The sequence below is a fragment of the Trachemys scripta genome, chromosome 7 (genome assembly GCF_013100865.1).
Source record: "Trachemys scripta elegans isolate TJP31775 chromosome 7, CAS_Tse_1.0, whole genome shotgun sequence".
Classification (NCBI taxonomy): domain Eukaryota; kingdom Metazoa; phylum Chordata; order Testudines; family Emydidae; genus Trachemys; species Trachemys scripta.
The window spans coordinates 112,954,664-113,240,739 of NC_048304.1; the positions used below are offsets into that span (position 1 = coordinate 112,954,664).

Consider the following 286,076-nt stretch of genomic DNA (forward strand, 5'->3'; position numbering starts at 1 on the left):
TTCCGTGTCACATATTAGAAGAGCTGCTCTTTGTGGCGGGGCTCCAGAGTCTCAAATTATGGGAAAGGAATTGTTCTTCATAAGAGAGGAAGCCAGAATCCAACTATAGTGCATTTCTCAATGTCCCAGAATGCCCAGTAAGCCCTTTTACAGTTCTGTTAAAGAAGTCTTGAAATTCAGGATGGGGGAAGTGAAATAGTCTTTAGAGTTCAGCTTGGTAGCTGTGACTTGGACCTCAGTTTTGCAAAGACGCACATGCTTAACTACACATAGTAGTTTTATTGAGTTCAGTGGGACTACTCGTGTGCAAAGTTAAACATCTATGTAAATGTTTGCAGGGTCAAAACTAATTGTTATGGAATAAAAGTAAAATGCATTCCTGTTTAACTAGAGCAATGCAAAGAATAAGACCTTTTGGCTTTTCCCAAAGGTGGTTTTAATTTTATTTTGTAGGTCATATCAGTGCATCCTAATCTTAATCTGTATCTGTATCTTAATCATCATGCCCTAATCAGGTCATGTCTTTTTAATGTACTTCAGAATTAGTAATTGCCTTTTGTAATCAAGGTGCTGTGAAAGCAATAAAGTTTCCTCTACAAACTCTAATTTGTGTAGGAAGGGGGCGGGGGGAGATTTTGTTACTAAGTGGAGCTATGCTTAAAAACACTTGTCAATTTAAATGCATGTATTTTTAAATGTATAGTGTCAGATTTTTTCAAAAACAATATAATTTTGATAGCCTGAAATGTAAATTCGAAACCCCAACCCCCCCAACCCTCTAAATATTTAGAAATATTTATAAATTAAAAAAAATGGAACCTTCAGGATGTACATGAACTCTGAGTAGCTACATGCTCTTATTCTCTTCTCCCTTGTTTATTGCTCTTATTCGCCATAGCATGTCTAAAATTAGGTACTGATCTTGTGTATATTTAAGCATGTGCATAACTTTAAAAAAGGGGGGGAGGATGGGTTGGGATTTTTGTTTTTCTCAATCTTCCACGCTGTGTACACCCTCTTTTTCTTTGTAACAGAAGTCTCAAACACAGCCACACAGAGATGCCATAGTCTTTGGCCTTTAAAAATATTCTCTATCCTACCAAATGTCACATGAGAAATGCCTTGCCTTTCATGCTAAGATGCTGTGGGACACAGAATGTGGGTCATTCTCCCTGTCTTGATTGTTTTATGACAGTCTGATTGGACAGAGTTCACCTCTGGGAAGAAGTTGGCCGTAGGCAGCTATGAAATGTCTAAGGCACCAATCCTGTATTTGCACACAGTAGCATGGACTTTCATCTATGAGAGGAGTTCCACTGAAGGCAATGGGATACCTCCTGGGCACAGGAAGATTGGGACAAAAAAAAAAAAACCACTACACAGTCACTAACAAGAGGAAGACTCCCTCTCAGAATCAGGAGCAATGTCTGTAGCTGCATAACCCAGACCACAGAGGTACTATTGGTTAAAAGTCAACAGTCAGCTGAATGGCTGGATACAACTCATACAGTCATCAGATCCTTTTGTGTTGAGATTTATGTAGACATTTACTCATTAAACAGTCATTTAAACCAAAATGGCTTCTCCTGAGCTATTAATCTGGTTTAGTGGGTAAATGCAGACACTTCATATGCACAGTAGTATAGTAGAATAGTGTGCTACATATTTTGGTATAGGAAAAAGCTACAAGAAGGTGCACATTGGTAACCTTGTGATGCCTCTAGTGCCTTGTGAGGCATGAACTGTTGTTAAGAGTCATTTTAAGAGAAATAACCTCTGTAGAAAACTATTTTTGGTGGGAGTAAAAGGAAAATAAGGCTGTAGTAGAACTAGGTTAGGGAATATGGCCTTCTTCTAAAAATAACAGTAGAAAGATAGAAAATACAGAAGCAGGAAATAGTTTATAATACATTTCTTCTCCTATTTTGAATACATTTAATGTTTGTTTTTTCCTAGCCATTTTTCTCTTGTTTACCTATAGCATGTGGACTGCCTGTCCCTCTACTTGATTACCCATTAAGTCCAGCTGTCTGTTCAGCGATATCAAAGGCACAACTAATGCTCTTAAAACACTTTTGAAAGAAACAGAATACTGAATAATTTCAATATGAAACCAAAGTGCATTAAAGTGGCTGGAGGTCAACAAAGTGCTGCTGAAATAAGTACTTGGCATTGTGGGGCAGAGGACAGTTTTTATTCCAGCGCTTCTCTCCCCCTAAACTGCCTCTCTTCAATCCCATGCTGACTACTTCTTTGTGTCTACCTCCACCTTCACTCTTCCCCTCCCATTTAACAGAATAGGTCAAATTCTTCTTTTGTGGTAATTCCACTTACTTTATTTTGTGTTTGTTTTCAGTGATGAAGTCCCAGCTGTACACTGCTAGGAGTTGGTGCTCAAGTGTGACATTATAAAAAACGTGGTTTTGAACAAGGAGGGCCTGATTCTGATCTCACTTAACTAAATTTTAACCTGGCATAACTAACTCCATTTAGTTATGTAATCATTTCTGATCTGCACCAATTTCTGTAATCTGTAATCTGATCTGCACCAATGTGAGATCAAACTCAGTGTTTTGGCATAAATGAAATGAAAATTTAAAAACAAAAACAAAAATTCAAATGAATTTTACACTGAGCCATTCTAAACAGGAACATCAACTAAGTTACACTTATGACTGCATTGTTACAACACAACAAGTATCAGATAGTAAAACAGATCTCTCATCAATGGTGATGGCCTATAAAAGGATGATTGACTAAAATAGATATATCACAGGGTTTCCAGCCCCAGCAAATGACATAGGTCCAGTTTCCCTGAGCCAGAACCAGTGTTCCCACTTTGGGCAATTAAGAGAGCAGGGCACCACTTGGGGCTATGAAGGATCAGTGAGTCAGAGAGAGAGAGAGAGAGAGAGAGACCTGATGAAGCAGAACTACCTGTGTGAGAATCAGGTGGGAGCTGCTGGAGACCAGGGGACTGGAGGACCTGGCATAGAGTTACTGGGGAGTTGGAGCAAACTGAGGCAGGTGCACTTGTTGTGCTGCAGCCCGCTGAAAGCGGGTGCTGTAGGGAAGTGGTTCTCAAACGTATTTGATTGCGCCACCCTTCTTTGTGTCTAGTAGTTTACGCATCCCCTTCCCCCAGGCACCTGGCCAGCAGCCACCGCTCAGTTCGCAAGGCAGAGCAGAAAGCAGCAGCTGCTGGCTGGGCACCCAGCTCTGAAGGCAGCGCCGCCACCAGCAGCAGCGCAGATGAGAACCACAACCTGCATTGGCTCCCTGATTTTCTGCTGCAGCACAGGTTAAAGCATGGTCTAATCATATACCCCTCTTCATCCCCTATACTACGGGCTGCAAGGTGGGATGCGTAGGAGTCAGTGCTCCAGCTTTAAACCCATTGGAGGTTCCCTTTCTCTTGGATGATCCCCAGCAGGGACCTTGCGAGTAGGTTCTGCTTTCTTTGTGTTGTCTGAGCAGGGAAAAGGACTAGAACATGGCAGACAATCTGTCCCAAGGTTTTAACTGTTGCCCAGGGACCTATTTTAATATTATGTTTGGACTGCAGGGTGAAAAGCTTAGGCACAACTTGTATGCAGCATATCCTACATCTGCAGAAATACCTTACAAACATGAAATACTGGTGTTCTTCATTTAGCTTTGTCTTAGAAAAGTTAGAAGTACAATTTTAAAATCATTTTCTTCCAAACAAATCCATTGATTGAGCAGCTAGTTCAGTACCACTGTCAAATACAAATACAGGACTGATTCTGCTTGCATTCACGTCAATTATTTCCCCAACTCCCCTCACCCCCATTTTCTTGAATAGAAGCAGGATTGGGCCCATGGTAAATTCTGTGGAAATAAGTACAGTCATATCAGACTCCATCTTGTGGCTGTGAATGGTAATTTCAGGATGCTCTTTATGCCCAACACCCACATGTTTGTTTTTAATGTTTAAATTAGTGCTGCCAAATCAGCAAAATAATGTTTTGTCCAAATGATTGGTTAATTCAACTATTGCTACTGCGGTTGTTAAGAGTGAAAAATATTTATACTTCCCGTAACATTTTGTGATTTTACTTTGAAGTAATTGGACCAGATTATTGTGCAGATTTATATCCTGTGTAATCTCAGTGATTTATGTAAGTGTCAGTGAAGAACTTGGCTCATTGTTTTTCCAGACTGAAAGTGTTCAGTATTTCAAAACTGAAGTAAATAAAATGACATCACTACCTAATAAATTGTTAGTTATTGCAGACAAACAAATCTACAGTAGATCTCTGAATTTAAGCAAGCAGATTAATATTAAATAATAGCACTAGGAAATGACTTTCTTACCCCCAGACAATGTTAGCTTCACTGGAGGATTAGTTATAGCCTTTTGCATTTTGTTAGGAATGTAAACAACTTTTCAACAGATGTCCCTTATAAAGGAAGCCAGCTATTAGCATTGTGATATCTGTTTGAGTCTCACATCCAAGATTTTGTGTAATTCCATCTGGAAAGTCTTCATTGGATCCCATCCCTAGGGATTATAAAGTGAAGATTTAAAAAAAAAAATCTAAGCCTTCTATTGTCTTTTAGTCATAATCATACAGCACCTGCTTTATTTGCTGATTGGTAATTGTGCTGTGTAAAAGGTCTTTACACTGTATATCTGCAATGCTTTTGTAATTTAAAAGGTAGCTCGCCTTTCTTCTTTGCTAGACTTTTCCCTTAAAACTTTTTAAATCTAACCTTCCTAATAATTTGGATATTTGACAACTGAGGCCTTCCTTTTGAAACATTTATCAGAGATCTAAAATTTTTTGGCATGACTATAGTAACATATTGTAATGAAGGAAAAATATGACTAATCTGTCATGTAGTAAAAAACTAGCAAAACAAAAACCACTTTGCTGCAACACTAAACTAGACTTGATTAGTTGTTAGTCTGGAAGACTACAGTTTGGTTTTAGTACAAAGCAGATAGGACTCAGTTGTTTGAGGAAGCTATCAGCTATCCATTTTCACAATGGAGAGAGGTAAACAGTGGGGTCCCATCCCCTAAGGAGCTGCACTGGGAGCTGTGCTGTTCAACATATTTATTAATGCTCTGGAAAAGAGAGTGAACAGTGAAGTGGATGATACAAAGTTATTTAAGGTAGTTAAATCCAGAACTGACTGCAAAGAGTTAGAGGGGGCTCTCCCAAAACTGGGTGGAAGGACAACAAAATGGCAGATGAAATTCAACCCTCCCCCCCCAAACCCTCCTATAATGATGGGTTCTAAATTAGCTGTTACTGCTTAAGAAAGAGCTCTTGGAGTCGTCATGGTTAGTTCTCTGAAAACTTCAACTCAATGCACACAGCAGCGGTCAAAAAGGCTAAAGAATGTTAGGAACTATTAAGAAAAGGCCAGAAAATATAATGCCACTATATAAATCCATTGTGCGCCCAGATCTTGAATATTGTGTCCAGTTCGGGTTGCTCTACCTCAAAAAAATATAGTGGAACTGGAAAAAGTTCATAGAAGGGCAACAAAGATGAGCAAGGGTATGGAACAATTACCATACAAAGACAGACTAAAAAGATGAGGACAATTCATCTTAGAAAAGACTCAGTTAAGGAAGATATGATACAGTTCTATATACAATCATTAATGTTATGGACAAAGTGAATGGAGAAGTGGTGTTTACCCTTTCCCACAATTCAAAAACCAGGGGTCACCCAGTGAAATTTATAGTCAGCAGGTTTAATTCAAACAAGAGGAAGTATTTCTTGCACACAACACAATATTTAACATGTGATACACACAGCCATGGGATGTTGTGAAGGCCAAAGTTATAACTGGTTTTGAAAAAGAACTAGATTAGATTCATGGAGGATAAGTCTATCAAGGGCTGTTAGCCAAGATGGTCAGGGATGTAATCTCATACTCGGAGCAGCGTAAACTGCTGACTGCCAGTAGCCAGGACAGGAAGACGGGGTGGATCTCTAAAGAATTGCCCTGTTTTGTACACTCCCCCTTAAGTTCTGGTACTATCTGCTGTCAGAGATAGGATACGGAGCTGGATGGACCATTGGTGAGACCCTGTATGGCTGTTCTTATCCTCAGGGCTAGAGAAGAAGGCACCCAGAAAGCTGAAGTGTACCATTTTGAAACTTAAGTTCTTTGTAGTTTATGGTAGTCATAAAGAGGTGGGTACACCACTTGTTTTGTGGTTTGTTTTTTATTAGCATAGATACTATTATTGTGGGGTCTGCCCCTGTAAGATATTGAGAGCTCTTAAATCCCATTTAGATCAATGGGAGTTAAGGATACTCGGCACTTTACAGGATTGGGCCCTTTGTTATGAGGTGTAATCTTGCATTAAAATAGACCTAAGGAAAATATTCATTTTGTTTAATGACTCAAATTGAGCAACTTCAAATATTTTACCATATCCTTTATAACCCCATTCCATTTCTTTGATCCCTCTTTACCTGTCTGTTGCATGTTACTCTGTTTTTATCCCCAGAAGCCTACCTCCTTTTTCAGCACCTATTGGTTATATAAACCTGCCTTACTTTATATAAAATATAAATCCTGGTGGGTCTCAAAATATGTATTTAAAGTTAATTCATCAAGATAAAAATCATTTTATGCTTTCAGTATTTAAATTGACAGTAGCTTTTATAGAATATTACTAGATCAGTATCTGTCATTGTCTTCTCTAAGGCAGTGGGTCTTAAACTTGTTTGTTCGTGGACCAATTGAAAATTGCTGAGGATCTTGGCGGACCACTTAATGATCTTTCCAAATGTTGTTTGTACCATTAGCTAACTATTGTAAAGCGCTTTGGATAAAAGCACTATATAAAAAAACCTTAATAATAATTAATGTTTTTTGTTCTACAAATAAAAGCACACAACTCATATTTTAATATCAGTAATCTTACTTGCTAATGCGATGGATGTGCCCTCTCTCTCCCGCTGCGACAACCCCCGAGCTGGGGCTGGGAAGGAAGAGGTCTCTTCCCCCACCACAGCAGCCACAGAGCTGGGGCTGGGAAGGAGGGGGGTCTCTCCCCGGCAGCCGCAGCCCTGGAGCTGGGGAAAGTCGCCTCTTTCTCTAGCTGCCACAGCTCTACACATCCCAAATTCTCCCCACTCCCTCTTCTCACCCCACTGCCCCCTCCCACCTACTCCCTATTCCCCCCAAGGCCACCACCTCACCTTACATGTGCGTCTTCTACAGGGTCCAGGCACCTAATTAGTGGAGCCATGCCTGCGTGGCTCCACTAATTAGGTGGGTGGCCCTTCATTCTCTCATGTGTGGCCACCTGAATGGAGCTTGTGGACCACAGGTGGTTCACAGACCACAGTTTGAGAACCTCTGCTCTAAGGTATTTCAGAAGATTTTCAAATGTTTTATCATAGTTCATAAAGCCCAACTTCTTTCTAATACTGCAAATGAACGAACAATATGATACATATTAGATGGTTAAAGAAAATAAATAAAACAACTTAATTTTCACAGTCATAACAGAAGTGGTATTCAGAACTAATTTAGTTATTTTTTAAACCCTTCCCATAATTTCCATTCAAGCGAAAGGAGTTATTTGGCATGATGAAAACAACTTGAATGCAAAAACCAAGAGTTTCCTATTTTTTTTTTTATAATAATATTTGTGTCAGTACTGAAGGCTTTCATCAAATTAATCTCATATCCTAGTATGCCATATTCCCCGGTAAAAACTTGCCAATTGATTTATAACTTCTTAAGTAACAAATTTTACTTCAATATTTACAGCATTCAATATATTTCTTTCTATAAGTGTAGAAAAGCACAAATACTGTAGAACTAAGATAATGTTTAATGGTCAACTAAAATAAAACAAGCACGTTTTTTAATGGCAATGGATGAGTCAACCTCTGAATTTAGTAATATGTCTTTCCTCTATGGAAGACCTAGTAGCTTAATACAAAGGATCTGAGTTATTTGTCTAGGAGCTGTTCTTTCCCCCCAGCTCCCTTAAAAAGAATCTGAATAGCTCTTAGAAAACTTATCTAGCCTTCCTGAGGAAGATGGTTAAGGCCTTAACCAATCTGTTAATTGCAAAAGCTAATTCGGGAAACAACAGGAGAATCCTGAAGTCTACATAAACAGTGCCCTTTCCCTTTTGATATGGCTCCTTTTCGGGTGCAGGAGACCTTACTCAGAGTAGATTTGAGAGTGGTCACTCATGCTATCAAAATCTCCCTGTCTATTGATGGAGATACTGTTTCTGTGATTCCATCTGTTTAAAAAAAGTGATTGCAATTAAAAGAGAGCCTGCAAGCTGTACCCAAACATATATCCCACCTATGCTTCTAAGGGATTACTCCTTTTTTTATGATGCAATTTTCAAAGGCTTGCATGGGCACAAATAACTTTTTGCATGCTCCATCTGGGGCTCAATGCGAAGGCAAAGCAATAAAAAAAATTCATTTTGAGCAAAATATCACAGCGAGAATAAACTGGAATTATAAAATGTTCTGGATACATAAACAATTACTTACTTTGTGTCCCAACTGCTGCTTTTCAGAAGCATCAGCATGTCCACTCTCTGTTTGTGTGAAGTGTGTGTAAATAATTTTTCTGGTTTATCTTTTTAAAGATTATTGAAAGAAAGTAACAGAAAGTGAGTTTTAATGAATAGCGAAGCAAATATATTGCTTTCTTGTGAAATCATTACACCTCTCTCTATCTGAAAGTTAAATCACACAGTTTCATATTCTTTGTCTGTTTTTTTTATACCTCAACTTTATTATCTCTGTATTATAAAGTAGGTATACACATTATTTTCATAGAAGTTTTATGTCAATGATTTTTTAATCAGATCATCTAAATTATTTTATTTTAGTCAGTCACGTTTCAGTGATAACTGTTTTTGCAACTAGTTGATGAAATGATTAATAAGACTGCACTTTAAATTTAAAGACAACTGTTGTGTTTTAAATGCCATTGGGTTTCCCAGAACTGTACAAATAAAAAACAAACAAAAAAACTCTGTCTCTTTTTAGAGAGACATCAGAACGAAAGGGCAAATCCTACAAACGTGCACATGATTAACTTTACCAATGTGAGTAGTCTAATTAAAGACATGGCTTGATTATGCTGATTGTGCCAGGTTACGAAGAGTTTGGGTGGGACAATCTGTGCAGAATTATATCATTGCTCTTCAAGGTAATTCCAGCCTCAGTGCACAAGAAGCTTCCCCTTCCCCAGTAACTGACCGGAATGTTATATATTCTTCTCGGTATTTGTGCCTGTGATCAAATGCAATGTCTGGACTGTCCGTACTCCCCTGGATGAGAGTGTTTATGGCATTTCAGCACTTTTTGGGTAGGGAGGTTAATAAAGTGCATAACCTCCCCAGCTTCACTGTTGTCAATTCGCTGTAGAATTTATATTCTGGCAAAATCATTAGTTAGCAGTTTGACAGGTCCAATAGGAGTTACTTCTATATCTGAACTCGCACTGTCATGTGTTCTTTACTTAGTTTGAGATGGATGTAGGCATTGCCCAGAGATTCCCTGCTTATTTGTTGGCAGACCTAAAGTTTCAAAAGTACCTTCCAGGATATATTCACCAATGTTTTGATTTAAGTAAAATTTGAGACAGTAAAGAATATTATATGGGAAGCCTTAACAGCCTTCTATAATCATGCCACCGTGCGGTGCGGCTGCCAGACATGCTGCTCTGAGCGGCATGGTAAGGGGGCGGGAAGCAGGGGGTTGGATAAGGGGCAGGGGGTCCTGGGAGGGGGCGGTCAGGGGACAAGGAGCAGGGGGGTTGGATGTGTGGAGGGTTCTGAGGGGGGCAGTCAGGGGGCGGGAAGTGGGAGGGGGCTGGGGCCAGGCTGTTTGGGGAGGCACAGCCTTCCCTACCCAGCCCTCCATACAGTTTCGCAACACCAATGTGGCCCTCGGGCCAAAAAGTTTGCCCACCCTTGGACTAGATGGAAAACATAGATTAATGGGAATGTACTTATTACCTCCAATTCCCCTGCATTTTGGACAATGTCGCCCTCATTTCTTAATCCAGAAAACATAGAAAGTTCTAACTGTTTGAACTTCATTCCATTTAGTAAAACTTCCCGACAAAACCTATGTTAAAATGGAGTTAAGGTTGAGAGTATATATAAAACCAATGAATTTACCTGGAAATTCTCAAAGATTATTCAGTATAACATATACTCTATTTTCCTTCAAAATTACAGCACTTTAAGTCCTGATTAAATTTTCTGAGCACCTCTGCTTTAAGTGCAAAACCTTTACAATGGCATCTTCCAACTGACCCATCATCACAATCTAAATTAGGTGATTCTCAAAGCCCATGACTGTTCCAGGTAGCATGACGATTTCTTCCCACAAAGCTCAAGTCTGTCGGCATCCATTTAGTCAAACAATGTCCATTTTGACTGCTCACTTACAGCATTTTGAAAACATCCTGGAAAATTCAAACACAGAAGCAGCCAGGGCCTATTATGCTGCCCGATATTGTCTCATTGTTTTCCTGTACTCCCCATCAGTCTGTATCCATCTGTTGTCACCCCTTGTCTTGTACTTAGATTGTGTTTGTGCCAAGGATTGTTCTGTTTTGTTTTGTTTTGTTTGTACAGTGCCTAGCACAATTGGATCTTGATCCATGGCTGGGGCTCCTAGGTGATACAATAATATAAATAAAAAAGCAGCACCAGAATCTGTAGGTCAAAACTTTAACCACTGAAATCTGATATTTGGTGCTTGGAGTCATATCTCAGTCTTTAATCAATTAAACATCATCAGTCTTTCAGAGCATCTAAGCTAATGGTTTATAATTTAGAACTGATGGTAGAAAGTTTTGAAACATTGTCACCTATCAAGTAGCTCATCAAGCAAGAGCAGAACAGTAAAAACTCAAAAAACTTTAATTGATGGTTAAATACTTCAGCAGTAGATTGAGGGAGAGAAAGAAGGAAACCAGAGAGAAAAATCAAGAATAATGCTAAGTTGCTCAGAATGACATTTTCTAAGTCTACCAGTATTTTACTAACTGAAAAAAAAGTAATGTTCAGGTGGATTTGCTCAGCAGAAGGACAATTCATTCAGACAAAATGCAGCACAAGAGAGCTGCAACTGCTGAGGAATTCCAGTAACACATTTAATGATACCTGATCTTATTACCAAGTGACTCAGATTCTTCAGCTTTTATAAAATCCATTTTACAGCAGTTAAAAACAGATTGGGATTTGCCCAGCTCTTGGTTTTTTGACTCCTACCCAAAAAGAAAAGTGTAGAAAGTGATTCTAATTTACCTCAACTTAGCTAAGGAAGTTGTGATTCTCTCTGGTGACATATGTGGGTTAACGTGCTCTCTTGTAACAGAAAAATCTGCTGTGACATGGTCTAATTCTGTGCCTAGCACAGTGACACTCAGACCTCAATGGTTCAGGAGCCAAATTAGCGACCAACATTACCCAGAAGAGCCACAGTACTGTGAATTCAGTGTTTCATTTTCTATTTTTATATATATATGAATTATTCTCACAGCAAAATGACTGACCAGGTATTATTATTGTATCAACTACAATTGGTTAATAACATAGTAAACACATTCTGATTGGTTAATAATTAAATCACAGTGATTTAGTGTCATGTGCTGCAAAGAGTCGCAGGAGACACATTAAAGAGCCACATTTGCAAGCCTCAAGGCTTGTCTATACTTACGGCTAAATCGGCACTGCTGAGATAGATGCAGTGGTATCGATTTAGCGGGTCTGGTGAAAACAAGCTAAGTCAATGGCAGAGCGCTGTCCCGCCAACTTCTGTACTCCACCTCCCCGAGAAGCGTAAGGTAAGTCGGCAGGAGAGCATCTCCCATCGACAGTGTGGTGTAGATACCGCTGTAAGTCAACCTAAGTTACGTTAACTTCACCTACGTAACTTACGTAAGTGAGGTAGCGTAACTTAGGTCGACTTACTCAGACTGAGGGCTGATTTACATTAAAGCTGTATTACTGGCCTAGCACATGATGACTATATGGACAACCAGCAGCTAATACTTTGTCACTGGCAGGTGTTAATTGTAGCAGTCTGTACTGTAGCAGTACCAGCAAAGAAGAAGAGTGTTTGTGTATGGCGGGGGAGTGTACTCTACTCCAAATAGATAACACAAACTCCTAAAATCGCAGAAGAGGACCAATACTTCTGTTAGTCTCAAAGGTGCCACAGGACCCTCTGTTGCTTTCTACAGATTCAGACTAACACGGCTACCCCTCTGATAGCTGATAGTTTCTAGTCTGTGATTTAAAGATTACTTTGTGGTGCTCCCCAAATTTGTGAGGCACTTCATCACTACCTGCCCTTAGCCTGAAGAAGCCTTTTCTGTGTTTGCTGTGGGTCAGCTCCCTGAAATCAACAGCTTCTGGTAGCACAAGTACTAGCTGCCAGGCCTCTGCAGGTCTCAATCTCTCTGTGTAGGTGGTGCTAGGCACACACCAATCCTCAAGTCCTTGGAGTATTATTTGTAGTATCTTTCCCCTTATCCCGTGGGTCCCAAAGGAAAGTACAGATCAGCATGTAAGTTTCAGCTCAGGATCAGCACTTTGCTTAACATCATAGTATGTAAATATCTTAATAATAAACCTATGCTTGTTTTCACTATAAAAGAGTTAAGATTCAAGAAATAGTGAGTAAGAATATTGGAAACAAATGGTTACATATAAACATATAAAACAAAATCAAAACACACTTTCTGGAGACTAACCTTAACTATCAGGTTAACCTCCTGCTGAAAGAAGTTTATCTCACCCAAAGTTCTCTGCAGAATTTTCAACCAAGGCTGGCTGAGACCCCACTTTCATGAATGCAAACATGCTGTCCTTTATTTTGTAGGTACAGGATAACAGGGTGTCTTCTTTGCCTTCTAGAAATACCTCCAAAGTTCATTATCTTTATTCATGGACAGGATAACCCCCGTGGCTTGTTTTTTCCTGTGTGCTCTTCCTGTTGACTTCATATCTCTTCAACTTTTACTTCATATGTAAATGGACATGAATTGTGTTAGCTTACAATGCTTAATTTACATCTCAATAGAGAGATACATGTTTCTTAACTCCTGTCTGGAGGAACCAGTCTGAGACATGTCACCTTTTGGTGACCTGTTTTCACTTTACATGCTTAAGAACATATTTTTTTTAGTATAGATACATGACTCCTTACATAGTATCTGTATATTTCACAATGATATTGATGATGAGTGTGACAGCAGCTTTCATTTGAGACCTCAGATGACATTCTTTGGTGAACCAGAATCAGGAAATTCCTGTAACCCCACCACACTCTGTTGTCAATTGGCAATAAGAAGCTCTTGGGTCACGTATATAAAAATATTATTTCTGATCCTAGGGCTCAAAACAAAAGTCTTTCTTTTTTATTTTTGGATGACTCACTGGGTAACTGAATATTGGCCATCTACTCTCCTCTTGTAGCTGTCACCCTGGCCATTAATGAAATCAAGATACACAGTCTCAACTTATTTCTATATTGCTTCTTCAATTCTCCAGCAGGTGGTCTTAGAAATGGGGCAGCTTATTTCCTCCCAGGCTAGATAGCAGTACCAAGCATGTCAGTTTGAGGGCATGCCTTTTCTTACACAATTTGGGAAGATGGAGTTCTAAGGTCATTCCTGAAGCATGCGTTACTTCATGATAATATATTACTGTTCAGCCTGTTTTCTCCTAAAATGTCTTGTCAGAGAAATTAAATACCAGATTAATAAATCAGGTCAGATCTACTCTGTATATGTTTCCTCCAGTCCTGTCTTGCCACATTCAGATCACTGGTTTTGCAGTGAAAAAATGCCCTAAATTATACATAGAAAATGAGAGATTCTCCAAACCTGCAAGTCCTCAATAAATCCTCAGGTCATATTTGTATTGGGCTAACTAATCAGCTACTGATACTAACAGTAATAGTGCTCTGTCAATATTTCTTTTTTCTTCATGATGTTGCCTCCACATAGTCCAACATGCCTAGACATGGAAACTTTTAAAGCAATAATTGTCAATTATGTGGTGTACGTAACTTCCTAGAGCCCCACGTCCCATAGATGGATGTTGTGAAACCCCCGTCCTATGCAACTACTGAATTCCTTTGTTTGTCACCTGGAGTAGTAATGGAACAAACCTATCTCTTTCCTCCCATCATATTAGATTCACAAGTCTCACTGTAAGTTGCTTTTTAAAAGTTTCATTAAGTTTAGGCTGAAAAGTTTCTGATTTATTATTTTACTTTAATGATTTTTTAAAATACGTTTGGGGAATTTAGAAGTTGACTCTCTTTCCCCATGATGTTCTTCAGTTCATATAGGCATGAAAAATACCCTTTGTGCTTGGGAGGGAGGGAACTCAGCTTTATTATTTATTATGAACAATTATATTTCTGTAGTGCCAAGTTGGGGCACCATTGTGCTAAGCGCTATACAGGCATAGAAAATGACAGTCCCTCCTCCCAAAGAGTAAAAAGACAGTATACAGTAGGTCAATAAAACAAACGAGTTTAGGGTGGGTAAGAGTGACAAAAATAGAGGGTAGGCAATTCATAGCCAGTAAAAAGCAGTAATTACAGCTTGCCACCTCCCTACCTGTTATCAAGTTGTAGTATACTATATGCATTATAGAAGAGATCAGTTTTGCAAAGGGACTTGAAGGAGGATAAGGTGGTAGCCTTAGGGATTTTGACTAGGAGGTTTTCATGTGCATGGAATGGCAGCATGGGGGACAGTGCAGAGAAGTGGCCAAGTGGGCAATCAGGGCTGACATCGTTGGCAAAGTGAAGGCCATCTGATGGCTCAGAAAGCTGGTGACGCTAAATGGTAAGGCTTCAAAGGCAAAAGCAAGAAATTTGTGTTTGGTGCAGTGGTGGATACAGCCCGTGGAGGGATACAAAGAGGAATGTGACGTTGTCAGAGTGACAAGTCAGGAAGATGATCCTGACAGGAGGATTTAAGGGGGTAGAGATGAGGTTGCAATGTGTTTGGCATCAAGGCAGAGAGGAAGAGTAAAAAAATGTTAGGTAAGTGATTCAGAAGCTGAAGTCCCGTTGAAAGTAAGTGGGCTTCGGGTCCTAAGGCACTTGAGTACTTTTGAAAAAATTTTCCACAGAGATTATTCTAGTTAAGGTATAAGATGATGAGGGTCTGAAAAAGAGCTTTGGTTGTCTGGACAGACCGAAAAGGCTGAATTTTTGAAATATGGGGGTAGACATGGCCTAAGTGTATACTTCTAGAAAGGGCTGAGTTGATGATTATACCCAGATTATGGGCCTGTGTGATTGGGAGGATGATGGTGGTTGAGAAATTGAGAAGAGGGGAAGGCACAGCGGGGGAGATTAAAAGTTCAGTTCTGGATGTATTGAGCTTAAGTTGTCAGCTGGGCATTCAGAAAGAGAGGTCCAAAAGATAGGCTAAGATGTGGAAATGGATGGAGGAAGGCAGGTCTTCACTAGAGAGAGATTTTCAAAATTGTCAGTACAAAAATGACATTTGAAGTCTTTGATAAGAGGACTTAGCGATACAGTGTAGAGAAAGAAGAGCAGAGGGCCAAAGACTGAACCTTTGGGGACATTCTCTGAAAGAGAGAGAGGAAGAGGAGGACCCACCAAATGAAGGCAGTCATGTCTGCAAGGCCTTCTCACCAAGAGCCCCAAAGGCTCCAGAAGACTGTTTTATAATCACCTCCTGCAAAATGCTAGTGTAGCTCAAGAGTCTGGGAGATCTCCTAAAAAGGGTAACTTCAGGCATATGTAGTATGGCTGCCAAGACTCTTGGTTACAAAGTATGATGCGAAATCCCAGGATGAAGGGGGTTCATCCTCTTGTAAAGAATCCCTATAAAGAGCTGTCAAAGTGGATTCCACTTTGGAATATATTGTCTCCACAGTATCACAATGACCCTCCCTTCCTCTTCTCTACTTCTGATCCCAGCTGTAAGTAGATTTGGGAGGCAGGGAGGGGTAGGATATTTATGCCATTTGTTTGTGGACCACAAGGCTTGAGGGGATTTTATATGTACTGTAACTGCCAACTACTGCTTAAGAAGGTTCCAATGCTAATTATACAGCGGACCTTTGTTGAGACAGAACATGAGTTACTGTTGGTAAGTAATCCCTTTTTATACAAGTTAAGGAGTTGTTTTGTTTGAATCATATTTTTACATTTCCTTCCTTCTGAGGTATCATTGATGATCTGTGCTACTCAGAGCACTTAAAATCACAATTTTTTAAAAAAACATGTCTATTGTGACAAAGTTCCTCCTCTATCTTGGTGGGTCCTGTGCTTATTGGCGGATTTTCTTGTCTCAGAGATTCACCATGTGGGTTGGGGAACAGCCTAGAGACCTTCCCCTCTGGAAGAACCCACAGTCCAGGTCAGTTAGGAGGTTTGGGGGGAACCCAGGCCCGTCCTCTACTCTAGGTTCCAGCCCAGGGCCCTGTGGACTGCAGCTGTCTATAGTGCCTCCTGTAACAGTTGCATGACAGCTACAACTCCCTGGGCTACTTCCCCATGGCCTTCTCCAAACACCTTCCTTATGGTGTCTGATAACACTTGTGCTCCTCAATCCTCCAACAGCACATCCACTCAACTCCTTGCACCTTTTGCTCCTAGCTCCTCACACTCACACCACAAACTGAAGTGAGCTCCTTTTAAAACCCAGGTGCCCTGATTAGCCTGCCTTAATTGATTCTAGCAGCTTCTTCTTAATTGGCTCCAGGTGTTCTAATTAGCCTGCCTGCCTTAACTGGTTCTAGCAGGTTCCTGATTACTCTAGTGCAGCCCCTGCTCTGGTCATTCAGGGAACAGAAAACTACTCATCCAGTGACCAGTATAGTTGCTCTCTACCAGACTCCTGTACCCTACTGGTCTGGGTCTGTCATACTATGTACTGGTAAATGTGAAGAACATATATTTAGTTTGGTTTTGTGAGCTCTAATAAAACTTGAATTTCTTGCTAGTGTTACAAAAGATTCCTTTTCTGTGTAACCAACCAGTTTACAGAATGCAAGATGATCTGTGGGCACAGATACAACAATGTTCCACTTATGTTTTTACTCAGATGTCCAACACGTATAGTGCTTCAGACTTTCCTTCCATTATGTAGGAAATATGAATGATAGATATGTATGCACATCTGCAAGAGAACAAGTTCTTGTACATGCCACTCAGCAGTTGATTTTACATTTGTATTTCACTTTTGTATCTGAACTATGCTGAACTTTACTAACTATAAGCGAGATTCATTCTTGGTGTAACTCCAAAGACTGAAGTAACACTGGGGTGAGTTTTTGCCCTGTAGATAAAGATATATAATAGTTTTTTAAGCGATGAACTATAAAAAATGAGGCACAGAGTGCCAGTTTAGTGTTCAGGAGACTGATTTGTCTTTCAGAGTTTTGGCATGTTTTTCCGTTTCACATTAATGTGCTTATTAGTTCTTTGCAGGAAATCAATTCAGTACCAAAAGCTCATTAGTCTGAATATACATTTCTTAATTAACGTGTGGTTAGTTCTCGAAACTCTAGTGAAACTTTTCAAACTTTGAATGTGTCTGGGCAGTAGGATAATATTTTTTTTTTTTATTTGAAAACATAAGGTGAAAAGTTAACACTTCCTCTGTCTCTTTCCTTAGGTGGCTCCGCTACCTAACTGCAGGCTTGTTTGCCATCAACTGGCCCCACAGAGCAATGCAATCAGCAACAGTTGCAGGGAATCTGCTGCCAGATGCCCCCTCGTACAGAAATGGGATCAAGACTCTGGTATGACTGGTGGGCTACTGCAAGGAGGGTGATTGTTGAGAATGGTTTAGGTCAGGTAGTTCCTGGCAGAGCACCCCTACAGTAGAACATCAGAGTTAGGTTGTTCGTCATAATTGTGAAATGTATGTAACGCTGAACAAAATGTCATGGTTGTTCTTTCAAAAGTTTACAACTGAACATTGACTTAATACAGCTTTGAAACTTTACTATGCAGAAGAAAAATACTGTCTTTTAACCATCTTAATTTAAATGAAACAAGCACAGAAACAGTTTCCTTACCTTGTCAAATCTTTTTTTAAAATTTTCCTTCATTTTTAGTAGTTTACGTTTAACACCATACAGTGCAATATTTGCTTTTTTTGGTCTCTGTTGCTGCCTGATGGCGTGTTTGCGGTTCCAAATGATATCTGTGATTGACCAGTCAGTTTGTAACTCTGGTGTTCGCAACTTTGAGGTTCTACTCTATTTGTATGGTGGAGGTGGAGAGGAGAAAGGATTGGAGGGAAGGCTCCTAAAAAGCATTCTGATTAGGAGGGAAAGTTGTTGAGCAGAGAAGTTTCTGAGTGGGGAGCAGAAGCTCAACAGGATGTGGGTAGGGAAATAAAACAGCAGGGCTGGAATTACACCAGGCAGCCCATGAGGCAGTTGTTAGAAGGCTGGGAAGGAAAGGAACAGAACTAGTGTTTTTCCAGTAAATTGTTTCTAGCTCGGCTCCCTCCTTCCCCTTCCTTCTGCCCCTTTGGATACATGGAACCTCCCAGTTGATTAGTTTCCCTTCACTAGTCTCACTGAGCTCCTGCTCCACTGCTCTTTGGTCCCTGGCCTTGCCAAAATCTGGATCCTCTTTCTGAAAGAGAAGGTGCGAGGCAGCAAATCCCCTCCATCTGCTGCTTATCACCTTACTCAGAACTGCCAGATCCCACTTCCTATCACACAGTACGAGTTCCTTGGGTGTCATAGCTTTGCAGCCAAGAAGTGGAGCCACCTAAGGGAGAGAGAAAAGGTAAAAATAAAATACTTTGCCTTTTTTTTTTTTTTAAACTTTCAGGAATTAACTAAAATACCTACAATGATTGTTCTACTGTCCAGGAAACTCCCCTGAGTTTGAAGAATTTCATTAGGAAATAAAGCCACACTTGACGATAGTACCTTACTTAAGAGCACTATAAAGAGAATTTTCATGTTTCTCTTGACCAATATGCAGTTCTGCTCTACTCCACTATACATCTATATTAAATTGCTATTTTTCTGATTCATGATCAGGGTGTATAGCTCAAATAAAGCATGAAAAAAAACAATTTTTTCTATTGACTAATAATACTTATATAGGTATTATAGATGTGCAATATTATGATTAATACAGCTCAGCCTAATTTTGTAGCCATTCCACACACAACTCCTATTGATATCTGTGGGTTTTGCCCGCATATAACCATTTGCAATAAGGAGCCCACTTATTTCTATATTTTGTTTCCTCTCTTTCATGTTCTCTAGTCCTTAGATTTAAAATTGCTTTTCTTTGAGGTTGTATTTGTTTAAATTTCAATTAAGCTACAGAGTGTCGTATTTTAGAAGAAGTAACTAGAAACCATTTATATTAGATGTGAACCTGTCATCTGACTTTCCTTTTTTCAAACTTTGTGGAATTCAGTGCTCTTGAAAGTTGCTGTGCTGAGACTCCTCTGTCCACAGAATAGGTACAAGACAGACAATGTTCACACAAGTTTCTACATACTGCTCCACAAATGTGCCACAACCTTCATTTAGCAGCACCAACTATGAGAGGGTTGTAGCAAGTCTCTGTGAGAAACCTATTCTGGGCCTCTGTGCTAAAACCACCAAGATTGTCAGTTGATGCCAGTGATGTTTTGCAGTGGGTACTACACTGAGATTACCAACACTTATATATGACATAAACAAACAGCCATCAAATGGAAAACCTTTTGGCTACCAAAAGCCTGAGCTAGATTCAGACTTGCAGCCTAGAGGTGAATGTCTGATTTTCTATTATTGACCTCTTTTGACATTCCATTGCCCTCTGCTCTAGGATTTACGTCTGACAGACACAAATTAAAATGGTTAGTTAGGACTAATTCCAAAGAAGTAGAAGATACTTGAGGGAGCCTTTTATCTGCCTGTGATTTGTTCAGATTTTGTTAGTAAACATTCGTCATCTGTGACATTCACATAACAGGTACATCCCAGGTGGAAGTTCCTTGTTCTGTCTAAAAGGCAGAGACTCTTCCTCTGTAGAAGAGTTATAACCCCTGCCCCCTACAGAGTATAAGGATTGAATAGTTAGTTTTATTTTGATTTTTAAAAAACCCTCTCAATAATTTAAAATGACCGTTAACCTTTCAAACAGTCACAGTTTCAACTTTTCACTAGTATAATCATGTCTGTATTGTAATGGGCTATTATAGCTGTCTGAAAAAGTATTGTTTGATGTCTGTAAGCACAGTCAGTAATCAATAGCTTGAAATTTGTGCCATTTAAATCCTTTACGATTTGGCACATCATTTTTTATTTCATTCAATCTGCTTACTGTAGAATAAAAAGAGTTTTGAACCATTGCCACAAAGCACATTTATGTGTGAAACAATGTTCATTTATATAGTGGCAAGTATATCATGTTGACATTTATTTTCAATATTAATTGTACTTATTGATTGTTTTGTACAAATTGTAAATTTATTCAAAATATCAGTCGATGACAATATTTTGATAGTGATGCGCAACTATAGAAAATTATCACAGTTGCACAAAAAGCATGGTCCTGTTAAATATTTTAAGAGAAATTATAAAATCTATAATTAATAAACTAAAATACCCTTTGCAGATGTTTTGACAAGGATAAATGGAATGGTAAATCATTGTAGCATTGCTGTCAGTGTCACTGTTGTTGAGGTTGAGAAGGGTATCGCACATAAATTCCTATCTTGTGGAACTATTGACTAGAAAGAAATAGGATGCTGCATTCTGGGTGATATATGCCCCCATAGGAAAAGTCTTTTGCATTGGAACCTTGCTTGCAGATCATATTCCACATGCACCTACACATTAAAGACAAAGTTTAGTCAACTTTCTTATGTCTGTGCACAGCTTCACTAGAATGTTGATGTTGTCTGTTGAAAATTCCACTCAACTTAATATATATAGTGCTAACGGAACGTTGGGAGAGCTTTAGTTTATCAACAGAAACTGTGCATGCACAAAATACTGATTTTTTTAAATCCCTTTTCACTCTCTGAACTTGAAAATGGCTGAACCATTTTTGGTCACACTTTTTAAAAAATGTCTTCAGACCGAGCACAAATATGACAAATTTCAGCCCCAAAAGTAAAAGTTTGAAAAAGTTTAAGCATCTGGAAATGGAAAAAAATTGAATTAATATAGAAATCTAATAGAATTAGAATGAAAATACTTGGGGAATCTTGAGCTTATAGGCTTAACATTATAGGCTTAGTTACACATTCCACCAAAAAATTACGGTATATGTGTTCACTTTCAGATATGGCTGTGATAGTGTACTCTAATAGACACATTTTCCACACTTTTCTTTCTTTTTTCCCCCTGCATCCCAGGTCTTCAAACACATTCCCACCACAATGGAACATTTTCCTCAATAGTGTCTTATCTCCTACTGAATCCTTCCTTTCAGTTAATAGCAACCAAAAGATGCTGGAACCTGCATCCTATTGGCATTTCAGAGAGCCTTGTATGTCATTTCATAGGATACCTAAGATGAAGAATAAGTCTATCAGTGTTTCTTCCTTATAAACCATTTATTATTGTTTTATTTTAATATTAAAGTAACACCTACAAGCTCCAACCAAGATCATGGCCTTCCTATGTTAGGCACTGTGCATGCACATAGTAAGAGAAATTAACTGCCTCAAAGGGCTTACAATTGAAATGAGCAAGACAGACAAATAATAGGAGAAAGAAAGCAGTAATATCTCCGATTTACAAAGGAGCAACCTAATCCATGGAGATTTAAATACAAGGAGTCCAGTAGAATAAAAGCAAACTCCTCCAATACTGTATTTTGAAAAGCTCCTTTTGGACAAGAGAAGCTAAGACAGAGTTTTGTATAAGCCACTTTGGTTGTCTGTTTGGAGGCTCAAGCCTGACTGTTCCTGTCTGTTTTTTCTGTTTCTTAGACACTTTTTGAGGAAGAAAAAAACTACTTAAATGTGGTGTTTTGATACTTGATAATACCCCTTACTTTGCTTCAGTCAGTCTGACCAATCTTGCCCAAGATTACACAGATTACAAAATAACCATGTTCAGAAAGAGATATTGTTCAAATTGCTTTATATGTTAGCAGCTTTGTGGGCTCTCCTGCTTGCATTCCCTGCTAGACATCTATCAGGAGTTGACTTTTTTTTTTTTTTTTAAGGTTTGCTCCAACTTGCTAAGAATGGTGACCAATCAGATAGTTAGCCAAGTCAAACTTGGAAAGGCCTGTACTTCAGAGTGGTGAGTACTTTGCTGCAGCTTTAAATTTAATATGAAAATCTATATTTTATCTTGATATTTGTTTTTCCTTTTGTCTCATCAGCCATAGTTTCTTGTGCTTTCTTCATGATCGCAGTTATTGTCTGAAATTCAGGAATGTTACAGCTTACTAGAGACCAGGGCTGGCTGCAGGCACCAGCATTCCAAGCAGGTGCTTGGGGCAGCAATCTGCAAGGGGTGGCAGTCCGTGTGTTTTTGCTGCCCCAAGCAGCGCGCCGAATTGCCGCCGTGGATGGCGGGGGCAGTCCGCGTGCCGTTAGGGCGGCACGCACATTTCGGCGGCGGCGGCAATTCGGCGGCAGCTTCTGTGTTCAGCTGCCCGTAGCGGCAATTCGGCGCGCTGCTGAGGGTGGCAAAAACAGTAGAGCCGGCCCTGCTAGAGACTTCCAGTTCTTTCTCACTTGGAGCTAGTAGATTGCTAACCTTTTAGTTTATGCAACTATAAACAATGCAGCCCAATTGGCCCTGTCTACACTACAGAACTTGCTGTGTTCTGAAACATGATCTTTAAAAAAATACATGTGGGGTTCCAGTTTGGAAGAGTCAGAAAATTAATTTTCAAGGCTTGGTAATGTGTTTGTGAACCTTGATTATTATTATTCTTTAACATTCATATTATAGTAGTGCCCAGAGGCCCCAGTCAGGATCAGGGCCCTGTTGTGTTAGGTGCTCTACAAACACCAAAAAATACACAGTCCCTACTCTGAAGAGCTTGTAGTCTGTTAGTAGAAGTATGTTAGCTGTATATTAAACAATTGTTCAGAATCAGAGGTGATGGGTCATGTGGTATAAATGTAGACTCAGACTCCCTTATTAGACTAGATTTAAAGCCATTACCCATGTGTAAAGAAATCTCAGTTGGTATAACTTACACAAACAGGAGTCAAAAGAAGGTGTAAATTTTAATAAAAGAGTGTGCCTATTTTACTTTATGCTTTCTTAAATGCTCCAATCAGTTGCTTCTTTCTGTGCTCCTTTATTTTGACTACTGGGTGTGTAAATTACAAACTCTCTTACATTCAGTTAGATTCACTGGACGAAGTTCAGAGATTATATGCATGGGGATGTGTGGGTGTATATTGCATGGTGGTAATTTGGTATAAAACTATCTAAAGAAAAGAGGGAGTCTCAGGCTTGATCTACACTTAAAAGTTACACCACTACAGCTGTGGTGGTTAGACATGCAATTTGATTTTTTTTTTAAACCAAGTTAGTTATTCTAGCATAAGCCCTAATGTGGATGCAGTTATTTTTATATGGTTATTTCTATGCATCCACACTAGGAGAGTTTTGCTGGTTTAACTATACTGATATGGCTAAACCAGAAAAAGCTTTGTAATGTAGAGAAGGCCTTAGCTGTGTACATATTGGTGGGGAGGATGGAAAATGTAACGTACATCAATTTTGACTCATTCTAGACTTACACTCACCTCTAAATTTGGTCCACCATGTTTAAAATCCATTTCTGTAGTGTAGAAAGATGCCAGTCAGATCTTGTGTCGTCAGAAGGAATGCAAGTCTTCCATAAGTAATGGCAGAGAAAACAAATTATTATATTAATGGCCAATAATTTAGGGTAGAAAACAGGGGGCTGTTTTTCAGAGATGTTCCGAATGATTTAAGTTGGTGTACTGAAAATCAGACCCTGGTTCTCTCATTTCCATTGGTAACTAACTAAATCTAAAATGATTAATCAGAAATAGGGTGCAGAAATGTGATCTTGTTTGTATATGAGAAGGCTCTTTCTGCAGTATAAAATTAAGAAATAGAAACAAAATGTACATATTTTAATTAAAGGGTCACTGTCACATAATTTGGGCCCAGCGTTTAGGCTTTGTAAGATGAAAGTCTTTAAGAAAGCCTAATACTGCCATAAATATTTTCATGACTTTAAAAAAAAATTCAGTGAAAACTGTTTTTTGTTGAGTTTCTTTTCCCGGAAGTGATTCCAGAGTTACCCAGGAAGCTGTACAAATTGATATTCTTCATGGGAATGAATTAACCATCCTGAAGCAAAGGCAGAAATGGTGTAAATTGGCAAAGCTCCATTGATTCCAAAACAGTAAAGCTGCTGAGTCAAAGACCATACAACATAAGAACGGCCAGACTGGCTCAGACCAAAGGTCCATCTAGTCCAGTCTCCTGTCTGCCGACAGTGGCCAATGCCAAGTGCTTCAGAGGGAATGAACAGAACAGATAATCCTCAAGTGAGCCACGCTGATTTGCACCAGCTGAGGACCTTGTCCATTATTGTTAGATAATCATTTCCATTTTAGCTCTTAACCTATTTTAACATTGTACCTTCTTAAAATGTACAAAAAAGTCGTTTTCATCCTTGCTAGCTTTGATATCCCATATTTGCTTTACGAATAACCCTTTATTCCTAACAGTAAAGTAGGCAGATTTTCATTTGTTTGCATCATGATAATTTTAAAATAGCTGGGTAGTCAGTAGGTACTTCAAGAGATTAAACTATCTGTGCACATTAGGAATAAAGTCTCAAATTTGCAGTTTAGGAGATACCCAACTATAACTGCTCAAATGTTCTCTGTATCTGAGATAAATATGTTGATTCCCTTGCCTGTAAGTTTCATTTATATATGAGTCAGTATTTAACATGTCATCATCTATATTGTTCCTCTTGTATGTTTAATTGCTTTACAGCAAGTTTTTGTTTGCTTACTATCACTGTTTGCATTATTCATTTTCATGTATTGTTTTATTGTAGGAGCATGAATTACTTCCAGTAGCCGCTAGGGGGCTCTATCAGTCCACCTTTTGACATAATAAACAATAGTATGGTAGGGGTAGACTCAGTCTGTCTAAAACATACTTTTTAGCCTATATATTAATGTACTGTATATACTAGCTAAAAATAGTGCAGCTAAAACAGTATGTTTTTAAGATACATGCCTTTATAAATGGCTAGGATTTTTTCACATTTTTTAATTTCTCCGTCAAAGTAAATGCCAGTAGTTGTATATTTTCTTCTGGTTTTTACTACTCCATATTTCTGAATTCTGTTTCAGTATATTTATCCCATATCCTGTTGAAATTTAAAACCAGCTAATGCATACTAATGGGGTCTGTTCTGTCATGTATAAGATCACTGAAGAACACAGCAACTTTTGTAGTTAATTGGATAGATAATATTTAAAGCACAGCATTTCTGATTATTGTAGCTGGCAACTGAGAGCTTGGAAAAACTATTGGGTGAACAAGCTCACTTAAAAGAATAATTCTGTGAATTAATAAACAGTGCAGGCTCGATTAAAGCCTATGGAGGAAAAAAGCACTGAAATGGAGAATCCAGAAGCTTAATCTTCCCTTCTCTTACACTCTGAAGGTTTGAGGAGTATGGGGGGAAGGGTATGGCACTTAATGGTAATACTTTGAATCAGTCTTCCTATCTTTGTGCTCCTTTTGTTCTCTGACACTTGTTGAAAGCACTAAACCCACTTAAATGACAGGTTCAGTAAAACTCCATCTTGTTTCCAGGCCACAAAAGCCCTTTCAAGGCTCCATAAACGCCTCGAAATTGATTTTTGGGGGGATTGTGCAGGTTTTTGTTGTTTGAAGGATGGACAGCATTGTTACTTAATCTGGACTTACAAAGGCTAAATGCCTTGGGCCAAATCTTTATGACTTATTCAAGCAACTACTTGTATTGACTTCATGGAATGAGGGTAAATTCAGGACAAGTAAAGCAAACTAAACTCCCTCCCCTTAATGATTTCTGCATCTTCTCTCTTCTTCTCTTTCATACTTTTGGAAGAAAAGAGCCCTTAAAAGTACTGTTTTCTGGATCCTTTCCCACTAGTCTCTTGTTCTCTCACACTCTGTGTCACTCATTAGTTCAGCCTCAGATTCACTCCACCTGTTCTTTCCCAAAAGAATTACATTTAGAAGTTCATGGCATTGTTCTTTTTCCCAACATACTTCCGCTCAGCAGCTCCAGCAGATCCACACTTAATAAAATTTATATTTCTCATGGCTCAATGGCTTTGACTTCAGGATTTTCATTCAAGTTCACTCCGTGAAATGAGTCTATGGCAGGGATGACAAACATATGGCCTGCAGGCTGGATGCAGCCCAGTCAATGTATTAATTCAGCCCTCATGTCAATTTACCATTCCATTGTCATCGTGGACCGCTGCCAGCAATAGCAATTGACACAGTGCTCCAGCACTATAGCTTTTGCACATGGAATCTGGCTGTAAAAGCAAAACTGACTAGTATTTTAGTCAGTTTAATTTTGCAGATGACCCCTTTTTACGTGTTTGGTGTAGAGTGACCATTCACTTACATACGGATAGGTATGCAGAAGGAAAGCCATTAGGATTCCGCATGGAACAAGTACAGAACATGCCGTTATGTTTGTAACACTGGCCCGTGGATTCCATTTGAAAATGTCATTTGGCCCTCAGCACAAAATGAGTTTGATACCTCTCGCTTACTGAGTGCATCCAGTTTCATGCAATAAGGTGAGTCTAACCTGAAAACTAGAAAGCTAGTAAATTTTGAAGGGTCTCTTTGCCTAGACTCACTTTGAAAGAAAGTTTTCTGAAGCTTCCCTTTTACAGTTGGTTTAGTATGTCAAATAGTCCCCTTATCATCACTACGTTTTATCTTAGTGATAGTTATTGTTGTTTCTTTATAGAAAAAGAAAAGAAAACTATCCTTTTGATGAAAATAGAAAATGTCTATGAAATATAGGTGCTTGGCTAAATTTTTTTTAAATTGACATAGATTTGAAAGTTAGCAAACTGAATGAAAAGCTTCACTTTGTTAAAATGATATCAGCCATTACAGACATAGCTTTAAAAGAAACCCTTAATAAGTGAAGTACCAACAGCAATGCCAACCATCAGGGCTGCAATCAGGGTGGAGCGAGTGGGGCAGCTGCCCAGGGCACAAAGCTGTGGGGGTGGGAAAATGGGGCGGAAACAGAGGCGACACCCCCTGACTCACCTCAGCGGGGCACCCAGTCTGTTTGAGTTATGGGGGGCAGCCAAAAAATCTGGGGGGGGGGATGTGACCTTGCACCATCCACCGCTCCCCCCTCCCACACATGTCGCCTCTGGGTGAAAAAATGACTAAAAACCCCCCACAAATATGCTTGCTCACCCCAGGCACTAAAATGCCTAGTTACAGCTCTGGAAACAATCGACCATCCTTGAGGACCGAGAGGCAGTGGGGCCATCATCATGGAGGCTGAAGTCCACAGTGAGCTTGGTGTCTGCCTTGTTTCTAAGGGGACACCTATTCACATCTTAAAAACCAGCATTATAATTGGCAGTGTTTTAGTCTCCGCAGAGACAGAATAAATGTGGAGTCTGGCTAATTACTGAATTGACATATTGGACTGGATTCTGGTACACCAGTGTAAATTGGGAGTAAGCCTACTAAAGTCACCAGTATAACTGGGAGCAGAATGTAACCAGAGGATTGAATTTCCCCCTCATTTCTAGAGACAGTCTCTCCAGAGCAATATTTCAGGCATGTTAGGAGAGCCTTGTGCTTTGACTGCCCATGCTATTCCTGTTCTGTAGATAATGGGACATCAGTTTCTAGTGTTTTCATTCTGGTACCTAAGCACTGGGGGGGAATAAGGTGACTTGAAAACATGATTTGTGGCAGCATATATTTAAACAATACTAATAAGACACGACAGACACTTCATTTCAGTAGGGCTGCATACCGTGAGTGCCTTCTGAGGCATAAGTCCAATGTGCAAGTGACTTTAGGTATCCAAGAAATACAGTACTCTCCTACAAAGGTTCTATAATACCTGCACTGCCTGATAGCTAATAAGAAATGAAAATTAGTTTAAAACTAAGGGGGGGGGGAAGTGATACCCAGAGATTTACTAAGGACAAAATTAAATCAACAATGGTAAATGAGAACTCTAGGTGTAGCAAGAATTCAAAAAAGATTTAATCCTTTCTGTTACAGTGCAGAAATCCTTGTAATTTGCAACTAATTTTCTCATATCCACTGTCGTATCAAAGAGTCCAGGTGAAGGGGAGTTAGATATTCAGAAAAAAATTATTTAGCACTGTGGCTTCTGGCTTGGCTTTGTTTTCAAAACATAATGTTGGGCTGTTAAATCTGTTTGAAGTAATGGAATTTTAATCTTTTTCACCTTTCATGGGATGCTAGTTTTTCAGTGTTCACCAAAAAGATGTGAAAGAAAAGAACAGTACTTACAGAATATCTATAAAACTTTGAATGAACAAATTTCTAACTGGCTTTGGGGGGTTTCATAACCATGTCAATGACATCCTATATCTGACTTCTAACATTATTGTCAAATATAAATTCAATTTCAGCAAGACCCTCTAGAAAAGTATTCCCCGGAGGATCATTGCTCCTCTTATGTGGTTAAGTTACTCAGACCCATATCCACAAAGGCATTTAGGCACTTAACTAACATTGAAATCAATGGGAATTAGGTGTCTAAAGACCTTTGAAGATCTGGGCCTCAGCCTGTAGCTTCATGGTTTAGAACACCATCCAAGGTAAGCGGTCATTAGCTCAGAAGAGCCCTGTTACGTTATTTCTTATATATACACCATGTAATACTGTTACTATATTACTATTATGTAGTATATTTATCAAGTTATTACATTTTTGTGGTGGTTTTGCAAATAGTGAGCCTGATTTTCTTCTCACCTGCACTTATTTTACTCTGGTGTAAAATCTCTTTATTGAAGTTATTCTTGATTTATGCCAACATAAGTGATAGGTGAATCATGGCCACTATGTCGTAAGATATTTATACATATTATGTCATGTGATGATGTCAAATTTGGAAATGAAAAGAATAAACCTCATCATCCAGTCCAATTTGTACTGAAACATTTGCAAGGCCAACTTGCTCCACTGTTTTAATTATCAACTGTTTCAATTATCAACTGTTTCAAAAGCTAGAAACAATCATTTGCTGAATATGATACTGTAAATGTCATTGCTAAGTTAGTGCATTTTAAATATTTTAAGGACTCTGAGATTTAGTGATAAATTAAAATACGAAGGGCTGAGATTTAAAAAAATCATATGTTATGACCATTTGTTCAGTATCATATTATTAATATACCTTTGTAAATTATGCAGAAGTTCATAGATTTTTCCCCTCACCTTGGAATAATATACATTTCTCACCTCTGAAATGTTAATCCTTTGTGACATAACAATTATTTGCATTGTGACATCACAAAGATTATGAATTCATCTATGGAATAAGCAGCAGGGATGGAAGAGATTCTAGGGAATCAAGATTCCCTTTTCATGCAGATTTGCCTGTTTAAAAAAGAGCGATGGAAGAAAAAAATGGTAAAATTTCCTATTTAAAAATAATTTCTGCCTCTGTTATATTTTCTGTATTTCCCAACATATGCCAGTGATTCTGAGCTTAATGTCAAAAAGTATCCTACAAAATTGTTATAAAATGGTCAGCTTGACTCACTTTCTTATAAAAAGAATCAACAAAATTCACCGTAAAGAAAAGAATATTCTTTAGCCACATGGGAAACAAAGCTTGTTGTCAAAAATACGTAGAGAAGTATACTTGTTGTTGGTAGTGGTGTTTTTAATCTCAATTCCAAACAGTGTATAAAAGTGGAGAAATATAAACACTTGAATCAGGTTTTGCTCTATATAAAAACTTGAGAAAATCTGGAAGCTAGCGGTATTTTAGCTTAATTACATTTTTGTTGGGTTTCTGGGGAACTCCATGTAGTAGCAACTGTGGGGAAACCACTAAATAGCTCTCTGTTTGAACCATCTGTCATGAATATGTGACATATGTTTGCTTTGTTTATTCAGGAGCCAAGTGTAAATTGATACACTGAACTAGAATTCTGCTCAAATGGTGGTATATGTGGACCCATCTAATAAACCTGTGTACACACACATATCTGTAGATCTATGAAGTTTGCTAGTAATTTGCAGTTCTTTGAAAGTGCTGCTGATTGTTTACATACTGTGCTATAACCAAACTAAGCACATTATATACAAGGGGAAGGTGGTGGGTGCAGGGGCGGCTCTATGTATTTTGCCGCCCCAAGCAGGGCAGTCAGGAAGCCTTCGGCGGCATTCCTGCGGGAGGTCCGCCAGTCCCGCGCCTTCAGCGTACCCACCGCCAAATTGCCACTTCCCGCGGCTTGCCGCCCCAGGCACGCGCTTGATGGCGCTGGTGCCTGGAGCCGCGCCTGGGTGGTGACTTTCCATTCTGTAAGTATCTGAGTTGTATCTGAATGTAGGAGGACCCCAATATAAAAGGGAACTAAGCACTCTGCTCCTCTAAGTAGCCTTTGTACTATAAAGAAGAAAAGTGCATTTTGATCACTTGATGATTGCCTGTTCTGTTCATTCCCTCCAAAACACCTGGCATCAGCCACTGTATAAAGATAGGATACTCGGGTAGATGGATCTTTGGTCTGAGCCAGCAGGGCCGTTCTTGTGTTACGTTTTTGTATGTTGTAATGAAATATTTAGTAGAGGGCCTTCTGGGCGTCGCTCTGGTTTAAAGCCCTATGCTTTAATCCCTTCATTTGCAGGTGGAGACTGCAAAAATAAGCCTGGGCTATATAAACAATCATGGCTTTCATATGGGAAGGTATGAGGTACCTACTCAAGCACGTCTTGCTTTCCTTTGGCAACCTATTTCTCATTCCCCTAGAGCCCAGGGCCCCCGAGGCTGACTGCAGGGGGGAGTTTTCCTCCTGAACAGTGGTGTGGAAAATAAGTTGCACGTTTTAACTTTTGAAGTGGCCAGGGTGGGAGCATGTATTTGAGATCGCAGCAGATGCTTGTTTAAGTTGGTCTCCTTGCTGCATGAGTCCTTGTTGTTTGCTTCTTTCCGCAGCCCGTGGAAGGGAAGAGGGTGTGCGCCGCACTTGAAGGCGCTAACCCAAGTCCGGACTCCAAGCTGGAGTCACGTCCAAAAGTTTCTTTTTCAGACAGCGGGGGGCTGATTCGTGTGTGTGCAGAAGGAGGAGGCACCTTTCCGCAACCACCCCTCCCCCCCTTTGTGGGGGTGAGGGAGTAGGAGGAAGAGGCAGCTTGGGGGTGGGGGAGGAGGTTTCTTCTCATCAAAGCGCAGTTAGGGTTCACCGAGGAACTCCCACCTTGCTGTCAGTAATTCATTACAAGTCAGGCGGAGGGGATCCGGAGCGGAAATTGTCCCGGCGGCTCCTTGTTCCGAACTCCTCCGGATTTACCCTTCTCTCGGGCAATACAAAACCAACCCCTGGGGCACAGCGCCTGGCTGGCACCTTTCCGTGTGTCTCGGGAGGCGAGGAGCGCTGGTAGTGACAGACTTGCTGAGGTCAGGGCCGGAGCAGCTGTCCCCGCGGGTGCTTTGATCCTCGGGGGGGCAACAACCCCCCCACCCAGCCAAACTTTCTGCAGAGTCCCCTCCTGGCCAGGCACGGGTTTGCCTAACGCCTCTGATGGAGCCGCCTGGCAGCTGCACCTGCCCGGATATTATGACACCCAGCGCCGTGTGAGTGATCAATAACTCCGTCTGCTGCCTGCGTCGCCTGATTCAATAGAGGGGCCCGTTGTGAGCGCATCCCAAAGCCCAGATAACCAGCGCGTCAGCTCTGAAGGCTCCCCAGCCGGGTCCCCTCACACCGCTCCCTCCGCTGTTGTGTATTAAACTGCTCCGCGCAGGACTGTGCTACCTGTATCCGTTACCGATATGTAATGGATTGTAAGAAACTGCTATTGTAGTAAACTGTTACCTGATGTAGCAAATGCCTACAGGTAGCAGTTTCTTGCACTATAATGTATGTGAAATTGCTACATGTAGAAATGTGCTATCTGTAGCAGTTATTTATAGGTATAGATTGTAAGAAACAGCTTTTGTAAAAAGATGCTACTTCCCTCATAGGTCATGTTTTCTAGACCTTATTTTTTTCCCTCTCTTCTCTGGACTCTCTCCAATTTGCCCACATCTTTCCTGAAATGACAAACACACACAGCTTGCGGATTTGGGGGTTGGAGGTATATTCCGCGGAGAGAGACTCCCACTCAGGGTAGCCAGGAGCTGTGTAGACACCATGACTTGGAGGTGGCTGAGGCTCTCTGTGTAAGTGGAAAATCACTTATTTTGTGTTCAGTCCGGAGCTATCTTTAATGGAAGCCAGGCTGCGGGATGGGGATGGGGGGGGAAATCGCCTGGATTTTTTTTCTCCCCTCCCTGTTTCCGCGTCCCTCCCTGGGAAAAAAAGTGCTGCCCACCCAAGGAGGCAACCGAATCTCCTACTCTGCCTCTGTCTGTCTCACACGCACCGCGCGAGTGTCTCGCTCTCTCCTTGAAGTGACTGCTTGTGTTTCCAGGTTGCTCGGACCTGAAATCTAAGCGAATAATCTCAGCGTTCGCCCAGCTGCTGCAGCTGGTGATGTTATTGGTGAAGAGGAGGAGAGGGGGGGTTTCTTTCAATTCAATGGATCTGAAATCAGAGTCTCTGGACCGCCGTTGTTTGGGAATATCTACATGCTGAGCCTCTTTGGGGTGGCGCATCAGCTCATCTGGGTGACCCATCTGAAGAGAACAAGATGTTTCTTGCTACCTTATACTTCGTTTTACCCTTAATGGGTAAGTTGCCGGCGTTTACATTGGCTCTCTTTACAGGGTTTCGTAAAGCAAAACGTTGCGTTTATGGGATCCGATGTCTGGTTTAAGGTGAACGGGGAAGTTGCCAGTAGTTTTGACGGATTTGAATGAGCACAGACCACATTTAAAGCTCTGTGAGATTTAGCTACTGCCTGGATAGCCCGTTGTTAAATTGGGCTCTAGTGAGTTAGAGGAAAACTTTTCAATAGTCGCTTTTCATCTTAATAACACTGTGGGTCGGGGTAGGGAGGGGGGTGTCATCCTGAGAAGAATGATTGATTGCATCGTTTACCTGAACGTGCCTTCCTGCTTGGTGGCGAATATTGTAACAATACATGGTGTGTGTGTAGTGAGGAAGGGAAGGATTTTATTGGCGTTGGGGAGTGGAGAAGGGTGGCTCATATCGTTCGCTGTTTCCTTCTCCAAAAAAGCATCCTACGTGTCGAGAAATATGGGAACAAGGGGGAAAACATAACAAACAGCCTTTAAAAAATGACTTCAGTAAAAAGAGCTAGTATCAGTCGGCGAGGAGACCTCTCCGCTCTCGGGTTACGCATGAATGTAATTGAAATCACAGCAAAACCCTTATGGGAAGCCAGGGCGGATATTTAACCCCTCAGTGGAACATGGGAAGGGTTATTAATTAAAGGAAGGCTGATGTGAGGAACAGTGACTATTTTACCATGCACATTAACCCTCTGTCCTTTCTGTGGACTTCCCGTAAAGACATTTGAAGGCGAGCCTTCCCCTTGAAACCTCATTTATCTTCCCAAACATTCAGAACAAGCTCCTGGCTTTGCCACGGGCTGAGCCAGCTGGCGAGCGGCTGCCTTTGGAAAGGGGTCGTGCGTTCCTTTTGTAAGGAGGTGGGTTCCTCTCCCCAGGTTGGGCTGGCTCGGAGCCCAGTGTCTCAAAGAGAGTTTTTTTGTTGGTTTGTTTCTCTCTAGATGTACTTTTGTCCGCAGAAGTGAGCGGGCTGCCTGGCGGGGACCGTCTGGACTGCGTGCGAGCCAGCGATCAGTGTCTCAAGGAGCAGAGCTGTAGTACTAAATACAGGACACTGAGGCAGTGTGTAGCCGGCAAAGAGAGCAACTTCAGCCGGGCGACAGGCCTGGAGGCGAAAGACGAGTGCAAAAGCGCCATGGAGGCGCTCAAGCAGAAATCTCTTTACAACTGCCGCTGCAAGAGGGGCATGAAGAAGGAGAAAAACTGCCTGCGCATTTACTGGAGCATGTACCAAAGCTTACAGGGTACGTTGCGAAACCCAGAAACAGTCCACTCCCCAAACGCAGGGTGGTTTCCCAGTCCCTCTCAGCCGCAGTTAGCCACCACCGCGCAGACTAAACGGAGGGGCTGACCTCATAATTCACATTGTGCTCTTCAGCTGCAAACTGAGGATCTTTCATCCGACTCAGGAACAGCTGCTGCTGCAGTCTCCCGTTGTTGGGCAATCCACAATAAGGGTTTCCGCCAAGGACCCATGTTGACCTTTCTAAACCAAAGTCAAAAGATTAGGGCATTAGCAAGTGCCAAAGCTCAGGAACAATCAATTTGTGACCCTAACTGAGGAGTTTAAACACTTGTTAACTAGATCTCACTTCACAGGGACACGGTGGGGAACTAATTAATTAGCTCCTGGGTGTAAGATAAAAGTAGTGTTTATTTTTAAAAAGACCCGTTCTATTTACCAACAGGATACAGCTATGTGAAAGAGGATTTGGTACTTTCATAGCATGCAGAGGAGAGAGTTGCAAATGGCATGCCAGTGTTAAATGATAAGGTTGACTTTATACCCATTAAAGTCCTTGTCCCATTGAGTCTAAGAATCAGGTCCTTAGGTAATATTGCTATGTATCACCGGCCCGGATTTTGCATTGCTGAAGAACCCCAAATGCCTGCTGAATTCAGTGGAAGTTTAGGCCCACAAAAAATACAGGATGAGGCCCTAGTTTGTCTCAAACATCCATTCTGAAGGGGCTTCCAGCATTCTATTGCTCCCTGGAAGCCATACAGTATGTATGCATTAGCCAATGAAAATGTCAGTTGGAATATTTTAATGGATTAATATGTTTCTTTGCTCCAACTTTCATAATAAAGTACAGTTGCTACATTATAAATCAGTTTCCTTCCCAACTGTTTTTTATTAAAAACACTTCTGCTCTTTCTCTTCCAATAATGAGTTGATGTGAGTAAGAAACTTCCTTTTCCCCTCCCCCCATCTCTTTTCCCTCTGGCACCTAAAGATAGGCAGTACTTGTGATGTCACAGACTGCCTCTTCTGATTTGTGACTTCATTCCATGCTGGAGGAGGGGAGGGAGTTAATGGCAAGAAATACTTCTTTCTTTCAAGTGTTTTCATCCTCTCCCTTGGGGAGAGAAATTCCCATGAACAATAAATGGGAAGCACCTTGTAATATTAGAGTCGTTTTCTTTTTAACCCAATCTAATTATTTTTAGAATAAAAATAATACCATCATGTGAAGTAACAAAATCTTACCCCAAAATAATGTGTAAAAGAAACCCAAATCTTTTGTTGTCTTTAGGAAATGACTTGCTTGAAGATTCCCCCTATGAACCAGTTAACAGCAGATTATCAGACATATTTAGGCTAGCACCAATCGTATCAGGTAAGCAGATTTAAAATTCTTTAACTGAAACGTGACTACAAGCTACTTCTGTCAAGTTTGGTCTACGTGAGTTTTTTTAGTTTATGGAGTAATCCTCTTCTGTAACTACAGAGCAATGTGATTGCTTTCTGGATCTGGGCAAGTCAAGATATGGTTACGGTTCCAAAGTATTTGGAAAAATACTAAAATTGAAGAGGGTAATTCCCCGCACCCCCTTTGTTTTAGCTCTTGTTTTCAGAAATTGACTAATTTACCTGTAGGTGGCAATCTGATTCCCTGTGTTTGTAATTTACAATACAATGCCTTGTTGGAAATGTGGCTATGTAAGTTACCTCCCATTCACATTAAGGGAGATGATGAGAGTGTCTTATTATTTTATACCTTTGTGTTTAAAGAAGATGTTTTAGGATTAAGAATGGTCTCTTTTGGTTGAATTAACTTAGTTTTTAAAGAGCCTTTCATAGTAGTTTTGCTTTGGAAAAAATCTGCTGTGTAGTTACCTCGAGCATTTTCTTGTACCATTCAGACTATATTGTTTGTGTTTTCAGACTTAAAATATTTTTGGTCCCAAACTAATATAATTTATTGGAACAGTGGATTTTAGACAGTGAGATGTGTTACAGAAAGAAGTCATTTTACTTGTTTCTAGTTTCCAAAATGTCCTGTCAGGATGTGGTCTGTATAAAATACCTCCAATTATGTAGCTTATTGAATGTAGTACAGTATCACATATAATTTATATACAGTATAAACAGTTAATCTTGCAGTTAACTGCATTGTTAAGGAAAACAGCTTTGTTAATCACACTTTGAAAGAGAAAAGGTCTAAGGAACCAGAGCAACAAGAAACTTGGGGTGATATTTTGAAAGACCCTAAGTCCCATTTTCAAAGGTGACTTGGGAAGAATAAAATTTTCAGCAGTGTTTAAGTAAGTTAGGAGCCCAAGTCTCAATGAAAGTGAGTGGATTTTAGGTTCTTAAGTGTCTAAGGGCCAGAATTTTAAAGATATTTAGGTGCCTTAAGATGCAGATACGTACCTACACACTTTTGAAAATCCCACTAGGTATCCAAATTCAGATTTAGGTACCTAAATATATTTAAAAGTCTAGTCCTGAGTTACTTTTGAAAATATGATTAGGTGTCTAAATCACTTAGATGCTTTTGAAAAAAATTGCTCTTGGTCTAGAAAGCTAATAGTAGGAGAGACAGTAGGGACAGGAGACAACAGATGCAAAGCCATTTCATTTTGGCATTCTGGCTGCAAGCCACCTAAACTCTGCTCTTAAAATTTATGGTTGATCTACTTAAGACCAAATTTTGATCTACCTTGAAATTCTTCTGATCTGAACGGAAATGTCTTTTGTTACAATTTTTCTTTTTTCGATACACCGTTTCTTTGCCAAGGTAGTTTTTAAAAATGTGTTAGATTCCTCAGCTGCTCTGCAACAACAAATTATATGCACTGTCCCAACAGCTGTAATGATTCCTACAGCCATCATGTATGATCGTGGTGCATAGGCTGAGTCTGAATCCTTGTGTACTTAAAATTCCCATTATCTCCAGTGGGAGTTTTTGGGTGTGTAAGGATTGCAAAATTAGATCCAGAGAAGTAAACAAAATTTGAGTTGCATTGTCTTCTATTTCATTACATATAGAGGAAAAATGCCAATATTTAGTAAATGTTTAAGGAAAAATTAGTAGGAAATATTTGTGTTGTTAAGATTATGATTTCTATTGTATATTATACCTTTTTGAAGTCTTATATAACTTTTTTCATATGTCTGCATTTAACCAGGGTAATAGAATTTATACAGGATTCTCAGATCTTGATTGTTTTCTTTTTTTTTCTGATTTGTATTAGCAGAGTTGCCTGTAAGCAAGGTTTTCATATCTCGTCTTCTGCCAAACCTGGTCAGTTTTTATGTGAAATATAATTAGGTTCATATTCACCTTCATCAGGTTTATGTGGCTATCAATTGAAGGCAGAAAAGTTTGGCCCTGTAGCTTTTATAACTTATTTTTGTGTGTTTCTACATGTGCTTGTTACTTAGTGTACAGTCCAGAACAAGCTTTTTAGTCACTTATCAGAAAAAAATTATTATGACTTTATACATTATTTCTATTTTACAAGACATGGACAATAAACAAAAGTTTGGTTGAAAATGAATGGTCAATACACTTTATCCAGCGTGTGCATGCCTAAGAAATGGAAGTGAGGGTTTTTTTTTTTTTTTTTTAAGCACTTAACCTAATTGTCAGTATTAGTCTCATATTACATAACCCAGGAATGATTTTAATTTGTCCATTCTGTATTTTGTTTTCGGTAGGCAATTTCCATAGTGTTGTGTTCTCTAAACCACATGGTGTTGTCAAACATTAAAATATTAAAGTAAAATGAAGAACTTCTTTTAGTAGGGTCTGTTACACTTGGTTTAGTTACTGTATGAATAATATTCAATCTGAAAAATGTCACCAATGTAAAAAACTAAAAAATCCCAATTATTTTTAGTAATCCATTTGTTTATGGACCCAAAGGGTCTCTCATTGAGATGAAATCCACAACAACTAAATTTTGCATTTGTACCTCTAATAAACCTGCAAAGAAGGCCTGCATTCTTCAAAAATAAAAAGGGTAAAGTGGAGAAGTGTGCTCAGTGTTAGTTGCAGTTGAATTAAATTAACTTTTTTTCCCCACAAGTCCCTTCCTTAAAAGGGAGCCTATGACACACCATCTTCCTAACTCCAGGCCTGTGACTCTCCTCGCAATTTAAGGCCAGTACCATCTGACCTTTATAGAGCCAGACCTCAGATTTGTCAGCCATTGTTGTCACAATGTGAGCATGCAGCAGAACCTGAGCCTTGGTGTTGGGATCATGTAGGTTTGTTTTAGTAATCGTATCCAGTTCTGCAGCTTCTCTATTTCAGTTGTGAAATGCATGCTAAGATTAGGGTGACCACCTGTCCCTAATTGGATGGGACAGTCCTGAAATGTACATTTCTAGTCCCAGTCATGGGTTGAATGATGCCGGGACAGCATTTGTCCTGGATTCCCTGCGTGCCTGCATGAGGCTCAGGGGCAGTGCCACCCTCTTCCTGGTGTGTGTGTTTTGGGGGGTAGGCACTCAGGTGGGCCTGGGCCCCCTGGCCATGAGGCCTCCACGCTAGGCCAGAAGCCTGGCAGTAGTAAGAGCCACCAAGAGAGTCCGGGCCGCTGCGGGGAGCCCTGGACTCTTCACCTGCCCTGGGCACTGCTCCCCGGGGAATGGGGACATGGGTCGCGGCTGCTCTTGGGCATCCCAGCCTGCTGCCCAGGGCAGATGAAGGGTCCAGGGCTCTCTGCACAGTGGCCCGAGCCTGGGTGGCTCTGGCTTCCAGGGGATGGGGCTATTGCGTGTGTCTCGGTTTTGCATTTTGAAAAGGTGGTCACCCTAGCTAAGACACAACTCTGTAAATTATCCTAAGACCTGGGTGCCTTTTTCAGATAATAGCATGTAGTTAATTTAAGGGTTTCATTAAAATCCGTGGTTTTTGGCAAAACCATAACTGCTTTTGAGAGACAACACCTTTTGGGACATTTATCTCTATTACAACTATAGTGAATATACAAATCAATTGATTAGGTTTTTGGAGATTAGCTTTAAATCCATTAACCTCCATGCTTCGAGTGTGATCTTTCATTAGTATCTCAAATGTTTAACTTATTTAAAATTCAGCGATTTCATCATCAACACAGAACAATTTGGCCTTCAACATGTGATGAAGAGTAACCCACCCCTTAAAATGGCATTTGACATTGTTCCTTACAACTGGAAATGTAAACTCAAAAGTAAATATTATAATTTTTGTATTAATAAAAGCATAACTACGTATAGTTGAATAAATATTTACAAAAGAGATGATTTCTGAAATGCATCATTCACTTCAGCACAAAATAGAGCGCCATTGAAGCAGAACAAAACACCTAGGGCCATTTCTGTGAAGTGGTGTAAACAGAATACATAATGGCAAATAGAAGAATATTTAATTCTACTCCTTCAGATGACCTAATGTTATACACACAATATTAAACTCGACTCGTGAGTTGAATGGTTAATCACAAACTCATTACTTTGTTAATATTTGTATATTCTTTCTCATTTATCCATTACTTTTGGAAACATATACTGATTTGCTGCATGAGGCACATGGTTCTTAAACCATTCATGGTCCAGGGAGAATTTGCTGGTGGCTTGTGGAGAATTGGTTGGTCACATTCTTCTGGCTCCTTATTGTTTCCATTTGTTAAATCACATTCAAAGACCCCCTAAAAATAAATAAATACTTTCCTAATGTTGCTTTTTCATATAACTGATTGCTGTAGTTGCAACATGGATGTTACAGAAGTTACAACATACATTAGAGCAGTGGTTCTCAAACTTCATTGCACCCGCGACCCCCTTCTGACAACAAAAATTACTACATGACCCCTGGAGGAGGCACTGAAGCCTGAGCCCACCCAAGTAGGGGGGCCAAAGCCCGAGCTCCACTGCCCTGGGTGGGCGAGCCGGTTAAAGTTGAAGCCCCAGAGCTTCACCTCTGGGTGGGGGGCCTGTAACCTGAGTCCAGCCATCCAGGACTGAAAATCTTGGGCTTCAGTTTTGGCCAAGGGACCCCAGCAAGTCTAACGCCATCCCTGGTGACCCCATTGAAATGGGGTTGCGACTCACTTTGGGTCCCAACCCACAGTTTGAGAACTGATTCATAGACACCTTCCCTCTAATGCAGTGATCTTTTATAAGACATGGGACCCATTGTGTAAAGGTTTGAGAACTTTCTGTTGTAAAAGATGTCTAGAAGTCTGTACTTTGACAAACATGGTGTTTTTTATAATTTATTATAGTATTTTTTACATAAACTTATAGATTTATAAAAGTGGAATTTAGGAGACAGCATATTATGCTCCAATAAGAATCCTTAAATTCTATATCATCAACATAACATGTAAAGTTTACATGTTTGATTTGCATAGTGAATAAGCTGTAAGTACAAATAAAGCAAATTATTTTCAGTAAGAGATGGTCATCTAATGTATTAAGAAGCATAGGGTTATAAAAATGGGAAGTACTGGAGTTATCGCATTAATTTATGCACATCAGTGAGATAGTTTAATAATCATCTCATGTACACTTGTAACTTGAGAATGTTTAAGTATTTTATAGTGGTAGGTTAGACTCTGGCTCTCCTTCCCCCTGATGGTAGCATAGGGAATCAAACACAGGAGGGACTGGGGTTTGAGAAGAGAGAGTGGGTTGGGGGGCATTCTCCCTCCAATCCCATGAGCTTCAGAAGCCCCTTTCAAGATATCGTGTGTGGCTGGGATTCCCAGGTGAGTATGTCAGTGATGAGAGAGGAGAAAATACACTGCAATACACTTCCCTCCGGACCTGGTGGAATTCCATCAGGAAATCCACACACGAGTTAATGCTGCTATGAGCATTAACAGCAATAAAGAGACAAGGTGGGTGATGTAGTAAGAGACTTTCTCTGTTGGATCATATAAACTGGAACCATAAACTCCCTGAACATTAAATCTCACCAAATGAGGGTTAATCCATCCTCATCATCATATCCACTCATTATACTCCACACCCGAACATAGCCACTTTATGAACTTCATACCCTCATATCTCATGTCTGTACTTTGACCCATCAACCTTTTACCCCCAATCGGGGATAGTGCAGATTATGTATTCCTCATGCCACCCAATCTTAAACCAAATTTTGCACCCTCGATAATCTGTACATTATTCCCTGATAACCAGAAACTTCTTTGCTTAAACTCTGTACCGTTCACTTTTTTTTTGACATCATCTTAATAAAATTTCTTATTGAACCAACTTCCGATGGTGAGAGACACAAGCCTTCCAGCTACGCAGAGCTCTTCTTCCTGTCTCAGAAAAGTACTACAGCGGTGTTAACAGGCCACTTCCCCTTGAATGGTCCCTTAGAATTTGTGCTAACTGCTGTTTAGCTGTGACACCTTTAGTGCCTTTCCCTGACCTGAAGATGTCTCTCTCACCAACAGAAGTTGGTCCAGTAAAACATATTACTCATCCACCTTGTCTCTTTAATATCCTGGGACCAACATGGCTACACACTGCATACATTAACAGCAATAACAGACAGACCCATACTCTTCTCCCCATATATTTTTACCCTTCTCAGAGGTGCAGTAGAACACGTGGTTGAAAAGGGTCTGAAGCTATGTGGCTTCCTTAGAAGACCTGCTTCCATCAAAGGAAGAGCAGAGTGGATCTTCATATGAATTTTCTGGTGCATTAAACACAAAAGGAAACAAGTTTAAAGCTTCATAGGGTTTCTATATCTCACCCTTTCTCCCTCTGTAAGATCAGGATTCCCAGCCTACAGATGGGAGAATTGAGAGGAAGTGCCATCAGGTGAACTCCATAGAAAGTCCAGCATTGCTTTTCCCAATTTTCAAAATCATGACTGATTTCTTCCTTCCCTCCCACCAACATTTTAATATGTTTGAGTCCATTCTCCCTGACCCCACATTTCATGGTAATTCTTGTAACAATGTAAGTTAAGTGTATCCATTGAAGAAAGAAAATGCATCTTACTTGTAATCATTATTGTTTTACACTCTTTCTCTACTAGGCAATCTTTTTTCCTTTTATATAAGCCCCACATTGCATCTTTCTTTTTTTTTTGTCAGAAAAGATGAGTTAGTTTCTGTACCCTAGCCAATGTGACGCTTTCTCCTTTTGGGTTGTGGTGTATGAATTAACGGCTTTTCCTAGTGACTTAATATTGTATGACATACCCAAATCCTACAGCCTAGGGCCTTTAATCCTGGGTCCATTTCTAAATGTGTATGTATGTGTACACACATCAAATATTATATACTTTCTCTTATTTAACATTACCTGGTCTTTTTGAGAAATCTCTATAAGAATATTTGAGATTCATTGTATTTTAAAAATAAGTATGTTTATGGTAAATTTTTATATGTTGGTATGGTAAATATTAATAATTAAGTTTATTGATTTCTCTTGACAGCTTAAAGTACACCTGTTGTCTTTTATACTGTTGCTTTTTTTAATTTTAAAAGATGAGACATTTCATATTAGTTACTTTCACCCAGTTTCAGATACAGTGGATCAGATCTTATTAGGTTAATAGGAGTCTTGCAATTTATTTCTCAGGGAACAGGCATAGTACATCATCATTTTTTAATTGATTATGTTTCCTACTGTAATTTTTTTGGCCTGACTCCTTTTTTGATGTGCATAGAGGTCTTTTGGGTTTTGAGCACCATAAAAATAAGAATGCATTATTAATTATGATTGTACTTGTATGATCACAATACATAATTGTATTTTTATGTGTGAGATGATTTTTGTATTAATCAGAGTAATAGTCCCTGAGCCAGTGTGATGTTGGTTACACTGGTATAAATCTGAACTAACTCTTTTGTCTCCAGTGAAGTTTTGTGGCTGTTTTCCCTGTCCAAGAAAAAAGCAGGAATCTATTTTAGTGGCATTTAACACAGGAAAAATAGGTTTTTTTTAAAAAAAAGCTAATATGAAAATATACAATGTCATTTCTGTCTGCACATTTGCTTTGCAGAGACAAGGTTTGATTCCATTGAGATTGCAAGGTATCGAGGGTGCATAAATACTAGTTGCTGAATCTTTCTTCTCCTTTCTGTAATCAGATTGGACCATATATAAAAGAAAATCATGTTGGTGATTGTTGACACTCTGAAGCTCTTTGAGTTTCCTATTTTGTGTTTTCCCCATAGGATGAATCTGACTCTGACATGGGAATTAAGTACTCTTCTGAAGTGGCAGGCTGGCCAATATAGGGTCTACTCTTATTCCCATTGATCTCCGTAGAAGCAGAAGGGGCTGTCTTTCCCAGTTATTACTCATCCAGTGCTTATGGGGCAGGTAGATTCTTCTCCCTACCAAGAGTCCAGCCTAATGGTGGTGTATTCATGAACCTAATACACCACAGGAGGTAACACAAAGTCCATTAATAATGAGAGGGACCCTCTGGCAACATAGCAGAGAGTCTGTGCAGGTAGACGCAGCATCTTTATGTATGCTGAGGAGGAATGTTTTTTAGGGACTGTTTTTATGGGGCCTCTTAGGAGAACATTTTGGGAGAGCCAGTTGAGAGACAAACATAGCCAGAGGTTCAGCGTACAAGGTGGAAATCCTTGCAAAGTGCCACATCCTCTCTTTTCCATACCCAGGTATAGTAGCTGTTTGCTGGCTTCATAGAAGCAATGGGCCTTACAAAACTTCTTCAGTCCCCTTAATGCTTCACATAAATCTTCCAAGAAAAGCTTGTTTACTCAGCCTTTGTATAGTGGACAAGGCATCACTCTAACATGTTAGTCTATTCTCTTTTGCCCAAAAGATTATCAAATAGTTTCTAAATTGAAATGTCTATTTTATAATCATAAAGTGTCTCTTACTGGTATGTTTTAAATTATATTCGAAAATTCGTACTCTAAATTATTCTTGTCAGCCCAATTCCAACTGAGAATTCTTCATACACTTTTTACACCCTTTTTTTGGTTAAGGGCTGGATTGTCTGGTTTTGCTGAAAGAATGACAGGAGATATTAGATATGGGTTTAATCAGGCTGCAACTTTATTATTAGATGTCTGGGACTAACCCAGCAGATAAAATGTGTAGTGCAGGTGAAACCCCCACAATTAACCGGGGTGTGTGTGTGAGTGCTTTTACTAGTTCTCCTCCTCCCCACCCCCCCACCTTTCCGTTCATGTCCCTTCAGCAGATTGACTGCCGGGAAACTCCAATTCTAGCCAATGCTAGAATGCAATTTTGGGAGGCTTCCACCAGCTCCCCCTTCTCTTCATTGATGTGGGGGAGGGATAGCTCAGTGGTTTGTGCATTGCCTGCTATACCCAGGGTTGTGAGTACAATCCTTGAGGGGGCTATTTAGGGATCTGGGGCAAAAATCTATCTAGGGATTGGTCCTGCTGTGAGCAGGGGTTTAGACTAGATGACCTCCTGAGGTCCTTTCCAACCCTAATATTCTATGTCCTCCAACAATTGCCTTGCTGGGACCTTACCAACCATCCCCCCTCATTGGGGTTAAGGTGGATTATAATGACGGGGGGTTGGCTCAAGCACCACTCCTTAATTCCTTTTCCAAGCCATTAATCCGTTCTTTTGTGCCTTAATTTATGGAGTACCTGCACTGAACATTCGCTATACACTTAAATAAAGAGTTGCGACATATGGCCTACCGCCCATTATGCTATGGATAAACAGAGCCCACCTGAACCTGCTGCGAGGAAGGTGGAAAAAAAACCCCAACTGCACCTGGCCAATATGGTGGTAAGCACAGGTGCCAACTTTCCTTGACGCCCGTGGGTGCTCGCGCTCCCCCGCCTCTGCCCTGACTCCGCCTCCTCCCTGCCCCTATTGGACCACTCCCCAAATCCCCGCCCCAACCCTGCCTCTTCCCTGAGCCCCTGCCACATTCCTCCTCCTCCCCTTCCCTCCCAGCACTTGCTGCGCGAAACAGTTGTTTCATGGCGCAAGTGCTGGGCGGGGGAGGAAGCAAGACGCGGCGGTGCGCTCGGGGAGGATGCGGAGGCAGAGCAGAGGCAGAGGTGATCTGGGGCAGGGGGATGGGTCGGGGAGCTGCCAGTGGATGCAGAGCACCCACCAATTTTTCCCCGTGGGTGCTCCAGCCCCGGAGCACCCATGGAGTTGGCACCTATGGTGGTAAGGAAAAAATTCCTTCCCAGCCCCCGTTAATGGGGTGGCTAGCGTAATGCCCACAGCAGATATAGCTAAACACCCGGCATATTTCTGACCTAAATAGGGAGGGAGAGTGGGTGTTGCCCAACCTGTTCCAAGTGATGAGAGGAGGGGCCAGGCCCAGGCTGACCTTTTTAATCCCTTCATTCCTAGGTGGTGAGTCATCCACCATGCTGACTGCTTTTCCAGCAGTTTTATGTCTCATCTCCTGCCCCGAAGCCAGAAAGCATTGCCCTCTTCTCCTAGCTGGCCAGCCAGATGACCCTCCGCCCCCCAAAGACCTTGCTTAAAGTGCACGGCGGTGATTCTCTCACTTTTATTCATGTTGAATAGTACCTTCTTCCACAAGTAGTCCCACTGATTTCAGTGGTATTATTTGGAGAGTGAGACAGAGGAAGGGACTAGAGGAGTGAGTGAGACAGTCATCCCAAGGTCTCTGCTCACAGAAGCAATTTTAGATTGGCACAGGGCTTCTAGCAGCAAAGACCTCAGCAAGAAGGATGGTGTGGCACAGGGTGTCTGCAGGCTGTGCTCTGTTGTGGGGACAGGCAAGCAGCCACTGAAGCCCCAAAAGCAGGCAATGCTGGTGGTTGTGGACAGGACATGGCAAGTATGGCAAGGTCAGGAAGGGGAGAGGAGGAATGAGAGAATAAACCACATCTGACAGATTTTAGTCACAATGCTTAATTGACAACTGTAAAGCACTCAGATAATAAGGCGTGAGGGTGGTATAAAAATGAGGGTGCACTGATTAGGTGTATTCTTGTGGCAGCCTCCACCACAGGGCTACTGTGGTGCCCTGGCAGACTTTAAGCTTCGTCCCTTGATGGAACCACAAAGAGGGAATGGGCAATAGGAGCAGCACCTGCAATGCTGTCGCTCTGAGTGGCACAGTGCGGTGCAATTTACAGCAGGTGTTTCTAGTTCTGTCTTTAATGTTAAAATCATTATAAAATTCATTTTAGAGCACTGTTTTTAAATGTGACTCTTAGGAATTATTTTGAAAGTACTAGCATTATCTGTCAGCTGTTGACAGGAAGTTAAAAATTCTGATGGTAAAGTGCTCGTGGTTTAATGAAGACAAATAAGAATTTTTATATTGTAAGATGGAACTTATTTGTCATAGGATAAGATAATGTATGTTGGGGATTCATCTCAGTTAAGTTTCAGGAAAGAATGTGGTTATAGTATTTCCTTTTAAAATTATGTTTTTGTTGATAAAATAAAGACATTTGACAGTGTAAACTTGGTAATATATTTTTACATTAGTATGTTGCTAACTTTAAAAAACACTTATTTTGGCATATTCTATCATTTTCTGTGGATGAAACTCATGCAATAACTTAAATCATTGCCGCTGACATAGCTCATTAACAAATTTTGTTGTATTTTCTCAATAATTCTCTAGTTATGACATGTAGTACATAAAGCAATTTTTACACCTTTCAAGCTATTGTCCTGTACAATGTGTAGTCGAACTACAAATGTAACGAGAGATACATCACACAGTTTAATGGAACAGAGATAGCTCATCCTATATAGAAATTTGAAGAAATGATGGGTTGTAAAGAGAGGTGCAGATATCAAACAATTTGAATAGAGCCCATAAATAAAGATGAATTTCCACATTCACTAGCTATATGATTTTATCACTGTCTGGTGTCCGTAAAGTACATTTTTCCATTAAAGTCTTGTCATGCAGCTGATGAGGTTCAAAAGTATTCATGCTTCCACTCTCTTCTTTTTAAATTCTATATCATAGGGCCCAGTACTAAAACTCAGGATGGCAAAAACAGAACTTCTCATTTCTCCTCCCCTCTTCCATCCCAATAGATAATTCCATGATTTTTGCCTTTTCGCCAGGTTCAGAACTTTCACGTCTTTGTTGATGCCTCTTTCTCCCTTATTCCTCTCATTCAGGCTACTGCTAAATTTTGTAATACTATCCCTTCTTTTACAAAATATCCAAAACCTATTCCTTCCTTTCCATCCCTGGTCCAGATCTCATGTCCATGTATTGGTAAACTCCTTTGACTTCATTAATATCCTTCTCTCAGGTCTTCCTGATGCTCATCTTGCTCCCCTTTGATATATCCAAAATGCCTCTGCCATAATTTTCTTTCTTGTGTATGACTCTGAACCGAGGCGATGCATGGAGGAGCACGTGCCCCCCAGATATTTTTGGTTGCACTGCCCCCAACCCAGACAGGCTGGGTGACCTGCGGGGCTGGTGTTGCCGCTTACCCCACTGAATGTTCCTCCATGCCCCTTTGGGTTGCGCTCCACAATTTGAAAACCTCTCTGTGGTGGTCACGTGCCCCCTCCCCTAAACCTTTAAATTGTGCTTCCTCCTTGCTATCAACGAGGTGTCGTCTCCAAACATCCCACCTCTATTTTCTGTGACCCTATGCTGGTTCCATGTTCACTCTCTATCCCTTTTTGTTTGTTTCTTTTCCCTTTCAAAGCTCTGCACAGCTCTGCCCTTTCTTTCTTATTACTGGTCCCACACAACTCTCCTGTTTGACTCTTTCCCTTCTTATATGCTGCCCCTGCACCTGGCATATCCTTTCTTGTCCAATACACTGTGCCAGCCAACCCTTCCTTTCTTTCTTCATAGCTTTCCTCAACTCTACTGTTTTCAGAACCTTCAAGTGATTCTCTGAGAAGTTTCAACTGCAATTAAAAAACAAAGCAAATGTGATGTGTACAGTTCTACCCAAGCAATCCCATAACTCATTCCTTCCTTCATCGCTATCTCTCTTGTACCTGTTGTATGCGTTTTTTTCCCATTTTTTGTATGTTGTTACTATTCTTGTTTTTTTTTAAATCAAACACAAAAATATGCTAGAGATCTCAAAAAACAAGTGAGGACTCAGTAAAGTGAGACAAGTGAGGACACAGAGATCTTTCATCAACTTGGACATGAAAGTTGTCCCTTGATCAGTCAATATCTCCTTGGGTAGACCAACCCAGGCAAAGATCTGTACTAACTCCTTAGCTATTGTCTTGGAAGCTGTGTTACATAGGGGGACAGCTTCCGGGTATCGGGTTGCATAGTCTAGTACAACAAGCACATGTTGGTGGCCCCTCGCTGTCTTCTCTAGGGGCCCAACCAGATCCATGGCTATGCATTCAAATGGTACCTCTATTATTGGAAGAGGTATCAAAGGGGACTGCAAGTGTGAGCGAGGGCTATGTAGCTGACACTCTGGACAAGAGGTGCAGTATCGCCAGACATCTTCGTGTACTCCTGGCCAAAAAAACCTCCGCAGGATCCATGCCTGGGTTTTCTCTACATCTAGGTGTCCTCCAAATAGGTGACTGTGGGCGAGGCTCAATAGGGCTTTTTGATGTTTCCATGGCACCAGAAGTTGATGTATCTCTTGCTCCTGCGCATTTGCATTACGCGGTACAGGAGATCTTTTTTGACTATAAAGTAAGGTCCTGGACCCCGGACCTCCCCATTCATGGGTATCCCATTTATCTCGGCCACCTCTTTCCTGATGTTATTCTATCTAGGGTCCTCCCTGCTTCTCAAGCCCTGCGGCAGCTCCCTGCCCTGAGGCGCCCGCCCCCCACGGCAGCTCCCCACCTCCACCCTGAGGCGCCCCCCCGCAGCAGCTCTCCCCCCCCCCCCCCGGCCCAGGGAGCCGTGCGGCAGCTCCCCACCCCAGCTCACCTCTGCTCTGCCCCCTCCCCGAGCACGCCGTCGCTACTCCACTTCTCCTGCCTCCCAGGCTTGCGGCGCCAATCAGCTGTTTGGCGCCGCAAGCCTCGGAGGGAGAGAAGCAGAGCGGGGCGGCGTGCTCAGGGGAGGAGGTGGAGCAGAGGTGAGCTGGGGCGGGGAGATCCCCTGCGTGCTGCCCCCCCCTTACTTGCTGCAGGCGGCCCTCTCCGCGCCCCCCTGCCCCAGCTCCCTCTGTCGAAATGCCGACAACGACTGGGGCGGTCGAAGATCTGGCTGCCGTGGTCGCCGCCAAAGAAAATGCTGCCCCCCAAATTCTAGTGCCCTAGGCGACCGCCTAGGTCGCCTAATGAGTTGCACTGGCCCTGGTCCCCACTCCCCACATGTATAACATCTATAATTGTTTCTAATCATTCCCCTATCACGGAGGTTAGGGGCTTTAGTCCCAGGGTTCCCCCCACTCAGGCCAATCCCTTCCTTCTGGGGTCCTCGCTGGTTTTCAGCCCTCCCCCCCGCCCTTCCACCCAGGACTCCCCAGGGGTTTGGTTGCCCAACCTTCCAGGGTTGGGGTCGGGTGCTTGCTTCAAAAGGGGAATTGACCCGACTCGGCCATCGGGTCAATTCCCTGGCTGTCATGCGTCTTTCTACCAGCGTGATCATCTCATCATAGGTGGATGGATCATTCTGGCCTACCCATTTGTGGAGATGTGGTGGCAGTCCTCGTATGTAATGGTCCATGACCAGGGTCTCCAATATCTCCTCCGGGCTGTAACCACTTCCATGCGAAGTGTACGAGGTCGAATAGCTGGGACCTCGGCAGTTTGTTCTCCTGGTACTTCACTCATTGAACCTCTGGGCCCATACCGCTGCTGTCACCCCTGATTGTGCTAGGATCTCTGCCTTCAGCTGGGTATAGTCAGTGGCGTCCGTGGCAGGCAAGTCAAAGTATGCCTTCTGGGCCTCTCCTCACAAAAATGGGGCGAGAATGCTGGCCCACTGCTCCTGGGGCCATGTCTCATGCGGAGCACTCCTTTCGAATGAGAGGAGATATGCCTCTATGTCATCTTCTGACATAATCTTTGACAGACAACCAGTGGCCCTCAAGGTTCGCCTCCCATCAGACCCTCAGGCCTGGGTGGTGAGGATCTTCAGCTGGTCCACTACCTCTCACAAGAGGGCATGATCTTGGGTCGTCTGGTCCATTAATAATTGATTGGTTTCTTGCTGTAGCCGCATAGATTCCTGTTGTGCCATTGCCTGAACCCAGATGGCCTCCTGCTGGGCTGCAGTGGCTTGTACCAGAGCTCTTACCACCTCCTCTATTGTGGTACAAAGCAAGCAAACAAACAAAACAAAACAACAAAATCCAAAACCCCAGTGCATTTTTTAACCTCTTCCTTCCACTACGCTGTGAATGATAATCCCACTACTAACACCAGTTGTGACAAAGTTCTGTCCTTGTCTCCGTGCATCCCGTGTTTCCTGAAGGATTTTGCTAGCCTCAGAGGCTCACTGTGACCCTCCACGTAGCCCTTCTTTCTCTAGAGACAAGGGTCACAGTTTACTGCGTCTTTTTCATCATAAGCCAGCAATGGAGGTGAGGAGAAGCAACCCTCCCTTGCACAGTCTTTGTTGTCTCACAGTCTCAGTGATTAATCAGAGAGGGGAGGGGGGAGTCCAGGCCCACCCTCTACTCCGGACTCCAACCCAGGAACCCTAATAGTAGCAGCTATTGTAGCTGACTTTTTTTCAAAATAGGACACATACAATTCCCTGGGCCACTTACCCACAGCAGCCCCCACTCAATATCTCCACCATTACCTCAGGGCCTCCTTCCTTGCGCCTGATATGGATTTGTACTGCTTAGTTCCTCCAACAGCGCAGCTTCCTCCTATAGCTTCTGACCTGCATGCCTCACTGACTAACTGGAAGGCTTTTAACTAGTTCCAGCCAGCCCTTGATTGGCTTCAGGTGTCCCAATCAACCTAGCTATGTCCACTGCTTTCTAGAAGGATCTTAATTGGCCCCAGGGTGTCTTGATTAACCTAGAGCAACTGCCATTTGGTTACCATGGTACCAGGGCTTTGTTTAGCCTGGGGCTAACATACCTGTTTCTCACTACTTTACTATAGCCATCTGGCCTTGCCCCGTCACAGAGCATAAACTTTAAACTCAATATGACACCACAACAGAGAGTCATAAACAGACACATGGAGACAAGGGGGAAGAGGACAGAAAATGAGAAGGTACAAATAATCAAGCCATGTGGTTACTCAGGCCTATGGCCATCCTGACAGCTATTTATTTTTGGTGTTGTTGGACTTCCTCCATCATTCCTTATACACAAAATAAAGAAGTGAATTTTTGGGACAGATGACAATGTTGCGTGGAAGGCAGCTACGTGAATGGATTTTGGGAGTGTGTTTGGTGTTCATATAGGCCTTGATTCTGCAAAGACTTATGCACCTGCTTGACTTTGTACACGTGAATACTCCCATTTGAAGAATTAAACATGTACCTTGGTATTTGCAGGATTGGGGCATTATAATCTGCCTTCTTTGGTGCATGGCCTGTCTTATTCTGTGTCTGTAAACCACCTAGCCCTTTTGGGTTTAAAATGATTTAAAATGTATAGATAACAAAGTACAATTTATAGTTAAGTGTTATGCTAGGGACTTGAGTGTCACAGGATTCCAATATATTTTAATGGATTACAGAGAGGGGGAAACAATTTAGTTATTTAGATTAGTGAGCATAAAGATTATGCATTTGGATTTAGAAAATAAAAAAAAAATCTAGAAGATGTAAAATTATTTATAAAACATAAATATTATAAGTAGCAAACTAGTATTTGCTAACCCCGTTTCATCTAGTAGGGGGATCTTCTTTTCTAGATACATTGTTTTGGAAGAATATTTTTAGGAGAGAAGGATAACTTTGAGATTTTTACAATTTTTGATATTAAAGAAATTTTGAAAGCAATGTTATGAAAGATTTTACTTGCTGTTTTACTAGTAATCCCAATGTATTGTTTAAATATATAGGTTTCAGAGTAGCAGCCGTGTTAGTCTGTATCCGCAAAAAGAACAGGAGTACTTGTGGCACCTTAGAGACTAACAAATTTATTAGAGCATAAGCTTTCGTGGACTACAGCCCACTTCTTCAGATGCATTTATGCTCTAATAAATTTGTTAGTCTCTAAGGTGCCACAAGTACTCCTGTTCTTTTTTTAAATATATAGAGATCACCAGTTAGACCATGCAAATAGATTAGGAATCTATTCTGCAAAGGAATAGCTTGCATTATCGTTTAAAAAGCAGATTAAAATGTCTGTTAATATTGTTTAATGCAGTATAAGAACACAAGTTTTGGTTGTTAATAACAATGGAGATTACTTTATTGAGCAAATTAAAAGCAATTAAATCTTAACCACAAAAGCTTTTGTAGAATAAATACCTGATCAGAAATCCAATCCTGTGGGCCTTATTCACATTCCTATTGCGGGACTACTCACAGGCCTAAGTGCTGCAGGATCTGATCCTGACTACAACATCAAATTGTCATTATTATCGATGATCATTTATATGTACATTGGGATCCAAACAGACAAGTTCTTTCCCCCAAAAGGCTTATTATTTGCCCACACTAGCGAAAATAAGACATGACAGAAGAGTGCAAAGTGTCCCTATTATAAAAAATTCTATTATAAATTGATAAATCTACCTGTCAAATTCTTTAAAGGTCTGCATAGGTAAGGGCTGCATGTATTATTCCCTTATGAAAATTATGGGGGTTTATACATAAATTCATATAGATGTAAAAAATGTGTCACTTCTTTCACTCACAGTCACTTCACTTAATTTTAGTTTTCTAAAGAGTGAAATGGAGACTGGAAAACTTGCAGTGTTCTGATGATGCTTAAGACCTGATGAAGTAAACTACTTCGATATTTTGAGAGGTCAAATTGTGTGTGTTTCTAAGCAAGCATTCCCCAAAGCTGATAATGAATGAGATGTCTCTTCCTGGTTTCCAAATTTCCCACCTTCACAGCAGAAAATTAAAGGGGACACTGCAAAGAAGCCCAGCATGTTAAAATGTACTTAATCGTCTCTATAATTTGATGTTAAAATTGTTGGAGGCTTGGGTCTTTTGTGCAATTTTAAAAAGCAGTCTAGTTTGACAGCATTGCAGTGCAATTAGTAGGTGAAGATCTATACACAATTATGCCTAGGCAGAAGGAAAAACAATGTTTTCAAAATGTTGGAAATGTGGACTGATTGCAGTTCTGATTTGGGGAGTCATTTAGCTTTTGTTCCTGTTTTTTAGTCCCTTTCGACTATAAACAAAATATAACTTTATTTCCAATCCACCATGACCGTAAGTCTTGGAACACTACAAGAACAATGGCTGTGAGCAGAAGCATAAATGGGAGGAAATGCCTTCTCTTCAGTTTTCTTAACTTATCCTTCTAGAATTAATGTTATCGTTTATTTAATTTGTTTTTTTTGCATTTTTAAGGAAAAATGTGGTCAAGAAAAGTCTCTTGCCAACCCTGGAAACACTATTAAGCTATTTCTTTATAGAACAGGTATGGCAGAAACAGCTGAGTAAAACTACAGCATTGCCCTGCCATCATGTCTCACTACAAACCTCAAAGCACAACCCTTAGGAATGGAAGGGTAGTTCAGTCTCCATGTCTATATGGTCCTTGGCTGCTTTGTTGGGACTGACAACATGGGTACTAGTCATAATAGTGATTTCTGAAGCATGGACACCCACCCTCTAAGGCAGGGGTCGGCAACCTTTCAGAAGTGGTGTGCCGAGTCTTCATTTATTCACTCTAATTTAAGGTTTTGCGTGCCAGTAATACATTTTAACATTTTTAGAAGGCCTCCTTCTATAAGTCCATAATATATAACTAAACTATAGTTGTATGTAAAGTAAATAAGTTTTTTAAAATGTTTAAGAAGCTTCATTTAAAATTAAATTAAAATGCAGAGTCCCCCGGACTGGTGATCAGGACCCGGGCCGTGTGAGTGCCACTGAAAATCAGCTCGCATGCCGCCTTTGGCACACATGCCATAGGTTGCCTACCCCTGCTCTAAGCAATGATAACCACCGACTGATTCCATGTAGATTACTACACTTCTATATGATGATTATTTTTGGTTACTGCCTACTTTGACTCTATTTGAACCAGTGACTTAGAGGTGAAAGGCTTCATATCTTTCATGATTCATTGTTCATTCTTTGAGCAATCCAGTGCCATGAACAATGCATAATTCTGATACATCTTTTTCATTTATTTACAAAATGTGTGTTATGTGGTCATTTATGTTACAGTGGTAACTGTTAGGGTGTGTGGGGGCGAAGCTGCATGTCACTAATTATGTTCCTCTATAACAAACCAGGAGATGTTTACAATTGTGAAATTGTCAATTTTTGGGTTTCTTTCCATTGTGCTGTGGCAGATTTATAGTATGTAGGTAACTTTCATTAATGATGATTGGGATTAAGCTTGTAAATTTCCTATGCTATCAACAGGAGAGTATTCCTTTTTCTTTTGTTTTAGATCTTAAACTTGATAGATTATGGTAATACTTCAAAGGAAAATGTCAGTATAAAAATCTTGTAAAAATCAATATGTGTCCAAAACCAACAGAACAAAAATTACTCCACTTTTCCTTGTTTCAGAATTAAATTTGTAGTGTTGCAGCTGTAAGTAGTTACAAGTCAGTTTTTTAAAATGAATTTGGGAGATTTAAGCACGTGTATTTAAGCACCTGGACAGAACAAAACAAAAGCCACATCTAAAAGGTAATCAATAAGTGACTATATCTAGGACAGTGACTTGAGGCAAAAGAAATTGATATGGTAAATGGCAATCTTTTCTCCAAAGCTGTACTCACTGGGATCTTCAGAAAACAATCGCACCTTCCTGTAATGCAAGCAGTATGGGGTGAAAACATTATCTGGCCTTTGTATAGTAAACTGAAGTGAATTAAAATGCTGAATTAAAACTGTTATTTACAAGATACAGAAATATTTTATTCCACAAATGTATAAAACAGGACAAACAGCATTGTCCCCGTTAACAGCTATTTGTGCTAATTGAAGGGCTCAGGATTGCTTTTTAAGAATCCGTACTGAAGCATGTAGACTGCTTTAAGTGACTAGTTTCAGTCTGTAACCAGAATAAGAAATATCTATAATGGGCTTAAAGTTCACCAAAAAGAGCTACTTTAAACATTTCCTATTCTGATAGCTGCCATGGGAAGAACTCTTTGTAAGGGATAGCTACAGTCTCTGCATAATGGGTTACACTTCTTTTGTGGCAAAGGGTGTCACTGATAGATGAAGGCGACAATTCATAATGTTCCTCAGAGTACATGCTGCATGTTGAGCAAGATCAGAGACTCACAGAGCATGTCTTACAGAAAGAAGGGTTGTTACTTATCCTTCGTGGTGACTTTCTACATTTTTAAAGGATTTTTCATATTTAAAATATGTTTTAACTCAGAAATTTTTGGTATTTGAAATTTATTTTACAAATCATCCGTTCCCTAAATCTTCGCTAATTGCAATGGTCTAATTTTTCATTACAGCTTTGTTGTGTGAGATGCTATTAAAAATAGATAATTTCCATGTTTTAGTTCTAAAAATTACTATTTATATTAGGCCTTGGCTACACTTACCAGCTAGTTCGACGGCTGGAAATCGAAGTTCTGGGTTCGACTTATCGCGTCTAGTCTGGACGCGATAAGTCGAACCCGGAAGTGCTTGCCGTCGACTGCGGTACTCCAGCTCGGCGAGAGGAGTACCGCGGAGTCGACGGGGGAGCCTGCCTGCCGCGTGTGGACCAAGGTAAGTTCGAACTAAGGTACTTCGACTTCAGCTACGTTATTCACGTAGCTGAAGTTGCGTACCTTAGTTCGAATTGGGGGGGGTAGTGTAGACCAAGCCTTAGGAATCCTTCATCACAAAATGTGAAAAGAAACTCAGTTGTGTGTGGGTTTTTTTGTGTGTGTTTAAATGTGGTGACTTCTTAAATGTCTCTTACTAGTGTACAGTAAACGCATGTATTTAAACTGTTTGTTTTTAGAGAAGCAAAAGTATTTAAAATACACATCTCTCTGAATCTTCCTGCAGCTACTAAAACAAGGGTCTTGGCCAGCTGCCAAATAAGACCATGTAGTATATATTTAACTAGAGGAGGCAAGCTCTCTTAGGATTTTTTTACCACTGTGGGACTCCTGCTGTTCACATTACTTCTGAGTAGTTTGGAATATGTTTAATTTGTTTGTTTTAACTATTTGAGTTCCAATTGTCATTAAGGGCTCAATGTGTGCTGGCATTGGATGCAGGTGCAGCCAGCTTCCTTGCATTGGGGGATGCACAGCATTTTTATTTGACAGGAGAAGTACAGTACTTTTCCATTTCACATTTTTTATGCAGAAATTAGTATTGTTAGTATTTCTTCAAGGCAGTTTTTCTGTGCTTCTAAAATTAGCACAAAAAGTTGTACTGGTTTGTATAAATTATGACTTGAGGTCATTCTTTTGACAGCTTTGCCCTTAATTGTTTGAAGGTTTCAGTAAGAGATTGGCAGGGCTCTAACTTCCTTTCTTCCTAAGTAGTTCTGTGTTCTGCTCCAGTCAAGCAGATATGGTTACCTTCTGACACCTGTGCACACCAGGCCTGACTATATTCACGATTGGTTATCCTGGTGAGGGCTGTACTGCTGTGGCTAACAAAGGCTTTTGAATCCTTTATAGCTTCATAAACAGGGTCATGAATTTGGCCCATAATGTTTTCAGGAATGACTATGTAGACAAGTTACATGGGTGCATATGCAACTAGAACAACAGATATTCTTTTCGTAGCTAGCTTGGTCGTATTTATATTTCAAAGTAGTTTTTTTAATAGTAAAGAGCCAAGTCATCCAATATATAATATAGTGCAGTAGCTGTAGTTTATACTGTATTATTTTTGGTCAACACATTTTTATGAAGACATTTGTACCCCTGTAAGGACAAATGTTCTCAAAACAATGTACTGTAACTGGTCCACAAACAAAATCACGTTCTGCTTCATGACATTGATTCTGCTGATTTTCCCATCAAGTCACAGTGGAACCAGTTTCAAAGGTTAGTTGTTGCAGAGTTTAGAACTAGTTCTCTCTTCCTTCAGTTCCATCATTTCCACAAACACATAGTGGATGTGGAACCCAATCTGCTTCCTGTGTTGAGCTTTGTGTTAAGATATTTAGGGTTATGTTTTAGCTTAAAGTATTTCTCTAATAGGAAGCTTGTAGTTAGCTTTTTCTATTTTTTGTTAGGACTTTGTCTATTTGGATTGGTCAGGATATAGCCCTTTTTATTCCAGGGCCTTTCTGAGGCTCCTGTGAAATCTGCAGTACTGGCTTTGAGAGACTCCCCCTCTCATGCATTTTACAGGGGAAGATCGCTCTGCAAAGTCAGAGAGGGTTTGGGTGTTTTTTGTTTAGAGGCAGAAACTCCCACCCTGAAGCTGTCTATACGTATGGCTGTGTGGAGAGTACATACACTGCGTGCCTCCCTAGCTGGGGTATAAACAGAATTGTAGACAGGGAGGCACTGCTTAGGTGAGCACAGTAAAGACACAGCAGTATGTACCTTACATCGCTCCCTACATGCCCAAGCCATGGTGGCAAGGATGGTGTTCTGTAGGAGGCTGTTAACTTAAAACCGCCTTCATCAAACAAGGACGCTCCACCAGAGAAGTAGATCTTATCATGGAACAAGCTACCCAAAGACCTCAAGAGAATCTGCTTCAGTACGGGGGGTGAGAGTGGGGGGGGGAACCACCTCTGACTTCGTCACCTAACACCTCACACTAGAATCCATATGGAGTATTATTAAACAATTACAAATCATACTCAATGGGACTACATCCTGAAAGAAATCTTTCCTAAGCCCCTTCTGGCCTTCAAACACCCCACACCCAACCTAACTTTGTTAAGGTCATCATCAAAAGCAAGCTCCCCATTGACTAGAAATACCAACTCAAAGCAGCTCCAGACCTTGCCATAATAACAGATGCAAAACCTGTAGACATATCTCCACTGCTACAATGATCAATACCCCCTGCACCACACCTTTCAATATCCATGGGTCCTACATATGCCTATCACAACATGCGGTATGCCTCATCCAGTGCACTAAATGCCCCAATAATAACTCTGTGAGTGGAAACCAGGCAATCACTATGCTCTCAAATGAACTCTCAGAAAAGTAAGACAAAAACACCTTATCACCTGCGGTTGAACACTTCTCACAAAATGATCACTCCATAACTTCCTTGTCCTCAAAGGAAACCTGCACAACACCTTCAAAAGATGAGCCTGGGAGCTTAAATTTATAACGTTATTAAGACCATGCTTTTTAATGTCTAGCAAAGATACTTGATTTATGGCTTATTACAGCAATTTGTAACCTACTAGCCCCCGTTTTTTTGTTCTGACTGAAGAGGTGTTAAAGGGCCACTTTACCATGAATAGTTTCTTTAGCTGTGACACTGAGGGCAAGTCTACGCTACAAAATTAAGTCTACTTAAGTTATGTTGACGTACCGCCACTGTAGTAATTAAATCAATTTTTCATGTCCACACTACCCTCCTTTTCTCAAAAGTGTGCGTCCTCACCAGGAGCAGTCTACTGATTGAGCTGACAGCTCCAGGCTGACAGCACCCCACAATGCCCCACACTGTCAGCTGCCATGGTCTGACAGCTGGAATAGTCAATGCAGTGTCTGCACTGACACTGCCTTGACCTAACTACATTGACCGAAGCGCTACGCCTATCACAGCGGTGGAGTTATTACATTTGGCGGGAACAACATTGTAGTGTAGATGCTTTCAGAGTTATGTTGATGTAACTCTGTAATGTAGACCAGGCCTGAGTAAGTTTCTCAGACCTGAAGAAAAGCTCTGTGTAGCTCACAAGCTTGTCTCTTTCACCAACAGAAGTTTGTCCAACAAACGATATTACCTCACCCACCTTTTGTCTCTAATATCCTGGGACTGACACAGCTACAAGAGCACTGCAGAAAAGAAGGGAAGGCTCTTAGCTATCCTAAAACTCAGGGAACTGAATTAATATCTGGCCAAAGAAAAGTTCTTAATGGTCACCTTGGGAGTTGTTCTATTTTTCTTAGTGGATAATGACTAGGTACATGTTGTGGACCTTGCAGTTCCTGGGATACTTTCCAAACACTGGATGTATCTTTGATTTATCATCATGTACGTCCAGTTTTGTGTTTTTGTTTCTTGGAGTTACGTCAGTTTGGCCACCAAACTGAAAAATCCATTATTTGCCCAGACTATGCTTTATTCTAAACTGCCCATCAATGGAAAAATTACATATACCCTTGTCCCAAATGGTTACATAGCTAACCTCAGTGTAATTGCAATAACCATTTTTCTAAGGAAAATATTAGTTCTTAAGGACACCTGAAACAGAGGAAAACAAATGATGACTTGCAAGTTTAAATCTGTAGCTTTGCCAAGCAGCCAGAAATAGTTGTGGGGGAGGAGAGGTGTGGGTTCAAGTATTTGTATTCATGTATCAAGTCTTGTTTTTAAAGTGTGTATATGTTTACAAGGCTTTTTTTTAAATGCTTGAGTGAAGTCCAGAAAATCTTTTGTGAGATCTGGTCTTTAACTGTATTTCAGTTCTTGGATGGTGGAAACACTGCAAGAAAATCAAATGTGGTGCCACTCTGGCCTTATAAATTGCTCCTGGAAACAACAACAATCCTTTTATCTAGGGAATTGGAATTTACAGCACTACATCATGACAAAATCTTTGTTATGGACTAAAATGACATAGATCTGAGTTTGTGTTTTATACTTAGCTACAGAAAAGAATGTATAGAACTTATCTCCCATCCTTAAAGAGGGTCTCTTATGTGCTCTGTAGGCATTCAACTCCCATTAAGTGAATGGAAAGACTCCAATTTACTTCCATAAGGGTTGTCAGGTCACACATGCATATATAATTCCTGTTAATTTCACTGGACCGGATTTTGTAGTCCTTATTCAGGCAATACTACTTGGATCAGAATTGAGCTTTGCCTGAGTAAGGAGTGCAAAAAATATAGTCCATTGGCAGTAGAGTGTGTGTGTATGTATGGGTAAACAAATATAACCCTTAACTAAATAACTATCACTAATGTACAACTCATTACATTACCCCAAACTGTGCATAAAGATTCAAATTACATGTTTAAAATATTTTTTCTTTGATACTTCTCATTTTTATCATTGTAAAACTTGTTTTTCATCACTTTTTTTTTAAATAATTGCTATAAAGCTTTGATAACTTTGAAGTATCTTTCAATAAGCTTTCTGGACCCTGCTTACGTCTAGAACATGCATGCTTTATAAATACCCAATCCACCAATATTTAAATGGCCATGTGTTATCTGGGAAAACTCATGCAGAGAATCAGCAGCTCTAACCATAGGAATCAATCAGAATAGTACTGCAAACGAGGGACCTCTTGTACCTCTACAAGAGCAGAACAGCATGAATTTTAATAACTGCTGAGTGTACTTCTAAGTTAATTACCATTTAGAGTCTAAATAAAATAATTCTCCAGAAAAAAATGGGGATGAAAGAAATTTTAGTGGCATATAAACATATAACTGGAATTATGATCAGCAGTTATATTTGAGTCGTAAGTTGGGGGAAAGTGTATCTAAGTGATATGACAGAGTAATAAATGTTTACATGACTATGGCACTGTATAGACATTAAGCAAAAAGACATTTTTTCTCTAAGTGAAGTGATGGAAGCATCATTGCTTGAGAAATTTTAAAACTATGCTGGAAAACTTATCAAAAAGTATATTGCAGGAGCAATATTACACTGATGAATAACTGCACTGATTTGATCCCCATTCTGAGTCCAAGTTGATTCATTGGGGAACCAAAGAATACCTCAGAGCATGGGTTCAAGTCCTTTTCTGAATGAAGCTTTGAACTAAGGTGGAGTAATTCTCCTTATGAAGCAGAAAGGAAGATATCCAGAGTACTTTACACAGTATCCAGTGAATCATTTTTTCCCACTGATTGTTATTTTTGAAATCTTCAATCCCTCTAGTGACTCTAGTTGCATTTGGGTGAGTATCAATTGTCCAAATTTTCCAAGCACAAGTGGACCTTTTGTGGGAAAACTGGAACGTGCTTTAGTTTCCTTCATTGATTTTTTTTTAAACTTTTTTTCCACGTTAATTGTGCCAATCAGTTGAGGTTTCTTATGCTATCTCCATGTGAGTCCAGATTAAATTTTGAAACCTGAATAAAGCAGCACAATGCCAATTGTATTTTAATCAATAAGCCCATACACAACTCTTTCATAGGGCCTATGTAATCGTTGCTATAGAGTTGCACCAGCTTTGTAATACTCTCATGTATTTCAGTCTTCTCTTTAAGTACCAAAACATTCTTAAGCAATAAACATTGACTCGGTCTCATTGTGTTTAAAAACACAATCCTTCAAAAGTATCTTTTGTTGCTTTTTGGTTTCTTTTAGCCCTACTTTGAGAAAAAATTAACTTTTCCAAGACAGTTGACTTGATTGTTGTGTTGAGTACATTATATTCCATCTTGCCAAATAGTCATGAAATGTGACTGCTGTGGACAAATCAATTATATTCAGAAGCATAACGTGTAAGAAGGTGACGTGGAAAATATATTGCTTTCAACAATAAAGAATGCCCTTAAAGATTTATAAAATGGCAGTGTTTAATTATTTACTTCCAACTGACTTTTGACAAAAATGTCCATCTCTTTAAATTAGTGAGGCAGGAGTTTGCAATGTATTGTGTGATGCAACTTACCCCTAAAAAGGTCATGTTTTGACACGGGAAAAAGAAAGGGCAAAGCAAGGGTACACAATTCAGTTGTGTTCCCCTTACTATCCCTCTCTTCTTATTTCCGATGTCAGAACCTCTCAATTTTTCTTTCTGTCTGAAATTTTATGATGGTGGTATTTATTATTATAATGTACAAGAGCCTCTCTGAAAGAGAATCATATATGTGTAGGACTGGAAGGGAGCTCAAGGTCTTTCAGTTCAGACCCCTGCTTTCAAGGCAGGACTAAGTATTATCTCTAGACAACCCCAACAGGCTTTTGTCTAACTTGCTCTTAAAAATCTCCAGTGATGGAGATTCTACACACTCCTTAGGCAGTTTATTCCAGTGTTTAATTACCCTGACGGTTAGGAAGTTTTTTCTAATGTCCAATCTAAACCACCCTTGCTGCAGTTCAAGCCCATTGCTTCTTGTCCTATCTTCAGAGGTTAAAGAGAACAATTTCCTCTCTCTCCGTGTAACAGTTTTTAAGTACATAAAGGTAACGCCTTTCCTCAGTCTTCTCTTCTTCAGACTAACAAGCCCAGTTTTTTCAGTCTTCCCTCATAGGTTATGTTTTCTATATCTTTAAACATTTTTTGTTTCTCTTCTCTGGACTTTGTCCAATTGGTCCACATCTGAAATATGGCACCCAGAACTGGACACAATACTTCAGTTGAGGCCTAATCAGCGTGGAGTAGAGCGGAAGAATTACTTCTCGTGTCTTGCTTACAACACTCCCACTAATACATCCAGAATGGTGTGTGGGTTTTTGTTTGGTTTGTTTGTTTGTTTTTTGTAACAGTGTTATACTGTTGACTCATATTTAGCTTGTGATCCACTATAACCCCCAGATCCCATTTCTGCAGTACTCCTTCCTAAGCAGTCATTTTGTATGTGTGCAACTGATTGTTCCCTCCTAAGTAGAGGACTTTGCATTCATCCTTATTGAATTTCATCCTATTTACTTCAGACCATTTCTTCAAATGTCCAGATCATTTTGAATTTTAATCCTATCCCCCAAACTCCCATCTTGGTATCATCCACAATCTTTATAAGTGTACTCTTTATGCCATTATCTAAATCAGCAATGGAGATCTTGAACAGAACCGGACCCAGAACTGATCCCTGCCGGAAGGGTTTTTTATAAATGTATTGTCATTAGATATTCTAGTTTCTAGGGTTTCAGAAGCATAATGTGCTTTAGAATATAAATACTAGGAAAGCAAGGAATAGAATATAAATCCACAATGGTAAGACCCCAGTGGAGGGGGAAGGTTTTTAATCTTTCTGCCTACCTGCTGTCATCAGAGGACGTGAATTGAGCCACCCGATACCTCTTTCTCTAAAGAAGAGCTGTGAAAAAGAAGGGAAGCAAGCTCTACAACTCCCATCAAAAGACACTGTTTGGAGACAACCACCTTCTTAGTACCAATAGCAAAAAAACTTCTGAGATCTGTGAGGCGGTCACCTCCTTGTCCCAGAAGAAATCCTGCTGCAGCAATGATAGACCTTCAAGGGTAGGGAGGGTGTAATGCACCTGTGTGGGCAGGTAGCGTTACAAGGGGAAGGAAAAATATGGGACCTGATTTAAGAAGTGGAGATACAAACTGTTTGGACAAGACTTGGATCCAAAACTGTACAGTTTGAGGGTTTGTTTTATCTCTAAAATATTATCTGTAGTATTCTCTGTCCCCTTCTTAATTCACATTTTATTTGCTATTTTGACATCTGTTGCATATTAAGCAGACATCTTCAAAGAGCCATCCACGGTGATGGCTAGATCTTTCCCCCAAGGGTTTAAAACTAATTCATATTCCATCAAAGTGTTACAAGTATTTTAAACTGTTCCTTCCAGTGTGCATGGTATTTGTCTACATGAATATTATTATTATTTGTACTACGATAGTGCCTAGAGGCACCAATCATGTTTGGCATCCAGTTGTGCTAGATGATGTACAGACATATAGTAACACATGGTCACTGCCCTGGAGGCACTGAATTTCATTGAACCTTGTGATGCTCAGTTATTTAGCTTGTTTAGGAATTTTAGAAGTTCCTCATTGTCTGCCCTTGTATTGACTAATGTCAAGTTTGTCTCCTCATCAGATTTAACTCGTGTATCTCCAAATTGGAATCCATAATTATTATGGTGAGATTTTATGAGTACTGTGTGACTTTCTTGGGGTGCTTATCTAGGTGTAATTTCCCTAACACCTCCAGCCTGAGCTACCCCAAACGTTCTCCTCTCGGCAATGCTAGCCTCAGTTTGCTGCGAAGATTAAAAATAGGTGTTCCCTAGTTCCCCAACCCCTTTCGAGCATTCCCCTGTGATATCCAGCCCATCACTGGCTCCTCACAGAAATACCAGGTTTGCTATATACTAGCTTGCTTGATTCAAGTGAGGATCCGCTATATAACATCGCAGCACTGAGAAGTATTTATTGTGAAAACAATCATAACCTTTGATAATAAACTTAAGATTTAAGAGACACTGAGCAAAGATAATAATGGAATCAGAAAGGTAACATATAAAACAAACTCATAAGTTTAATGTCTAGAAAGCATCATAACTTGGGCTAACTGTCTAAAGCAGTCTGTTCTCACCAAAGCCTTCTCTAGCTAGAAGCGCTGTAGGGCAGGTTGGGAACCCATTTTCATGAATGTAATCACTGTCCATTACTTCCTCAGGTTCAGGATAAAGAGGTGTCCTTTTGTCTTCCCTTATCCTCAAAACTCATGGTTGGGCCCTCGAGTTAGGATGACTCCTCTATGGTTTATTCCTTTGTGTGCTGTCTGCATGTTGACTTGGTATGCAGATAGAGCTTCCATTGTGTCGGCTTACAATGCTTAATTTACATGTGGACTGGGCCAGACAGGTATCCTTTGTCCAGCAGAAACCTATTTGTCAACCCTATCTTGATTCAGACTTTAGGAACATATTTTAATTATACATATATAACTTTTTACATAATATCTGTATATACCTTTCACAACAATATTAATAATCAGCATGATTCTGTCTTTCATTTAAGATCTTACATGATATCATTTATGGATAAATATCATGAAAGTAGGACACTAGGTGTAGTGAGTTTGTCCGGCCTGTTAGGAGTCGCTGTCACAGAACAGTGAACCACTTGCCATTGAGGGGATCTTAGGGTCATGTGCCATGGAGGAGCCCATGGGAGTGTAATGCTTAATTGGCCTTGCCTCGTGACTGCTGTGTATTCACATTTAATAATAACTTTTGAGGAACATTACAAATACTCCTAACACAATCAAATGTGACATGTATACAAATTAAAGCATATTGGTATATTTGGTATGTATATTTGGTACCCAATTCTCTTCACTTGATCACTTCAGTGACAAATGAAGTGATTGCCATATATCGTTTGTAAATCTGTGGTAAAACGCTTTGGGATCATTCTGGATGAAATGTGCAATATAAAGGTAAGATCATTATCAGTAAAATGATCAATTTTATTGATAAAGCTACTTTTTGGAGGCTATTTAGGGCTCGTACATGTCAAAAGGAATTTGCTGCAGAATCAATCCAGTCAGTACTGCAGGATCCTAGGAACTGTGTCTCGGTATTTAAACTTTAATTGCCTTTGACCCCCAGAGACTCTGACTAGACAGTACTTTTGTGCCAAGCCATCATTAATGGTGCTCATTGACATTCTTTTATATTTTTAAAATTGCACATTAAAATAAAAAACTAACCAGGAGCAAGATACTCTGTGCAGTGAGTATCAGTAGACATACGATTTGAATTCAGGCTTACTAGCTGTAAACATTAACTAGCATCTTTGATATACCTCATGGGCTTTCCATAGGAAATATATAGATGTGATTTAAATTAACCAGTTGACTCATAAATACAACTGATAGAGCATTTCTCTTGAAGTTTGAAAAACAAAAAAAGAATTCGCAAAGTAGGCAGTTTCACCCTAGAGGTGATTTGAGACATAGCCGCTATACTGGGAAAATACTTCCCTACAGACAATAGATTTTGAACATACTTTGGAATGTCCATTTCTTATTGTGTGTAGGGATAGGAGTGGGGGGGGGGGGTAAGGAGGAGGCTGCATATTGTGAAGATAAATGTTTTTATTAAATGCATTTTGTTGAGGGCTGTCACACTCCTGGATGTATGATCTAATGAAATGCTCAATGTAGTTTGTTACTCAATAAAATAAACTTAGTATAGTAGTGTGTTTGCTGGGAGATAGCTTAGTCACCAGACTTTCCTGTTGTTTGGACCACTGGTAGTCTGCAGAAGACTCCCAGGTAGTCTGTGGCACTGCATCAATCTGTTACACTAGTATAACACCTGTCAGACTTCAAGCAATGACCGACCACCCTTTCTGCTGGTTGGTGTCCTTAGAGCTTGTTTCAGAACTAAACTAAAAAAAAGCACCGTATGCCTGTTTCTTTGATGTAATTTCAACAATTAAATTTGTGGGTGACACAAAAATGCATGGGCAGAGAGTGGTCTGGTAGCCAGGCCAAGCTTCAGTGACTTCAAGAGATTAGAATAGTGAAGCTGCAAGAAACAAAAGGAGATTAGATTCTAGTAAATGTAAAATTGTACATATCCAGGGCAAAGAAATAAACAGCACAGATATTAAAATGGGAGGACCTGACCAAAGAGACTGTCATCTTAATTCTATCCCAATATATCTTTTTGTGTAAGCAAACAATTCAAACTATTGCAACTATAATCGGGATTGTGATGTTGGAAGGGAAAGCTGAGTAATGTGGACCAATTCTCTCATGGGCACAATATGAAAAAAGTGTGTAAACCGGTGCAATAATATAGTTAGGTAGTTTACAATTCAACTTTCAATATGACCTTAGAAGGGACTTCAGAGAAAGTAATCGACGTTGCTTTGCTAAACTAAGATAAGTCATCAATGGTTGTTAAGAAGGAGTGAATTTAATATATTTTTATATTCTGGAGCTTTTAATAATACAGCCTAAAGTATTTGTACTTGAATTTGTTATGCTCGAATTAAACTTATAATTGCTTTAAAAGCAATTCAATTTAAAAAGTTTTAAATGGATATAAAATGTAGCGTTAACATAGTACTTCAAATTCCAAATTGAGGTTTCATGTTCTACAGGGTATGAACAAAAAAAAGCACTATATCTAAATATATGTATTTTTAAAACATTTTAGTGGTTAATTGATTGTCTGTAAAGTTTCATCTGAACTATACCAATGAAACAATCATGCCTTTTTAAAAACTTACTGCTTAGAGCTGTATCATTTGTTTTATTTATGTCTATAATCTATTGACAATCAAAGATTTGAAACACATAAAATTTAAAATGTGATTCGCATGTGTCTTGTTAGTTGGACTTTTTTCTGTTCTTTGTGATGTATTTTGTCAACATTCCTTTGAAGCGCAGAGAGGCTAGCATTTGCAGGCCTTCCGAAGGGCTGTATTTTAAAGATTTGAAAGAGGAAAGCATAGAGTCCTGGCAGACTGGCTCTGCATTTTTGTACTGTAATGAAAACAAGAAATGATTGGGAGTTGATGTTCAGAAAAACACAAATTGGGAGTGATGCTAACAAAATGTCTAGAAAATGATTCATGACAATATCAGATTGAGATGGTGAAAAAAATCTTCAATTGTACATACTACTAGGAGGCAGAATAAGTACAGAAGTAAAGAAAATGGCAAGTAGAGGCTTGTTCCTAATCATAAAAAGTGAAGGGAGACCAAAAGTAGAAGAAATGGCAAAGCTTTACACAGCATGTATCAAAAACAAGAGAATTCAGTGAAGCGAAAGTAGAAGAATACTGTCATAATTGGTTTCCATAAGACAGAAAAGAAAAAAAAGGAGACTTGAAGACCTAGGGAAGTTGCACTTTTCTGCCCAGAATTTTTAACATTACCAAGAAGAACAGGCCTCTTAGAAAAAAAACTACTTTCGAAAACATGGAAAGTCACAAATACTGGGATTGTAACCAAGCAACCCAGTAAGCAGAAAGCTGTCTGGTTTTATTTCGTTTAAAAAAAAAAAAATCAATCCTGGGTTCTGTCTTGTTTAATGTCATGCCTGGGGTTATGGTTTGCACTTCAATAGCACCTTTTATCTTAAATACTTTCATATTCTATGAGTATTAATTAAGCCTTACCCAGATGTAGTAGGGAAGTAACTGACTTTGCCACTCACTTATTATATACACATGAAGAGGTCATACAGCCTCGTTGCCTCAGTTTCCCAAACGGTATCATGTGGATATAAGGGTTAACCCTTTGTAAAAGCTCTTTGAGATCCCCAGATGAAAAGCAAAGCCCACATGCTCAGGGTTTAGCTGATTGCCATATTTGGGGTCGGGAAGGAATTTTCCTCCAGGGCAGATTGGCAGAGGCCCTGGGGGTTTTTCGCCTTCCTCTGCAGCGTGGGGCACAGGTCACTTGCTGGAAGATTCTCTGCACCTTGAAGTCTTTAAACCATGATTTGAGGACAGTGGCTCAGACATAGGTTTGATACAGGAGTGGGTGGGTGAGATTCTGTGGCCTGCGTTGTGCAGGAGGTCAGACTAGATGATCATAATGGTCCCTTCTGACCTTAGTCTATGATTCTCTTTTTCAGCAATGATGGTGCTGCGGGGGGGGAGATTGAGCATGATGAATTTGTTTTTAAAAATGAAATAATCCCCTCCAATCCTACAGTCAAATATTCCAGTTCATATCTTGTTTAAACATGTATTTTATTTCCTCTCCCCCCCCCATAACAGGGAGGGCAAAGACCAACAAAAAAGCAAAGGAATGGAAAGGGAGGTGTAAAAAATAAAATGGAGGAAGAGGGGCTGGGAGGGAAAAGGAGAGTGCTCTCTGTTTCCTTCCACTAGGAATTAAAGTCAGATCTTTTCAGATTTGTCTGAGGTTCCTCTTCTCCAAAATGTTACCTGCTGTTTAGCTGCCAGGTCAGTCAAGTTGCTGTGTCATGCTTCTGTCCCTGGAGGCAATCTGCTCTTCTCTCTAAGCAATATGAGTTGTTTGGCCACAAGCACGGCTGGAGAGAGAACCAAGCTTTTCAAGCTTTCTGGGAAGTAACTTTAAAGGAGGTAGCCTTAAAATTGTACTGCCTACTTCTACTTCCCAAAATATGTGAGCCAGTGTGGCTCCAGGAGAGCCACCCACATATTTAGTAGCAGTTTGTTTTTAAGGCTTGTGCACTGTAACCTATATGGGGACCAGTATGACCAAACTGTAATTTTCTGCTGAATCAAGCTGAATTGTAGATAAATAGTAGTTTTTAATGCTTTGAAAGACACTTTCTCATTGGCTAGGGTTCAAGGATACACAGAAATCTTTATTCCTAGTCAGGCACAGGCAATCTAAATTGGGGGGGGGGGGGGGGCTTTGGGCCAGGAAGTTGTTAATTGTTCACCCATTCTTAGTTTAAAAGATTTTTTACTTTCCTCTAGATACCTCAGTGCTAAAAGAACAATAGACACTTAAAATTTCTTTCCATAAAGGCAGATCCACAGTGGGGTTGAAGAATTTTGAAGCTTGATTTCTAAAAAAATTTTCAAATCCTAAAATGTATTGGCCTCTCGGTGGAAACCTTCTGTGAGAAAGCAGTGTCTTTGTGTTGGGGTTCTCTGCAAAGATTGGGATGGGTGGACAGAATTCTCTTTCCAGGTTGCAAGTACTGATTGAACTGCCTGTGAAGCAGGTGTTAGAGCACCTCCGTTGGGGGGCGTGGGGTGTGTGTGTGTGTGTGGTGTGTGTGTGTGGGGGGAGTTGGGTTACACTTGCACTTAATTTGCAGGTCATCTGCCCCTGCTTTGCTGACAAACCTTCTCCGGGCTTCTGCAGATGCACTGCAAGGCACAGCCAATGGTGTACAGGGGTACAGACTCTGCCTCTCTCATGACTTGTGTGTGAATATTGCCTTAGTTTTGCAGAGCAGCTACTTGTTCTGCTGCCTTTCAGACTATAGGGGGAAGTGAGGGCATCACAGAGTGGATTTGAGACTCTGGATCATAACCTCAAACTGCCAGTTCCTTTTCTTCTGTAATTGTGAGGTGAGGTTCAACAGCACTGCACCCTGGATGCTACATGTGTGAAATTATTCTTTCCTTTCTTTCCTTCATAGCCCTTTTTTCTCTTCTTTAAATTAGGTAACTTTCAATGACTCCCTTTTAATGGGACTAGCTTGTTGTAGGAAGCACAGAAATGAGTTTCTTTGTGCAATGGGACTGCAGCTGCAGATGACCTTTTTTCTAGGTTATAGTCTATTGTATTTCAACAACTTTCCATTTAATTTGTCTTAGGTGTGTGCTGATAAAATTAACAGTACAGTATCTGTCTCTTTGGGATCAAGTATTTTTTTTTAAACAGAAATTGGAAACGAGCTTCTTTGAGAGGATTAGTGTGAAAATGGTTGAACTTTCAAATGAAAAAAACATTATCAATTGCATGAATTTTTCAGAGTATGTAGATTCTGTGTGCCTCCCTGTAAACAAGTTTTATAGACTACACTAATTTTCTCACTAAGATTCCCAGATACTGCAAAATATTCCAATGTATGATATGCATTAGGCTTGGGCTCATATACTATTATTTTGGAATTCCCTTTTTGCTAATAAAGCCAGACACCAAAAGAGGTGTCTTTATTTATTTATTCTTACCTTGACTTGTAGCTTTAATATTCTAGCAATGCATGATATGACTAAACCCCGTGTTAAGTGGGCTATTTGAACGAACATCTTAAGGAACACAGTTTATTTTTTATAAAAAGCAACAAAGAGTCCTGTGGCACCTTATAGACTAACAGACATATTGGAACATAAGCTTTCGTGGGTGAATACCCACTTCATCAGATGAATGTAGTGGAAATTTCACTCTGGAAATTTCCTACCTGCCTCTGGAAATTTCTACTACATTCGTCTGACGAAGTGGGTATTCACCCACGAAAGCTTATGCTCCAATAGGTCTGTTAGTCTATAAGGTGCCACAGGACTCTTTGTTGCTTTTTACAGATCCAGATTAACACGGCTACCCCTCTGATACTTTATTTTTTATGATATGTTCATAGAGTTATTTTGTTCCCTTAATGATTTCTCTAATCAAAGCAATCATTTTTTAGCATTCTCCCCCCACCCCCACCCGTCTTTTTAAAAGTGAATTTACTTGTGGCATGGTGCTTAATTTACTGAATTTGAGAATGTGTTTCTATCCATCCACAGATCAGTAGAAACATCCTCCCTGATCAAGACATAGCCTGTAAGAATGAGAAGGGGCTGCAGTTTCCATACTAATTCAGTCTTTGGCCTTTCTACTGGGACTATAAATAGGGTGGCAGGATTCTTCTGTGAGGAAGGGTTAGAATAACACACAGATGTAACAAATAATGGTAACTCACTAGGCAGGTGTGATGCAGTAGACTCCACTGGGAATAAAAGTGGGAATAGACCTATGGCAGAGAAAGCTAGGGGTTTGTCTACACCAGGGGTCGGCAACGTTCGGCACGCGGCTCGCCAGGGTAAGCACCCTAGCGTGCCGGGCCACTTTATTTACCTGCTGATGCAGCAGGTTTGGCTGATCGCGGCCCCCCACTCGCCGCGGTTCGCCGTCCCGGGCCAATGGGGGCGGCGGGAAGCCGCGGCCAGCACATCCCTCGGCCCGTGCCGCTTCCCACCGCCCCCATTGGCCCAGGACGGCGAACCGCAGCAAGTGGGGGCCGCGATCGGCTGAACCTGCCGCGTCAGCAGGTAAATAAACTGGCCCGGCCTGCTAGGATGCTTACCCTGGTGAGCTGCGTGCCGAACGTTGCCGACCCCTGGTCTACACTTATCTGCGCTGCTGTAGCACTTCCATGTAGACACTACCTATGCCAAAAGGAGGGGTTCTCCTGTTGGTGTAGGTAATCTACCTCCCCAAGAGGCAGTAGTCCAACCATGCACCAGACCCAATTAAATTTCTAGTATGTGAGATAGGTGGGCATATACTGTCCCTACCCAGTATTACTTTAACACTTAAAATCCATTCCAGGCCTTGACTACACAGTGCATTAGTCTGCACCAGAGAGGTGTAAATTCTAGTGCGCACTAGTTTGTTGCGCATTAACTGGACCAGGTGGACCTTACTGGCCACACTAAAAGTTTCCTAGTGCATGTTTATGTAGTCCCGTTTCAAACAGTACAATGTTAATATGCACTAGGGAACTTTTAGTGCATGCCAGCAAGGTCCAATCAGGCCAGTTACTGTGGGACACACAATTGTACACTTGAGTTTACACCCCTCTGGTGTATGTAGACAAGCCCCCAGTGTCTCGTACAACTCCATGTCCTGAGAAATAAAGCCAGACCCTAGAAGAGGGGATATATTTTCACTTTGTGAGTGTAACATGTTTGAAGCCGGGTGAAAGCTCTGCCGGGGGCCAACTAGTGGGTTGTGAAGGGAAGTGAGTATTTGCCCAGTAGGAACTGGAGTAAGAAGTGTGTTCACATAAACCATTAATATATAAAACCTCATAATCATAACTTTCAGTCATTACTCACCTGACCTACACTTTAGCTGGTGATCTAGGGTGAAATCCTTACCCTGTTCAAGTCAATGGGAGTTTTGCCATTAACTTCAATGGGATCAGAATTTCACCCCTAGAAATCAACAGTTCTGCATCTCAGAAAAGCGTGAGGGTATCCCTAGAGCAGCCAATGGTCTGTGGAAATTTTGGCATTTGCAAAAGACAGAAGTTTGTTAGGTGGCTTTGTCAACAAGTGAGAACTTGTCTAAGGAAAAGTCAAATGTTTGCTTTAATGGGACTTGCTTGAACCCCATTAATAAGACAGTTTTATTCCTCTTGGGTTCACTGTTCACTGAGTTCTTTGAAGCCATATTATTCATTGTAGTAAACACTACATCAAACAGTAAATATTTGCAGGAAAGGCTTCTTGTTATATTAAAGGAGCTAGAATGGGAGGAAAAATGTGACTACATTGCTTATAAACTAGTAGCTGCATCCTTGGAGGGTATGTCTTCACTACCTCCCAGATTGGCGGGTAGCAATCGATCCCCGAACGCGCTCCCTGTCGACTCCGGAACTCCACCAAAGCGAGCGGCGGTAGTGGAGTCGACGGGGGAGCCGCAGCCGTCAATCCTGCACCATGAGGACCCAAGGTAATTGATCTAAGATACTTCAACTTCAGCTACGCTATTCACATAGCTGAAGTTGCGTATCTTAGATCGATCCCCCCCCCCAGTGTAGACCAGTCCTTAGAGTTGACTAGTGCCACGTGCTGATTTACTGACATCTTTAGTACTGTACTATATAGCTATATTATTATCCAGAAACTCAAGTACTATAACAATACTGTGTAGACTAATACAATGTGGTTATGGACTGAGATAGTAAACTATTACACATGGATTTCAAATGCAGTCTGATTGAGTAGTCCGTATCTTTTCACCGTTATTTAATGAAACAAAGCAGTAGACAAATGAAGAGGAGCAGACACATTTAACCTATGTGGCTTGTACAGTATGCTAATTATTAATTTAAACACAGGACAGGGGTTGATGGCTGTGCAGAACAGATTAAATCATATTGGCATAGGAGTCTAATTCTACTTAGAGATATGCAGATGGGACACCTAGTGGAGTGCATCTCTCTGTGGGCAGATTTTACCCATTATTGTTTTGATGAACATCACATTTGTTGATATTTTTATACATAACTAGCAAAATACTTAGTTCACTTATTGGGATAAGTATTAAAAGGGGGAACTTTGAAAATGATATAGAAGACTGGAAATTTATCTGAAGTTTACCTGAACATTTTTGGCAAGAAAATAGGAATAGGGATAGAGCAGGGGTAGGCAACCTATGGCACGCATGCCGAAGGTGGCACGCAAGCTGATTTTCAGTGGCACTCACACTGCCCAGGTCCTAGCCACCGGTCCGGGGGGCTCTGCATTTTAATTTAATTTTAAATGAAGCTTCTTAAACATTTTAAAAACCTTATTTACTTTACATACAACAATAGTTTAGTTATATATTATAGACTTCGAGAAAGAGACCTTCTAAAAATGTTAAAATGTATTACTGGCACACGAAACCTTAAATTAGAGTGAATAAATGAAGACTCGGCACACCACTTCTGAAAGATTGCCGACCTCTGGGGTAGAGTAAACTTGTCCTCCTGCCTCAAATCCCTGTTTCTAGAGTGAGAGAGTATGTTTTAATACTTCCTTGAAATATATCTATTGTATTTGACCTCACAAAAAGGCCAAGACGCATTATGGCTTCTAGTCTGAGATAGCCCAGTTTTCCCTACATAATTAGAGCTTTCCATTGTGGATCACTGGTTGTTCAATAAAATATAAAAACTCACTAGAACAGCCTTTCTTGAGAGATTGCCAATTTGTCTTGATTTTTATCTGTGCAAAAGCTTCTGATATTTCTCATATTTCCAGTCCTTGCCCCAGACAAACTGAGAAAGTACAAGGGCATGCAATTTTTTTTTAATATTCTACAGTTGGCTTCATCGATGTATATTACACATACATTACAACCACCCACTGACATACCAGAAATGTACATACATAGTTCTTAAACATCATGTCCACATTTGGTACTAAATTCTACCTTGTTTGGCAACCTCAAAAGAGTCTCTAAGGATTGACATGCTTCTTGGCAACATCTGCAGAGAGACCATGTCTCTACAGGTCTAGGTTTCCTCTCATTGATACAACAGTATGTGGAAAGCTTGCAATGCCACTAATACTTTCAAATTCATCATTCATTTTAAGGGATTGTAAACGCAAAGCCTTGACTAATATTCCAAAACCTGATCTTTGCACTGAGTTACTCTTTTTTTTTTTTTTTTTAATTGGACCAGTTTTATTGTTAATGACCATTCTTTGGACAACATAATCCTAAATGATTTGCTTGATTGAGATTGATATAGCACTTTATATAAGAACAAAGTGAAGCATATGGACTGGAGTTTATAAAGTGCCTACTTATAGTAGAGTACAAAGAAGACACTATTTTTAGTTTGTTCTTATGCAAGTTCCTCCTCTTTTTTGGCCTTAGTGGACAGCTCTTGTAGCAAACTTAAACTATATGGTATTTCTGCAGTGTGAGTGGTGACTGTGCTCAAAACCTCAAGTTTTGTGAAATAAATGGTTGATTTTATATATTTGTAGGAGATTATAATCAATGACAACATTTGGTATACACCTTGCTGGTGTGAAAGGGGAGGAAAAAACAAAAGGACCCTCTTCCACTTCTGCACTCGTGAATTTAGTCGGGTAGAATTCCCCTATTGCACAGAACAGTCCGCTGGTGGATATGTCTGGCTAAAAGGAAGGAAACCTACCTTGTTGAAATAGAGTTATGTTCAGCCCCCTGAATGTGTTTTATAGTGTATCTCCAGACTTACTTTTTGGAATCCTGCTCTACTCTGGCAGAATTCCTGTTACACTGAATGAACTGGTCAGTGGCACTGCTTACCTTCATACTAGTGTTCTACCAAATACAGGTGTAGCACAGAACAAACAATAGTATTTCAGAATACATTTATATTGGATCATTCTGTAACCTGTAAAAAGAAACAAACCAAAATGGAGTTTTGCCTGAATAAACACTGCTGGATTTGATGCATAGCTCTCATAATGCTATAATGATGATACTGCTGTATATTCAAACAATAAATTACATTAAAGGCTCAATTCTTCTCAGATTGAAGTCAATGGGAATTTTTCTATATACATCAATCGGAGAAGAATTGAGTCTTTGATTAAAAACAAATGGGCCGTATTCTCTGCTGTCTTACACTTTATGTAGTCATTACACCTTTTTAAAGTGAGTATAAAACACTATCAAATCTGAACAGAATACACAAGTTGCAAGGCCATGGAGAATCAAGCCCAAATGTGTTAAATTCTGATTGCCAAGGGCATTATGGAAAAAGGGTACAGGAGAAATCTACACTCTCTGTAGTATTGACTTGAAGTAGAGGCATTCATGTTTCTCTTCCTATTGTTTTGTAAGCCTTTCTATGGAAAGAGAGATGCCAGGGCATGAAGAACTGGTTGGCCATACTACTGACCTGGATTTCACTGTCTCATCCTGATCCTATAGAGCCATGATATCCATTTCTGACATTCTCATGAGATTATTCCATAGTGTTACCTAAGTTTGAGTCATGCAGGTGGTGTCACAAAGATCCGGGAAGCTTCTGCGTTAATTACACAAATCAGACAATGAATACATTTTTAATTAAAATATCCATCAATAATAACGCATTTTAAAATTGTTCATTCACTTGAAAACTTGTGCATCTTTCTTTTGAACAGAAGGAAATTTCAATGATTTTGTTGGCATATAGTAGAGAAAGGAGATATTTATTGTCAGCTACCTATTAATTTTTCTGTTAGCACCCGTAATGCCATTGTTTCCTCCACAGACTTGCTTTGTAAGGCATACATTCCAACGTGCTATAAGTTACATTTAGCTGAAGTCAAACAAATGAGCAAAAGAGAAAAGTTGCTGAGATTGTTCCTTTAATGAAAGAGCTTTTGTGGTGATGTATTTCTTTAGGGAACCTTTCTAGTTGATATAAGGCATCTAGATGGCTTTAGGTGTAATATATTCTATAAATCAGCAGTAACTACTACCAAGAATATAGATTATATTTTTATGTTAACGTGGTATAAATTCGTATTGTGAAACATTCTTTGTGTGCAAATCACATGACAGATTTATCATTTGAGATGATAAAGCACTTAAATTTTATCTGATATTTGCCAGCACTATCTGAGTACAAAGAATAGATTTAGGTTTATTACAGCTATTACTAATAGCTTGCCACACTTTGTGAGATTTGCTGTAGTATTGATAGGATTTGCCAGTTAGTAACAATGATATGCTGAATAAGTGTAATCATCTTAAAATCCCTGGCTATCAGAAACTTAATAATATATTTTAAAGACTGAATCAGCAAGCAGTCAATTGTCACACATTATTATATGATGACAGTTTTCTTATTGGGAGGCATCAGGATTATGAACTCTAAAGAAAGTTAAAATATGTTTATAAATTATTTACTCTGCTGTTATGTAACATGATGTTTACACAGACAGATACTGTGTAATAATGCCTGAAACTGTCTGGTCACAGTCTCACTCTTCTGCTTCTGGGTATAAGGTAAAATTACTGGGCTAGGTCCACAGCTGATATCAATTCGTGTAGCTTAACTGAATTAATTGTATAGATTCAGTCTTTGCTTGCAATAGTAAAAATCAAACAAAGAATATCTGTATTTAGCACATATGGTATCAAGGCTACCATAACCAGTAGCTCCTGGTGGAATGCCAGCATATTGTAAAATGAAAATATTTGCAATATTTTATATTAATTCTCACCTAAAATCCAATCAGTTTAATGAATAAGGGCTTAATTCAGAATTTTTCTTAAAGAAGACAAAGGGAAAAAAGTAGAAATGTGTTTTACCTCTGTGTGCCATATGGGCCACCCAAATTCCACCACTTCAAATACTGCTATTTGTATGTGCAGATAAGAGTCAGAGATGATTATCTTGGAACTCCTACTCCTTCTCTTGAAGTATCACTCTAATATACAGTTAGAATTTCAGTTTGCGTACTATTCCATTATTTCAAGTTGTATAGCATATACTGTTATGCTGCATAAATTGTACATGGCATTGTTTAGTTGCTATACCACTTTAAGCTATGATTTTAACATCTGAAGTAAATCAACCAATTGTCAAACAGTTGGTTGCAATTAGTTTGCATACTTCATTCTCATAAGTTAAAATGTTCTAATATTGTCTTTTCTGATACTTTAGGAAAGTCATAATGTATTTCACAGTTATGACCTCCTAGCTATAAAACATATCCCTCTGATGTCATCATAGATGTGAAATGTGACTTATTTGCTAGCTAGAGTGTGGTTTTTGTTTTTTTATTTGTTTGTTTTTTTGTATAGCCAATAAATATTGTTTTAGTTTTCTGGTAAAAAGCCTGAATGTTCATGTTTCTGTAAAACTGGCAAAAATTGAGTGAAAAAGAACCTGTGTGTGTGTGTGTGTGTGTGTGTGTGTGTGTGTGTGTGTGTGTGTGTATATATATATAGATAGATAGATATAATTTGTGTGTATAAGTTGTTATAGTCATATTTATTCATATGTACTGTGCAATTCTCCAGAGATATTCCTATCTCAATAAATTCCTCAAACTTGAATGCTCAGGGACTTCCATAGTTTCAAAGTTTGAACCTTAGGATGCTCATAGGAGCATCTTGTGTACTCTTGACTTGGTGACATGAGATGGCCTTCTGCAGTTCAAGGTCAGTGCCTTTCCAACATGTACAGAGGAGGACTTCCTGGGGACCATCAGTGTTTCGCAAATTGTCTGTGCCTATCAGCATCTACCTAATCTATGTATTTATGTGCCCTCCCCCCATCACCATAGTATCTGAGTATCTGTTCTAGTTTGTAGCAGAGTTCTTTGTCATCCAGCACCTCTTTCCATGGTATTTTTTTCTTTTACTGTCTTGATGAGTTTCTTGAAGAAATTTATTTGTGGTCAAAGCCCCACCATCACTAATGAAGTAGTAAAGTCCATCTAAAGGTTATGAAATAATGGTGTAGGGACTGAAGTCTCCCAGAGCACAGGGAGCTTGTGCAGCATCAATGCTGAAATGGAGCTGATATACCAACCCAAGCTCACAGTATGTGTGAACTTTACGGTGTAGTGATGGATCTTTATATTAAGTATTAGAATTATGTGGTGCTGTGAAAAGCACCCTAAATTCCCTTCAACAGTGGTGATCAGATTCGACCTCAATGAGCCAAGCTGTGCCACTGATGCCAACCTGTGCAAGTGGAGTGTGAAAAAGTCCACCAAAATACAACTGGAGACTGTAGAAAGTTGACCATCATTTTGTGGTGTTTGCAATGCAGTAGGTTCTGCTGTTACAGACAGATAGACGTGGTAGGTTTTTTGTTATTTTTGTATGATTGCATCTCTCACTGATACAGTCTAAAATCTTTCATTGATCAGCCTAGCAGAGCTGCAGTTTGAAGGTCATCTGAAAACTCTCTTTGGGGGCTGAGATTTTTCGGTTCATTGGCTGCATCAAAGAATTGGGAAATAAAATAGTTTGGGATGACCCAAAACAAAATTAAAATTTTTTTTTATACAACCAAAAAGTTGAAAATACTTGTTTGTAGTTAACTAAAAATTTCATTTGAGTTGAAATGAAACATTTCATTTTTATTTTCAACCTATTTCAACAACAGTGTAACAATGTTGCAAAAAAAAGTGAACATCATTCTGGGATGTATTAGCAGGAGTGTTGTAAGCAAGACACGAGGAGTAATACTTCCACTCTACTCTGTGCTGATTAGGCCTCAGCTTGAGTATTGTGTCCAGTTCTGGGTGCCATATTTCAGGAAAGATGTGGACAAATTGGAGAAAGTCCAGAGAAGAGCAACAAAAATTATTTAAGGTCTAGAAAACATGACCTATGAGGGATGATTGGAAAAAAATGGGTTTGTTTAGTCTGGAAAAGAGAAGAATGAGAGGAAATATGATAAGTTTTCAAATACACAAAAGGTTACAAGGAAGAGGGAGAAAAATTGTTGTTATTAACGTCTGATTATAGGACAAGAAGCAATGGGCTTAAATTGCAGCAAGGTTTAGGTTGGACATTAGGAAAAACTTCCTAACTGTCAGGGTGGTTAAGCGCTGGAATAAATTGCCCAGGGAAGTTGTGGAGCAGGTTAGACAGACACCTGTCAGGAATGGGCTAGATAATACTTAGTCCTGCCATGAGTGCAGGGGACTGGACTAGATCAGTGGTTCTCAAAGTCAGTCCGCTGCTTGTTCGGGGATTGCCCCTGGTGGGCCCTGCCGGTTTGTTTACCTGCCACATCCGCAGGTTCAGCCGATTGCGGCTCCCACTGGCCGCGGTTCGCTGCTCCAGGCCAATGGGGGTTGCGGGAAGTGGCGCGAGCCGAGGGATGTGCTGGCTGCCCTTCCCCCAGCCCCCATTGGCCTGGAGCGGCGAACCGCGGCCAGTGGGAGCCACAATTGGCCAATCCTGCAGATGTGGCAGGTAAACAAACCGGCCCGGCCCACCAGGGGCTTTCCTGAACATGCGGCGGACTGGCTTTGAGAACTACTGGGCTAGATGACCTCTCGAGGTCCCTTCCAGTCCTATGATTAACCTTTTATAAAATGGAAGTACATTTCAAAATGAAAAGCCATTTGGTTGTTTTGGAAATTCAGGTGGGTGTTTTGTGTGTGTGTGTGTGTGTATGTTTTAAACAGCAGAACAGTTTGGTAAATTTGACATGAATTTGCAAACTGTTTTGTTTGACTGGAAGAAAAGTTCATCCAGCTCTACTGGACAGTGATAAAAATAACAGGTCTGAGCCCCACAACTTCAGCTACAAAATCTACAAAACCACTTTTTTTTTTTTTTTTTTAAGGGACAAGGCATCCACTGACCTTTTTAGCCACTGAGTCTGTTCTGGTGAGAGCTCTGTGTCTGTAGAGATCTGGTGACTAGATTTGTCCTTTAAAATGAATCGGAGAAGGGAATCAATTATAGAGGTAAGCTCTCAGTGCAACTAAAAAACCTTCAATTAGACAGTAGTGTCAAAAAGTTATGTGAAGGCCAGATAAACATACTATGATGTGCAAACTCATTTTTTTCATTAGTGACCTTTTCTACAGTAGCTCTCAAGCTGAAGGTAAATTGAAGATGGCATTGTGCTCTCCCTGACTCAGAGCACTGTATGGAGTTCTCTTATCACTGAGAGAGACACTGTAGTAGCGGGACATGTCACTGTAATCACCTTCCTCTTCCTTTTCCCCAGCTCTGTAAAGAAGCACTTAGAAAGAACTGGCCCACATGATTGCCTAAAGCTATCTTATCCTGCCCAGCTTCAAATCTTAAGGGGCCACCATTTTCTTACATTATTGCCAGAAGAATAACTTTCTGAAAGTTGTACTCCCAAGCATTCTGCTGGTATCAGTATGAACAGAAAACATTAATCTCAGTGGTTCCCATTTACTGTTTCAGTGGACGGGCATGTATTCCAAATTACACACAGCGTCACAAAAACCCCATTTGGCATTAACTGGAAACTTTGTTGGCAGTCTCTGCAGAGAAGCCAAAGACTGAATGGCCATAGAGAATGATCTATCCACTTGCCACCTGAGATTGTCCTTTCAGGAAAGACTGATGATGTCTTAATTCATAGTGGAATGGTGGACCGGAGATATTATTTTTTCTGAAGTGTATATGGAAGAAAAGAGAAGAGTTCTTAGTGATTCTTACTATCAACACATGGGAAGCTGAGGTCGAGGAATGTTTGTTTGGGTTGGTTTCCCACATACAATGAGTGAGAGGCAGTTTGCAGATAGTGTGGATGGTGAAGATGGTCTTTGAAACAGGGTCAGAATTTTGGTGGAAATTTACCTGTGAATGTTATAACTTTTTAGTTTATCTTTAAACTTTATTCTTAGAATTTTTGTGTCAAGTTGTGTTTTAATAACTACATAATTTTAACAAGTTTTCTTTGAGTAACTGATACATATTTAATGCCTTAATTTTGTCATAAGTTTTTATTTTGGACTTCTCTAAAAGTGCAAAACCTCTCCTTTTTATTTTTCCCCAATGTCTGTCAGATTTATATTAGACTCCATGGGGGGCGGGGGGAATCCTGAAGCAAGATGCCACCTATGAGAAATTTAAGACAAAGGATTTCTTTTAGTAATTTAGAAGGCCAAATTTATGACATGCAGTATGTCCCAGCACAGAAGAGTATGAGGACGTAAGCAGACTACTTGCATTACAGGTCACAGTGTAGGTGGGAAGAATAGCCATAGCAACTTCAGGGCTACTACTTCCCCTTTCACACCGGGCCAGGAGTGGGCAAGCAAGGATGGAGCAGGGGCTGGAATCTTACTTCCACCCTCCTCCCAACATAGCAATGTTGCAACGTGACTGAAATTGAGCTCCTGTTGTGGGGAAAATAAATTGTGCTGGCCAGGTAAAGGCTGATGCAGTCGCCTCCTCCACTGGAGGAAGAGGAAACCAGAGACTAAATTGTGCCTTTCTGAGTCTGCTGTGTAGTCGCACTGCCTTTTTTACTTTAAAGTTCAGGCTAGCTCCACAATCTAGCCCTTAATGGTTAGGTGGAAGTGCTTGTGCACACTGATCATGTAATGATCCAACATTTCCATAGTACTTTTGTAAAACATGAAGGTGCAGATTCAGTGTTAATTTAAAAAATGATAGAAATTGGGCCCTCTATATTAAGGGTTTATGATCCAACATGTCCTGGTTAGTCCAGGTGGTCTTCTCATTCAAAACTCAGTGGAAACATATTCATGGGTCTTTTGTTAGTCTTTAAGTATGTGCTCTGTAGTTCTCTCCCATTAAATATTGCAGCTTTAAAAAAAAAGATGAAATTAAACTTTTCATGAGATATTATTACTGGTTGTTAGGTTCTAGATGACAGAATCATCTAGAAATCCGTTTGTGCTATTTATGACAAATTATGAAGCCGCATTGATTGCTATTGGTGTGTGTGGGTTTATCACTTTTGGCTAGGGATAATCCTTCCATGTTTCCACAGTTTTATTTCCCTGACACATACACCCCTTCCCAGCTGCCATCGCCAGCTCAGTAATCACCCTCTAGCCAGTTTGTGGAATATGCTGTTTCTGCGGCTGCTGGTAATGCCTCTCAATCAGCCAACAGACAGGACACACGCAGAGATGTTTGGCGTCCACGTCCCAACTCTCTAGCTAGCAAGCTTGTACCACCTGGTACCCACTGACCCAGAGTTCCCTGCTCGTTCTGGAGCCCAGTGATCCAACAAAGACGCTCTCTGTGGGCCAGATTCATTGCTGATGTAACTCCACTGAAGTCAGTAGAGCTACAAAAAGAGAGAATTTGGCTCTGTGTTTTATGCTTCATACTGCTAGCAAAGCAAAACACCGAGTAATATTTGGTATTGCTTTATTGAGATTTTAGTCACAGCTGTAGGCAGAGTTCTCAGCTTGCATGGAAATCTGAGATTTCATGGATTTTTTTGCTTTCAATCTGGCAGCTCCCAGATTACATGGATTTCTCTGCTCTGCCTCTTACTCTTCTCATTGCAGAGGAATCTAGTTTGGAGTGCATAAAAGCTCTGATTACACAGGGACTGCAAGATCTGGCTGGTAGAAGAAGGCGGTTTCTGTTCTCACAGGAGCTCCTCACCCCTCATGATGATTTTTTTTTTTATTGAAAGTTTGGTATTAGTTTACTTAGAAAATGTACATGTGAATTCCCCTTTTCATGATGCCAAAGCATCTGTTTTGACCATGCCAGAGATGTTTCTCCATTATTCCATTAAGTAGTAGGCAATCAGTGTGGCTTTCATATTTAACTGTGTTTATGTAAATACCCCCAGCGGCTTCTGTGATGCATGAATATAAACAATAATAATCTAGAGGTTCTGCAATTTAACATTCTTCCATCAGCTTTCCCTCTCAAAATCACCAGTGATATTTCTCAAATGTTTCATTCTGTGGACTACTGGCAGTCCATGGATCATAATTAGAAACTGATATACTCAGTACATGTGCCATTTTATGCTTATTTAGCAAGTGGTATCACATGTTGAACACTTTTACCCACTGTCCCATATTCTCTATTTAGGACCTTGAGAAATACATGACTGTATGACCATTTTGGGGCAATTTCCTATATTACAGAAAGGTGGTTGTAATAAATACCCTAAATTGCCAGTATGGTTGACTTGGGTGCATATATCATGACCAAAGTCTGTGTTCATCCAAAACTGTATTTGCATTAAGATAACCTAGCAATCAGCATATAATCAAAAAAGGACCAGATAAGCACCTAATATGCAGTAATCAGTGGGTACTGAATTCATATTTCCAAGTAGATATGTATGTAAGTATCTTTCTCTGTCAGGTTTCAGAGTAGCCTCTCAGAGTTGGTAAGACAACTCCCACCTGTTTATGCTCTCTGTATGTGTGTATATATATCTCCTCAATATATGTTCCATTCTATATGCATCCGAAGAAGTGGGCTGTAGTCCACGAAAGCTTATGCTCTAATAAATTTGTTAGTCTCTAAGGTGCCACAAGTACTCCTGTTCTTCTTTTTTCTCTGTCAGGTTTATAATACAGGTCAAAGTAAAACAGATAATGATGATTGCAAGACTTTTGCAGTACTTACAGATGTAACATTCTCTTTGAGGCAAATCCAGTTCTTCCTTCCCCTCGTGTGGAGGCACTGAAAGCCTGTAACACAACCTAACTGACATGGTTCTGTTGAAAAGGAAGGGGGAGGAGGGGCGGGTGCAGAATCCATTCCAGGGGAGTTGTCCAAAATACAACCCCGTGGCAAAGCCCATACCTATGTGGTCAATGGGAAGTGATGATGATGTCTTCATACAGTGGCGAACGACAGACTAGAATGATAGAAACAATTATTTCAAGGTCTCAAGAGAATGATTTTAGTTATGTTTGTGTCATACTTGATTTGGGAGGAGGATTTCTCAATTTTTCTAAAAATGTACAATTTTGTCTGGAATGTTGTAGCTACATGTCACTTGCTATGGATGGATTTGTCTGATTTCATGTCAAATCAGTGCTTATCCACAGAAATCTAATTTTGTTGGGGTTTTTTACACAGAAGGCTATATGCTGGTGAGTGTCAGCTGGCATCTCTGCCTCCACATCTGTATCTATTTCAGTCCTCTCAGAGGACAAGGACATAAATTTGATGTTTGTTTTTTCTTTTTTCTTTTCTTTTCTGGATCTAGATGATGGTCATAGTGACTGGCTAGCTGACAGGATATGAGAGGTCAGATTTAGGGCCAAAATTAGTTCTTTTATAGATGAGTCAAACTTCATTGAATATATAGCTGTACAGGAAAGGGCTGAATTTGGGCCTTGGAAGTCTGGATGGATGACTTCTGAGTAGAGATGAAGGAAATTGGTTTGACTGAAAAAAGAACTGACTTGCAAAAAATATTAATGTGGGTTCAGTTCAAGTGCAAAAAAGTTGAAATAGCTTTTTGTCAGATTACTAATACAACAAAAAGTCTCTTCTTGTCATAAACCTGGCCCAACTAGAAGTAGAATGTTCCAGAAATCTCAGAAGACAGTTCTTTATGAAAAACTTCATACACCCAAAAGTGGAGTATCCTTGAATGACAGCCATCAGCTCTGTTCCGTACATTTGATATAGAAATAGACTTCATGTTCATCTCTAAAAGCATAGACCTTTATCAGTAGTGTTAAAGGAGAATCTTTCACTGTCAGTTATAGATATGCTTATAGTTTCTAATAAAACAGCCACTACACTCAAGAAAACCTCTAATTCTACTCTAGCAGGTCTGACTCTGATTCAGTATCAGGCAGTGTCTTTTTGCCTTTCTCTGATTTGTCTCTTCCCTCTCCATGGAACATGGATGTGAGAGATTGGGAGCTGTAATTTGTTTTAACTTTACGGACCAATACAAATCCCATTTAAATTACTAGGATTCCTGCCATTTATTTTAATCTGAATTGGATTGGGCCTTTATCAGTAGTGACTAGGAATAATCAAACTAATGTAAATTAATCCTGTACTGAAACCAAAGAACAGCTTTTACTGGCTCATGTACTGAAATCTCAGCACTGTTTATCCTTTGAATCCTTAAAGAAGAGACCCACATGATGGGAGAGTCTGTAGACTTAGGAAAACAGCACAGCAGTGGTTTACACTTGGTTCTCTTTGGAAGAGAATATTTGCCGGAATAAGGGTTAGAATCTCTGGTGGTTGTTTTTTTTTTTTTAATGAAGCTTTAATTCCATAATAACTGATGGTATTTGCCTTGGAAGGCTTCCTACACATGCTTAAGAAGCAGGTAAATGGATTTTGAATCCCTGCAAAACATATGCCAAAACAAAAGCAGGGTATTCCTTAAAGGAGAAATGTAGCCGCACGATGCACCATATTGAAAAATGTATGTATAAACTCAACCATCTCTGACCTCCAGGTGGAATCCCTTCAAACTAGTTTCACTTGGAGATCTAGAAGTTCTAAACCTAATTCTTAAATACAAAAGCAAAACATTTAGGCATTTTTTCCCAACCACCAATGATGTCAAAATGTAGTAATTTATTAGCTTTCATGAAAATGAGGGCTACTTATCTAATTCATAAATCATAATAGTTCTCTGGTGCAGTAGCAAAAACAAAATGACTTTAATGTAAATGAAATCATTACACAAACCAAAGTAATTGCAGAATATGTAGCAATTAATTTATTTATTAACCATATTTTTTTTTAAATCAATGAACTGCTGGACATTTACTCCTCAATTCTTGAAACAGTTCTCAGAAGTAGCTAAATGACTGCCATTATCTTGAATGGGAGCCACATGGCTAAAATCTATAGGGAGTGCTTTGAAAATTTGAGGGTTAGTCCTTTCTTCTGCTTGTTTCCTTCCAATTACTTTAAAATGTTTTCATGTATTTGGAGGACTTCAGAAGACAGACATTGTGTAGTTAAAACACTACAATTTAGCACTTGTATAAGTTACCATTTCCCACAGAGAAAAAGGTTATAGTTAAAAATGCATTGTTTATTTGATGTTGCAAGATTTAAGACTTCTGCTTGTTCACAGTGTAACCATTGAAAACTTTATTGCGTGTTGTCAAAAAGTCATTTTAATTTAATTTTTGAAACTTGAATCTAAATGTGAGAGTATGCTTCCTTTATCATTATACATACTTATTTGAACAGCATATGGTGAAAATATATAAGGCTTTCCAATGCAAAAGAATAGAACAGGAACACTAGGCTTTTATGGTGATTGCACCTATATGGGGGCTTTATAAGCTTACAATTTGAATCATTTATAGATGCACACTCAACACAGTTCTAACGTAACTAGCACTGTGTGGGTTTTTTGCTGACTAAATGATAGGCAAAGCAATTTTCAACAAATGTCTCCCAGTAGGCTGTCATCATAGAAGCCTTGTAATATTGCTTTTCAACCTTAGTACTGGCAGCTATCCAGAAATTATTACATTTATACCAAACTGCTTTGCACCAGGCACTTGCCCTTTTACTGACTGTATGGGAACAGAATGAACTTTTAAGGTTTACCTTTCTTCCCTCCAATTGTTTTTGTTGCAAGATTTTTTTTTAATCTGTTTTTGCTCCATGCTTGCTGGAACATAAAAATCGGTCAAACACTAACCAGATGCCTTTCTTGTAACTTTTGGGATTATTTTAATTTGATTGTGTAGGGAGAAATTTTGAAAGGAACAAATGGGAGTTAGATGCCTGCTTCCATTTGTTCCTTTGAAAATCTCCACTAGTTACAGTTAGTTTCAGAGTTTGAGTATTACACAAATAAACTGTACTTTGTAATATTTAAATTGTATGTTTAATTTAAATATGTTTGATTTAAAAGCCATGTTTAAACTGTATTGGGTGGATTTCAAGTGATTGTGTGGTGACTGCTATAAAAACTCTTTTATGTTTGTTACTTAATAAATGCATTCAGTTAACATCTGTTACTATATCACTGAAGGGTATGAAGCTTTTAAAAAGTTAAGTAGAAATGACTCAAGGATGTAGGGTTTGGAGCCGTATTACATTTAAGCTATATTTTGGGGTTAGGGCCAACTCAGAAATAAATTTGGGTTCAGACTTGCTGTCACTAAAATATCACAAGCTTTTAGGGTCTCATTTAGAGCACATTTAAAAGGGAAATGGAAAACCAGTTCATTACAAATTTAGATCCAACTTGGAACCCAAACCCCAAGAAATCAAAAGAATTTTGGAATTGAGGATCCCATTTTAGCCAATTTCTAAGTACAATTGTACTTTTTCTTTTTTTACTAAGTAGAAAAGCTTTTTTAAATCATATAATGAGACTATTTGACTAGATTCTGTAACCTTCCTTTTTTCATCATTATACATTGTGCTCAGTATTTTGAAGATTGGGTTTATATATGTAGTGTGTAGTAACGGACATATTTAGAAATACATAGTACTTGATGTTCATTTTCTGTTCTCACGTAATGAAAGTGAAATTGTAAATTCTTTTGAAAACTTGCAGGAGTCAAAAATCTAAGCACTGTTCACAAATATCCACAAATTCTGCCCTATGCAAGGTATTTGAAGACAAGTAATGCTAGATATATCTTTTTTTACAGAAAGCCAGCTGCCTGGTCAGTGCCCCAGTGAATTAATTTTCTTTGTTTGTGCAAGTCTTCTCTGAAATTAACAGTAAATGGAAGAATTTGCCTTTCCAGGGATTTTGAAGCTTTATTTATGTTGTGGTTTAAGTGGTAGTCCTCAGACATGAAAATAATGTTTTAGCTTAAGAATTCGTTTTTTCAAACTATTGCCATGTTGCTTCACCTACTCTCAGGCAGCCTGATTTCAAGCCTTCCCTTCTACCATCAATGAGTTTTGGGAGGCAATGTTGTCCAGTGGATAGGACACTGGACTGGGAATCAAGAAACCTGGATTGTGTTCCAAGCACTGCCACTAACCTGGTATGTGATTTAAATTACCTAGATTAAAAGTGCTACATATGAGCTGCTATTATTTTTAAAGAGCTATTGGAGCAGGAGAACTGGACCTTGGGTCCCCCACCTCCCAGGTGAGTGCCTTAAGCACCAAGCTATAGAATTATTCTCACTTTCTCACTCAGTCACCCACTCGCATGCATACGTTCTCTCTCTCTCACACCCCACTGACCCTTTCAGCTTTTATCTGAAGTGGAACAGCTTCAGCAGGGAGATTAAGGGAGCCCCACACCACAGTATCCCATATCTCAGTGCTTAGACACTCTGCTGAGAAGTGGGAGACCCCCTATTCAAATCCTTTCCCCTCCCCCTCAGATAGAGGGGGGGAAATTGAACCTCGGTTTCCCACATCACAGATGTGTGAGCTACTCACTGGGCTAAAAGTTATAAGGTGGGCACCACCTTCTCCTCAACTGTTTTGTTTTGAATAAAGCAGGTGGCAAGCAAAAGCTTGGGAACCTAACCTGTCTGACTCCAGGAGAGAGGTTCCTGGTTGTGGATCACAAGCAGAGCTAGGCGTCTCCTTACAGCCTGGAGTTAGGTGCCAAATTTTGTGAGAGGGATGGGGCTTAGGACACACTGCTGTCATTGGCATCTCTCATTGGCTAACTTAGGTGGGTTCCCACCTAGTATGCTGACTTTTGGGGCTCACATTCTTAGGTACCTGTCTCTTCCCATTTATGGTATAGGGAACCTAGGCACCCAACTCAAGCTTTGTGGATCCCAGTGTTGTTCCTGTGGGTTTTTTGGGCATCTAAAAGTTAGTCACCATGACACTGAGCATTGCAATGCCAAAGTCCCTTTGTGGATCGAGGCCTAAGAGATTTTATGGGCAGCCAAACTCTTCAAAGGTAACCTTATAACAGAGATTTATGACACAAAAGAAGGGAAGTATTTCTTAATGTAAATAAGAGAAAATTACGTTTCTAGAGTTAGACTTTTTGGCTCCTATATATAACAAAATAGTAGTGTTGTTTGAAGAGTTTCACTAATTTCCCCCCTTTATATGAAACAGGCTAATTTTCATGTTCAGTTCCTATGCATTATTTCTATCCTCTGTAGGACATAGTTAGCCAAGTATGGCTGGGAAACAAGGCAAAGTTACAACAATAAGAGTTTCACATAGACTATTAACTTAAAACTTCCAAGAGGCTTTATTAGTTGCAGGGAGAAGGGTCAGGTCTCTTTGTGGATATATCTCATGCTGGCTTTTAGCCTAACAGCTTTAAGGGACATTAGCTTGGAACTGAGCAATATAAGCAGAAACACGTCTGTTGCTGCTGCTTGGTGGGAGCTCACAGGTGCTTGTAATAAATTGGTTATAAATCGTTTCATTAGTTTGCAAAAAGCAGATTTCTTAGAATACTGTACCTTCATTTGCCAGAAATACTTACTTTGTTTTAAACTTTATATATGAGTGAAAATGCTAATAGAAGTTTGCTTACAATTAATTAAGATAAGGATATATGGCACTTACAATGAATATTTTTCCATTTGCATGCTGAATACAAAAGATAATTGGAGAGGAAACAATATGGCATTCAATGCATCTATTTTTTTTTTTAAAAAGTGGCACATTTCCCCAAAAAATAGATATCAGCCTTCTAGAATTATATAATATCATAGACTCATGAGTAAAACTAATCAGATATGCCACATGCCCTCATTTTGTAAGTGCAATAGCTCATTTGGCTGTTAGCAAAGCCTTGCTTACTGATGCATCAATAACTAGAAACTGTCACTGTCTATATATGAAATAACACTTTTTTCTCTCTTGCTATTTTGTTCCTTGGGGAAAAAAATCACATATCACATTTCATCTGTAGTGGAGTACAAACATATTTGGACACATCAAGATGGCTATAGACAATTTTTTAAACATCAGAAAGTAACTCTAGAAATGTTAAGGTTGTAATTATGAAAATGTCTTTTTACACAGTAGGCAAATATCAGGGGTGGTTCACCCTAAGGTAACTTTTTGCATTGCACAGAGTACTTTATACTGTGTAATCTGAAATGAATATACGTACGGTTACTACACAATTGAGAATATACATTTTAGAAGCACGAGAAAGGAATTATTTCATTCTAAACAATATATTTATGCATATTACCCTGTTAGAAGAGCCTCAGCAAGCTGTTCACCAGTGAATTTAGCAAACAAGTCTTTCCAAGCTCATAGCTTTCACCCATTAGTCTGGCAACGAGGAACAAGTTGCAGTTGTGCCAGTGAATGGCTAAGCCTCCAGAAAGCACCAAACCACTCCCAGCACAGAAACAAACAGAGCAGAAAATGTTGTTATATCTTCCTATTTTAATATCCTTTTCTTGGCAGATCATCATAGCACAACTGAAAGACTACCTTGTTACAAATAACCTTTTATGGGAAGTTTCAGATAAGAATGAGGCAGCAAGTCATGGAGCTCAGCTGCTGGATTGTGTCCCTAGCCGCAAATGAAGTAACTAGGATAAGTTAATTGTTATCAGCATCCACCTTCACAACAGAACCATATTACACATCATTCATCAAGATGGTTTAATTATTAGAGATCAAGCTGACATAGAGCGTGGCTGGCTTGTGCATCTTTCTACTCAAACCCCAATTAATACATTCATTTTTTGTGGGTCATTGGAAGGAATAACTTAATGCGATGAAGATTAATTTAACATATTATTTACTTTAACAAAAATAAGGGGCAAATAAATTCAGTGATCATAATAAAAGGCACTAGAGAGAGAGCCTCTGCTAGAAACTGAAGTTATCCACAGATGAGAGAGAGTATGGACATTGGCAATATAAGCCTCCCTCCCAGTGTCCTGTTTATGTGTCACCTCTGTGACACAGAGGCCTACTGGTGCCAGCTGGCAAAGGGTTCGCTGTTCTGACAGCAGCTCATAACAGGCCTGACAATCTCACTAGCACCCTGCTTTCATGGTATTTAGCCATAAATGTTATCATGTAAGTTCTTAAAAGCCAGGATCACAGTGACTGTTAATATTGTTGTGAAATATATCTACCTATATATCTAAAAAATCATATTTGTGTGATGAAAATATGTTCCTAAAGTCTGAATCAATCCAGGGTCGACAAACATGTTTCTGCCAAAGGATGTATATTTACCTGTCTGTCTCAGATCAAAAGTAAATAAAGCATTGTAAGCCAACACAATGGGAAGCCGCATTTACATATGAAGTCAACAGGGAGAGAAGACACCAGAGGTTCAATCACACAGGATTGTCCTGTCTCTGGGGGAAAACAATCAACTTTGTGTAAACTATAAGGAGAGTGCAAAAACACACTGCTTCATCCTGCCCCTGAGACAGTAAATGGACAGTGCATTTACATTCATGTTGGGGAAGAGTCAACATGGTTTTTGTGAAGGGAAATCATGCCTCACCGATCTACTAGAAATCTTTGAAGGGATCAACAAGCATGTGGGCAAGGGTGATCCAGTGGAAATAGTGTACTTAGATGTTCAGAAAGTCTTTGACAACATCCCTCACCAAAGGCTCTTAAGCAAAGTAAGCTGTCATGGGATAAGAGGGAAGGTCCTCTCATGGATTGGTAACTGGTTAAAAGATAAGAAACAAAGGGTAGGAATAAATGATCAGTCTTCAGAATGCAGAGAGGTAAATAATGGTGTCCCCTAGTGGTCTGTACTGGGCCTAGTCCTATTCAACGTATTCATAAATGATCCGGAAAAAGGGGTAAACAATGAGGTGGCAAAATTTTCAAATGATACAAAACTACTCAAGATAGTTAAGTCCCAGGCAGACTGCAAAGAGCTACAAAAAGATCTCTCAGAACTGGGTGACTGGGCAACAAAATGGCAGATGAAATTCAATGTTGATAACTGCAAATTAATGCACATTGGAAAACATAACCCCAGCTATACGTATAAAATGATGGGGTCTAAATTAGCTGTTACCACTCAAGAAAGAGATCCTGAAGTCATTGTGGATAGTTCTCTGAAAACATCCACTCAGTGTGCAGCAGCAGTCAAAAAAGCTAACAATGTCGGGAATCATTAAGAAAGGGATAGATAATAAGGCAGAAAATGTCATATTGCCTCTCTATAAATCCACGGTACACCCACATCTTGAATATTGCGTGATGATCTGGTCACCCCATCTCAAAAAAGATATATTGGAATCGGAAAAAATACAGAAATGGATAACAAAAATGATTAGGGGCATAGATCAGCTTCCATATGAGGTTAGGTTAATAAGACTGGGACTTCTCAGCTTGGAAAAGAGGTGAATAAAGGGCTATATTATAGAGGTCTATAAAAACTTAATTGGTGTGGAGAAAGTGAATAAGGAAGTGCCATTTACTCTTTCTCATAACACAAGAATTAGGGATCACCCAATGAAATTAACAGACTGCAGGTTTAAAACAAACAAAAGGAAGTATTTCTTCATGCAACACACAGTCAACCTGTGAAACTCTTTGCCAGAGGATGTTGTGAAGGCCAAGACTATAACAGGGTTCAAAAAAGAACTAGATAAGTTCATGGATGATAGGTCCATCTATGGCTATTAGCCAGGATGCGCAGGGATGCAAAACCGTGCTCTGAAGTGTCCTTAGCCTCTGTTTTCCAGAAGCTGGGAATGGGTGACACAGGATGGGTCACTTGATGATTACTTGTTCTGTTCATCCCCTCTGAAGCCCCTGGCATTGGCTACTGTTGAAGACAGGATACTAGCCTAGATGGATGACCATTGGTCTGACCCAGTATGACCATTCTTATGTAAAACAGAGGATCTCAACCAGTCTTGGTTGAAATGCTGCAAAACAAGTCTTCCTCTCGCTGGAGGCAGGGGAATAATAAGGTAACCTACAGTCCTGGGAACCCTGAAAACCGTTACAACCATTTGTACAACTGAAATGGTAGCTCATTTTCCTTGAATTTTCTGTGTAGACTGCCAACAGAGGTGCCATCTTATTATTATTTGTTTTAATAATTTTGTGTATTATGACTGCATCTAGAGGCCCCAGGATTCCAGGCACTTTACAAAACACAGACTGTACCTTCTCCCAAGATTTTACAGTTGAAAAAGACAAGTCAGCCCAAGAGAGGAGTACTATCTGAATTTCACAGGTGAAGAACTGAAAGGTTAAGCAATTTGCCCAAGGTCACACATGGAATCCATGGCAGAGCTACGGTTTGAACTTGGGCCTCCTGAGTACTGGTGTTGTGCATTAACCATTAGACATAAGGCTTTTTAATTGTTCTGAGGCTGGAATTCCCAAGTAGATTCTTGCAGTTGCAATGCTTTTGTCTGTCACTTATGTCTTATGGGATGATTCTGTGGACAACTAGTACTGGGTAATATGTTCGCCCTTTCTGATGACATAAATGGCTGCAAAGTGAGACCTAAGATACTGTTATACTCTAGGTTAGGATTTTTAGATGGAGCTCATAGGTCCAAACACAATGGCATTTTCTTCTAAATTCACCATCTCATGCAGAGGCTAGTGAGTATGCAGTTTTCTAAAATTGGTGTAATTCAAAGGGGGATTTTAGTCCGTCAGTACACACTATGAACTATGTATTTTTGGAGCCATGAAATGATGTGAAGAATCTTATAAATCAGAGGCAAAAAGCTCTTCAAGAAGAGTTGAATCTGTAGAACTGAAGATAGGAGTGCAAGTCTAAAACTACAAATGTTAATACCTGTTGTTTTTGCAGTATTTTCAGAAAGTATAGGACCATTGTGAAAAGAAGTTCTAACAACACTGATGGTTCTTAGACTGGGCCTTAGTGCTATTGTTTGCAGACTTTTTCCCAGGGATCTCTAGTTCTACAGCTCCCACTATGTATGAGCAAGAGTGAGTGGAAGTTCTGATTAAAGCGATGCTATCAACTTAAAAACCACACTTCTCTCTGAAAATGTGTTACTATTGTTACAAGTAACACCCGAGATAACTATAATTGAAAGAGATTAGAGGAAAAACAATTTCTCTTGGTTTTTCCGTTTGTTGACAGCATTTTTACATAGTGTTTTTCACTGTTTCCCCTATCGTCAGTTTCTCCTTTTGTTGTGTGGGTCTTTCACACAGCAGTGGGGAGAAGAACAGTCCATAAAAATATTGGCATATGATTGTAAAATCACTGGCAGGGTGATTCAGGGCCAAGTGTAGCACCTGAATCTACTTTTCACTTATTTTGAAGTTGTCTCTGCCACTTAAGTACCATTATATATGTAAAAGGCTCTTAACCAAAGTTCTGACAAAATGGAGAGATTTAATCCAACATTAATCCAACATCCAAAGCAGTGGACATATTGTTCCTTGACTTTAGCAAAGCTTTTGATACAGTCTCCCACAGTATTCTTGCCGGCAAGTTAAAGAAGTATGGGGTGGATGAATGGACTATAAGGTGGATAGAAAGCTGGCTAGATCATCAGGTTCAACGGGTAGTGATCAATGGATCCATGTCTAGTTGGCAGTCGGTAACAAGCGGAGAGCCCCAAGGGTCGGTCCTGGGGCCAGTTTTGTTCAATATCTTCATTAATGATCTGGAGGATGGCGTGGACTGCACCCTCAGCAAGTTTGCAGATGACACTAAACTGGGAGGAGCGGTAGATATGCTGGGTAGGGATAGGATACAGAGGGATTTAGACAAATTAGAGGATTGGGCCAAAAGAAACCTGATGAGGTTCAACAAGGACAAGTGCAGAGTCCGGCACTTAGGACAGAAGAATCCCATGAACTGCTACAGACTAGGGACCGAGTGGCTAGGCAGCAGTTCTGCAGAAAAGGACCTATGGGTTACAGTGCACGAGAAGCTGGATATGAGTCAACAGTGTGCCCTTGTTGCCAAGAAGGCTAACGGCATTTTGGGCTGTATAAGTAGGAGCATTGCCAGGAGATCGAGAGACGTGCCTTTCTATTCGGCATTGGTGAGGCCTCATCTGGAGTACTGTGTCCAGTTTTGGGCCCCACGCTACAAGAAGGATGTGGAAAAATTGGAAAGAGTCCAGCAGAAGGCAACAAAAATGATTAGGAGGCTGGAGCACATGACTTATGAGGAGAGGCTGAGGGAAGTGGGATTGGTTAGTCTGCAGAAGAGAAGAATGAGGGGGGATTTGATAGCTGCTTTCAACTACCTGAAAGGGGGTTCCAAAGAGGATGGATCTAGACTGTTCTCAGTGGCACTGGATGACAGAACAAGGAGTAACGGTCTCAAGTTGCAGTGGGGGAGGTTTAGGTTGGAGATTAGGAAAAACTTTTTCACGAGGAGGGTGGTGAAGCTCTAGAATCAGTTCCCTAGGGAGGTGGTGGAATCTCCTTCCTTAGAGGTTTTTAAGGTCAGGCTTGACAAAGCACTGGCTGGGATGATTTAGTTGGGGATTAGTCCCGCTTTGAGCAGGGGGTTGGACTAGATGACCTCCTGAGGTCCTTTCCAACCCTGAGATTCTATGATTCTTTTAAACCTCTCAGCATCCTTCAGACCTTTATCAATGATCTGCCCATGGGCTGTGGTTGAAGTAGACAGGATGGTGCCTGAGTGTTTCCATTCTTTTCTCCAAGAGAGATCCAGGAGGATGATCCTGGCTAATTGCTCATTAATTCTCTCCCTGTCTCACTTTCACAGTGTTCCTCAAGGATATATTCAGTCAGTCTATTCAACGTGGACACAAAGCTGCTGGTGAGACAGTGAGACTTAGACTGTCTCATCATTATGCAGATGACATAAAGCTCTACTCTTGAATCAAAAACAGATGGTGCAGTGTCTTTGCTTTCCTAGTGTCTAGCCAAGATCAGAACTAGAATGACAATTAGATGATTGAGGTTGATAGAGATGATGCAGGTTGTCTGGGGGAATGGCATAGTGTCCTTCCCATTGGCGGAGGACAAGAGGACAATTTAGGAATGCTTTTCAATACAAGAATGTATTCAGATTGTTAAGGATTGTTAAGTGACATCAGTTGCCAGAAGCACCTTTTTCATCTGTCTGATTACGTGATTATGATCATTTCTCTCTGATATGGATTATTTATGCCTCTGATTTTATCATTGCAATGTAGTGTACATGGGGCTACTCTTAAAGGCTATTTAGAAACTACAGCTAGTATAGAATGTGACTGTTCACATTCCTTGGTGGTATTAGCTTCAGGGAGTATATTACACCAATTCTTCAAAGAGTGCACTGGCTCCCTATTCGCTCATGTGCCATTCAAGCTGCTGATACTGATTTATAAAGCCCTGCTTGGGAGACAACATGTCTCGTCGTATACTGCTATGGAAGTTTAGTTACCTGGGGCCCTTTTTGCTGACAGTCCCTAGATTCGAATATCTTGGGACTGAAAAAAATGCAGCTAGCTACAAACTACCATTGAAAGATTTGGTTTTAATATATAAAGTACCTGCTATCACTGGAAAGAGGATGGTTCTTCTACATGAAGTGCTGGAGTGAAACAGTAGTTCAAAGCAGAGATCGAAAAATCTTCCCTCACTTCTATGCTCCCCAGCCCCATTCAACCCCTTCACCTGCTCCAAATTCCTACTTGCCCCAGGCAAGCAGGCATGTGGGATTTTGAAACCCCAATTCAGAGAGCAGCTGTTTCTGATGTTAGGGGGGGGAGGGCACTTGGGTGGATTCCGGCCTCGGGGGGTCATCCGGTTATCTCTAGTCTGCGCATTCTTCGGCCAATCGAGACTGAAGTTGTAATCCTTAGGCTGGTACTTCTCTGACCATTCATTCTTTATTTAAATTAATTTATCCTTTATCTAAATCAAGCATCCATTCACATACATCCTCTGTTTTAACATCCATTTATCACTTATTACTTTACTATTTCTTAACTTCCAGTAACTCTCAGGATGTTGCAAATCTACTTAAACTTTAACATACATAGCAAACAGGTTAAAAGCTGTGTTCTGTTTGGAAGAACAATTACAGTTGTTTTTGAGAAGAGACTTTTGGTCTCAAGAGGTGTTAACACAATTAGTGGTTTGGCCTTGCATGTTTCTTACAGAGCGGGAAAGCCACAGAAACAGAAAAACAAGAGGCCTAAACTGTGGGGAGTTCAATTGAATTCAATCTTATTCCTCGTCTCTCTTGGCCTCAGACTGGTTATACACATACACTTTATGGTTCTAATACAAAAATTCCCTGGTATGGTCCAACACTGTTGATTGGAAAGGAACTGATATGAATGATGCCATGGACTCTTTTATATAACCTAATTCAGAATGTTTGGATGCATGAAAGGGTGTGGACATAAACGGCTTTGGACCCATCTTCCTGGATGGTTCCAAGACTTGCACTCCCACACATGGGGATCTTCATGGGCGATTTTTCTTCTCCTCCAGCTGGAGGCATAAATATGAGAGTGGGAGTAAAGAAGAGCTGCATCGGGGTTCTGTTGTTCACAGTCAGTAAACATTTCTGAGCAGTAAGAAAATACATCTTCTGCTATTTGCTATTCAACATGAAATGAAAATACCTCCGACACACAGGCAAGAAGATATTATTACAACAATGGTAATGTTGAAACAAATTTTATGAATTATTGATATATATTAGAACTTGACAAAGCTTTCCACTGATAGGGTTAAAAACAGAAATCCGTGTAGCTATACCAGTCTATGCCACGTGAGGATCTGGCCCAGAGGGCTTCTCCCAGTGAAACCCATAAAGGCTGGCTAGAGCATCCAGAACTGGATGGCCATTCAGGGCAATGGACAGGTTGAGCACTGTGGTTGGATAGCTTTGCAGAGACAGTAGCTTACGTGGGCATTCATGATAGATAAACCTGTCTGACGACCCCATTGTATTACAGGGTAAAGGGGGTTAATGACTGGGCTCACCTGAACTAGTCCACGTTCACTATTGAGAATAATTAGTATTGTGTGATTCTAATCCTTTGTGTCCCTATACTCTCAGCACAGTCATGCTGACAGGAGGATGGAGAAAAAAAATCAAGGTGCAAGAGTGCCTACAGACTCCATGCTGTAGCTGCTACTAAAGGGTTAATGGGGAACCACACTGCCTTCTCAGCTGGAGGCTGATTGGTAGTACTGCAATAGCAGGGAAGATAAAAAGGGTGCAGGGCGGAAGAAAGAGGTGGCTGCCAGAGAGGCTCAGAAACCACTGAGCACGGGAGCCTTCATCAGTGGATGTGCAGGAAGCCACCCAGGAAGGTAGACCTCCGGAAGAAGAAGATCACAAAAGTAAGTCTGGGAAACAACCTACAGGAGAGTCAAGATAGGAAGAAGTAAGGGATTAGGAAAAACCAGTTCCAACTACTTCCCACAGGGTTCCTTGGACTGGAACCCACAGGAGTGGGTGGACTTGGGTTCCCCTACCAGCCCCGGAAGTTGGGTTAATAAAGCCTGAAGAACAAAGGACCCTGAACCCCAAGATGCTGGAGACTGTCGACCCTTTATTAAAGTTACCTGCCTCCTGACCTAACAGTCTCTCGCCTCTCGAGAGAGGGAAGAGACTGTTAACGATCCAGCCGGAGGGCTGGAGTCACAGGAACAAACTACCAGACATAGCATTGAACAGCCATTGGCTAAACAAAGAGGAAATTGAGGCAGATTTGCCCTAACACCCAAGTCAATCACATGGGGGTGTCAGCAGCTGAAAGCAGCCCTGGCACAAGGCCATATTGACACCAGGAAAAATACATTTTTTATGATGATAGCTATCTCATGTGAGCTGTTGTAAATCCCTGATATAGATAAGGGATTGGGGGGAGGGATAGCTCAGTGGTTTGAACATTGGCCTGCTAAACCCAGGGTTGTGAGTTCAATCCTTGAGGGGGGCCATTTAGAGAACTGGGGTAAAAATCTGTGGGGATTGGTCCTGCTTTGAGCAGGGGGTTGGACTAGATGATCTCCTGAGGTCCCTTCTAACCCTTAGATTCTGTGATAAGGGAATTGGTAGTGAGGTAAAATTACCTCTTGCCTTGTCTACACTCAGATTCTGCTATGAGATGGCTTTTTTCAGTATTAAAAACTCTTTTCATGGATCAGAGAGGGAGTTGTTTTGCCTATAGGGCTGAACACAGTAGTGCCTTAGCTGGGATTATTGAAAGTGGAGTTTCAGATGTGTAGTTTTGCTGTTGTTGCCATTGCATATTTGGATATTTGTTGTTGCTATTGTAGATTTGTATATTTTGTGACTAAAATAGGAAAAAAATACTGAGTCCGTGTGACCAAATTTTCTTCCAGCAGGAACATGACCCACTGTCATGCCCCCAATGTCTAGTACTGTTTAGCAAAGGGGCAACAATATAATACTATAATCATTTTTCTCTGCTGTGAACCCTACAGAAACCAGTCTGAAACCTTGTTGAATTTGTCCCTTTATATTTCTTTGTTTCTAATGTTGACTGATGCAGTCTAATAACCTTATACTAGTGCATTATAATTCAACCCACAGAAGTTCATAAGAATCTATCACATGCTGTTAAAGTGGCTGAATAATGAAGGGTTGATGTTTAATAGTCATAATCACTTCATTGTGCTTTTCTTTTCATTCTATTTGTCTACTTGCATTAGTGTTTGACTGAGCATTGATAAGGATGCAGATGTTTGGGTTATAATATTTGTAATGTCACAAGTTTTGAGGGATATATCTATGGAACTGTGGAATAACAAAATAAGAACATCTGTTTAAAGGGCAATATACATTACTAGTTTTTATTTATTTCCTTGGCTTTGTTGTACAAATAAGTTTTTTGTTTTGTTTTGTTTTTGTGTCCAGTGTACCAGAATGTATTTGGAAATGTCTTATTACAATATAGCAAATTGAGTGGTGTGAGTTTTCTTTTGGAAGTGCCATTGCTTTTCCTGAACGTTCACCTCCGCCCACTGCTTTAAAAGCTTTGGGCTAAGACATTATTGCCTGAACCGATCAGATGTTTGAGCTAAAAGAACTACTGAATACCTACAGTGGGTTACGATAATCAATATGCATTCCTTCCTGTTCAACGAAAGGAATGCACTGAATACAGTGTTATAGCAACTAATGGTTCATGTGAGAGACAGATATTATACAGTATTAAAGTTTCATGTCATGGGCCTAATCGTGCAGTCCACATATATGTTTCATGTGTCTTCATTTCTTTGGAAATGGCACCTACTCTGTAGCATCCTCCAGATGTGCCAGGTACAAGAGACAATCCTCAGATTGGATGCATACATAGCCAAGAGCCTGTGTTGTTCAGACAGGCAGACTCATCTGATGGTTAGATCATGGGATTATGCATCAGAAAACTTGGATTCAGGTTCTGGTTGTACCACTGACTTTTTTTTTTTTTTTTTTTAATTACCTCTTTGTCTCAATTTCCCATCTGGACAATGAGGATAGTATTACTTGCGCATCTAACTGACTCACAGGGGTACTGCAAGTAGGGTGACCAGACAGCAAATGTGAAAAATCGGGATGGGGATAGGGGGTAATAGGAGCCTATATAAGAAAAAGACTCAAAAATCGGGACTGTGCCTATAAAATCGGGACATCTGGTCACCCTAACTGCAAGAATTAATGTTTATAAAGTGCGTGGAATATATACATCACTATATAAATGTTTATTATTATTTTATTGTGTATTATATTGTGCATGGGGCTAAGATAGATTGATTGAAATCAGTTATTTAAATCACAAATTTTAATAATGTAAATCCACAAGCAGGAAACTTTGATTTAAATAATAGATTTTAATCTTGGTTTGCATTTGTACTTTTTAGTTATTTTCCTAAAGAAAGGTTGATTCTCGTAGATTGGTAACCATTAAAACATGTTGACTTGCAACTAAATATAGCCTGTACATGAAATTTGGTACTTCTTTTTGCTAACCAGGATGCAATATATCTATACAAATTTATGTAAACAATTATATAGCTTAACATACACGTTCATATTTTTAATTTTCACATTTTTTAAAGTTAGAAAATGGTGAATGATGCATTTCATAACTACTAGATGATTAATTTTTTATTTGGATTTGTGTTAATCTCCATTCAATTAAATTAACAAAATTCAATTAAATATTCAATTAAAATAAACAAAAATAGCTTTTTGAAATTGTTTTTATTAGTTAAATAAAATTATCTTAAATGTGCAGGATATCGAAGAAATAAAAAGTAAGTTTTTTAAAACATGTTTTGCATTTAAAACTAACTGCTTTAACAAAGGTGGTAGTATCTGTACTTAGTGAGTTGAACTGATAGTTTCGGCCATCATATCCTTCAAGATTTTAGAACTAGTAGATTTCATCCTGTCACACTTCATTTTGATTAATAGATTGCAAGAGGAAAACATAGCCTGCTTTTTTCAACTCCCAATTTGCTTCTCAACTTTGATTGAACTAGTTATTGAACTGAACTAATTAAATAAACTGAAAGGAATAAAATATTTTTCCTGCACCCGCAGAAGAGACTATTGCTGTCAAAAGTTGATTTAGCACTTCTTCACTTCCACCACTTCAGTGGTTTCATTTAAAAAAAAAAACTTTGGCTGAAAACATGCACAGCCTGAATATAGATCTTTATTTTATTTAAGTGATTTTAATAGATTATAGTAAGTTTAGACCTTAACATACTTTGTGATAATTTCAAGTTTAATTTTAAATGTTCTAATCTTATTTTAAATTAAATAAAAGAAAATTATATTTAATTTAAAATAAGATCAGATTTAAATTATGAAATGTTTTTAAATCATTGATTTTTATCCACCCTGTATGGAACTGTACATGTGACTAGTTCTGGTAGACTCTCTACTTAATGTACTTTGCAATTTACACATGCTATCACAGTGACGGATGTGTAGTAATGTTGCTTATTGAACTACTGGAAGGTGGCTCAGATACGTTGGTGATGAGTGAGGCATGAGAAGCTATATAGACTAGATTAGAATCTCTTGTAAATATGCTGGTCTTTACATTATAAGCAAAGAAAAGTTATATTGAGGTGTGTTATCTAAGGATTGATCTGAATCAGATCTGCCTATGAATCCCCAGGCCATTAGCACAGGAATATCTCGTCAATACAAATACAAAATAGCAGAAAGAAAAATCTCAAACACCTTCATGCAATCTACCCAGTATAGAAGACACTTAATTCTGATACAGCTTCCTAGAAAAAGGCAGTAAGGAACAGAAAATCAAACAGTCTCTGTCTAGCTCTTTAGTGTAATATGACATTCTAACATTTCTTTTCTCATAAAGCTCTCTCTGGAGGATGGGAGCATGCTTGGGGTTTTCTTTGCCATTCTTCCTGATCTATATTGAAGAACAATTTGGGAAGCTGACATGTAGTTTGTTTTTTTGTTAATAGGTCATTTGAAGTCTAAGGATAGTGTTTTATATTAAAGGTTGAAGAATGCAGCTGCTGATTTAATGGATGCTTCTTGGTAAAATTGGTATTGTACCTGTTTCGGCAGAGTCCCACATTTTACTTCTGGTATCCTAATCATACATTTTATTAAAGCAAATATCACAATGGGGAGAAGCAGATTGTCAGAATAATTATTTGCCGTTAAAATTGAGAGTTTCTAGATTATATTAGTGCTAAAATTTTCTGCATATTGAATTTCATTTGGCATTTGGGTCACCAGCATGAGGTATCAGGCAGGCAGAGATGTGCGATTGCATGGGGAGAAGGTCGAGGGTTCAGATCTGGTTGAGACTTGTCATCAGCATAGAAGTGGTGTTGGATGACGTGAGAGCAAGTGAACTCACAGAGAGTGGAACTGGGGAGAAGAAGCTGGTGAAATTATGCACCAACGGAGTGATGGAGATCAAGAAGAGAACAATGACCTAGTTGAATCCTAGGAAGGACAGCAGTGCCAGGAAGAATGAGTCATCACCTGTTGCAGATGCAGCAGAGTGATTAAATGGGATGAGTACAGAGAATTAGATGTTATATTTTTCCAGGAAAAGAGCAATGCCGATTTTACGAAGAATATTGTCAATTGAATGTAAGGATCAAAACCTTGATTGAAACTGATTTCAGGAGAGAGCTGGAGTTGAGGTAGTAGGAATAGCATGCTGAAGGAGTTTGGAGAAAAAAAGTGTGCTATAACTGAAAAGACAAGTTAGGACAAAGGAGTATTTTTTTTTAAGGTAGCAGACCTTACTCCTGATGCATTCAATTCCAATACCAGTTTCAGATTTGAGGAGAAGGTCCTTTAATTATTAGTGGAGCCAAACTGGAACACAGAACCATATCTGTTGTTGCAGTTCTCAGCTTCTTAGACATTGTCTCAGTTCCCGTTACAGATTTAGTAGTTTTGATCCTATGTCTAGAATCCTTCTTCAGCTTCAAACTATGTATACTTTATTGTCTTCAGATGAATAAAAAAGGGATATCAGCTGATGCTATCAACAAACAGATAAATAACATTTTAGATTAGCATATCAACACTCAGACATTACATAACAAATATAACTGTCATCCAATGTTGCAGTTTAAATAAAACAAACTCAAACTGTTCTATAATGCCATTTAGTGACATAGAGGGGGCATGATTTTCAAACGTGACTAGGGACTTTAGGACTAAATTTCTAGGTGCCCAACTGGAAACACCCTAAATGGGTCTGATTTTTAGAAGGCAGGTGTTCAGCACTTTCTGAAAATCAGCCTCCTTTAGAGTGTGTCAAATGGAAAACCCTTTAAAATTGAAGCACATAAAATGAATAGTTGTTTTTGAAAACCTTGGTCAAGCTTCCAAAGTCATAAATGTAACTATTACAGCATTTCTCCATGATAAGTTGTTTGTGTATATGTTTGCTTGTGCTCAGAGTTATCCTGTTCATATACTATTTGCTCATATTGCTTCCCTCTGAATCATAGTGTTTTTCTAATACATCATGAACTGTCACCTATTCTTTGCAGGAATTACTTGATTAGAGTCCTTAGAGAGAAATATGCACATGTCACTTTAAATTGATTAGAGGAGGACATATCTAGAGTGAGCATTTAAATGTTCAGGTTTCTCTTATATCATAAAATACCCTGGAGGACTTTTGAACGTGTAAGATAAATCCATAATTCTCTCAAAGACATTAAATATTATTTTTAGCTTTAAACATTGGGAGAGAAATCATTTTAAAAGCTTATTAAAATGTTATATGAATATATTTTAAAATATAATTTATATGATCACTGAGGCATAACCTTTAAAAGGAATAATTCACAGCCGTGACTAGTCACTTTTGATAATCTATAGTGCTATGCAGTGTTGGTGTTCTACTGAGAGATTAACACTTCTGGCCCAAGGAATAAAACTGAAAAATCTAATTCATTTGTTTGCCTATTCACAGTGACAGATATTTTCTTAAATTAAAACCTATTAGTCTGAGTTCAGAATCTTAAAATGTAATTGGTTCTAGCTCATTTTAGTCTTATAAAACATTATGATATATAATGTATTGCAGCCTCAAAAGCAGACTATTGATTTTCAGCAACAGTTTTGCTATCACAGACAGAGAAGAATGTTTCTAACAAATATTAAGGAGAAGAATGGTTCGAAAAGGCTGTTTGGAAGATACAGGAAATTAACTAGCTTTTGCCTGTTAGTAATTGGATATTATATTTTTTCTTGAGAGTATATGACGTTTAAGAGGTCCTTGGTTGCAAATTAAGGTTACACAGTTAAAATAAAACTAAGTAACAAATGTTAATGCTGCTTCAACAATACTAATTCAGACTTTTGCACATACTATCTCTTTTATGGTACATTTAACTACAAATGATAACGTGTTAAGATGTAACGTTTACCAGAAAAAGTAGGAATATGTCTGGAATATATGAAGTACAACATAATTAATCCTGCTGGAAGTTTAACTTTTGCATTTTCTCTCCATTTTCTGTTAAGTGCCCAACCCTAAAACTCTATTAATGTTTGTTATTGTTGTTTTGCATTTAGTTGCTATGTTGAGGGTGGTGGGTAATGTACTGAGTGTAGAAATATCTGAGTTACTTGTGCAGTATTTACGAGAAATACATAGGTGTCTCCATCCATACAGTTGGCAAGGGAGGCAACTAGAGAACCAGTTCCCATCAGGACACTGGAGGAAAGGATAGCTTTGGGAACTGCAGCAATAGGGAGAAGGCTCAAGGCATGCCAGAGAGAAAAGGAGTGGTCGGGGACCCATTTCTATATCATCTAGTTACAAATCTCTTGGACTGCGGAGGCTTCTGCCTAGGAAAAAAGCTGAACTGAAGAGAAGCTAGGTCTTCACGGTGGTGTGACGGGGGAGGGGGAGGATAGGGAGTGTGTTTTTACAGTGAGATAAAACATGCCAGTTTGTATCTCAGTGTAAAATCCAGTGGAGAGGAGTGTCTGTAGTTTTTACTGTGATGTAGTTAGGCAAGGTTAAATCCATTTGAGGGGATATTGTGTTGGCCTCATCTAGGTACATCACATTAAAAACTGCCTGAGGTTTGTCTCTGCTAGGGATTTAACAGCAGAGTAGCTAACGTGTTAATTATCCTATTGTAACACACACACACACAGACACCCCAGATGCACACTGCTTTTTGTCAAGGAAGACATAGGCCGAATGTGTGAAAGAATGATCTCATATTTAAAAAGACATGGCTGGTGGGAGAAAGTAAGGGGCCCAGAAGGCACGGCTAGTGGATGAGAGGCTCAAGGTAATTAAAACAGTTGTCAGGCTGCTTCTTGTCTTGTCTTTAGAAAGTGTGCATCTCCCCACATTGCACATGCATGCACAGTGAGTCTCTCTGGACATATGTGCCGACTTCCCCTCTTTCACATGGACACTTGACCCCCAGCCTCCTCTCCACTCCTTCCATGAGGCCCCACCCCTGTCCTGCCTCTTCCCACCCCTTCCCCGCCCCCATTCCAACTCCTTCCCCAAATCCCTGCCCCAGCCCCACCGCTTCCCTGCCTCCTCCCCTGAGCACACCACGTTTCTGCTCCTCCCCCTTTCCTTCCCAGAGCGTGCTAATGGTGCCAAACAGCTATTTGGTGGTGGCCAGGTGGGAAATGCTGGGAGCTAGGCAGAGGAGAAGGGATGCGGCGCGCTCAGGAGGGGAGGAGCAGGGGGGCTAAAGGGGGAGGGGAGCTTGGCTGCCAGTAGATGCAGGGCACTCACTGATTTTTCCCCGTGGGTGCTCCAGCTCTGGACCACCCACGAAGTCGGCGCCTATGTCTCTGGACAGTAATTTTAGATATTTCAAATGGGACATAGGACATAGGAATTCCCATTCCAGATGAGGGATCTGGGATCAGACCTATGGTCTAGTCCAATATCCTCTCTCTGACAATGTCCATTTCCTGAATAGGACCTATAATATTTAGTATGTTCATTTATGGTCTAAAGAAAAAAGTACAAAAATGATATTAATCAAGTTTTCCATTAACACCAAAATCAGAATGACAACTAATATAAAGGCTAAATGACTTGGAGAAATAAAAACAGGAGGTAACTTACAAAAGGTTAGGATTCAATTCTAATAATTGTAAAAAGAGGCAGTAAACCACATAGATATACACTGGAAGGCAGTTTTATAGGAAGCAACAAGTCAGAGATAGCGAGAGATCAGGGATCAATAGTAAAGATGAGTTTGCAGTGCAATACTGTTGCTTTGAAAAAAACAGGCAGTACTCTTCTGGGAATTACATTCAGAAATATATCATGTAAAAACCAACAGTTCCAATCTCCCCTATGTGGAATTTCAACTTGCAGAATTTCCTTAGTTTTTATATGGTGGAGTACCCTTGTGTTTTGCCACCCTAAAGGTGAATTCTGAGACATGTAGGAGGTGAGGTGCATCCACGCTGATACTGCATCCATGCTGATACTGCTGGCCTCCCCTCTGCCAAGCGGCCCCACCAGCTCTTGGACAAGCCATTCTTCTAGAGGCTCCCCTTAGAGCTGCCCTTTCACGGCACAATGGGGGAAGCAGTGCCCCTTCCAAATGCTTGTTGGAAGAATTTCAGTGGGGCTGAGGAAAAGGGGAACATTCCACAAAGATGTAACTCCCCTTCCAGAGGTACAGACCCACCCTCATGCACACACTTTTGGAGGAAAGGATGGGCCCCTTAAATCCTAGTTTCAGAGTAGCAGCCGTGTTAGTCTGTATCCGCAAAAAGAACAGGAGTACTTGTGGCACCTTAGAGACTAACAAATTTATTAGAGCATTTCTTGGGCTACTGCTTGGGCTACTTCTTTGGATGCATATAGAGTGGAACATATATTGAGGAGATATATATACACACATACAGAGAGCATGAACAGGTGGGAGTTGTCTTACCAATTCTGAGAGGCCAATTAAGTAAGAGAAAAAAAATTTTTGAAGTGATAATCAAGCTAGCCCAGTACAGACAGTTTGATAAGAAGTGGAGATAGATTCAATGTTTGTAATGGCTCAGCCATTCCCAGTCCTTATTCAATCCTGAGTTGATTGTATCTAGTTTGCATATCAATTCCAGCTCAGCAGTCTCTCGTTGGAGTCTGGTTTTGAAGTTTTTCTGTTGTAAGATAGCCACCCGCAGGTCTGTCATTGAATGGCCAGACAGGTTAAAGTGGGCCTGGTGGCTGAACTTTGTGACTTTGTCCTCACCCACAACTATTTCACATTTGGGGACAATATATACCTTCAAGTCAGCGGCACTGCTATGCCACAAGTACTCCTGTTCTTAAATCCTAGTCTGCTGTAAACGGCCCTCTAAAAACCATCGTGTATCTGGAATATTTTTGAACAACTGTAATCCCAGCACTTAAAACATTAAATAACTAGAGAAAATAAGAGATGATACAAGAATTGGACAATAAAACAAAAAAATCTGTTTGTCAAATTTATCATTGGGATAAATGAATTGCAACTCGTTTCCGTCAGTGGAGCTGTACCTGTTTATGTCAGATGTGAATTTGGCCCTAAATGAGCCTGGTTAGGCAGCTCAGGAAAATACAAAATGTGGTGCATGATCACAACATATAAATGACTTCAAACATATAATGTGAATAATCCCATTTCCTTATTGACAGTGATTTGCCATTAAAAAGACAGTATATGCCAATAGTAGAACAGTTTGGTATCTGGTATACAACCATTCCTTCCTATTTTTGTATGAAGAAATGTCTTATCTGACATACATCTGAGAGGTAACTTTTAGCAGATGTTGACCCTTTTTATGGGGACCTCTATACACAAAAAGTAGTGGCCTAAAAGTGAAGTTTGAAAAAGTTGAGGCTGTGGGTCACTATACATTCCCTAACAGAGAAACTGAGTATCAGAATAATTTTGACTAAGGGAGGTGGTTAAGTCCTCGAAGAGCAAGATTGGCTAAGATATTACTGGGACTGATGAACAGAGTAGTCCTGCAAAAGATGTTTCCAGTCTTTTAATCCTTCCTTTGTCAGATACTCGGAAACACTTCATATTAGAGTAGGCTCCCTGGATCATGCTGAACAGCAAGAAATCTATAAAAGTAGGTTTCCATAGTACACACTGCAAATAACAATGCATGACATTGGGTAAAATGCCAAGGGTGTACTTAAGGACTGGATTCTGCGAATATTAATAAATCATTCAAAATGTGGGGTTTTCTTGTCCTTTTTCATGTCCACTAAAACCTTTTGATTTAATTATAGCAAAGTATTTAGTAAGGGAACAAGTTTGTCTATACATAATTACTCTAGTAAGTAACAAAAAGGAAACCAAATATTTTAATCTGTTTTCTGAATCTGACATGGCATCCAAAGTCATTTTGAAATCAAGCAGCAAAGGAGACAAAAACAGATGTTATATATTTTGTGTTAAGAACAAAAGCCAAAACTTTTAAACTGGACCATAACGGTAATTAAAAATGCTATTGGATCTTATCATTATTCTGCCTTTCTTTTCCTCACTCCCCACCTCTCATAGATGTTATTTCTGAGTGAAGTCTCTGATCAAATGCTTTACGTGGAATCCTCTTCCTTTTATTTAAAAAAAAAAAAAAAAAAACTATATTATTTGTGAGTCTGGTCTAATGTGCTTACATCAGAAATAAATGTATAATTAACCCATTTTCATGATAAATTACCATTAATTTTTTAGGATTAGTGGAAAGTAGCATAACACAGGGCAGATTTAGCTATCACGGTAACCATCACATGGGACCTTTAACACTCTTACAGGATTAGTGCAGGCAGTGATTCATCCTGTTACCATGCACACACAAATAGCATATAGCATCGGACCATCAAAGAGGCTTTCCTAATGATCAGCTTTTACAAGTGAGCATGGAAAGATTAGAATATAAATATTAGTAAGATGGCTTTAGGGTTCTTGAGGGAACAAGATAAAATGCACTCTTCCCTCCAGCGAATAGTTGGATTTGAATGAAATTTTGCATATTGTTTGAGATACCATATTTAGGAAGATAATTAATTAAAAGACCTGGTGTCTGAGAAAGTGGGGTAGGGTCTGTTTTCCTCCCCCACCCCACCCCGCCCTTTTGTGAAGACATTACATGTATTGCTCTAAAATCTTGATTTTCTTTCTAAACTGGGCATTCTTCCTTTATGTAAGAAAATGCCTGGGGCTCTATTATGGGTTTTAAAAGAAATAGCCATTTGAGGGTGAGGAAAAGGAGTCAAACTTGAGAGGCAGTGGCTGACAGCCACTGTGCCTCTATGGTACTGGCAATTAGGTCACATTTAGTTGGGTATTTTAAATGTAGATTTGGTCCCTACATTTAGACACTCGGGAACAAGGAAGAAGAATTCTTTTGGTTAAAGACTTCTGAATTAAAACTGAAAATAATAATACTTTTTTAAGATTATTTTAATAATCCTATTAACAATGGTAATTTCCCTCCTGGACTTTCTTTTGTGTTTCTGTAATTATTACCTGGCTTTTAAGTTATGATGAGAAAAGTCTTAATTTCTAATAAGAAATGAATTTATCACATTAATCTGTGTTTTGAGTTCGGGCTTTTTTGTTTTTGTTGTTTTTCATACCAGAACATGATTTCACGAGACCAAAATACACGAGAGAAGAGTCCAGAAAAATTAGATTAATAGAAATTAAAAGGTAGAGATGGAATGAACCTTTTAGAGACACTGTGCTTTCTCCATCCCTTTCTAAGTACAGGATATAAATATTAGATGAATAAGTATTAGAAAGCAAGATTTTTCAATCAGTTCATCCCACTAACACTTACTGTAGCATTGGTAGTATAATCCATAACCTGTAACACTGTATTTCAACTCTGCTGTATTCAGTTAGGGCTGTTAGGTCCTGACCCATGTTGGGGGCAGCATAGAGCTGCATTTCCTGAGTATTAGTCCAATGAGGCATCACGCAAGGGGGGAAGTGTACCCACTGCTACACCCATTAAAATGCTGAATGTTCTTTTTTCCACAGCTGGTCAGTTCTGCTGGTTACTTCAGAGATTGTTTGAGTCAGGGGCATGGCTCTTCTCTGACTGAAAATCAGTATTGTCTGGAATATCAATGTATGTGTGTGTCTATGTGGGTTGTGCCATCTGTCTCCCCCCACATACTTTTTTCTTTCTATAAAGCCCAGTCTATGCACGGTATATACAGTGTAGTATTCAAGTGTACTCAAAAATGCATATGTATGTGGGTTTGACCCATTCACGTGGTTAACCATGTACTTGAACACATCAATTGTGGTATTGTAACAAATCCTGAGTAAGAGGCTGCATGTAATTGCACTTCCCCAAGAGCAGACCAATGACAAGATTCTGACTCTGAGTCATTATCTGGTCTCTGGTATCCCCATGCTCCAAGAGAAGAGTGATCTCAGCCCTATACCTGGCCCAGTTTACTTCCCCGCTCCATGTTGTTCTGCTGTACTGTCTGCCATATTATGGGGGCAGAGCCAAGGTTCTACCCACTTCTGTCCCCTAGCCTCTGTACCCCTACACAAAAACCTGCTGATTGTACATTCTCTGCTGTTGGTGGCACTTGACAATCTGTGAGCAATGGGTCAAAGACCACAATCTTGATCTTCACATGCCAGGATGAAGAACATCAATCTTAATGACACACACGGTTAATAAACATACTGCTATAGAAAGTAATTAAACAGTTCCAGTTGCTCAATAGCTCTTAAAATCCTGCTAAAATATATGAATAAGCAATGTGACTCTGTACTTAAGTAAAAAGAAAATCAGCAACTTTAAAATTCAGTAAAAGAAACTTATAGGAAATGAGACATACAGGACTAGATCCTGATCTTAAAGTATCCAGAGTAACTTCGCTGATGTCAATGGAATCATTCTAGACTTCCTTCTTTGTGATGGAGATTAGAATGTGACCCACAGAGTTAGAATTTTTTGTTTTGTTTTGCATTATCCAGAATAAGTGTGTTTACTCAGGGCGGGGGGCGGGGGAGAGAGTCTGTAATGTATGCTGGATGTGAAAACTAGCCTGTTTCTGCATAATATATCAGAGAAATTGTTCAAGAATAATGTATCCATAGATAGTTTGCCATTATAATGTTTTCAAGGTCAGTTTCATCTTGCGTTCTCAGCTGTATAAGTGCCAATTGCACCAGGGCATCTTTAACTTGTGCACTCAGTTTGGTTTATTTTCAATTTTTGAATTCATAAACAGATAAAATTTGCCAATTTGGAACAGATCCATCCCATTTTGCATATTACCCTTCTTCTTTTGGACTTCTACACTTCTATTATATTTCAAACAAGTATCTGATCATGGGGCAATAAGTCTGAATGGGAAATATGAATTGACTGCAAATTGGGACAAGCGGAGTTCCACTAAATGGAAACTAAATTATTCAGTGTCTGTGCTCCCTTTCAGTAAAACCATAGTACTATGACTCCTTAAATACAAACTCTCCAAATCCTGCATGTGGTAAAATCTAAAAGTATATAAATGTGAGTCCAGTATATTTTAAGCTATTCATTCAAGAGAATGCTAATGCTTTTTCTTCTATCAGATTACAAATTTTAGCACCAATTCTGCAAACCTTTCTTCACATACAGAACACGTGCATAAAGTTTAACACATGCATATGGTTTTGTAGGATCAAGGCCCTTGTTTTCACCCCTATTAGCGTTGGTGAGATGCCGGACGTATAATGTTGCCAAAGCTGTTCAGTGTCACGGGGCCATTGGTGTGCTCCCCTATGAAAATGCATTGTACTGCTAAATGCTTCTCTTTGAGTAGAAATTGTTCATCATTAATAATCTGTTTAATGGATTATTAGTGCCAGAGTAGACTGGCATCTGCACTTTGGACATGATGTACCTGATTGTGCTAGCAAACTATAACAACACGTGTCAACTACTGTAATTATCATATTGTCACTGTTTTCTACAGATGTAAAGATATATAATTCAAGCTGACAAGCCCAAAGATTTTATTGGAATGACCTATGATACACTAACATCTCATTAATATACAGCCAAATGCACAATATCAATTAACTATAAGATATAACCTCAGGGCTTCTTACCATTAGTAGCAGTTAAAAATTAATAATGCAAGAGAAGTTTTTATTATTTGATTTTCCCACAGTGTGAAAACTAAAAACTTCAAATTATGAAACCTTTTTTGTAAAAGTGTGTGTTTTAAAAATAATTCGTTCCTTTTGTGTTTTTGATTTTACATTATTGTAGAGAGTATGAGTGAATAGCATTTAAAATGAAGCCATTGTTTATTCACAAATCAAATAAGCTACCGACAGCTGCCCTAGTGGCTTCCTCATTCAGTTAAATTAATGCCTAGGCCTTGGGGGGAACAGTCTTCTGGGGAGAATGTGGGCATTTATTTTCGATTTCCATTCAATGTTGGGTCTTTTAATGTCAAATCCTATTTAATCTGCTCATGTTTTGTTGAACTGTGTGCAAATTTATTCTATGGACAGAATTCATACTATCAAAGTAACATACTTGAAAAATGAAGTCTTTGCATCTCTGTGGAGCTAGCAGAGCACAATTCTGTCTTTATTTTAATTTAAGATCTACATAACACAGAGAATAACTTCTGTTACATAATACTGTGTAATTTTTAACCAAGCCTGAATCTTTTGACCTTTGGACTCAGTCCAAGGCCCATCTATTTAATCAGGATTTTCCTGAGTCCTAAAAGTGCTCCAACAGAACAGTGTTAGATGCAGCACAAGATTCTAAAGGGATGGTGTCAATAGGGTTCATTTTTTTCCTTTTTGGGGTGCTAGGAAATGTTCAAATATCTTTTTTGATGCTGTTATATTTGTTATTATTTGAAAAAATAACTAGAAGCCTACTCGCATGTGGCAGAACATGTAAAATTGAAGATAGGGAGAAGAACACTACTATTGAAATCCATCTAGGAAGAAGCCCAGTCCACCTTTAGCTGCTGGTGCTGTCCCTTGCTCATCTTGGGTCACTGTCTTTTGTAATAGCCTAGTAAATGATAACTTTGAAGCTCCATCCCTTCTCTCTCTAGCTGCTAGAAGGGAGAAGGATATTTTTCTCTTTTCTCCAAAGTATCTTATGAGCTTCAAGGGGAAGTGTCTCTGCTAACATTAATTCTACCATTCCTCCTAGAACTTTCTGGCTGCAATGAGGGGTTAAAGTCTCCTCTGCTACCTAGCATTAGCCTCCACTTTACCTCCTGACCGTTGCAAGGAGAGAGAGCACAGATCTTTGCTATTCTACTTCTCCCCTAACTCCATGTTCTGGTGAATCCCCACTGAATAACCCAGTCTTTGCCTGTGCTTGCTGCTAATAGTGTTCAAAAATAGCAGCCGCATGATTGACATGATTTTTTAGAAGTATGACTGCTGCCCCACTTGGTTCTCTATAGCAGCGATGAAAGGGACTGAAACATTGACAGTTTTATTGTTTTGCAAAACTATGAGCAGCAGATGAGGTACTGAAGTGTTTCTCTACAGACTCAGCAAGGCAATAAATATTCCATTGGTTTACTTTCAGCTCACATTTGAAAGGATAGCTTTGCAAACATAAGAGTTAGAAACCATGTCCACATTCTTTTCAATCCTGAATGCCTAAAGTTAGGCTTCTAAATTAATATGTAGGCACCTAAATCAAAGTGGCATGGTTTTTCAGAGCACTCACTGCTACTGTTGACTTCAGGAGGAGGTAGGATTGCTGAACATTTCCGAAAATTATACCACGTCTATTTAGGAGACTAACCTTAAACAGCCAAGTTTAAAATTTTACCCTTTATATATAATACGTGTGTGTGTGTTTGTGTGTGTGTTTCCCAATAAAAGCTTAAACTCTGTAGAAATCAAGGGCTCCCTGTCACCTTTACACTCATCGAGAAAGCAGTCAGCATCCCAGAATGGATTTGTTGGAGTGCTTATTAGTCTTGTTTGTTTTTTAAATATTGTAAATGTGCCCTTATAATTGGTGACAGGTGCACCATGTAAGTAATAAATAAATATTGGCAATAAGAAAAGGCAGAGTTAATATTTTAAGATTTTTGTTCATATAAATTGCTAAATTTGAGCATTTTATGAATCATATAGCACAGTTCTGATATTCTGCACGTGAACTCAGCATTTTGAATTTTTTTTAAGATTCTGCTTTGACTTTTAGGTTCTTATTTGCCCACATTGTATAAAGACTTTTTTTTTTTACTAAATAATTAGAGTGAATTTCTATCCCTAATGAAGTCAATGGGAGTTTTGCCATTCTGACTTCAATGGAGCCAGAAATTCACCCTTGTAGGGTATATTTTAGAAAAATGTTATTCTTTGTCTTTCAACACAGATGTTTGAATCTGCAAATCAATGACTGTAGTAAGGGTGACACAGTAACTTTTGTACCAGTTTCTGAGCTTATTCTGATCCTCATATGCTGCACACTGATGTAAATTAGGAATAACACCATTCAAGTCTTTAGAGTGATAGCAGTGGAAATCAAGTATAAGTAAACTCAGAATCAAGCCTTCTCTCTTTATCTGAGTTATTTACAATAAATCAAGCTTTTTTTTTTTTAGATTAAAATGAACATTTTCTCTTCTAAATGTTTTTCCATGTTTCTGTTCATTTACTTTGAATTAACTATATATATCTACAAATAATTATTTCATTTCTATTCTCTGTTACACAAAATACACATTGAAATCCCTGGAATTGCATTTAAGTGATATTATCCCAATATTATCCCAATTAATTGTGCATTATCTTCTACTTATTAATACTGCATACTTTTACACACACCGTTCACTGTCTCCCATAGCTCTTCTCTGCACCTTATTTCAAGGGACATTACTCTTTTAGTCACAAAGTTACATATATGCTACATAAATTTGGTGTTGCTCTCTTCTGACTGTTGAAAATTATTACATCAAAATATAGAATCATGGAGCACAGATTGTAGAAAGAGTTAATTACACCAAAGGAACAAATCCCACTTCATCTTAAGTTTCCTGCATGTATAATTATTTTGTGCCCTCCCCCCCCCGGGGAGGGGGCTCTTTATTACACATGGTGCCCCACATTTGGGCCTGGGCAGGCTGAGACATACGCTGCACTCCTTTGCCCACATTCTGGCCCTTTGGTCATACTTGCTCTGAAGGAGACCACAATCTTCTATGGCTTTAGATGTTGATCCTTGAGATCTGTTTCCTTCAACAGTGCCAGCCAGTAATATTTACCATCTTACATTAAACAATAGTAGACTTTTTTGATTTTATTTTTTTTACAGAGCAGAGAGACAATAAAAAAACACAAGCTGATTACACTTCAGGGTCTTGCTGCATTTCCCATTAAAGTCAGTGGGAGTCTTTCCATTGACTTTAATGAAAGTTGGATCAGTCCCGAAATACATAAGAATGGACGTTGCAACAAGTTCTCTCAAATCATCCTTGACTTTCATTACATAGGAATGAAGTAGAATGGTCTGACATCATGGTAAATGCAAATGACTGAGTCTGCCTTAACGTGTCACAAGTGCAGTATCTCTGGGTATGACATTTATCCAAAGAGAACATGTAATGGGCCCCTTTCCCAGTTTGGACTGGATTGTGACAGTTGTATTGCAGTCCCGTATATGGATGATAAAAAACACCTTATCTCAGAGGAGCATTGGAGAGCACCTTTGCTGCTGCTGTGTGCACACAGGAGGCGTGTGGTCTGCTCTGTGGGCCAGTGAGTGAGAGCACATAGGTCCACCCTCCCTTTCGCACTTTTGACGTTCTGCTTCCTAGTAGGAATGAGCAGTCCCCATGCCCTCTAGAATGTAGGAAGTGTCTCCGTGAGAGGTCCCTACACCACCATGTAAGGAATGGAGGAGGCAAGAGGCTTCTTGCATAGCCTCTGTGCCCGTGCAGGGGCGCCTCACAATCTGGCCTTTTATCAACTTGCTGTAGGATAACTGATATTTAAACCCCGAAAGGAAAGTTAATTACAAAAGAAGTCAACATTTACATTAGCTCTTGTTCCAAACACTCTTCTTCCAAACACACACACGTATAATTTCATGTTGCCTAATGTATTGATTTCCTTTAAAAAAATATCTCTTTGGTATCCATCTTCCCACTCATTATCCCTCTTATCCACCTGTTTAAACACAGTACCAGGGTCCTTAAGCTTGATGCGTAGAAAACAAATCCTTTGAACATTTTTTAATTAACCCCCTCAAAATAGACTGAACGGAATAAGCAAAATTTCTTGCATACGTTTCCATTAACTGCTATTTTGTATCCCCAAAGATCTAAGCAATGCTTGTCTAGGAGCAGACTCAATTAGCATTTTAATCTGTGTTTCACTCAGATAGTTTGGCCATCTATTTAAGAGCATAGTCTTTTGTCCTCAGATGAATAGAGAATTAAAAATCCAATATAATAATGCCAAGTAAAATTTAAATTGGACAGGTTAGGTAATGTGTGATAAGTATGGCTATCCTGTAACTCTGCTCTTGATTGGATGAAAACTCAGACTCAAAGATGGCCACCCAGCTTTGCACAGCAATAAGTGGAAGTGCATTCTCTGCCTCAAAGGCTGGAGACAACGCGGTAATAGATGTATTGTGTGGCCTCAGAGGCAAAGGTGGAAGTTCAGAGTGCGATACCACACCTGAGGAAGATGGTAATGATTGTCTGTGTTCACTGAAGTAGTAGTTAAGGATGAAGGTAGGATTCCTGAATAGTGAGTTCCTATTTGGATCTCCTGTCTGAGGAATACAGAGTGAGAGAAGGACAAACCTTTAAATGGGCAGAATAGAAACACACAGGCTGTCTCCTTGGGGAAACAAGATTAGATTCAGTGTTGCTAATACAGCTTCATGTAGAAATAGATGAAGATAAGGAAAGTATTTTTTTATTTAGTTGTGTTTGTATATCTTCTTAAGAACATGCTGGATCAGACCGAAGGTCCACCTAGCCCAGTATCCTGTCTTCCAACAGTATCCAGTGCCAGGTGTCCCAGAGGAAATGAACAGAAAGGGGTAATCATCAAGTGAACCATTCCTTGTTGGCCATTCCCAGCTTCTGGCAAACGGCGGCTAGGGACACCATCCCTGGCCATCCTGGATAAAAGCCGTTGATGGACCTATCCTCCATGAATTTATCTAGTTCTTTTTTGAACCCTGTGATAGTCTTGGTCTTCACAACATCCTCTGGCAAGGAGTTCCACAGGTTGACTGTGACTTGTGTGAAAAAATATTTCCTGTATGTGGTGTGGCTCTGGCTATTAGCCACAATTAACAAAGGTCCATTATTATTTTTCTACAATTTCTCACGTCTTGTTCACAACTCAGCTGCAATTATTTGACAATCATCCCATGAGTCAAGTGGGGCCTTATTTATAACTGTACTCTCTCTGTCATTATCCAAATCATTTATGAAGATATTTAATAGAACTGGATGCAGGACAGATCCCTGCAAGATCCCATCACTATGTGCATCCAGCTTTACTGTGAACCACGGATAACTACTCTCTGAGTATGGTTTTCCAAGCAGTTGTGCACCTACCCTATGGTAGGTTAATCTAAGCTATATTTCCCTAGTTTGCTTATGAGAAGGTCATGTGAGACAGTATCAAAAGCCTTATTTGTGTCGAGATATATCACATCTGCTTCCCCTCTATCCACAAGACTTGTTACCTTGTCAAAGAAGGATATTAGGTTGGTTTGACATGATTTGTTCTTGATAAATCCATGTTGACTGTTCATATCACCTTATTATCTTCGAGGTGCTTACAAATTGATTCTTTGATTATTTACTCCATTATCTTCCTGGGTACAGAAGTTAAGTTGATGGGTCTATAATTCCCTGGGTTGTCCTTATTCCCCTTTTTATAGATAGGTACTATATTTTCCCTTTTCCAGTCCTCTGGGATCTCTTCCATCCTTCATGAGTTCTCAGAGATAATCACTGTATGTGTATACAAAGTATTTATCTAGTTTTATTATGTATCTACAGTAGACATAATTTTCAACGTTCATCTGAGACACCACAGATTTTTTTCCTATGTCCAGTAAGGGGAAATAACTATCATTCCTAGAAAATCATTGTGCAGTATCTGTTGATTAATTTTTCTTTTTTTTAAAAGTGATCTGTATATTTCACCGCTGTGTTCTATATACAATTATTAATCTGATCCTTTTTTGCTTCAATCTGTTAATCTTTGGTCTCCCATTTTGTAATTTTAAAGAACAGTAATTAAGTAAAGATGAAAGAAGTATACTATATAATTCTACAGGTTAAAGGAAATAACCTAAATTCCCGAGTTTCATATTCAGACAAAATGACTTGTATAGTTGTAGTGGAATACCATTTTAACTATCCCTCTAAAAAGTGAATCCACTACCATTCTTTTATTGCAGTCAGCTGTTGAGTTGGCAAGTAAAATATGATAATACCTGCTGCTGCTTTAGGTATTGGCAAAATTCATTCAATTAATTGTACATGCAGTTTTAAAAAAACTGATTACAATATGTTTTGATAGGTGTGTCCTATTAAATCTTAAAATGAATAAAAATGTATAGTACACAATGTGACCTAACATAGCCCAAAGCAGTACAGCACATGCAGTATGCATGCAGTTATGCAGGTTGATGTCTATATTTGTTTGTACATTGTCTGCAGTTCTTTTTCATCTCTACTGTAATACTCATGTTTATAACAGTGATGATCCAAAATGCTTTACTAACACTGTTATAAACTGTAGTGATTTGGTCCAATCTAAGAGGCAGCTAAGTTTTGGGTGGGGTGTTTTGTGTGTGTGTGTGTGTTTTAAGGTAACAGATTTCAGTGCGTATGAGCACACATGAACAGAAAAGGCCCAGTCTTGAGCGCTTCACTGAGTCAAAAGCAACAGAGAGTTCTGTGGCACCTTTAAGACTAACAGATGTATTGGTATTCACCCACGAAAGCTTAGGCTCCAATACATCTGTTAGTCTTAAAGGTGCCACAGGACTCTCTGTTGCTTTTTACAGATCCAGACTAACACGGCTACCCCTCTGATACTTGTCACTGAGGGTAGGTCTACACTACCCGGTAGTTCGGCGGCAAGCAAATCGAACTTCTGGGTTCAACTTATCGCGTCTTGTCTGGACGAGATAAGTCGAACCCGGAAGTGCTCGCCGTCGACTGCGGTACTCCAGCTCGGCGAGAGGAGTACCGCGAAGTCAATGGGGTAGCCTGCCTGCTGCGTCTGGACTGAGGTAGTTCGAACTAAGGTACTTCGAACTTCAGCTACGTGAATAACGTAGCTGAAGTTGCATACCTTAGTTTGAATTGGGGAGTTAGTGTAGACCTGCCCTGAGTCAAAACTCCCATTGACTTTGAATGACTCCATTGGAACTTGTCTCTGAATAAAGACCAGAGGATTGGGCACTGCATATTTTGCAAGACATTTGAAAGCAAAGGCTGTCTTTTATTGGTGAAGTACTTTTCACTCATCATATAATTTCAACCCCTGTCTTCTCCCATTGCTGCTGTTTTCCAGGAGCATGATCAACCATCAACAACTACAATGGGGCATGATTAGCAATATAAGAAGCCTGTAAAAGAAATACTTTTAAGTGTTTTGAGTGACTCTTTGGCTGACTATAGGCAATTGTACTAACAGTTCTAGAACTGATACTGATTCTTTGTGTTTTGGCTGATGTTCGCTTTGGTTTTGTTCTTGTGACCATCTCCTCTGTCTGAGGCAACTGATTCTTGAGGCCATATATTCTGGATTTTCTTTCCAAGATAAAATCCACAGCCACTATGTAAACAATTTTACATTGTGATTTCAGAGCACTTCAGTTTATTTCCTTTTTTTTTTAAGCAAAACTCCTTAATGATATTTAAACCTGGGTGCCAGATGTGTAGGTTAAGTATACACATCCCTTGGGAAATTAGCAGTAGTTTCATTTATAGCATACACTGTATTAAATTGCTATTCTCATTCTCTGCATTCCCCTCCCCATCGTCTCTTATCCTCCTTCATGTACTCCTCGTTATTAGTGACCACGATGTTTTGGTGTTCACACTCTAATGAAGTAACATAAGGACAACATTATCAATTTACTTGATTTTGCAACTGAACAGTGTAAAGTCACTACAAATAACCTTATACAGCCACTTTATTATAGAGCTGCAACAGCCAATCTATAGTAAGGTTGAGTCTCTCATCCCAATGTATACCCAGTTTTGTGTAGATGCATGTGTGCTCTCACGTGCGCGCACACACACACACACACACACACACACAAACACACACCCTTAACAACAATAAAATACTCATTAGCAGTCTTTTTAGCTTCAGGCGTATGTTTGGTATATGGCTAGCAGATTTTTTTTTTTAAATCAAAATAGAGGTTCTTCAGACAAGCCCTCTTAAAGATAGATCTTCATATGAGAAATGGGTCTTAATCATAAGTTTGAAATTTTTTCTTGTCATATCCTAACTACAAAACAATTTGAGAAACTTCAAGTTAGTTTTATTTGAACAATTTTGGCGAGAAGTGGTGCATGGGACCAAATATGAGGGATTGAAAGGCATACTAAGGAAGTTTGGTGCCAAGTGAGGAACATCAGAATGTAAAATGAGAATCTGACAAACCTCCGAAGAACTATTGGTGGGTCCAAATATCCTGAGACAGTTTCCCAGGGTGTTAATGAACTTTACAAAGCTTGATCCTGTTGTCTCAGCAGTGCACCAATGCACCCCTCTTGCAGCCTTCCTGAGACACTGCAGAATCTGTTGCACTTTCCCAGGCACTACAGCACCTACTTGCTCTGAGCACCAGCACCTTTGCTGAATTCACTGGGCCAGATCTGTTTGGTCGGTGCACTGTCAGGAGACTAGGTGCTGGAGCCACTGATTTTTGGCGATCTACACAAGAGAGCTCCTATTCCTGCAGAACTTCCTCTGGGGCAGTGCAAAGTACAGAAGCTGTGTTCTGGGTTCACCCACCTCTGACTGCTCACATATACCTCAACATCCACAGAGCCCCATCGGCACGGTGTTCATTTGGAAGGATTTCTGCTGTCTTGGAGGGAGAGCCTCTAGTCCCCCTCTTTCTGAGCTTCTGCCCACACGTTAACAAGTATTTCTACTTGTTTGACCACCTCTGTACTATACAATGGAGGGCTGGGTCTAATTTTTCTTTCTCGCCCCTGTTATTTTCCTTTTGTCTTTTCTAATCTACACTACAGGGAACCACATTTTAATAATAAAATACTGCCAGATACAACTTCTGTTTATCATACAAATGCAGCTACAGGCCAGGCTCAGTATTAAAATTTCTGTAAAGTATTTGGGGCATAATTTAGACAAACTCATTTTACGAGTTTAGTAAATTAAAATCCTATAACAGAGGAGTTGATGGCCCATTATTGCTATCAATGCGTCTTTTTGCCCTCTAAGTATTTTAGGAGACCATATTAAAATTGTTTAGAATTGAATATGGCATGTTTTTGAATATTATCTATTTATGGCTGGATGTGTAGTGGTCCTTACCACTTGGAGTGTTCTAAATGCATGACATTTTAAAGACAATGGTTATATTTACAAATAAATAAACACAACATAGTCTGTCATATTATATAATAATGTATATTGGTTTATTGCTTATGGATCATTGTGCTATCACTGACTGTTGAACCATGTTCAGTTTTTTCAAGTTAGCTTGCTGAAAATCCTGTCTCTTGCCATTGTAAGACGAAAAGGCTACATCTAATATGGGAGTAAGGGTCTGATCCCGTTATCCATTCTCAAGCAAAACTATCACTGACTTCCAACAACTCATTACCATAGACTTTGATGAGTTTTTATCTTAGTAAGGACTGCAAAATCAGACCTTAATAAATACTGAATAAATCAATTAAAGTAAATAAACATGTAGTCCTATAAGTATATGTATATCAATAGTTATTTTAATTTTAACTTGTTGACTACAACCAGTATACTTTAAAAATACTGTAAGGAAGGATGGTTTTGTGGTCTGGGATCCTGGACTGGGACTTGAAATCTCTGTTCAGTCTTCAGCTCTGCCACAGATTTCCTGTGTGATCCTGAGCAAGTCAAAACAAATCTCTCTGTGCCTGAGTTCCCTGTCTGTAAAATGGAGGTAGAGTACTTCTCTACCTCTGTGGGGTGTTCTGAGGATCCATGTTAAAATCATTAGTGTTTGTGAGGCACCCATACTGTGGTGAGAAGGCCCATATAAGTACTTTGACAAAGAGTGGCTCAAGCACTGAATATGAAAAAACGATGTTTAAATAATGTTAGTCTGACTCAAATCAAAGAGAAATCAGATGAAACCCCCACCTTTAATTCACCATGCTTTTTGAGCTTTTCCATTAGCATAAGTTAGAGAGGGCTTAATTTTGCACTAATAAAATGCTGTGGATGGCTGGGGGCAGGAATCTTGCTGGGACAGGCCAAAATTTGGTGGAGACAGTGAGTGGTGGAGACTAAATGGCCTCTTCCCCTTTCTTCCAACTCCACTGATGCCTCTCAGTGAAATTTGTATGCATTTGGTGAGCCACAGTCATGTAATGCATGGCTGGGCTGAGAGGGTGCTGGACTTGAGAGAGCCCTCTCAGCAGCAGCATTCCCTAGCAAAATGTCAGGTAGCATACCACTAGTTGGCAAATAGGTTTAATGCCGTCTAAATCAGTTTGAACTTAGGATATGTCTACACTTGTAAGCCAGGGGTCTGGTTCCTGTCTCACATAGACATACTTGCACTAGCTGTCATTGAGTGAGCACACTAAAAATAGTAGTGTAGCTGGGGTAGCACAGACCGCAACAAGAGGCGGCACAAGCTAGTCGTCCCATGTCCAAACTCACTTGAAGCCCACGGGTATGTACTCAGCATGGCTAGCCTGTGCTGCCGCTTCCTATGGCCCATGCTACCCCAGCTACACTACAGTTTTTAGTCAAGCTAGCATGAGTATATCTGTGCAAGCTGAGAATCACACCACAGCTCCAAGTGTAGACATAGCCTTTCATAGATTTCTGGCAGTGCTACGGGTTATGGGTGCTTGGATTTGGTCTTGGAACCACAGCAGTCCTTGCCCTTTGCCATCCTGTTGTCCCTGAGGCTGAAACAGAAAGTACTGGCCAAAAAGAGCTCTTATAGATGTACTTTACTGCTCGTTTTCTCATTTTCCTATTCCTTGCTGTTTACTTTCCACAATGCTGCCTGTCCCAGAAACCTCTCTTCTTCCTTATCTGAACTGTTATGCTATGTCTTGTCTTGCATTTGTTTTGTCTGCCTTCATTTTGGGAGGGTGGGGGCAAGGAACTTAGTTTACCCTGTGTTTGTAAAGGGCTGTGTAAACATATTGTGTGTTTGTGTGAATTTTATTCATAAAAATCAGTTGTTTGTTGTCCCAGAGTCCAAGGTTTTCTTTCTTTTCTCACCAGCCCAGAATTAAGATGTTTGTATAACCTGGAAAAGTATTATCAGCCAAATTGTGTTAAACATGGTCAACTTGGAAAGAAGAATGCTTTGAGATTTTAAAACAAAACATAAACATACAAAACAAAATATTTAGTATATACTTAAGAAAATGAAGAAAATCATTCAACCCCGTAACATAATTTGAATTTACTCCTAATGACCTGTAATTTCCTTCTTCTGAAATGTGCCCCCATTACATTAATCAAATTGACATTGCCATGATATATTATCCTCATTAGAATGGTGATTCTTTTGTTGCAGTTAGTTAACAATTCAGTATCCACACAGTCTAACCAGTGACAACACTATACAGAAAATTATAATTCTGTTTTTTGTTTCAGGTGAGCCAGGAATGCCTTTGATAGAATCTGGCGTTAATATAATGCTATATTGCATTAATAGTTAAACAGAGCATATTTTTAATAAGATAATATATAATAGAGAATATATAATAGGACATATTTTAGATATATTGAATAGATCTAGATCAAACATTAATTTCTTTTATTGTCTAGAGTTTGTTTTCAGCTATAATGCTGGAAGCTGATTTGAATAAAGCATTTTCTCTCCCTTTTTTGCTTTTTCCTGTGGGCCAGATTCATAAACCAACGCTGGTCTTTAACAACCATTAGATTTTACCAACTCAATAAAGCTTGATAGCTCTGGTCCAGTAAGTAATTCAAGTATGTATCCAGCATGATTATTGTGCCACGTGATGGCAGTACCATTTTACATTTAAGCAGCCGGGTTTTAAATATTTAACAGGGCATTAGAGGAACTATTGTTGAATCCAAAAAATTAACTTGTATATTGCTTTTGGCGCTCTAGATTTCTCCCAGTTGTTATCCCGTTTCTGTGACCAAGATCATGCTGTAGTAAATATGTTATAGGAAACTAACAAAAGTTAGGGGAAACCCATAGTATCAGACTTTGATTATGTATTTATCCAAGTTTATTTGTCTGTACATAAAATCCATATGATGCTGAAATGCGGAATTCTGGTTCTTTTAATCATCTAGAGACTTACACATACATTTGGAGCATAGGAATATAAAATTGTTATACTGGATCAGGCCAGCATTCCATCTAGTCCATTATCCCATTTCTGAGAGTGGCCAATACCAGATGCTTCAGATGACATTGCAGTCCTTTTTACCCCCATTAAACTTAATTGTGACAGAGTAGGTGTGTGTCCTGCCTGGTGTCTAGCACAATTAATCTGTCTTTGCCAAGGATGGGAAGCAAGAAAGGAATTAGTAATTAAAGGCTAAATCCTGACTCCTGCTGAAAGGCTCAGTACCTGAAGGTTCTTTCTGACAGCTAGGGAGGATGGACTCCTCCCTCTGTTTAGATTCATGGATAACAGGAATTTGTGTGCAGAAAGTGGATACAGACATTCCCAATATAGCTCTATGTGATGGTTAAAAAGCTATCGAATTCCTGTTCTGTGCTGGAAGAGCCAATACGAAGAAGGAAGGAGGGCATTAAATGAGCTAGATTTTGATCTCCTTGACTAAAGCGGTAGAGTTACTCTGGATTTATACCAGGTAAATTGCAAGCAGACTTTAGTCTCCTGTATCTTCAGATTGCTGTGATAAGAGTTTTAATGTCTTCCCAAGAAGCTGATACAACTTTTAGACAACGGCAATAAACGTGAACCATTTTCTATTCTATGGCACTGGAGCACTTAATACGATTCCTCCTAAAGTTGTTTTGTTACCTCATTTTTCAGAGACATGAAGATTGTTCACACATGAATTCATCATGTTTATTAAAGTCGTGCACAGGGGCCACCAGAAATTCGGACTCCTTTGTGCTCAGCAATGTAGAAACATAGAATAAGAGACAGGCCCTTCCCCAATTATTTTATAGTCCAAATAGACAAGACGACAGGGTAGGGGAAAGGGATAGAACATACAGGCAGAGTGAACAATGTGAGGGACGCAAATATTAAGTTAGTCTCACATTGTTTTGTTTTGTTGTTTAAATCCTTACGTTAGTAGAGACTTGATTTTTCCTTGTAATGTCTACAGTAAACATGTTTAATCAAGGAAATATAAATGGCAAGAGAAGACAAGCATGCTTGATGCTGATAGAAAGCCTGTTTGGAGAAATTGTTCAGGAACAGTTCATCCATGTGAAAATATGATCCTTGTAAGACTGCCAAGGTCAGTGAGGCCTGTGGTGATCTGATGAGTAAGTGCTGGTTATGCCTGGAGGCACCTTTAGTTTCTGAACCCAATTCTTCAAAAAATTTAAAACATTTACACAGAAGAGAATGTTTGTCATTAGCCCATTGAGGCGATTTGCTTCTTGTTTTTTTCTGTTTTCTTGGTGCCCTTTTCAACATCTATATACCCCTTTGTGTACCTGTCAGATTTTCTAAATATGTGCAGATGTCAGAAGTGATGGTGTTAGTTTTCATTATATCACTCAGGAAACAACGCAACCATTCACACTGTCTTGTGGGAAGTAAACCGATGCGCACACAGGAATAGGTCCAACACTTTTGTTTTAATGGCAAAGCTTTAGCAGTTGGCTTCACACTCCATAACAGTTAATACACCACTGATGGATATCCCACCAGGTTACAGCTGTGTGGCTGCCTTAAGGGGACATACCATTCTCATGTCTCACTGAAATTATGTGATAGCTTAAGATACTCGTATACCTATGTAAAAACAGACCAGAATACTGAATGAGATGACTCTTGGGCTGTTATAAAGATCAATCTTTTCACTGCTGGTCCTCCGCCATGCCCTCTGAGTTGTCATCACCCATTAACATTATGTAAATCACTGAAACATTAGGAGCAAATAAAAGGTACCTGCTGTTCTGCCAAACATACCAGCTGCACTCAAACAGTTAATAAAGAATATATTTTGCACTGCAAGTTCTCATAAAATTTCAGTCTTATTTAGTACAAATGTGTCTTCATTCTGTAGTATACCTTGAAGTTTGAATTTGCACACAGTTTAACATGCCTTTCAGCATTCAAGTTTTCTTTGATCCCTTGCTTATTAAAAAATGCAAATCTAAATTGTATCTTATTAATGTATTTCTTTGTGGTAAAGCTGTGGGGGGTTAAAATCCCAGCTTCACTAATATATTTGGTGCAAAGTGCAATGAAAGCTAGACTTTCTGCGGGCCATATTTTCTAATCAACTGTTATGAAAGATTTTTATTGTTTCTATTTCTTGCTCTCATGGAATTCATGCAGATAAAGAGTAATGGCATCTTTGTTATATATAAACTATTTTCAGCCATGGGTAGAGATCCTTTTTAATTTGCTGTAATTTCTGAAAAATGACAATGAAGAATCTTAGAAGAAAATTCAGAAAACCTATTTCTAAATATGAGAGAGATTTTCTGGATGGTGGTTTGCCTGTCAGTGGTAATTTTTTTTTGTCATAAACAGAGAGGCTGTAATAATAAACAGTGGTCATTCATTTGTCCAGTTATATACAGTAGTTTTTAGATGCAGTTTGCTCCCTTTCACAGCTGGCCAAATATCCTATTTAAAAATACTGATACATTTACAGCTATTAAAATGCCCCTGACGTTTCCTTTTACACAACACTAGTCCAGTAACTCTATCTACCGCTGCCTTAGTAAAAGCTTTCTCTGCATGTTTAATGTTTCCTTTTCTAGAGTTGCATGTTCCTGAGTTGCATCTTATGAATCCATTTAAATTGTTAGGTTTCAGAGTAACAGCCGTGTTAGTCTGTATCCGCAAAGAGAAGAACAGGAGTACTTGTGGCACCTTAGAGACTAACAAATTTATTAGAGCATAAGCTTTCGTGGACTACAGCCCACTTCTTCGGATGCATATAGAATGGAACATATATTGAGGAGATATATATACACACATACAGAGAGCATAAACAGGTGGGAGTTGTCTTACCAACTCTGAGAGGCCAATTAATTAAGAGAAAAAAAAAAAACTTTTGAAGTGATAATCAAGCTAGCCCAGTACAGACAGTTTGGACTGGGAATGGCTGAGCCATTACAAACATTGACTCTATCTCCCCTTGTAAGTATTCTCACACTTATTATCAAACTGTCTGTACTGGGCTAGCTTGATTATCACTTCAAAAGTGTTTTTTTTTCTTTTTCTTAATTAATTGGCCTCTCAGAGTTGGTAAGACAACTCCCACCTGTTTATGCTCTCTGTATGTGTGTATATATATCTCCTCAATATATGTTCCATTCTATATGCATCCGAAGAAGTGGGCTGTAGTCCACGAAAGCTTATGCTCTAATAAATTTGTTAGTCTCTAAGGTGCCACAAGTACTCCTGTTCTTCTTTAAATTGTTAAAATTTTTTATAATGCTCTATACAATTTTTGGATAACAAATGCACGGTACTTGTGGCGTTATTAAACATGAGGTCAGTTAGAGTTTGTTGGGTTAAATACCAAGGTTCTTAATTATCATAATACATCTCAACTAGGGTACATTCTACAGTTCGGGTCAGCTTTTACAGAGACATTCCAGCAGCTAATGAAAGCGAGAGCTATTGAGAAATATTTTACATGTGAACCACAATCAGAAAAAGTCATCTTTTCGCTCTTTCACAAAGAGGCAAACTTTCTCGTGGAACTAACAGTCTAGGGAACTACTTTTTAAACTAAGGTGTCTCATGATAGTACTTTCAGTGCTGTTGGCTTCAGTTCTAGGATATGCAAGCTCCTATCCTAACTCAGCTGTAGGTTACCATTTGCTGTGCTGCACAGAAGCAAGGATGCCATCACCTATTCTCTTTCCCCCTACCCCCTTCTACTCTTGCTACCTCAGAATCCCCTGAGATTGCTTCATTTACAAGAAGCACACAGTGGTCTCAGTGGGAGGGTACCTCATGCAGATAATAGAGGGCCTTTGCTACAGGGTTGGGACAAATGATGGGATAGGTGTGTTAGGTTGGTGGTTAGTCATACACTACGATAAGGGTGGGCCTTGAGGTCTTCTGTGTGTAAGGACAGTTTCATCACAGTGTGGAGCTCTGAACTTCTGGAAATGTGGGAGGACTTTACAAGGCCCTATGGTTGCCTTAAGTGCTCTTGGTTAATTTGCATGGGAGAATGGCTGGTTGTGTGTTTGGTCAAACATAAAACAGAACCCAGTATATTCAGGGCCTGATTTACCTGAATGCTCCAGCTGCTCTGCACCACTCCAGTGACACAAAGTAGCTGTAAATCTGGTTTAATTGACTAGTTAATCTGGGTTTAGGGTTGTGCCTCACCAAAGATGCACAAAGCAAGCAAAAGCCTACAGTGAATCTGGCCCTTCAGGCCATGAGTATTAATTGCTCGATGGCCATGACATCACCAATAGGTTTCACATATTCTTGGAAACAAACAAGAAGACCCACTGCTAATTTTAAAGAACCTGCTCTGATGAAAGAGGTCATCAAAACATGTTCAGCAAAACTGTCAAATGGCAGCTTGTCGTGTCATCCTTTGGCACATAGCACATGGTTTGATATAACATGATGTGGCACAATGAAACATCTAATATTAAAGATTTAAATTCATGACATTGTTGAATTTAAAATAAATTAAATTGTAGGTCTTTTTTCTGATGGGTTATAAATGTTCTGTATAAAATGTTATATTCTAGTGCTGACATAGAGTGATTGACATAGGGCCTGTCTATTTAAAAAATTTATTACTGGTGTAATTACACAAATACAATTTACTGGATTAAGTCAGACCCATGTGGCCTCACTGCATCAGTGCAGCTCATCTACATTAGGGGTTTGCGCAGGTTTAACTACATCAGTGTACATTTATGTAGTTAAATAGTTACAGTTAAAACCCATGTCTCTACTAATGTAAGGATTTACATTGGTGCAAACCTTCAAAAATGTTCGGCAAGTAGATGATGATTCTTTGCTAGCACTTTAATCTTTGCTAATGCTTTATTTAGATACATCTGTACCTACTCCCCCTCCAACGGGATTTTTTCAAGGCAGTGTTGTCTTGTAGTTTTAAAAGAATAGAGACACATGCCTGGGTTACTCTTAATCTCAACTGTTCCTTGGCTTAACTTTTTATAAAATGGACATAATATTTAGGCATCTTTATTAAAGCATTTTAAATCCTCAGATGCAAGACACTATAGTAATATAAAGCATCAAATTTATAATAAAATGGAGATTTTAAGAAATAATTTTATTGTAATTTTTTGAGTGTAATAGCCTCATTCTGTGAGTAGTAAACATGATCCTTAAAATTTGAACTCTAATGCCCCCATCCTGCAAACACGTATGCACATACTGAACTTAAAGCACCTGAGTAGTCCCATGGACTTCAAATGGACAAATAATGTGCATAAAAATGGGTATGTGCAGGATCAGGGTCTAATATGAGGTTTACCTTTCCTATATGCTGCTCTTTCCTAAGAGATCTGGTCTTTGAATATATTGTTCACACGGTTCAGAGAACTACAGTTTCAGATAAATAACTTTGAACTTTTCAGCTGCAGGCAAATTTTCACTTTCAATTACATATTTGTGTGATGGTTCATCATACACAAACACAGATAGAGCACTGTATTATTTTCAAACATCTCAAAAAAAACAAAACAAAAAAACCTGTCACCAAGAGTCCCAATCCTTCAACTAATCTGCATAGTGAGAACTCTGCACCTGCATGGACCCATGTTGATGACTATGGTGCTCTGCATGTGTGCAGACGCCTGCCCTCATAGATCAATTTACAGGACCAGAGCCTAGTTTGTTCATTTTTTTAACAATTCAATTAGACTTGTAAAATTAGTATCCATTTCCAATATATGGGTCTGAACCAAAGCCCCCTCTTCTATTATGGAAAGCATGAAGTACCCCAGAATCTCGTCCTATATGAAAAAAATCATTTACTTTTTATTTTGCTCAGCATTTGAACCAATTAAAGTCCCAAACTATGAAAGGTTATCCTGGGGTAAAGCCTTAAAAATGTCAGTCTGTCAAAAATTCAGGCAAGTTGGGTCTTTACATAATCTCTTCAACAGCTCCACTGGGACATGAAGTCATGAATTGCATTCATTGTATGCAACTGAAAAATAGGACTGTTTTGCTTTAATCTTTACTATTTTTTACAGTTGTTTCATCCTTCTTGTAAAGTAGTGAATGGGTGCACCCCATTTGGCTTAAAGTAACAGATCTATCTACAGTTAATTTGTGGATAAATATGGGTTTCTGCTATTGATGTTTCTTGATCCACACAAAGTGGTTATATTAATACTGAAACATTATTAATCAATAGTTAGGTCTTTAAAAATACATCAGTAAGACTAGCCAATAACCTTTAAGTATATATCAAAGGCCACAGAGCAATTTGACGTACTTGCGTGGTCCATTAGAGAGTACCAGACATTTTAATTAATTTTTTTTTTTAGCAATAGTGAAACTTACAAAGCAAATTGAAATGCCTTATTTTGGCATCAAGAAATTTACAAGTCTAGTTGTCTTACTAATAGAGGCCCTGATTCAGGAAAACATATAAACACTTTAATTCAGGAAAGCAGGATGAACTTAAGCCATAAAAAAATATCATCTGAATAGTTTAAAGAGAGAGGCCAGATTCTACTCTCAATTATGCAGGCAAACTGTAAAGATAGAATAACTCTCCTGAAATACATAGTGGTGATTTGGCTTCATACCACTCTCATTAAGTACATTGGCTTCAGCAGAGTTACTCTGTATTCACACCACTGTAGCAAAGTTAAATCTGGCCTATAATATATAATTTACTTGTAAATTCTCACAAAATTATTCTGTATTCAAAAAGTAAGTGATGTAATTTTGGGGAGGGTACACTATGTTTTTCATATGTAACAAAATAGTTGAATCCATACTTTAAGTGCAAAACTCACCTTGACCTAATTGTGCAGTCCCTACTGATTCTTCAACAACACATGTATTGTTGTTTTTCTCTTCCCAAAAACGCTATATCGTTTTTGTTATTTAAGAAGTGTTTGTTGTGGAGCCTGATTCAATAAGTTAAGTTTTTTCTTTTGTTACTCTTACATTTGGGGGCTCATGGTCCTTTTACAATGGAGTATTTCTGTTTAGGATAAATAGATGCTGTGTGAAACAGAGTATTTTTGTTTTAATTTACAGCCAGATGAGAAATCTTATATTTTGTACAAAAGGATAAATAGTGTATTTGAGACTGACATACCAGTCTTCATGTGAATGTCTATACTTGAGTGGGCTTTTTTCCCTCTGGCTTCTGTCCCTTGGACCTTATCCAACATAAGCAATCTACTGAAAATAGTGTGAGGTGTAACTCATTGTCATTCAATGTAAGTGAAATTTTTAGGTGAACATTAGTCACTGTTTCAGACATGTTAGCTTGAAGTGGAAGCAGTCAATTATAGACTTAGAGGTTTTATGGCTACATTATTACCATCATACTATTAGGTTTTCAGCAGTAGCATTCTGTTTGATCGATCTTTGCCAAGACATTGATGGATAACTTTGTTCTTCAGATGTCAAATATGTGGAGCTTCTATATTTTATGTATTTACTGACACACTAACCTACCGTGGAAACCTCTCCTCTCTATAGTATTTTGCTTTAATAGATTATCATGATTCATATTGTTTAAGGTCTCTTTTTTTGCTTTTAATGGCATTCTTAATCTCACTTTTTCCTCATGTTGTTGAAATGCAGGTGAAACCATACTATTTTATTGGATTTTCACTTAAAGAATGTGTGGAAAGCATCTTTGGTTTACCAAGACCTTGTAGAACAGTAGTTGGTGTTATTAATGGTGGAAATACACATACTGTGCCATGGTATAGAATGGATTTAGACAGTTGGATTTTTTTTTTCAGTATATTGGTAGGGTACACTTTTTACACCTCTAGTACCAACACTAATTTTAAAATCCAAGGTTTAATTTGGGTCCCAAGTGCTTAAATTTGCAGCTGTTTTTTTTAACTAAATATATGAAGATTATATGTGTATTCAAGAATGAAGTTCTCAGTACTGAAGCCTAGCATTTAGAAAGGTACAGATAGAACAGACTTTAATTTCTTTTGCAAGGGGAATATGTGAATACTATGACGTAATATATTTGTAAAACATTATAATAGTGAACTTTTATTGTCATTAGACATTCTACTAGTAGGAAAACATACCTAAATTGCTAGTAATCTTATATTTAGCAACAGCATACCTCCAGCTGGGATCCCAGCTGGGACACAGTAGATATCAGCTCAGCTGAATTCTCATAAGCTGAGCATGGTCAATATTTTAACGGACTTCCAGAGAAAGCCTTGTTGTTTCAAGAAAGTATTTTTGGGTTTCACCAGTTTTTCAATAGTCCCTCTAAATCAGCACTGAACCCGAGTGCCCAGCATGATGGGCACTATGTTGGTGGTGGTATCACTCAGACGAGGCGTAATAATTGAAGTCCAGGCAACCTGTGATTATTAGAGCCTCAGTAGCACTTTTCACCTGAATGGGCGTGTAGGCTCACGGTCCTGAAAAAAATTCCAAATTGAATAATAATAATGTGGTAACTAAATTCTTCCTGTAGTTTAGATTGGCGAATTGTTCACTTCCCCTCCTAAAATCTCTTGGCCAGTGTTGCTAGTGCTGTGAAGTTGCAATTCTCCACTCCAAAAGTGGCTGCATTTCTGTGGTGTGTGAAAAAGGATATATAAATTATTGTTATTTTACTTGTTGAGTTTCACTCATCACCAATTAAGCGGATATTTATTTTAATTTTGTGCCCGTAAACTAAACTAATTAACTTCAGTTTATTATTATATTAAAGTTGCCTAACATGTCCCATTATTTTTTTATGACTGTTTTTATGTATAAACCACTGACGGTCCTTTACTCTTGTTCCTTGAAGACAAGGACTCTGGTCAGGAGCAGGGCTGACGAGAGTGGGGGCGAAGCCAGTACAAATTACCGGGGCCCGGTGGTCCGGAAGGGGGCCCGGGGCCCAGGACCCAGCTTCCCCCCCTCAATGAGACTTAAGCACGTGCAGAATTGGGGCCAAAAGCCCTGATCCAAAGTCCACTGAAGTCAATGGGAGTAAAAGTATTGTCTGCAATAGACTTTAGATCAGGCCTTAAATAGACACATACAGCTGAGGCATGAGGGATGGGATACAACACCAAGTCAGCTACTGAGTATGAAATTAGCACATTAGATCCCTGATTAGGTGATAGAAACAAACATTTTGTTAACGGTTGTCTGAGGGAAGGGCGATGTTTTATAAATCTAGGAGAAGTATGTTTTAAGAAGGGACTTTGAGAGGTGGTAATTTAGGGTTACCATATTTCAACAATCAAAAAAGAGGACGGGAGGAGCCCCGCCCTAGCCCCGCCCCTGTCCTAGCCCCGCCCCCGTCCTGTCCTAGCCCCGCCCCTGCCCCTTCCACTCCCTCCCACTTCCTGCCCCCTCAGAACCCCCAACCCTCCCCCCCCACTCCTTGTCCCCTGACTGCCCCCCAGGACTCCACCCCCTCCCTAAGCCTCCCTGCCTCTTGTCCCCTGACTGCCCCCTCCTGAGACCTTCCCCACATCCTAACTGGCCCCCTAGAACCCTACCCCCTACCTGTCCCCTGACTGCCCCAACCCTTATCCACACCCCCACCCCCTGACAGCCCCCCCCCAGAACTCCTGACCCATCTAAACCCCTCTGCTCCCTGTCCCCAGACTGCCCCCTCCTGGGACCCCTGCTCCTAACTGCCCTCCAGAACCCCACCCCCTACCTAAGCCTCCCTGTTCCTTATCCCCTAACTGCCCCTTCCTAAGACCCCCCCAACTGCCCCCCAGGACCCTACCCCCTACCTCTACCCTGACTGCCCAAAACCTTACACCCCCAAACCCCAGACAGGCCCCCCCGAACTCCTGAGCCATCCAACCCTCCCCCTGCTCCCTGTCTCTTGACTACCCCCCCCCAGAACCTCCCTGCCGCTTCTCTGACCCCCCCGGGCCCCTTACTTAGGGTTACCATATTTTGTGCCTCCAAATGGAGGACACTCCATGGGGCCCCGCCCCCAGCCCCGCCCATGCCCCCCCGCCCCAACTCCGCCCCCTCCCCTGCTTCCCGCGAACATTTGAGTCGCGGGAAGCCTGAAGCAGGTAAGGGGGACTGTGGGGGGGAGGAGGCGCGGCCCAGGCTGACCACCCGGCAGCTCCAGCCTGGGTCGGCTCGGGCCCTGGGGTGCCGGCCCCGGCCCCCGGCCGACCACCCCCGGCCCGCCCAGCACTGCCGGTCCCCGGCCCGGCGCACCCCCCGGCGGCCTGGCGCACCTCCCGGCCCCCGGCCCCCCGGGCCTGGCTCCCCGGCCCCGCGACCTCGGACCGGCTCGCGGGCCCGGCTCCTGGACCGGCTCCCAGCCCCGCGGGCCCGGCCCCCCGGCTCCCGGACCGGACCCCGGCCCGGCACCGCGCCCCCGGCTCCCCGCCTGGCCCCACACCCGGCCCAGCACTGCGTCCCTGGTTCCCGGCCCGGCACTGCGCCCCCGGCTCCTGAACCCCGGCCCGGCACCGCGCGCCTGGCCCCGCGACCCCGGTCCGGCCCCGCACCGGCCCCGGCCGAGCACCGCCGAGCCCTCCCTCCCTCCCGATTTTCCCGGACATGCCCAGCTTTTGGGAATTTCCCCCCGGACAGGGATTTGAGCCCCCAAAAGCCGGACATGTCCGGGAAAATCTGGACGTATGGTAACCCTACCTTACTGTGCTGCAGAGCAGCGCGCTCGGCAGCGGGGGAGGGGAGCAGGCTCGGAGCTCCAGACGAACGGCCGGCCATCTGTGAATGCAGGGAGGGGGAGGGAGGGAGAGGAGGGGAGTGGTGTAAAGTTTCAGGAGAGAGGAGGGGGGAAGTGCAGGAAGGGCTCTGGCTCTGGCTGCCGGAGCCCGGGCTGCTCTGTAAGCCGCGCGCACGCTCTGCATGGGGGGGGGAGGGGAAGTCCGGACATTGACAAATTCCCCCCGGACGCTATTTTTAACTCGAAAAAGCCGGACATGTCCGGGGGAATCGGGACGAATGGTAACCCTAGGTTATTGCATACCAGATCGCGGTTAGGAAGGGCAGTCTTTGGGCATCGTGTGCTGCAGGGAAGAGGGCTGAGAGCTGGAGAAGGTTACAAAGGGAGCAGGTGGTCATGCATCTTTTGTGGAGCAAAGAGAGGAGCAAAAGGAGGCTAGAGCAGAGATATAGGCAAGCACATGGTTTAATTGATTTGAAACTAGCTTAGCAACTGCAGGTTAATGAAAAACAGGGAAAAATATACAGATGGGTAATGTGCACCATATATCCCTCCCTCCCCTTCAATTATATTTTTATTCTATACTGTTCTGTCTTCAGCATGTGCACAATAGAGCAGTGGCCATTGTTATTTCAACACTAAGTCATAAGCACAATATCATTCAAGTAACTTACTATGTTCAAAAGTCTCTTCTTTCCCTGTCTTCCACTAAATACACCTGCATCAGTGCACCCTTTTTGCTTGACCACCAGCTTTTAAAGTCCCAATACAAAGTAACTAAAACTTACTCTAGCTCACTGAAGCTGATCAGTGAGAAATCTATGAATAGACAAAAGTAACCAATATCATTAACCTCAGTGGATAATTTACAATACATTACACTGCATTTATTTATATTCAACAGGATTGTATTGGACAAATTAGCAGTGAAAAGAACAACAGCTGGTGGTAGATTAATGGAATGCAAATCTGATTGTTCAGTAAATAGGACAGATAACTGCCACAATTTAGCAATAGGAAAAGGGGGATAATGCAGTGTCTCTATTGCTGCTATGGTATTTGCTGCTTTCCATGACTCTATTGCTCTCACTGCTGCCATGATTGCAATCTTAGCCCCACCTCTACTGCTGCTGTCATGATTACAGCATCTGCTCCTGTCTCTGCTGGTGCTGCTAGAATTGCGATTTTAGTCTCTCTTCTTCCCTTTACTGATATTCCTTTTGTCATGACTACTGCTGCATGTTCCTCTACCTGACAAACTGAAGAAGAATTTTTGGGAAGGTAGGGCTTTCCTGTGGGTAGTGAGGGAAAGGGGATTTCTTCTCCCTCCGTGTTTAATATTTTTCATGTTTCTCTTTTTTTCATCACTTTGGCTGTTATTGTCAGGTTTGATTCTCACTCACTTCCCCAAGCCTCCTTCCTCTGATTTTTTTTCTTCCAAAATGAATAATAGCACAAAGTAAGTATAATAGCGTTCCTTTTAAAGACTTTCCTACTTTGAGTATTTGCCCCAGTTAGAGATCTCAGCAGTGAGCAATGGCATAGGTGAACTGATGCAAACCCCTAATGTGGACATGCAAAGCTTCTATAAACCACTGTTGGACTGGTGGCAGTTTATCCCAATGTCAAGCTGGGGTAATCTTCCCTGGTGCAAATCAAGGCTTATTGAGTTTTGCCTGTCTGCGGTAGGATAACATGTACAACTACGCCAGTGGCTGGCCGTCAACAGGTGTAATCCCAAGCCCAATTCAATACAAGAGCATAAACGAGAATGATCAAACAGAAATGCCATTTATAGTATTTTTCTTTTGAGTTTCCTCCGTGCCCTAACCAAGCCCTCTCCCTTCATCCTTTACTTTCTTCCCTTGTATCTAAATGATGAATCTAAATGCTGCCGATCTCTTGGGGCTTTATTCACACTAAAGATTCCCACACAGCTGAAGAGCCCAGGGAAGTTCTGTGATTTTGCCTGACTCCAGACCTGCACAGGCTGCTTCCTGTTCCTCTCCCTTGGAAGCAACTGCATAACAGCCCTTCCCTTCTCTGGTGGAGATTGTGGGCCAGATCATGGCCCTTGGCTCCATCTCTTCTGTGCCACTTTGGTGGTGTAAGAGGAACTGAGAGCTGACCTAAGAAGTCAGTCAGGAACAATATGTGGTCTCTTTTCCAGGTGTTTGAGGCATTATGACTCAGGGCTTGGCTGGAGATGGCTGTGCTCTGGTCACCCCTGGCTGGGTGAGCAGGTGCCCAAGAGGCTCATTTTAGCTGGCAACCCTTTAGAGCAACTTAGAGCAACCCTTAGCCTGAATGTCAATTCAGTACCCCCATCACCACCACAAAGTTAAGTCCCTGATTTAGAAGAGTGCAAAGGAGACTTCAAACCATCTCTCCACCTCCATCCCAGGTCCTGCACTGAATGCAGTTTGATCAGTTCCAGGGATCTGGCCCTGTGACTCCACCCACCTCATTACCCTAGGGAAGTGCTGAGTATACTCCATACCATACGGAAGTGCTAATAGGAGATTGGGTAGTTAATCCACAATTGATTGGCAGGCAGCTAGGGAGAAACTGAATGTCTAGCTCATATGTCTTATAGACTGTATCTCAGTCAACAGCTTTCTATGAGTCTAGACTCGCTCTCAGAGAGCTGAGACAGGCCACTCTCCCTTGAATGGTTCAGCAATTCCCTTGAATGGTCCCTTTGAACATAACTACTTATACTAAACAATCTGTTCCAATTTGTAGTTAGCTGTGATGCTCAGAGTACTTTCCCAGACCTGAGGAAGAGCTGTGTGTGGCTCAAAAGCTTGCATCTCTCACTAACAGAAGTTGGTCCAGTAAAAGATACTACCTCACCCACCTTGTGTCTCTAATATCCCGGGACCGACATGGCTCAAACTACACTGCATACATCTGGAACTGTCAGTCAGTAAGGGGCCCTCCTCTGATCACCTATCATACTCATTTCCTCCTCACTTCAGCACAGTCATCAGATGGGGCGGGGGAGAAGTGCCTTCCCAATCATTGTGGTAGGTTCCTAGACCTCTACTGCTCGCTTCTCTGCTCCCAAGCAGCACTTCTTCCCACATATCAGGTTCAATTTCTACCCACTCTGTTTCATTATCAGGCAACCGTTCCCTGAATCGGTCAGCTAGTGTGTAGTTGAGGTACTTGCATTCCAACACTTAATGTTGAGATATTAAAAAAATAGGACCCCTAAGTTAGGCTCGTAGGGAGGGATTTTCAAAAGCACCTAACTGAGTTAGGAGCCTAAGTTCCATTGGAAACTTTTGAAAATCCCACCCTTGAACTTTAAAGGAACTTTTGAAGTAACTTGGGGACTTTGTACCCCTTCCATTTAATTTAATTTAATTTAATTATTTATAAATATTTTTATTAAGGCAAAGTTGCAATAAAATGCTAACATACTACATCATACATTACTTACTATTATTTATTCAGGATCAGGTTAATAGTCAAAGAACCTAGCTAAAGATTTGAGCTTGCTAGCTGGGGAGCCCTCCTCCCCGGAGAGTGCTAAAATGACCAAAATTCTAAGTAGCTATCCTCTTTTTGGCTCTTTTCTTGTGTACATACTTGGTGAGAAAGCTTTTCCATTACAAGGACAGGCCATATTGTATTACAGTACAATTCCACAGGAGGAGAAGTCACATTTTTGATAAAGTGCAATACAAAGTCTTGCTGGTAACCATATTAAAAAAAAAGTTATCATTCTGTTTAAAATGTAGCTCCTTTACTGGAGCATGAAGTAAGCAGGTCAGGGGATCTCTAAGAAGCTGGCATTGGGACATAAGATGAATCTCTTTAATAATTTCTTGTCAAAACCATCTAATTCCTGAAATCAGTGGCAATTGCTGGATGCTCAGCATTTTTGAAAAGCAAGCTACCCACTTTGGTAACCAAATATGGACTTAGGAACTGTTTTTGAAAGTTTTAGCTTGTGTTCTCCATTTGTTGTATAAATTGGAGGACTTCTAGCAGGACCGGCTCCAGGGTTTTTGCCGCCCCAAGCAGCGGGAAAAAAAAAATAGCCGCGATCGCAATTGCAATCGGCAGCACTCTGGTGGCAGCTCCACCGCGCCGCTTTCTTCTTCAGCGGGAATTCGGCGGGAGGTGCTTCCCTCCGAGAGGGACCCGCTGCCAAACAGCCCAACATGCCACCCCTTCCCCTTGGCCACCCCAAGCACCTGCTTGCTGGGCTGGTGCCTGGAGCCGGCCCTGACTTCTAGACCTTGCCTGTTGCAGCAGGTAGAATTCATCCTTTGGACTTCAGCTTCTCCCTCCATTTTGATATGCACACTTTGCTTCCACTCTGTGAATATAGTTTTTTTCTTTTGCGTGAAAATTAATAAGTGTTTTTATTTATTGATATTTGCCCAACATTTGTAGGTATTCACTTTCCATGTGAAACTTTTCACACAGCTCTTGATACATGTTAACAGCTTTGTTGTATAATGAAAATGAAAACAAAGCAAAACTAAAAACAAATGTCAGTTTTGCCAACAAGCCGTCCTTGGAATGTCATTGCAGCATTAAAAATATCTGTTTGGAAATTTCAAAATATTACAGCTCAGAGCTGGCCCTGTAGTTGCATATTATAGCAAATATGGTTCTGAAACTGAACTGAATACAAAAAGTCAAAGAACAGTAGGATAGTATCTGGCATAGTCACATAAGACATAATTAGATTATTAGAATGGTCTGTCTTAAGATGTCTATTACTAAATTGAAATCCAATTATAGTTTTATGGCATTACTGAAAAATGTTTGGATATTTTGCTTGTCTTTGTGAAAGATCATTTCCTTTTAGTATCTGCTCCACTCATATCAGACTTATTTTTCCAAACAAATTTGACCTTAGTTATCTTGGAATCAGCCTTATGTTAAATAAAACATATTTTAATTTTTCATATCAACTACTAAGTATGTTTCTTAGCATTTGAAAGACCACATGAGAAAATAATTTACAAAATAATCCTTTAAATTATAAACATTTGTATATATAATATATTAATGCCATCTTAATAAAATAAAAACATTACTCTGTTTCACTGGTGTAAATCTGGTGAAACTCAGTTGAGCTCAGTGGATCAGTACTATGGATTTATGCCACTGTAAGTGAGAGAAGAATTTGATCCCCGATGTTCATATATAGTGAACATTAAGCTAGTGTGTCTAGAAAAAAATATTTGGGGCCAAATTCTGCTCTCAGTTGAAGTCCATGGAGTTATTCCAGATTTACCCTGAGAGCAGGTCTAGCCCCTACTTTTCAGTAATTGGTACCACTACAGATATAAAGCGATTGTTAGTGTGCAAAGAGAAGGGCTTAGGAATTTCCTGCATTCCTGCCGTGAGGATTCGAATGCTAAGTTTAAATAATGCATGAACCTAAGATTTGTATAATTGATCATTGTATGATTTATACGGTGTAATTAGAATTAGGTTGAGAGAGAATTTTCAAAAGCCAGTTTCCTGGTAGCCAAAGCCATTAAATAACAGTAAGCTGCCAAAACAAAAATTAGGTGGGAACGTAGCCACAAAGTTCAGAGTGTCTATCCTATATCTGATTTATAACAATCCTCATTGCATCAACATTTACAATACCTTCTTATTTGTAACCCTAAGGACTGCTAGACTAAATCTAAAGATTATTTTTCATGTGATTGTTTAAAACCTAATCAAACATAACTGAAAAACTGCAGAGATTTAATGTATAACAAAAGTAAAAGGTGTAGAAGGTTGAAAAGGCTAATTAAAAATATAATGATTGCATTTACTCAGAACTATTAATTACCTCACATTGATGGTCATGTGACTTGGAAACCATTGACTATAGATATAAATTTTCAGTACTGTAACATGGTCTGTGTTTTTTTTAAAATGCATACCTGTAACAGGAAAGGATAGGAATGGTCCATATTTGATTTTGGAACCCGTTTTTATTAGGGTTTATTTTTTTAAAGTATTAGCAAAGATTTAGCCCCATATATAGAAGAGCCTATTCAAGTGTTTACAGCAAAAAAATTCCCACTGAAGCGAATGGAAGCTTTGATTGAAAAAGGATTGCAGGATTTGGCTCTTTGATATTTCTAGTCTTCCAATTTTTCCCCAGAGGAGGTTTACTTACAGCTTAATGCTTAATGGGGTTGTAGGTATGGGAGAAAAAAGGGCAGGGTAGAAAATTCATCATTATGTAATATAATCTCTCTGAAACAGTGTATATGATCAACAAAGTGAATTCTCAAGTGTCAACAAGCACATTTAAATGTAATTTTTACTACGTCACTGGAAAAAGCAAAAAGAAGCTCGAAGGATCAATTGCAAGGGTCACAACCTTGTATTATCTGATTTGCTGTAATATTCATGCGTGCTTTATTAGAATGGAACATAAACTTGAAAACTAGGGAGATCAAAAAGGATTGCAATACTAGAGCAAAGAGCTGGAACCTTTTTCCTGTTTTATTTTGCTGGGGCAGCACTTTAGAGGGAGCCCATTATAAGAGGGAGAACAGTAGTTATGTTAACATGGTAATTAATCAAGGCTGAGGAAAAGAGGAAACAAGTTGTGAATTCAATTCTGCAGTAATAAAAAAGAAATGCTGAAAGTTACCCTGTAAATTGGCAAGGCTTGGGTTACCCGTCTCGCACTGTGTCTTGTGAACTTTGTGTGCAGTAAATCTCTTATCATGCAGATGATGTACGTTGTAATATTTTCACATTTTATTCTATATAGCTGCATGTACAGTTTCAGTCTTAGTTCTGTCCACTTAGTATCTGACTAAATCAAAACATATAGTGAATGGAATAGCTGGGCAGCATATGCAATAACATAAGGTCATTCTGAATAGTCCAGGGGAAATTAATTAGAAGAGCTCAGCTGAAGCCTTGGTCAGAGCATTCCACACCACAAAACCAGCCTCTAATTCAGTACAGTGCATGAATTGTATATGGAATGACCGGAGATCTCTTCCCCAGAGGGATTTATTTTGTATAAGGTCCTTCTGATGCATAATTCATTCCAGATGCTAGTGTTGTGTTACACACTAGGAGGAACTTCACATCCTAAATCCCTCTAGGTTAGGGTTGAAATCATTGGTGCAATATGTGAGAAACCATGACTGGATCAGTTAACAGCTTCTGCAAGTTTCTTTGTTTAGCAGCTTCTGACTCTGGGCAGGTCTACACTACAGAATTACTTTGGTGTAACTACGTTGCTGAGGAGTGCGAAAAATCCACACCCCAAGTGATGTAGTTATACTGACCTAAGTGCCAGTGTACACAGCTTTATGTTGGCAGGAGAGCTTCTCTCACTTACCCAGGTACTGCCTTTCGTGGACATGGCTTAACTATGCTGACGGGAGAGCTCTCTCCCATCAGCGTAAAGCGTCTTCATTAAAGCGCTGCAGCTATACCGATGCAGCGTTTTAAGTGTAGAGTTGCCCTTTATCATTGTATCTCTTCCTCTCTGTATAAGACACCTTGGGGGAAGAGGTAAAACAGAATAATGGGCCAAATTCTTCTTTTAGTTAGACTGTTGTAAATCCAGACTGATTTCTAGTGAAACTAACGGATTTAACCAAGCTTTACTCTGGTCTGACTAAAGTCAAAATTTGGTGGAAAACCTGTATTCTTCAATAGTGCAAGGAGAATTATGTTTCCGTAATGTTTCATTCTGTTCATAGCAGGGACTAAAGGGTGATCGTGCTCTAATGCAAATATGAACAAAGGCTTTATGGGCTTGATCCTGAATCATTCCGGATAGTGGGAATTTTTGCATTGACTTTAATGGGAGTACAATCAAGACCTAAATGAGCACCGGTAACTTTTAAGTGTTCACTATGTTGGGATTCCTCCCTAGGCCTTTTCCACTTGGCATATCCAGAATACCTCATCCGGTTCTGGGAGAACACTTTATCCAGTTCCCTGTAATCCAAAAAATCAGTTCCACTTTGGACTCATCGCTGAGATTCTTTATTGACATACAGTCAAACTACACTTGAGTTCATCAGGTTCAAATGTAGGGGGTGGGTACCAGGGCCGGCTCCAGGAACCAGCTTAACAAGCAGGTGCTTGGGGCGACCCAGGGAGAGGGGCGGTACCTGCGGCAATTCGGGGGCAGCAGATCCCTCACTCCCTCTAGGAGCAAAGGACCTGCTGCTGAATTGCCGCTGATTGCAGCTTTCTTTTTTTTTTTTTTTTTTTTTTTTTGCTTGGGGCGGCAGAAATGCTGGAGCTGGCCCTGGTGGGTACAGGGTACCAGTCCAAAGTACAAAATCATTAATCAGCTTATATACACATTCTAAAACAAAATGCCGCCTGCGCCTTCGACTGCACATCATGTCCTGCACTCTGTGATTGGCTCATTAGTTTTTGTAGCCAAGCCCCCTTCTAGATCATGAGCTGTTCATGTTTTGCATTACATTGTAGCCACAGATGCAAGCGATCACATATTGCTTACCATCCTATATCCCTTTTTTCTACTAGCTATATCTTTTACATATTTACAGGGCTACAAAGCTATTGTAAATTCATGCCTTGTTCATTATTCAGGGCCACAGACATGAAACAGACTTAAAAACTATATTCGACTTCATTGTGCAGTAATAAGTCTCCAGACCCTTGTTCCCTCTGCTTCCTTACTCTCCAGATTGCAGGGTAAAACAAAGGGGGCATTATATAGAGTATGGGCATATCTGGTGTTGCCAAGTCTTGCAGTTTTAACATGAGTCTGGTGACATTTGGTGCTTTTCTTAAAGCACAGCTCCTAGAGACAAGTGAGCGTGTGAGAATCTCAGCCTTAATTTTTTAAAGGTAAGTTTCTAGCCCTCAAGGTTGTAGAAAAAGCATGAAAATGTGACCTGCGTGTGTATTTAAAGGCTGAGAAAGAAGAAGACAAATAGAGTCCCAAAATTATAATATCTCATGATTTTTAAAGCAAGTCTCGTGATTTTTGGAGACTTGACCCATTACTTCTGTACACTTGGGATTGGCAGTACATTATGTCTGAATAGATGGTGGTTTATTTGCAACCTTTGCATGCCACTGACAAATGTACCCTCACACTTGCTTCTTTGCTCTTATTCCTTCTACAAAATATGAGTAAATTGGTGACTGCGGCAGGATCGGATTCTGCTCTTTTACTTATCCTGCTAGACAGTTTCATCCTTTGGCTTTTACATACAGCTCTGTGCCACTCTTCTATGCAGGAACAAGCTCAGAGTAGTCACCAATAACATTTCACAATGTTCCCTTTCACCTAATTAACATTTACTGCAAAGATTGCAGTATTCCCTGTGCTAAGTACACTGAATAGCTTCATATGCTTACTTGCAAAGAGCAATTGTAATTTTAATGGCAACCACTGTAAATTGCTGTTTATGTACTATAAGAAAATTAATATCTAAGTGTCCATTTTGTTTGTTCTAAAATTAATTTTGACACTTAGGTTATCTGTTCTTTGCAAAACACATCTATCAAAGGCAGGGAAATGATCTCAAATGTCCTTTGAGTTTGGTGGCAAAAATTTTAACAGGGGCTCCCAGGCTCTACGGCGCGCTTCTGCCAGCACATCACTGAATTAATGGACTTTAGTCAACACCTTCCTGGACAACCACAAAGCTTCACTAGATGCAGACTGAAAACTAGATGCAAGAAGGATGAAAGACTGACAATATAGGAAAAGGGAAGGATTTTCTGGCCCGAGTCTGTGATACCTGTAATAATGATAAAGAAAGTGAGATGTAAACTATTTGTCTTTTGAACCTAAAATGTAACACATAGTTAATATCTGATAAGAGTCAGATTACTGCTTGTCTTCATAATTTGCATTTCACAAAACAGAGGCTAGCTGAAATTGTGGCCTTAAATGTTACTACCATGCAAATAAACTGCAAGAAATTTTACAGTAAGTACTGTGCTAACTGTTTGTAGTTGCCAAAGGAGTTAAGGATAATTACACGATACTTTCACAATGTAAAATAAAACAGGTAGGCTCAGTTTGTAAATTTTAAATTAAATATACATGATTTAAAGGCTCAGGAAAATCTGGCATTCATGAGCATGTTTGATTTATATGTTCATATTCAATACAAACACTGTTGATTCTGATTACATACCACTTTTACGCTAATGTAAGTATTAATTTAAAAAAAGTTGACTATGTATAATATTGTGATAAATATACTGTAGCTGGGTTCACAAGTAGCAAAATAGAAAGGACAAAAGGCAAGTGGCAAAATTCAGGCTGTTGAAGCCTTAAAGTAAAAAAGTGAATCTCTGTGCTATATTGAGAGGTGACACACAGAGTAGTGTAAGTTACAGGTTGGACATAAAATGTATAATGTGTATGAGTGCGTGTAAATATCACAGTAGTTTTCTGAACAATTTATACCCAGTGCAACTTTCACTTAGCATAACTTTCACCACCGTTTTATTATCACTGCGTTTGGCTTATGTACTTTAAGAAAATCATTAAAAATATCACCTTTGATTTTTGTCCCCCAAGGTGCTAATCTTTAAAGCACTTTTTAATTCCATAACAGCATTTATCATGTTTTGGACCCTTTAATAAAATAATATACATGATTGTAAACACAATAGAGCAGTATGTTCACATCTTTATCTTGCTTATTTTTAAATAATTCTTTAGACTGTAGTGAATTATGTTTGTGTTGGCATATATCAGTTCAGAACTCATCCACAGATTCATACCAACTGCTTATCCTAGGATATCCTTGTTTAAACAGTTCAGTATAACATTTGCCTTCCAGGCACAAATAAGCATGTAATTACTCTGTAATCACATTGTAATTAGTATGTACTATGCATATATTGCATAATTATATGCCCTACAGATTATGTGGTAATTATACTTGGATTTAGCATATAATTCTATATGCTGTATCACAGAGAAAAAAATTTGAGTTTAGAGTAAAGGTTATAATTATATGCTGATGTAGTACAACATTAACATTATTATAATGTTAAGATTATCCAAAAAACAAACGTTTGAAAGTGATGAAAATCGTTGTTAAAGTTTGACATGAAACCTGAACTCCGTGGTGCTGGCTACTGTCTCCTCAATGGCAATACTGGCATATTTTGGTTTAGTATCTCTTCCAAGGATTCTGGAATAATTAAAATTATGTCCTTTTAATTAAAATATTATATATTCTATGGACCTGTCACAACTTGCTTCATCTGCATATGGAATTAGCTTTTCAAAAAACTGAGCTCTTGCTATTTATATACTTGTATGGCTTCATCCCCATAGTATCTGAGCACCTTAAAAACATTAGTTTGTCTTCACATATCTGTCAGATCGGGAGCTATGTTATCCCCATTTTACAGATGGGGAAGTGAGAGAGAAAAAGATTTAGGTGACATGCCCAAGGTCTCACTGTAAGTCGGTCAGAAAGTTGGGAATCAGCTTCAGATCTCCTAAGACCCAGTCCAGTATCAAACAAAAAACCTCCCTTCCTCTCTAAACTAAGTATATGTGGTCTGGTGTAATATGACTTGAGTGATAGGGCCTGATTCTAATTTCACTTGCACTAGATCAACACTCTTGTGTTTCCAGTGAGTGTAAGTCAGATCAGAATCAGGCTAGTGATGCTGAAGGCCAATTTCCAGTCCAGTGGTATAAATCCAGAATAACTCCAATTAAATCACTGCAGTTCTGGATTTACACTACTATAAGGGAGATCTGAAGTTGGTCTTTGTGGTCTGTATCGTGTATTATGTTTTGACTATACTATCTCTCATCTAGATCTAGTGTTTAAACTTCAGACATTGAATGAATGTAAGACCTGATTGGTCCCTCTGGTTTATAGTGGAATGTTGTACCTGTATAGGTTTTGCATTTTATGAGGAGGATAACACACAAACAATGATGATCTATTTACTACACAGGAAAGTGGGATGAAGAAAGGCTTGGAATGTGCAATGTAAAATTATTCTACTGTGACTAGAACATATACCTGGACTGAAAATAGATCTAGTGTTTGCTACTTTTGTGTTGGCTCAGGCTTCAGAGATGTAGGTATGGGAGATGGTAGTGTAATGTCTTGTTTATTTGTATCATACTGCCACTGAGTGACTGGCCCTATAAAGGCTGATGAGTCTCAGCCTCACTTGTGCCACAGTCAACGCTCGTCCCCCGGTGGGTGGAAATGAAGAGGGTCATGTGACCCAATCATGCATTTGGAGTACAAAAGGCTCTGAGAGAAGAGAGATTTCAGCAGCAGCCTGGAGAAGGCTGCTGTGGGCTTCAGGAGCAGGAAGGCTCCTCTTCCAAAGTAGAATGAAAGCAAATTCCACAATCCCAGAATTTGGCTAGTTCTACCTCGGAGTAGCTTGAAAGACTCCAAGCAGTAGGACGTGTGAGGGGCTTGATGAAGAAGGAAACGATCAATATATGAACTTTTGAGTATTTTATTCTGGAACTATGTATGGTAATAAACCAGTCCAAGCTATTGCCTACAAGAAAGCCTTTGTGAATTACTGAGGAGCCTTGACACTGAGGCAGAGATGCTGCAGGCCATCCCATGCTCTGGAGGCAGCGACCCTATTACAATTTAAGAACTTGTCACATTATTTTGCTGTTCATGCTTGCAATTGAAATGATGCATAATGGGGAGTTGTGACTGTGTTTCTTAAATCTACAGTGCTGGGTGGGTCCTGACTATTTATGGCAGTTAAAATTATTTGTCTACCCTTAACTCCAATTTTCTTCATTGTTGAATGGTTGGGTTTTTTAAAACTTTAATATTCAGATAAATTTTACTAAATTTGCATAATGTATAATTCCTTAGAACTTTCACAGTTACCTTATTGAAGTTTTTAGTCTGTGCATTTCCATAGCTTTGTATCCTTGTGTTAGCCTGTGTCTTTAACATTGACTGTAATCACCATAGACTTTGTAAGGTTCAGGGTGCACCTATGGTCCTTTTAAGATTATCTTGCTAGTTCTGTAGAGGTGAGCATGGAGCTTACAAGGTGTGTAGGATGGGCTTACAGAGCTCATAAGCGTTTGACTGCACATGCTAACCTTTCAAGTTCTGTGGACTATGTACCTTGTAAACTCTGTATTAGTAAGCATGTAGTCTGTAAATTCTGCAGAATGAGCATATAAACTTTTTAAGGTTGGGCAGTATGGTTGGTGGTGTGGTTATTGAATGGCAGTTATAGAGTTTTTGGAGAAATGACTAAAAAGTAACCTGAGTTTTAATGTGTTCTTTCACAGTGGACAGTTTTTTCCATGTTGCAACTCCATTGATTTTAATGGCGTTACAGCAGGGATTAATTAGCCCAACATGATTTTACTGTATTTGTTTTACAAGGAAGATAAAGTGCAATGCTTCTGACTTTAGTCATCCTTCATTTTCCACCATTATAATTTTAACATATGCTCGTGCACTTTCTCTCTCATTAAATTATGAGCCAAAGAAACATAAGAGGTGGACACATTTTCTGGCAGCTAAGATTTCTTAGCTGACAAATATATGCTCAAAGTCTCATTAACTGTGAAATAGATACAAACATTGTAACACAATATAAACCCAATATATTTCTTATTTTTTACAGTGGAGCCAGCACTTTCAAAGGGGAACAACTGTTTGGATGCAGCAAAAGCCTGTAACCTAAATGATACCTGCAAGAGGTTCAGATCTGCTTATATAACCCCCTGCACCAGCAGTACGTCTAATGAAATCTGCAACAAGCGGAAGTGTCATAAGGCTCTCCGGCTATTTTTTGACAAAGTTCCCCCAAAGCACAGCTACGGGATGCTCTTCTGCTCCTGTCGAGACATAGCGTGTACAGAAAGGAGACGGCAGACTATTGTTCCTGTGTGTTCCTATGAAGACAAGGAGAAACCAAACTGCTTGAATTTACAAGATTCCTGCAAGAAGAATTACATCTGCAGGTAAGATAGCACATGGCAGTGAAGTGATTAATGAGGTAGCAGGGAGAACCTTTGGAGCTGCTGAAATTGCCAAGACTCCAAATCAGAATTTCCTCCAGGGAACAGGACAGTCGGGGGCGGGGAGAGGGAACTTGACATCTTCAACTGAACAACAAAAGTCTGCATCTGGTTACAGTATCTGTTTTCTCAGAAACTGTAACTACTCACTACATGAAGGAATGATCTTTTACCCCCCTAGGAAAGATATAAAAACAGAAATCTCTTTCCTACAAAATTTTGTTGGAAACCTTTCCTTTCCGTGTCTTCATGAAATGATGACTTAGAATATTTTTTCATAGCTGACAAGCTGCAAGAGATGATGGGAAATTTTAATAATATTTGAACACTCTAACATTGCTTATGAATAGTAGTGTAACTGTTAGTGCAGGGGTGGGCAAAGTTTTTGACCTGAGGGCCACATCTGCATGGGGGAATTGCATGCAGGGCCATGAATGGGGCAGGGGGTTGGGGTGTGGGAGGGAGTGCGGGGTATGGGAGGGGGTGCAATGTGCAGGAAGGGCTCAGGGCAAGGGGTTGGGGCACAGGGGGGGTGCAAGGTGCGGCGGGGGTTCAGGGCAGGGGCTTGGGGTCCTGGCTCCGGCCCGGCACTGCTTACCTGGAGTGGCTCCGGTGTGGGGGCTCAGAGCTCCCTGCCTGCCCTGGCCCTGTGTCGTGCCGCTCTCGGAAGCGGCCAGCACTACGTCCCTGTGGCCCCTGGGGAAAGGTGGGGGGCAGAGGACTCCGCGCGCTGCCCTCACCTGCAGGTACTTCCCCCGAAGCTCCCATTGGCTGCAGTTTCACATTCCCGGCCAATGGGAGCTGCGGGGGACGGTCCCTGCAGGCGAGGGCAGCGCACGGCGCCCACTGTGCCCCCCCTCTCCCAGGGGCTACAGGGACGTGGTGCCGGCCACTTCCAGGAGCGGCGCGGGGCCACAGGGGTGGCAATCCCGCGGGCCGCATCCAAAGCCCTGATAGGCCAGATCCGGTCCGTAGGCCGTAGTTTGCCCACCCCTGTGTTAGTGGATAACAGCCATAGCCAGGACCTTATTCACTTCCCTAGCATGTAGATTGCTCATAGGGTTTTTCTGCACAGGGTGGGAATCCTTCCTCTCAGGGTGTGGATCTGTTCCTGCTGCAGTAGGCTTGGGACTGTTTTGTTCCCCCTCAGTATCCCCACAGATATTTGTGTTTGACTGATGTATTGGTAGTTGTTGATTCACTGGTCCCACTCCCAGCCCTCTTCCTCCTCTGTGTACCTGGGCAGTGGGTGTCCCCAGAGGACATCGCTTTGCAGGGCAGAAGGGGTCCTCATGCCTTGAGCAAGCTCCCTGCACTGGTTCTGCTGTACACAGGGCCTTCTGTGCCTCTAGGAAACCTCTTACTCCCAGTTACATTCTGTATGTTTATATCAGAAAGCCATTGTACTAATGCCGTATTTTAAAAGCTATACACTAGATTCTCATTAATTGCCAGTGGGTAGATCCCAATGTATATTGCCCAAATGTTGTGAATTAGCAATGAAAACAAACATTTTAAGAAGTCCAGGATACTGCAGTCAATTATTTGAGAATGTTTCATATGTATTTTAACTGCCCTGGAGTATATTTTGTAGAAATAACTAATATGAATATGAGGCCTCACTATAGTATTCTACTATTAAACCTTTGGGCTGGATCCTAAAGTGTGCCTGAGCTCTGCTCTGCTCTGCACCTGAGAAGGTGAGTGGGCATAAATAGCCTTCTTCCCTCTCTGTCCTTGGGGAGGCACAGGGGCCAGATTGGAATAGCCTTTGGTCTGCTCTAAGTTGTGTCAATTGTAGTTGGAGTCATTGTGGATAGTTCTCTGAAAACATCCACTCAATGTGCAGCGGCAGTCAAAAAAGCTAACAGAATGTTGGGAATCATTAAGAAAGGGATAGATAATAAGACCGAAAAGATCATATTGCCTCTATATAAATCCATGGTACGCCCGCATCCTGAATACTGCTTGTAGATGTGGTCGCCCCATCTCAAAAAAAGACATATTGGATTTGGAAAAGGTTCAGAAAAGGGCAAGAAAAATTATTAGGGATATGGAACGGCTGCCATATGAGGATTAATAAAACTGGAACTTTTCCACTTGGAAAAGAGATGACGAAGGGGGGATATGATAGAGGTCTATAAAATCATGACTGGTTTGGAGAAAATGAATAAGGAAGTGCTATTTACTCCTCATAACACAAGAACTAGGGGTCGCCAAATGAAATTAATAGGCAGCGGTTTAAAACAAACAAAAGGAAGTATTTTTTCACACAACACACAGTCAACCTCTGGAACTCCTTGCCAGAGGATGTTGTGAAGGCCAAGACTATAACAGGGTTCAAAAAAGAACTAGCTAAATTCATGAAGGATAGGTCCATCAATGGCTATTAGCCAGTATAGGCAGGGATGGTGTCCCTAGCCTCTGTTTGCCAGAAACTGGGAATGGGTGACAGGGGATAGATCACTTGATGATTACCTGTTCTGTTCATTCCCTCTGGGGCACCTGGCATTGGCCACTGTCGGAAGACAGGATACTGGGTTAGATGGACTTTTGGTCTGGCCAAGTATGGCTGTTCTTATGTTGTAATGCTCCCGACAGGGCCATTCCAGCAGCTCAGTGTCCCCAGAATGCAGCACACACTCTTCATCACGGGAGCAGAGAGTGAGTGGCATAGAGCTAGCTACATTAGTTTTTCAACACCCAAGGATTCCTATGCAAGGAAAATCCCCAGCTGCCTGTTAAGGTAGCTTTTGGCCCCTCTACCATGCTACTGGAGCCGAGGTTCTGGCCGCTACTGAAAAATGGGGCAAGGCCACTGATTCTGAGAATTATGATCTGTAGGGAGTAATGGACTAAGAAGTAGAGAGGGTTCTCTATTCTAGTTATAATCACTATTTGCATTCAGAAAGTGCATTTTCACCAGGTTCTCAAAATGTTTTTCCAACATTATTTACCCTGATTTTAACCCTGGGTAATAGGGTTATATTATACTCATTATACTGATGGATAAAATAAGGAACAGTTAAATGACTTGCCCCAGGTTACATAGTAAATCACCACTGGAACCAGGAATAAAATCCAAGAGTCTTGGCTTTCAGTCCTCACCACACAAACACATTGCTTCCTGCTAAGAATATGTACTTAGAATACAGTATATGGAAGGGGAATGGAAGATTGTGTGTGTGAGTGTGGGGGGAGAATGTAAGTTTCACTGGCCTCTAACATATCCCATTAATGAGAGACTCAAATCCACAGACTTTTTCTAGAGCTCTTGTCACTGTTGAATGGACAGTATCATACTCGAGTAAGCATACAGTGAACCACTTTAAAAGTTCCACCATTTTTGATTGATTCTACAGTTTTCAGTGACATTCAGTACCCATTTAGAGGAAACTAAAACTAGAAATGTTAATGTCTTTCAAAATGGTCTGAGTCTTTATTGGCATCCACTTGTAATTTGCTCCACTGCCTGTATATGTTCTGTTTTACTTCTTAATTTTTAATTTTGCATTTGCTATTTTGAGAAGCAGAACAATTATTTTTGTTAGGAGGAAATGTCCATCTTATAAATTGATTTGGGTTCGATGAGATTAATGTGGTGACTTAGTCTACCCGCCATATTGCCAGGCAGGATTGATTTTCTTATTATTATTTATTACTATTCATAAGCCATCCCTGATAAATGTGATTCAAAGCTTAATCTGATTCCTATCCCCAGGGATTTATTCCACAGCCTCTCTTGGCAGCTACTACCACTGCCCAAACTGTTCTCAGTTATAGGGCCAAGTGCTAACCACACTCAGTCCCTGAGCTGAATATCTCAGAAAGGGTCAGGGAAGAGTTCTCTCTCCAATCCCGTGGCTTGACGCTGTGCACTGCTACTATACCTTACAAGTTTCCGTGCATCCTGTATGTTTAGGCCTATGGATGCAAATAGTCCTAAAACAGCTGGCTTCCAATCCTTTACTTCAATCCCAAGCCCCTTCCTCCTTGTGTATGGCTTCTCTAGAGTTCCATCCTGCCTACCATACCTCCCAGCAGAACAATGGTATTTCCACGGTATTTTCAGCCAAGGTTCCACTGCATTCAGTGTCTGTGGGGTGGATTTGTCTCATAAAGTTTTTCTTAATACTTACACTAGGGTTACCATATTTCCATAATCAAAAAATAGGACACGGGGGTGGGGGGAGCCCCGCTCTAGCCCTGCCCCCACCCCCCACCCCCTCCACTCCCTCCCACTTCCCACCCCCTGACTGCCCCCCTCCAACCCCCCCGCTCCTTGTCCCCTGACTGCCCCCTCCTGAAACCCCCCCCACCCTAACTGCCCCCTTAGGACCCTACCCCCTACCTGTACCCTGACTGCCCAAAACCTTATCCACACCCCCACCCCCAGACAGACCCCTCCCGAACTCCTGACCCATCCAGCCCTGCTCCCTGTCTCTTGACTGCCCCCTCCAGAACCTCCCTGGCCCCTTACCGTGCCGCTCGGAACAGAGTGCTGCGGAGTGGCGCGCTGGGCAGCAGGGGAGGGTGAGCAGGGGGAGGAGCTCCAGACTGCTGGAGGCCGGCGATCTGCAAATGCAGGGAAGGGGAGGGAGGGAGAGAGAGGAGGGGAGTGATTTCAAGATGCAGGGGAGAGGAGGGGGAAGCGGAGGAGGGGCTCTGGCTGCCAGAGCCATGCGAGTGGCAGGATCCGGCCAGCTGCCCTGTCAGCCGCGCATGCTGTGCATGGGATGGGGGAAGTCCGGACAGTTACAAATTCCCCCCGGACGCTATTTTTAACTCAAAAAAGCCGGACATGTCCGGGAGAATCCGGACGAATGGTAACCCTAACTTACACTAAATATGCCCTGCTGCAGCCTAAGTGCTGCCATTAATTCTTCTGTGTTTGTTGTCAGCTCTGGTCAAATGTCGTCTCAGCAGCTAAGTTGTTTAATAGCATTTTATTTCATCAGATTTCATTAATCTGATTTTATGCCTTTTCTATTACATCACTGCACAATCCAGCTTGGTAAAATTGCAATTACCATTGCCCAAAGCTACAACCAGCACTAGAATGAAAATTGATTTCTTAGCAGGTTTCCTATTGCATTCCTTTTCATACAAACTTCAGTTCAGAAAGTTTGGGCTCTCTTCTGGCTCAGGGACCCACTGTTTTGTGGGTGTGGGTATGCAGAGGTACAGCACTAGTGTGGAGTGCACTGGTGGCATTGTGGGAGCATACCAAAGTGCAGCAGCACTTCTATCTCCTTTCTGGAGGTACAACATGTCTCCTCCCTTCCCAGTTGCAGATGATCAGCTGGTGAAGACAATCATGCTTGACCCACCCTCCCAGGGGTTGTGGAGACTGATACTGACATTGCATCATTCCCTGACCATGTACTCATGGAGAGCAATACCCAATCTTATGGCTGCTCCATATGTAAGCAGTGGAGATGTGACTGGTTGCATCACAGAAACCCCCTTGAGAGCTGCCACCCGATGTGCCAAGGCTACCTGCTCCTGCTTTCCCTGCCAGCTTAGGACTCCAGCACCCTGTCTTGCTGAACCAGACACTTCTGTCTGCTCCAACGAAGACCCAGGATCTGAATTACTTGCCCCAAAGATGCAGGGTTACCTGAAAACAGTTCACAGAAGTGTGCTTGTTTTTAGTACTCATATGCCCAACTCCCAATAGGATCTAAACCCAAATAAATCTGATTTACCCTGTATAAAGCTTATGCCGGGTAAACTCATAAATTGTTCACCCTCTATAACACTGATAGAGAGATATGCACATTTGTTTCCTCCCCGAGGTATTAATACATACTCTGAATTAATTAATAAGTAAAAAGTGATTTTATTAAATACAGAAAATAGGATTTAAGTGGTTCCAAGTAGTAACTGACAGAACAAAGTAAGTCACCAAGCAAAATAAAATAAAATACCCAAATCTATGTCTAATCAAACTGAATACAGATAATCTCACCCTTAGAGATGCTTCAGTAAGTTTTTTTTCCCTCGGACTGGACACCTTCCAAGCCTGGGCACAATTCTTCCTCTGGTACAGCTCTTGATCCAGCTTAGGTGGTAGCTAGGGGATTCTTCATGATGACTCTTCTGCTCTCTCCTTTGTTCTGTTCCACCCCTTTATATATATATTTTGCATAAGGCAGGAACCCTTTGTCCCTCTGGGTTTACACACACACACATACACACACACACACACACACACACACACACACACACACACACGAAAAGCACCAGGTTAAAGATGGATTTCAGTTCAGGTGACATCATTACCCACTTGCCAGCACACACACATACGGGAAGACTCACAGATAAAACACAGCCATCTGCAGACAATGGTCCTGGTTAATGGGAGTCATCAAGATTCCAAACCACCATTGATGGCCCACACTTTGCATAATTACAACAGGCCCTCAGAGTTATATTTTATATTTCTAGTTTTAGATACAAGAGTGGTACATTTATACAAATAGGATGATCACCCTCAGTAGATTATAAGCTTTGTAATGATACCTTACACGAGACCTTTTGCATGAAGCATATCCCAGTTACATTGCATTCACTTATCATATTTTTATAAAACCATATAGACTGCACAACGTCACAAAGTACTCTTCTATCCCTCCTCCTCTGGCCCCTCTATACAGAGCCAGCCATAACTGTCCCCTAGTCTACTGACATGGTAGTAGTAGGCTTTTTCACATACCTTCACTATTTTTTCCTCTCCAAGGAGACAGGGAAGAAAGGCAACAGCTCCCCAGTGCTATAATGTTGAGATCCAGAAATAACCTGTCCATTTAGTGGTACCAGATCCTAAATTAAAATAATTTAAACTTGTGGCCTTTAGGCACTTCTTTCTGACTCCAAGATTTTTTTGTTTTATTTTATTTTGAAGATAAAAGGAAAAAATAAATGAAGTAATACTTACAAACACATATTTTAACTACGGAGAAATCGTCATTTGCGAAGTGTTGGTTATTTGCATGTATATCAAACATATTTAAGCACTTTCAGTGTTATTCAGGACACTGGGGCATACTTTTCTCAAAGGCCTCCTAAAATGCTCTCATACTGTTTACATGGACACCATTTGTGAATACAAAAGTTTGGGCCTGCAAACACTGACGCACAAAATATCTAGTTACTATACACAAATATCTATTTACATGTTTAGTTTTGGACATCTTTGAAAATTTTACCCTAGCTATGCAGAACACTGATTCTGTTGTAAAAACAGGGTAAGCACAGGAAAACAACAGGGCCAAACTACAGATACTGTCAACCCATTACTGAGATGATAGATCAATTAACTTTATGTACATTTCTGAACAACAAAGAAGAAAATTATCAGCTAGACAACATAAACTTTTGAACCATGGAAAGTGGGCCAGAAATGTCAGTAAATGCAAATAAGTTCTGGTTTATGTAAAGAGTCCTAATTTTCAGTAAATGGCCATGATGTCTTAAAAAAAAATATGGATGTTGAATAGTTTGTTTTTGTTATCACCTACCTAACTGCTACCTCTCCTTGCACTACAGCTCATGTACAAGTTTGAAACCCAGTCTTTCAGGCATGCATTAAAAATGCTAATGCTAAAAATGAGCGTTGCCAATTTCTTCTTATTCATGTCGCTAAATCTTTTAAAGAGAGTCATCATGTTGTCTGAAGCTCTCTAAAACAGTGTGTGGTCCTGGCATAGTTAAAACATCAAAGGAACCCCATTTTATGATCACTTGAGCCACAAATTGAAACTATTATGTCTTAGGACATCATTTTACTTTAGATAAGAATGACCATACTGGGTCAGACCAAGGGTTCATCCAGCCCAGTATCCTGTCATCTGACAGTGGCCAATGTCAGGTGCCCCAGAGGGAATGAATAGAACAGGTAACCAGCAAGTGATCCATCCCGTGTTGCCCATTCCCTGATTCTGGCAAACAGAGGCTAGGGACACCAACCCTGCCCATCCTGGCAAATAGCCTTTGATGGTAGGATTGCCAGGTGTCCGGTTTTCAACTGGAACACCCAGTTGAAAAGGGACCCTGGCGGCTCCGGTCAGCACTGCCGATCGGGCAGCTAAAAGTGTAGTCAACGATGCTGCGGTCTAAAGCAGGCTAATCCCTACCTCTCCTGGCACTGCGCTGCGCCCCAACCTGCTGCGCCGCTGACCAGGAGCAGCCTGAGGTAAGCCTGCGCCCCAACCCCCTGCTCCAGCTCTGAGTCCCCCCAAACTCAGAGCCCCCTCCTGCATCCCAAATCCCTCATCCCTTGGCCCACCCCAGAGCCTGCATCCCCAGCTGGACCCTCACCCCCCGCCACCCCAAAACCCAGCCCAGAGCTCTCTCCCACACCCTGAAGCTGTCTTTGTTGGAGCAGATGGGAGTGTCTGGCTCAGCAAGACAGGGTGCTGGAGTCCTGAGCTGGCAGGGAAAACAGGAGCAGGGGTAGTCTTGGTACATCAGGTGGCAGCTCCCAAGGGGGTTTCTGTGATCCAACCTGTCACAGGGCCACCATCCCCAGCCTCACCCCAGAGTCCGTACCCCCCCCTGCACCACAACCCCCTGCCTCAACCCACAGCACCCTCTCGCACTCTGAATCCCTCGGCCCCACTGCCCCTCCTGCACCCCAGCCCCATCCCAGAGACCTCACCCACTCCCGCACCCCAGCCCCTTGCCCTAGCCCAGTGAAAGTGAGTGAGGGTGGGGGAGAGCGAGCCACTGAGAGAGGGGGAATGTAGTGAATGGGGGCAGGGACTCGGGGAGGGGGTGGGGCTAGGGTGTTTGGTTTTGTGTGATTAGAAAGTTGGCAAGCCTAATTGATGGACCTATCCTCCATGAATTTATCTAGGTCTAGCTGAAGGACAATATGCCACATTTCTATTGCAGTTACAATCTACAGTATCTCAAGACATTGTTTTCTTTATATAATGAAACTGTCTCTGTTACTTGGGCCTTTTGAATAATATAGGTTTTGATTAGGTGCACCTTCCAAATCCTCCCAACTCATTAATAAGGTTCTAAGCAGAGTACAAGTGAATTGGACACATAATTTATTAAAAGAACAGAAAAGGAGCACAATATTAATCCATTCATACCGTCCAATAAAGATCAGAAGAGAATGGGGAATACAGTAGAACAAAATAAGTCAATTCTTGTTAAAATAAGAATGTAATTAAATAATATAAGTTTCTTATCCTCTACAGCTACCATACTCAAAATGGTAAAAGAAAGCAGTTTGGTTGATTTTTAATTGGAAGCAGCCAAAAAATAATACTTGACTAGTTTCAGAATCTAGATGCTTTTTTCCCCCCTTTAGCTAAACTAAATGAATTATACATCATATTTAAAGATCAGGTTTTGCAGTATTGTAATTAGCACCTCAGTGGTGATTAGGACCATTTGGTGTTATAAAAAATAAAATAGCCAAGTAATTTATGTACCCATGCAGCATCTAATTTAAACAGTATTTTTTCCCAATATTCATTGCATATTGTGGTACTGTTTTAGTGACTATAAACAAAATGTTCCATTGCATATCTATGGATTGGTCCCTTCACATACAGTATAGGAAAAACTTTTTCTCTCTGAACTCATCTGTGTGGAACAGCTTCAGAATATGCAATACAAAATATGCAGAGAATAGAAATATTTCGTAAATGTACAGTATATCTACACCATGTCCATGCACAGTAAATACCTTACAGCTTTCATATATTTGGTGCACCATATATTAATGGTGCGTGATGCTCAGCCGTCTCCTCCCCGTTGTAGATGAACACACCTGCATGCGTGTACCAATGTCTGCAGTTGCAGGTCACAGATTCTGTGGTGTACAAGCATAAGTCTTAACATTTTGGTTCCAACAACCCATTCATGCAAATTAAATTTTGCATGTGACAGCTCTGTGATCTGTACACACAAGTATACAAATTTAACTGCAGATGTGCAAGTGTATGTTTGTGTGCGCGTTCGCATGCATAAAACTGTGCACACAAAATGGAGTCTGGAATCACTAAAAATAAGATGTTATATTTCTTAGAAGTCTGAAAAAGTTAACGCAAACTGTAATGATTATTTGTAAGTCTTTTCCAGACTTTAAAAGTATTATTTACCCAATAAAGGAACTACTACACCTATACCCCAGCTTCTACAAGACATGCAAAACTGCATGAGCTTTTTGAAAATGTGGGCTTTAATATGTAAAGTTACATTTAGGGTCTGTTTCTCTATTACTTGGCATTCAGAACTCCCATTCCAGTAAGCTGAACAATCTCAGTGCATATGAAAGGCAGGATCAGACATTTAGTGAACTAGGAAATTTCCCCTCATGAATATGGCCTGCATTGTCTTCTAGTGGCTTCTTAAGCACTGTGGAGATGTTGTGGGTAGAAGTTATTAGTGAATCTTTAGTTCCATCCCAAGGCCGCCCAGAGGGGGAGCAAGTGGGGCAATTTGCCCCGGGCCCCACAGGGGCCCCCACAAGAGTTTTCAGGGTCCTTCTTCCCCTCTGGGTCTTCGGCTGCAACTTGGCAGCGGGGGGGTCCTTCCATCCTGCCCCTTTTATTCTCCTGCTGCCAGGGTAATGGAGTCTAGCAGCGTGAGAGTTCTTAGGGTACAGCTTTAATGAGAATCAGGGATGTGTGCTCTGGTGGATTTTGACAGCTTCAGGGGAGGGAGAAAGGGGTGCTTATTCTTTCCTCATATTTTCTGTGCTTTTTCTTTCCTCTTCCCTTTGTAGATTTCCCCATAACTATTAAGCAGCCTCATATCTCACCGTAGCTATCTCTCTGCCACCTTATTCATTCTCTCATATTCACTCTCAAGTCCTCCCCCAGCTGCACGCCACTTCCTGTATTTTCTTTTCACCCTCCCCCAGAGCCCTGCCAAGTCCAGTCCACACTTATAGTGCAGGGGAGGAGAGCAGAAGCATGGATGCCAGCATCCCATTTGGGCTAGTATCCCATGCTGGTGTGGGTGCAGCTGGTTCACAAGGCTGACCAAATGCCCACAGTCTCAGACTCCATATGAATCTAACTCTGTGTGGGAGGGCTGGCTTACGAGGGTGCTCATTGGGAGTTTTCATGGAGGACAAGGTAGCAGCATCTACGATTCCAGGATTGTCACTGTGAAGTCTAGAAAGTCAGAGTCAGCGTGAAGCAATGGAAACAGCTCACTAACACGGCTAGAGAGGTCTTTTTGTTTCGAATATCACCAGGTTGAATCATCACTGGATTTTGTGGTCTGTTACCATCCGGTTTTGAAGTTCTCAGCCATTTTTGGCTTTTTTACACGCACTGCTTTACAAACTACACCCGGGTGACAGCAGAGGCGTTCAGCTACTAGTTATTGTATTACAGACCCGGGGTGGTCTCTGCAATGCATATATATCAATTTTTCACTCGCAGCTGGCTGGCAGCTGTTTCAGGTGGTTATTCTGCTTTGGGTTTTGCAAATCGGGACCCTACAGTAGATTTTGTAAAACTGTCTGGGACCAGCCCTGAAAAAAGGGACATTCCTGATTATCCTACACAGTTACCCTACTTAATAAATAAAAAAACCCACATTGTTTTTGGGGGAGCAGAAGCTAGTATGTTTTGTGGGGGAAATAAAGTTGGTTACCAGACATTTTTTTTGCTAGACTGGCAAAAAGTGCTAATGCAGGTTCTGCAAAATAAGCAAAAACCCACTAAATTAATGTGAAGTTAAGACTGAGCTATTTAACAGTGCAAAGTCAGGAAACAGTCGGAGGTAAGGTTACCACCGTAATGTCAATTTTACCCCCTTGCATGTATTCATTATAGCAAGGTCTTTCATGAGCAGCCTAAAATAGGCTTAGCATTACTTTGTTTTTAGTAAACATAGTGTGTTTTACATTTCTTGCCTTTGAACATCATTCTTGCAAACCTCAAAACTAATCGACCAATTTTCAGTTGTTCTCTCATTTTTATATAATTCAACATAGACCTAAACAATCCTTTCTTAAAGCATGTCCAGAAATCCCTGTGGAATTTAACAACAAAACATCCAGCAAAACAAAACAAAACAAAACAAAACATCCTCCCTCCCTAAGTGCACAGAACTGTTTTTGAGGTGCTAAAATCTGGCTAACCATTCCTCATTTATGCTTTCTATGTTCTGCTCAAGAGGGTTTTGAAGATTAGAAGCCTGTTGGATGATTGACAGTCTAGTGTGATGGAGCCCTTATAAGCAGCAAGCAAGAATACAGTAATTAGAGAAATAGCTCAGATCTATCTTGCCGGCAAAACGTTCATATAACTCCTTGCTTTGTAACCAGGAGATCCTCTCTCAGATTCGTTTCATGCTTTAAGAAGCAGCAACTAGATAGTATCGTTTCATTGAGGTCCTTTGTCAAACAATTCTGAAAATTTCAGAGCAAAATACTGTTCAGCCAAGTAGAACTTTTCAGGGGTTCCTGAAACCCTCAGTAACCAAGGGATATTAGTGTAGGTCTCCTCTCCCTTTATTATAAAAAATAAAAGGTATATGTCTTAGCATGGCCAAAGAACTATTCGATTTCTGCCAACTTCTGTTTTGTAAGATATAGCTTTGGTGATGTCTCTGATACTGCTCAAGTCCTGCTATTACTTTTAGATTATTTTTCAGTATAAAAGCTAACAGTAGCATTCAGTATTCATTATTACCTGTCTACAATGTTCCCCACAAAATGGAGAGACTGAACTAAGTGGACAAACATACAGTGATCATCAAATGATTTGGGATACAAAAGATTATACTTGGTATCCCTAGTATGTCACTGTGTCTGAAAAGATCACTTTTTTGTTTAAATCGGCGATGCAAGAATACTGCCTTTTTATTACTTCCACGTGGAGTAAAATAGGGATGTAGACTGTAGGTTAGAATCTTAATTAAAGAAAGTGGAGTTGCAACAGTTTGAATTTGACCCATTTTATTTTGTTTCCTTATCACAGTAGGAACATTAAACTGCTTTTTAATGTTACATACTGCGACATCAGCTTATCCAAGCTTAGTCAGAAATACCAGACTACTGCCCTAAACCTGTAAAGCTTAACTTTAAGCAACACCAGCTATTACAACAAGGATGAATTTGATGCAACTCCAATGAAATCAGTGGAGTCGGAGGTGAAAGTAAGCCAGTACACCCCGGTATGCTGTACCGGCAAGAGCCGGTGTGCCGTACCGAGGCGGCTCGGCTTCCCCAGGTGGCAATTTAAAGGGCCTGGGGCTCCCAGCAGCGGCTGGAGCCCCAGGCCCTTTAAATTGCTGCCAGAGCCACTCTGCTGAAGCCCTGGGGTAGCGGCAGCGGGGCTTCGGGGGTTATTTAAAGGGCCGGGGCTCCCGCTGCCTCTACCGCCCTGGGCCCTTTAAATAGCTGCCAGAGCCCCGCCACCGCTACCCCAGGGCTCTGGGGGCTATTTAATGGGCCTGGGCGGTAGAATCAGGGGCGTCCTGGGCCCTTTAAATAGCCCCCAGAGCCCTGCTGCTGGAGCCCTGGGGTAGCAGCGGCAGCCGGGGGCTCCAGCAGTGATTTAAAGGGCCCGGGGCGGTAGCAGCCGCCGAGCCCTGGGCCCTTTAAACTGCTGACGGAGCCCCTGGCTACCACTACTACTCCAGGGGAGAGGGGGAGGGCACTTACTGGGACAGGGCGGGCCGGATCTGGCTCTGACCCCCCCCATCCCTGCCCCTTCCGTCCGAGGCCCTGCCCCTTCCGGGGGCCAGACCTGGCCCCAACCGAGCCCCATACCAGTAAGTCCCTATTTCTACTTTCACCCCTGAATGGAGTTCTACCCAAGGTGAATTTGGCCATTATGTAGGCAAATCTGTAGGCAGTGTTAAGTAAAAGAATGTCAACTGATTCTACTATTACACTATATTGGACTTAGTAAAGGTTATTTATATCACTCTACATCAGACCACAGTGAGAATATTTCTAATTGCAGCTCATATTTTAAAACAGCTCAATGACAACGTAAGCACTGAAACTAGTAGATGATTATCTCTTTCTCATCAGAGCACTTTGACATGCACTTGCATATTTGTGAATTTTAGATATTTTAACTTCGCTTTCATTAATTTCAAATATTGCCATCTTTGTGTCCCTGCTTCTGTTGAATAGAATCCAGATTTGAAGTAAGGTACTGATATCTACAGAGAATACAAGGCATAGTTAGACTTAAGCTAGTTATGTGTGATTCTTTGATTTTCTTCTAGCTCTGAAATAAGTGACGCGGAGAAAGTTTCATGGTGTATGTTCACTGTTCAGTATAGATTTACTGTATCATTGGACTGTGACCCTACCTAGGATTAATATATGATCTTACATTCATATATTCTTGGCCATAGTTGCCATTATGGATATTTTCAGCTGAGACAAAATATTAGCAAGTCTTGCATATCAACATTTTGATCTTGGTAAAAATGCAGTACTTTCAAATCTCTACTTTTAAGTATTTTCTCATAGTAATGGGTAGAAATAATACAAACACTAGCATAGTATGGATAGATGGCAAATGCCTGGAAACCTAGACTTTGTTGATGATATTGAGCAACACCCGTGCAAAGCTACAAAGATAGACACCGTTGCAAAAACAGCAGGACAAGTATGGCTCAAAATCAGTTATCCCAAAACTTCCTTGAAACCTGGACATTGAACAGTAACATCATACTCGAAGGCAAAAACATCAAAAAAGTAGAACAGTTCCTTTACCTGGGCAGCACCAAACTAGCCAATGGAGACCTCAAGAAAGATGTGACATCAAGGTTAGGAAAGGCATCCACAACATTCACTAAGCTCAACAATGTATGGAAATCAATAATCTAGAGAACCAAAACAAAATGGAGAATTTTCAACTCAAACATAATCTCAGTGCTAACATACATCTGAGAGAGCTGGAGATCTATTAAAATGTTAGAAAAATAAGTGCCTACAAAATAAACGCCTGTGTAAGTGTGACGGGTCCCCGGGGTGCAACACAGACCACTGAGCTCACCAAACCCATCAACCTGGGTTGCCTTTCACACTGTTGTGATGCTGATGTCAAGCTACAAGCCTCTGACAGGCACTGCACTCACACAGACATCCACAGCCAGGGACACACCCAACTGAGTTGTATGAATGATCCCACAGCCACTCGTTAACAATCAATGGGGAGACTCCAGCCAATTCCCCCCATCTCCTCAATCTTTCACCCCTGAACTGAACCGTCTTGCACTGGTCAGAAGCCTGACCAGTGTAAGTTCGTTACCTAGTTCGCCACTTCATCAAAGGAAAGTGGACATGCAGCAGCCTTTGTTAATCTAAGCTAAGATTTCCCGAGTACTTTAGACAAACTCACTGGCAAGCATAAAGCATTAAAATAAGCTTATTAACTACAGAAAGATAGATTTTAAGTAAATATAAGTGGTAGACATAAAGGTCAGAGATAGTTATCTTAAGAAAATAAAAAGTAAACACTCATTCTACATCTTAAAATTTTAGCCTAAGCCAGAGTTGAATCAAACCGCTTTTCTCAGCCTGACAGATGGTACAAGCATGTTACAGTTCTTCTATACACCGGGTGGGACTAGCTTCCAGCCTGGGACCAAACTTCCCTAATTCGAAGTTTTTGTCCTCCAGACATTCATCCAGGTGTTGAGTTGCAGAAAAAGAGAGACCAAATGATGTCACTTTCTCTCTTTTTATACCTCTTCCAACTGCTAGAAAGATTCTTTCTGTGGTGTGGGGGTCAATCAGTCCCTATTGGTCAAGCGGTCTCCATAGTGTATATGCCTTCTTCGAGAAGTCTCTGGGATAGTGGATTCGGTGTTGATTAGCCATTAACAACCATCTGGCTATTGATGGTTACTCTTTTGTTGTAACTGAAAGGCTGGTTGTAGGTGTTCCTAACTTCATAACATATTTCAGTAACACATACAGCAATACTTCATATACAGCAATAGTATGTGCAATCCAACAGGTTATTGTTGTTCAACAGATCATGACTTATAAAATGATACCTCACAAGACATACTTTGTACAAAACATATCATATCACAGTGGTGAGTATGGGGCTTTCAGGGTGCTCCTTTGAGGTACAGAGTGTCACAATAAGATTCTGGGCATTAGACAGAGATACTTCATTGCCAATAAAGCAATCAGAGAAATTGCCAACGAGCAACTTGTCTCCACTAGAATTAGAAGGAAGCATCGGGCATATATGGGGCATGTACTCTGGATGCCAACACACATACTCCTGCATGACACTGTCAAGTGGAAACCAACTGGTTTGAGGAAATGAGGGAGCCCAAGAGAAACCTTAAGAACCACCCGTGGCAGGAGGACAGAACAATCTATCTCAAGTCCAAAGCAGATGGAAGCAACAGCTAAATACAGAGAGGGATGGAAGAGACTGGTTTCTGGTCTGTATGCCGACATTGGTGCGAGAAGTATATTGTAATAATCTATGGGTACAAAATACAATGATTATTTCTTTTATCACATTAAACACTCGTGTATCTGTTAAAAGCAAGTAAAACATTTTGAGTGACAGCAGTTCTGAGTTAGCTAGTTTAGTAGTTACAGATGTTTAGTTCTGGCTGTTTGGCTCACCCATTGGCTTCTGGGAAAGTGGGACCCACAAAGGTGACAATAACCAACCTTTATGCCCCTGTGATCCTTGGACTGATAGTTGTTGGATCAGTCCTGAAGAACATCCTGGAGCAGCTTCAGGACTAGTTCAAGGTGTACTAGTTTCCCACAGTCCCACAGGGATAGCCAGAGTGCAGGAGCACTCTAGCCACCCTCCCTTTTCCCCAGTCACACCTGCTATGCCAAAAGAGGGTGACAGAACCATGTATGGCAGTCCAGTGATATCAGGGATTTCCATATAGCAAAGGTCTCCCTAGTTGGCTAGTTATGCCAGCTTTAAGGCCTGTGCACCACCAGAGTGGCACAAAACAGCCTTAACAGAGCTGAGGATCTACCCCACTATGTTTTCACCAATAGATTTCTTGGTAGACAGAAGTACAGAGACCATAAATAGGTTTTAAGAGGGTTTGCACAGTCTCCAAACCATATAATAGTTTCCTGTGAGTCAGCTGCATTGCATTATAATTGACTCTAGTGTTTACAGATGATATTGCCACAGTCTTCTCTCCCAGGTGCTTTGATATTGCATCCATTCAGTGCTCACTTGTGATGCAGCTTTAGATAAATACGTAAGGTCCAGTGGTACACCCAAAGTACTGCAATTGCATCAATATCCCCGGGTACTTTTTGAAAAAGACAATGGCTTCCCTAGGTTCCCAGCCTGTAATTCAAAGACACTCCTGGCTGCCCATCTAATAAAGAGAGAACGGCTCCATCCATAATGGGCTAGTTTTTTATTAAGTAACATTCTTTCAGGAGACACTCTGAAAAGTAGACATCCTTAAACATGAGGTAGTCATTTATATTACAAGTCACAAATTAAATAGCATAAAGAAATGAAATGAAAATATACAAAAGCTGCTTTATTAAAAAGTATCTAGTGGATTTGTTCATGTTATTGGAAAGCTTTGTTGCAGAGACAGGCTCTAAAATTTACAAGGACCCTTTGTCAAGAAACATAGCCTGAATGCAGTGGGAGACTTGAGAATGCTGCTTATTTTCAGTGCTTTCATTTCAGATGTTGTACCCTTTTGCTTCAGTCAATTTTCAAATGAATATGTTTTCGCCTTAACTATAAAGGTGAAAGAAAAATAACCTTTGCAACCTATAGTTAAAGTTCAACTCATAATTTTGTAGAAGATTCTCAAGCAAGTGTTTCATTTGCAGTTGGGGAAACAGAAACACATTATATGTGTTTAAAGTCAATGCAAGGAAACAGAACTCCACAACACATATTTAATATAGGTTTGATTTCCTGTGGAATGCTTTCCAGATGTTCTGTCAAACAGGCCTCTAGAAGATATGGTCTGGGGTAATTTTTTGAAAACAGAAAGAAAATTCTGTTCTGTGTCACTGTATCAGAAAATTACTGTTCTAATGCTTTATTACTTTATCCTGTGTCCATAATTTGCACCATATTTTTGAAAATTGTTTTATTACACAGAAAGGCCAGTAGTGTAAAATATTTATATTACCCTATTGCAAATAAATCAGATTGATTTAGACTCGCATCTGAGAGTGGTAGTTTCTCTTAAGACCCAGTGGAGACACAGTTACCTTAAATTTAAATTGCACTAATACATGATCTTATGGTACTCAGGGGTTTAAACTAACACTGACAATCATTGGATTACAGTTCTGGTGAGTTCTTTTGTCTTGTTGTACCAGGCATTGAGAATAAGGATATGTTGTGTCCCAAGTGATTAACCCATGCAAGAGAAGAGGAAATAAAGAAAAATTCTACACTGCTGACTTGGCTTATCTTGCTTTGCTTAAAATGCAGTAGCAAAACATACCAGGAGACAGGGAGTATATTTATTGTTTTAGACCAGGGGTTCTCAAACTTCATTGCACCGCAACCCCCTTCTGACAACAAAAGTTATTTCACGACCCTAGGAGGGGGGACCAAAGCCTGATCCCGCCCAAGCTCCACTGCCCTGGAGAGGGGCTTCAGCCCCGGGCCTCAGCAAGTCTAAGCCAGTCCTGGCGAATCCATTCAAAGGGGGTCCCGACCCACTTTGGGGTCCCAACCCACAGTTTGAGAACTGTTTTAGACTAATTGCTACTTAGGAAAAGCAGTGTAGTTATGGAAAAACACACTTAACTGAATGTAGATATTGTCAGTTTTAAAAGTATATGTGTGTTTATGGAAATACTTGTGTTCTAATTGACATTTTTACTGATATTTATTTTACATAAGGTGAACTAACTTTTTTTTAGGATAAATTAAATCAGGAATGGAATATCTGTGTGATACTTAATACATTAAATAAATAATAAGAAAATAGTTGAAAATCAGCTCCTGAAGTCCACGGTTCTGTATGTTACTTGCAAGTTGCCTGTCAACAGCTAATGTGGAGAAACAGCATTCTGTACTCAGCTCGGGGAGGGAAATGTAAATTCATTTAATCTTCACTGTTTTGGGCTTTTCTCCCCTCACCAAAAAAAGAAAACACAAGTAAATGTTTGAAGGGGAGCCTTCCCCCTGCTTCTCCCCCCCCCCCAAAAAAAACCCCCAAACACAATTTTTTTCAGTGAAGTTAATAGAGCTGCTGGTTAATTAATGTATATAAAGGTATTTCATAAGTTTTTAAAAACTAATTAAGACCTGTTGAAATTCATAGTTGTGCCCAACTACCCAGGAGTGTATGTATTTAAATAAGTAAATATGATACTAGTTAAAAGCATGCAAGTTTAGAGGTACTGAAGGAAAAAAGTCAGCACAGACAAGTCAAAATAGAAACCCCTGGTGCTAGTGTAACCCCCTTTTCTGTCTTTCCTTCTTTCTCCCTCCCCCACTTTTTTTCTGGTTTTCAGAAACCTCACTGCAATAATTACATCTGCTGTTTCTACTTGCTCTGAGTTGACCAAACATTCCCAGATAAGGTGGCAGTATAGAGGCTTTAGTAACTGTAAATATGTAGTTGCTATTTCAGCAGAATAGAGGGAGTGCAGGAAGATATTAACCATGTTCAGTAGCTGTTTTGAAGCTAGTTTGGAAATCTTTAAGGGCCATCATTCCTGTAAATGCATGCACATGTGCACATAGCCTTCATTCGAAGCAGGGCCGATGCTTCCACTAGGCGACCCTAGGCAGTCGCCTAGGGCGGCAGGATTTGGGGGTGGCATTTTGCCGTCCTCAGCGGAAATTTGGTGGTGGGGGGTCCTTCCACTCCAGGTCTTCGGCGGCGGGTCCTTCACTCGCTCCGGGAGCCGCCACCGAAGTGCCCCGAAGACAGGACCCCTGCCGCCGAATGCTCAGAGGAGGAGCGCTGCCACCTAGGGAGGCAAAAACCCTGGCACCGCTCCTGATTCGAATTTGAAAGCCCTGACCAGTCAATAGTGAGTTCTATTAGGGGTGCAAAACTGGCAGGCATTTTGAGCACCAGTCAGAAGATCCAACTCAGCCCTGTAGGGAGAAGATAAGGCTGCCAGCAGTAACCCAGAATGAATCTGTGGGTTGGATCTCAATACACTTTCCTGTCATTTTACAGGTTAATTGGACCTTACTGGTGTGAAGCAGTTATATGTTAAGGTATCTGTAAAGTCCTTAGTCCCAAGAAGGAAAATAAGTAATTTTTTTTTACATAGCATTGGGTTATAGTTAAGGGGATAGGGAAGTTTGCTACTTGCCTAAAAGACTGCTGCCTTACTCTTGTTATTCTAACAAGAATTAGAATTGCTTAGAATTAAGTAAGATATTTGTGTGAATATCTATATTTTTGAGACACAAAGTATGGTCTTGTGCCCTGACAAGTAAAGCACCAGTCAGCCCTGCAGAGAGAAGCTAGAGCTGCCCGGGTAACCCAGACTGAATCGGTGGGTTGGCGCTCAATATGTAATTCATAGACTGTAATTTTGTAGTCAGTGGGACTGAGACTGGGAAAATACGATAAAGGAGGGATCGTAGACTAGGGGCCAAATGTCTTCATGAATTGTATTCCATCATTGAAACAAAGACCCCGTGTTAGCCTAACTGCAACAGTAATTGTCAGTTTTTCTTATTTGAAATTGAGTATGTGCTCAATATTGTTGATGCTGAAACAATTGGACTGGAGTGGGGGGCACTGAAGCCTGAGGGGTCTGACTGCTCTGGGGCCCCGCCACCTCCCAGCATGTGGCTGAAGCTGAAGAAGTCACAGAGGTCTCTTAAAGTCACAGAATCTGTGACCCCATGACAAAATCATATCCTTAGTTATAAGTTAGACACATACAAAATCTGAGAGACTGTGCACTGGCCAATGCCATATCCATACTCACATATCCAAAGATTTCATAGTTGGGTGGATCTCTCAACAGGTGGTCATCGATAGAGGGTTTCTGCTGGGACCTTCCCAGTGAGGTCTTCCCACTCTAGCCCAATCAGGGGACCTCTTTTATCATATTGTTCTGACCCCACATCTATCATATTGTTCTGACCCCACCTTATGCATATGCATGAGGGTTCCAACCCTCCTTTTCCTTATCTGTACTTCCACACCCCATAAACTTTGGGGTGCCCTGATTTTCATTGGTTGTTCTCTTAGTTCCCTTTTTCCTTATTAGCATCTTATTAACATTTATGTCAACCTGTTTCCAAGGTAAACTGTGTTCAGAACAGAACTTGTTGTTATGTTACAATCAGGTGTCTTGCGTTCTTGACTTTCTAGATGGGTACATTACAACATACTTACTGAAACATCACCTATTGGCCCATTTTTCCCATAATTTTGTGACTTTACTGACGCAGGGTTATTCTTAGGTTACCCATTTATGTCTAGCTTCCTTAAGCATAGTGTGGCTAAGTTGAAATCTTAGAGGCCTCAGCCTATAGGTCTTGCATTACAGCCATTCTTTACTCATATACCTAATACACACTCATCGCTCCTAAATACTTGTCAATCTTATACTCCTATAGTCCTATCCTACTTATCTATTCATCGCACATTGATTATATACGACATAACATGAGTTCACCATGACAATAACTCACCTCAGTGATCAAATGAACTAAGTGGCTACATGTTGCACAGTGCCACAGATGAGGCCACTTTATTTGCTTCCTACTAGAGAGGAATGGTATATTTCAGCTTGGCTTTTCTAGTTTGATTTGACTGAAATCACTGTATCCACATGTTCATGTACTTAGCCTGAAATTTTCCAGCATCTGAGGTATGCTATTCTGCTGTTTGAATGTTAATGCAGCACATCCCTTAAAGTGACTGTGTTGTGTCTGCCAATGGTGTCTAGACACTAGAGCAGGTTTGACTAATTAGTGTAGTCACCCAGATGGCTCGACTGGCGTCTGTGCACTCTGTACATTTGTGCAACTGAGACAGGAATGGAAACGTAATCCATAGGCAGTATCTCTGCTGAATCCAAATGGCATCCTATCGAGTATCCTTGCTAAGCTTGTCACATCTGGAAATTGCTCTTTACCTCATTTACTGACCAAACTTATGGACTTTGGGGAAATATTATCTACTTGCTGTAACAAGTGAATAAATCATGTTTTTAGCAGTGTCCACTCAGATCCACCACAGACTCCTGCATGGTTTCATGCACTTAAGCAGTTTTGAAATTCTGTCCAAAGGAGGGCAGTGGTACACTCCCAGTTTGCAAAACGAAAGACGCTCAGTGGAGATAGGCATTTGTGGTGTGGTTCACGAAAGCTCCATTTTTAGGTACCTCAGCAATCCACAAAAGTCCTACTTGGCTGCCACCTAACCTTGTGTGTGCAGGTGCTGAAGTGTTTTGCAATAAAAGTTTTCTAGGTGCCTATATTTCTGCCTCTCTGCATGCCTACTGCTGCCTCCCTCTGAGTGCCTATCTTCTGCCAAAGGATTAGAGCAGGGGTAGGCAACCTATGGCACGCGAGCTGATTTTCAGTGGCACTCACACTGCCCGGGTCCTGGCCACCAGTCTGGAGGGCTCTGCATTTTAATTTAATTTTAAATGAAGTTCCTTAAACATTTTAAAAACCTTATTTACTTTACATACAGCAGTTTAGTTATATATTATAGACTTATAGAAAGAGACCTTCTAAAAACGTTTAAATGTATTACTGGCACACGAAACCTTAAATCAGAGTGAATAAATGAAGACTCAGCACACCACTTCTGAAAGGTTGCCGACCCCTGGATTAGAGCAATTCACAAACCAGGGATGGTAGGTATTCAGCCACTTAAGTCACATGTGGGGGGTTGATTTGATAGCCATACTCAGAGGCTGCCTACTGGATCAGGTTCCTCAGTCCAGTTCATACACAACAGCTGGGCAGGGAGGACAGCATCCCTTATAACTCTTAGCCTAGTAGATTGCTCATCCAGGATGTGGGAGACCTGTGGTTCAAGATCCCCCTCCTGAGGGAAAGAAGGGATTTGAACAGGGATCATCCGTCTCTTAGGTGAGTGCCCTAACCACTAGGCTATGGAATATTCTGATGTAGGTCTGCCTCAATCTCTCTTATTGAAGTTGTTTCACTTCAGTTAAATATAATTAAATATCAGTTGGGCTTGTGAAAAAACTAGAATTACTCTATAGCCCAGTGGACACTCACACGAGAGGTTTCAAATCTCTTCTCTCCCTCAGGAGGAGGGGACTTGTACCAGGGGTCACTCACATCTTGAGTGAGTACCGTATCTACTATGCTAAAGGTTATAAGGGAGGTCTTCCTCCGCCGTTGTTTTGTTTCAGGCCCCACACACAATTTAGATAGCCAAACACCTCTCTTCCCCCAATTCATGATTCGGAAGCAGAGATAGACATGTCCCTGCAGCCCGGACTTATGTGCTGAACTCTGAGAAGAGGTAGGTCTTAGCACACACAACCTCTGGTTGGTATCTTCCATTGGCTAGCACAGACAATTGTTCCTATGATTTTTCCAAAGTACCTAAAAGTAGGGCATTCAGCCTCGCAATATTTAAATCCATTTGCTGATCCCACCCCAGATACTTTTGAAAATCCCAGTAGGTGCCTATCTGCATCTTTAGGCACCTAGGACCAGATTTTGAAAGGACCAGGTAAAAGGTATCTATGGCTCTTATTCAGGAAAGCATTTAATACTTATTTAGCTTTAAACTTAATTTTAAGTCTGTTCTTATGTGTTCTTCTGAATTAGGGATGCTTTCCTGAATCAGGGCCTATATCCCATCGCTTCTTAATACATTGAGTTACAGAAGAAACTGAAAATAGATGATAGCAACTAAATATGTGTGTTAGTAAAGTACACACTAATCTTTTGTACTCACAGGTACCAAATAAATTACTCTCTTCGTGGAGATATGACCTGCTAATTTGCCACCAGAGTCTGGGTTGTAGTGTTTAATCCCATATAATTTTAAAGTCTCAGTATTTCCCTTAAAACAGCATCACAATTGGTACAGTTTATGTGCTTTCTTCTTGTGTGAACGTACTCTTGATAATGCCTAACATTATCATTTACAGATGTAAGCGAGAGAGGAAGGTTTTGTAGTTTTGGAAGCTGGACTGGGACTCAGGAGCTGTGTGTTTCATTCTCTGCTCTACAACAGACACTGTGTATTGCTTTAGACATGGCAGTGAATTTCTCAGTTCCGCATCTGTACAGTGAGATAATACTTCCTTTCCCCACTCTTTGTTTTGTTTACTTCAAAAGTAAATTCTTTGTGGAGGAAGGGCAGTCTCTTGCTTTGTGTATGTACAGTGCCTAGCATAATTAGACTATAGTCTGGGTTAGGGTCTCTAGGTGCTACTGTAGGAGAAATACATCAGCTGCAACAAAGAATTTTCCTATGCTAAGTGAAAATAATTCGCCAGAATTAAAACTAAATTGATAAATTTACAGTGCCAGGAAGTGTTCCTTGCTCTCTTTTACTATACAGCACCAAGCACCATGATGGACATTTACTAAATGCTGAATAATAATTAATAATTAAGTCCTTTGGAATCTTAATAGTATCCCATTTTGGTCAATTCCTCCTATTCAGATGTCTGTTTTGGTCAAAGCACAAATAATCAGATAAAGGTCTCCTTTAGGATGTCCCTCCCCCACAAAAAAACATAGAAAATCATGTTAGTTAATGGAGAATTGAAAAAGTTTATTCCTCATCCATATAATACACTAAAGGGAAAAACTGAGAAAACATTAATATCTTCTAAGTCGGTGTGTGAAACACATCTGAACGTATATACACTCAAGGTTAGAGCCTTCAACAGTCCATTTTGGTCACGAAGACTCTCCCTTTTTCTTCACAACCTCTCCATGCATCTCTTTGAGCAACCAGCTAGTGCCATATCTTTCTTTAGTTCCTACTTCCACGAGACTTCATGATCTCTTCTCCAAATCTCTCTCCTTTTGGGGATGAAACTCTGCTCCCATTTAAGTCAACGGAAAAGCTTTCATTAACTTCAGTGGGGCACAATTTCACCTCAGGTTTATTCCGTCTGGGATTTTTTCCCCTATATCATTCCTCCAAACTCTTTGGGTGACATCCTGGCCCCAGTGAAGTCAATGGGAGTTTTCCCCCGAGTTTAAAAACTGCTAGACAATAGCTGTGCCTCTAACCACCACTACCCATTGCCATACTTCTTTCTTACTGCCACTTATGATTATCCCTGCTTTATTACAGAGAGTATTGCTTCTGATTATCAGGTTTTCCTGCAACTATACACCTTTTGAATATTTTAAGTAGTCACATCAACAGACTTTTAAGAACTTTTCAAATGGTTCATTTCCATAAGTGTATTTCTAACCCACAAATTTCAAGTGCCTTGGACCTTCTTTCATCAGTGATCTATTCACCTGTAGGCTGAGGTTCGCCTCCAAATAATGAAATACACAGAGAAGTTTTACATAACTCACTGAATACTGGGAAAAACTTACTGCTTTTAAATGTACAGTATTCATTTTATAAATGGCATACATATCCACAATTGTGCAAACAATGCCATAGTTCAATTAGCTAGCCTTAAAAAGAGACGAAGTGGCAACTGCCTCAGATAATTTCAAAACATCAAAGAGCTTTTTAAAAATACTCCAGAAAGAAATGTATAAAGGTGTAATTAATATTGCCTAAAGCAACAGGGCATGCTAATATGAGGTGAGTCCATGTCACAGAATTTGTTTTTATGTACAAGACTGATTTAAAAAAAATCCTTGGGGTCTTTTTTTTTTTTTTTTTGAACAATATTTCAAAGCTTATTCATTTAACCCTCAGAATATTTGAAAGATCAAGATCATAAAAGAAAAATTGAACTTGTGTTCTTTCTGTATTTTTGGCTGCTCCAAATATTTTTACTAGTGCTATTACTTGTACCACGTTTGGGGGATTTTTTTGTTCAAATGACTGGTACCTGTTTTGAGCAGATTTGCATAGGATTTATCAATAGGATCATTTTTATTTTATTTGGTTAGTAATATGCACAATATTTAAGGTACACTTTTCAGAAGATCTGCAGTTTACTTTGAGGTGATTTCATTTGGCTACAATAGGACCATTTAATTTTTTTTTTTTTTCCCCCACAAAAAGAAGAGATTATTTTCCTTCCTTGGAAGGTGATTTTTTTGGTGGCACGCTCAATTCCTTTTTTATGCCAAAGGAGAGGAAAAAATCATTATTATGGCCATGCACATGGAGGATTTGTGATTTGGACACTGGAAATGAATTCATTGTTTTGAATATAGTTGTGTTATATATTTTATATTACACATGTGATTGTCTATATACACTATACATATATACACACACACCCTGCGTGAATATAATCATGTAAACTAAAACACAAACACTCACTACAAATGCTACTCACTATTCAAATTATCAAAATACTCAGTTAGATACTAGAGAATGAGCAAGATGCTTAACCAAATAGTGTCCCTACTCAAAAACTGGTTAGAACTGCCACATTGAAGGAATATGAAATTAACATAATATTCAGAGTAACTGTTGTCAAACGTCTTTTGTATTATCCCACTGCTTATTATCAGCATCTCTAAAAGGGTTGTCATCCCTGCCTAAAGGAGTTTTAATACCATGTACTATGCTTTAGGCAGGGCTTTGGTTATCACTGACTAGGTAATTTTTGTATCCCAGTTTATTTAAAGAGCTGTATCACTGGTTTGGGCTGGCTGGTGACCATGCTGTCAGCTGTGTCACAGTGATCAGAACATTTTGGGCCAGATCCTCAATTTAGTGTATATCAGCATTGATCAGCTGAAATTAATGGAGCTACAATAATTTACCCCAGTTGAGGATCTGACCTCCTGTTTTTATTTCACACATCACAGGACTTTTCTTTCCACCGTAGACTCAGGTTTAAATAATCTGTAAATTTAGAGCCTCTAAATCTGTGTCAAAGCTAAGATCATAAGTAAAACAAGTTTGGTGGCCTAAGCTTAGGCTGGGTCTACACTACCCGCCTGAATCGGTGGGTAGAAATCGACCTCTTGGGGATCGACGCTCTTACTCCACCAGCGGAGGTGGGAGTAAGCGCCGTCGACGGGAAGCCGCAGAGGTCGATTTTGCCGCCGTCCCTACAGCGGGGTAAGTCGGCTGCGATACGTCGAATTCAGCTATGCTATTCGCGTAGCTGAATTTGCGTATCTTAAATCGACCCCCCCTGTAGTGTAGATGTATCCTTAGTTTCCATTGGAAAGTAATCCACGTCCGTATTTGATACAATTAGTTGTCTGTTCAAGAGCATTTAAGAACTAAGGTAGCATGGAAACTCAATTACTTTTTGTCTCTAGAGAGAGACAGAAAGATCCTGCAGGTCAGGGAGAACATTTATTGGCAATCTAGTGCAGTGGTGCTTGAACCACAGCTGTCTGAACTATAATTGGCCTATGAAAACTTAGACATGCGATGCTACTAGATTGTTAACTTTCATTACCACAAATATTCTCCAGAAATTAACACAGAATTCAAGCTGTATGCACTAGGGATCAGTTGAGCACTTCTGAGCCTCCTTCATGGTTTACTACAACAAATACATTCTTTAAACAGGCTGTACAGTAAATGACCAGTGTTGTTACATCCAAGGGGTTAGTTATGGGAGCTTAAAAGCATTTGGCAATGAGGGAGCATGTTAAGTGAGTTCTGGAGGCAGGCACCTTGTAGTCCAAGGGAAAATGGGACAATTCTAAACATTGTGGCACCTGCCAAAAATGTATTGAGGATTTTCAAGACACTAATCTGTGCTCCTGCAGCTCAAAAAAAAAGCCTTTGTTTGCGGGTTTTGCCTACTTACATAAATAATGACATTTAAATCTGTGGAGCTCTTTGAACACCCAGATACTACACATGGAACAATTTTTGTTCCCTGCCCACATTGTGAAGATTTTGTGCCACACAGACTCAGTATGCTTTCTTTACATGCAAGAGTTTAGTCTATGTCCTTGAAACATAATTTATAAAAATCTTCTTATATGTAATAATCTAAGAAACTCCCAGTGGACTATCCTTCCCCTCCCAGATTCCATTTTCCCAGACATCTCAAACATGCTCTCTCAGCCCTGGTCTACACTGTGTGTGTGGGGGGGGAATCAATCTAAGTTACGCAACTTCAGCTACACGAATAACGTAGCTGAAGTCGATGTACTTAGATCGACTTACGGTGGTGTCTTCACTGCGGTGAGTCGACTGCTGCCACTCCTCCATTGACTCTGCTTGTGCCTCTCGCGGCGCTGGAGTACAGGAGTTGACGGGCGAGCGCTCTGGGGTCGATCTATCACGTCTAGACTAGACGCGATAAATTGATCCCCGCTGGATTGATCGCTGCCTGCCGATCCGGCGGGTAGTGAAGACATACCCTCAGTCTCTAAGGTATTGATTGGGAAAACACCACAGTGTCTAACTGCTTGCCCAAATTTTCTTCATGATGCTATTGTTCTCTTCTTAACCTGCACATTTAAAAAATCTCTGTGGGGTCAGTTTGCCAACTTGCTGAGCCCTTGCACACATTGTATTCTCTGACATGAAGTACAGTAAAGAGTTAATGAAAATTCAGAGACCATGTATCGTTAAATAGGATGTACCTGAAAATCTGTAGACAGTTACATTACTCCACAGAGATCTTTAAAAAAAATATGAGGGCAGAGATTCCACAGAGCTTGGTGGGGGGAGGGAGAGGAATGAAAAGAGAAAGGGGGGAAAATAACAAGTTGGTGTCAGTGAGACATTTATACGGGGTTAGAATTATATAGCAACCGAGGAATAGATTGAAAAAAAGTTCAGATACAGTTTGAATAAGCAGGATGCTTTCTTTAACTAAGTCTGGGAACCTTTTGAAGTTTGCACATCACACTTTCTATCCAATTAGTAAGACCGGTGAAATAATAATAGCAAACAAAATTAGTCAGTCTCTGGAGGATTCTGCCAAATACAGAAAAGTAAAACCGGTCCAAACCAGTTGGTTCTTACTAACTTCTGTGTTTCCTTTAACACTGTAAAACTATCTAATGTGATAGAAAATAATGTTTAGCCCTTACTGTTCCTTGCATCTGCAAAGTGCTTTGCAAAGTTTAACTAATCCTCAAATGTTTCTGTGAATGACTATAAGCAAAGGACCATTACCCCCATTTCACAGATGAGAAAACTGAGGCAAAGAGGTTAAATAGTTTTCATTTATATAACATCCTGGGTGTGCATGTCCATTCATAGGCAAATAAAAGTATTCCTGCCCTGATTACCCTACAATTTCAAGTAAATCACCAAAACAACAACTATGAGGACAGGCCAAGGTAGGTAAGGGAATGCCAACATGGAGACTGGAAGATGTAACTTGCCTAGGGCCATGGTGGGATCTTGAGCCTGCTCCATTAAAGTCTATGGGAGTTTTGCCTTGGACCTCAGTGGGAGCAGTATCAGGCCTTTGAAGTGCTGAGATTAAACTCAGAGTTCCTGGCGCTCAGCCTTTTTCTTGAATCTCTAAAATAAGTTATAATAATAGTCTGCATACATATCGCACTTTTTCATTCGTAGATCTCATCGCACTTTTCAAAGGTGGGTAGGTACTAATGTTCCCATTTTGGAGATGGAGTAATGGCAAAGTGAGGGTCTCATAGTAGTTCAGTACCAGGTCTAGGAACTGAACTCGGGTTTCCTTACTTTAAGCCCTCAGCTCAATCCAGTCGTCTTCTGCTAAGTGCACATTTTACAAGGTCAAAATGTTTTCTCCAGTACTGTAGCTCCAGGGGACTATGTATGCTATACTATCTGGTAAGGCCTGCTTCCCCTGGTTTAGCCAGCCTGTTCTGCGGGCAGGATCACATTACATGACAACCCCTTGTGTGACTCCTTGGGCATAAATGTATAGTTCTGCATAATCAATAAACCACTTGTTCTAGCAGATATTCTGTTCTTTTAATACAGATTTTCTTCCAGATGTCATACTCCTGCTCTCTGATCAGAGTTCAGAATCACAAAACGTGAACTCTTTAATGATGGCTTCTCTTGTTTGCCTGTGCTTGGTGGGAAATGCAGAGCACTCATTTTGATATAAAGTGTATATTTCTGTGTGCAGTGTCCTTGGCTGACTGCATACCTTAACACTTCTCAGATATGCACTCCAAAAGCAGACAGGGATGTATTTAAAAAGAGAGTCTTGCCAGTTTAAATGTGTATTATGTATGTATTTAAGAAGATGAAATATTGACAAAAAAAAGAAGAGTGCAAAAGGTAAGGCTGCCTGGAGGCTTGATTTTTAAAGATATGCATTTTTTTTCTTACCATGTTGCAGATCTCGCCTTGCAGATTTTTTCACAAACTGCCAGCCTGAGTCACGGTCTATTAGTAGCTGTCTGAAGGAAAACTATGCTGACTGCCTCCTCGCTTACTCGGGGCTTATTGGTAAGAGCTTTGCGGGGAGTGGGTGCTCTCTGAGTGTTGCTTGCAAATGGAACAAAAGAGTGACATCTTGAAGGCCTGCTGAAAACAAAAAATAAAGTTAATGCTCTGGGCCATATTGCGCCATGAGATTGTGGGCAGAATTCTCCTAATTAAATCAATGGCCCTTTGTTTTCTGGAGTAAATTGAGCTGTACAATAGCAAGAAGAAGAAGGGCAGAGGATGAGGGAAAGAAATGGGCTTGACTGTGAAGAAAATCGGTATGCAAGCAAGTAGAAGTAAAGCTTGAAAACAAAGGGATTGATATTGGACAGGCCCATTGAGTAAAAGGTGAATAGAGTAAAAAGAGTAGGTGATACTAAAATTTGCTAGTGTTTGCTGTTATCAGAAAAGCAGGTGGTATTGACATATTTAGGGAACGCTTAACATGAATTGAAAAATGAGACCGCAATAGACCAAATCAGTCTCATTTCACTTCCATCAGCTGTAGTTTTAATGATCTTCCTATGGCCCTTCAAACTGTTTTCTGAGATGCCTGTCCATGGAGGTGAACTTATCTCCTGAAATCCTCTCCTTCTCCAATAATTCGTTTTGCTCGCTGCCACCTGCCTGACTCTCAACCAGGGGATGCTTATATGAAAGTCAAATTTCATATCCCACCCATGCTGTTTGATTCCTGATTGGGAGAACTCATCTCGGGGAAGGGAACTTTCCACAGAAATGTCATGGCTGGACAATAAAGAAAAAAGGGAGCATTAAGACTGTGAAACAAACAAATCACAAAAATGGTCACTAGGTAAGGGTGTTGTTGTTTTTTCAAGCTCACAGCCTGCACCTGCCATGATGCATTCATAGCCCCTTTTGTTAGGAGTGAAAGCCCCAGCCGAGCCCCTGAAGCATATCCTGCTGTTAAATAAATGTCTTCTGAAATATCATCCAGAACAAAACATGTACAGAATGGTCTGATCTTGCTGGAAAATGAAATTAAAAGCAAGTCCTCAAAATGAATAAGGTAAATTATACATGGTGACTACTAAGAAAAGACATGGTAGTTTTAAAGACCACAGTCCAAGATTTAACAGAAAAAATAATATATAGAAAGCAAGACACAGGAGCAGTGACTGATAAAAATTCATTTGACTCATGAACAAAGAACTGAGTAGCGAAGAAATCAGATTCAGTCAATGAAATTAAGGGTGGTAGCTGCTGGCAAGGAGTAACTCTTGTACTAATGGATAACTCTGGATAAGAGCTGTTGGCAGATTGTTACTGGGCCTAGTGACTTTTGTAGAGGATTTTATTGGATCCATTTTGCAATTTAACCTTAAGGATGACCCAGTTCATGTAGAGAGGTGCTTTTGTGTTCCTATAGGCAATGATATTGCACAAATAGTATAACACTGCATAAACACTTTCTGACACCAGGGACGTGGAATGGGTCCCTAAGGAAGTGAAATCAAAAGGAGATCTAACTTCTGAAGGGGGAAATAAACATTTTTCTTCTCTCCTAACAGCCCCCAGACACATGCATGAAGATAGGAGCTGACTAGTGTTACAGCAGTTTACACTTCTCAACTGTAGTTCAGATAAACAAAGGAATGTACTAAAACAACCCTTCCTTGTTGTGGAACAAGAAGATCCTGATTCTGAGCTCAGTCAGACCAGTGTAGATCTGGAGTAAATTCATTAGCTTCAATAGAGAAACTCCAAATTTACAGCAGTCTAGATGAGACCAGAATCAGGGCCAGAGTCACCCTACTGACTGTTATAAAATATATGGGAAGCAGAAAAATTTTGGTTAACTCTTTGTAGCAAGCTATTCCAGGTTCATTCATCTAAATACCAGGCATCTCCAGCTGGCGTGGCTAAGAGAAACTACTGTTCATTAAAATAGAATGCTCTTCCATTTAGTTACTTCATAAGAGGTTGCATACAATTCTGAAGAGATGGCAGCAAGATTTTGTAACCGCTGCACTGTTTGTTTCGGGAACATGAAGGTTCTCTGAGGAATGGACAGTGGATCTGCCTCTGCTCTCACATACACTGATGTAAACTAGAGGCAACTCCACTGAAGTCAGTGGAATTAGAAGTAGAAGAAAACTGGTATAAATGAGAGTAGAGTCATGCCCATTGGCAATAGGTGAGATGTTACATCAGTTAAATGAAAAATAGGTTGCATGGAGGGGTGGTTTTGGATTGTATTGATATGATATACACAGTTTGAAAGTATATTTGTAGGAAGGGATTTTTGGTTTTGTGTGTGAGCTAATGAAAATCAATGAATACAGGTTTTGGTTGTTTTTTTTTTTTTTTTAAGTGATAACCTGTAAAGAAAAAAAACATGGTTATTTGGTGTAGAAAAAGGTTGGCGATTCAAAGATGTGAAACCCAGCACATTGGTCATTCCTAAGTTAAGCACACTGGTCCCGTCTCTGCTCCCGCACTGATTTCATACAAGTGTAACTCTACTGAATTCAATATAATGTTTTCCATTAATTTTCTGAAGCTTTTTCCCTTATTTGTTTTCCACATCCTGTCCTTTTAATTTCCCTATATCTCCCTGAAATTCCATAGGATTTTGTGTTAGTGAACTAGGATTGCAGGATCAAACACTGTACTGCTAGGGATACCCAGAGCTATGAACCACTCCGTTACCTCTCTCAACATGTTCCTAGCTGTCTTACATATGAATCACTTAAAACCGGTTTCAGTGCTAGAAGTGTGAATCTCAGTTACCCGATAAACTGTGTGTAAATCCTGCCAACTACACCACTGTAACATGCTGCTTATGAGCCACTTGTGCTAGCTCTCTGTCTCAGCAAGAATGAGTTTTGTTGGCAGTTGCACTTTGTATCAGTTCCTGCCACACCAATCTGTCTTCCTCACGAGCAAACTCCGCAAGGCTCTCCTTGCCCCAGCCTTGCCTAGCAGGTTAGTCAGTAAACTCCAGCCCCCAAACTCCTCAGAGATGTTTCTCTGCAGTGTATGGCCCCTATCACTGTGTATTCACAGAAGATACTAAGATGGCTGCTCTGATTAAAAAGTCAGTATATCACAGCTTATTCATTTACTGGGGTAAATAGCCCCTACTGTTCAAACACAGCACAGAATTGGTTTATAGTAAAACTAAAACAAGTTTATTAACAAAACAGAATTGATTACGTAATACCCAGTAAAAGAGCTAAGTGTAGAGATCGTTACAAGCAAATAAAAATGGAAACACGCATTTAAAAGTCAAAAACTTAATCTATCAAGATACAGTCTTTGTTCAAGATGGCCTCTCTCACCCACAGTCTACTTTCCAGCTTTTCACTTGCTGGGTTGGCCAGGACTCATCACAGAAATCAAATCACTTGGTTTCTTTGTCTCCTTAAGGTGAAGGACAAAGTGGGGGTGGGGAAGGGGCCTCTGTCTGTTTCTTATATCCCAAAAGGGATTTCTTTGTTGTACAAGTCAGGAAGCCCTCTTGGGAATTCAGTCTCCTGTGATTCCCTGGGGTGCAGGAGCCATGTTAATTCTCTGTCTCTCAAGTTCAGGAACAGGATAAATAACCCCGGCTCGTTTACCTGGATAGCTTTGTTTACTGCTAATATTTAAAAAGAGGTTAAACCCATATTCCATTGTCTAGGGCAGGCAGACCTATGTATCACCTTAACCTAGGCTAGGCTGTCTTGTCTTAAACATGTTTTAGTAACATCTTACAGAGGGAATTTATAACTTCATACATAAGGTTAACACATGCATTTTACAATTATATTAATAACCAGCATGTTGTTAGCTTTCAAATGATCCCTCACAAGGCATATTTTGTGCAGATATTATTGCAGTAGTGTGTAGAGTGTGAATACAGGGGTGCCTAGAGTCACAAGCACATAATTCTGGATCTTGTTAAAAAATAAAAAGAAAAATAAATTAATGGAGATATCCCATCTCCTAGAACTGGAAGGGACCTTGCAAGATCATTGAGTCCAGCCCCCTGCCTTCACTAGCAGGACCAAGTACTGATTTTGCCCCAGATCCCTAAGCGGGCCCCTCAAGGATTGAGCTCACAACCCTGGGTTTAGCAGGCCAATGCTCAAACCACTGAACTATTCCTCCCCCCAGTTATAATTAGCTGATCTTTAAGCCGGGGCCCAATGACTTCTGTCATTCTGCATTCTTGCTGAGCTTGTGTTTCTTCTCTTTCTTCTACTTTGCTGACAGTCCTGTTGTAAAGCATATGTACTTAGTAATTTTAACAGTCTCTGCTAGGCCTGGGTCGATTCCTGTAGTCAAATTCCACATGTTCAGGATCACGCCTTGGTTGGAGGAACTTACCGGTAGTTAAACTTTTTTTCATTCTTAAAAGATATTCTGATTCGAGCTGGGAGATGTGTTGAGGTTCAGGTCAGTTTTGCCTCTGCCTAATGCATGCCTTTGATGCCTGCTCCAGAGAACGTGATACAGCATTTGGAAATAGTGACCACAACAGAGCTATTATGACCTATTTTACTCCCGACTGCCATGATTACCCTGCTCGGTTAATGTCCTTCAGCAGAATTTTCAAGAGGCCGTTTTAAAACAAACAAAAAATTCTACACACAGGGGATAAAGAAATCCACTCAGGAAACCAAATATATAATCTACTTGGGTTCACATCTGCCCCCAGGTTTGAATGACAGACTTATTTTCTACTAGCTGCTCTTTCAACCGCTCAACTTTTTCCTGTGTATACAGTTTATGTGCTGTATGTACACCTTCCTCATCCTGTCTTTCCTATAGTCACTGACCCTGACCACAGTTTGGCACCTTTTACACTTTCACCCTCTGTTTAGACCCATTTTTATGGCCTTATTACCTCTTCTTCTTGAAAGTCTTACCTTAGCGGCCTTCCAGCTTCCTTCATACCCTATTGCTTTCTAATTCTTTATCAAGTATTTTTATCATCAGTTTTTCTGATACTTGTCTATTTTCTTTCCATTAAAAAACTCTGGTTTTTCATTTTCTCTCTACATTACTTTCTTCTTTCCAGATCATAAATATCACATAGTTGAAACAGTGGGCTGAAATCATCAAAGGAATAATGGGTAGATATTTTTCATTGCTTTATTTTAATTTAATAACATTCCTATTCTTATTTATCTACTGTTATATTTTCATAAATAGTACAAGTGATATTTGCTGATTTTGCTATATTCCCCACCTGCATTTCATAAACAATTTGAACTGTTCTTCTTACACATATGCTGCTCTTCTGTAGACATTGGGTAATTATCACTACAACTTCTAGTTAAAAATTGAGAGTGGATAAAGTGATTGCACTCTACTTCAAAAAGATCTCAAAACAAAATATATATATATAATTTTGGTGATTCTTGTCATTTGCAGCTAACTTCAGTTCTGCATAACTTTCGGCATTTCTTTAAGACAGCTCATAATGTTTGTTTTTCTTTGTCTTCCATTTCATTCGTGAAACAATTTAAACATTCCCGTCAATGCCTGAAAGGTGCTCCCATAGTGCAGCATTTTCTATTGCTACACGTTGATGTGGTATTTGGCAGCCCCTTTTTTTGTGAGGATTATAAATTCTAGGCTGTATGGACCCAGTTGGCCCCTCCAGTCTGCACTGTGGGTCTCTAATATGAATCTTCATGCATTCCACATGCCCAGCTACCACTGACAATATATTTGCTCTAGTGTGGAGCAGAGAGAAGTTTGCCCTGAATCTCCAGGCTACTGGGTGAGAGATGTAGGTCCCTAAATACGTACTTAGCCAACGGCTGCCCTCATTAGTGCAATTCTGGACTAATTCCATTGACTTCTTGGGTTGGAATCAATGGAGTTATTTCAGATTTGTACCAAGTTAACTAAAAGCAGAAGGGGAATATAAACTTTGAAAAATACTTGAAGAATGAGCCATTTAAAAATAATTAAGGGGATGATTGGTCAACCCTTACTCAAGTTTGTGAACGCTTACTTAGACTAGGAATGACTTCGACGAGACTACTCATTTGACTAAGTGTTCACTAAAATGAATAAGGGCTGCATAATCTAGATCAATTGAGGGCATTCTCAGTGTTTCCTTTAGGACAGGTAATGCATGTGTAGTACTTTGCAATTGTCTTTTTATTGAATTTCCTCTTGTTGATTTCAGACCAATTTTCCAATTTGTCAAAGTCATTTTGAATTCTGATCCTGTGTCCAAAGTACTAGCTACCCCGACCAGTTTGGTATCATCCTCAGATTTTATAAATATACTCTCCACTACGTTATCCAAGTCATTAATGGCATTGACACTAAAAGCAAAGTTATTTGTAAATTGAAAGCTACAGGAAATAAATTCTAGCTAGTTATGAAGATTAATTTTATTGTTTCTGTGTTCCTCTCCTGCCACACTGTGAGCAGAACCTTTCAGAACAGTGGAGTCCTGGTGTTAGCACCCCGTTGAGATGTATGGGGCAGTTCAGAACTTTCATAGCTATTGTTTCAGGCTATCTGCAAACTCATGTGGACATCTCAGCATCATTTACACTACAGTCAAGTTTTCACATATTTCTTCACAACCATAACAGCTAGAACCCTTTTTTTAAAAAAAATGAAAACTGAAATTCTGCACTCAACACATGACTCTGAGAACTGGGGTCTTAGACACCAGGCCTATAGTGTTTATGCCTTAATCCATCCCTGTTTCTGTCTTCCACTAGATGTTGTTTGTCACTTCTTGGGGAAGTATGTATAAGGGTAGGACATTACAAAGATTACTGATGGTACAGTGTGTTGCTCTTTGTTAAAAGGCACAGTTATGACACCAAACTACATAGACTCCAACAGTCTCAGCGTTGCCCCATGGTGTGACTGCAGCAACAGTGGTAACGACATAGAAGAATGCTTGAAATTTCTGAATTTCTTCCAGGACAATACATGCCTTAGTGAGTACAATATTATAAAATGTCTTCAAACATATATTTGTTCATGTTGCAATGTGCTGTATTGGGTTGTTTCACCTAGTTTTTAAGTACAATGTGATACTGCAAGGCCACTTCTATGCATTTTGATAGATTGGATATGTAGTAGGTATAGAAACTAGAACTAAAAGTAGCAGACCAAATTTACCTGATATGCCATTCACGGCCAAGCTTGTAAACATGAGAAACTGTGGGAGATAATTCCAAATAACAGTGGTACATAATGTGGAAAAATTATTTTACCCACAGATTATATTTTGGGTGGCCATCAGGGAAGATCTCTACCAGAAAATTGCAAGATCTCAGTGGGTTGTGTATAATGTGAGAAATAGGCTATGAAGGGTTTCATATAGATATATATGAATTGGGATTTTATTATCAATAGTTTCTCAGATTCTTGAAATTTGGTCACAAATTTCACTCAAATTATCTTGTTCACAACGAGATCCTGATACAGCAATTTCACTGAGTTTGTTACATTATGGTTTTAATAGCCCAACTTACTTCCAGTTGAGGGTCTCTGAGAAGTCAGTTTTGGTAGGCTTCCTTTCACCAGCAGCCTTATAACTCAATGACAGGGAGCATACACCAGAATTTGAATTTCAGAGAAAGTGTTTATTGCTGATGTAGGGCAATACAACATTTAAGGTAGTCAGAAGAGTGATACATCACACAAACTTGGTCACCACTTAAAAAAAAACAACCCAGAAAGTTATATTAGCAGTGGGTCTGAGGTAGCACATTCTCTAGTTGGGGATAGGGGAGTTATAGTGAAATTCCATCACTGGGCTATCAAAGACCCTGCATTTCTCTAAGATGTTGTTTCTAAGACTCTTGCAGTGGTTTGTAGGGTATATGTAGCTACATGCCGCAGTGAAAGGCTCCAAAAGCTCCCCACTGCCAGAACCTTTCCCCGCCTGTCTTACCCCTGCCAGAGCCTTTCACCACTGCTTGCTTCTTTCAGTGCAGTGGGGAAAGGCTCTGGAGATGGGAAGGCAGCAGAACACTACACTGCTAAAAATAGCAGTGTGGACAGGTGAGGCTCTGTTTGAACATGTGAAGAGCTGTGTACGATATATACCCTTGTGTTCAGATGTGTAGGGCACTGTACTCTACTCACTTAAGCAGTGCCTCATTGTGTACGCTGTTATTTATACCTGTTCTAGCTGGGCAGGCAGTGTTAGTACTCTCCACACCATCGAAGATGTTGACTGCCCTAAGACCATTTTTATCTTTTGCCTCTACCCAGCAGTCTCTCAACATGCAATACTTCCATTAAGCATCAGGAGTTCTGTGTGCAGAACGATGACAGGATTGAGCCCTATTTGTTAAAAGCCTTGGAAGGATTGCTACACAGGAAAGGTTAATGTAGATCATTGGTTAAGCAATCAGTTCTGAGTGGGATTCTAAATGAGACAGAGGACCTGTATAGCATCCATTCTTTCTCCAAACTGCCTCTCATACATATAACATTTCATATTTTGCTAATTTGTAAATGTGTTCATTAGTCATTACTATCATGTTAAAAGTTCCTTTTAGACTTTAAGTGTACACCAATCCCTTTGTCTCTGCTGGAATAAAAAGTTTAATGACTATAAAGCAGAGACATTAAAGGTCTCTGTGAGAAAAATTATACTTGCCCTCGCAGGGAAACCTCTTTTTCATGAAAAAATTAAAATTAAAGGTGTTCCTGGTTTAGTAGCATTTCACAGAGGGAGAAAAAGTGTTCTCGTGTCTTTTCATAAATGGCCTTTCAACATGGGGGAAAAAAACATTTGTTTCAGAACAAAGACTAAAAAAATCAGTTTTAATTTTTAAGTATAGGGTTATTTACATGTATTCTGCTGTTGGAAAATGAAGAATTATAGGTCCTGATCCTTCAAACACACATGCATAACTGTATGAATGTGAGTAGTCCTGCTGAAGTAAAAAGAAATACTCACACGTGTTAAATAAAGTGCATATGTGTTTGCGAAATCTGGGCCTTACGTGAAAATGGCCAGTCTTTAAAAAGCCAGGAGCCCAAATTTCTAAGGCCTAAATGATAGTACGTTTTAAAATCCCAACCAGTGTTCCTTTAATTCTGTTATAACTCCCTGTGGCACCTTTTAAAAAAGGTTGTCCTATTTCAAATCCTAAAGTCCTTTATTAAACTTTATTTTTATTAATATTTTAAATATTCTTATAATACACACGGTGTTGCTTATTCTGCACACTATGGCCCTGATCCTGCATACACTTGTGCACTGGATACTCCCACTGAATTCAGTAGGACTTAAGTTATCCAGGGGTGTAAGTGTTTTGGAGGATTTGGGCATACATACTAGATGGTGGAGTAGAGGGGAAGCACTGGCAAGCTAGGGGCAAAAGTGAGTTAATACAGATGATTGAAACGGTCAGCCATCTACTAGAGCAGTTCAGCGTTTGCTGTGACATCTTATTATGTTTGTCTGCTGTGTTATAGTTGTAAAATTCATGCACATTGTTACAAAAATATAGATACACAGAAGGAGGAAAAAAGAAAATTTATTTTAAAAACTAGAGGATGCCTCCATATTCTCCTGTAGCTTCTCCTACAGCACACTATTTAATTTACATAATTATTTGGTCTCCTATGGCATTTACTCTGTGAAAAATACTGCAGCTTACCTTGTTTAAGGGAGAATGCTGGACAGGAAAATCCTTTCATACTGTTCTCACTTTGCCCCCCCCCCCATCAGTCCAACCAATTGTAATGCCTTTTTTATGAATCAATTTCTGTTTGTTGGAACGCTAAGATCAAATTCTAGAATAAACTGCATCTTTCTAAGATGAGGGGTAAATGTAAATTATTTTATAGTGAGATGGGTGCCAGTGAAGAGTATTGTTAATAACTTCCCCATTCAAGTCCCATGTGAAATTGTTTGCTTTTTTATACAGTGAGTGTGGAATAAAAAATCCCTAAATCCATGCTGAATCCCCAAAGACCTGATTAAAAACTGTTTTTCTATTCATTTGTATAAAAAACCCACAACCAATTTACCCTTGCCATAAACACACTCTTTAATCCCATGAAATTGATAAGCTTTTTAACCTTTATATTCTAAACTTTTAGTTTAAGCACACTTCTCTCACTTTGTTTTGTAGATTTTGTCTGGAAACTGGAAGGGAAAGATCATCTTAAGTTAAACAGTCCCTTGTTTCTGGGCACATTGGTTTTAAAAGCAAGCTGTGGAAATAAGTCAATATATTGCCTGCTATTTGTTTGGCTTGTTACATAATATAATTTATCAGAATTAGGACACAATATTCATATTGTACCTTAAGTCTCACCAGTTAAGTTTTTTGAAGCTTTTGAATGGCATGCTGATTTGCTCACTGAAGATTTAGGGTTTTGAGCTTCCATAAAGAATGTCTGAAAATATTTCAGGGAGAATTTAGCAATAGATAAACCTGTGGCCCCAAAATTCACATTTCTTGCATGTATTCAAAATACATTGAAACTAGCTTTTCAATATATAAAAAACGTGAGTTTGGACAAATAAGGACAAGATTTTGCCTGGGAGAGCATTTTTGGAGTTATTTCTGTTCTATGGCATCAGGGTATTTTTAATGCCAATTCTGCTGTTTGTGGCATTGGTTTATATGCAGAATTTTCTCTATATTTGTTTTCTACAGAAAATGCAATTCAGGCCTTCGGCAATGGTACAGATGTGACTGTGTGGCAGCCAATCCTACCAGTACAAACCACCACAGCAACAACTACGACAGCTTCCAGATTTAAAAACATGGGCTCAGAGAGCACCAACAATGAAATACCCACCCACAATGATTTACCAGCATGTGCAAATCTGCAGGTAAGATTGCTTCATAAGTGCTACACTGAGACAGCAATATAAATGTGCGAAATGGAAAAAAGGAAATTGTTATTGATATAGAATATGTCACCCCTGCCTGCTGCATACGTATACAGATATCCAGATAGACTTGAATTAATCTGTATTCTGCTCTGTTGATTCTAATGTTGAGGTTGTTTACCCCATATTTTGTAATATGTTAGACACTCTTATTTTAAATAAGAAACATAAATAAGAATAGGTTGAACTGGTACAGTAACCCAGGAACAGGACATGGTTATTTAGTGGAACCACAGCTTTGAATATGGAATTGGCATTCCTGCTACCCAGCCAATATAGACCAAATAGAGATGATGCACTCAATCATTCAAATTCAAAGGTTACACTGAGTGTGAACTAGTGTACCTTGCATCATCTTCTTGGCCCTTCATCATGTTAGTTACACCGACTTAGACTCATTTAGACTAAGTGAATGTGAACATAAGCGTGTACGTTGGTATAACTGACATGGGAAAGGGGAAAACGATATAAATCACACATACTCCCCTCTGAATTGGGCCCAGTGTCCTGCTTCAGTTAGTCAATTCATGGTGTGGCATTGATTCTGAATTTTAAAGAGGCTAATCACTTGCCCAAGGCCATAAATGCAGCTATCAGAAAATTACAGAATTTGGGCAGGAAAGAACCACAAAATTTTGGCGGGGGAGAACATGAGGTGAAAGAAAATTTAAACTGAAAACATCTCTAGGCCAGAGGATTTTAGAAATCCTGTATTATAAAGATTTCTGGTTGTTTAAAGATACTGACTTTGCTCAAGGACAGATCTGCTTGGCCCACTTTTAAAAATTAAATTAAATTAGTTTTGTCTTCACAGTGGGACAATAGCCATGTGACACAAACGAACTGCTTTCAGCTTTGTTATGAAAGTTCCTATCTGACATGAATTTGGTTTTACACTGGACAGCCAAACTATGAATCATAGGGCTAGAAGGGACCTCAAGGATCAAGTCTACCACCTCCCTGCCCCACTCCCAAAATGCAGGATTTGTGTCTAAACCATCCAAGAACTAACAGTCATTGTTTCCCTATGAGATAACTTTTATATTTTTCTTACTTATAAATTGTTTGTTTGTTGTATTCTTACTGTCAGAAAATATCAGTGTCCACATTTATTTCCAGGGACAATTTATATTTCTCAAGATTTTCCCAGCCTTTATTCTGCTTCCTCACTTTTCCTATACCAGTTCCCCAACACCAACTCCTTTTAGTTTCTCCCTTTACTTGGCATATCAAGTGGGCGAACTTCATATAAACCTAATACATTTCAGAGGTGTCATTTACTTGGAAGATATATTGGGGTTAATGATGGTGAGAATTACTTTTCTCTCCTTTTTTTTAACTGTGATTTTGCATATCTGTATTTTCATTATTAGTCAAGCTCTGTAAGTTATTGCTAATTAACAAGGGACATATTTACATAGGCATTAGCCACTTGATTTGAAAAAAAATATTCATGTTAAAAAAGAAATACAACTATTAAAAAATTCTTGTGTTTAAAAACAAAAAATTCATGGCGAAAACATTAATTCACTTCATATTATATTTAATAAGTTGCATCGATGAGTATTTCTTCTTTAGAGCAGGGATCATGTCTATATTCCCTGTTTGTACTGCCCCTAGCAGATCAGGGCCTCTCAGTGCTACCAAAGTACACAAAATAAATATTGGATTGGAAATGGCAGACTATCACAAATCCCATTGATTTCAGTTGGAGTTCTGAATGCTCAACACCTTTGAAAATCAAGCCATTTTTCCAGGTAACTGAATTAGCCTCCACTGTCTTCCCTCCCTCCCTGCCCCAGTCCTCTAGCATTTTAAAAGTCACATTATCATCTCAGTCAGTCAGCACTGTTTGGGGCAATATCTTTACAAGTACCACTGATATGGGTAGGTCAGGAGTGACATAGGCGTAAATGTCTCTGTAGAGAACAGTCAACCTTACAGAACTGATCTGCTAGTGTTTAGAATTTAGCTATATCCATTTTCAGAAGTACCTGAAGTTATCTGAGCCAAATAGCTTTATCTTTTATGAGATGTAACATTCCAGTATCAGCACCTTCCTTGCCTCATAACTGAAACCAAACGTTTAATAATGGAAAGTTTAAACCAATCGAATGAGGTTACCCTGTTGTTTTTTATTGAACATACGTTTGTCAGACAATGTGGTGCTACTTTGAATATGAGACTTAAAGTTAAACTCTAAAATATTATAAAGGAACCAAGCTAGTGGAGACATTTCGACAAGCTGTATTGTTCGTATGATCACCTCCCATGAGAAGTGTTCCTTTGTAATATTTTCAGAACCTGCACTAGCACTACTGAGAGCACTCTAAGGGGCTTTGTTATAGTCTTAGTGCTGGAGATCGAAGACTCTTAAAAAAAGAGAATACAGCATAAAAATTATGAAAAGAAGAATTAAAGGTAAAAGCATCAATACAACAAGACAATTACATTTTAAGAGAAAATGAAAATGATCATTCAGATGATGTTAAGTCTTCAGATCATGGTAGGTACAGGGTTGGTTTTTTTCATACAACACAAAGGGGGGTGGGGTGAGGAATGAATTGATTAGTATAAAATGTCATAGAAATGACTAAGTACTAACCTCCTGAGGTTGTAAAATATAGGGCATTAGGTAGCCTGCCAAACTGCCATGTCAGAAATAATTGGCAATCATATTAGTAACAAGAATGACACTGGCTGAGCTATTGTCGGTACATTTTTTCTGACTTCTTCAATGTCATATGGAAAAGACATTAATAGTTTCATCAATTTGTATGATCTCTGGTTTACACACATTTTCGAGGTGCCAGAAATGCTGGGGATGTTTAAACAAAATATATACTTGCTATTTATCTAAAGTCAATATTTACTTCAAATATTTGTTGGAGGTTTAAAATAATTTTTTGCTATAGTGATATCATTTTAAAATTGTTCTTCATGTAAAATTACCACTTATAGAGACTCTCCAGGTTCTTGAATTATAATATTCTTGTAATTTCTTTTTCAAGTTGAAATACTGAAATGTTGACTTCTGATGGAGGCTTTTGCTTTAGGTTTTCTGCTAGTTTGCAAGTGAATTACTTTATTAGCATAATATACTCTATTATGTCCCAAAATTATCTCAGTACTTCATGTTTATCAGGTGGACGCATGACTTCAACAATACTTATAAGCACTTCAATATACCCTGCTTCTAGGGAAGTTCCCCAATGCCTGCAAAAAATAAAAAAAGAAAGTGGCCAGTGGCTAGATCTATATAAAATGCTCAGCACTTTATAATTGCTGCTCAGCGCTCAAGGGATCAGGCCATAAAATATTGTGTACAAAACGCACATGAAAAGGAGAGAAAAGAAAAATGTGAGTATTAGTAGCTTGAGCCTTGTGTGGACGAACTGTTTTCAAATAATACTTTAAAAAGCTTTCTCGTGGCTTTTCTCCATGTTTAGTTCTCTTTCACTGCCATCTTTGGCACCTAGTCTAGTTCTTCTGCATAACCTGTTTCCAGCACTGGGTGTGATCAGTTAGCAAATGTGAAAAATCGGGCCAGGCGCAGAAGAATAATAGGCACCTACATAAGACAAAGCCCAGAATATTGGAACTGTCCCTATAAAATCAGGACATCTGGTCACCCTAGCAGCATTCCATCCAAAAATGGACCTTTCACTTCAGCCCAGCATATCTCCATTGGCTGTGCGTCTGCTCAAGATTTAGTATTAAATCCCGCTCCCCAGTGTTTTTGGATGTATAGAGGGCCAAGGTGAGGCCAATAATGAAGTTTGGCAGGACAACCACATAGAAATAAATGGTCATAGTAATATGATATTTAAATGATATATGAATTATTGTATACATTTGATCTATGATATCAGTAAATACAGAACAAGAAGAATTAATGACTCTTGTGGCGAGAGGTGGAATGTTTTAGTAAATATGTTGTAACTGAAGATTGTGTTAATTTAATTGAAATTGCTGTGTTTTCACCAAAATTTTGCACAACAAACGCCAGCTACTTACCAGTCAGTTGCAGTTTCCCTTAGGGCATTCATTATAAAGGCCTTGATCCTTCAAGCCCTTGTACAGCATGCTGAAGGGAGTGTAAGATTTTTGTGCTCCTGTACAAATGTGGACAGTGGATGCAAATATAATTCAATACAAAGCATGGCCCTTCAGACTGAGGGCAAATAACTCTGGGGCTCCTTGTGCACTTGTTCTTGTACTCTCAAAAGCACATATTAAAAAAAGGCAGAAGGAAATGGGAATATTTCAGTAATGTCAACTTCAAGCGTTCAAAGATTGTCAGAAACAAACCATCCTGATATTTGCTTAAAATAATGAAATAAAAAAAATAATTTGAGGTGCTTTTTTATTTGCCTTCTGTTTTTTGAGTCTTGAAAATGTGACTCAAGTGTATTTTAAAGTTTTTCTCCTCAGCAAATGAGGGTTGCAAGCAACTTTTTTTTTAAATGAAAGCTGAGATTTTCATGTATTCCCGTGACTCCAGGAGCTGAGGCTTTAAGAAAGTCACCAAATATTGCAAGACTTATGATAAAAAGTTTGAGGAGACTGAGGCCAATGCCCAATTTACATGATGCGAATCAAGCACTTAACTGTACTCCTTACTCAGAGGCCGGAGTGTTGCAGGTGCTCAGCCCCAATCAGTTTCTGTCCAGTGCTTGCGGGCAGAATCCTGTCTATAATTATTTAATGTTTGCAAGTACATAAATGTTAAATAATATTTCTGTAAAGTAGGCATTGGTAGAGGGTTAAAAGCCATAGTGTAGTGCTCTGAATACCAAGCCGTAACAGGTGTGCAGCTTCATGGATTGGTAATTGGGTGGTGGGTGAACATAAATAGGAAGCACAGTGAGCATGTATGTGTTTTGTTGATGTGGGAACAGTACAAATGCTGAGGCTGTGCTCTGAATAAAGACACACTGAACTTTATTCCTCTGTGCTGAAGTACTTGCTACTTTGTCTGACTGCTACCCTCACCTTCCAGCCCTTCTACACGGTCTCCTATATTTTCTGCTTCTTTGCCATTCTGCAAAGAACAAGCAAGGGGTGAGGATGTCTGTTCAAATGCCCTTCCAGCTCCATCCCTCATGAAAACACTTTTTTGGCTCTCTTCTTCCAGACATTATAACCATTCAGAAAGTTCTAGACTGTGGCAAAAGATTAACAGGATGGTAATGGTCCCATTGCTCTGCCAGAATAAATTGTAAGAAAAACATTTAGAATATCGATTAAATGTTTCATACTAGAAGATTTAAATTTACCTCCTGTATTTCCAGGATTAGCCGACATAATGGGGTCAGCCTGCTGGCACAAATGATTTATAGAACACGTATTGGCAGCTTTTCTTCTCAAAAGGAGCATCTTTTAATTTGGCTCAGCAGCAATTATATTTTACCTAAAGAAGCCCTGTGTGCTTTGCATTTTAATATTAGTATCTGACAGCCAAAGATAATCTAAAATTTCATCGTCAGTCTTCTAATTTGGACAGTATTGATCTGAATTCTGTGTTTTCCCAATAAAGTGGCTGATTTCCTACTTCCAACACCATTGACCTCAGTGAAGTTTCTTCTGATTTACCTCAGTGTAAACAGAAGAATCAGAACTCAGAAGTTTTCCCCAATAGTTAAAATAGGTCCTATTTAGTTTTATTTAGTGGTCTGACATCTTCCTCTGAAGCACTGGTGCTTGCCACTAGCTAAGACAGGAAATTAGACTACATGGACCTTGTCATACTGCATCAGACACAATTTTCATGTTCCTAGGTGTGAAACCAGGTACATTGATACTTGAGACTAAATAATGCATCATGATTTCCAAAAAAGAAGGTAGTTTAGCATAGACTTGCTCTTAACTGTAGCAGCCACAATTGGTTTCAGAAGTAAACAAAATAGACCATCTTAGCATAACTGTGTTGAAGTCAGCATAATCAATCCATGCATGAATTTGGCCTCATGAGGCTGGTGGATAAATATTGATTTCTCAGTATGCAATTTACTTTGCCCCGGTCTATTGATTTCAGTGGACCAATTTACACCAGCTGAGGATCTAGCTTGATATCACTCTGCATAGGAATTGATGTAATAGACGTATGTTTGTGTGTCCATGTCAGGATGATATTTAAAGGGGTGCTGGTTTTGCCAATAATGGTGCTGTATATTCTTATCTGGGAGTTCTATATCATGAGATAATGGCAGTTGATGGGGCTCACGTGACAAACGCAATTTGTTCCCAGTTTCCCCTCTCCAGACTAATCTGCTGTGTTTTAAAAGAGGGCCCTTGAACATATACCATTACCATTTTTACAGCAGTATTTAGATATATATCTAGAGCCTTTGCTGGTTTAAACTGGCACAGCTCTGTTGACTTCAATGGAACTACACTGGTTTACCTCAGCTGAGGATCAGTGCCCTAGACACACAGAGCTATTTTGAAAATCTGCCCCCTATATTTAATTATTAGTTATAACATGCATGAAACATTTTAAATTATATACTGAAAGTCAGGTTCAAGGAACTTCTGTTATAGAAAGAAATTGAGATGGTCGATTTTGCATGCTTCAATCACAATTTAAATTATGTTTTTGTGAATAGTATGCTTTTCATTGCACCCAAATATGGTACATATATATTATTGGAGTGCATAATAGTTCAGAGTTATTTCATCAGCAATAAAAGATTTTACAATTCATTTTTTTTAAAAGTTGTAATAGTCTCAGCATCTTTAGTATATTATAATAATACAGCCTTTTATAGCTGACTGTAAAACTTCAGATTACAGTTTTAGGAATCAGGCAATTTTGTTTTATAGTTTAATAATTGTTCAAATGTGAGGTTCCTAAAAACCAATTTAATGACTTATAAAAATACCATTTTACCAAAATCTACTGCACACCTTTAAAGAATACTGAAATTTCAACTGCTAGATATGGACAGATTATAGTTTCTATTCTCAGAAAGCAAATTACTCCTACTAAAAACAGATGTAACATTTGCAGCGTTCCCTTAAGCCACAGTTGTTTCACTGTTTTACAACAAAGTCTCCTCTTATAGGAATAATTGCAGAAATACGAAGCACAAGACTAACTGTGGATCAGAAAATTAGAACATTTCCGATTGTGCCAAATGTGCCTATGCATAATTAGTGCTATTGCTTTATAAGGTGTTTCATCATATTAAGGGTACTCTTAATAATAGGTGACTTCATTTCTGTTTTCACATTCAAATCCATCATATTCTTCCCCTTTAAAATAGATCACTTACTATAACATGCAAAAAATGGCCTTAAAGATGGTGCACAATATTATAATTTAATTTTAGGACATAACTACAAGTAATAAAAATTCTAGTGTATCATCCTGTAATAGAAGACATATTATCATTATATTACGAACTGCAATTCTAATATCTTAGTATAAAGAACATTATTTGCTAAATATTTTAACATTGGTTACAAGGTGTTGGACATGATTCCAGACTCACTTACACCAATGTAAATCAGAACTAATTCCAGTGAACTCAGTGCAGTTACTACATCAATGTAAAACTAGTTCAGGCAAAAGGAGAACAATTATCTAGGTTTCTAGTGGGATGGGGACCCTGAATAAAATCCTGGTCCCATTGAAGTCATTATTATTTGTATTACAGTAGTGCCCAGGGGCCCAAGTCATGGGCGAGGGCCCCATTGTGCTGGGCAGTGTAACCAACAGAACAAAAAGATAGTCCTTGCACCAAAAGAGCTAAGTAAACTCCAGTTAACTTCAATGGGGCTAAGCTTTCACCCTAAGTATTATTTGTTCAATAAACCACTTTGTGTGCCACATACATAATAAATAATGTTTTACCACAATGAACTAAGTTAATTTAATATACTCCCACAGCAAGCATATCAAATAGAGAGAGAAACACACACACACACATATCCACAAAGTAAGGAAAATGGATTCCTCAGGAGATTGGTACAGTAATTGGATATAGAGTCATTCGCCTCTAAGACTTAAGTATGAAAATGACCAGCTTGGTAGTTACTAGAGCTGGTTGAAATTTTACAAAGTATTTTTCCACCAAAAAAACCCTGCCTTTTTTTAAGAAATGATTTTTACGTGAAAAACTGACTTTTTTTCTAATTTTAGTAAAGTGATTTTTTTTAATTATTTTTAAATCAAGGGTTATCAGAATGGTTATTAAAGTTTTTTGTTTGCTGACTGTTTATTACGAATAGTTTCATTAAACATTTTGATAATTATTTTGACTTATTAATTACAAAAAAATGGTAAGTAAACCAAATTAAGCGTTTATTTGGAACCCTGCATTATTATAATTAATATTTATTGTTTATATTGTCGTAGCTTCTCCAAGCCACAGCCCCATTGTGGTAGGCAGTGTACAAATATAGCGCAGGGAGACCCTTTCCCAAAGAACTTACAGTCTGAGACCTCAAGCCTGCAAAGACCTAAGCCTGTGCTTAATTTTGTGCACTGTGAACTGTCCATTGATGTCTAACTTTAGACACCAAATTTGGCTATTTCTATTGTTGGCTGAATCAATGTTAAGAATATTATGGAGTTGAAAAGTCCTCCGTTCAGGTATATGATGTTTTGTATTTCATAATTTTTTTTCTAGAAAAATGGGACAAATGACCTAATCTTACCTTCTCAACTGAAAATTGGTTTAGGATACAGCAAATATCAAACATGCATCTTCATCACCTGTTCTCCACATACTCTAAAACAAATCCTAATGAGCTACTAATGGCTTTGATTACCTAAACTGACAGATTCTGCAAAGTGATGGAAGTTTCAACAGTGCTTAGCATCTCTATCATATTTCATCCTGGTCCCATGACCACATTTCCCCCTCCAGCACGAAGTTTGTAATCTATCTTCTGAAGCACTAAATGTCTTCATCATACTGGCAGCCACAATGTGCCAAGTACTAGAATGCCAGCCCTGAACCATAATGTCCCTTTTTAAAGTGCTCTCTTATGCTATTGAAAAGATCCTCCCTTTTGAATAAAATGGAAGCAGAACAAATCTCGACAGTAGTCATGGGAAAAATTACACTCTCAAGAAACAATAACCTGGATGAATTCTGTCTGTCTACGTGATATCATTGCTTACCCATTAATCTCTCCTTCCAATGACATGTACATCACCTCTCGATTCCAGATATTCCGTAACTCCCTTTAATCACTAGTCCCTTTTCTACTCATCCTCTATCTTTCTATCTCTTCCTCTGTTCCTCTCTTCTCCTTTCTTGCAGCTCTCTTACTTTACCTTTGCGTATCCACTTAAGAAATCCTCCAGATCACACTGTTAAGAAATTCACTCCAGTGTTGAGGCTGAGTACAACGCTCTCTGCATGCATGCCCCAAAATAGGAGCTGTGTGTAAGGGCAGGTCGCTTGCTGAGTGGAAGCAGTGCTGTGCCTGTGTAACACAGGAAGGGTCTCCACACCAGCGCTGGCTAGGCTGGCCTGGAGAACTAATCCCCGTAGGTCCAAACCTGCGCTGTTACACTGGTGTAGATTTGGACTAACTCCATTATTACAGTGATGTAAATTCTCTTCAGGTGTACTTTATAACAGAATGTTATTGTTTATATACATGGCATTTTTATCAGTCATTGCACCTATACTTACCTTATTATAAAATAAACTTTAGAAAACAAAAGCCCTTGGTATTATACAAAGGATAAGATGAACATTCTTTCATTAAACACAATAACAACATGGGAATAGTTTCCTTCCCACAACCAGCAGTAAATGAAAGAAATAGAGTGGAATCCATAAATGACTAAAATAGAATAAAAACTTAAAAACAGTCATTCTAAACTATACATTGAAATTATTGTATCACGAGCTGTAAAGGTAGCATAGGTAGAAGAGCGAAATACATACTTCTTTCATACATGCCTATATCTTCATAGTAGTTGAGCCAGGTTTATAGGAGAGAAAATGAAACACAGCTTTTTAACCAAATTGGCTAAGATACACACTTAATAAAAAGCATTAATGCTAACAAAGATGTGAATATAAATATGTTTTTATTCTGCATTTAACCTGTCTGCTCATTTTACCTATAGTCTTCAGTGCACATTTACAATCAAATACTGGAAATAAATCAAATCTCTGTTATTCCCTACTGACCTTTTCTCCCATGACTTCTAATCAGCTGCCTCACTTGAATAATAGATCTCTGCACTACCCTTAAACCATTCTACTCAACCACTTTTTTCAATCTATTATTCAGTTCTGTCACCCATTTTAGTCCCTCACCTTCAAAATCAATGGGAGTTTGAAGTGTTGTTTATTTTATTCTTTACTTTGGAGAATAAGATCCTAAATATTTCATACAGGATCCTGGTACTAATCAGTGGATTGGCCTCAACCATTCTTCCTCATGTTAAACCCTCCTGTGTGCTTAGCTTGCTCTGTGAGCCACAAATAAACAGACTGTTGTGCTGAATGCAGGATTTTTTTTTCATAGGTTCACACAGCATGTATATCCTGAAGAATTATAGGATTATCCTTCCCGATAGGTTTTTGAAAACAGAATGAGGTAGTCAGGGCACTAATTTACTAAGTGCTGTATTTTACTGTGTATTTCTTCTGTCAGAGAGTTGTTACCTTTTCAGAAGGCTCAATTTGGTGCTAATGGCCAGAAATTTCAAGTTAGAGGTTCAGAGCTAAGCACACATACATTTGTGTGTGCCTAATTGAGGCACACCAATCTTTGATGTATATGTGTGACTCAGGTATGTCCATATGGTGAGTTTGATGCCTAGATGACCATGTGCCATGACAAATACCTGATTTGTGCAAGCAAGTTGAGTAATTGGGCTTATAAACTAAGCATGCACAGATGAATGCAATACAGTTACAAGCATCTAACTCTGAAAACCTAACCCTAAATTTGTGTCTTCAATTTGTGTATACATGCAAAAATTTACAATAATCATATGCTAAACAAATGTAATTGTTCATTGTACTCTTTACTATTGGCTGCCTCCCACCAAAATGTGATGGCATAAAAAAAATGTTGAAAAAGTTGAATGTGTATACATTAATTTCTTTAGGGTCTTTTGGAATTAAATGTTCTATATAAATGTAAAATCTTATTTGTGCACTTGAATCATGTACACCCTTAATTGTCCAATTTTGCATACATTTGCTGGGGGGTTGTGTGTGCAAGAAGCTGTGTGCACAAAACTGTAGATGCAAATTTAGAGGGCATTTTTGAAAATTTAGTGTTTTTTTTTTAATACAGATATGAACCCTGATCAGCCTGTGGTATACTTGTCCCTGTAGCAGAATCATGTTCTTATCAGGAGTCATCTGGCCCATAAATAATTGTAATGAAGATTTTTGTTTGTGATTAGATGTGAGGATATAGTCATGATTATTGCAGACGAGGAATGAAGGTCATTATTTATAAATAGACACAAGTGAACTGGTTCAGTTAAAATCAGCTCCACTCTATACCTAGAATGTGAGTTTAATGAGGGTAGTATACGGCTCAGGGATTGATAATGGGCAAGGTCCTTTCACCTTTAGGTTGCTGGTCAAAGTCCAGTCTACACTGGTAATTAGCAATAGTTAGCACCTGAAGGCAGTTTGCTGGGTGGTCTGTGAGAGATGAACTTTGCTCCCTAGCAACTGAATTTGTGGTCAAGACCAGGATACTTAAGTATGCCAATGCCTAACTTTTAGGCACCTAGACAAGCACAAGAACAACACCGCGATCCACAAAGCGTCGGCTAGGCGTGTAGGCTCCCTCTATGCTGAATGGTGAGAGAGAGGCACCTGAGAATGTGGATCCATAAACTCAACACAATAGGCAGGAAACCGCCTACGCTAACCAATGGGAGAAGCCGGAGAAGATAGGCACTCCCCCCACCTAATTTGTGTGCAGTGCCCAATCCAGTAGGCATGCTCAGATTTCACCTAGATCTACACAAAATGGTTGGGGAAGTGCCTCCCTTATAACCGGTAGCCCAGTGGTTAGTGCACTCACCTGGAATATCAGAGCCCTCTGGATCTTTTCCCTATTGTGCCTGATATGAAAAAGAGATTTGAGCTGGCCTCTGTCACCTCTCAGCTGAGTGCCCTAACCACTGGGCTAGAGTCATCTCTCTTGCACATTTCATATTTAATTATTCAATTATAATTAAAACACTCTGACTAGGAGAGATTGAGGATTCAATATTTCAGAATATTTCATAAACTAGTGATTAGGGCACTCACCTGAGAGGTGGCAGATCCCTGCTGAAATCCCATCACCTTATCAGGAGGAATGGGGATTTGAGCCAGTCTCCCACATGCTGGGTGAGTGCTCTAACCATTGGGCTAAACATTATAAGGAAGAGGGTCCTCCTTTCCCACAGCTGATTTGTGTGAGTTAGGCAGCCTCTGAGCACACCTGGATTGGGTCCCTTCCACGAATTAGGCATTGTCTTTCCCTGGTCCATGGATTGCTCTGGGTCTTAGGTAGGAGATAGGTGCATGGGCACCTAAAGGAAGGCAGCATTTTGCATGCTGAGAGGCAGAAACAGGAAACTTTTATTGCAAAAATGTAGGCACTGAGTAAATTTAGGTGCCTAAAGAGGTAGCCGGCAGCCGGGCAGGAATTCTGTGGATTGCAGTGGCACCTAAAACTGGGATTTAGGTGCCTCACCCCCAGATTTAGTACCTGAGTACCTTTGTGGATCCAGGCCCAAGTGTCCACACTACAAAAAACACTACTACACTTAGTAGTGCTTTTTTGGTAGTCTCAACAAAGAGGCCAAGGACTAAGCAGAGTACAGAGATTTGAACTACCAGCTGCTCCCTCCAGCTCTGGATCGAGATAGTTGTGCTGACTGTGATGTACTTGACTCATGACTAAATTGAAGAGTCATAGAAGATTAGGGTTGGAAGAGACCTCAGGTGGTCATCTAGTCCAACCCCTTGCTCAAGGCAGGACCAACCCCAACTAAATCATCCCAGCCAGGTCTTTGTCAAGCCAGGCCTTTCTCCACAGCTGTCAGTCAAACACTTACACACACATACACACACACACACGTGCATATTCACCTAAAAAAACATAAATAAATGCCTTACAGTGAATTTTTTAGAAGATACAGAAGTATTCGTATAGCTCCTGCACATTCAGGAAAACATTTGCCCCAACAATCCTTTAAACAAGGTCCTCTTCAGGTAGTCCACTCGAGTCTACACTGCAGCATGTATGTGCTAGTAGAACCTCATAATTTCTCTGCAGGCCCCCCAGCCCAAAAGATGTTAAAATTTGGTGTATATTGCACCTTCAAAGATTTACCTCCTGGAGGCCACCAAGGAATTACAAAATCTCTGAGCACATGAGATCTTTCCTGTCTTGCCAGAGCAGTGAATCTCAAAGAGAAAGAAAGCTGGAAAGAAACATCTGAAACACTATGGGATTTTATAATCATATGCTCATAAATCTTTGGCCTCTCTGATGAGACTCACTGCCAGAGGTGACAATTAGTGCCTTTTTTATACATGGAACCTATGCAAAATATTAGGATTTGTCTATTTATAATACTTAAATTTTTCTGCATTACATTATTCTGCTTGAATATAAGCTTTCCATCATTTCTGTGGATGATTTGGGCGATGAAACAAAACAGAATTGAACATAATTGAACATAATTTTGCATAATCTGATAATTATTTGTGTAATCTGATTATCATGGACTCATAATTTTCCAAAATGTGATGCATAATTGCTAAGAATTTAAAATGCCCATTCATTTTGTTTGTATACATACACGTGTGTGTGCAGTGAGCATTTTATTTGTGGCAAAAAGTTAACTATGTTGTATAGCACTTTTTTCCCCACAGCAAATTTGAGTAATTATTCATAGCAGATACAAGTAGATGTTAGAAAGTTACAGGTTTTATCCTGCTCCCATATAAGTCAATGTAAAAACTCCTATTGACTTGCATGGTGCAAGATCAAACTCATAAAGAATATGGGAAATAGAAAATTTGGGTATGATTGTGCAAACTCCTACTCTGACAGATATTTCCCACTCACTCAAATAGCTCCATTGACTTCAGTGAGGCTGTTTGTATGAGAGAGGATTGTTCCTGTGTAATACTGGAGACAGACCAAGTCCTTGGGGTGAAATCCTGGCCCACTGAAGTGAATAGAAGTGTTGCCATTCACTTCCGTGGGGCCAGGTTTTCATCACTGTCTCAGGGCTCAGTCCTACGCCCATTCAAGTAAAATCATCAAAGTCCTATTGACTCCAGTGGGGGTAGGATGATGCATATATATAAATATAAGGCCACTTCACTGCCTGGCATTAGTATTAAATTACAAGCTCCATACTGCAGGCATCCATTTTATAGTTTGTTACAAAGCTGACAGGGCAGCTCAAGGGACAGTTTAACAAATGGAGGGCAGTTGATAGAACTTATTGGACTGATTTAACTTTTTTTTTGGTCCTCACTTAAATCCTTTGGAACATGAGTATGAGTATATGGTAGAAAATAAAATGTTCACAAGGAGTATTAGCATGATATTAGTTTTACTTTCAATAATTAAAGTGATCTAGGAATTTAATAACCCAGAATACCAATGGTAAGTATGAATGTCTCACCGGAAAATGATGGGGAAAGATTCATTGAAGGTAGCATTATTCTAATGAAAATAAGAATAAATTATTACAGGTAGCGCTGGTAGCCTAACACTTCCCATTTATAAGAGCCTGTTTTCAATGGCTTATAACTTTGCTAAAACCTTCCCTGTTTGGGCTGAAATTTTCTATGCTGGATTTTTGCTTCTGGCTGATTTCTTTTCATGTCTATTGCCTTCTCATTGTCAGAAAATGCAGGTTATTCCTGTTAAAGTCTTACCTGCATCAGCTTTATTTCATTCTTTAAAAAGTTAATGTTCCTTCCTCCTATATAATGAGCGATTTTATTCTGAATGGTATTTTTAATGCTAAAAATTAGTTTAAGTACCTAGCAAGTGCGACTTGTACACTAAGGCCCCAACTCCGTAATTGTCTGTGCCTAATTGCAGACTTAGGGCCTTTAAAACACTTTTTTCTCCATACAGCTTTAATAAAAAAAAGTATTTCTATGTCACCTCATGGGAGTGGATTGTTTGGGACCATAAATGCAAAATTCAACAGTTGTTCTAAATCATAGTTGCTCAAGATTTGAATTATTTTTATAAAGCAATGCCTAAATCATGTTGGTGATTTAATAAAACTTCCCAACAGGGATAGTCACAGAAGTACAGATGTAGCAAAACAAATATACTTGCATTCAGGTGTGTACGCATTCATAGTTGCCAATTTTACTATATAGATAATCTTATCTTAGTATCTGCAGTTTTCCCAGTTACTTCCTATACTTACTATAGGAAATATCGTGAATGCTTCCATTTAATTATCTAAGGTTTTCTTCGAGGGAATTGTCAGGTTTTTAAAGTTGACCACTATATTCTGTGTGTGCGCACATGCTCACAGTATGTACACATGCACATATACATAGATTTACTATATGGTTAATAAATGCGAAAATCATCAACAATTTAGTCTGTTAAAAAAGACTCGGTCAGTAGGTTCTCTAGACAAATGTTTATGACAATTCTTTTCCCCTTAGCATTTCGGATGGAATGTAGTGCTCAAGAAAGAAGCACTAATATCCATTGCTTAAGCCAGGCATCATTCTGGAGAACAGCGTCTTGTACAAGCACCACAACAGCTGCTCAGGTCTGTCCACAGACAGATGTTCAAACAAGCCAGCTTGCTTGGTTGCAGAAATGCATGTTGCCTTTCCTCTGGTCCTGCTTCTGGAGTCTGGTGGCAACTCGTGGTCTCGTTTTCCCACTCTGCCTTCCCCCTCCATTGGCAGCGTGGGACTGTGTACATATCATATAGCCAGCCTTAGCAGGCAACTGGCTTGCTTCCCCACCCAGCTCTCAGTGCAGCTGAATCCTGACCTGCTATGACACTCCTAGGCCTTTCTTAAGCAGACACTCCCAATAGTGAACAATCATGTCAAACTGTGCTGAGATTTTGTGATAAATGTGAATGGGAACTTGCTTGTGATTAGCGCATTTAACGTGTAACCTCTCACGGGATATGTGGATTTACTGAAAGCAGGAGTATCACTAGTGCTTAGACATGTGGGGTGAAATCCTGGCCCCCAGTAAAGTCAATGGGTTCAGGATTTCAACCGTGGAGTTTCTTTATTTTAAAGTTAAAATATGACTGTGGCTTTTAAACAGGAGTTTAATCGCTTTATATTCACTTTTGTTTTCTTTAACTGAATTACAGTGCACAATATCTAGATGCTACTTATAACTGGTATATAAGTCGCTGAGTTGGTGGCAGTAGAGAATCACTGGGAAGATGGATTTTAATAATAAAATCCCAAAGTACTAGATTTTGGATTACATGGTGTTCAGTGTTATAGCTGAGGGGAAAAAAAATCCAAGGAGCCTAAGTTGTTAGGATATTAGGCTAGCAAAAGTTATTTGCCCTATGCTTTTTAGTATTCTCTTTTCTTCTCTGCCTTTCGTAATGCAAAAATGTTTCCTTGAGGCATATCCATAAAAAGACAATAGTAGGAACCTTGCACAATATCCCCTAAAAATAGGAAACAAGAATCTAGGGCTATATAAAGTCATTTACCTCAAATAAATGAGTGAGTGAAAAGGAAAGCAAACCCAGAACTAGTTACTATACACCATGTAAGGTTAGATATTCAGAAGATCCTAGGTCAATCATTTTTGGCGGACTATCTGTGTATTACATTCTGTACTGTGTTCACTCAAAAACTAACCGCTTGAAAAGCGGTTTGAAGATCTGTGTATCTGGCCATGCATAGTCAGGAAGGATTTGTTTTCCATAGACTCCTGAGACAGATATCTATCATCTGGTCGCACAGCTCTTAGTTGCCTTACTCCTAAAACTCGAGCACAAAAATTTCACTCAAAAACAAAAAGCAGGATGCCCTGTGCAGAGTGGGAAAGGGAACTTTGCAGGTAATCTGCCTTCCCTGGGCTTTATGAATATTCTGTGCCCTGATAAGAGAGGGTTAGAGAAATGAGCCAGGTTTCAGCTGCCTATTGGCATTGGAATGCATGCACGTATAAGAAAACTTACTACGTATTTTGTAAGATACTTACTATGTATTTTGTTCCTAGCATTGAAGACTGATACCAGAAATGTTTTGGTAATATCTACCATTAAAATGTACTTACTGTACCAAATGAGATGATACTGTTAAGCAAAGTGACCACACATAAATTCATGCTCCAAGGTAGCATCTTTGGGGCTGATTCAGAAAAAAAAAGTCTGGCTTCTTCATGGTGAGAATCTACAAAGCATAAATAGCGTTACACCAGGCTGTGAGGCACAGAATTCAGAATTATTGTATGCTGAGTTAGATCCTTATTTTAGAATACTCTGCCTCTGACATGGCACTTCGCTTATTTTCCCGGCTAAACGTAATTTATATTGCAGCATACTGTTGTACCACTGTACTAAAAAGAAAATACTATTGACAAGTGTGATAGATGCAGCTAGCACTTAGTGAGTGCAGAAGAGTTAAACTGATTGCATCTTTACACTCTGTGCATTTTTCTGTTTATTGTTTGTGTCCTGCTGTTAGGAAAACAGGTTGGTTGCATAGTAAATCTCTAATCAACAGTAGAAAAGAACAAAAAGAACACATCATGTCATTTGTTATGAATATTTCAGGAGTCGGGTCAGCCAGAGGGTGTTTGGGGAGATTTTTTCTTCTCTTTTTTTTTTTTTTTTTTTTTTTTAAACCTTGTTAATATGCTTATAGCTAGCCAAGAATTTGAAAGGATGGCAAAGCCACACCCATTAAAATGACCTGAAAACAAGCATGAAATATATGTCTCTGTCTTAGTTATAGCTATATTGCTTATCACCATAGTCCCTAAGCAATGAGGCCTGTAAAGTACATATTCCCTCATGAAACCTGAAGACCAAACTATCAGAGAAGTACTGGTGTGCAGGATCATCTGCTCATTCTGTGCCTCTTACTCTTCAGGCTGAGGACGCCATTGCTCCCTTCTTTTCCCAAATTAAAACTCACTTTGGTTTGGAACAGTCCACAAGTGGACCTCTAACGCACGTTGAATAACCTAGATGAACATTACACTGTATGTGAAACAAAATTACTGTCCTACAAGCCATAAAACCGGTGGCCTCCCAAGCTCAGACCCATGGGCTTGGGTGGGCTTGAGAGCCCAAGCCGCAACATCCACACTATTGTTTTCAGTGTGCTAGCTCAAGCTGAGCTAGCACACGTCTCCCAGCTGTAATGTGGACATAGGCTATGTAGCAGTACCGCGTGCCTTCCAGGGAAACAGTTATTTGCTCTGCTTGCTCTGGTTCTCCTTCCTCTCCAGGAAGAGCATCTGTCAGCTCTCTGCTGGGCCTGGGCTGGGAAGCTTTCTGTACCAGCCAGGACATTGGTCTCAGGACATTGGCTTGGGCACGGTCCCTTATGGGGGGCGGAGGGAGTTGTTTAAAACCCTGAGACTGCCCAAGCTAAACTAAGACTCCTGATAGATGTGCAGTGTAATGAAAATTTCATCAGAGTTCATGACTGTTCAAATTCTTAAATATGAATCTTTGCTTTTCTACCATAGTAACTAGGTTATTTACAAAATGAGGGGGCATGTTTTACAAAACATAAAAGGGTAACTCAGCACAAGACTGATGACAAAAGACAAAACTGAGGCAGCTTCTTAAGACTGGCCAGATTTCTGAGTCCAACCAAACAGGAATTTCCTGCAAAGCCACAGTTATCAGTCAACCCATCCCAAACCTTCTTAATCATTCCTTGCTGGATGGGCTTTCAGAACTGTAGTTAAACAAAGTTACTGCTTGTTTTTATAGTAACAAAAGGAAAAGGTGTATAATAATTTGGAGGTTTTTTAGGTCAGTCAATCTATTACCTGTAACTATCATTCTACATTCAGCAGTAGATTACAGCTGAGTGTATGAATCGTTAGGAGATTTGATTTTAGCCAGTAACACAGATCCCAGACCTCTTTTCTTTAGAATTATTTTAAAACTTCTTTTCCATCAATTTTTTTACAAGCCCAATTCTGCTCTCATTTCAGTCAGTAAAAAAAATTCTCTTGAATGTTCTTATGGCCCTATGTGAAGACTGAAAATATGTCTAATTTTGAAATATGCAGGAGAACCTCAGAGTTATAAATCCCTCGGGAATGGAGGTTGTTCGTAACTCTGAAATGTTCATAACTCATAAAATGTTCTTTCAAAAGTTGACAACTGAACATTGACTTAATACAGCTTTGAAACTTTACTATGCAGAAGAAAAATGCTGCTCTTAACCATCTTAATTTAAATAAAACAAGCACAGAAACAGTTTCCTACCTTGTCAAATCCTTTTTTAAACATTCCTTTTATTTATTTTTTAATAGTTTACATTTAACACAGCACTGTACTGTTTTGTTTTGTGGGTTTTTTTTGTTTTTGTTTTTTGTCTCTGCTGCCTGACTGCATACTTCTGATCCAAATAGGGTGTGTGGATGACTGATCAGTTCGGAACTCTGGTGTTAGTAACTCTGAAGTTCTACTGTAGTCTTATTAGTCAGTTGTGTGTTTTATTTTATCTTTACTCTGACTGAAAAATCTTAATACTTAGGGACAAACCCTGTTCCTGTGTACCAGGCCTGGAATTACACTGTCCTGAGGAGATCTTTGAGGCTGGGGATGACATTTACAGTAGCCTGTGTAAGACAGAGCTGTGTTTCCCCCAAAGCCTCCTGCATCTTGAGGTGCAGAATTTCCCCTGCCAGAACTGCACTCTGCAGCATGCAAGGGATGCAAACCTCTTTATCTTGTGCACCTCTACCTCGATATAACGCTGTCCTCGGGAGCCAAAAAATCTTACCGTGTTATAGGTGAAACTGTGTTCTATTGAACTTGCTTTGATCCACTGGAATGCACAGCCCCGCCCCCCCCGGAGCACTGCTTTACTGCATTATATCCGAATTCGTGTTATATCAGGTCGCGTTATATCAAGGTAGAGGTATATAAGATTTGGGGATATTTTATAGATGAACAGATAATGGGGCTCCACATCATTTCTCATTTTTGTGTGTGAGTGCATGTGCGTCAAGACCATCAGTAGGTCTGAGTCCTGACTTGGCCCCCCAAGTAAAGCACTCCTTTCCTGTGAAGCATTGCACCATCTGTTTTGCTGTGTTCTCTTCTCTTTGTGTCTAGGAGTGGGGCAGGAAGGATTTTCCCGTTAGCATGTAATTATTGATATAAGCTTCCCATAGTGTACTCTTCTGCCTACAGGTTCTTTCCCTGCCCCCTCCACCCCCAAAATTACTTGTGATTTAGTGATACACTATTGTATTTTAGTAGTGCAGCCTATGCCAGCATTTCCATTATAACCATTTTTTCAGGTTTATAACTCAGCAGTAAAAATCTACTCTTCCAATTTGAAACTTGGCAGATAAAGCCTGGAAGCTAATTTTTTTCTTGCAAACCCACCCTCCCTCACTACAAAAAATAAAGAAGGTGTAGTGTTGTTTTATTTTTGAATTACAGACATTATCCCTTACACTCTGATGGGAGAAAAGGCCACTTTATTATTAAAATTACTTTCTTAAAATCCAAAAGAAGAAAGGAACTTCTGTTCTACTTGAAGCAGGTGAATAAATGTATTGATTGTTGTTAAAATGCTCCTCATGAAATATATAGGTAACTCTTCCCAATTTAAAGCTAGTGAATGATGATCAAAATTATTGAAAAGCTTTTGTTGTTGATTTGGGATTCTACCTGATAATTGTTGATTTCACCCTAAAAACAGTTTTTTTCTAAAATGCAAATATACTTTCTGTGCTGCACTGGTTATGTTTCTTTTCGAGATCAATGTAGTGGAAGAGGAACATGACCTTGTTCTCTCTTTTCATTTTTGAGAGCTATATTAAGTCTTAAGAAAAGATAAAATTTAATCCTTGGTATAGAGCAGAAGCTAATTAGAAATAGTAGTGTCCTAAATGGTGCAGTATTCTGTAACCCAGGCCAGGCATAGCTACTAGGAAATACACATGGACAGTAGACAGAAGCTTGTATAAGGACTTGGGTGTCTAGCACATAGCAAGGAGGTAGAAAATATCAACGAAGGCCTTCTATAATTTGTACTGTAAAATCCAAAGATCCCATCCTATGTTCTTTGGATCTCCACTTTCCCATTTGACTCAGTGGAAGGATGTGGTGAAAAAGAAATGCAGGATTAGGCTCCACTTTGGTTTCTCCTTGCTTTTCATGTTTCCCGTTGCGGCAAGCCAGTGAGGACTGAAATCAGCATTGTTGTCACCAGAGAAAGTCATTTCTAATCTGGCCAATTAGCACTCAAAATTCACTGCCAGTTTTATTTTTTTCAGCTAGAGGCTAGACTCACAAAAGGAATTAGGTGCCTACCTGCCACTTTTGGTGCCTGAATCCCAGAATCAGGCCCCACTGGGATTCACAAAAACCTCAGCTGCTGTTGCTGAACCCTCCACGTGCCAAAACTTGCTTAGCACTGAAATTTTTGAGGTAAAACACAGAGGCCTGTGTTTCTGCCTCTGCACATATGCACTGGAGCCCCACACCTAAGCCCCAGAACAATGCATGGACTGGGGATCATCTCCCTAACTCCCCTGTGGGACCCGACCCAGTAACCATGCTCAGAACTCACCTACTGAATTGGGCCCCTACAGACAAGCTAACAGAAAATGAGACGCAGGATGACATCCCTCATAACTTTTAGCCTGATGGTTAGGATACACACCTGAGATGTTGGAGACCTCTGATTCCAGTCCCCCCTCTGCCTGAGGGGGAAAAAAGGGATTTGAACAGGGATCTGCAACCTCACAAGTGAGTGCCCTAACCACAGAGTCATGGGATATTCTGATGAGGTGCCCCCTCAGGTTCTCTTTTTGAAGCATTTCCACTGTAGATAAATAATGGGGGGGAAATTGAGGCAGAGAAACGAGAGAGAGAGAGAGAGAGAGAAAGAGGGAGAATGACTATATAATTTGGTGGTTGGAGCCTGTGAGGTGGGGCACCTGGTATCTAGTCTCCCTGATCCTCTGACTTCAGTTTGATTTATAGGTACATTCGTTAAAGGAAGTAAATGTTGTTCTGTTTGCATAATCTGGTAACTTTCCAGAACAGACTTTGTGGCTGTAGCACGACACAGAAATTAATATATTTTTATTTTAAAATATTTTTATTGGTCATCTTAACATCTGGATAAAATTCTAACTATTAGCAGAAGTAAAACACTTTGAAATATGGTGTATATTTTCCTAACTGTTAAGAATACACTGGTCAAAGTCCATATTTTCTAGTTAAGATGCACTAGTGTTAATTAATATTTACTGAAAGCATAATCATATTCCATTTTTTTCTACCAGGACCATATGTGTCTTTTACATAGACCCTTGATTACTGACTTGATTTATATGTAGGCATTTCTATGGCACTCATCACAGTAATAGCTGAGTGCCTTATGCCCTTATTCTTACTGGCTTTTTCAAAATGTGTATTTTAAACTCACAGTGGGGATTAAAACTGAAAGGGCTTGTCTACACGGGGACTTAATGCGCTGTAAATCTGCAGTGCACTAGTTTGCCATGCACTAACTGGCAATGTGGACCCAGCTACTGCCCATTAGAAGTTCCTTTGTGTGTTTTGATGAACTACCATTTGAAATATAATGGCTAGCTGCCGTTCTGTAGAGTCACACCCCAGCTTGCCATCCACTAAGGCTCTATGAAGACAAGCCCTGAGATTATATTGTTACTTCAAGACCATTATTTTACTATTTGCTCTTCATTCCTACTCATTTATTATAGAGGCATGTTAATATGAAACCGAACAATCAAGAAGAGCTTATTCAAACAGAAATATCCATATTATGTGTATAAATATACATCTATACTGCGTAACTTTTGCATTTGTCTCTAGGCACAGAAGCGGAAATCCAATGAATCTGTAGACACAGAACTCTGTCTTAATGAGGTAAGAATGTGGATCCTGTTACAGTAGCACTTTATTTTTCATAATACAAATATCAATCTGAAATGTAATAATCCAGGACCCAATCCTGGACTCTTTCCTCAGACAAAATTCCCATCAATATCGTCATGGCTGGGTACCAAGTTATCATAATAAAGGGAGTTTTGCCTGAGTCAGGAGCTCGGGATTGGGCCCAAAGTGTTTGCTACCCTGGTACCATGCATTGGTGAGATAATTACATTTTAATTCCCACATAGTTGTTGGGATTCCCTCTGAGACCTCTTTCCACTCGGCTTCCCAAGAACTGATTTTGCAGGTCAAATAGTAATTAGTGTTTCACCTAGGAAGTGTAATTAGCTAGTAATCTGCAGGAACATGTAATCATATGGCATTTACCAAGTCCCAGAAATACAGCAGATTTCATTTTATGGCTGACAGAATACTGATTTAGGATAAATGAAATGACAGTTATATAATACATTAGGAGCTGGATTGACAGCCCCTGGAGACTTGGAACCTTTCCCTATGCTGTTCCACCAGCCTGCTTCAAACCTGACCGATAAGGACCATCCCTAGAGGTGGAAGATTGACTCTCATGGAAACTAAACTAAGCTGTAACCTTTCTGCTGGCCCAGGGGTTAAAGAATACTCCTTGTGTACTGTCCCGTGTGTACCTGCACATGACCTGCCAATCTGCCCCTAATATTATCCTGTTATTTTACTGTGTGTAATGTACAGCTGCATAAGATATTGCTTTATTGTATGTAGCATTAGTGCACGAAAACACAGGGCATATAACAATCCAGCAACTGGGAAAAGAAACTAAATGGACATTGCTCCTGTTGCTAGGCCAACCCATAAGCCCACTCTGATGATGGTTCCAGTCTTATCTATAGGAATCCAGCAATACTTTGTTTTCAAACAATCCTTGCTGTTGGCTACACAAGACAGACTTCATAGCAAGTCCTGCATCTGCTTTTTAAAAATGAATTTCCATGTTGAACACAGATCTCTTTAAAATATTGCTTGATTTTAGAAGGTTAGATCTTCCAATTAGGTTCTCTCTCAAAGTATGTCATTTTTTATTTATTCTTTTTTTCCCCCACCTGATTACTTTGATGGTGTCCCTTACAAGTGTTTTGATAGTTACTATCAAATTGTATTTTAATACCACTGTCATTTTGATATCCTGTTTTATCCTTCTCATATACTTAAATTCATAATGGTGAAATACATGCAATTGGAGGGGGAGAAACTGACAGGATGAATTTTACATCTAAATATATTAAAGTATAATGAAAAGACTTAACAGTGACCAAGGAAAGTGTTGTCTCTTGCAGAATGCTATTGGGAAGGACAACACAATCAGAGTCTCCACCAGTCACATATCGTCAGAGAATTCATCTGCTCTTCCTACAAGCTTCAGTTTAAGCACACTGCTGATATTGATGACAATTGCACTCTCAATCCCTTTGTTCTTAAGTTCATCAGAAACCTTGTAGCTGCATTACAAAAGGACACGTTAAAAATAAAAATTCTGTTCCCCGTCCTCTGTTGTTTATCTGAAATTCCAGTTCTAGGAGCTGAGTTGAAGCACTCTGCTAAAACAGTTTCATTCAACTGGAATTTTTCTTTTTCTTTCTTTTTCTTTCTTTTTTTTTTTTCTTTAAAGCTTCTCGTGATATTTAGGGGCTTTGTGAGATACTTGATGCAGTGGTACATTCCGAACCCAAAAGGCTTTTGGGAATGCAGTGTTTTAAAGAGACAGTATGTAAATTTGCCTGTAAAGCAATCTGTTTGGATTTTTTATTATTTCAATTCTGGCCTTTTACCTGAGAAGGAAGATGTCAGTTTTCTTAAGATCCTATTTATCTCATTTAATGATTCTGATTTTAAAATTAAATGAACATCAGACTAACGAGGATGCAAGGCTTTTGTCACATGGTGAATGTTCTCCCAGAGAGTGGACTTCATGAAATGTCTTCATTTGATAGATTGCTACTGATGTTTAACTCTTTCAATGTATTAGCATTCTCCTCTTTAAATGTTTATGTAATGTAAGTGGTTCTGCATTCCTTGCTGAGAAACCATTATAAGTCACATACAGGTGTAACGTACATCTTTTAGTTAAAATCTCATAAAAAAACAGTGTGTGATAAACTTTTACTTTTACCAGTACTTCTAAATTTTAATTACATTTAGCCTTAACAAGGGGTGAAAATTCCTTAAATTAACAAGAAGCAATCATTGTGAACACTTCATAATGCTAAATTTATTTAAATTTACAAGGATATACATAATAGAAACAAATTTTGCTAAAGAGTTTCAATTGTACAATTGTTGGTCTTCTATACTTCTATTGTAATAATACAGTCTAGTTATTTTACTGTTGGTTTAATAAAAATGGCATACAATTTATTTCATCTACTAAAACAGCATTATCTGCTTATATTTACATAGTATATCAACTCTAAAAGTTAAAGGCGCTTTATGCCTTAGCTCTCTGATCACACCAGTATAGACTGAAAGTAGGACATAAAACAGAAATGTGAAATTTAAATTGTGTATCATTTCTTATACTGCTAAAATCAACACCTAAAGGGATCATTGCTTCAGTTATGGATACAGTCATGCAAACCTCATCTATGTAAGTAGTTATTACTCACACTAGTACTCCCACTCCAGCCCATGGGACTGCTGGGGTTTGCAAAATTGGACCCATAAATGGTTTAATGGCAGTATTGCCAGTGCACATGATTTAAACACTTTTGTTTTCATTTGGTGACACCAACATCCTGTGCTGAATCATGATGATTTTCTGCAGTATCTGGAAGGGATTTTTTTAAAGCTTTAAATGTCATCAGATAGGCAGCATGTCTCCTAAGGGCTGTCTATATACCTGACTATAGTGGCTTGGTGACTGTTACAAGCAGTTATGTCTAAATGATCAACTGTAATCTGTTTTTGTTTTTATTGAAAGTAAATGATCACTTTGCTAGGCGTAGAGGTCATCACTCTGAATTTATAGTTTTACACTGAAACCTACATGATGTGTTCAGGTTTGGTTGAAATGTCCAGATCATATATTTGCAATAAAAATACAAACTAGAGATCATTGACTTCAGTGCTGCTAGCAATGTGAAAAATATACATCTCACTAACCAATTGTTAAACTATTGGCTGATCCATATTTGGGATTTTTTCTTTTTACCAAGCTAATAAAAGCAGTGCAAAAAATTCTAAAAATTACTTTTGTAGTCTTGGTTATAGTCACATACCATACGATTCAAAGCATTCTCTGACAAACATCTAGAGTACTGTGTTCCACTAAACATAGCAAATTAGACAACATTACTCCTTAATTCTGCACTGATAAAAAAACTTCAAATTATTTTCAAAGGCATCAGAGCTGCTTTTGAAGAAGAAATATATAGTCTATCGTTACTACCAAATCCCCTATGGTTGCTGTTGCTTTTCTTCTAAAAGCTAATCAAATTATTGAAAAATAGTGGCAACAAGAAAAAAGATAATTAGATCCAAGATTTAAAAATTAATTATTTTATGTCAAAAAGAGTTGGAAGTATAATCTATTGAAATGCTAATGCATACAGAATTAAAATTGGAAAGTTCGACATTACCCAGTTAAAAATATTTTCAAAACAAATCCATAAACATTAAAATGGTTAAACCCTTCTTTGATCAACAAAGTTTTCTTTACAATATCATTTATATTCAGCCCATTAGATGTTAAATAATATCTGGAGCTTTAATAATCTGATAGTACAGTGCATACATTTTTTGAAGATTTTATACATTTGTTTTTACTACAACATCTCTATATTATACTGATTATTATAGCTCTGAACCAGTGTGATCCAGAGTAAAAGCAATTGATCACTTAACACTGTAAACAACAACTCTCATTAGCATCTGATAACAAAAGGAATTGTTATCTGGCTTAACAAGAGTCATGTGTATAACACAGAAATAGACTACATTTTGTAAAGCTGGCCATGTCGACCCCATGCAAGAAATAGCACTCTTGTTTTTTTCCTGGATAAATTGAAAGCACACTGGATTCTTAATTAAAAAAAAAATTGCTTATTAAACAAACCAGAGGAAAAAATTACGAGTCTGAGGCTTCAGAGAGGAGGTTCTTACAGACATCACCATGCAAATATTGGTGGATTTTTAGCAGTTGGATGTGGTGCTGACTATGTCAATTTAGGACGGTGACCTTGTCAACACAGTCATTTGCTACAGTACTAAAGTAAGCAAATCATTTCATTTTTTTCTTTCCCTTTACAGCTACTATAATTGCATGTACTGAGTGCTAGGCAAACATGCGAAGACTGGATTTCATACATTCATTCAGTGCATTTCTATTTCCAGTATATCTGCGGCAGTGCAAGCAGCCATCCAAATATAGGATGCACCTATTGATGACAGCTAGGCTTTAAATTGGAAATGCCCTCAGCTCCATTGTTTTTAAGTAAGCTATATGTTTAAATTAAATCATGAGTTAAAATAAAGATACACAAGCCATCCTTTTTCATTTAACGTAATGAAACAGTAGTTTCATTAGAATGATTAGAAACACATCTCCACGTTTCATGTTAAATATATCCAATAGTCTTTTGTTTCTTTTTAAAAAAAACAGCATGTTGAAGAGCTAATGCACAATGTGTTGATATATGGTCAGCATTTTGCACTATTTAACATATGTCTGACTTTCCCAAGTTATTAATATACAAGAGAGACAAGGTTATGCGCTGCAGTAGATACTTTCAGTTACTAGTTAAAAAAAAACATAAAATCTATGGAGAGAAATTTCACTCTGTCAGGTACAGAGGTTCCGCAGAAGGCCCTCTGCACCGCTTTGGTCATAAACTAAGGGTCTGGTCTAAAAAAATTGCTGAAAGGTCCCCTTAAGTCCCATTAAAGTCAGCGATTGTGGAGGGCACTCAGCACCTTGCAAGACTGTGTCCATGATGCTTCATTGGCACATGGGTCCTCTTCCCTTGAGGAAAATTCACCGATATTGTGTCATTAGGACGAGGCAGGAGATCTTCATAATTTGTAAAGCATTTTATAGGCTCTATCTAGAGAATTATTTCCAGTAATTTTTTTATTCAATGACATCATGATAAGACCCCTCCTTTTTAAAAATGAGTCCGTTCATAACTTGAGGACTGTTGCATTCTGAATCAATGAACTAAGAATATGAATTGAGAACTGGTTAAAAGACAGGGAACAAAGGGTAGGAATAAATGGTACATTTTCAGAATGGAGAGGGGTAACTAATGGTGTTCCCCAAGGGTCTGTCCTATGACCAATCCTATTCAACTTATTCATAAATGATCTGGAGAAAGGGGTGAACAGTGAGGTGGCAAAGTTTGCAGATGCTACCAAACCGCTCAAGATAGTTAGGACCAAAGCAGACTGTGAAGAACTTCAAAAAGATCTCACAAAACTAAGTGATTGGGCAACAAAATGGCAAATGAAATTTAATGTGGATAAATGTAAAGTAATGCACATTGGAAAAAATAACCCCAACAATACATACAATATGATGGGGGGCTAATTTAGCTACAACAAATCAGGAAAAAGATTTTGGAGTCATCGTGGATAGTTCTCTGAAGACGTCCACGCAGTGTGCAGAGGCGGTCAAAAAAGCAAACAGGATGTTAGGAATCATTAAAAAGGGGATAGAGAATAAAACGGTGAATATATTTTTGCCCAATCACTTAGTTTTGTGAGATCTTTCTGAAGTTCTTGAATACTGCGTACAGATGTGGTCTCCTCATCTCAAAAAAGATATACTGGCACTAGAAAAGGTTCAGAGAAGGGCAACTAAAATGATTAGGGGTTTGGAACGGGTCCCATATGAGGAGAGATTAAAGAGGCTAGGACTTTTCAGCTTGGAAAAGAGGAGACTAAGTGGGGCTATGATAGAGGTATATAAAATCATGAGTGATGTGCAGAAAGTAGATAAGGAAAAGTTATTTACTTATTCCCATAATACAAGAACTAGGGGCCACCAAATGAAATTAATGGGCAGCAGATTTAAAACAAATAAAAGGAAGTTCTTCACACAGCGCACAGTCAACTTGTGGAACTCCTTGCCTGAGGAGGTTGTGAAGGGTAGGACTATAACAGCATTTAAAAGAGAACTGGATAAATTCATGGCGGTTAAGTCCATTAATGGCTATTAGCCAGGATGGGTAAGGAATGGTGTCCCAAGCCACTGTTTGTCAGAGGGTGGAGATGGATGGCAGGAGAGAGATCACTTGATCATTACTTGTTAGGTTCACTCCCTCTGGGGCACCTGGCATTGGCCACTGTCAGTAGACAGGATACTGGGCTAGATGGACCTTTGGTCTGACCCAGTATGGCCGTTCTTATGAAAAACCACCATGCCTGATAGGAAAATACTATTATATTAGTTCATGCTCATTTTGCCTTTGCCCCTCCCTGTTTCTCTTTAGAAGTATTGCTATTTTTCCTCAAACTTGTGGTGTGTCCTACTGCCCATAAAATTGTATGGGACATGACCAATATTATGGAGTGTAAACACCAGGAAGTAGAGTATGCCTTGAGTACATGCTCAGGGTAACAGCAGACCAGGTCTAGAGTTGATTGAATTAAAAGTGACATATCCAGGGAGGAAAGGTAGATATAATCAGTAAGGGAGAAGAATGATGCTTAAAACACTTGCTGAGGAAAGTCAGTCACGTGATAGGCCTGTCTCATGCTGCCCGTTGGAATTCTTTATTGCTGACAGAGCAGAACACTAGAAAGTAGGTGGATTGAGCCAGGGATTGTTATTCTGGGGAATAGCTCCTTTTAAGATGGGTAGCAAAAGCTGGGCAAGTGAGAGGAGCTAATCTAGCATGTATTATTTCTTTATTATAAACTATCCAAGCCAAACAGTTCTGCTTTATTTGGCTGTTCATAAAATGCAACTATTTTGCTTTACTACATTGGTGGATCTAACCCAATGAATAATACACTTTTACTTACAAGAACCCTGAATTAAAAACTGAAGCAGGATCCTCTGTAATGTGCCCCAGATTCCAATGGCTTTATGCATACCCTCCACTTCGCATCACATGAACCCAAAGAGAAATGTGTTTGCTTCCAATGAAATTGGCAGGAAAATTAATCCAAAGATTTCTCATCTTTAAATATATGCTCTGTCTTACCAGCTCAGTTCCTTCTGTGACGTTTCACTTTTTGGCCATTTCAGGCTCTCTTGAGTTCGGAAGGTCATTCTGCCCTCTTCCCCCATTACATTTTTTCTCTAAAGATTTGCCTCAGCATTTTCTTTGAGTATATCCTTTCCCTTGTGAAATGTAAACTTGGGAGCAAGATGTTCCATGTCTCTATTGAACCTTTTCATGCAAGAACACTCAAGTTTTTCTCCCTAGCTTCCTGGGAAACAGTCACCTCTACCAGAAGAGTCAGTGGTTTGTCTAAGCCTCTTGGCACTGTTCGTTTTGAGTAGAACATCTTAAAATAAAAAGAGGAATTTCTGTCCTGCAGGAAATTTTGAGATTTTAAAATTTGGATTCATCCCGAATTAGGAAAATAGTTACAATTTTGGAATTTTTAGGAAGTGAAATAGTTTGTTTTAACCATATAGAAATATTTCGTTTCAATAAAGTTGCTCTTATCCACCATTTTGATTAAGTCAAAATGTTTCATTTTTGACTTTAATATTGTCATCAAAACATTTTGACTATTATAATTTAAATATAAATATAACGACAGTTATAATTAAATGTTTCGACCTTATCAAAATGAAACATTATGATAATTTCCAGTAGAAAATTTCTACAAAATCAATACATTCCCATGAAATGTTTCAATTTTGTAAAATCAGCCTTTTCTGATGACAAAAGTTGCATCAGAAAAATTTGAACCATCGCTCTAGTTTTGAGGATAAGGGTTGGGGTTTTTTTAACTACATTCTTCAGCTTAGTATAGTATCTGTCCATCACCCAACTTAATTCCCTGTCTTTACTTGGCTAATTTTGTCTTTAGGGAAAGTTTATTCTTCATAGATTATATATTAAAAGTGTTGACCTTGGTAACCATCAGGCCAAATCTTTATGCGGTGTTTTTTAATAGCTTGCCCGGGTAAAATGTCATTAATGAAAACCTTAGAAAGAACTCCTCAGGTTTGGCCAAAAGAGAGTTTGTAACTTAAAGGGAAAAGAGCAGGGGGTCAACCAATTTCTCAATGGCATTTATCAACATAGATTGTGGTGTCTAGCGTAATGTGATACCATTCAGCCAATGTCTTAGCTCCTAAGGGTATGTCGACACTTCAATAAAGACCTGTGGCCTGGCCACAGCTGGTCCATGTCAGCTGACTCAGGTCCCTGGGCTCAGGCTATGTGGCTAAAAATTGCAGTGTAGACGTTCGGGCTCAGGCTGCAGCCCTGGCTCTGAAACACCACGAAAGGGTTTCAGCTCCAGCCTGAGCCCAGACTTCTACACTGTTCCTTTTAGGCCCGCAACCCCCACTAGCCCAAGTCAATTGCATTGTGCTCAGTGCCACCGTTTTTTGTTTTTTTTTATTGCAGTGTAGGTCTCTGTGCCCATTTGACCAGAGCAGCTGCAACTTCTGCTGTTTTCCTTTGCCCAGGTTTCAGTAGCTGAATTTTGTCATTGAGTCACATGGTGTTAATTACTGACTAGATAAAGCAGCCAAACCTGCTACCCACTTGAGCACAGCTTTTGTCCAGTTTTTCCCTTTCTTAATAACTCCAAAATACCTGAATTTTTCTACACTGCCTTCTAATCTCCTAGAATGGAATTGGCAGAACTAGGAAGAAACTGAGTCATGTATTTAACTGTAACTGGATTTCTTCAAGTCACTCCCACCAAGGTGTCTCACTAATCCACCCTTCTCCCTATAGACCTGCATCCTGTGAAGCCCTGAGCATCTCCTGCAACTTGCTGAGCTCCTTCAATTCCTACACAAGTGAATGGGAGTTGAAGGGACTGAGCACTTGATAGAATCAGGCCGTATTTATCTTCAGGCCCTCTCCAAGCTGGTGGATTTAGGAGCTGACATGGTAGATTAATGTAGGTAATTAGAGATGGTATCTTGGCATTACACTACTGTCCATGTTTGCTGGCTTGTGTTCAGTTGTTTTGAATGTGAGCACTAATGATACACAGGTCTGTATGGCTCTGTGATCAAACATGCTAGACAGCTGAAGAAGTCATTCAAAAATCTGCAGTTATAAGTACAATAAATAGCCAATTTTATTCTTGTAGTTCAGCTCCTATTGTGTACATTAGTTTTGGTTGAATCCTTTGTTTACTCTTAATTTTCACCTCTTTTTAGTGGGTGACGCCTGAGATTTTTTGGCTAATCTGTTAGAGGGTAAAGAAGGGCTTAAAAGGATTTAATAATGGGATACAGAGCTGTTCACCTCTGCTGCTGGTTTCAATCAGTTCAGTTCCTAGTGGACATCTGGCCATGTTACATAAACAGGCAGTTGTCAGAGGTCTCACTTGAGAAGCTATAACCTGAATGGGCCACAGAGCCTGAATTAACACGTCACCCCTAGATGCAATAGTAGTACAGTAACAGCCTAAGGGTGGGATAACTAGCCTGTGCTGTACTGTACCTGTTCTGTGCCTTTACAAAAGACTTTAACCTCCAGGGCTACCAAGCCAGCCCTAAATGAACTTACAAACATGCTCGCATACTGGTTTCCAAAAATTCAAACTGACAAATAAGCCCATCCAAGCTTGCAGTCTCATTGGCACTCACCCATTATGCTCATGATACAGAGCAAGCTTATTAACCTGATGTTTAGTTTGCCTGTCACGCTCGCCCTTCATTGTGAACCTTAAAAAATAAATCTACTGAGCCACAGGGAAATGTAGACTTCTTCAAGCACAGGAGCCTGCTGAAACTGTAAAGCAATGTTCGGAACAAAATCGAAGCGTTGGGCTTTTATCCTGGGTGTCTGAGTGAGCGAGAAGGAGTGAGGAGTAGTCTCAAAGCCTTGATGCAAGATCTCAGAAAGACACAAAAGTGATGGCTGATGACCACAATGTTTAATTTAACTACAAATACTGCAAACTGTCAGGGGCCAAGAAAAATGTTAATACCCTGAAGCCATAGGCTGGTAGAAAAAGAGACCCAAATCCTGCTTGTTTGACTCTTGTCTGTAGCCCCAGTGAGACAACTGACCCCTTGAGACCAGTTTGGGAACTACTCCCATGAGTATGGCAAGCAGGAGTTAGTGGCTAGGGGGCCAACCGTTTCCAATGGCATGAAAAGAGGGGAAAGGGATTATTTTTTTCACATCTGATTGCTAGGGTGCTATGTTCCCTCTACACAATATTAGGTTATACACCTTATCCCTAACTAAACTAATCTGAGAAGACATCCCCCACACACACACCCCGCGTGCTAGAGATGAATTCTGTCACGCAACGTGCAGTTGAATATGTGTGCATCTTTCAGGGGTCTAGAATCCTGTTTTATCTGCTCTATGATCTGTTTATCACCATCTTCCTGCCCTGCATAAAAAGCTTCATGGGTAACAAAGTAATGAAAACCATGGTCCTAAACAGCACATTGCCATTTCTTGTTAGGCTGACAGTTCTCTGTAGTAATCAGGCATATATATACAACATGTCTTAGCTTTCCCATGGACGCTGCATTGTTTCTGGCTAAGAAGGAAGCAGACTAAAGCCAAACAGTGGAAGAAATGGCTTCAGAGCACTATGACATGGAAGACAATGTTTGCCAATTTGCCTTTGTTCTCCCCCCCCCCCCCAACGGTTATCGCCACTGAGTTTGCTTAATGGCGTTTATACAATGTTATGTGTATCATCAACTTGGTATTGACATAATTAGCTGTGATTAATCCTCATGCTGGGAAGCCGAGTGAGTGTTTCTTGTAGCTGAGGGTATGTCTAAGTTTGTTTTATTTTTGTATAATACAAGTTGACAAGAACTACAGCAGAGGGTAAATAGAATGAAGTTTGGATTTAAAGTATTTTTATTATTTGAGGCTGATAAAGGGATTGAGTGGGGATGGGAGGAGGGATGCAAGCTGAGGTAACTGGCAGCATTCGGAGCTAGAAGGATTGATTTTTACTGTGAATATTGTCTATAAATTGAGAACAGCCCAGGTTATATTTTCCATTCCCTTCCCCCCCTCCCCCCCAAAAAAACCCCATCCATTTATCCCTACTTCCCTTTTTGGGGAAGATCCTTCTACAAATATTTACCTTGTTATCTTGTGTAAATTCTCTATATGTTGTCTTATGGATTTCTGTACGTCGCACTGTAGGTTATTATGTGTCAGGTCCTCTCACAGTCAGTCTGCCAGGTAATTTGTTGTGTAAAAAACAAAAACACCAAATCAACCCCACTGTTCCTGTTGACTTGAGCGAAGGACATTGCTGTTTGGACTGTCTGGACTTTGGAAGTAACTTCGTGATGTTTGGATTTTTCTGTTAGCATAATGCTCACGCATGACTATTGTACATAGGCGAAAGAAAATCCCACCCAATAAACATTGGTCTCACTTTTTATTAAAAAAAAGCCTGTTTTTGTGGTTTTGTACGGGTCATTTGTTTTGGCATGGCTGACTCCAGAGAGGGACTATTTTGACTCTCTAAAAGAAAAGCATTACGGGTTGTTTTTTTTTTTATTCCTCTTGTTCTACATTTGACTATGGTCTAGGAGACAATATAATACAAGATTTACCCTTTAAAAGTCAGTGCATTTCCTGGCACAGAAGTCATCTGTGATATTGATATATGGTGGCCCACCAAAATGCAGTGAGCAGGGCACAAAAATGCAAATGGTTGAGAGCCAGGAGCAACAGTGGTCCTCTGTCCATGAGGTTTCTCTTTCACAAACACACAGATAGAATTAGGCCAGAAAAAAGGACATTTGATATTTTGACACAAGACGAGTAGAAGCCCGGAAATAGTCTTCAGAGACTCGGGACTTGTCCTGAATGGGTCGAAGGAAGGAGGAAAACAAGTTGTAGGTCACCACATTGGACACGCTCCAGTTACAATCAGTGACCCAATTAGAAAACGGCAACGTTATCACCATGATCATCCATTTTCAAACTGTGCTTTAACATACCAATTTAAAAATGTGCTGCAGGCCTCACTATATTGCATCTGCACATGCCGGTATCCACGTTAAAACAAAAGGGTCACTTCAGAATGTCAGAGTTTAAGGCCAGAAGAGACCATTAGATCATTGAGGGAGACCTCCTGTATATCACAGGCCTTGGAATCTTACCTGGTCATCCTTGTATTGAGTCCAATAACTTGTGTTCGACTAAATCCTATTTTCCAGAAAGGCACCTGACTTGATATGAAGACCTCAAGAGATGGAGAATCCGCCACTTCTCTTGGTAGTTTGTTCAATAGTTAATCACCTTCACTGTTTACAAATTGTGCCTAATTTCCAATTTGAATTGATCTGGCTTCAGGTTCCAGTTATCCGTTCTCGTTCTGCCTTTTTCCACTAGATTAAAGAGCCCTTCGGTATCTGGGGGTTTTCCCCCCATGAAAGTACTTATACGCTGTAATCAAGTTCCCTCTTAGTCTTCTTTTTCATAAAGTGCTCAATCTGTTTAGCTTAAGTCTCTAATTGTAAGACATTTTCTCTATGCCTTGAATAATTTTTGTGGCTCTTTTCCTCACCTCTCCAATGTTGACACCAGAACTGTATGAAATTTCCTAGTACTGGTTTCACCATTTGCATATACAGAGGTAAAATCACCTCCCTACATCTACTCACTTCTCCCTTGTTCATTCATCAAAAGATTGCAGTAGCCATTTTTGCTACAGCATCACACTGGAAGAGCTGGAACTTTCATATCAGTTATGGGAATGCTCAACTGATGCTCGACTGTGCTGTCAAGCATATAATGCTTAGATACTTCACCAAAAAGAGGACAAAGTCTATATCTCAAAGAGTTTTTAAAATCTAAATTCATATAATTTGTGGATGCAGAGGCTGGGGAATGGGATGCAACAAAAAATGCATAAACAGCACCTGTCCTGTTAATGCCTTTGTTTTGATTTCCCCCCTATTATCCCCGACAACAATCTCTGTTTTGTGTCAGTCCTTGAAAAGTAGAGGCTAGAGATCACTTGGAAGACGTTTGTTTTAAAGAAGAGGGAATGGGAATATTTCAGTCGGGGTTAGAGATGGGCTTCTGCATAGAAAGATGCAGAAACACTGGAGGGGAAGAGGACACAGAGGACTTAACAAGAATGAAGGATGAAGAGTGGCACATCTCAGTGCCTGACATGCTGAGCAACATCCTCTCCAGAGGTATGTGAAAACAAACTTATTTTAGATCACTGAACAGCTGGATCAGATTAAAAACCACCTATAGCCTCCCTCTCAAATCTTCTCTCTGGTTTTTGACCCTGATGGTGGGGGTTAAACACCAGTCAACAAATTATCATGTCAACATCTTAAAATAAAATAAAACAAGCCACAAAATAAAATAAAAAATTTGCAGCGGAGGCTAAAAAAATGATTGAATCATAGGACCAGTTGCAACACACAGTAGAATCGTACCCAATTATGACAGGCTGAACTGGTTTAAAAAAAAAACATCTCTCTATTGGCAGTATTTTAGATAGGACTTCAAAAGAGAGTTATCTCTTGGTCCCTACGTTCATAAACAAGAAGGGATTTAAATGAAAGTTATAAATGGGCAGGGGAGGAGTTTGCAGTCTGTTGGTGAGAATGTTTTTTGGAAGGTATCTAGATAGTCTAGTCGTGTCTGGGCAAAGACAGAGGCCTGCATACTGCCAGCTAAGAATAATGATAAGGATATGAGAATGGAGAGGGAAAAAGTGGAAGGATGCTCTAACTTGGATGTAGGGAGTTCTTCTGTTTCTTGGAGACTTGGTCTCCAATGTGCTACAAAACCAGTAGGGGATTCTTAGAGGCCTGTGACTTGGATGTATAAAAGTGTCCCTCCTCGCCCTCCACACACACAAAATGCCTAATCCAAGCTATCTACCAGTCCTGACTCTTGCATAGGTTTTGGCAAGGAAAGCCTTTCTGCATTACAGGCTGCTTCATATTTGGTTCAGTTTCATGCTCAGAGAGAAGAGTGCTATTTCCAAAACCAATTTTTGGTAAAAATAAACCCAGTTTTTTTGGCAATATGCATGCATAGTTGGACCTGAAAATTAAGTACAACCCCATCCAGCATGGCCATAAATTTTTAACTATATTAATTACAGAAAATTACACAGCCTCAATCAGGAATGAACTAAAATAGGGCAGGAGTGGGGGAGGAATCCAATGTTATTGAAGAAAGCTTCTTTTGTGTTAGCATGCTACAGGTTCTGTTTGACGTGAAAGTATAATTCACAAAACCTTTCATAAAAACACATTTATGCTTTCTACCATTACGAAATAAAGGCCGGTAGTCAATTGCTTTTGAAGCAACTGGGATACAATCTTCTGAACAGCTAAATAAAAACCACCATAAGTGGGGTTGGCTAAACAGGAGATATTTATTCTCAGGTTTGCAAGTGCAGCACTTTACTCTTGCTTTCAGAAGGGAATTTAAAAAAATGCTAAAAAGAGTGAGATAGAAAAGTATGCCACAGAGTGAGAAAAAGGAAACTTTTGTCTCCAAGTTAATGCAAGCTTTTCCTAGTGTCATTGGTTGTAACTCTATTACTAACCTAATTGATTTATACTAATCACCTCTTTTTTGAATGCTGAAATCGGGTATCAACTACTAGGACCTAGTTTACATCCGAGTCCAAAATTATTTGTGCACATACAAGCTCTCTGATTTTTGGATGTTTTAACTGTTGAAAAATGCACAATGCCTTAGGCTTTTAGTATTAATAAAAATTGAGATGACTTAAGAATTTAGAGTAGGTTATTAGGAATTGATTTTGCCATAATCCTTTATCATGAAGATATGAACACTGATTGACTTCTAAAGAAGGCAGGTGTCTCCTCTCAGATCCTCACTGTTACTTCAGTATTCTGATCTCCCTACCTACAGGAAGGCCCCAGTGAGAGCTCTATGGGTGTGAGGAGAACAGAATTTGGGTACTGATGCCCACTGGCCCTCAAAGCACATGCTTTGAAAAGAAAGTTGGCGTCTTAAAGCCACAGGGTCATGTTTGCTCACTTATTCATCGTCACTGGGCCTGCATGGGTGTAAGATATGGAATAATTTGTCCCTCACCCTTTAACAACCTTAGAATTAGCACATGAGGCTATAGAATCATATCACAGAGACATCAGTTTTAGAATTAATTTGTCTCTTCAATCATGTAAAATGTAAAAAAAAAAAAAAAGTAAGTTCTACAGTGAATAGGAAGACTTTTTTCCTAACAGACCTAATATTATTTTATCATTCTTTGATTTCATGAAACAACATTTTAACATTAGCACATATACTGCCCTATTTTTTAGATCTCAAATTATACAATCAGAAGACCAGCTCAGTGCATTCTTCCTCCTCATTGTCTTCAAATGCCACCAGTTGGTACAACCCCGGTGGGCATTGGAGGCATCCAGATGCTAATCTAGGGAAGATGCTCTTCCAGGTATACATCTGGCACCAGGAACAGTTGTCCTGTCAGTTTTGGAGCTGCTTATGTATCTGACATGTGATTAGGCTACAGATAGACTGTCTGTGCTGTATTATTCTCTTGGATGATCTTTTACCTTGACATCAAAATATTCATCGCTGCTAAAAAGAAGAGAAAGAGAGAGGAGTTAAAAAAGGAACATATACTATAGTCCTTAAAATGCATCTGTTTTCTGGCACATCAAGTATTGTTTTGAGATTAGTTCCCAAAGGGAGATTATAATTAATTTTTTTCCAATAGTGACTATCAATGAGACATGCATGTACTCATTTCCAACACATCAGTGAGTTCATTAAACACGGTGCAAACTAGCATAGAAGAGTAGAACTGAAACAATATTCTTCTGCTGTTGAACCCAAAACTTGTATACTTGGATTTTTTGTGATTATAGAGGCCACCTACACTTGAAAATAACCTCACATTCAACACCCAATGATATTAATGTCACTTGAGTTCATATCTTAAGGTCAAAAACGTTAATCAGCGCTGCTATCATTAGCTCAGTTTCCTTTTCTATTAAGCGATTATGATCACTTATTAATGAGTCGTGAAGTTTTAATAATTTTTCACTAGTATGAAATTAAACATTAGTTATGACGCACACTGTATGGATGGTTTGTTTCACAATGTAAATTTTGCCTGATGTTGCTTTAAAAAAAATCCCCAGAAAATAATTAACTAGTTACAAATGAGCATTTGAAATGCCCTTTTTCATCATATTTATACACAATACAAAGACAAAGCAGGTCATTTTGTCTCATCTCTAGACTTGTTGCACCTCTGGATCTTGTGACTTCTTCATCTAAAAAGGTACCCATCAAGTCTGCTTACTAAACAGGAGGTAGAAGAAAATATCACAGCTTTTGTTTTTCCTTATTTTGATTGTTATAGCATTGGACCAGCAAGGTTAAAAAGCACGAGCCAGCTCTTTGAGCTAATGTGGAAGAGAAGCCGCACAGCAATTCATATTGCCAAAAAGTAATGTCTGAATTCTGGGTTGGATTTTCCTTAGCTTGCTATTATTCATGGACACAACTAAACCAATGCCAGACACACAGCTCAGATTTGGCTAAGGCTTTTATTGGTTAACTGACTTTTTACATGCAACAACCAGACCTCCTTAAGAAGAGGACCAGAATATAAGAAGAATTTACAGGAGCATAATAATAGGTAGGTAAATCAGGACATCAGAAATATCAGGAGGGTATGTTAAAGAAAGCTAAGTTAGCCCTGCAGTAATAACAGCTTCTTGGTATTCTGCTCCCCTTACACCCACACTGGTTTACTCACATAAGCGATATGTTTGATGAGGAGACTACATCTGATTAGACCCATTACAGAATTAAATACTCCATGTTGCACAGAAGCCAAATGGTCTTGAGTACCCAAATGAAGGAAGAGAATAAACTGAGTCCAGATGGAGTCACTGTTAACTTGTATGGTACCCTCCTACAGCACAGCTTGCAGGTCTTAAAACAAATGGTAAATCTTTTTAGGTGCCTTTCTGCATTGATAACAAAGAGATGACATGGAACGGAGGCTCTTTATGTTGCTTGTTTTCAAACAATGGGTTTAAACTGCAGCAAGGGAGGTCTAGGTTGGACATTAGGAAAAAGTCCCTAACTGTCAGATTGGTTAAACACTGGAATAAACTGCCTAGGGAGGTTGTAGAATCTCTATCTCTGGAGATATTTAAGAGTAGATTAGATAAATGTCTATCCGGGATGGTCTAGACAGTATTTGGTCCTGCCGTGCGGGCAGGGGACTGGACTCGATGACCTCTCGAGGTCCCTTCCAGTCCTATAATCTATGAATCTATGAATGACCTGGCCGAGGAGCTCTCTGGCCCATTAATGATGATTTTCCAATATATCTCGGGCCACTGGGAAGTTTCAGAGGAAGAAAGCAAATGTTGTGCCAATGGCTTTAACAGGATAAATGGGTTGACCTGGGTAATTATAGGCCTATCAACGAGATGCTGATCCTGAGCAAAATAATGGAATGGCTGACACAGAACCGGATTAATAACAAATGAAAGACGGGTGAGTAATTAATGCCAATCAACACAAGTTTATGGAAAATAGATCTCGCCAAACTAACAATATCTTTATGTCAAGTATCAGCGGGGTAGCCGTGTTAGTCTGAATCTGTAAAAAGCAACAGAGGGTCCTGTGGCACCTTTAAGACTAACAGAGGTATTGGAACATAAGCTTTCGTGGGTGAATGCCCACTTCATCAGACGCAAGATCTATTTTCATCAGATCCATCTTTATGGATGAAATTACAAATTTGAATAATAAAGGTAATAGGGCAAATCTAATATACATAGACTACTTTTTCGAGTGCTGGCACATGTCAATTCCATTCTAGGTGTGTGCGTGCCTACGTTCACAGTTGTCGGAGACTTTTGCCTCAGCGGTATCCATAGGGTTGGCTGTGGCGCCCTCTGGAGTGCCGTGCTCATGTGATGGTATATCAGGCGCCGCCAGCTGTATGCCCTCTCGGTTCCTTCTTACGGCCCTGGTGGTTGGTCGGAGCGCCTCTCTCTCTTGCCTCGCAAGTGATCAGCGGTATCTCTCCCTTTTGACTTTGTGTTTCAGCTGCAAATAGTTTTGTTTATTGTAGATTAGTTAGCAAGTAGCTGTTAAGTACTGTAGTTAGTCAGTTAGGGTCCCGGCGGGGACTATGCCCAAGGCGGGGCATGCCCTGGTCTCCAGGTTTTAAGCCCTGCTCAGACTGCAATAGGCATATACCTATTAGTGACCCACATGGTAGCTGTCTGAAGTGCCTGGGGGAATCCCACATTAAAGAGAAGTGTTGCATCTGTAAACATATTGCCTCAGCAGAGCCTTCTTGTCTCACCATGAATGGTCAGTCCATCCCGAGGTGGTCAGCAGGATCTTCCAAAAGTGGGGCTCTCCCCAGGTGGACTTGTTCACAACTCATCAGAACAGGAAATGTCACCTGTTCTGCTCGTTTCAGGGGATCGACAGAGGCTTCTTGCCAGACGCCTTCCTACTCCTGTGGTCAGGGGCTCTGATGTATGCTTTCTCACTGGTGCCGTTGCTTCACAGAGTCCTCATGAAGATCAAGCAGGACAAGGTTGTCCTGAGAGCCCAGCTTGGCCTCACCAACACTGGTTCGGCACGCTAATGGACCTGTTGGTGATGACCCCGATGCAGCTGCCCCTCTGGCCTGATCTCCTGTCCCAGAATCACAGAAGGCTCCTGCACCTGAATCTAGCAGTGCTGTTCCTAACAGCTTGGTTGCTGCATGGTTAACTGCTAAAGAGCAGGAGTGCTCGGCCCACATCCAGCAGGTCCTACTGGGTAGTAGAAAGCCCGCCACTAGAGCAACCTACCTGGCCAAATGGAAATTATTCATGTTCTGGGCCTTGGCCCAAGAGGTTAGGACTAAGCAGACCTCGCTGCAGTCGATCATGGACTACCTTATGCATTTCAAGCACCAGGACTTCTCCCTTTCATCAATTACAATCCACTTGGCTGCCATATCAACCTTTCACCTTCCGCTCCAGGGCAGGTCGGTCTTCGCTCATAACATGATGGTCCAGTTCTTGAAAGGTCTGGAGTGACTCTACCCCCAAGTTCAGGACCCGGTCCCTCCATGGGACCTGAATTTGGTGCTCGTGTGGCTCATGAAAGCCCCATTCAAGCCTTTGCCATCCTGTTCCCTCGTTTTGTGCTCCTGGAAGGTGTCATTCCTGGTGGCGATAACTTCTGCCCGACGGGTCTCCAAGATTAGGGCACTTACCTCGGAACCACTCTATATGGTGTTCTTCAAGGACTAGGTCCAGCTGTGGCCTCATCTGGCTTTCCTACCCAAGGTGGTTTTGTAATTTCACATGAGTCAGGACATATTTTTGCCAGTCTTCTTCCCAAAGCCTGATAAGTCTGAGGAGGAACATAGGTTGCACTTCCTGGATGACAGGAGAGCACTAGCCTTTTACATCAAGAGGACCAAGCCATTTTGCAAGTCAACACAGTTGTTTGTCACAGTGGCAAATAGGATGAAAGGTTGTCTAGTGTCCACCCAGAGAACCCTATCTTGAGTCACCACCGGCATCCAATTTTGCTATGATCAGGTGAAGGTGCCTCCACTGGCGATTATAACCGTCCACTCAACTTGAGCGCAAGCCTCGTTGGAGGCCTTCCTGGCCCATGTGCCAATTCCAGATATCTGCAGGGCTGCCACCTAGTTGTTCATTCACATCTCGCTATGCGCTTACCGAGCAAGCCCGAGCTGATGTTGGCTTCGGTAGAGAGGTATTAAAAGTTGCACGTCTGTGAACTCTGAGCCCACCCCCAGGGATACTGCTTGTGAGTCATCTAGAATGGAATCAACATGAGCAAGCACTCAAAGAAGAAAAAATGGCTACCTACTTTTCATAACTGTTGTTCTTCGAGATGTGTTGGTCATATCCATTCCATTACCTGCCCTCCTGCCCCTCTGTCGGAGTTGCTGGCAAGAAGCAACTGAGACGGCGTAGGGCTGGCGGTGCCTGATATACCGAGGCATGAGCGCAGCACTCCAGAGGGTGCCACAGCCAATCCTACAGATGCTGCTAAGGCAAAAATCTCTGACAACTGTACACTTGGGTATTCATGCACCTAGAATGGAATGGACATGAGCAACACATCGCAAAGAACAAGAGTTACAAAAGGTAGGTAACCATTTTTTCTATAAAGCATTTGATTTGGTACAGCCTGTCATTTTGATTAAGAAACTAGAATGATACAAAATCAATGTGGCACAAATTAAATGGATTAAAACTAGCTAACAAATGTAATTGTAAATGGGGAATCATTGTTGAACGGGTGGGTTTCTCTTGGGATCCTGCAAAGATCGGTTCTTGGCTGTACACCAGGGGCAGTCAATGGGCAAAACATGGACCAAATCCTGACTGCCAGACTCTTTTGAACAGACCCCAAAATCTTTTTATTTACTTATTATTATCATTATTGATTTATTATTATTATTTTCTCTGGAGTCTGGACCTTGACCAAGAAATTTGGACCCTGACCAAAAACAATTGACTACCCCTGCTCTATACTATTTCACATTTTTATCAATGATCTGGAAGAAAACATAAATTCATTACTGATAACGTTTGCAGATGTCACAAAGACTGGGGGAATGGTAAATAATGAAGAGGACAGGTTACTCTCATAGAGCAATCTGGATCATTTGGTAACTTGGATGCACACATGCAATATGTGTTTCAATACAACCAAGTATAAAGTCATACATCTGAGAACAAGGAAGGTACGCCATACTTTCAGGATGCGGGACTCTATCCTGGGAAGCAGTGACTCTGAAAAAGATTTGGGAGTTATGGTGGATAATCAGCTGAACATGAGCTCCTAGTGTAATACTGTAGCCAAAAAGACTATTATAATGCTTGGATGGACAAACAGGAACATAAGAATGGCCCTACTGGGTCAGACCAAAGGTCCATCTAGCCCAGTATCCTGTCTTCCGACAGTGGCCAGTGCCAGGTGCCCCAGAGGGAATGAACAGAACAGGTCATCATCAAGTGATCCATATAAAAACAGATTGAATAGATTTCCTCTCCATTGAAATATTTATTTTAAAAGAGATGAATGTCTGGCCGTGGATCATTATGACTAATAATACATTGTATTCATTGTCATTCATCCTTTGGTTAATATACCTATTTCAGCAAAATATTTTTTTTTAAGCTTAATAGAAATTGTTTAGTTGGTCCCGACCCAGAAAGTCAGATCTAAAGCTTACATTTTTTAAAGTTTGGGAGACTTCCAGTAGGAGGTTCTGGTTTAGTTCTCTCTTTTTAAAAATAAGTAAATAAAATTAGATTAAAAACCTTATAGTTTTAAGCCATGCACTTATCCTGGAAAGCAGCATTACTCAGCTGGTCGAAGGTACTTTGAAAAATGCATCTAAAATTTGCAAGCATCCAATATCCCACCCAAAAAGCTTTGTTAAAAGAAGGTTACATTTGCCAGTGTAGCCTATGAAATGAAAGAGCGCTTCAAAGCAAACTGCTCTCTGGGTAGCTAGGCAGCACCATCTGCTATCAGAGCAATAGAATGCTGTTGCAAAAAAGCAAACATGATTCTGGGATGCATTAACAGGTGTGTTGTGAGCAAGACACGAGAAGTCATTCTTCCGCTCTACTCTGTGCTGGTTAGGCCTCAACTGGAGTGTTGTGTCCAGTTCTGGGCACTGCATTTCAAGAAAGATGTGGAGAAAGTGGAGAGGGTCCAGAGAAGAGCAACAAGAATGATTAAGCGTTTTGAGAACATGACCTGTGAAGGAAGGCTGAAAGAATTGGGTTTGTTTAGTTTGAAAACGAGAAAACCGAGAGGGAACATGATAGCCGTTTACAGGTATCTAAAAGGATGTCATAAGGAGGAGGGAGAAAACTTGTTCACCTTAGTCTCTAAGGATAGAACAAGAAGCAATGGGCTTAAACTACAGCAAGGGAGGTTTAGGTTGGACATTAGGAAAAAGTTCCTAACTGTCAGATTGGTTAAACACTGGAATAAACTGCCTAGGGAGGTTGTGGAATCTCCATCTCTGGAGATATTTAAAAGTAGGTTAGATAAATGTCTATCCAGGATGGTCTAGACAGTATTTGGTCCTGCCATGAGGGCAGGGGACTGGACTTGATGACCTCTCGAGGTCCCTTCCAGTCCTAGAATCTATGAATCTATGAATGCTCTCATAGCAGTAGGGGCAGCATGCCTTTAATGGTCAGCAGCTGGTCGCAAGCCCCACATGGAGGACACACAGGAGCAACTGGTGAGAGGAGGAAGGCGGAGGGGGCAGAGTCTTCCCCTTTCGGCACACAGAAGAAGGTCACGTATGAATAGCGAGGTTACATTACCTCTGCATTTGGCATAGTTAACGACCACTGCTGGAATACCATGTCCAGTTCTGGTGTCCACAATTCATGAAGGCTGTTGATCGATTGAAGAGAGATCAGAAAAGAACCATGAGAATGATTAAAGAATTGAAAAAACCTTACAGTGAGAAACACAAGGAGCTCAATCTCTTTAGCTTATCAGAGAGATGGTTAAGTGGTGACTTGATCACAGTCTATAAAGGCAGGATCCATGAAGGGACTTAGGCATTGTAATGCTGAGTGCCCCAGCGCCTAACTTTTAGGCACCTAGAAAATCAGAGGAATACCCCTGCAAGCTACAAAGCTGAGTTAGGCACTTAGGCTCCTTATACAGTGAATGAGGAGAGAGAGGCACCTAAGAACATAAGCCACAAAAGCAAGCACGCTAGGTGATAAGCCACTTAAGCTAGCCAATGGGAGATGCTAACCAGAGTGGTGTGCGCTCAGCCCCACACCTCTCTCGGAGATAGGTGCCTATGTCTGCTTAGCAAGCCATGAATGGGAACCTACCACCTGGTGGGAGGCAGCTTAGGTGTGTAAGCAGCTTTTTGAAGGAATGAGTTAGGCACCCGCCTACCTTCATGTACAAAATGTCAGCAGTGGAGTAGCCCCCTTATAACTTATAGCCCAGTGGTTAGAGCTCTCACCTGAGTCTCCCACCTCCCAGGCCCTAAACACATTCCCAGTCACCCTCTCCCTGGCCCAATGGCTGTTCCACTGTGGATAAAGACTTAAACAGTCATTGGGCCAGAGAATGAGCAAGAGCAAACCTGAATGAGTCTGTAGCCGAGTGGTTACGGTATGGAGATGGGAGATCCTGGGTCCCATTCCCCCTGCTCCAATCACTCTCATTATTTATCCAGTTTCAACAGGCAAGTCTGAGGGAACCCTCACATGCACCTTGACCATAGCTCATTGGTTAGCACATGCTACTCAGTGGTGTGCTGTCTGTTCAAATACTTTTTCCTCCTCTCGGTAGAGAGGGGGGAATTGAACCTGGGCCTCCAACAGCCCAAGCTAGTATTCTAACCACTAGCTGAAAGTTCTCAGGGGAGCACCACCACTATCTCCTTGCCTTCTCAGGATTGGTGCCTGCCCGTGACTTAGGCAGCCGAATGTCTGTCTCTTCCTTGTTTATGGATCGGTCTGGGGCTTAGGCATGAGATAAGTACCTAGAGGAAGGCAACAGTGCACATACCCAGAGGCAGAAGTTTAGGTACCTCGAGAACCATTATCCTGAAAAATTTAGATGCTTGTGGGGTTTTGTGTCTCACAGTGCAGCCAATACTGGCATGTAGGCATCTAAGTCTGGGGTTTAGGTGCTTAAGAACTTTCGTGGATCCCACCTTAAATACTTACATAGGAATTTGATAAGAGAAAGTTCTTCAGTCTAGCAGACAAAGGTATAACAAGATTCAGTGGTTGGCAGTTGAAGGTAGACAATTTTAGACTAGCACATATTTTTAGCAGTAAGGTAATTAACCATTGGAATAATTTATCAAGGTTTGTGGTGGATTCTCCATCACTGACAATTTTTAAATCAAGAGCAGATGTTTTTCTAAAATATCTGAACTGGAATTAATTCAGGGAAGTCCTATGGCCTGTGTTTTGCAGGAGCTGGAACTAGATGGCCACAACGGTCCCTTTTGGGCTTATAATCGAATTATACATTTTTTAAAGTGCCCAATATCGCAATTTTGTGGCTTCTGCTTCAAGTCTAAGCACTGCACTTGGCTGGGTTTTCCTGGATGTTGAAAAGCAAGAACCAAATACCACTCTTCAGCCATGTAGCAGATATAGAAATTCTTGGAAGAACAGGGAAAATCTATGACGTTTACTGCAGTTCTGCAGAATGCCTCATGCTGGCTGGGTTCAGTACAAAATAATGTTAACACTACAATGGATCAGTCCGGGACAATTCTCCAAAAAGCAACCACCATCAAGAGACAAGAGGCCTGATTCAAAGCTGGGTTATTCCAGTCCTAAGCCGGTAGCGCACCACTGAAAATTGCAATAATTCTATGGTGCTCACTTTCCATTTGAAAAAGCAAATGCCCGGCATGAAGGAATGCCTTGCATAGCAAAAAAAAAAAAAAAAAAAGGATTAACTTCCAAATCCTTCAGTAATAGTTGTGGGACAGTAACATGAAGTTCCAATCCAAAGTATACATTCCCATTGTAACACTGTAAAGCTGTGACCAGTTGTAACATTGTGGTATATGAGTGACCCTCTGTCCCTTGCTGGATGCAGTGTTGTTGTAGTTGTGTTGGTCCTAGATTATTAGGTGGGCACAGTAATATCTTTTGCTAGAGCAGCGTCTGTTGGTGCAAGAGAGACAAGCTTTAGAGCTTGCACAGCAAAAGATATTACCGCACCCTCCTTGTTTCTCAGCTGTTAAGGAATCACATCCTTTGACAGTTTCCTATTAAAAAAGCACGGTTATCATTCCATAGTGGAGAAGTTGCAGTCCTCACCAGCAGTTACTAGGAGCCTGGCCTGCAGTGATTTACACTAATCTAAGCAAGATTATTAAAACATAAATTCATATCGCTTGTCTTCATCTCACTGGGCTTGACTCTCACTATGTTCATTACACGGTAATGTGAGGTTATATAATCTAAGTTTTATAACTCTCTGAGGACACTCTGGGTCAAAAATGAGCCTGAGATTCCAAGGCACACGAGAAATATCATTTTTATTTGAAGAAACAACAAAGTGCAGTGAGAGTTATGGCCAGGACAAGTCATAATAACCAAGCCTCTACCAAAGGTAATTTTATTTTAATTGCATCTGAAATTGATGACGAATTAACCAGAAGAAAGGCCAGTCATTATTTCACGTGGAGTGGCATGGTCCATCTGAATAGCGTCTTGGGCCTATGCAATATATAACATTGCTGTGCAAGATGTCTTGTATTTAAGAATGCCAGTTAATTTATAATACACAGTAATGCCCATAATCAGAAGCACTGCATGAAGATTACACAATGTGAAGAACAAGTGGGTGATCTGAGCATTAAGGATCACCTCTTTCCTGGTTCACTGAGTAGTACCAGGAATGTTTAGCTAGTGTGACTGGTGTTTTGCATATATTACAATAGAGGTTCCTCACTGCAGGAGTGAGGTCATAGACTCATAGACTCATAGACTTTAAGGTCAGAAGGGACCATTATGATCATCTGGTCTGACCCCCTGCATGCTGCAGGCCATAAAACCGTCCCTACCCCTTCCCTGGACTCTGCTGTTGAAGTCCCCAATCCTGTTTTAGGTGACTTCAATCGGCAGAAACCCTCCTGCTAGAGATCCCTGCCCTATGCTGCGGAGGAAGGCGAAAAACCTCCAGAGGCTCAGCCAATCTGCCCTGGAGGAAAATTCCTTCCCGACCCCAAATATGGCGATCAGTAAGACCCCGAGCATATAGGCAAGAGTCTCCAGCCTGACCCCTGTCAGCCATTATACAATTTACCTACCATTTCTTGGTTTTCCTTGACTACTATGTTTTATCATTAAACCATTCCCTCCATAAATTTATCTAACTTAATCTTAAAACCAGACAGGTCCGTCGCCCCCACCGTTTCCCTCGGAAGGCCGTTCCAATATTTCACCCCTCTGACGGTCAGAAACCTTCGTCTAATTTCAAGCCTGAACCTCCCCACGGCCAGTTTATATCCATTCGTTCTCGTATCCACATTAGTACTAAACTGGAATAATTCTTCTCCCTCCCTCGTATTAATCCCTCTAATATATTTAAAGATAGCAATCATATCCCCCCTCAGCCTTCGCTTTGTCAGACTAAACAACCCAAGCTCCTCTAGTCTCTTTTCATACGACAGGTTTTCCATTCCTCTGATCATCCTAGTGGCCCTTCTCTGCACCCGTTCCAGTTTGAGTTCATCTTTTTTAAACATGGGAGACCAGAACTGCACACAGTACTCCAAATGAGGTCTCACCAGCGCCTTGTACAACGGAAGCAGGACCTCCTTATCCCTACTAGATATACCTCGCCTAATGCATCCCAAGACAGCATTGGCTTTTTTCACCGCCACGTCGCATTGTCGACTCATAGTCATCCTGCGGTCTACTAGGACCCCTAGGTCCTTCTCCTCTTCCGTTACTTCTAACCAATGCGTCCCCATCTTGTAACTAAAATTTTTATTAGTCATCCCCAAATGCATCACCTTACACTTTTTACTATTAAATTTCATCCTATTCCTGATACTCCAATTCACAAGCTCGTTCAAGTCTCCCTGCAGGATATCCCTATCCTCCTCTGAATTTACAACGCCTCCCACCTTCGTATCATCCGCAAACTTTATCAGCCCACTCCTGCAATCGGTTCCGAGGTCAGTTATAAATAGATTAAATAAAATGGGTCCCAAAACCGAACCTTGAGGCACTCCACTAGTAACCTCCCTCCAACCTGACAGTTCACCCTTTAATACGACCCGCTGCATTCTCCCCATTAACCAATTCCTTATCCACCTCTGGATTTTCATATCGATCCCCATGTTTTTCAGTTTAACCAATAATTCCTCATGGGGTACAGTATCAAACGCTTTACTGAAATCCAGATATATTAGGTCCACCGCATTTCCCTTATCTAATAAATCCGTTACTTTCTCAAAGAAGGAGATCAGATTCGTTTGGCACGATCTGCCCTTCGTAAAACCATGTTGTAATTTATCGCAATTGCCACTAACCTCCAGGTCCTCAACTAGTTTCTCTTTCAGAATTTTCTCTAATACCTTGCACACTACAGATGTTAAACTAACAGGCCTGTAGTTACCCGGATCACTTTTTTTCCCTTTCTTGAAAATAGGAACCACATTAGCTATTCTCCAGTCTAACGGGACCACCCCCCAGTTTACAGATTCATTAAATATTATCGCTAATGGGCCTGCTATTTCCCGCGCCAATTCCTTCAATATTCTCGGATGAAGATCGTCCGGTCCTCCCGACTTAGCCCCATTAAGGCATTCAAGTTTTGTTTCTACCTCGGATACGGTAATCCCCCATCCTGAATGCCCCTCTGTAGTGGTGCTAGTATCCCTAATACCTTCATTGGCCTCATTAAACACCGATGCAAAATATTCATTGAGATATTGCGCCATGCCTAGATTGTCTTTTATCTCCTCTCCGGCAATAGTCTTCAGAGGTGCATGAAAATGATCAGCACAGAGGGAACTACAGTGCATGACATGTCTGTGTTGCTTTAAGATATTCAGGGACAAACAGCTAGAATATTTCTTTGTGTACCTGAGCAACTCAGAAAGGTCTGGGCACCAACAAATGTGGGCCAAATGCTGTTCCCAGCATGCAGGTGACTTACTACCCGTGCAGAGGCCCATGAGCACAAAGCCCATGCACTAGTTAAATCTCACTTAAGCTCTCAGCCCTTCACTGGCCATGTGCACAAGGTTGGATTTCAACCAGTCTGAGTAGCTAGGCTGTAAACTGGGGCAATCTGTTGGGGCTCATGGGAGCTGGTTCCTTCATGCACAGAGTAGCTGCTCAGTGCCTGCTTTGGCAGGTGAGGGAGGGCATTGGTGAACTCACGGCTTCAGCACGAAGCTCCGGAAGAGCAGTAAACAGAGCAACCCTGTAGTGACAGCCTGTCCTTCCCACCGAGCAGCCTGCACCATGGAACACAGGCAGGGCTGGCTCCAGCTTTTTTGCTGCCCCAAGCGGCGAAGCGGGGAAGAAAAAAAAAAGATAAATCCGCGATCGGCGGCAGCTCTACCACGCCGCTTCATTTTTTGGCAGCAATTCAACGGCGGCTCTTTCGCTCCAAGAGGGAGTGAGGGACCCGCCGCCGAAGACCCTGACGTGCCGCCCCTTTCCATTGGCCACCCCAAGCACCTGCTTCCAGGGGCGGCTCTATGTATTTTGCCGCCCCAAGCACGGTGGTCAGGGAGCCTTTGGCGGCATGCCTGCGGGAGATCCACTGGTATCGTGGATTCGGCGTACCCGCCGCTGAATTACTGCTGAAGCCACGGGACTGGCGGACTTCCTGCAGGCACGCCATCGAAGGCTGCCTGACTCTGACACACTGGTGCCTGGAGCCGGCCCTGCCTGCTTCCTTCGTTGGTGCCTGGAGCCGGCCCTGAACACAGACCCAAGCACAGCAAGTGGGGACCCATAAGCCTCTTCCCTATCTCACACAATGGAACACCTCTGGTTCCAATGGAGCGAAAGCTCTCCCAGCCTGGGGAATGGGGCGGGGTTGAGGGGTTTACAGGAGTGCTATACATCAGCACTTAATGGATTGGGGGCAGGAGGAATGGGGCAGGGACATTTTTCTGATGGAGACTAGCTATCTACCCATATGCATATGATTATCAGTAGCTGGTGAGCTGGGTAGTTCGATCGCCCAACCAAATATCAAAAGACCAAATCCGGGGCTGATTTAACAGTTTGCTTTTTGCAAAGTCAGTTTTAATGTTTCCTCTGTGTAAATTAGTTTGGATCTTTCACTCGGCAACTAGATGAGAGGAAAAATATCTGTTTTTTTTTTAAGTCGTAAAATGTAATTGTAAAACCAAATTTTAAAAATTTGTTTTAAAAAAAATGACAAGATGAAGCTAATGGCTTCTCACTAGCTGCTCTGAAAAGCTCTTGTATTTTAATTCTCATCCATAGCCATTTTGAAACACTTTCAATCCATTAGAAATGCTTGAACATGTTGCACAAAAGGTATATTTGCTACAAATCAGCACATTTGCACAGCAAAACAATAGGTAAATATGGTCTGATCAAAAGCAGTTATAATAGTCCAAAGGGTTCCAAAATAAAATACTCATTACTGAATAACTTCCAACCGTACCCCAAAAAGGCCTGCTTCTAATACATCTTATCAACTGATACTCACAGCCTGCTATATTAAAAAGGTGTTGTCCAACAAGAAAGGCAATTCTGAGGTTAAGCATAATGAAGCAGATTACAAATCAATAGACCGTCACCCCATTTTAGGATTGGGAAATGCACACAGTGAAAGTCAGGGAAATACATTAGCACAGAGCTTAGAATGGTAAAGTACCTGTAAAATAAAGTGAACTGTAGTCGTCCCTGATGTAAGCCGGTGTAGCTCCACTGATTTCAGTGGCGTTAAGCACTATGCACACCTAGGGCATTGTATAAATAATAAATATGTATAACTTGCCTCAAAAAAACCCTAACTTTAACGTTCGATTAGAAAGTTTACACACATACACCCCACATCCGCTTTATGACGGATTAGACGATAAACGTAGAAAATCCGTAGTGAATGATAAACCATAGCCAGCGAACATTTCTACTCAAGTTTTGCCTCCCTTCCCTATTCCAACTCTGCAGCTGGTTTAGTAATAAACAGTACAGCTCTGCTTCAAAAGATGTTGTAATCAAAAGATTAGACTTCAAACACCTGGGGAAAAGAAGACAGCATTTCACTCAGTTTCAAACTGTAAACAGTAAAGTCTGCTCAGCTCAGTAGCGATTTAAAGTCCAAGTCATTTTACACCAAAATATGCCAGTCTTCTCCCCCTCCCCCCGCCGCCTCACCCCACTGCAAATTAACATTTTATTGCGTTAACAAGAGGCACAAGAATATAAAGGGATGTGCAGGTGGAATAAAGCTGCCAGTAAAAGCAGACGCCAGAGGGACAACTCTTTAGTGAGGACTTGCAAAAGACCAGGTTACAAACTGTTTTAGATATATGCAGTTCAACTCCATGTTAGTCCAGCTTTCTGTACAATAAAAACTCATCTGTGACTCAGTAATTGTGACCATATTTTCACATTAGGCTAACAATTCATGCAGCCATGAGTCGAGCTATAACATACATTGTAATAATTGGTGCCGTATTCAAACAAGATTATTTGAAAACTAGATTTTGCTCCTCCCATCCTAACTCCTTTTTACAAAATAGAGGGGCCCTGAACATCTGACATGCTCTGTACGTGAGCCCTCATGCTGAAGAGTCATGGTTTGGCTACATGGCGCTCAACAGGTGTGTCATTGCTAAAGCACACTAACATGCTGTGCAGAAATTGGGCTGTGTACAAGCCGCTGGTGAGCTTTAACGTAGTGTGGTTTGCAAGCGCATTAAGTGACAGTGCATTAGGGACCCTTTAGTACACACCAACAGAGGCTACAAAGATCAATTAATGCTCAGCGTGTTAGTGCACATTAGAACGCACAAGCTCACTGAGCATATGCCCCCACTGTATAGATGAGCCCTAAGTGGCCACAGACAACTCTCGGCGTTATCAGTTCTTGCGGATGTCGGGAGCAGCTGCCAGTCAAGTTTGTCTTGTGCCTATGTATTATGCTATGGGATTTTTAGGCCCCAACATCTGCTGCCCTGCCTAGCTAGGAGCATAACACTTGCCTCAGAAGGTTTCTGTCCCCGCTATTGCCTAGGCAAAGTGTAAAGGACTCCTCATGGCATCATTCCCAGTGCGGACCCATCACACAACAAAAATAATGAACCTCCCTTGTAAGGCAAAACCTCGCCAGACATGAGCCTGTCAGTAGACCTGGCTCTTGCTTTACTGCATGCCCTTGAGGGATCCCATTGAACTCAGTGTGAACAGGCTGTACAAGGGGCGAGTCAGAACACAATTTGGTTCCTGAGTCATGTGTAACGCTGCAAGAAAGCAAATGCTTCCTTCAATGGCCAGTCACCTTCCACCCCGACAGTCTCCAGCTGAAACCCCAAGTCAAGCCCTTTTACCCCAGCAGTTTGCTTTCAGTTGGAAGTGTCTCAACAATACTCTACAGGGCTGGACCAAGGAAGATACAATGCTAGTGTGGCTCTGTGCCAGAGGCACACATGCTGCCATAAAGAAGCTGGTCAGGGGGAGGAATAGCTCAGTGGTTTGAGCATTGGCCTGCTAAACCCAGAGTTCTGAGTTAAATTCTTGAGGGGGGCATTTAGGGATCTGGGGCAAACATCTGTCTGGGGATTGGTCCTGCTTTGAGCAGGGGGTTGGACTAGATGACCTCTTGAGGTCCCTTCTAACCCTGATCTTCTATGAGTTCCCAGAGACAGCTGAGGAATGTTTAATAGCCCGGGCTCTAGAAGGCCTCTAGGAGTGCTCGTGGTCAGTTGGGAACTCATTCAGGCGTTCTCCCACCAACTGCGTCTATTCATGGTACTTAAGGCCCGGCTAAGTACACGTGACTGAGTACTTTACACTCATTAATGTATTTATCCTCCCAACACCCCAGTGAGGTAGGAACGTGCTATTAGGCCTATTTTACAGATGGGGAGCTGAGGCATGCAGAGACTAAATGACTTGCCCATATGCAGGAAGGAATTGGACCCATGTCTTTGAGGTCCCATACTGTACCCTACCCACCCTTCCTGCCACTGCAATTGTACTCCTGATGCTGCCTGGTCTTCCTCACACCCTTTGCCCAAGTGAAGCAGGGGCTGGGGCAGCAAAAGCGGCTGATGTTCGGAAGAAGCTTGTGCAGAGTGCAAACACGCTGTGCACTGAAGGGACAGCCAGCTGGAGGGGACAGGTGGGCGGGGGAGACTGAGAGAGACTCACAGAGGTCGGTGGGAGGCCTGTTCCAGTGGTCCTGGAAGGGGGGGGGGTCGCTAAGGAAGTGGTGGGGGAGCACATTAAAAAGGGGCGGTTGAGCCACTTGCAGAGGCCCAGGGGGTCAGCCCAGTTGCTCAGAATCTAGTCTATGTGTTCTGACTCCTGAGTGTGGCCAATCAGCTCACGCTTATAGTCACCAGGGCAATGCCATGCCTGTCCCACACACTAACACTGAGTGGCAGACATGCTAGCACACTGCCATGCTGCCTATCATGGATTCCCCACCCACCCCAAGCTGTGCCCATGAGCTACCCAGGCTTTGGGACACAGGTGACAGACATAGGTGAGTGAGCAGGCACTGCAGCGACGTCAAGTGTGGTTTTTGCTCTGTCATTTCATACCATACACCTGGCAAGCAAGAGGTCTTTTAAGAAAGTTGCTAAAGGCTCGTTGAGCCTATATTCAGCACATACCAATATGATGGCGCCTGGTTCATGCCTTGGTCTTCTGAGTAGTCTCATCACAGTCAGTAAGCATGTTTGCACAAATGGCGCCCCCCCCCCACCCCCCAGCATAGGCAAGTGTCAGGGCCAGCCCTAGGGAAAATGGCACCCTGGGCGAACTTGTATTTTGGCGCCTCTTGACCCTGTGGGCATAGTGCCCCCCCATTGCCCCAGGCCCCTGTGGGTGCCTCTCCATTGCTCCTGGCCCCTCCTGGGCTCCCCACCCCACTTTGTCCCAATCCCTGCACCCTCCTCCTCAACTCCCCTATCCCTGCACTGTGCCCCTTTGCCCCTAACCCTTGTACTCGCCTTCTGTGCCCCTAACCCCTGCATCCCTTCTTGCACCCACATGGGGAAGCTGGCCTGGATGCACAGAGCAGCTGGCATTGCTGCTCGCTCCCCCCTTCCAACGCTGCTCCTTGACGATATGGGGGCTGTGAGAGGAGGCGTGACGTCAGGGCTCCCTGCGTCGGGGTCACTTTCCCTACCTGGGCTGTAAGGGGAGGGCAACAACTCCTGATGCTCGCCTCACCGCAGAGTCCAGGTGGGGAAAGTGACCTGGCTGCACGGAGCGCTTGGTGCTGCTCCTCACAGACCAGTAGTGGGGCGTGGAGAAAGGCTTGGAGGGGGGGCAGTATCTACGCATCACCGCTTGTTCCCCACCCCCATATTCCTCCACCAGGCGGAAGCACGGAAAAATCTGGGCACCAGCCGGAAGCCGTTTCTGACGCTACACCATCAGTGCGCACCTCAGCACGGCCATGCAGCAGCCCCTTGATCATGGTGCACCTGGGCAGTTGCCCAGGTGGCCCACCCCTAAGCCCGGCTCTGGAGTGTTGCACCATCTAGAACAACGTTAACACCACAACAGTACTATCTTCCCAGGTTGTCTTGGCAGGGAGAAAGGCATGAAGTGCACACAAAAAGCACCAGAATCTAGGTTCCAAAAGTTCATTTTTACCCAGTGAATTTAGGCAAATCACCCACCATAACAGACTGTTCCTTTAGCCAGTCAGTGTTTTTTTAGCACCACAGTGCCCCACAGCACTATTCAAGATATTGTTTAAGCACATTATAAATGTGCATTTTCTAATGCTGTTTACAAGGCAAACTACACACAACATGCAGAATATACGGTAATCACATTAGTAAGACTATTTGATAACACTGCTTCTGTTACTGGAGAGATTTGTGCTAAAAGTTTACCTACTAACACCCATTCCTAGCACTCCTAGCCTGAACCCTGTCACAGGAGCTCACAGGCATGCTGGAATCTGTGTGAATTATGGAAAGTAAGAAGGCATCACCCTTTGGTCTCAGCTGAAAAAATTGCTGAGTAGATGTTTGGGCTTGGGCAGGAGCATGAGCTCTGGGGTATTATAAGTGGGGCATTGTCAGCAGATCGAGGGACGTGATCATTCCCCTCTATTCGGCATTGAGGAGGCCTTTATGCAACACTGGTGAGGCCTCATCTGGAGTACTGTGTCCAGTTTTGGGTCCCCCACGACAAGAAGGATGTGGAAAAATTGGAAAGAGTCCAGCGGAGGGCAACAAAAATAATGAGGGGGCTGGAGCACATGACTTATGATGAGAGGCTGAGGGAACTGGGATTGTTTAGTCTGCAGAAGAGGCGAATGAGCGGGGATTTGATAGCTGCATTCAACTACCTGAAAGGGGGTTCCAAAGAGGATGGATCTAGACTGTTCTCAGTGGTAGCAAATGATAGAACAAGGAGTAATGGTCTCAAGTTGCAGTGGGCGAGGTTTAGGTTGGATATTAGGAAAAACTTTTTCACTAGGAGGGTGGTGAAGCACTGGAATGGGTTACCTAGGGAGGTGGTGGAATCTCCTTCCTTAGAGATTTTTAAGGTCAGATTTGACAAAGCCCTGGCTGGGATGATTTAGTTGGGAATTGGTTCTGCTTTGAGCAGGAGGTTGGACTAGATGACCTCCTGAGGTCCCTTCCAACCCTGATATTCTATGATGCTATGATTCTATGACCCTGTGTGGGTCCAGAAATTTTTCAGCCTGGCTCTCAAGCCCTGCAAGCCTGAGTCAGGTGACCCAGCCAGCCGTGGGTTTTCTATCCCTGTGTAGACGTATCCTTTGAATCTCCTGTAACTAAGGGAGTTTTCAGCTTTTCTTCTGTAATTGCAAATTCACTGTGCCTCTATCCTAAATCTCAGAGGGCCATTCGAACTAGTTCGCTTCTGTTCATTTAGTGAAACCATTCCCTGGGAGTAGGTAATTTAAAATCCACCTTTTGACCTTCCAAACACACAAAGGGTTCCAAGAAGTTTAGCTCTCACAGGCAATGAAACAAGATTAAAAGAGGCCAGAGGGCATGTCATGCCAGACCCATTTACTGTTGAAAGTGATGAGGAATACACAAAGTCAGCTGATCTATTAGTTGAGGTGCCTCATGCCCAGTGAGCGCACTGGTGGTGCTGTGAGCAAATCCTTGGCTCAAGATTTGGAAAAGTAATTAGCTGGTTTGGGTGCATCAATTTTGGGGCCTCCAACTTGAGACCTTGTCCTGGTCAGGTCAGGTGCTCAGAACTTTCTGAAAATCAGGTCTTCTTTATGGCATCTCAAGATAGGCTCAAAATTATTAGTCATGTTTGAAAATCTTGGACTAGTTCTTTTCGCTTCCACTTTATATGTCTCATGTGGCTCTGTCGTTCTAGGGTTACACATTTAATAAATGAGCAGTGGCATCACTAGGATACACATTTTTTCAGAATGCATATTGGCTTCTTCCAAAAAAAAAGCGTGTGTGCAAGTGGGTGTGATAATTTTTCAAACAGTCTGTGGAAGGGACTCTGTTGTTGCAGGTCAAATTATGTTTTGCAACATAGCTATGGTAACTGCAGGGAAGTTCTTTTTATTTTGCTAATGCAAGTAAACAGAAATTCAGTGTCAAGCCTCATGTAGAATTTATGAGACTTAATTCTGTGTTAAATTTTGCTATTGAGAGAAAAGCAATGTCAAGGAAAGCTTGAAAACACTTTTTAAGGGGGTCTAGCTTTACTATTGTTTTTGTGCTTAAACTTAATAGTATTCTTCCTGTGAAGTTCATTGCCCTCCCCCCCCCACCTTCCAATCCTCTCCATGACACATATCCTGAAGTATGGATTTTCCTCATTAAGAAAGTGTTTACCAGCATGGCTCAGTCTGTTAACGGCAGTGGTAGTCTCAATACAGCTGGTATGGTAGCTATCCCCATAACACGTAAGTGTATCCTGCTGAGGACAAAGAACCCATCATGCAGGGCTTCATCTTGATTCAGGCGGCCCCAAATCTCAATCAAGCAAGTTGCTGATGAGCGTAAATGTCAAGAGGTGTTGTCTGTCTAGCTATCAAGCCCCCTCCACCCAATCATCTTGCCATCCAGGCACCAATGTCATGCTGAAGGCAAACCACACATTTTGTAACCTTATGCAGCATAATAAGCTCATAGGCCAATATGCAAACTAAAATATCATAGCTCGTTCAGGTCTAATGTGGTTCGAGAGAGTATAATAAAATTCCAAACATCAGATAAGGAGCCAGCATCTGAACTGCTCCTCCTCCAAAATTTTGTTATTGGGTCTGTTTTCTAAAATATCGCTATAATAACACAACAACAACAATCTCCTTCCTTTGTGTGGCTGTTCTTTCACCAGGTCCATTTGCATTCCTGCTCACCTTTTGTTGGAATGTGTCAGCCCTGCTCAAGTATCTCTGAGTGTGTTGTTTCCTAGTGACTGTAGCCCACAGCGCTTATATTGTATGGGGATAGACACCTGACATTAGATAGAGCTGATACGCTCCTCAGGCTTTGCCTGTGTATCTTACAGACGTACAAAAAACAACGGGGCTGAATCCCAAACACTAGAGGTGCAAAAGGACATCAGTGGAAATTGAGAATCTGGCTAAAATTGTTATTAAACCCTTTATTACCAAGACAGACCCACTACCACCTTGAGCATTTAAATGTTATGCTCCTTTCAACTGTATGTGATCTGTTTATTTTTAAGGAACATAGGGATTGCCATACTAGGCAGATCAAGGGTCCATTTGGTGCAGTATCCTAGTCAGGACCAGTTGCTTTAAAGCAAAGTGCATGAACCCCAAAGTATGCATCTATGGAATAACTTGCCTATATGGACAATTTCCGCCTAACCCTTAATAGTTAGAAGAAGTAGGTTTAGGACAACTTTTAATCTGTAAACTCGTTGGGGCCGGACCATGTCGTCTTTGATGTTTAGAAAGTGCCTAGCCCATTGTGTGCACCATTGTGTGAAATAACCAAATAAATAAAACAATAACTGATAAATATGAGAGACAGTGCAGTGCTTCCATAAGGTAATTTCATATTTTGTGGCTGAGGGGCTGTCTTATAAATATGTCTCACTTTTATTATTATTCATTTATATGTCAGCAACATCTAGGAGGGGCAACTAATAGCAAGGCCCCTTTGTGCTAAGCATTGTGCGTCTGCATAGTGAGATACAGGCTTCACCCCAAAGAGTTTACAATTTTACTAGACAAGACAGACAAATGATGGATGAAAGGCAGCACTGCTATCCCCATTTTACAGATGTGGAAACAAAGGTACAACGAGATTAAGGGACTTGCTTCATGTCATACAGGGAGTCTGTGGCAAAGTCAGGGAAATAAATCCAGCTCTCCTGAGTCACATCCAATGTTGTAACCATAGCATAGTCCATCCATAAATCTTTAAACTTTGTACCAAGTAATTCAGCCTTTGATAGGAAAGGGTTTCTTACATAGCTGAAGGAAGAGAGCTGTGGAGCCAATTAAATGGCTTCTACCTGCGGTTTCCTTCCCTGCCCCTCAGTTACTTGATGCCCCATGAAATGTACCATCAATTATAGAAGTAACAGCTCTATTCAGGGAGTCTATACATAGAAATTAAATACAAGCTGGAGGGAGAAGGTTGAGATGATAGAGGAGGTGTTTTGTCCTATTAACGTATTCCAATATATCCTCCTCACCTTTGCCCTGTGCAGCTGTACTAAAGAAGAGAGATAGAACAATCTAATACTACCTCTAGTAACTATCACAGGGAGCAGGTGTTCAGGAGTGAATGTCCCAGAGCCTTAAAGAACAGCTGATAATGGATGAGTTCTGTTAAAAATAAAAGCAGGAAAAACTCAGCTTTTTTCCCCCACTCAGGGAGCTATTCAGACATTCCTTGATAGGAATAGAGCAACTCAGCTCAGAAGCTGCAAGTGCCATTTATTTAATTTGTGGAGGCGGGAGGGACTAGAAAAGTGCCTAGACGATTTAGGAACGCAACTCAATAAAGTCCTCAGGCACTTTTGAAAATCTACCTCTAGTCGTAACAACGGGAGCAGCAGATGCTGTGTGTCACCTCTCAGAATTGCAGGTCATTCGGGGTGATAGGATGCCTGTACTTGTTCTTTGGCTTTTGAAACAGCTAACAGTTTTTAACGTCTACTGCCTTTGGGTCGAATTCTGCTCTTTCAGTTATGCCACACCAGTGACCTGAATCGAATTCCGGGGTAACAGACTAGAATTCAGACCTTTGCCTTCTTAGGAACAGGATGCAGATGAAGAAATTTTGACTGATCTTTGATCATAATTACAAATTCCTACTTTCAGGGTTCCCATAAATTCTCTGGTGACATTTCCTCAGATTACACTGAAGTTGGTCAAACTATTTTTAGGGCTTAGTAATAAATATAATGAATGACTATGTGATGTTGCACTCCATATGTTTATGGAAATATGCTTATGAGTGTAAATATAATGTAACTGGAATATTCTTTATGCAAAAGGTCTCTTGTAAGGTATCATTTCAAAGCTTATAAGCTACTGACTATGTTCATCCTATTTGTATGAATATATCATTCTTGTATCTGAAGCTAGAAATGTGACGTATTACTCTGAACCCCTATTGTAACTAGGCAAAGTGTGGGGCATTAATGGTGGCTTGGAATCTAGATGGCTCCCATCAACTAGGACAATTGGTGGTAAATGGCTCTGTTTACTTGTAAGCCTTCCTGTATACCTGTGTGCCAGCCAGTGAGTAATGAAGTCTCACAGGCCATGTGATCATGTCACCTGAACTGGAATCCCTCTTTAACCTGGTGCTTTTCCATTTAGAAGGAGGGACGGGAACCCAGAGAGAGAGACACAAAGGGTTTATGCCTTGGGCCAAAGATATAAAAGGGGGTGGAACAGGACAAAGGGGGTCCCAGTCATCAGAAAGCCCCTACTTTTCATCTAAGATGCCTGCTGGAACTAACAAGGATTGTACCAGGGAAAAGGATTGGGCCCAGACTAGGAAGGCATCTACTCTGTGAAAGAAACTTATTGGAACATCTCTGAGGATGAGCTTTACCTGTATTCAGTTTCTTAAATGCATTAGGCTTAGACTTGCATGTTTTGTTTTATTTTGCTTGGTAACTTACTTTGTTTTGTCTGTTATTACTTGAAACCACTTAAATCCTACTTAGTATACTTAATAAAATCACTTTTGTTTATTATTAAACCCAGAGTAAGTGATTAATACCTGGGGGAGCAAACAACATTGCATTTCTCTCTATCAGTGTTATAGAGGGCAGACAATTTATGAGTTTACCCTGTATATACTTTATACAGAGTAAAACAGATTTATTTGGCGTTTGAATCCCATTGGGAGCTGGATGTCTGGGTGCTGGGGACAGGAGCACTTCTTAAGCTGTTTTCAGTTAAGTCTGCAGCTTTGGGGGCGTGGTTCAGACCCCGGGTCTGTGTTGCAGCAGGCTGGTGTGTCTGGCTCAACACGACAGGGTTCTGGAGGCCCAAACTGACAGAGAAAACAGGCTCAGAGGTAGTCTCAGCACATCAGGTGACAGTCCCAAGGGGCTCTCTGTGACCGAACCTGTTCCAGACTGGTTTGGGGTATTGTTCAGTTACTTATATTTTTTTAGGCCAAATTCTGCACTAACTTACACCCTGCATAAAACTTATTGGATCCATTTTGCTCTTACCTGCACTGATGTAACTTAGGAGTTACTCCACAGTGAAGCAGAAGGGCTGGTACTCTGTATACCCAAGCACAGCTGTAGAAGGGAGGACTGCCTACCCCTCCCCCGGCAAGCACAACCTGGCCCATGGAGTGGCGTGTTCTATTAAAAACTACACACACTGAGTTACAAGCAGAAATTGATTGCAATAGGGAGAGAGTCCTTGACCAATATCACCTGCTCTTCATGGCGACGAGGAGCTTTTGCCACCTATAGGTCTGTGAGTGTATGTAACACCAACAGAACCCAGTCATCGGTGGGAGGGGGCTTGAACCTGGGACCTCTGAAGCTAAATGCATGAGTCTCTATTGAATGAGCTAAAAGTCCCATGGCTCTTAGTGAAAGCTGTAGCAGACTCATTAATTTCTAAGTAGTCTCAGCACCACTGGAGGGGACAGACACCACACCCAGGAGGTGTGTGGGTCACACCTACACATGTTTAAGGAGACTCTGGAAAGCTATGATCCACTTTCCATCTGCTGTGAAGGGCTCTAGCAACTTAAAAAAGGAAGATACTGGCTTAACCAGGTGGTTGAAGATTACCTTCCCCTCGCCCATGCAGGTGGCTCTACATTATGCCACACTAGGTGAGCAAAAGGGGCAAAAGGATGTAGCCGGATTACACTTGCACTGTGTTGATCCCAAAGCCTCTGGGGGTTGTTGCAGCCTGGTATAATTTAGAGCAGTATATCAGTGGCAGGAAACCCTCTCCACGCAGCTGAGTATCTGACTGTAAGACTTCATTGCTAGTGAGTGAACATGCAGCAAGAGTAGCCTGGCGCCTCTCTGTTCCCCTCTGCAAGGAGCTGCAGAGATTGCACTTTCCAACACAAGATAGCAACAGCTTATCACTGCCTCTTCTGCTCCCATGTGCAAGCTGGCCCTTGACCTCTGTCTGGTCGATAATGTCCTGGGATGCAGTGGTTTACACTGAAGAAACCTGTTATTTCAGAGTGAAGTTTCACTACAAGTGGAGTGAAGCATCACTGTAAGTGGAGTAAACATCCAGTGACACACACACACACAGAAGCCATTCAGGACTTCCACTCTGCCACAACCATTTTCACTATAACTAGCAGCAAGTTCCACCAAGGCATTTTTTGGCAGCAGGGACTAGGCCTGGGCAGGGCCGGCTCTAGCGTTTTTGCCACCCCAAGCACAAAAAAAAAAAAAAAAAGCCACAATCGCCGTCAATTCGGCGGCAGGTCCTTCGCTCTGAGAGGGAGTGACGGCCCCGCTGCCGAATTGCCGCCGAATGGCCGGACGTGCCGCCCACCCTCTTCATTGGCCGTCCCAGGCACTTGCTTGCTACGTTGGTGCCTGGAGCTGGCCCTGGGCCTGGGGGCCATCCTAGTGGAAATACAAGTCTCCTTACCATCCCTTTAGGCCCTGCTCCTTCTGCATCCCCACTAACACATGAATTAGTCAAATCAACTTTCAAATATTCAGAGATTCCTGTTAACGGTGTCAAAGTTTCCATGAGATAGCTGTAAGGGAAGACATCAGGTAATACCAAGCAAACTTCTACGTCTATACAAAGTCACAAGGGTGTGTAAGAGAGAGGTGTGCGTGTGTGTGTGTGTGTGCGTAAGAGAGAGAGACAACTCACTGTACCAATAAACTTACGATTTTCTCTGTGCAGGCAGCAGTCTCAGACATCAAAGCTTCAGATTCAGCCGCAAGTGTCAAAAAACCAAGAAGCTTTAAGACGCGACCAAGCATCAACACCAAGCCGAAGCTTTTACTCTTGAGACTGCTGACTGAACAGATTAGACTTAAAAACTCTCTAAAACGGCTGGTAGAAAAATAAATGACTAAATGCATAACATTTGCCCAAATGCATCTTTATTTATCCTGCTGCACTTCTCACATTGGCATTTAAGCTCATCCCATTTTTAATGGAGAACAATATCAGCTGCATATGAGCTAAGGATAACAAATGTATTCACCAGCCACACAAAGGGTGGGACAAAAAGGTTTGTTTATATTTAAAGAAACAAAGACAGTGAATCTGGGCATTTCCTCTCTTACAGTGAATGATATGGGCCTAAAGCCTCCTGTGTGCATTAAATACTCCTCTTGGGCATGTACCTTTTCCACTCTGTTGAAGTCAAGGAGATTTGCCTGGAGTGCTACTTATGTGTAGTGCTGTAGGGTCTTGAAACACACACACACACACACACACCATTGTGCTAGGCACTGTACATAAATGTAGTGCGAGACAGTTTCTACCCTGAAGAGCCTACAATCTAACTAAGCAAGACAAAGGCTGGGAAAAACAAAGCTTTAGTACCCTGATTTTATGTATAGATGAGGACCAGAAGGATTAGTTAACTAGTCCAAGTCACTCACACAGCTTGAACGCAGATCTCTTTAGTTCCCATCTTGCGCGTTAAACAGAAAACCAATCTGCCTCACTTTTAAGCCAATGGGTGCCACACACACAGGAGCATTGCCAGCTTTTTTGCCGCCCTAGGCGGCAGAAGGTCCCGCCTCCAAAATGCCGCCCCCGACAGAGGCGGCGGAAGGTCCCGCCCCCGAAATACCGATGACGACTGGGGTGGCCGAAGATCCGGCCGCCGCGGTCGCCACCCCTCAAATATTAGCGCCCTAGGTGACCGCCTAGGTCACTTAACGGGTTGCGCTGGACCTGCACACACATCCCTCCAACGGCAGATTCCATCCATGAATGAACAGCTGAGCAGGCTTTGAGGTATACAATTATGCATCTTGAATATGGAATACTTTCTTCCCAAGAGGCCCACATTATAGAATTGGGGGGGGGGAGAGGGAGAGAGGCAAGAGGGTGGTTATTTTTATGCTGTACTCAAAAGTGTGCTAGGTTTACGCAGGCTGCTTCAGAAGGCTGCAAGCAGCAAGTGACCATCTTTATTTACTGTGAGTTGTTCCCAAGTGACCCCCTCCAGCAGCCTTTGATATATTTCCGAAGCCATCTCTATCCTGTCTTAGCAGGAAAGTTAGTCAGCAAGCATAGCGTTGAGCTGAGGAGCTGGAAAAGGCAGGCAGCTATAGTGGGACTCAGAGGAAAAAGAAAAATAGAAAGATGCATTTACTGACAACAACTTGTAAAGATGAAATTGCCAAATCTGAGAAGGCAATACAGAAAGAAACCAACGCACAGGCACCTGCCAGACAAGCCATGCACTGCATGGGACTCCACCCACAATTGTGGCTTCCTGAAAAAAAAAAATTGAAGAAGCTATTCTACCTAAAGAGGCATTCTGGGGTGAGGCTGAGGGCTAGAGGCATAGCCTGATGCGTGCATACGTGGCCTGCTGAGCTGTCTCTGAGGCATCTTCCCCCACCCTCAGCAATCAGATTTATGTTGGCTTTACAAATAGCCTTCCCAGGGTATGAGGCAGCAAGCAGCACAAAAGGTGGCCTAGATTAATGCTGCTTTCACAGCATACGTGCCTGCCCATATTGGCAGCTGTTTACATGCTGGGCTAGAACTGGGCTTGTAGGGACCTACATGGCTAGCGGAGGGTTGTGTTTCAAGATGTTACACAATTGATTTGGTGTTAAGAGACACTGAAGCTACTGGCTTTCCCAGAAGATGACGGTCTCCTGCACATCTCAGGGCCAAATTTGCTCCAGGTGACCTGGTGCATATTGGGGATAGCAGCATTAATTTACTCTGAGGCATATTAGAGCAAAATCTTCCCCCTTGGTATTTAGCCCTGACACAAAAGAAGTTGGGAGGGAAAGCAAAAAGGGAGCTAAACGATTGAATGAACATCCCAGATAAGAGTTTTGGCAACCTGCAGAACTCCAACCCTCCTGGCTCTTATTAACACAAGACCATTTAAGAGGCACCACATTGTTATTCCTGTAGTAGGGCAGCAAACCAAGTTTAGTGACACAGAACAAGTTGTCAGTAGACCTACAGATCTGCAGGAGAACTTTAATTGGATAAGAAGATATGGGAGGGAGGGAGGCGGCCGGGGTGGTTTTGAGTTCTTTTTATGAACAAAGGATGTTTCCACTTTAGCTTGAGAAGGAAAACTTTTTCATGATGTCTTTTATAATAAAATCTATCAAACTACCAATTATTTAGCTTGGCAATGAAAAAGAGCATCTTGCGTAATTTGTACTACCCCACAGTGCTTTCATTAGGAGCAAAGTTTTGTGCTTACAAGCAGCACTTGGAAAAACACACTCTTACGAGCTTGAAAAAGTTCCCTGCAAGACTTTCTTCCAATGCACCATGTTAATCCCAGTCTCCAAATTGCTTCTTTATCCAAGTGGCCCCACAGCCACCACCCTGGGTGAAATATTAACATCTTCCCAAACTCCAAACCACAAACGTATTGGCTCTTCAGACAGCAGGAGGGGGAGGGTAATACCTTTTATTACAGAACAATTAATTTGCGTGGCAGGCATGAAAATGTTGAGAGGACACACAAATGTGTCCCATCACACTCACCTCTGTCATCTGTGAGCAAGGTGGGAGAAATATGAAAATACCAGCTCTCGCTCAGCAAAACTTGCCTGAGCTTGAACGTAGTTTGGGATTACAAATACCATGCTGGTGAGGAGCCAAGAAACATCACAAATGAGAGAGATGTGACTTTTTGATAAGAGAAATAGACCCAGGGTAACCACAGACTAGAGAACAGGTATTTTGATTTTCTGTCAACTGTTCTGCTAGTGATACAATCAGAATCCCTCCCCCTTCTTTTTAACCCTGTGAGTGAAATCATTGCTGCTGAAAGGGGCTAGCCTATTTGAACCTTGTAGGATGGATGGAAGGACCTCTTCCCCCCTCCATTCTCCTTCCTGGGGTTCCACCCACAAGAATGACAATGGCCTTCTCCTCACACTGGAGTCCAGTTTTGGGCCCCACACTACAACTGTGTCCAGTTTTGGGCCCCACACTACAAGAAGGATGTAGAAAAAGAGGAAAAAGTCAGAGGGCAACAAAAATGATGAGGGGGCTGGAGCACATGACTTATGAGGAGAGGCTGAGGGACCTGGGATTGTTTAGTCTGCAGAAGAGAAGAATGAGGAGGGATTTGATAGCTGCTTTCAACTACCTGAAAGGGGGTTCCAAAGAGGATGGATCTAGACTGTTCTCAGTGGTATCTGATGACAGAACAAGGAGTAGTGGTCTCAAGTTGCAGTTGGGGAGGTTTAGGTTGGATATTAGGAAAAACTTTTTCACTAGGAGGGTTGTGAAGCCCTGGAATGGGTTACCTAGGGAGGTGGTGGAATCTCCTTCCTTAGAGGTTTTTAAGGTCAGGCTTGACAAAGCCCTGGCTGGGATGTTTTAGTTGGGAATTGGTCCTGCTTTGAGCAGGGGGTTGGACTAGATGACCTCCTGAGGTCCCTTCCAACCCTGATATTCTATGATTCTATGATTCAATTGAAAGGTAGTGTCTGGCCGGGGGGGCGGGACCGAAGCAGAGCTGGGTGGCGGGGAGGGGCTGGGTGGCGCTCCCTCTCTGGCCCATCCCCCCCCCCTGACATTACTCCATGCCCCTCCTAGGAGGGCACACCCCACACTTTGGGGACCTCTGGCCTAGAGGATAGTTTAGTCTCCATAGCCTGGCTGAGACTCCAATGGAGCTGCCAGTTGTGGTGTCCCTCTCATGCTGTGGTCACACTTGCTCTAGAAGCTGTCTAAAAAGGAAGCACGTGGTGGGAAATCTGCAAGGGCAGGAACCCTGGGCTTTGGAATTAACTTGGCAGGAGTTGACTGAGGCAGGAACATGCCAGAAATTTAAGTAAAAGCTCAATAAGACACCTGTGGCAGGGCATTATTTGTGAAACACACAGAGGGGCACAATAATTTTCCCAAGGGCATCTTTTTTGGACCCTGCCTACCTCTGATTCTATGAGAAATGAGTCATTAATTTCCCAAGTGTACAGAGGTTTCCCCAATTTAATCACTGTGGCCTGTATCTTCCCATAGCCTCAGATAATACAACCTCCCATTTATCTCTGGGCAATGTTCTACCCTTCTTAGAAAGGGCTCTGGACATGCAGCTCTGAAGTTAAAATTGCATGCAACTGATCAGTGTTCATGGTTAAATGTAATCAAATAAGACATTTTGCCTCTAATTAATTTCAAGAGCATTGTCAAAGATGGCACAGACAATATCAAACTCACAGTGCAAGGCAAAGAGGCACCACAATGTCGACTTTCCAGCTGTCTGTTTTGATGAGTGAGTAATGATTGTCCCACTCTAAGTTGGGAGGAAGACGGATCACATACAAAAAAGAAGGTGCTATTCTTCATGATTCACCACTAGTGTACAATCTTTCATGTATGTGTTAGATTAACATATTCTCAGATGGCATTTCCCAGAGGGGAGAATCTGTCTCAAGATGTTTTTCAGGCTCTGGTGCACTGTCTGAACAGATAGTTATGAAATTGCCTTGTTAATGCTTACAGTGGAAACGCGTTCTGTTATACGCTACAATGAAAACATGCAAGTTGCCGCATACTTGCGCCCTCAACCTTACAGAGCGGCTTGCTCTGTCAGAAGCAAAACCACTGTACAGAAAATAACTGGGTAACAACAGAGAGCTTTTTGTGTTATGGAGATCCAATCGGCTCACTATGAAAGTACAGTCCAGCCCACCTCAGCCAAACCGCTTACAGTGCTCTCTACTCACAGCAAGTCAACCTCTGCTCTGCCTGCTCGAAAACGTTCAAACTCTCCCCATGACCTTATACGCACAACCACACTTACACACACACACACGCTCTCTCGCATTTCCTCTCTAAGGCCTGTCGTTCTGCACTCAGTGACATTGAGAGGTTCCACCCCCAAAGCAATAGCCTACCTCCACATCTGACTGCCGGGCTGGAACAGTGAGACACTCTGATAGCAGAGTGTTCAATGGCATAATTAGGTGTGCAGTTGGACCAAACCAAAAACTCTAAGCCCATTTACACTAAGAGCATATGAAAGGGTCTCTGAGTGATACTGTTTTCCAGGCTTAGCTGCTCAGCGGAAATGTTTTGTCTCTTTCCCCCCCCCCCCCGTAAGTGTGTTTGGGTTTAACATCCTCATCAATCAGAGACAATTCTTATTGTGCAAACACGTCAACATGCAAATACCCCCAAAGTTATTCTTTGTGCTGCAATGCAACTTGGCTCTTTTATTAAAGTCATCTGTTTCTGTTTCCAGAGGTATGGTTCCTTATTCTTTGAGAGCAGCTCGGCGGCCCGAAGTGAATTCCAAAGGACAGGGGCTCATGGGTACAGATTAGTTACATTTTATGAAAAGCAACAAAGAGTCCTGTGGCACCTTATAGACTAACAGACGTATTGGAGCATAAGCTTTCGTGGGTGAATACCCATTTCGTCAGACGCAGCTTAAAAACCCATGCATCAGAGTTGTCAGCTAGCTAGATACCAAATTTACTAACAAGCCTTACTGGTACAAGGACTTACATGTGTTGGCAGGAATGTCCAAAGTATATAGACAGGGCTATTTTAGGTAGGGCCTGTAAATTAATCTCCATCTTGTAGTAGGGTGACCAGCTGTCCCAATTTTATAGGGACAGTCCCGATATTTGGGGCTTTTTCTTATATTGGCTCCTATTACCGCCTAACCCCTATCCTGATTTTTCACACTTAATATCTGATCCCCCTATCTTGTAGCATTCCCCAGAGCTTTATATTGAAAACATCTGTGAAGATGGTAGTTCACCCACAAAAGCTTATGCTCCAATACATCTGTTAGTCTATAAGATGCCACAGAACTCTTTGTTGCTTTTTACAGATCCAGACTAACACGGCTACCCCGCTGATACTGTACATTTTATGAAGACTGTAGGTCTGTAACAGTTGTTGCCTTGACTTATTAGACCGCCTCCAAGTGCAATGATTAAATATGAATATAATGGGAGATTTATTCAGACTTGGTCTTCACTCAATACCTGACACATCAGCTGTAATGAGTTTGTAATGCAGAGATTTTTGTTCAGCTCCAGATAGCAGCCCATGCTATCACATATAGAATTTGATGGATATACTTTCCAGCTGTGGAGTGGTAAGCAGAAGGTCAGGATTCTGAAGAACAGGCTTAAAAATCCATTTATCAGAGTTGTCAGCTAGCTAGATACCAAATTTACTAACAAGCCTTACTGGTGCAAGGACTTACATGTGTTGGCAGGAATGTCCAAAATATATAGACAGGGCTATTTTAGGTAGGGCCTGTAAATTAATCTCCATCTTGTAGTAGGGTGACCAGATGTCCCAATTTTATAGGGACAGTCCCGATATTTGGGGTTTTTTCTTATATAGGCTCCTACTACCTCCCCACCCCGTCCTGATTTTTCACACTTGTTATCTGGTCACCCATCTTGTAGCATTCCCCAGAGCTTTACATTGAAAACATCTGCGAAGATGGTAGTTTATAGCCAGCTGTCTGCCCAGTTGGCAGATACTGTAAATGATAACACCACCTGTAGGGAAAAAAACCTTAAAGGTAAACTCCCTTATTCCACATGTCAAGTAGTTTTCAAATCTGCTGTTATTTTTAAATAAGTGAATTATACATGGAGATATACCTATCTCATAGAACTGGAAGGGACCCTGAAAGGCCATTGTGTCCAGCCCCTTGCCTTCACTAGGCAGGACCAAGTACCAACTTTTGCCCCAGATTACTAAGTGGCCTCTTCAAGGATTGAACTCATAACTCTGGGTTTAGCAAGCCAATGCTCAAACCACTGAGCTATCACTCCCCTGCTGTCTGTTTTTAACAAGTACATATATAAATGGCAGCCAGCTTACTGGATTCTCCTCAACAGGGCCTATGCATGCAGGGCTGGCTCTAGGATTTTTGCCGCCCCAAGCAAAAACAATTTTGGCCGCCCCCTGTTTTTTTCTTACCCCACCCCCGGCCCTGCCTCAACTCCGCTCCTTCCCCAAATCCCCAGCCCTGCCTCCTCCCCCCAGGCTCTCAAGCCTAGCAGGGAGGGAAGGAGGGAGGGGGAGAAGCAGCGCGTGCGCCGCGGCCACTCAGGGTTTCCCCCTCCCTCCCAGCTCTCAAACCTGGGAGCTGCGAATCAGCTGTTTCGAGCGCCACAGCCGCTCGGGATCTCCCCCTCCCTCCCGGGTTTGAGAGCCTGGGAGGAAGGGCGAGCAGCAGCGCGCGAGCGGCAGCAGCGGAGGTGAGTTAGGGCGGCCGGGGCACATTTTTACGGGCGGCATGGCCTGCACCAGAATGCCACCCCTAAAAATGTGCCGCCCCAAGCACCAGCTTGTTTTGCTGGTGCCTAGAGCCGGGGCTGTATGCATGTAGCAACCACGGGCCTGAGTCATAGTTACAATAAGGGCTGCACTGGCTTCCTAAAGGCATAAAATCGGCAGAAGTAGTCCCCTGAATATTCCCGCTTGCCTAACCTGTGCAACACTGGCTTAAGGGCTCTGAACCAGCTCTGCTCCTGCACCGGGGAAAGACGGGGGGATGGTGAGTGTGTACTGCACTACAGCTAGGCACTTTTTCCCACAGCCAATTGGGGATCTCAGGGCATAACTTAGATCACCCCCACACCCTCCTGCCCCGCACTCCTAAAATACAGGGAGCAAATAGATGGCTTAACGCTATATTTGCAGTAACTGAGAATCAGGCCCTCAGTGTGCAGCACCGCTTCCAGGCCCTTGCTTCATGTTATTGTACCTCACAAAGTGAGCTCGGTGTTTGACCAGGTTTTCTGGGAACAAAAGAAGCAGCAGTGTGGTTGCCTTGGGGTTAACGATGGTTCTCCTCAGCTTAGCAATTAGCACAGTCACTGAACGGTTGTACAGGAGACATTGCTGTGATGCATCTTTCTGCAGCCGCACAGGATCAAAGAGCCAGGAAGGGAGCACAGAGCATGTATCTGCCACATGAGCCTTTAACTCTGCTTTGGTTGATGTTAATAGTTCTGACTTTGGTCATTAACTCGCTTTCTCTCTGAGATTTTTTGCCTCTTGCAACATGTCTGAGAGCTTTCTTCCAGACTAGCAGCAGATGACAGGGAGTCAGGGAAGAGGAGCCTTTGATGGAATCCAGCCAGCACTGTCACACAAAGTATTTCACCAGTGAAAGAAGAGATCTCTCATCATTTCAGTTATTTGTCTCCTGATCACATTTTTTTAGCAGTCTTCTCTGTCCTCACATTAGTTTCCCCATCATTACAGTATGGTGACAATATTTACAAACTTGTCACTTGCCTTAGGAATCTAAAAGTATCTACAGTTACATAACCTCTGTATTTTCCATTTTTAAGATGTTTTCTCTGGAAGTACAAAGGAATGGTGCAGGTACTGCAGGAACAATATCTGTTCATCTTAGATTAAATTGGAAGCAAAGTTGGCTGAAAAAAACAGGAAAATATTTTGAGAACTATATGCTCCATTTTTTTTTTTTTGCTAGCAACATTTGAAATATTGGAATGGTTCTGTTGCAAAGGTTTTAAGTTTCACTCCTGTAATACAAGGCTTCCCATCAAGAGCTCTCTCTTGAATTGTTCTGGGCTTTCTAGATATTCGGTAATAAATATAACACAGATCTGGTATATCATCCCCACAGCTAGGGCTAGGGTTGCCAATTTTCTAATCGCACAAAACTGAACACCCCTGCCCTGCCCCTGCCCCACGGCCCCGCCCCTTCTCTAAGGCCTCGCCCCAGCCCCCCTCCTTCCATCGCTCGCTCTTAGGGTGACCAGAAAGCAAATGTGAAAAATCGGGACAGGGGGTGAGGGGTAATAGGAGCTCATATAAAAAAGAGCCCCAAATATCAGGACAGTCCCTATAAAATCAGGACAACTGGTCACCCTACTCGCTCTCCCCCACCCTCACTCACCTTCACCAGGCTAGGAGAGGAACTTGGGGTGCGGAAGGGTGTGTGTGGATGGGGATGTGGAATTTGGGGTGCAGGAGAGGGCTCTGGGCTGGGGCAAGGGTGGGGTGGGGGAGGTATGGGATGTGGGCTTAGGATTGGGCCAGAAATGAGGGGTTCAGAGTGCAGGAGAGGGTGCCGGGCTGGGGCAGGTGGTTGGGGTACAGAAGGATGAGTACTCTGGGGTGGGGACAGGGATGAGGGGTTTGGGGTACAGGAGGGGGCTCAGGGTGCGTCAGGGGGCTGGGGTGTGGGGGTTGCCGGCTCCAGGAGGGCGTTTGGGTGCGGGAGAGGGTGCAGAGTCCCGGAAGTGCTTACTGTAGCTCCCCAGAAACAGCCATCAGGTCTCTGCAGCCCCTAGGTGCATGCACAGCCAGGGAGGCTCTGTGCACTGCCCTCGCGCCCGCAGGTACCACCCCCACAGCTCCCATTGGTTATGGTTCCTGGCCAATGAGCGCTGCGAAGCTAGCATTCAGCACGGGGGCAGTGCACAGAGCCTCCCTGAACACCCGTGTGCCTAGGGACCTGGCAGCCGCTTCCCAGAGCCACGCGGAGCAGAGGAGGCAGGGAGCCTGCTTTAGCCCCAGGCCCCCACTGCGCTGCCGACTGGACTTTTAACGGCCCAGTTGGCTGTGCTTACTGGAGCCACCAGGGTCCTTTTTTTACCAGACGTTCCGGTCGAAAACCAGACACCTGGCAACCCTAATCAGGGACTCCCAACACGTGGGACTCGCCGCCTACTGGGGGACTGCCAGATACCTCTGGATAAGTGCACCTGCATCTCTCTCCAGTGTGCCGGCTGCTGGCTCTATTTTCTCTCCCTCTTTTCTAGATGGTGCTGCAGGGCATATCGCCCTGCATATTCTACAGCATGAGGCAGAGAGAAGCAGTGTAGCACTGACAGGGAAGTAGAGGGGGTGAGGGATGAATGAGAATGTATAGCAGTGCTTGCAGCTCCAAAAAAGAAGAGGGAGGTGATTGCGGGGGTTACCCTGATGAGAACAGCCACAGTACGATGCTGGGAGGGAAGGAATGGGCATAGCCAATGGAGAATAGGAAGGAGAGGAGAGAGTGAAGCGCACTGTGGGGGAGTGGGTGTGACCCCAGAACGTTTTAATGCTAAAGGGGGTGCAAAGGGTTTATGGGTGTGACGTTGTGCAGTCTATATGGTTTTATAAAAATATAAGATAAAAATATAAGTGAATGTAATGTAACTTGGATATGCTTCGTGCAAAAGGTCTCTTGTAAGGTATCATTACAAAGCTCATAATTTACTGAGTGTGATCATCCTATTTGTAGAAATGTACAACTCTAGTATCTAAAACTAGAAATATAAAACATAACTCTGAGGGCCTATTGTAATTATGTAAAGTGTGGGCCATTAAGGATGGTTTTGAATCTTGATGACTCCCATTGTCTGCAGATGGCTGTATTTACCTGTGAGTCTTCCTGCATATGTGTGTGCTGGCAAGTGAGTAATCAAGTCTTGCAGTGACATAAGATCATGTCACCTGAACTGGAATCCATCTTTAACCTGGTGCTTTTCCAGTGAGGGGGGATGGAAACCCAGAGGGACAAAGGGTTCCCGCCTTATGCAAAAGATATATAAAGGGGTGGAAGAGAACAAGAGGAGGAGCCATCATGAAGAATCCCCTAGCTACCACCTGAGCTGCAACAAGAGCTGTACCAGGGGAAAGAATTGTGCCCAGGCCTGGAAGGTGTCCAGTCTGAGAAAAAACTTACTGAAGCATCTCTGAGGGTGAGATTATCTGTATTTAGTTTGATTAGGCATAGATTTGCGCATTTTATTTTATTTTGCTTGGTGGCTTACTTTGTTCTCTCTGTTACTACTTTGAACCACTTAAATCCTACTGTCTGTATTTAATAAAATCACTTTCTATTTAGTAATTCACTCAGAGTATGTATTAATACCTGGGGGAGCAAACAACTGTGCATATCTCTCTATCAGTGTTATAGAGGGCGAACAATTTATGAGTTTGCCCTGCATAAGCTTTATGCAGGGTAAAACGGATTTATCTGGGTTTAGACCCCATTGGGAGTTGGGCATCTGAGTGCTAAAGACAAGCATACTACTGCGAGCTGTTTTCAGGTAAACCTGCAGCTTTGGGACAAGTGATTCAGACCCTGGATCTGTGTTAGAGCCAGACAGAAGTGTCTGGCTCAGCAAGACAGGGTGCTGGAGTCCTGAGCTGGCAGGGAAAACAGAAGCAGGGGTAGTCTTTGCACATCGGGTGGCAGCTCCCAAGGGGGTTTTTGTGATCCAACCCATCACAATGGGGATTGCTTGGGTCTGACATGTACATTCTAATTCACCAAAGGGTGTCATGTGACGTCTGAAATCAAAGCCACTGTCACAATGGGCATTGATATCACTGTGAAATGTATGTACCGATACTATGTAAGAAGTTATGGGTATATACTGAAAATATGTTCTTAGTCTGGGACTGGATGCTAATCACCAGCAAAGGTGAAAAAAGGGTTTTCTGTCAGCTAAAGGCTGTTTAGCCATCTATCTGTTTACATGTAAACTGAGTATTTGCTCATTCACACTGGGTCTTCCATCACCAGTCTGAACTGAATGCAAATGAAGGATGGTAAGAAATTTAGAAAGAAACTACCGGGAAGAGAAAGGTGTGGGGGATGGAAAGCAGAATGCCATAGCTTCAGGTGCACTTCAAAGGTTTGCTTGATTATATTTGGGGGGGCAAAGAAGGCACCTGGGCACCCTTCACCGAGGAAGTAAAAGGACAGCGCTTTTGCTTCATGAAAAAGGGGTTGCAACTAGGCTTGGTTGAAAACACTGGAGAGAATTTTGGGTGAGATACATGTCTTTAGACAAGAGAATAACTGGTGAGTTAACGTTCAGTCTCTGGAAAGCATGTTTTGATCTTGATTTATATGTAACCATTTGTTTCCAATATTTCTTACTCACTGACTCTCCAGTCTTTGCTAATAAACATATTCTTGTTTTCACTATAAATATATTAAGTGCCGTGGTGTTAAGCAAAGTGATGGTCCTGAGTTGATGCTTACTCAGAAGCTAGTGTGTACTTTTCCTTTGAGAATAAGATACCTGGTAATTCTGTGAGTGTTCACTCGATAAGGGACTGGACATAGCAGGGAACACTCCGAGGACACCACAGTTGGTGTTTGCCAATCACTACCTGTACAGGGGAGAGTGAGGCCTGCATAGGCCTGGAAGACAGTTCTTGTGCTGCCAGAAGTGGGTGGTTTCGGGGAGCTGATCCACAGCGGGCACAGACAAGACTGCATCACGATAAGGGCACGTAGTGGTGGGGTGCCTCACAACCCTGGGTACCGTCAGCGAGTGTCACAGTGGGTGAACTGAGACGCTCGGACCACTTGCCATAGTGGATAATTATGGAATAACCTACCCATAGGGGGAACTCCTTCCTAATCCAATCAGTAAGTGGTTGGTTTATGTGCTGATGCCTGAGGGTTTATAGCTCTAATTGTTTAATGTAATAGCAGATCTCATGTTATACATAGAAATGTCTAACCGATCTGTAAAATTCTACAATGCTCTGGACTTATATCTTGTGGCAATGAGTTCCATAAGGCTAATGTGCATTTCAAATATCAGTTTTAAGTATATTTGCCTTTCAGTTTTATTGACTGTCCTCTTGTTTTTGCATATGGAAGTCTTTCGACGCCTCCAGTAGTTCTCCTCAGCCATTTCCTCACCACATCTATTTCTGCTATCCCTTTTCTGAGACAGGGAAACCAGAACTGAATGCAGTATTCTGGATGAGGGTGTGCCATCAATTTACTGACAGCATCAGAATATGTTCAATATTATTGTTTTTCCCAGGCTTTATTATTCATCCTAACATTAAAGACCTGATTAAATTAAGACTGCTTTACACCTCTCAGGCAGTCTAACAGAACTTGGAAGTGAGTGTAACTAACATCCACTTTACAGCCTGTTTCTACTGCCAGAGTGGTGTCAAGTGGCTTTACTGTACATGAGAATTAGGCCCTAAATCTGCATATTCAGCTACTCAGGTCTTTTACCTGAGTGGTGACAGTTAGTTAGAAGCCATTAAGATGTATGAATAGCAGTTCAAATCATTCCTTTCAATGTACATTTCCTTTAATTTTTTCACAGTGAAAATGCCAGGATGCCCATTTACTTAAGCCTGGTGTACACACAGGTTTTGACATAGTATACCTATGTCATCTGGGGGGAAGGAGGGGTGATTGTTTTGACTGAGATAATTATACCAGTACAATCCTGAGCGTGGCTGTACCTATACCAATATAAAGGCATTGTATTCCGGTATAACTTATTTCCCGTCCCACCAGCAATAAGCTGTGCTGGTATCAGCACCTTTAAACCAACATCACTGTGTCCCCACTTTTGTGTCATATCTAGAGCTCTTCAGGAATTTTTTTGTTGGCGAATTCATGAAAACTGAAACTTTTCACCGAACAGAATTGGTTGCAATGACATTTTTTTTTTAACTCCAAAACATTTTGGTAAAAAGCTTTCAAGTTGCCACAAGGTTTTATTTTGACATTTTCAAAATGAAAAGTTCCTTTTTGAAATGACTTTTCATTTAGAAACTAAAAATTATAAAAAAAATTATATTTCAAAAATACAAATAAATAAAAACCAGTCATAATCAAAATGAAATCTTTTGATTGACCCAGACCAAGTCACGAGTCATTCACAGTGTCAAGAATAAGGACTTGTCGTCACATACAATGTTATAGCTGCTCCAGTGCAGCTGCGCCCCCATAATGCGTTAATTAAGACACTCCTACACTGATGAGAGTGCTTCTCCCATTGACATACTTAATCCACCTCCCGAGAGAGGCTCTCCTGCCGACATTGTACTGTTTACACAGGAGTTAGGTCGGTATATAGGTTGGATTTTCCATACCCCTGAGCGACGTAGTTATACCAGTATAGATCTGTAGTGTAGACCTGGCTTAAGGCACAGAGGTCCTCATGCTCAGTCTTGCACGCAGATCATAAGGCCATCTTGCCTCTCTTTGAGGAGCTGTATACTGTTTCTTTAAATGTTTCCGGGTGGGCGGGGTAGGGCTGTTCTAGGCAAAACCTGGCAATTAGCAAGGGGCGAGAAAGTAATTTGAGGGCTAATACTGTTTTCCTTACCCTAACATCATTCTTTGTTCAGTGTTGGAAGAAAGTGATTCTTTCAAACAGCCTTTACCATCGCTACATAACACTCCCCTCTTCACATAGCATCTGACAATTAGAAGTCTCATACTTTCCTTGAGGACAACTTGTCACAGAGGATATGGATCTTATCACTTTTTCCTTGTTCTAAGGACAGGTGTCTGCTCTGGTTGGCAGATCTAGAAAATGAATGATTTTCTTTCAGACATGATAGATATGCTCCCTAGCCAAATCTGACCATGTTCTACAGATATCTTCTTTAGAAGATTGACACAAAGCTTGAAAAATGGTGCACATATCCCTTGACAAGCGCATCCTCTCTGCAAAGCAGTGACATAAAATAGGAAAGAAATTATCTGTGCTGCTTGGCCATTCCATCACTTTATCTTCTGATTGAAAAAGCTTTTAGCAAAATGATTTTGAAGTGAGGAAGGCTTGAGGCAGCGTTAAAGCAAAACAAAACACAGTATTTTGCGAAGTGATTTTTAGCATTATTTTTGGCTTCTGCATTGTTTGTAATTTCCTAGGAGGACTTTTGTTCCTTGACATTTGGCAGACATTGGATGTTTCTCCCATGGTACACTGATGCTGGAATTAACAGCTGTTTGTAACAACTCCTGCTGCCTTTGCTTCAGCTCAAATCAGGGAACGGTGTTTTGTGTTGAATTGCTGATGCAGATGCACCAGGGTAGGGCAAAACAATAGACCAAAGTGTACTGTGCTGTTCAGGGAATCTGGCCAGAGCCCCACAGCATAGCTGGGCTCTACTTCAGCAGGAAACTAATTAGATACAATGGGAGCAGCTTCCTCTTGTCCGCAGTCCTGGAGGCCCCTCTACAATCACCCAGTTCAACTCCAGCGGTGGAGTGTATTACTCTGCCCCGGCAAAAGGTAGCAGTAGTGTTGCCAGGCAGTAAAGTCAAAAGGGAGGCAGTGTCTCCTTCAACATTGGGTAGGGGCTTCCTGGCACAGGGGGTAAGGAGGAACCAGGAGCAGCAGCGAGCTAGTGGAGAGGGCAGGTGCTAATTTGCATTCATTCTGGACCTCCACAGCTGATCGGTTGCCCTGAGCACCTAACCACAGCTGCCTGAATGGACAGAATCATAAGCAGCTTCCCTCTGTGGGAATGAGGGCTTCCGTAACCCTTAGCATTTGGCCCATTGCATGTGTTCAGGTCAAAGCCACTAAACATTGGAAACGCAGGAGAATTTCCCTGTCTAATTTTACAATTTTTAATTTTGTTGCTGCTGATGATTTTAAATGATGCCTAAGCCCCTGATCCTGCCACAATCTTTACAGGTGAAGCTCCGGGGGGATCAGGGGCTGCAGGTGGACGGGGCTCCATAAAGCATAGCTGCACCACACCATCACAGTGAACCCTGACACAGGCTACAAAAGCCTTTCCATCACAAGAATGACATTCACAACATTGACACCTCCTTCCACACAACTGCCCCCCAACAACCCTCCTACCCTCTCAAAAATCGAAAAAGGAAATTAATGACATTGAAAAGGTCAAAGCCAAAACCCCTATCCCAAGCCGAGTTGTTACCCTCAAAAGGGTGAGGTGCTAGACATGAAATCCACAAGGGTCCCGCTATTGCTTCTTATACGGGAGTTGCACAAATACTAGGGTGATGGCTGGCAAGATGGATCTAGCTAATTATCTAAGACAGTAGACTGAATTAACCAGGGCTAAAAAAATGTATCCCATCTCATGAGCATTTATTATTAATGACCCATCTTTTTCTTATTTCCTTTCTCCTAATGCCTTCCCAGCTATACTACAGACATACACATTATAAATGGGAACATGCACAGCTAGTGTGAAAGTTCATTTTAAACTATATTTAAGTTAATTTCTTATCTTTGTTAAACTAGCCCTACTTTAATTCTAATGGCTTTATATAGACCAGCATGAAGTTCACTCTCTGGATAGCGTTTTTAAATATTTTAATTGTTACTCTGCCACTTGGAACAGAAGATAACATGATTCTTTTCAGCTTTAAGATTCTCCAACAGCTTTCAGTTTAGCATATTAATAAGATACATGTAATGTATGTAGGGTTTGACTCTGCTGCCTTGAATTTATATAGGGTAAAAGTGGTAGAAGCATATACTCATTTTACATGAGTGTAAATGGCTACACAAGATGTAAGAGAGTGGAGAATCGGGCCCATTACGTTTTGCATTTTGGAAAATTATGCCTCTTATACAGATTTTTTGTTTCCACATTTTTTTTTTTACTCCCAGTGAAATGCTGAAAATGGGATCCAATCTTATAAGGTGCCCAATGCTTGGTGTCAAGTACTCTCTGTGTCAGATCCAGTGAGCCCCCTCCCCGCCCCCCCCCAGTCATTCACCAGACTTCTGTGAGGGGAATCAGTCTATGGATCCCTGGGTGTTCTAAGTGTCCCTGGGTCTCAGAAGGCTTCAGCACTCTTTCCTCCCTTGGTCTCTCTGGCACATTTCCTGGGCACCAACTCTCAGTCTCCTACCCCTTCTCAGAAATGGAGCCTCTCAGCCCACCTGCCTTGCCCCCCCCCCCTTCCCCCCGGGACCAGTGCCAACACCCAAGACACCCCAGTAGCCTAAACGCACCCTCTCCCAGAACTCTACCCCACACCCTGAGCCTTTAATTCTCTGAGGAGGGCATGATAATTGTGAAGCATTTTACACACAGACAGAGATGTACTGCCCAGAGTCTAACACACTTGCTCTTTTACACTTAACGTATACAGCATAAGTATACAGCTCATACGAAATAAACCCTATATGCATTTCCCTACCTCCGTTTCCTCACCACTCCAGAACATTCTTTGTGTTGGGGTTAGGGCTGTCTGGATCCACTCAGGTACCTTCTGTTTCAGAGCATGCTTTGTGTGCCAAAACATAGTCTTATCCCCTAGCTCCTGTGACCACCCTTCCTCCTTCCTGGGTGTCGCTCTCCCTCAAGTTCCCCCTAAGAACTCTTAATTAACCCCCTGGTTTGTCACCTGGCTTCTTTTGTTCCATTTTTGGGTAACATTCCACTCGCTCCACTTCCCACTTCTCTTCAGGTAAGAGTCAGAAGCACTGTCTCCCTGCTGAGCAAACCCACTTCGTATCTCCATTGTCCATTCAAAGCAGCATTGTTATTGTTAAGTATTGCCCATTGTCCCTGCTCTGGGGATGACATGCTTTCAGGCTGCTGGCTGTAGTGGATACAGCTACAGAGAGGCATTCAGTAGTTTTCATAATAGCAGCTCCATAATATTAACCAGAATTTATGTGTTGTACAGACCGGTCCCCAAAATCATCATACTGTCATGGGCTTCAATCGGCGCTGAAGGTGCACAGCGTCTGGCAGGATATACTTAGCTCCTGTCAGGCCTGGGTCTATTGTGTGGAAGGTGAACTACATACTGTATATGCCAAAGCCTCCAGACCGCAAGCTACATCTACGCAAAAATTTTGATTGTGATGGCTCACTAACAGGGCCGGGTATATTTACATGGGTAACTGTTTGCATATTCCATTTGTCACCAGCTTGTTTCTCATTCCTTTCCCACACTGTAATGGGGAATATGTACCCTGCTCGTTGCAGGAGAGGAAGACGTCAGCAAATCTGGGGGAGACTTATCATAGACCCCTTTCAATAGCGCCAGCTCTTTCAGAGAGGTTACATAGGCCTGGAGGAAGGGGTGATCCCTGGAAGTGAGCCTCATTAGGAAACTAGGACTTCAAAATGGAAGTGTTTGGCCTATGAGAGGGGCGCTAGGTTCCAAGGAGGAACATACTTTGTCCAGACCTCTGAGGTGAGGAAACAGGACATAGGGCTGAACTGCACAAAAGGGACAGAGCCTCTTGGCCTGACTCTCCTCTCACATACATTTTACACTTGGGTGCCACCAGTTGTGTCACTCCAGATTTACCCTAGAATGGGCGGCGAATCAGGCCCTTGGAGATGAGGGAGGAAGAGCGTAGCTGTTGGTGTAGCGTCCCTTGAAGAGAGACATTAATTGTGAGTTAACCCCTTGACTGCTTCAGAAATACTTTTTTTCATACCTGGCTGTGTAAATTCTGAAGTGACCAGGGTCGAGGTGATCCTACTGGCACCGCCAATACAAGGATACACATTTGAGGCCTCATTTGGTGACTATTGGATCAAAATCTCCTGGCTTTAACATATTTGAAATTTTGTACAGAAGAACATAGATGTCATGTTTGGCAATTTGCTTTGTGGGGAGGAGATAGAAAAGGAAGCAGCAAAGAGAAAGTCTTATGCACATTTAAAACAGCCTCACCAAAGCACTGCAGTGCTTCCAAAACTTTGGCCTAATAATGCCTCTAGTCTTCCTTGCCTTTTGTTAGTTCATTATCCCCCAGTTCAATATAGACTGTAGGCATATCTGGCCATGAATCATGCCTTTATATGTTTCTAGAGCACTTTTGGTGTCTCCGCATTACAGTAATAATGATCATCACAGTCATTAGAAACCCAGGGAATTCAGACTTAAGGTTACACTTAAAAGAAACCTCAAATATTTCAAAATATGGAAATACACAGTTAGGACACACAAAATTCATTCTTAACATACACCCCATAGCGAACCTCCTAGCTCCCTCTCTTTGTTCCATTCAGATCTACTTTGTAAGGTGTATTTATTTTTTGATCAGGGCCTTTTTCTAAAAGCTTTAGGAAGCCTGCACTAGGCTGAGGACATATTGCATGTGGAAAAACCACTGTAACTGTACCAATTATTGGTGTACCACAGAGTTTTCTTTGCTTAATTGACTTCATACATTCACGTCTTCAGTACAAAGTGTGATGCTTCATCACCACACTAATCTTTGCTCTTTTCAAGAAGTGAATGCTATAATTTCCTGATCTGGGCCTAGGAGGTTTGTTTATGCAGATACACACAACTCTGTGTCTAATGACATTTGTGTAATTGGTGGTACATGAAATCATAATGGAAATGATTGCCTTTAGTCTGCCATTTGCCGGATCAGGAATTTATAGACCATGGTACATTTGTTTCTGTGGCCTTTGTATGACCACAAAGCAGACTGGAATTGGCAGAACCCTAGTGTATTATTTAGAGTAAGTCACTTATAACATGAACCTGTTTGTTATGAACAGATAAGCTTCTCAGAAGGTCTGATTTTTCTAGAGATATTTAAAACTGCATTCAGCTTCATGATATTTGAGTGCCCATGTCAGAATATTACTACGCGGGCAGCATTAAGGTTGTTTCAATGCCTTAACTATGCATTCCCATATTTTCAAATATTTGTATTTCTTGTAGATTGAACCTCACTGCTGAATTTCCTGGGTTTTCTGATAACTCTCCTATAAGCTTTCTTTTACCACTGATATGAAATCTTGTCCTTAACTCATCCTAAAGGTTTTTTTAGTTAGTTGTGTGGTTGCTTCTCTCCCCCCCCCCCAACTTTTAAAACAGTGTTTATGGCATACATGAGCAGGTAGGGAATGCTGGGGCTCGGGGCACAGGGAAACTCAGGAACTTAGAAGCTCCACATTACGCTGACTTTTCCACCTCCATGAATAATCTGGAGTCCACACAAGTTCCATAACTTGATATTTGGTGTCCCTTACAGCTTCCCTTCCTGAGGGCTTTGAAAAATCCGTAGAGTCTGCTGCAGGTTTTAGCAGACTAAGAGGAAATACGGGCCCAATGTGGACTCAGATAAAGTCCAGAGCAGCTGCTGCAGGGAGGCAAGTCTGGGACTGGGATCAGGACTCATGATATGGAAATCCGCATCCTTTAGCATGCCATCCTACCCCTGGAGGAATGATGCAGTTACTGGTCCCTTTTTGGGGATGAGGGGGGTTTATGAAAATTCTGCCCCATGCTGGTGGGGGGAGAGGGATAGCTCAGTGGTTTGAGCATTCGCCTGCTAAACCCAGTGTTGTGAGCTCAATCCTTGAGGAGGCCATTTAGGGAACTGGGGTAAAAATCTGTCTGGGGATTGGTCCTGCTTTGAGCAGGTGGTTGGACTAGATGACCTCCTGCGGTCCCTTCCAACCCTGATATTCTATGATGTGCAAAGAGCTGGTCTCTAGTCCCCTGGGAGCATGTGGTGTTTCTATTGCCACCTGACTCTCCCATGCAGAGGGTGTTGTTGTTAACAAACATGCTGCTGCTGCTATCTCCTCTAGGGAAGGCGATGAATAGTTTTCCACCACATGCCATCTGCAGGGGAGGGGTTTTGAAGATAACATTGCTCGGGGAAGGACCTCTGCTGCATAAGGTACAGCCTCCTCTCTCCCTCAACCCCTGTGTGTCGAGCTCTGAATGCTAACAACCACATGAGTACTAGTCACTCGTTATTAATGAAATTTTAGGAGGACCTACAGTATCATATTTGGCCAGGACTGAGCTACTTCATTGGTACATTATTAGGCCTTTGTACTCCCGTGGCCAGAATGAGCCTGTGATGAAAACGCCAATGGATGAAATCACCACGCCTTTGAAGTCAGTGGGAAAACTCTCACTGGCTTCATTGGGACCAGGATATAACCCAGTATATTGTACTTGCTGTTGTACTAAGATGGAGAGGACCAGCTATTTTAATGCGATAGTGAAATGTTTGAAATTTAGCTGGAGATACATGGAAAATCTGCCTGGGGAGCAAATTCACCTTTTATTAAAACAAAGCAAACTTGCCAATACAGCCAGGCTCAACAGAAGCTTGATTAAAGGCAATGGGGAATTTACAAATCCGGGAAAGAGCAGAGCACTGGAAAAATAAAAAGTGCTAGATCAGTTAAAAGTAGCTAAAGAGAAGCCTGAAGGGTCTGAGGCTGGTCATTACAGATGCAAAAGCTGGACTGCCTCAAGGACAGCGGATGTCATGTGGGAATGGCAATAAAGAAATCTTCAGGGAGTCAGTGCAACCCCTGTATCTAATCACACAGCGCACTGGTAACCGTCAAAGTGCATGGAGCACCTTGTCAGAGCAGGGACATAGATGTGGATCCAGGGGCGCTGGGATAATTTGTACAGTGAGAGCCATTGAACCACCCTGTAAAGCCTGTATATAATGGAAACCGTTTCTAGCCAGGGGGTGCAGCAGCACCTATGTGTGTATCCCAGAGTGCCAACAAAAATCCGCATGTCCATTAATACAGAGCTAAGGCGCGGGAGCTTTGGAATGTGTTAAAACTAACTTAGGCTCTGTCTACAGGGCCCCAGTGTAACTGTGGGACATTCTGCAGTGAACTGAGTTGGTGTAATCCCTGCTCTGCACCTCTACAGCATTAGGGGCTTGCACTGGTGTAAGTACATCATTGTAACTTTAGCTGTAGTACGTGAGCACTCCTAGAGATAAGACTTAGGAAACAATGTTTAATGATGACTCTGGATGCCTCATTCTCACTGCAGTGACATGGCAATGGCAACACAGGAGGATCTAAAAGTGACATTTTTGAGGTTGATTAGACACCAGGTATGTGCACCTGACTCAGGAACGAGAACAGGACAAGGACACACATCCTGATGTCCTTTCTAGACTTGTCGCTGGCACTGATAGTCTGGGTGGCCAGTCCTTGGACAACAGGAAAGAGTCTCTGAGAAGATGGCTCTTTCAGGCAGCTGCTGCACCACACACACAGGCAGCGACTGGGAGCAGTCAGCTTCAACCGTCTGAGTCTGAGAAGCGGCTCCCTTCTGCTCCCTGCCCGGGCCCATTTGCCAGGGAGAGTGGCCAAACGTGCCAGTGGGGAGGCGCAGCAGGAGGACAGAGCACCCCCCTCCCCACAAGTAACGCAGGACAGGAAGAGCTCAGCGGCCCCAAGCAAGGCGCCGAGTTCCTGAGTTCCCAGGGGGTGCTACGCCTCAGGCCCCGCCCCCACTCCACCTCTGTCCCTCCCCCGCCTCCTTCTGCTCCCACTTCTCCCACTATTCCCCTCCCCCCAGCGCCTCCTGCACACTGCTGAACGGCAGGCAGTAGGCGCTGGGAGGGAGGGGGAGGCACTGATTGGCAGGGCCCACTGGCAAGCGGGAGGCGCTGTGGGGGGAGGGGAAGGAGCTAAGCCACAGGGCTGCTGGTGGCTATGGAGTCGGCGCTTATGCGTGGGGTGGTCGCATGTTCTCTCCCCTTTAGATTGTGCCCCCCAATATGGGGAGGCACAAGTCATCTATAGTGGAAGGGACAAGCTTTTGAGCTTCACAGAGTGCTTCCTCAGGTCTGGGGAAGGTAACCAGAGTGTTCACAAGCTGGGACAGATAATTAACCATAAGGGGTTCACACTTGTCTTAGGAGTTTACTTACAATGAACCAGGCACTGAACATCTGTGCAGTCATAGGACAAAGGAGGGTAGTAGGCAGTCAGTTGTGTAACAAATCGTTGTAATGAGCCATACAACCAGTGTCTCTGTTAAGTTTACAGTTTTTAGTGTCCAGCAGAATTATGACTTTAAGTTCCCAGGCTCGTCTATTGAAAGTGATGGGCAGGTTTCCTTTGAAGACGAGGACTGAGAGGTCGGATATGCAATGATTGCTTTGTGAAAAGTGTCCGCCCGCAAGTGATAGGATGTTTTTTGTCTTTTATCATTTTTCTGTGTGAGTTAATCACTATGCTATCCAATGGTCTGGTTTCACCCACATAGTTGTTGGGGCATTTGATGCACCGAATGAGGTACACCATGTGTTGTGATAGGCATGTGTAGGACCCATGGATCTTGAAAGGTGTGTTGTGTGGGGCATAGATCATTGTGGCAGGTTAGATATGTCTGCAGGTTTTGCATCTGTTATGCTGGCAGGGTCTGGTGCTGCTTTGAGTTGTCGTACCCTGGTCTGAGGGGAACTTGCATCTGATCATAAGCTTGGCAAGGTTGGGGGGTTGTTTGAAAGCCAGAATTGGGGCTTTGGGAAAGATTTCTTTTAGGATTTCTCCTTTGTCTTCACTAGGATTTTACTTTGAGTTCGTTAATTTGAGTTAAGAACCCACCTTTTTTTTTCCCCCAGTGAAGACAAGGCCCTGGAAGGTTCTGGAATCTCTGGTGCCAGGGGCACTATTCCCATTGCACTAGAAAAAGAAAGCAATGAACTCACAATTATATTTTGCAGTTATTTTGTATATGCAAATATAGCTACATGGGTGAGAGGCAACAAACCCTCTTTGCCTGGCAGAGCATCCCCTCCCCCCGCCACAATAGAAAAGATTTGTGCTACTTCTTCCCTCCTCCCATCCACCCTTGCCTGTGTCTGGCATGAGCAGTGTGTCAACAGAAGCCTCAGATTCCAATGACTAAATTAAATGGAGTAATCTGATCAGGATGAAATACCAAATGAGTCACCTCCTTCCGCATCAGTCCTAGTGCCACCTGCCCTGTGCCTCTTTGCTTTCCTGGTCTGCTGCTCAGTGCCTGAGATAACAGGAGATGGACATGATAAGGGAGGAGATAAGGTTAAAACTTTTCTGTGGTTTAGCTAGAGAGACTTTGTAGCACAAGGTGACATTTGTGCGGGATCCGGCTCTTGCTTTTTTTCAGTGGAAACTGCGGTGTGGTGTATTTCCTAAATGTGGAGCAGCTTGCAGGATCGGGGCCTTAGCAGAGAAAATGCAGAAGAAAGAAATGCAGAAGAAATGCAGACTCATTTCCAATGGAGTCACCACTCCCCCTCCCCCACCAGTAACTAATTAATTTGGGTCCCTATTAGATGTGTATAACATTTTTTTTAATAGCATTGATCAATTTCCTCACTAGGATGAGACATTTATGGAAAGAACAGCAGTTTCTTTCTCACCCATCACAAATATGGCCCCCCACATTTTAAACCATTCCCTCCCTGACACACTTTACAACAGTTAACGTATCACAAGGGACAGTGTAACTATGGGACACCAGGCTTGTCAAACGTTTTAGTTGTCCAATTATCAGACAAACATAACCACACACAGCTAAACCAATGCAAATAGTTTCTCTGCTCATTCATCCGGTTCACTTGCTTCAGGCTTTGTTCTGCATTCATAAGCAAACTCTGTTTTCTCTCTCCCTCCCTGCTGTGTTCTTCTTGAACCAAAGCAAAGGCTTTGTAATATCCCCTTGTTCTCATGCAGGGCACCTAGAGATCTGTCCCACTGCTGGATTTTCCTCAGACTCCAGAAAGCAGGAATATCTAGGTATATATCACCCACCCACGGTTTACTCTTAGCATTTGCAAATGCTACATCCTGGGTCCCCAATCCTCCAGTCAGATCTATGTGGGCACAGAGTCACACACCAATGCAGACTGCCACTGAGATGAATGGGACTGAGCATGGGTGTTAGCTATCCATGCAGATTCAGGGTGGCCCTCTCTGCCCCATCTCACTCTCTGGCACTTGGGTAGAGTTAAACCACAGATTATGCCCAGGAGTGGAACAGGGGAGCCATGGAAATGGTGGCAACTCAGTTTTTCAATCAAACTCCATTTGTACATACCCCAGCCTTGCTACATATAGTGAGCTGTGGATATGGAGGCAAAGAGGATTAGGATAGTCCCAGCAGAGTCAGAGCACATTACAGTACATATTTCATACAGTGCTGTGATAGCAGCCTGGTTTCGGAAGCAGGCAGGTATTTCCCCTGCATCCATGAATCTGCTAGTGAACCCGGAGTGCAGAATTGTAACTGTGACGTTCCTGTCTGGCCAGGGAATTGTTACAGTATTATTGCAATTTTTAGGTTTTAACTAAAAGCAATAACCCCTGTGTCTCTTTTAAAGCAACAGCCACCTGTGGCAACATAGATTGTGATAGGGTTTCACTAGTAGGATTCATTCCTTAATTGCCATTTAATATCGTACTCCCTCAGCTCACACCTCGGAGTGGTTCCCCCTTAAATACGTGCCGGTTGCCTTAGGTAACCAAAGGCCGGATTTTCAGAGGTCTTGAACACCAACAACGCCATTTGCCGTCAAAGGGAGTGGCAGGTGCTCAGCACCTCTGGCAACCAGGCACTAGCCTCAGTAGCTGATGTAGTCAGTGGAAATACGCCCATCCATAGACACAGACACCTTTAAGCCATCTTTGTACTCACCTGATCTTGGGCTGCTCTGGGGTATGGCGAGGCTCCTGGCATAACACAGAGCCCTGGGGCCCTAAGTTCCAGCAGCTTCCATCGGCTTCCCTATAGGCCACAACACTGCCTGGAATCTGTGCTGTGGTACATGTTTTGGCCTTGCGCCCCAACACATTCCTCACACCCTCAGCTCACACCTACCTCGGGGCTTGCATGAGGGTCTTCCACAGTGCCTGTGAAACGAGACTCCTTCTCTGGCTGAATATGGGGCTTTTAGGGCTTCCTTATGCTGCTTTGGTGCTTTCACGTGGCATACAGGGGCTGGAGCTTGGAGCCTGAGCTTGTCTGGGAGCTTGCCCATGCGAGCTAAAGGAGACACTATGGCCTCAAGAGAGTAGAAAGCAACAGAGAGTCCTGTGGCACCTTTAAGACTAACAGATGTATTGGGGCATAAGCTTTCATGGGTGAATGCCCACTTCGTCGGATGCATCAACAGAGTAGGTTCTCATACTCTATGTGGACCAACAAGCAAAGGGAGGACATCACACACATTTAGCCAGCATGTTACAAAGGTATTTTCTACAGCATTGCTAGGGTGCTACAGGGGCACTATGCAGCAGAGACGCTGGGGATATTATTATTTATTTAGGGTAAAATTGGCATATTTTTAAGGTTGACCACTCTCTAGGATTTAGTCCCAACAGCAGTTACATTTCTTCATCCTTATGTAACCTGGTGTTATTAACAACTTATTTTTATTGTCCTCTGTGGTGTGCCGAGGTTCATACCACATTTGCCAAGAATATATGTTCTCATCAGGTCAGGCAGTGGGTTAAATATATGTTCTCGTCAGGGCAGGCAGCGGGTTAAATATATGTACTAGTAGCGTTGCTTATCTTGCTTGCCTTACCAGGATGTGTATGTCCCAATATAAGCAGATAGGTATATTAGCAGGTTACCTTTAAAACAGAGGCAAAAATCTGCTTTCTGTTTTGCTAAATCCACCACCAAATGATTTTTGAGGGGGATGCTTTCATGGGAGATAAAAGACTAAAATCAATGATAGGACTGTCTGAAGACTGAAGTTTCATTTTATCTTCAGGAAAAGAAAATCAGGAATCAGCTATTCCATTCGCTCTCTATTAGGTTTGGTTCAAAAATGTCACTTATACACACAGCAGTGATGAAAAGGCTATTTATTTGAAGGCAGACTGTAGTATAAAGATTCTCACTGACCTATTTGTTTATGAAATTAGATAAGTATAAGCAAGGAACCTTGTTTACTGCAATAAAGGATCTTTATGTTATGTGAAACCAAAATTTTGATATGTGGCAAAAAACCCCCAAACCAAACCAAAAAACAAACAAACAAAACTAATTATAAGAAAGTTGCAAGAGGGGATAAAGATAACTTCAAATATGACTACGTGCTCAGACATAAGGCTAACCCTATTATTTGCTCAGATAGTACTCAGTGATTTAAATTATTTCAGGGGGAAAGTGCATGTGACAGGTCATAAAGAATAATTCTACACATCCCACATCTGAATCACTTGCAAGATATGTGAGGACTATTTAAATTAACCCACTAAAATACGTGTTGCACCTTTTATTGAGGGTGCATGGTGGAAAATCTGCTTCAAATAAATGGTTGGCAGAGTATATCTAAGAGCTACAGGAAGGATACATTTGAGGTTTCTCTAGATGGGACCGGGTCAGAGATTTCACAGTGTAGGAGAGATTTCTACGATGTTACCAAGGCTGATTTTACTGACTAGTCAATGCTGTGATATCCTTTGCAGAAGCAACAGCTTCTAATAAAGGTTAATTCAAAGACATTACATATTTTCAGCTTAGGAACTACCTAAATCAACAGATATGCAGGCAGCTGGCTGTGATGTATCCCAACCCCTTTTGTATGGGCAACTGAATCCAAAGGGAAACTAATGAGTTTCCAATCAGTTTTTCTTTGCAGCTGGCTTCCTGTACAAGTTTGCTGCAGGGATAATCTGATTAGAATTGTTTTCTTCATAGGTCCTACATCACACACTTTAAACACAGATCTGGCTTCAGGCAGAAACTAACTGGAATCATGAAATCATAGTCAGTTTCTCTTTGCAGCCTGTGTAAAGAACTTAGATCCTAATTCAGTAAAGCACTTAATCACATGCTTAACTTTAAGTATGTATTTAAATCCCATTGAAGTCAATGAGACATAAGGGTAAGCACATGCTTAGGTGATTTTCCGAATAGGGATGGGATTACTCACATGCTTAGAGATAAGCACATGCTTAAATGCTTAGCTGAAGTGGGGCCCTAACAAAGTTGGAAAATGACTAACAGTGAAGGAATGCACGGAGTACAGAAGGACACGAGGTAGAAAAAGGTTCCAAGTATCAGTTGCTAAGAATGGTATTTGAAATATACTGTCCTACTAGGCACTGATACACCCATTCAGCTCATCTCTATTAAATAAGATAACTCCTTTGAACTTCAACCAAAAATGTAAGAGTTTAAAACAAGCTACTAAATTCTCTGACATTGAAAAATCTTTGATCAGAATGACCATTTTTATGTTGTGCCAGTGCCCAAAATGTGCAAAGTACTTTCCAGAAAGAGAAGACAACACAGCCTTGCCCCAAAGAGCTTAAACTTTTTTTTGTTTTTTAAAAAAGGTGTGTCTTCTCTTTCAATAGCATATAGGTTTCTAGAATGATTGGGTTCCCAGCAAGTATTCAGCCAGCAGAATTATTAGTTATGCACCAGTAATCATAAAAGTTATAATTCTCCATATGTAGTCGCTATGGTCCTGGGCCTGTTGTGCTAAGCTCCTTACCCCTACTTTATATACACATTTGTTACCAAGCAGTGTTAATAATTATAGTTTATTAGCAGCTTCTAAGGGAAGAGCAGATATATGGAATAAAGAACTCCCTTTTCTCTCCGCTCCTTTCCTTGAGGCTTCGAAATATATGTCCCATGAGTTTCTTCTCTTATAGACTCTGACATTTTTCCTCATAACAAATTTATTCTTTACATTTGCCATCATTACCTCTGAAGTAGAGATCTTCCCTGAATCACTTGAGGTGAGCAGCTTCTAAAAAGCCATATCTGCTGGACAAATGCACCTTGCCTTTCAACAGTTTTCTTTCCTTTTCTGTCCCTGAGCTGTTAATGTAGCACGGTGAAGTGTTACCTTGTAAAAAAAGAATAGCGACAACAGCATCTGAAGAAGTGAGGTTCTTACCCACGAAACCTTATGCTCCCAATACTTCTGTTAGTCTGAAAGGTGCCACAGGACCCTCTGTTGCTTTTAACAGCAGGAAAGTATTTCTTTTCTCTCACCCTGCATCCATCGATCAGTGTTCTTCTGCTGTCTGTCCTGTGCCATTGCCTCATGTAAAGCCTCCACAAGTCCACTAAATCTTATCTGATTCTACCTTTTCTCTCCTCAACAGCTATTAATTATCCACTCCTTACTCATCCTCCTGACACATCTGTTCTCATCACTTCTTCATCCTTTGACCCTACTTGGAATCATTACCAGTCTAATGTAGTGTACTTTGTATTCCTTGGACACAGGAAACTAATTGTTTGTATGGATTACTACAGAGCTTCACTGGGAGAATCAAACATTTTCTTAATGCCTTGCTAATTTTCCTCTTAATTTCTTCCATATGACAAACCTTACCATTATAAAGTAGGTTTGCTGAGCCCCATGAAAATGCCATATGAAATATTCTTTGTCCAGTACTTATATTTGTATGTAAGCTGAATGCTTTCTCACCTACACTTGAGAGGTAGAATGGCAGAAATCAGTGGCAAATTTAATAGGACATTAACCATGATATATCATAAACAAGCCTATTTCTATACTTAGGTTTTTGGTAACACCTTAAATTAGGTCTCGCTGGGTATGCTCCTTGTTTTACTTTTTGGCATTTCAGCTTGGACAATGTTAAGCAATGAAGTGATTTGCTCTTTTGTTTATAGTTAGCTTCACTTTCAAATTCTGAATGGCTAGGTTGCAAGGGAATTTTTATTTGTCAGAAAAGCATTTCTACTGATTATTTTAAATGAAAGAAGTATTTCAAATGGTCTCAACTGGTATGTAAGAAAGGACAGTTTGGCTCAATAGAATAAGTTTTGAAAATGCACACAACATTTTGAAATATTTCTTTTAAAAATAGCCTGACAGATTAGGTTCTAAAAGACTGATCCGTGACTCACTGTGGTCAGTCGGAGCCTTTCCATTCATTTAAATGGGCTTTGGATCAGACCCTAAGCATACCACAAGGGCATATGGCCATAAGGACAAAATGAAGCTATTTTAGACCATGAAGTAAAACTCCTGTTGCCCAGCCAATGAATAGGACTGGAAAATACAATATCGGTCCCATAGCAGTATAGACAATCCAGTGATAACTCTTGATCATGGGCATGGAAGCAGGTGTAGAAGCACATTATCACTTTACAGTTAAAATGAGACTGATTCCTTAGAAATAACCTAAAGTAGATTTTGCCTCCATCTCCTAGTTTTTGTTGTTATAGGACTATAACCAAGTTCACTCAGTGCTAGGTACCCCCTTGTGGCCAGACATGGCATAGCCTAGCAGCTCTCTTGCTGGACTAGCGCCCCCTACTGACCATCACGCCAGCATTGTGGCAGTTGCTCTGTCATTAACTTGGCCTGCCAGCTGGGCTCAGTAACCCTTCCGGTGGGCTTGTAGGCCCCACTTCCTTTGGGCCAGTGGGGCAAACCTAGGGTTACCATATTTTGTGCCTCCAAATGGAGGACACTCCACGGGCCCCCGCCCCCAGCCCCGCCTATACCCCCGCCCCAACCCCGCCCCTCCCCA

The 286,076-nt window shown here is 40.8% G+C and overlaps 1 protein-coding gene across 2 annotated transcripts; it reads left to right on the forward strand.

Moving 5' to 3' along the window:
• The first annotated feature begins 32,492 nt into the window (after positions 1 to 32,492).
• On the forward strand, positions 32,493 to 217,761 carry GFRA1 (GDNF family receptor alpha 1). 2 transcript variants are annotated; one of them, XM_034776825.1, is made up of 9 exons: positions 32,493 to 32,927; positions 33,893 to 34,195; positions 35,489 to 35,572; positions 149,761 to 150,100; positions 180,495 to 180,604; positions 187,375 to 187,509; positions 191,203 to 191,381; positions 214,471 to 214,524; positions 215,862 to 217,761. In XM_034776825.1, the coding sequence occupies exons 1-9, from the start codon at positions 32,888 to 32,890 to the stop codon at positions 216,021 to 216,023; spliced, it is 1,407 nt and encodes a 468-aa protein (XP_034632716.1). In that variant the 5' UTR covers positions 32,493 to 32,887; the 3' UTR covers positions 216,024 to 217,761. The 2 variants fall into 2 exon arrangements, with proteins under 2 accessions (XP_034632716.1, XP_034632717.1); XM_034776826.1 differs by having other exon boundaries at positions 33,911 to 34,195.
• Positions 217,762 to 286,076: the final 68,315 nt, after the last annotated feature.

Bases quoted from the DNA above. Each gene is read 5' to 3' on its own strand.
- GFRA1 (XM_034776825.1), top strand. From the start codon at position 32,888: ATGTTTCTTGCTACCTTATACTTCGTTTTACCCTTAATGG. The intron at 180,605-187,374 runs GTAAGAGCTTTG...CTTTGTTAAAAG, and splicing joins CGCTTACTCGGGGCTTATTG to GCACAGTTATGACACCAAAC. The intron at 187,510-191,202 runs GTGAGTACAATA...TGTTTTCTACAG, and splicing joins CCAGGACAATACATGCCTTA to AAAATGCAATTCAGGCCTTC.